The sequence below is a fragment of the Lagopus muta genome, chromosome 4 (assembly GCF_023343835.1).
Source record: "Lagopus muta isolate bLagMut1 chromosome 4, bLagMut1 primary, whole genome shotgun sequence".
NCBI lineage: Eukaryota > Metazoa > Chordata > Aves > Galliformes > Phasianidae > Lagopus > Lagopus muta.
The window spans coordinates 36936015-37143547 of record NC_064436.1 but is presented as its reverse complement, the minus strand read 5'-3'; the positions used below and the strand labels follow the sequence as shown (position 1 = coordinate 37143547).

The 207533-nt window shown below is 37.3% G+C and overlaps 1 protein-coding gene across 21 annotated transcripts; it reads right to left on the bottom strand.

The window, feature by feature from the left end:
• Window positions 1-207: 207 nt before the first annotated feature.
• Window positions 208-163149, bottom strand: CAMK2D (calcium/calmodulin dependent protein kinase II delta). 21 transcript variants are annotated; one of them, XM_048943330.1, is made up of 22 exons: window positions 162919-163147; window positions 162102-162196; window positions 98661-98720; window positions 68790-68844; window positions 59814-59879; window positions 55996-56068; window positions 52030-52132; window positions 45664-45747; window positions 44739-44833; window positions 43105-43227; window positions 41984-42067; window positions 41062-41104; window positions 37242-37279; window positions 35737-35769; window positions 31452-31511; window positions 29803-29844; window positions 27170-27218; window positions 9241-9316; window positions 7980-8074; window positions 6385-6613; window positions 2810-2859; window positions 208-2305 (listed from the first exon to the last, which is right to left on the bottom strand). In XM_048943330.1, the coding sequence occupies exons 1-21, from the start codon at window positions 162984-162986 to the stop codon at window positions 2853-2855; spliced, it is 1578 nt and encodes a 525-aa protein (XP_048799287.1). In that variant the 5' UTR covers window positions 162987-163147; the 3' UTR covers window positions 208-2305; window positions 2810-2852. The 21 variants fall into 21 exon arrangements, with proteins under 21 accessions (XP_048799287.1, XP_048799288.1, XP_048799286.1 ...); XM_048943331.1 differs by having other exon boundaries at window positions 37242-37276; XM_048943329.1 differs by lacking the exon at window positions 55996-56068 and adding an exon at window positions 57012-57084 and having other exon boundaries at window positions 162919-163146.
• Window positions 163150-207533: the final 44384 nt, after the last annotated feature.

Genomic DNA, 207533 nt, shown 5'->3' with positions numbered 1-207533 from the left:
ACAATGTATAACTGGGTCCTCAGAAAAGACAGTTAAAGAGAATTAATGAAAAGACAGATCACAAAAGCAAATATTTGTATTTTCAAACGGCAAATCTGGCTTCTACGAGACCACATCCTTATTTCCGACTTCTTAATTCAAACAGACACTCCACATTTTCCAGCACAAAACCACAATTAATTGTGAAATCAATCCACAAGCACAGTGTCAGCAGAAATCACAAATTTATTAATCCTTAAATATATCAATCATTTACCATTATGGCAAGAAATATGTACACTGTATCCCATGGTAAACTGCAGTGTTTCAAAATGACAGAAATGTATAATTCAGTTGTGGTGGAGAGAACAAATCACAATTTCCTCACATCTTGGTGTGGAAGACAAATTTGATCTACAGTAATACGTCAACACCACATGCTATGTTAGAAGTATGTTAAAAAAACCAAAACACCCTATAACTAATTAGTTAATTTTAAATACAGTTATGCCACTTATAGCCGCTTCACAAAAAAAAGAAAAAAAAAAAGAAAAAAAAAGAAAATAAAAAAGAAAAAAAAAAGAAAAAAAGGTAAAGAAATTAATGAGAAAAAAATGAGGCCATTACTCTTTTTCACAGATCCCATTGGCAGGTTAATATGGCTCAACACATTTATTGTAGATGCTTATTTTAAATATATACGTTTAAAATCATGTAATAATTATCAGAGAAGCTTAAATCCATCTACCATACATCCACTAGCAACAACATCAAAATGTTTAAGAACTGCTTTTGATTAGTAACAACACAGAAAGGTGGAATTATACAAATTAGGAAGCTTTCCCATTTTATAAACTTCAGGCTGCTGAGTTGTGAAGTTTTCACTGCTAAAAAGAGCATTGAGATATCATGCACTATACAGCGCTGCAGAAAACAGTTAGCCCTGTTGGTAATAAAATAATTAACAAATGAAAAAGAAATAACTGATCCCTGCGTTCTTCTATGTAAATGGAAGGGAATAAGCCTAAATCCTTGCAAGGATGCACTCTCACAGCTCTGTAAGGGAAGCAAAAACGGTCCCTGTCACAAAGTTTGTGTTCCGAACTGACATTGAGAGCATTCCCTGCACAATGTACAGACATTTGCAGCCAGGGATAAAGAGCCAAAACAAACTAGTAAAGCTGCAGAGATTGCTGTCCTTGATATTGCATGCTGCCTGATGATTTTCATAAACCAAGAACAGAATGAGGGCGAAGTGGGAAAAAAACCAAATCTGTGGAAAGGTACTACAGCCTTACTAGAAAACTGGTGTAGATATAATACATTTCCAGAGAAGCAACAGCAACATTGGAAAGTAAACAAACTGTTCATACTAAGCTTTTAAGGCCTAATACTTCTAGAGTATATTAACCACTGATGTGGTCTATAGCTTAAACAAAAATGTAAAATGCTTTAAAGACTCCTTACTAACTTTACAGTGCACTCTAAAAGTGATAAAAATCTATTTTTTAGATCTCTTTAGAATCTCTTTTTAAACGAAACCTGCCTCTCAATTGTCACTTAGTTCCTTATGATTTTTAGTTCTGATTAATTATCCAATATAAATTTTCATTTAGCATAGTATGAAAGCAAAGGTAAAAACTTCAATGAAAAAAAGAAGAATGCTGACTAGCCAGAATATTGACAGTTAATCCTGAAGTAATCAAGCCAGCAAATCACAAGATTTTTCCAGTTGACATAGACTAATAAACTAAGAAGCCTTCAGCTGGTACAAAGCCAAGATATTATCACTTCCTCATTTATCAGTGATTTTGTCCATCTACAAGGTATAATAAAAATCTGTTTTATAATAACAGAGCTGCCAGCAGAAATCCTAACCACACCTATCAGAACAAAAGCAAAACCAAGGAGGACTCAAGGGAAAAGGAGTCAAAAAACAGTTCTTAAGAAAAGAGGATAAAGTGTATTTTTTGTTTTTCTTTTTTATAAATAGGATAGTTTTTGAAGTTGGCTGTCAAAACTTGGCATAAATGGAGAAAAGATGACAAATGTATCCTGTATATACTGCTGTACATGAAGTGTATTTTTTTTTGTCTTTTCTGCCTTGCTATTTTCTATTTGCTTGGAACATCACCTTCATTGAAATGTTAACAGTGTACAGATGGAATACACAGCAAAATGGTGCATCACAAATGTGTTACATGAAGAACCTTCACAACTTCATGCACTCAGAAACATTCATGAAGAGAACGGGATGGCCAAGATGGTACTAAACCAGGTGCGTTGGGTACAGACAATACAAGAGCGGCACCGCTGATAATTTTAGCTAGGAGGAAGGAGAAAAAAAAAGATTGCCATTACTGAAGTAGCATCATCACCAGATAACAATACATGCTCAAGTGCTAGCCAGTACTTCTTAAATAAAGCCTTCAACAGATCATTTAACACAGTCCTGTGAGGAAAACTAGACAAAGGAAGTAAAAGCCCCAAATGCTCAAGCAAAGCACTGTTTTATTTTTCAAACCACTTTACACACATTTTCAATCTTTACAACATGCCAGACAGAGTGCTAAAATAAAAATTAATCACCTCCTCAAAGGAAGGAGGGCAAAATTCAAATATAAGTCACTCTTCCAGTTAAACGTACTTCCTTAGCATTACAGTCACTGTGCAAGAGTGAGATTCTCACACAAAAACTGAACTGAGTAACAAGGAAGAGTCAGATGCCATTTACATGCAAGACATGCTAGAGGAATATGCAAAGAAATAAGGAAAGAAAGGGAAAATGTAAGAAAGTAGTTAACTGAGCTCACAGTATCTTCTGCATTACCGTAGCATTTAGGGGCCGAAGTCATGAATGGGATCCCGCTGTGCTAGGCACTGTACAAACACAGAACAAAGTCTTTACTCAAGTTTCTTGCTGTTTCGTATGTAACTTAGGAAAGTATAAGGAAGTGTAAGATGTGATAAAGTGAGTGAATATAGACCTGGGAATCACAGGTATTAAGGTTTGGGAACCATTTGCAGGTCCAATAGTTTTTAAATGCCTAAACAATGTATGTCCACTCATTGCGCACACATAGATACAGTTCTGTAGAAATACACTAGCACATACTCTTAAGATAACTGAATACAGAGAACGAGTTCCTAGAACCAGACACATCACTCAAATACAGAGAAACAATGTGCAAGACAGAAACTAAAATTTGCCTGGTCTGTCACTTACTATTTCAATCAATTATTTGCCCTCAGGAAATATCTCCATATACCTATTGCTACCAGAGAGCTCAATTCTGTCCTTGGATTTGTGCACTTGTTACTGCAGTCCTCAAAATAAATAAGCTAATCTGCTCAAACTGATTTGAAATAACATAGGATACTATGTTCGCAAAAGCAGATCACAGCTATAATTAACTGCCTTTGCAAATTTATTAGATTTGAAACTCTTCATCAGACAGTATGAGTAAGATTTTTTTCTATTATTATTATTACATAAATGCCATTATTAATTACTGGTATTTATGTATTTATATAATTGTTGGTAATAAATAAACTGTCATAGACTGCAAATTTCAAATACAAGAGAAGAAAACATGGATAATCTGGAATGAATTCAATTTGAATTTCTTTGAAAATTTACAAAAAATGGAATTGCTGGTCTGACTGGAAAAGTAAATATAAAGTCAAAGATGATCGTAAAGACAGCCAGGATGGTTTATGGAAAGTGAGTTCTGACACAGTGCTATGTGGGAATATGTTACACAAATTTGAAAAGATGTAGTTTAGCAGAAAAATACAAATGAAAATAACAAAGAAAAATGACAGTACTCGAGCTGGAAGGGGAAATACCTGACTAGAGGAGTCTCAGTCAATGACCTGAGCACAAACACATTTACACAAAGGTGGAAGGCATTATAAATAGAGAAGAAAACAGGAGTATTGTGTGAAAAGTCCAAATGACCTTGAAGAGTGGGTAATTCAGAAATAGTATATAAAGTAATAGGAAGCACAAAGCTGCACACGCTCAGCAAGTTTCCTTATAGTTGCTGGCTGGAAATGACAGTTGAGGATAAATAAATGGAAATAAATGGCTGTCTTGGACAATTTGGCATAGAAATGGGAAGACTCACAAAAAAAAAAAAAAAAAAAAAAAGGTCTCAGCTTCTTCTGCAACTCCTCTTAGTCCCATAATCCTTACTCTTCTTAGACAGTATGAGCAGACATAAAGAACTGACAGTCTGAAATACTGTCACAGCTTCTGTGGGGAGCATCTCAGGCCTGTATATGCAACTGTATTCCCTTGAGATCTGCATTCTGCAGACTCTGAGGCAGCCAGACACACTGTGCATGCTCATTATATTCCAGAGAAATTAGCACTGGTGAGTGTTTGCAGGAACAGTACATGTCACAGGACGCAGCAGCCCATCTTCTGTGATCACATGTGCTGTGTGTTATGTGAACTAGTACTGAGGCTCTTGTTACAGCATTATATCTCAAACAGAAGAAGCTGTAGAATCTATGTAGTACATCTCTGTAAATCATTACTGGAACTGTTTTCACATGTATTGATGGATAAATTCCATAATCTTCTATAAAAATAGTAACAGGATGGTTATTTTGTTGTCTTCTGATTTTTAGTGTCTAAGAATTAAGTGCCATAAATTAGGTCAGGAAAGCTTTTCTTTTTTAAAAAAAGAAAAAGATGTTTTCTTCCTATGCCCCAACCATCTCAAAAACAGAATAACAACAAAAAAAGATGAAATAATTCCCTACTCCAGTTCTATACAGGAGTCTGCTACAGACCCTGTCCAGGATGCTCTGGGACAGTTGATCTTGTCTCACTTATGTTTTCTGGCTCTACACATATCCAGGTCAGATCCCCTGAAAAAAGCACCCTTATGAAAACATAAAAAATAACTGCATTTCAAGAAAATGCAGTTATTCTTTCTATATTATCTGTTTTATCACTGGCAATACAGCTGTGATGTGAAAAATAGAACAACATGGTTCTCTCATTGGTTTCCCTTTAAAAAACAAAACACTACAGTTATTGATAGGTAACAAAATCACTCCTCTTCTAAATATATATATATATATTTCCTAAATATATACATCTCTGTATCTACCTCACTGAAATTTAATACTTTTTCTATTGCATTTAGGTAGTTCCGTGTGGAGCCAGGAGTTGGACTTTATCCTTGTTGGTTCCTTTTTACTCAGGATATTCTATGATTCTATGTTCCCTAATAACTGAGTATTATTTTGTACAGTAATGATTCTGCAAGTAAATTATGGGACATGATGAAGTTTGAAAGATGAAATCTAAGCTTTCATCATTCACACTGCCAAATTCAGCAATTATCCACATTAAGACACTTCATGCAAAAGTAATTATATCTTACACAGAAGGCTTGCACCCGAGCAAGTTAAAGCCTATGCCAGTGTTGCCTAATTGAGAAATGGTCTAATTTAAGTGTTTTCTTAATGAAACTGGCCAACCTGGGCTCCAAGAGACGCAGCAGAGTTAGTAAAGGCTAAAAGCAGAAGAAAAGCAAAGGACTTGAGAAGAACCACTTGAAGGAGCCATGACTCTAATTTTTTAAAAGAACTGTGAATGTGCTGAATATCTGGCTCAAGGAATTCAGGTTTGTGCACACTGAGTCACAGCATGACTGAGGGCATTAGAGTTAGAGGGCATTTGGAAAAAAAAAAGCCACAAAAAACAACAAAGAACTGACGCAGAAAAATGATGACAAAAGAGATGAGGGGTTTACTCATAGAAGTGGAGTAATTATTAGACAGTGACCACTCAGCAGTTAAGCAAACAGGAGCATGGGAAAAAAGGTAAGAACATGATAGGTATTCATAAGACATTACAAAGGAAATACATAAACTGACTCAAAATTGAGTTGCAAAGAATGTTGGTAGGCCTGAGTGGATAGAGGTGGCTGGAAATTACAGAAAATACTACTCAAATTTCAGGGTTTTTTTTCCTTCACATTTTCCAGTCAGCTCTAACAGCTCCATGTATCCTATCACTTTTTTTTTTTTTTTTCCTCTCCACATTTTCCTGGAATTGTATTTCAAGTTTTCCAATCCCATTTTTGTGACTTGTATCAACCCTTATCTATATTAACTCATTTTTCTCTACAACTCTCAACTCATGGACTGAGCTGTATCAGTGGGTATCACAGCCGAAAACAACAAGAACAAAACATTATTTTAAAAAAAATATTTACACAAACACTGCAGGCACAACACTGAATATAGTACACACCACATAAATAACCACAAAAAATTATGCTATCAGGAGGACTGTTTTGTAGTTTTTAAGGCCAAAAAAAGCCATTAGACTACCTGGTCTGACCTACATAGTTTAACCTCATGGTATGAATTGTTTCTTACTTGATAGGTACTGTTGGTGACCCTGAACGGTGAAAGTGAACATTCTGCCATTTCCCGTCACGACGGTGCCAGACCCGTGTTTCCTCTGACTGCATTGTCTTTGGCATCCCACTTCCATCCATGTACTGCGTGAGCCGTATGTATGCAATGCAAGCAGCATCATCACCCACAAGGTGGACATGAGGATTGAGGATAATGGTGTGGATTGGCTTATTACTTTTGGATAAAGCTAGGAAACAAAACACACACAGAGGACAAATTAAATTTTCTCTATGCAAGGCAGAACAACTTATCTCACCCCATCTTACAAAACAAAAATATCAAGGTAATAATCGCTGTTTATTGTTAATCATCCTTAACTCAGATACAATGTACAAATGAGCACAGTCACAGCATAAAGTACACCTTCACCTTTCCTGTCAGATAGCCAGTCAGATGTTTAATAGTACATATTACTTTATTTAAAGGGCCAAACAAGTTTCTGTAACTGATCATATGCAATTATTTGACTGTGACCAGTTCTGGGGCACCTTAAATAGTAACAACATATAGTAATGTATGCTATTATACGTTACTTCCCTCTCTTCCATCCAGCAGCACATTTGTTGGAAGGACTTCAAAATGGTTTCTTAACAATGGTAACAGAAATAACAGCGAGATGCCTTTTAAAATCCTGCTGACTAAACAAACAAACCAAAAGAACCAAAAAACCAAAAAGCAGGGTAATTTTATTTGCATTTGTACTTGATATTTTCAGTTAAAACGAAGGTGCTTTTTTTTTTCTTAAAAAAAAGAAACATGTCAAAGATTTATATGTTGAAAATTAAAAAGCTGAAGTAATGAAATCAAACATGTTAAAGGAAAAATATGGAAAATTCTGTTTTTGAGAAGGAAGATAATTTAGTAACATAATAATTCCATTTACTGATGAAACATTTCTCAGAAGTTACTGGATAAACTGGTTATCTTCATTTATAATACTTTATTTCCTTTTGCGTTAAGTCTACTCTAAATGTAATGCAATTTTCATTACATGACATTCCAAAACTTTATCATAAAGTTTATCCACTCTTTGGGTGATTTTTCTTTCTTAGAGCCGTCACAATTCTACTATACAAGCCAGTACACAAAAAGCTACATGTCTTCCCCAAAACATCACATAGTAGCAGTCATTGTAAATTCACTGGAAGCACTTTTACTTGTAATCACTCCATAGTCACACCATTTAGTGGTGCTCCTTTTAAGCATACTTGCCACATAACATAATGTACTCCTTTTCTGCAAAAGAAAAAACTTTATGAGAACTACTTGTTTACATTTTTTTTTTTTTTTTTTTTTTAAACATCTTATTATTCTCTTTACAAATACTTAAAACTGTTCTTCACCTTCTAAGGTACTCCATGATATGTGAATGAATGTAGCAGAAACAGACAAAAAAAAAAAAAATTCAACTGGAACTCCAAATGAAAAAAAAATTAATGCCACCTTCCTCTACCTAGATCAATTAACTCCCAAACAAAAATGCTGATTAGACTGGAGAAACACGCTCATAATGAACAGATGAATGCACACAGGGATGAAAAAGGAATGTTTACCATTTTCAAAGTAAAACCGATGAAAGTCCATCCCTTCTACTAGATTACCCAAAGCTTCAGGCTCAAAGGATGTAAGGCCTGGATCACAGATTTTTCTGTGGAAAAGAGGAAATTCAGTAGTAATCACATGCAGTTATGTAGCACGCTGCTGGACAAAAAAATGTTTCCTTTATTCCCACTGGAAATACTACTTACATATGACATCACAGTGGAAAAGAACAGAAACCAATGGGGAGCATTAACTAGCTTTACCTAAATCAGTACATTTGACAGCTTATTCCAGGGATACTAGATCTCGAATCAATCATCCTTTGACAAAAATAAAGACTGCCAAAGATGGCCCTACAAGACAATTCTATAGACTAGTTTTCACTTCTGGCTCTGAAAACTGCCTCTACGTAACCCAAGGAATATTTTTCACATCTTACACTATAGTTTATCTGAGATTTTAAATGTTTTTAATTTGATAGAAGTTACGTAAAAGTCAAGAACAAGTTTCCACTTGACATTTGTATAACACAGGTTTTAGTGCAATCGCACCAAATAAAAGTTTTGACTTATCTTTAAACAGGAAGAGCAGTGTCACAGTTGACCTATGAAGCTTATGCTGTAACAGGGCCGAATTTACCCAGATAAGCACAGGACAACAAAATATGCTGAGAAGTATTTTTCTCTACCTCTTTTTAGAGGTGGAAAGAGAAGAGATGTAAGTATGTCTTTGTTTTAAAAAGCAGAGAAAGAAATCTGCCCACTTTCCCTCAGCAAATTATTACACAGAATTGCAAAGTGCTCAGTAGAAGCTGGTGGAACTCATGTTACACATAATTACACATAGAATATCAAGGTCTTTCATGCTTTGAAGTACATATGGGATTCTAGCTACTAACAATCTCTCTTCCGTACTTTTTTTTTTTCCAGTTAAGAGAGCTTTCTACTCTGTTTTCTGTATTCTAAATCAAAACCACAACTTTACTTTCATACAGGAAGATAGGCCACTGTGTATTCTGTCAGGATGATGGTCCTGTCTCAGCAAAGAGGCACATCAGTTTTACACAGCATCTCCTCTGAAATTGGCATCCAGGCTACTGTAAAGCCAAGGCAAACTAGCAATCAAAAACTATGTTTCTTCTGGGTACCTGAGAATGATCTTCAGCAATACACAAATACAAATAAACACAGTCTTACATGCACATTTAGATGTGCATTTTGAAATGTTTGGAACACATCCAGTTGCCCAGCTCTCTCCAAAATGAGTACTTACGTGTAAGCTTCGAAGTCCCCATTGTTGATAGCTTCAATCAACTGCTCAGTAACCTTGATAATCTCCTGCTTACGAGCTGGAAAGAGATACAAATACAGCTATAAAAACAGTGACAGCTGAAAGGCTGTCAGAACATCTAAACAAAGGTATTCTGTCACTCCTTAGATGGTACAAATGCCTTTTCTCTTCCTGGTCTATGACCAATGGACATTATATTACTGCTTTGCACTATTTTCACCTCAGCACTCTTAAAGAAATTAAACACATCAAAATCAATTCCCATTCCTATCATGGATCTAATCCTCTTTCCTGTGCTGATGGATCTGCTGCGTAAAAACCAGAGCAGAATAGAACCTAGATCTCCCACATCCCAACTCTTTCCTTTGAACTAAAGGAAGCTAGTGGTTGTTTCACAAGCGATGCTCTAACGATTCATATGCGAATGGGACCTTCAGCTGCTAGGCGTATAATACTACTTTCAATTTTTTTTCTAACACTTGGTGTTTGCTATCCTTAAATGTACGCATTTGGCCAAAGAGGAATTCTGTCTCTAAGCATACAATTAAGATTCCATGGTGCAAAGCTCATGGATTACATATAATTTACACACACCCACACAGTTCTAATTACAACACACTGTGTCTCAACTCTGACTTCTATGATTATCCTTTGCTTGTAAAATGCTTATCATCTATTTTACATAAACCACAATCAGATCACTTGGGACTGTTGCAGTACAACTACTAATACCAATAAATGATAAATAGTAACAGAATAAGAAAACATTAAAAGCAGCAAGCAAAACATGCATTTTCTAGAAACAATACTCAAAAACAAATGCCTGTATTTCTAAAGCAAAAGTATGTGAAATGTTTTTTCTTTGATCCACTAGTCAAGAACCATAGAACATCTGGAGTTGGAAGGGACTCAACAAGGATCACCATATCCAACTCTTGGCTCCATACAGCACCACCCAAAATCCAAACCCTATATCTGAGACCATTGTCCAAATGCTCCTTGAGCTCCAGCAGCTTGGAGCTGTGCCCACCATTCTGTGCAACCTGTTCCATGCCCACTACCCTCTGGTGAAGAACCTTGTCCTAACATCCAACCCAAACCTCCCCCAACACAGCTCTATGCCATTCCCTGAGGCCCTGTCACTGTCGCCAGAGAGTAGAGATCAGTGCTGCCCTTCTGCTGCCTGTGAGGAGCTGCAGCTGCCATAAGGCCTCCCCTCAGCCTGCTCTGCTCTGAGCCAAACAAACTGAGGTACCTCAGCTTCTTCCTCCAGACCCTTCAACATCTTCAAAGCTCTCCTTTGGAAGTTCTCTAATAGTTTTATGACCTTCTTACACTGTAGCACCCAAACTGCACACAGCACTGGAGATGAGGCCACACCAGCACAGAGCGGAGTGGGACAATCCCTTCCCTCACCCAGTGGCAATGCTGGGCTTGATGCATACTTTTTGCTGCCAAGGCACAATGTTGACTAAATCCAACTTGTTGCAAACCAGAAACCTCAGCTGTTCTTAAAGCATAAAGCATTAAGAGCAAAGTACTATTAAGAAGGTGTCTTGAATGCAACAAACATTCCTAGATGCACAGCTTTTTTTTTCACGTGCTTTTTCATCAGTAAGGCAGTAGAAAAGCCTTAGACTGTGCTGTATGCAGCCCAGGTATTCTGTTAAACAGCAGCAAGAACATGGAGAAATCTCACCACATATATCCTCTTATGAGATTTTCACTTTAATGATATGAGTCTTTTTCTCAGGACTCTTACTCTAGACATAGATCACAGACCAATATTTGTTAACGATGATAGGAATGGCACAAAAACAGTGTGAAGTAAAAGAAAAAAATTCCTGCCCAGTGGTACAATTATCAGTAACACCAGTTACCAGAATGGCAAATTCTTGTGACTTTCAGATGGCAAACCTCATTGACACAATGACTTTTTTTTCTTGAGGAACTGAGGTTTATGTTTTTACTGCACATTTGTAAATTGAAAACTTCAACTTTATATTGATAAAGTTCAACCAGAGAGGCAATGCTCTCAAATACAGATTTTTATGAATGTAATGGGTAAGGATGGAAGGGATGATTTCAAAGATTTAGCATGGGTTCAACTCCTTATTAAACCTCACAATATCTATTTGGAAGATCAAGCTTGAATTAAAATAAAAATGCAGGCAATTTGGCTTTAGTAGCTCTCCTGTAGAAGCAACAGCTGAAGTTTTCTCGCGCTCTCCTACACATGGACTAGACAACTCATACACATCAATGTACTCAGAATGTTAAGACTATAGTACTGACAGAGTTAATATCGTTCAAAAAGAAAACATTGGGAAACATAGGTAGAATGTAAATCTCCAGTACCGTACTGCAAGAACTGGAATCAAAGTGTTTGAAGAATCTGTTTCTTTTATACTCCACCATTCTAAATTCAAATGCACACCTAACGTCTTCAGATAGAAAGCACCAAAAAGAAACCAGAAAGCAAGGAGGCAATGGAAAACAAATAGGTTTTGATTACCAGACAGCATGCTGGGTAAGAATATTTAGCATACAAATTACGTTATTTTTCATGAATACTGTGGAAACAAATAAGAATTTTAATGAAGAGATCTTTTGACTGTAGATCTGCAATGGTTCCATTGTCAAATGGTTAAACAACATGAGAAGAAACTGCGGACATTGCATGGCACAAGCCAAGTGGTAGGATAATTGTGTAAGAAACAATGGTGCTGTGTTCAGAAAAGTTGGCAAAAAGGGCAGAAAGGCAGAATGTACAGACATCATGCAGGGAGGAAATCACAAGTTTTGGATAGTATATCTCAGATGCATATAACTAAAAGACCAGAGTTAAGAAAGTTGTACAAAATGCTTTATTTTAAATAATACCGTTGATTTTGTACTATGTTAAAAGATTTGACATTAAACTGAAAAAAAAAAAAAAGGAAACAAGAAGAAAAGGAACATTGCCAAACAGCTTTTTTTCTGATTTTTTTTCTCTCAAAGTTAAATTTCAGTGGAACATGTTTCTACGAAGCTTTCCAATAGAAGCCACTTACTGATATAGAATATGGTTTCAGTTTCTCTGGGCAGTACTAACATTTAGTAGCACTGACTCTGCTGACTGATACATGAATGAAAAACATCCAACAAAATCTGTGCACTGGCAAATGAGATTAAAGGCAGTATCACTGACTCAAATCAACCATTGTCTGACTCCAGCACTAGCACCAGTTCTTCCAGTACTGGTGGAAAACATTGCAATTCACAATGGGAACTGTCAGGAACAGAATTACATTGCCAAGCCATTTGCATACCAACTCATTTATCAAGCTTTCTATAAAATTCCAACTACCACATGAAATTCTGTACGTGAAAGCAACTAAGCTACTCCTTCCTTTCAGTAACACACAGGCAATTACATATCTATATATGCAGCAAAGAAAATAAAAATGACAACTCCCAAATTAATGCCTCCTATTTTTGATGGTGGCCCATGACATCAGAAGCAGATGTTGGTCATACAGCAGTACAGGCTGAACCTTCCCTCCAATATTCCATTACATTTTTTTGCTGTGCGACAGACGGCAACAGGGGGGTAGTCAGACAGAATGGTGTCTGACATGGAAGTGCATCTGAAGCAAAGCTGTGTCACTGAATCCCTCCATGAGAAAAAAATTGCACCCACTGACTTTCATCAACACAGATTCAGCAGTGGATCTGAGCACAGTGAGGCAGTATGTGGTGCATTTCAGCACTGATGCCAATGATGTGAAAGACATACCATGTTTTGGACAACCATGCAGATTTCTATGAGCAGCATGCAGGCACTTGTTAATTGCTGGCAAGAATGCACTGCTAAAGGTGGTGACTATGCTGAAAATTAGCATTTTGTAGCTGAGAATTTGCTCTATAAATAGTGTTACTGTGCTTTTTGTATCAGCCCTGATGAGGCTGCATCTTTAATTCTGATTCAGTTCTGGGGCCCTCACTACAAGAAGGACATTGAGGCCTGGGAGCACATCCAGAGAAGGGCAAGTAAGCTGGTAAGGGGTCTGGAGCACAGGCCTTACAAGGAGTGGCTGGGGGAGCTGGGAATGTTCAGTCTGGAGAGGAGAAGACTCAGAGTGTCCTTATCACTCTCTATAACTGCCTGAAGGGAAGTCAAGGTGAGGAGGGAGTTGGCCTCTTCTCCATGTAACTAGCAATAGGACTAGAGGGAATGGATTCAAGTTGTGCCAAGGGAGATTCAGGTTGGACATTAGGAAACACTTCTCTAAGAGAGTGGTCAGGCGCTAGGATGGGCTGCCCGAGGGATATCATTTAACAGGAAATATCAGTGACAGGGGGATGGTTGGATCTTAGAGGTCTTTTCCAACCTTGTTTCTATTTGTTGTAGTTTCTGTGGAAATGAATAGGAGGCATTACTTTTGGAGCAACACTGTCTATGAAGCAGAGGCTTTACGTTGAAGGAAAGAAGAGAAAGGATACTGGAAGGACAGAGAGATTTGGAATACTATAGGCAGACAGATGGATGGAGGCTGGAAAACATAAAGGCAGGCATGTCCAATCTGTAGCCCAGTACAGCTCATACTGTGGCCCATCCCCTGCTGCTGCGTCATCATGGCAGCTGCTCTGCCTGGCCAAGTGGCCCTGCCCTTGACATGGGAACATGGGGAAGACACAGTGTGGTGCTGACTCCTCCTCTTGCTAAAGCAGCACAGACTCAGTCACAACAAACCTCATGTGTATTATATGTGTACTTCTGCTTGTTGAGTAAAACGCAGTGAATGCCAATAGTAATATTTTGAACTTGCCTAATGGAATCTCAAAAGAAAACAGAACCCCAAAAAGGAAAAATTATGGACGAAGAAACAGGGTTCAGCGAAAAAGGTACACCTGAATACTTTTTTGTCAAGACAACTAATATGGCACTTCATTTAATTTGCAAGGAAATCGTGTCAGTTTTCAAAGATTACAATTTCAAAAGACATTATGTGCAGAAACCCTCTGCCAAATTTGATGAATTGAGGAATGCTTCATAAAGACAAAACAGCAGAATAGAAGAAAAGTCTGTGACCTCAACATAATATTTAAAAAATCATTAAATGGACTATTATAAAGCTAGTTGCATGGTAACCAATCTGACTGCCAAAAAATCAAAACCTTTTACTGATGGTGAATTTATAAAACAATGTATGGAAAGCATGGCAGATACAACATGTCCTCATAAAAAAGAAGAATTCTTCTGGAATCAATTTGTCTCACAAGACTATAGCCAGGCAAACTGAAAAAGTAGGAAATCTACTGAAAGAAACTTGGAGAGTAAAACTGCTAATTTCTAATTTTTTGCTTTGGTGATAGGTGGAAGTACTGATACTACAGATATGGCTCAACTTGCCATTTTCATTAGAGGTACTGATAACGTACATAATGTCACTGAAGAAACGGTATTGTTGGTGCCATTCAAAGTCACATCTAAATCTCTTGAAGCAGTAAAAAAAATACATTAAAGCGATTTTCTTTAAACTTTGTCAATATATCTGGTCTAGCTACTGATGGCACCCTGGTGATGGTTGGTTAAAAAAAACGAGACTTAATAAAATTAACAGAAGACAATGTGATTGCTGCCAGCAACTCATGACTGATGAAGTATCACTGAATCATACATAAAAAAAAATTATTTGCAAAAGCATTAAAAACGGGCAATGTCTCGCAAACTGTCACAAAAGCCATGAATTTCACGAAATCCAAGGGGCTGAATCATCACCAATTCCAGGAGTTCCTTAAAAGGATGGATGCTGATTAAGGAGACATCATATAGTTTTCTAAAGGAAGGTGGCTTTCAAGGTAAAAAATACTTTATCATTTGTAAAATGAAATCAAGTCCTTTATGGAATGGAAAGGAAAATTTGTGCAAGAATGTGAACATTAAAAGTGGTTCACAGTTGTAGCATTTTTGGTGGACTTGGCTGCTTACTTGAATGATATAAACACCTGTCTTCAAGTTGAAAATCAAGTTATCTGTGCTATGATTCAAACCATAAAAGCATTTGAAATGAAACTTAAATTATGGCAAACTCAAGCTACAGCAAATAATTTCATGCATTTTGACGCTTTGGCTAAACACAGGCTTGCAAACAGAGAAAAGCATGCACTCTTGCTTTCCATTTTGATACAGGAATTTGAGAATAGGTTCCAAGATTTAAAAAAAAAAAAATCATCGATTTTTTTTGTATATTTGCAACTCAATGTAAATAAATCACCAGCAAATTTTCAGACAGAATGTACAGAGTTGCAATGAGACATTCAACTTCAAGAGAAATTTGGTCATGTCTTTTAACTAGAATTTCTTAAGACCTGTCTTAACAGAGGAAAATGTCCCTCCCTTCACAATCACACCTCATTCATGTCATTTTTTGGCACTACGTATATTTGTGAACAGTTATTTTCAAGAATTAAGTGCAAGAAGTGTAACATTTCATTGAAAATCTCTGCTGAAAACCTTGAAAACTCACTAAGAATTGTAACCACTTTCACTGAACTAGACATTGATGCATTAGTTTCATAAAAACAGGGTCAAATATCCCACTAGTTTTATGTTTTTGTTGCTGTTTTTTGTGTTTTAATTAAAAATACATTAAAAATGATAATATACATAAGTATATTATACATTATAATATAGATATACATATATAATATATAAATATATACATTATGCAGCTCAAGACAATTCCTGTTCTCCAAATCTAATAAACTTTGCTTGTTTTGAATTCTGTGAGAACTATGCTGTTTGATGTACAGTGGCAATTTTATGCTACTGTACTTTTTATTTAATATGCAGTAGTAATTCCATAAAGTACTTAAACTTAGGTTAATGCAGCTCAGATATCAACTATGCTCTCTCATTCTGTGATAATTAGACAAAACCAAAATGCACAGCTTCTTTGGCCTAAGTTCTACAACTCCTGCATATTCCGATTGTTAATTAAAAACCACTGATTTCTGCTATTCTACCTACAAAGTAAATGCTACCTGAAATACAACACTGTAATATTTGTGTGCAGTACTTACATACTAGTAATGGATTTGTGCTAATGAAAACAGCTAACAATAAACACCTTGGCAAGGTAATTATAACACTCACTGCACATTTTTAAAAAATCCTGGAGGGATGCTAAAGTCATAAGGCATTGGCAGCTGAAAAAAATACGACCCCTTTTTTGGCATGTAAGTAGACATATGACTAATACAAAGGCAGTTCAAGCAAAATATTAGGAAGAACAGTTATAAAGAAGATCAAATAATAGGAAAAGAACAAAAGAAAACATATTCTAACATTGACTAAAATTATTTCCATAGCTCTGCTGTGCCATGTGTTCAAATGTGTTATCAATTTCTAACACGTTTCACTTTTTTCTACCCCACTCAACTACACAGCTGCAATAATCTTTCATAATTAATTATTACAGTAATAACTTTAATACAGCACACTCCTTATTAAGGACATTGGCCTGATAAAATTGAAGAGCACAGTATAGGGGACCTACCTTAATCTCTTACCAGAACAGTCCCAACAAAGAGCAATCAGAGGAAAGTATGCAGCTACTAATACTATTTTATGCTCTGAAAATAACCACAATCTGCAAAAAGAGGAAGAGACTACCAATTTAATCTGTACTGTATGCTGAACTTCATCTGCATGGATGCACCAGATATTGCTCAGCTTCATATCATGAGCTGTCATCCCAGAAGTAGAGAAGAACACAAATGACACAAAATGTTTTAAAAAATCATTCTTTCCACACTACATTTGAAAACTATTTGCTGATAATTTCCCTTGTAATTTATTGCACACAACAAAAGCCAAGATGCTTATTTCTATGAAGGAAAAAAGTGAATGTTCCGCATGCAATAATGACAAATTGAATCTTAGACCTACGTGACATACATCCAGATCCTCCTAAGACAAGGCATGCATTCAGGAGTTTTATCTTTCAAGAACTTCATTGAAAATTAGCCCAAGTAAGATCAGAGGTCATCCTTTAGCCCATCTCTTGTAGTTCAAAATATTTTAAACAATGATTTTGAATAAGATATTTGAGATGACATCTTGTGAGTAACATCTCTTTCCTTGTGCCTGCTGATTTAAATGATTCATTCTGATTCAACAACTTATCATGTGGATGATTTGCAGGGGTTTCTGAGGTTACTCACTGTCTTCTACTTCTCGAAAACCCTGCAAGTCTATTGCCTGCCTATAAAAAAGTAATTCATTAGGTATGCAAGCAAATTTCTGAAAAATCATCCCAGCAATTCCATCTTATTATGGTGACAAATGAAATGAATGCATCTTCTATTTAAATCTTCATCATTTGGTGATGTTAAACTTGTCAGGTGCAGTAAATAGCTTTCCTTTTATTTATGTGAATTATTTCTAAATATTCTCTCTAATGTTTACACTGTGGCATATGTTGGCAAATGATTTTTTTTTAATGACAAACCATCCACAGTCTCAGAACAAAGCTGTTGTTATGGTCACTGCAGCTACAAGATATTGCACTAGTTTCACAACACATTAAATTAATCATGGAATCTGGCTGCTGACTCAAGAAATAATCATATTTAAAGACTCCATAACTGAGACATCAGTAAGCTTTGCCACTGTCAACATTTTTACTTAAATTGTGCTTCCACTCAGCTGATACTCAGAGAAATCTTTCGCTTTCCACTATTTTTTTTAACATGGAAAGTCAATGATCATCAGTTCTCTATCTCCTTCCTTTTAAATATTTTAATAAATTTTAAAAGCAATGAGTGTTGTGCTAATAACAATAATCCTCAATTATTTTATGAAATGTGGCATTTGCTTATTTTATTTACAGGAAAACTATGTTACTTTTAAAATTATATTCCTAACTACTTCAAGTACTTACTGAGATGCATTATTTTCCAGGATTTACTTTCACCTAGATGACAGACCTTCCTCAACACACCTGATTTATCTAATCTCTTTCTGATGCCTGTGATAGCAGATGGAAATCTACCAAGTTTACCAGCTAAGAAATCAATATTTTTCACACAGTTACATTTATAATTGCTACTTTACAACAAATATAGAGTAAATTCAGTTCTGTAATACACAGAACTAACACTGTAGTCTATTTCAGTTCACACTTTCTTACCGCTGTGCTGTCACAAAACAAGAGTTCTACTGGCCTGTAGTTCCCTGGGCCCTCCTTTCTGTCTTTCATAAAAATGGGGGTGACGTTTCCCTTTCTCCAGTTAACAAGGACTGACAGCCACAACTTTTCATGATTTATGATGGAGAACGATTTATGGCCACTTTTAAAACCATATTAAAATGGACATTTTTATCACTTAGTTGAGGACAACGTGTGAAGTTATAGGGACTTTACAATTTCTTCAGTCATTAAAATTAGTTACTTAACTAACTGAAATAAGATACTTATAGGGATAAAGTTATTTTGAAGGCTCACAATGAAAAAAAATATTAGCAAGTCTGCTAATATTCAAAGTATATTCAGATACCAGATTAAATTCTGGTGTTTTTCCTACTAGTATTTTGGCAAGCTCTAAACGTAAGTCATATAACAAATCTGCTAGCAGGCTAACTACCAAATGTAGTAGCATCACCCAGTAGATTTACCAGAATATTTTCACCTGACACTCTACCTTCTTGATAGCTAAGCAGCTGATTATTGTTTTTTATTATTATTGAATTCCTTAAACTGTATTTTATCTGCACTATTTTATAGGGGCTTTTTTGGAGAAGTTTATTTTGTGGAACAAAGTGACAAAGAAGCACGCTTGTTTCTGAAGTCACTGAATCAACAGAATACCAGATCTCCAACTTTCTTAATATGTCATACTATACACTGTGCCATTTCTACACCACACCTAAATTGTTACCTATATTTAGTAGCAAAATGAGTATGAACATCTGCATTTGAACTTTAACAGTGTCTTTCACACTATTAACTACTCAATGAAGCAGACAATGTGAGGCAGCTAGAATTCAGACCTGAAAATTTTGGGGATGCAATGGGATTTTCTGGGCATGTATACGCTGCAGGTGAAACAAAGCCTTATGGCAAATGTTACTAATAGTTTAAATATTATGCAAATCTGTCCTTCATATTAATTTCTCCCATCCTGAAGGCTCTGTGCAGTTTGCACTATCAGTATTTGTGTTCAACTTTGAATACAGTCACCTCACCTTACAGTACAAGAACAGCTTCTTCTACTCTCTGTGCAAGAAAATGTCTATAGCACAGTCTGTCACACTGATACACCATTAACTTCCTCTTCTGTCATGAGACAGTGAAAATCTTACTTAGATCAGAAAACAAAAATTCTCACTTGTCCAAATAGCGATCTAAAGAATTAAGAGGAGCTCTTTCACTGCACAGCAGTGCTCTGTTTTCAGTATCAAGAAGGTTCCAGGTTGCCAGTACCTAACTACCCTGTTTCTCACTATGAATAAAACGAATATTTTAGCATCACTTGTCAACTCGAGACAGTCACAAGTCTCATCATCTCCAGAAACAATTCCTCTCTTGCTTGCATTAGTAGCACTTCATTAAAATGCCACTCAAGTGCAAAATAAGGCTCAGGTCAATTACACACAGCTTATCTTTTAAAGGACCCATTTAGACCTCACCTTTACTAGTGCATATGTCAATTCCTATTATCCTCATAGTATACAAGATCAGAATCTGCCAAGCAGAGTGCATATTCTTATGAAATCATTCCCCATTTCAACTCGTAAGTTACTTCCCTGCTAAAGAATTTCTGAATGAATTTATAAACAGGAAATTCATCTACCCAAACCTCTTCTATTCTACCAGTGTGTAATCAACTAATATTTTACCATCTCCTCTCCTATTTACACTGTTCAAACTCTAAACATTTACTTAACAGCTGACTGGTCACAAATCATCACAGATCTCTTCTTAAGAAGACCTTGAAACTTTTCCATTGCCTTGGATTCATGCTGTTAATTTAACAACTGTTCCAGAGTTTAAAGTTTGGTTTAACAATGTTGATGCTAGAGAAAGTAACATGATGGCATTCATAAACATAATAGGTAATTAATTAATTTTGAGACCCCATCCAGGATTCATGCCAGAGTTGAAGAGGAACATCTCTAAGGTGAATACTACTGCAGAGATAATCTCTGCAATATATAATTTGCTGAAATAATATCTTTTAAGAATTCACTATAATAACTTTTTTTTCCTCGAATAATAAAACCTGGTCAAAAAATGAATTGGTTAAAAAAAATTACAATTTACTTCCGTAAGACCAAAGAAACAATTATTCCTGGATTGGATACATCACAAAAAATCAAATTTTTTGTGCTACTCTCAGTTGATGGGGGACGGAAGAGAAGGAGAGACAAAAGAGATCATCTGAAAAGATGACTCTCAACTTACACAGTGAAGAGGAAGGAGTGGAGTGGGAGAACTCAGACTCAAGTGAATGACTCTGTGAGTTTTTATTTTTCATGGACTTGCCCGCTGAATTCATGGAAAGAAACACAACATATGAACAAACAAAGATGAAGAGGTAGAGTGTGATCAGAATCCTCATCAGACACTGGCAGCAGGAGAGGCCGCTGGGGCATGGCAAGGATGGTAACCAATGAGATGAAGAAGCAATGGAAGAAGAGAGGTGGTGGGTGGAATATAAATTCTCCATGTCACCCTCCTTTGTGAGAGCTGTATGAGGGTCAAGCAGATGTAAAGGAAAAGAAAGAGAAGGCCAAGAAAAAAAAAAAGGAATAATTTAATTACATGCAACAAGAACTCATAAAACTTTTGAGCACAGAATGTTTATGATGCACTTCTGGGAAGAAGTGAGGGTTTTAAAGAACAGCGGTAAAGGGCATAGCCATAAATGACTCTGTTCAGATGCCAGTACAGATTTAGCCTTCTGTCCAGAACTGGGATATATGGGGTTATGAAAGATCTTAAAAAATAATAATTCTTAGAATTTTAAAGGTTTTTCTCACAAAAGCATGCTCCAAGTAGTTTACATTCATTTCTTTCCCTGGTTAAAAAAACACAAAAATGCAAACGTGCACAAAAGAGGTGTAAAATGAAATAAATTAGCAAAATATCTGAAATTACATACTTCTAAAAGGTTAATGTTTTGAAATTGTGTACCTTTTAGATTTATCAAGAGGCAAAAACTAGCCAGAATTTATCTAATCTGTAAGTGCTCTAGTCCTCAGCAATTCTGTCCACTGGAAATCATCTATTGTACAGGCATTTCCATGAATTCACCAACAGCAGCAAAACAATAGCAAGGGAAATCTACCTTTCCTGACCAAGATAAATTAAACAGCTCAGCCTTGCATAAGTTTGCAAGCACTGTCGGCAAAAGTAATGAGGATATTCTACAGCACTAATGAAAAAATAAAAAAATAAAAAAAATCAATCTTCTGTCAAAAAGATGCAGGCAAAGGATTCCAGTCTCATTAACAGAGGAAGTAGAAATCCCTCAAGAAATCCTCAAAAAAAGCATTGACTATAGCCCATTTTTCATTATGCTGTTTCTGTCCAGTCCTATCCTTATATTAAGGATTACTGTCATGCATACAAGCATGAATGACGAATCTGAACTATAGATTCAATTTCAGTCTCAAATTACAGAATCACAGAATGTCAGGAATTGCAAGGGACCTGGAAAAATCACCCAGTCCAATCCTCCTGCCGGAGCAGCAACACCTGGATCAGGTCACACAGCAACAGGTTCAGGCAGGTCTCGAATGCCTCTAGAAAAGGAGACCTCACAACCTCTCTGGGCAGCCTGTTTCAGTGTTCTTTCACCCTCACCATGAAGAAGATTTTTCTCATACTTATGTGGAACCTCTTTGAATTTATTAAAACTCACCAACAGTTGCCAAATACTATTTCCAATTAAAGAAATGTTCTGTTTCTAAAGATGTAAGTACATACGTAAGAAAAAGGTACAGACATGAAGATGCTCAATACTATTTGAGAGAAAACCTGTGTGAAATTTAGATGAAAAACAAGCCTGAATACAGTTTTCAGGGTAAGGATGCCTTCAAATGTTAAAAAACAGTGATATCCTGATGTGATATCCTGATGTATATATTCCCTGAAAATTGAGAGAGATAAGAATCTGCCCCTGAAGACAAATTTATAACATTTTATATTACTAAACTGCTTTCTTTTTCTTTCTTTCTTTCTTTCTTTTTTTTTTTTTTTTTTTAATCATAACAAAATCAGTTATCTGAGAGAATTCCCTCTGTCACTTCTGTGATCCCTATCACTTCAATCTAGCTGCACCTTTTGTCACTGTTGTCCTAGAAAACCTACATCCAGAAGTCAAGCTTGGTGTAAGACAGTATCTTTCCTCACAGTCCTGGCTAAAGTATATACTTTGAGCTTCTAGCAGGCAAGAATAACTATTCCCTGAATCATTCTAGAAATTAGACTGCTAGCTTTAATTCAAAATAAAACATTCTGAAAAGCAACTTGTCTTTTGAAAGCTAGAAAGAATGGATATGTCAGAGAAATACTATAGTGAAAAACAAGCAAGCTTACAAACAATTAATGTCAAGGAGATTAAACTTTTGTTTTTAAATAACAGAAAAATAAATCCCTATAAAATGAGCACACAATGTTTGATGAACAGGGCAGTGGTATGCCCAAGTATTAGGGCATGGACTCAATGCCAAAACAGCTGCACTGCTGTATGAGATCTCTGCGATCGTTCCAAATGTTACAGGTCACACTGTCATTCTTTGTGAGGAGAAAGCATCTCACCTTCCCACCACAGCAGATGAAGAACAACAGCATCCTACTGTTTTCTCTTTTGCAAGCATACTAACATCTTTCAGCCTTTTGTAATCTCCAGAAAAGATACAATGCAATACTCTTTCCAGAGTACAGTCTCAAATCCTCTTACTAGTTCATCTGCTTATTGCTCTTTCTATCACTACTGCAAATAATGGATCAGGAACCTAAAAAAGTAGAAAACTCCTTTACTTCATCTTACATCACTTATTAAGATTTTGTCCCTCAGACTTGTGATTATATACAAAATCCTTCTTTCCTGTTTTGAAAATGAAGCATATTATAGCCATCCAATCACTCCTAATTGTGATATTATAAAATTAAATCTAACAATTAGGCAAAATATACTCATCGTTGTTGTGTTTTTTTGTTTTTTTTTTTTTAATTGCCTTTGAGACCTAATTCTGCATGCTAATCAAAATTTTGCAGATAAAAGTTTTGCAGTTATATAACCAAGTGGGGGCCCTGTAATTAAGCTGTTCATTTAATGAGGTTAGCTGCTAAACTACAGACAGTGGTTTGAAGGAAGCCATACTAAGTGCTATGACTAAAAGTAAATCACACTGTTTTCCTCTGCATCAGCTGCACATACCTGTAATTGTTCTCCAAGTCAACACTTTGCATTAACTCAGATCTCTATTAGCAGGCTGCTATTTAAAGTGAGTGGGTACTGGCCACTAACATGCCCAAGATTTTGTTGAAGTGGAAGTGAAATGATTCATTAAAACTCTGGAAACCAAGTGCAATATCACCGACTTAACTAGAGCTAAATACAGTTTAATGTAAGTCACAATTTGCAGCTGCATTGCTCGTAGCAGTGGATAAAAATATGTCCACCAAAAGAAAGTCATTGTCAACTATGCAAAAGTTGAGAAATTTTTATCAGTGTGTAACACTGCAGAAATTAACTGTACACCAGCTGAGCTCTTCAGCTTTTCCCAAAGCAGTCCTAAGAGCAGCAGCAGAAGCAACACATTAAGCTGCCATAGGCTTGCTTTGCTTTCCTCTGCAAGCTGCCATGATGTAAATGACCAACAAATTCCACATGCACCATCATATAAAAATCTTCACTTTCAATACTGCACTTCATGCTTCAGATATTTTGTTACATCTCTTCCCCATTGTCAATGCAAATGGTATCTATCGTATTTTGGATACTGAAGTAATGCTCAGGGTCACTTATTCTATTTCTAAAAGGTAGATGAATGACTGACATGAAAAAGATAATTCTTTATACGTCAATAAAATAAGTATAAAAAACACATTGTAAATAACTAATCCATTAAATGGATACAAGGATTTGCAAAGGTCATGACAATTCTGAAGACACTTTCTGTTTTCAAACAATCAACTAGTATTTTCCACTAAAGAGTAATAGAACAGTAAATTAATTGAATGTGAAAGTCAAGAAACATATTTAAAACACAGGCTTTTCATTACTTACATAGTGAAAGCATCCCAATGAAATGTATCTGACCTATGCTGAAATAACAGCTAATAGTAGTTTCTAATTTCTCTGCATGTAGTTTTCCTGTGGCTGAAGCAAAAATAAGTAAAAGCTTCATGCATTGGAGAAGGAATTTGACAAGCGAAAGCCTGAAAATCAAAATTTATACTTGTGATCACTCTTTAGAATTTCACGAGTAAGTGAAACCGTGTAAAATCTACGCAGCCAAATATTACTGCAGAGGAAGTTTCTGAAATAACTACAAATAACTGCTTTTCTTATCCTGCTGTACTCTTGGCTGTTGGTCAGCCAATATAACAAAGGGGTACGCAAACTTTTTTGTTCATATGAGAATACTTTTCACATACATTACGAGTCCATTTTTTTCAAGAACTGTCAGTCTGTTCAATGAAACTTACAGTACATGGAATAAGAGTGTGACTTTGAGCTATGGAAGACTCTCATCATAGTAATATCAAGTATTTCTAAATGGAATTTACACATTTTTGTTTCTACTCTGCACAATTAGGAAATAACTCCCTACATAAAAGGTGTATGATCTTAAAATAGCCTAGAAGAAATCAGCAACCTACAATAAATATTAGATATTTTAAACAACATTTTAATAATCTAAGAAACTTTTCATTTTATTAACCTCTTCATAAATAGTATGTTGCAACTATCCAGATCCTACTGCTTGAATTTCTGTCTTCAAAACAGAACGATTTCTGTTTTCTTATTATTTTTTTTGAAAACCTTCTAAACATCCTGCAGCATACATACTGTCATCTAGAAAGGTTGTCCTTTGCTGCTTCTCTATTGAATATTTCTGGGTTTGTTTGTTGGTCTTGTATTTGTGCAGAAACCCTCAGAAATATAAAACAAGTCTAATGTGTAAGTCTGTACAGAATATAGACTTACTCTTCTGCCACTGTGCATTTCCTCATGCTCATTAGTGGAAGATAACCACGGGAGCAATAAGACCACATGAAATGTCATCTTTTTCTGAGCATATCAGAAAGAGAAGAAACCTAGCTAGTAAATATTTCATTACATTCTGGATACAGAATAAGTTTTGCCCAGGAGATACCATCTTGGTCTTTATTTTGCTCTTCCCTTATAGGGCACAAGGAAGGAATTAGCACTTCTAATGCTGCTATTCCTGACCCTCTGGTACACAAACTTTGCAGTAACAGAATAGTGGACTTGTATCTCCATGAATTCTTTAAATTTCTGTTATTGATTCTTCTCAAATATCTGAAACATAAGAACTCACTCTGCATAATAAAATATATGCTATACGAACCCCGGATATTATTTGATAGCACATGCAAGGCGAGTGGAATTCAAATCTGCTTGCCTTTAGAAACTGAAAATGTATCATTTCCAAAATAACCAAAGAAATTATTTACTTACAACATGAAGAACACACAATGTTGCCATGTAAATGATACTCATTTGAACTGTCACTCAGACAGTGGTGTCTCTCAATGAACAAATTGTCCTATATTGTATTCCTCATTTAATATTTGATTAGCAAACATCACTGAATCCTAAAACAGTATGCTATCAATGTATTAATCTGGCAATACTGGTATTTGCTTATGAACCATGGATAGCACCTGTACTACAAACCAGAAATTGAGTACTAGACATCTATGATACAATTCTAAATACTTTATGACTGGATCTCTTCTAAATTCTAAAATGCTCTCATACTCTTCTGAGACAAATGAAGGCCTTGGGTGGATTCAAGCCTGTATTTTAAGGTGCAACTTGCTAATACATACTGTTAACAAGGATTCCTAAGGGAATCACACAGCTTACAACATTAAGCAATCCCCATACTATATAATGATTAACTAAGATTTCCCTTTTCTATTCCCTATATTTCTTTTTACTACCATCTGTGGCTTGCATTTCACTTTTATTTGTAACATTTTTCTTAGAGGCTGAAAAACAATCATTTCTGTGAACCAGTGAAACACAAACTCAATATCTAGTTTGAAAAAAAAAAAAACTATTAAATAGAGTAATGACAAAATGTAATATTTAGTGGGAAAAAAAACACAAGCAAAACAAAAAAAAACCCCAACAATTTCTGTGAAATTACAGAATTAATTATATGGGAAAGTAGTTGGTTTTCCTTTTTTGAAGAACGAAAGAATATTAAAGTAACTGAATGGCCAGAACAAAAGAGGAATATGAAGAAACACTGGCATCTGAACAGAATAAAAATTAAAATAGTGGCCTCAAAAACAAACAAACAAAAAAAATCTACAAAAATTGAATATCCAAACCAAATGCATGTTAGAAATGCATGCTACATTCTTCATCTGCTACCACCACTACTAGAATCATTATTTTAGCTAATAAGCCTTAATTTCATGTTCTTCATTTCAAAATGTCCAGTCAAATGACATTTGGAGAACTGAAAATCCAGCGACAAGTCTGAAACATATCAGAAGTAATGAAGAATGTAAAGATAGCTTCATTTAAAAAAGAAAAATAGTATCTTCTTTTATGATTCATTAGGAGTTTTGTGTTTAGTAACCTAATGAAGTACATTCACGTAACTCATGTTACTGCTTCTCCAAATATTTCAAGCTTAAAATCATACCTTTCACATCTTCATCTTCAATGGTTGTATTGGAACTCTCTGTGGACTCCTGTTGAGAAGTAAATATAAGCAGAATGTATAAAAGAAGCCAAGACTTATCTGTGAGCCTTTGCAAATTACAGTTAGTTACAGACATCATGCAAAGCCTGGAAGCAGAATGGGATGTAGTTCACAGACAAATGGTCACACACCGATTGAGACAATGTCACCTTAAACTGATGTAAAACATTGTCTCTGACTACAAAAGGGAACATAATAAATACATTTCCTGCTGTCTAGTGCTTTTACTTCACAGGAATGTAAAGGAAGTGTTTTTTTTCTTTAACATCCAGCTGTACAAAATCCTTCTGAAATGTTAGATGAATTACTTCAGCCAAGTTAGAGGAGAGCTTGCCATTTTAACTGATAAATCAGTGATTAAACAACTACGTAAAGTAAGTCATTTTTTGTTCCAGTTTTTAAATATGCAGTCTTCTTCATGCTGCATATCAAAATTGTTTTTCCACTCACAAGACATATGCAATGTACATTACAACAAAGTCTGGGAGTGATTTTAAGAAAACCAGATATTTCTGTCACTTTGATATTGTGATTGAAAAAAATCAAAGGAGATAGAGAAATGGTAAATTTACAATAACAATTGGAGAAACTGAACAATCTGTCAAGCAGCCATTCAGAGAAATGACTCACCTATCAGATAGTTTAATTTAAACCTCCACGCTGTTAAAACGGCAAGAATACTGCATATCTGTCTTTCATGAATTACAAGATACATGAACTAATACAGATGAATTCAACAGGGCGTTGTCAAATCTAATAGGCAAATAGTTTTAGAAAGCATGATAGTTTTTAAAGTTGATTTTTTATCTGTACTCTTTTTTTTTTGAAAAGTACAATTAGCATTTTTTTTTCTTCTTTTAATCCACAGCTCAATAGCAAAAGGGATTAACTGGGCTATTTGATATTGAAAGACGGACACCAGAGATGGAATTGTATATAACTCTTTAAACAATTTTGCAGTTAAGTAATTAAACGAGACTTTGACAGTGCCCTTTATTTGCTAGCTCCTCACAAGGCTGAGAAGAAAGAATGTTCCAATAGTTAATGAATTACTTAGACCTTAAAAAACAAAATGTATGTGCATCCATAAATAAAACTACATGAATCAATTCACACACAAAATCGAACAAGTCACCATGCTTTTCTGGTACTAGCTGGTGTTAGACATTTCACTCTACACAGATGTATCATGCTCTTTCACTTCAAGTATTAGATATTGATGAGTAAACAAAAACCCCACACGAGTACAAGCTGTGAACACCATGCACAAGCTCACACGGCAGATGTAGCCTGTAATATTGAAGCATCCACTCCAGTTGCCGTACTATAATGAACAGACTTTCGCAAAAATTTAGGAGAAACTCTCCAAATTAAGTGGTTTGTTTGTCTGCTGTGACATTTTGGGACATTAAGTATTTTGTTTGCTATGATTATATAATAAAGACAAGTAGATGTAGTCACGCCAATATTTTGTTTCCTTCTGGTCTTTAGTGGACTTCAGCAAAAAAGCTTAGATTAGAATTCAAACACAGGCTGTTTGTTGTCTTTGAGTTAAAACTTGGGGAGCTGAAAAAGCAGTAACATGAAAATAAAAGCTCGAAGTTCTACAGAGGTACACAAAGGAACGGAGTATACAAGCACAATACACACCATCAGCATCGTCATGCTTGAAAATGTCTGCATGCGTTATTTTTTCACTCAGATTCAATCCTTCTCTCATAAAGAAATCACAAGTAGTTAGACTAGATGGACAAAATGACAATTCTTTATACCAGCACTGTAAACAGTGAAATTTTTGTTGAAATTTTTGTTCCTGCAAAGAACATTTTTGCAGGAACATATGTTATGTTCAAATGAATTATATTGCCTGGCCCTTTTCAAGTCCATGCATGGAAAAAAAAAAACAAACAACAAAAAAACCCCACAGAAAATAAACCACATGTTTCAGGAATCAGCTACCAAACACAAATGTCACAATACACACACACACAAAAAGAAAGCAGCAGGAAGAAAAAAATGAATAAAAAGTAAGACCTCTTTGTCACTTGAAATGTTAATTTGTTTGGAAACAGCTCAGCGATGTTACGGAAGAAAACAAAGACCTGCACAAAAGGCACGTCACAACATGATACATAGGCATGCTGAGAAAAAACAGATGGGATAAACTGAAATTATATCTTTATCTAAGGAGACAACTGCACATGAAACTTGTTGGTATAATCTCACCACACTCTGAGAACAACGTTCTTTTTTTTTCCTCTTAACTTAGAAAGGAGAATTTTCAGCTGAAATACACAGCACATAATGCTCCCTGAGCCTCGCTGCAGAGGGTGCAGAGCTCTGCCAATTGCTACTGACTTCCCTATGAGTTTCAGAACTGCAGCACCCAGCAGAACACACGCAACTGATGGACACAGATGAAACAGGCTCAAGAGATACCGGATGTAATAAATGCAGGAATGAGACTTTCTTCAATAATTTCCTGGAAAACCCTTTTTGCCCTATTCTGTTGTAGAACACTGAATGAATTGTGGGATTTGAAAGGCAAGATGGAGTTGATTCTTTCTGAATACCTTATTTCCATCAGGGTTGTGGATAACTGTAGTTTGGGGCTCCTGAGCAAGAACAAAATAAAGAGAAAAAGAGTTCTCATTGGTAAATACATTCTCATTAGTGTGAGGGATGCAAGAAGAGCCAGCTCAGAAATGCTGAACAGTGACAAGAGCTGAAACAACTGTTAACTGTTGCCAGAGAATGAAACTGGATGCCTGTAATATAGACTTCCTCAACAGCAAGCCAGCAAAAAAAGACCATCTCACCTAATGCAGCAGCATGCAGAGACCTTATTCATGACCAATGCAAGCAGGGCTTTGAAGCTCCTGAGACCTGCAGAGGCTTTTTTTTTTTTTCCCCACAAGGTCACACTAAACTTTGCTCCTTTTCTTGTCTAAACCAGGCCAGACAAGAAGGCCAGGAATGACCTCTTTACTTTAAGCACATTTGCTTGTATTAGTATTAACACAGCAGTGATGAAATAAAAATACAGATGGATTGATGAAGATTGCAGGAGCTAAGTAACTCCAAATGCTGCAGTATTTAGGAAAATATACCAATTGCTACCAATTGCTGCCCAGTTGGAGCTGCATAAAGTAAATGAAAGAGATCTTTGCATCACTTTCAAGTTAAATTTCCCCAAATCCTTTTCTCTTAACAAAAATATATATATATATATATATATATATGTCAAATAATGTTTGAAACAGCAGCTGGCCAGCATACTTTCTGCATGGACCACTGTAAGTGGCCATATCTGAGAACCTACAGACATATACTCATGTATGAAACCTCTTAACTGGCCCTTAACATTACTTCGCAATGTATGCTTCAGATTTAGGGGCACAAAAAAATTAAAGATGAAAAATCTGAATCAACATGTGTGACTTTTTCATGTTTCCAAAGTGATGCATGCAGGCATATGGGAAACCTCACTAAATTAGCTACTCATATATCAACACTTATATTTGTGACCCTTGTGACATGTGCATGCCTTAGAAACAGGAGCTTGCAATAGAATCTGTTACAAACAGCACTGATTGGTAATATGTTCCTAGCAGTGCTTGTTAATGAGTAATGTCTCCCGCAGATTTAAATGCAAGAGAAATAAGCTAGAAAGTTTAGGACTACATGCCTCTAGATTCCAGGGAAGACTTGCAAAGTCCTGCTGAGTCTCAGGAAATATGGAATGAAAATCTGAATAAGGTCTAGTTTACGGTTACCTAGCAATAATCTTGTTGCTGTCCTTGACATCAGTACTTATACTATGGCAAAAGCAGAGAATATATACATATATATATATTTTTTTTTTGGCAGAAGGCTAGCATTAAAAAAATTCAAACAACCATCAGGCAAAATGCTAAGAGCAACATAAAAGCGCATTCTACTCACTTTCTGGCAGAGCATGCAAAAAATTCAACTGCAGTTACAAATGCTACGACAATTGCATCCAGCTTCCACATAATGCTTTCTATTAATAAATACGCTGCAACAATGGACTTCCTCACACACAAAAAAAATCACCATAATTCAAACAAAAGGAGTTTTCAAAACCTGTTCTTAGAAAGCAAGCAGGGTAAATGCACGAAAAAGCAAAAAAAGATGGGGGAACAAACAGAAGACAGTAAAAAACTTCAAGATAGCATGAGAAGGAAGATTCCAGGTATACCAGCGCAGGGGTAGGAATATTTTCCTTGGGGCTGGTTACCACGTTCGTTTTGTTGTTTATCTGTAGGTATGCAGAAAATAGAAACAGACAGGCCTTAGAACTCTTAGTAGACACTGTATCTATATCTCTCTGTATAGAACATCCATATACAGATATAGATATCTATATATAGATATAGATATGGAAATAAAGAATCACAGAAAGATGAACTTATGAACTTGAAAGAACACTAACAATAGATCTTACAGCTAGCTGCAACCCCTCAAAAAAAATTAGCTACGACTTTTCAGATGCACTATATGAAGTTCTGTATACTGCATAGAAGATTTTGTCTGTGACACTTAAAAGAACAGAGAGCCTTTAAATAGTATTTAAAAACATTCAAGAAGAGAAAATAATTAATATGGGTTCGAGAAGAGTATTAATTTGTCACTATGACTTCGTATCATGCAACACTATTAAAAAATTGCACTCTACTTTTTATGTCTTAATTACTAATCACTACCATAAATAATATTTGATTCTTCATAGCTTTTCAGACATCCATAGATTATTTCTATTGTCTTTTGGGAACAAACCTGAATAAATGACTGATGCTGGAAAGAGACTAGTGTCCCTTCAACTTTTTTTGGTGTTATTTTCTACAAAATAATTGCCAGCTGTGAACTTCGTCAACTAAAGTTTTCTGCAGTAACTGAACAGCAGCCTCTCAATTTTGGTACCATAAATTGAAACATAAGGTTTCACACTACAGTGTCTGTAGTCTTAAGCCACAAATCACTGCAGATCTGCTTAACTTACATCTAGGTCATCACGCTAATTCTTAAGCTTAGTGCAGCATCACCTTTACAAGACTTTTGACTTTTGCTTATATAAACTTCCAGTGATGTTAGCAGTAATTGTAAAGTTATCTGATTCTTTAAATCCATTTTTTTAAATTCAGCTTTCATAAATATCATGGTATGAAGAGAACAGAAATATTGAAAATCATGTACCAAGCCACTGTTTACATGCACTAGAAAGCAAGACTTAATTATCAGTAAAATTAGTTAGAAATGTGTCACTTTTTCTTTCAAAATTACTAGAAAAAATTTTCATGTATGCTTCCATCATGTTTAATTTTAACAAGAGCAGTCCAAAGCAGCATGCAGAATTGGGTGCATAAACATAAGCCCTGAAAGACTTAGATCCAAAAAATATCTACTGAACCTTTTAATCATAGTGCTCAATAAAAAATGTGCAAAGCAAAGAAATAAAAGTACAAAATTGTTTCCTTAATGAACTGTTGTATAACTTCATCATTTAAAAGAAAAAGCTCTAATAAACTTGTAAGGTATTTTTTCTTCCAAAAGAAGAAAAAAATGGTTTTCTTTCTGAAACCAATTAGCAAATGAAGATGTGTTATGTAATATATATGAAAAGATATAAAGAGGAAGTCCTAGAATAGGACTGAATAAAGAGAGCCATAACATCTGATTTCTCATTTAAACTACCCAGTGACTCTGTAGCCTCACATGAAGTACTCGGCTTCTCAGCAGCACAGTGTAGCACAGCGCTTCTGTCTGTACTAATGCTTTGGTTAATTCAAGTCACTGCAAGTTAGCACTGCTGGCAAAGTTCACTGAAGTCTATTAATGTCCTCAACAGTTTTTTTACTATTATTTTACTTTGGTACAGGTGTGGCAGGTGATTTATTGATAGTCTGAATTACGCCTGCAGCTAAACTGAAGTCTCACATTGACTGTGTCTAGATTATAGAAATGTCATCAGGGTTTGCATTACCTAATGACAGACTGCAAATTTCCTCACCGTAACAAAGATTGACTTTGAAGAATACAAAACAGCCTAGCTAGTTAATGGCAGGGAATGTTGTTCTTAAACTACAAATTATTTAATAATATTTGTGATAGGGCCCATTTCCCCATGCAGGACAAAAATAAATTTCATTGATTTAAAATTGAAGTTCACATTGCTCTACAGTAGAATGACAAGAAACCAATTTTTCTTTTTAAATAACAGTCTTTCTACAGAAACTGTCATTAAGAGAAAATGTAAGTCATTATTGATCTCCAAGTGTTCACTTTATGTTCCAAGTTAGCTTAGTTATTCCAAGTTAAATTTCATTTATCTATTCACTCCTACAAACTTTCAGTCATATTTCAGCTGTAAGTTGCATGGGTGTCTGAACTCAAGACAGGGAGATAAAAATACTTTGGTGCATAATTTCACTCACACGGAGAGATATTAGTGAGTATTTCATACATTATTAACTTATCGAGATATTTATGGGGCTGTGAGATTGGTAAAACCTGAACTCCTTACTCAGGAAAAACTTAAAAAAAAACACCCCACTACTTCAATAAATAAAAATTCTCTACAGGAAAGCTATGGAATAGTGAGTACACATAGAACATTGCTTGACAGCATACTGATCTTCTAAAACAAGAGAAAAAATGACTATTATGTTGTGTAATAACAGTTCTTATCTGGCAACAACATAGTCCTTAGAAGACTACAAACAAAAAGCACTTAACAAAAGGCACAGATGCACATAAAGTAAAAATATGAGAAAAGAAACAATTTCACCAGATTTCATACAGTCCTATTCAGTAGTAGCTTAATAAAAATGAAATAAAATAAGAAATGATATGCCAAACAAATGCTTGCTGTTGAATATATAATGAAAACGGGTTAATCAAATTCCAATTCCAATTTTGCCTGAGTAAGGAGAGCAGGCTTGGGTCCATACTCCCTTGATGAAAGCCCTATAAAAATAAATAATATCCATTACAGCTACTGCTGAAAACTGCAGGAAATATATTCAGAACTTCTTAAAACATAACAAGAATAGATCATTCATTATCAAAAGCAGAAAGAGAAAACAACTAAAAATTAATTATTCTGTATACACAGAACTCTGAAACTTAGAGAGAAAACAGCAACAAGCCTTATACCTTCTCTCTCATAGAATATATACTTGTTCATCTATTAATGGACATTGTGCATTTTGCGCTTATTTTAACAGGAGAGGGAAATGATTCCAAAAGGAATAAACAATTTTCATATGAAAAGTTCAATTATACTGATGTGGTTATCTTTTATTTGTTGTGAAGAAGGAAAACTAGTGCATCACTTGTCAAGTGCCACCCTTTTAGGTCTGATTGCGGTGCAGGCTGGTGCACGTACATAAATATGCCAACAGCTGAGCATGACTGCAGAATAACTACACATCTTTGGTCAAAATGTTACAAAAATATTTTAAGAAACAAGATCTGCAGCTTGGGGCTTAATCTTTCTAATAGTACTTCTGTAATGAAAAGATAAAACCCACTTCACATTTGAGATACTAAAAATATCGTCACCGCATGTTTCCAGTAATTCTCATTTGGGCACTGTAACCACTGATCCTCTGTCAGTGAAACTCTCCACTCACCCGAAGAGCAGACAATTTACCTACATAACTGCATGCCTGCTCAGACCAGAACAGCACTTTTTGCCTTTCAAGGAGAGTTGCACATTCCAGTGAAAGGTGTGGATGAGGAGCATTTGCATCTCTACCTGCGGCAGCAGCACAAGATGCCTGGGATATCACAGCAGATGATCACAGACCTCACAAAAGTCAGAATCAAAACCATAACAAACAGGAATACAACAGGTTGTTGTGCACGATCGCAGAGGCCAAATGAATCCATAGCTATAGAGTAGGCTGAGGAGAAAGAAGAGAGGCTGACTGCCAGCTGGGATGTCTTGTGACAAAACTTTGAGCCACGAAGGAAGTTAGTTGGGAGACTGTAGTATAGAAGGGCTGTGAAATTGTTTTTTTGACTCCTAAGGAATTAGTATGGCATCCTGACGTATAGCTGCTCAATTAAAGAGGTTCACTGTGCAGAACAATGTAGTTTGAGTTATGTAATTAATATTATTAGCTTTAAATAAAAGGAGATTTTAAAAATTAATGGAAGGCTATTACAGGATTGCTATTCTGTTACTATTTTTATTTACTAAGGATAGCTGCATTGGCCAATGTTACATCTACTTTTTGTTTGTTTTCATATGTCCCCAGGCAAAATAAATAAATAAATAAATAAATAAGTATCTTGCTTGGAAGAACTGCAGAACAATTCAGTGTGGATGGCATATAGCAACTGCAGGCTTAAAATTCACAAGGTTGTACTGTAAAGTCTTGCAGCTTCTTGCAGTATGTTGACAAAACTAAATGCAACTGTTTGATTTCTAGGTGTGAATGTTTCACCAGAGGAAAAATCTGTCAGATAAAGATCCTCACCATCATTTGAACACTCGAACTGGACTTCCTTTTCTGAATTGACCAGTCAGAGAGAAAGGAAAAGAAGAAAATGTGACTGGTTGGATTTAAAGTATCAATGCATGGCGTACAGTATATTTCTTTCTTTTTTTTTTTTTAATAGGAAAAGACAGCTTAAGCTGTAGGAAAGAGTAGAAAAGCGCTATGGAGAATACAGTACCTCAATAAAATAAATGACAAAAATAAGACTTCCCCAGATGTAAATTTACTCCCTTTGCTCCACATGACCATGCAGGCAAACAGTAGGTACAAAATGTGCTGAAAACCAAAGTATCAACTTAGGCAAAATTTTGGCAACAATTGTTTGTAGTATTATAATAAAAATTGAGATAGAATAATACCACTGTAGACCTGTAGGAGGAATGATATTTAAAAAAGAAAAGCTGTTCAGCTGAAGTACATAAAATTTATATATTCCACAATGACACGTATTAAGGATTTTCCACAGACATGACAGAAAAGTACTGAATGTGTGCTTCTCCAGATAAGTAAGATATCTACTTGTCAGTGAGAAGCACTGAAATCATGATGCATTCACTTCATTTTCAGTCAGTCAAGCTTATTTTATAGGAAAAGCGTGAGTATTTGAGAGAATAGGATCAAATATACTGTGAATCCATTATTTAAGTATACAATGTTTTGTTCAGGGAAAAAGTTAATAATAATAAATTAAAATTCAGGTCAAAGATACACTCCTGAGAAAATACATCGAGAACAGAAGAATTTCTTTTGCATCATACAGTGAAAGCCTGAGGCACTTATTTTAGTCTTCAAGATTTCTCCAAGAAAAAGAAATAAAATATTTTTCTCTGCTGAGTGGTTTTTTTTTTTCTGTCTGTTTTTCAAAGTATTTTTCCAGAATTTGTGAAGCATCTCTCCTCCTGCAGGATCAGGTGACATGAGAAAGGAGTTCTAAATCGTGTATGAAAGCTGCCAAAATGTTCCCTTCTTAGCAAGATCTGTTCGTCAAGATGAGCTGATTTGTTGAGACAGTAAACCCCTCCAGTTCTGCCAAATATAGCAAGTACATCTGGCAGAAAACACCTCATATGGAGCCAAGAATACCAGTAAACCTTTGCTCTTCCACGGAATCTAATGAAAAGTCAAGGGGAAACATGGAGACAAGAAAGCTACCGGTAAGCTCTTAAACCTTGAAAACAAACGTGCCCACCACCGAACCATCAATTATATTTACAAGCTAGTTATTAGCATTGAGTCACACAATCATCCTTCACTGAAATATCAAAAAAAAGTATTTTCTCCAGCAGCTTTCTATTTCCCACTTATTAAAATCCTTGTTTTTCAAATATTTCTTTTATTTCATTTCTTAATTTTCATCTACTAACTTTAATAATTTCAACATTATATAATGAAAATAAATAACGATATTCAATTCCAAGAACCAGCAGAAGTTACAATTAAGCGATGACTAAGTATACATATTTTAAAGCATGCATTTAACCTACCTTAACTCCGTCTGGCTTTTTCAGTAAACTCTTGGCTGCTGTAAAACGAGACAAGTAATTTCAGTGTCAGATGGTTACTATGGAGGTCAATCAGCTGTTGTAGCAAATCCCCATTTGCCTCCCAGCTGCAGATACATTTTCAGTTTTTATTTCCTCCTTTTGTTGTTCTGAGTGTGGGAAATAAATGCTGAAAATAACTAAACTACTAATACTTCAGATTATCATACATTTCTTCTTCCACTGATTATTAACTGCTGGTTAACTGTACTTACAAAATTGTACCTATAAAATGAGAAACCCAACTGTTAGGAACTTTCCTGGGTGGCATACAGGAAAACAGTTGCGTCTGGTATCAATTTGAGAGTGCCACAAAAATACCCAATATCACATCAACAGAATACCTTAAGAGCATAGAGAGGTACATTACTGGCTATTTCATTTAATGAAAAGTAAACTGGATTTTTTAAAAAAGCACCTCTGGCTTTGATTCACTGGGAATTTTCTACCATAAAGCATCAGTTCCTCATGTGATAGTCTGAGAAGTCACACATATGAAAGAACAACCTGTTAGTGGCAGGAACTGATGACAAACCATGATTTTATTCAAAGGTTTGTCAAGCTTTAAATTCTATCACTTCAAGTGGCAGCAAGAATCTGGCCAAATTATTCCAGAGAGAGCTAATGTTCAAGAAATGACACCACAGTTCAGAACCTGCAAGCATTTACAGCAGAAAAGCATGATTAAAGACCTACCAAATTATACTATTCACAAAAATGCTCTATGACTCTCTGCCAAAGATTTATAAGATAAGCCTGGCATCTTTTGTTTTTTACTGTTGTTTATGAGCCAATTTTCCTATCAGAAGGTACATTAAAGCTTATGGTGAAACTGCTCTTCTCATACAGTTTCACTCAGAAGTAGGAGCCTTTTTGGAAAAGAAAAGCTCCAGTTAGCAATCCAGCATATCAAAAGGAGGCAGAGCTGGCATGAGCTTCCATCATTATTGGTATCCTTCTCTTAAAAACAAAACAAAACAAAACCCAAACTGAACAAACAGAACAAATGATTTGATCTTGCTAGACTGAGGCTATTCAAATGAGCTGAGGATTTTGAAGTTAATGAGTTATCCGGCTTAAAGCTGAAGTTTGTGTACTTGTGGCTCATACCCTGGTTATATCTGCATCAAGTGCACATTTAGCTCTGTGCAGAGAACAGAAAATGAAAAATCACCTAGAACACTGTAAAGAAATAACTGCTGTCCATTACTGTGTTATTTAAATTAAAAAAAAAAAAAAAAAAGCCTGGAAAATGACATCAGGCAAATGCATTGTGTTAGCTACGGATATCAGCTATTAGACTGATGTTCTCTCATAAGGCCCATGATTTCCAATTAAAATTAACAAATACTAGATTTGCCAGCATTATGCAACAGACACAGTGCATGGTTGTATTTACAGAAACATTCATATTTTTTAAAAAAAGTGTCTTATAGGATTTGGAGGGGACAGGGTACACACTTCTGTAATGTGTGCTTATAGGACTTGATACTTGATATATGGCCATATATTTTATACCACAGCAAACATTCCAGGCACTCCAGAAATTCATTTAGGAGAAGCAAAGGGAAGGAGCTATTTCTTGAACTTCAGGTAAAAAAAAAAACAGAAATTCTTTGCTTTCAAAGTCTGTTTTCTACCATTAGAGCTTATAAAAATGTGAGAAAACATATATTAATGATTACAGGCTGCTGCTCATAACAAACTAGGTCCTTGGGCTACAGCAGTGTAATTTATCTTTTCATTACATTCTGAGTTCTTTCAATGCTAAACCAACATTACAGGTTATATTAAAAAACAAACAAACAACAAAAAAAACCCAGTAAAATGTAGGCACTGAAAGCAGTAACTGCAAGTATTGTGTTTATGGCATTGCCAGCATGTCCTTTGAAATGTGCCCAGTAAGCAGTATGGATTATTATGCAGTATTTTGTGTTATAGGACATATTTCATATTCAACTTCCTTTGCAATTGCTGTTTTTGTCTTGGAATGTGTATATACATACATATAAATATTTTAATGCATCTAAGCACAGATACTGCATACAAATCAAGTATTTAAAGAATTTGCAGTAGCAAAGCAATTAGCATATTCTAAATTAAGCCCACAATGAAAAATTTCTTGCAACTAGAAGAATTAGCTATAAATAAAACCTACAGCAGTGCTAGTAAGCCAGAAAGCAGACTAAAGAGAAATGGCACTGTGACAACATGAAGAAATTAAAGTGATTTACAGCAAACGGCAATTTTGAAGAGAAAAAAGATGTTCCTTTCACGTGCTGAGGGTCTTACCTCACAAGAAATATACATTCCACATAAAAGGAAGAAAGAAAAAGGAAAATAAAACACTTTTATAACCACATTGTTATGGACAAAGGACGTTCAAACACATGCTTTGCGATGAATTACAATGAGTAAACAACTTGAAAATAAAAATACATTAAGGGATATTATGGCTCATTACAATATAAAACAGAGAGAATGGGTGAAAAAAAAAAAAATACCAAGGAAAAAAAAAGCCAAAATCCTGTTTGCTTTTCATGCCAAAATCATATTTTAAAATGACTTCAGATTCTTTTCCTTTATGAAAGGTGAAATTGACCCTTACATACATAGACAAAGTTATGAAAAGTGATGAGAAATGACGTATTTACTTGGCACTTAAGAATAATTAATTCCTACAAAATAGGAAGCCTACAACATTAACTTGAAAATAAAATGATACTGGCAATTCATTAAGCCATAGCCTTGTAAAATTTACTTGAAAGTAATCTTCTGTTCTGTGTTACATGTGAATATTAAATACTGCAGGCTAGGAAGGGGTGTGTATTTCACGTGCTATGCAAATTGAACAAACTGCTTCTGCATTCATCATCATTTAATTTATTGTGAATGATTCTGCGCTTATTATTATTCAAAATATTCAAAATATATAAAATTATTCAAAAGCATTATCATGTTTTTGTCTATAAATTAATTTCTGTTCCACAGTTGCATTATAGGGTAGGAAGACTGTAATATTACCGACTTTTGAATTTGGCTTTTTTTTTTTTTTTTTAAACTACGCACTTAAGATCTCAAATGGTAAAATGAAAAATTCAGCAGAGTATCTTAGTTCCAGCCACAGTGCTGTTGAGGACAATTCTAAATCTATTAATAGTAAACATATTTTATCTTTGTCTATTAAAATTTATGTTGCATAAAGATCTAAATCTTCAGGTACCCTCAACTACAGAATTATTTTATATAGAAGAAACATTTATTGCTTTATTAAATGAGGCAATGGAAAAGAAGGGAAAGAAGGACTAACTTTATTACTTTATTAATTTATTACTTCTTAGAAAAGCAGTAAGGAAGGAACGTGTGTATTTCTGCTTTTGTTTTAGAACAAGATGCAATAAAATCTTTGAATGAGATTTGAAATACATACTTACTCATATGGAACTACATGCATTATTTTTGATTTTCCTCCACCAAAATAAAATGGGAAAATTCTGTCTTTCAAAACATAACATTAAAAATACAAAGAGACACATTCTACTTAAAAATTACACCACTGAGGCCTGCTAAAATTTGTTCTATTTAGTTCAAATAGTTTAAATTCTCTCGTTTCTACAAAGAAAAAAACCTGAAGACATATCATCTTTATATATTCTTGCAAAACAAAGGTTTTTATGTGCTAATAAATCCTAATTATATTTTAGTCATTATTACAGACATCAAAACATAAAGACCACATGAACCTGGAGCTCAGTTAACATACCTGAGAAATTTCTGGTAGCCAGCATCGTTGTCAAAATGGCCCCCTGTGTAGACATACATTTTTTCAAATTAGTAACATACTTCTTTGAAGTACTGAATGATAACACAACGGGAAAAGAGAAGTACACGCGTGGTAAATCACACAAACTGCTTAATTACATAAACTATTTAACCCTGAAAGAATGGATTGGCTATGCATTACCTGTCATTAACTGTAATTCAATCTTAATTGCACAGCTACTAGCAATCCTGGAAATCTGCTATTAACTGTAAGTTTGTAATGCACAGGCCACAACTACTTAGAGACACAGTAACCAGAAGCATAATATATAGTTGAATATGAAACAGACTTCACTCATTTGGTTGGATTATTCTTTTTGTAGGTAGAGCAGTTGATCTGTAATGTACTAATCGGAAAACTTCACAATTTGCAAAGTTATCCTGTCCATGCAGGAGAAAACAAATGATAACCTAGAAGAACAATCTTAGGGATCTTCCCTAAGATTTTCCCTAAGATTTTCCCATTTTTAATGTGCATACAGGAAGATGATTGTTGTTATTTCGAATCCAACAAAATCATGCAGTACACATTTTAAAATTTCTTTCTTAAAACACTCTTATGTAGTAGGTTAGAAAAGTGTTTAGATTTGGAAAAAACATGTATCAGTTCCAGCATTACATAGTTTCTAATGTTCAGTATCACAGCTCACATGAAAATATAATGTTCTATTATCTTCTGTTAAAAATCAAAATCCTCATGCTCAATAGCTGCTCATCCATCCAACAGTTCTTATTACAGTAGCATTCAAGAAAAATTCCCCTGAGGATCATTTATTTCATAGATGGACTAACAGCCAAACTATATTTTTCATGCCATCTTTCCAAAACTATATACTCGTCCTTGCAGTTGTTTTCATTCTTACCTTTAGTTTTCTTCTTGCGTTGAATTTCTTCAAACAATCTACAGTCTCCTGTCTGTGCATCATAGAGGCAACAGTAGAACGTTGCTGAAGAAATTAAGGAAAGAATGACTTTAAATGCATCCAAACAGACATATTGCTTTTCATTTACACTACGACATATGTGTACGTTGACCTATATGGTCCAATACTTAAGTTTCCAATTTCTACCCTGTGTAACTCTTTTCTGCAAGCTTCTACGCATAAAAGAAATTTCCAAACCAACAAAAAACAAGGTCTCCTTTTACCTAGCATTTGTCAGGTGTAAAGTCCTCTTGAAATAAGTTTTCCCCGATTTCTTTAGTAAGGACTAAGAAAAACACAGAATCCTAAGAGTTTGGGCTACAGAGTATAAACATAATATACTAAATATGAAAATCTTTGAAAATATGTTTTAGAACAGGAAGACAGATTTTCTTTAACATTAGTGACACTAGGTAAGGCACAGAAGCAGGAAATATTTCAGAGGAAATTCAGCAGCACTTGCATTTTCCATGTAACCCAACTTAATTTGCATTATATAAAGGCCAGACAGTGCAGCCAATGAAAACAAATAGAGCTGAGAAACAGCTCTATACACCTCACTGTGACTTTCAAAGCATCAGCCCAGATCATCTGTAAAGTCAAAACCTAGACTGCACTGAGAACTGGGAAGTAGTCCTGAATCCAGTAACACAAAGGTAGCTTCTGCTAGCAGTAATCTAACTCAACAAGTCCATTAATTTCCTGCTTTTCAATTTCATCATCATAGTTATAAGAAAAAGATGTAAAACACTGTGCAACTGAAAATTACTTTCTTGTACATCTTTTCTTTTCTTTGAGAGCTTAAAATCATGCTCTAATTATAGCAGTGAAATTCTGCACCATGAATCCAAGGAAAAGAAGTTTGCATCTGCAAAATTTCTTCTCACAGGCTGACATACCTGTATAATTACAATTTTACACACTACTACTTTAATAACTGCAACAGAACACCACAAAAAAGAACAAAAATTACCCTTCTAACTCTTTCAGGAGATACTGAAGTATACCATAAAGTGATTTGTCTTTCAAATTATTTTGTCAAATATGTAGAAGTTACTTACACAGATCCATGGATGCTTTAGTGCTTCTGAAGCCGTGATACGTTTTGCAGGGTTGATGGTAAGCATTTTATTGATAAGGTCTTTTGCTTCAGGAGTCACTGTATCCCACTCTGGAGAGGGAAACTTAAAAAAAAAGAAAAGTATGTGTGTATTATCTTGCATGACCACTACACAATTTTATATAAAGACATTAATTAATAACAGGTTTGTGATATTAACAGCTAGTTTTAAATTAAATACACTTTTCCACAATCAAAAAAGATTGAATTAGCCAGATTTATATGCAGTGTTTTTCTACATCACTGTTTTGGTTTTTGCAATTTGGTTCAGATGCAGAACATTTATGGACTTGCAATATTATGATAACAATTGATATTCATAGGATAAAATATCATCAGCAGACATAAAGGAGATTCCAGTCAGCTGTGAGGAATATGATCATAAAGCATCTCAAACAGTCCTAATCTCACTTTGAATTAAGACAAAAATATTGATCACTATTATTCAAACTCTTTGTTTGCTTTCTTTCAATGTTAATATTAATACCAATTGTATAGTAATGGTATAGAAATGAAAGTAAAGAATTTAACGCCTCTTTGCTCAGCAAAATATTTGCACGTGCACTCAAAGTACTTGCTCAAATGCAAATGGAATGAAAAAGTGGGTACATCTTAAACTGTTGCTGTGAACAGAACACCTTGATCACATCATTTTCCAATAATAAAAATGTTTATTCTTGGATTAGAAGAATTTAATATAATCTAAATGCAGTACATCACAGTTTGCATTAAGTACGTATAATACAGCTTCACAGTTTAGTCTCTGTACTTACTAATTTCTTACCCTCTCAGCTGAAACTGTAACTCCCACTGTAATTCTATTTGTTACTGTATTACGTGTTCAACTGGAAGGACACTAGACCACAGCATAACATAGATGGCCATAGCCATCAATTCTATAGAATTGGATTCAAATAAGAACTTCAAATTAGAAGGTACAGTATCTTCAACATTCACAAATGACTTAAAGATAAGAATCATGGTCCTCTGTTTTTCTATCTGCTTAATTTAATATAAACGAATGGATGATGTTGCAAAATTCACAATGCCACAAATGTTTGGGTACTACTTATCAACAGGCACAACGCTCACTTTCAAATACACTTTCAATTAATAAAACTGTTCTTTTTGAGAAGGTCTATAGCTGCCTGTGTTTACAAAAGTGGGCAATATAAAAGTATTCGAGTATGTTTAGACAGTTTAAGAATTATTAAAAACAATTTAGAATAAGTGACTGGCTAAAGTGATAACCACAAGATGTTAAGAAACATCTATTGGAAGTACAGAGGTATCAACAGGTCAGGATAACAAACTTGCACAATTTATACAATTTATACAAGGACCAGAAAATGAAAGCTTGGAGTTGTAGGGAAACTGAATTTATTTTTGCAGAGATGTATCCATCTTTATAAAGCTCATGTTACTAAAGTGACATTTACTACTCTGAATGATTCATGACAGTCAATCAAAAAAAAAAAAAAGATTACAATATAAATAATCTAACTTTTCACTCTAGGAGATTTCTACATAGAGGTACAATTATAAATAATTCAGAAGATAGAGCATGGCACATACATCATAAGCACCAGCCTTTATCTGCTGGTAAAGTCTGTGCTGGTCTTCATCCCAGAAAGGAGGATAACCCACCAGGAGGATATACAGAATGACACCTGCAGAAATCACAGTAGTAATTAAGTAACTGCAAGACAAAAACAAACAAATAAACAAACAAACAAAAACACCCAAAAAACAAAGAAATTCATTTTGTACCTGATAACCATGTGAAACTATGGCTCAAAAGAAGGATCCCAACTACTGAAAAACACTTCCTATCCATGCTGGGGATTAGAGTAAACATAGGGTTCATGGGACAACCTCCTACAGAGTGTGAGCAAGAATGTGCATCTGACACAAAATCGGATTTGTTAAACTGAGAATATTTAGCTAGCTGGAGAAATAGATTTGTACTTTTCAAAGATCATGAAAGTTCTATGAAAATAACATGTCTGGTGTTGTCATGTTATCTGTACTGCTGTCTATAATACTACAACTAATGTCAGGCAAAGAAAATTTGGGCAACTCAATTTATATTTCTATAAATATATGGTTGATAGGAAATAAAGAAGTTCACCTGCTAGTTTTACAGGGATGATTCATTATGACTAAAGAAAAATGCTTTCCTAAATACAACCAAATAAGTGTGGGTAGAAGTACAAGAAAGAAACTCATCATTTGTTCTCACATAGGTAGCAATCCCTTTGCTAGGACCATAAATTACACTGTTTGAAGAACTGGGTGATAAAGTAATTGCTCTCTACTCAACAAAAACATTAGTCTCAGACTTCAAAACTGCAGTTCCAACATTTTGATTTTTTCTAAAAGTTAATATTGAATTTTAACTAATACCTATTTTCTGGTGTGGAATATAAGGTATTCCGGTATCCTTCCCTTAACATACTTTACAGTTGACTGAACACTGTCTTTCAGAATAATTCCTTACCACATGCCCACATATCCACAGGTTTTCCATATGGATCTTTCCGTAAGACTTCTGGAGAAAGGTATCCTGGAGTGCCAGCAAAGCCTGTCACAAGGCAAGGAAAGTACTCTCAAAAACTGTATGTGCTCCGCAAAACGCAAGTCATTTTCATGTTATCCAAGAACAACCAGGATCTTCACAAACTATCCAGCAATAACTACTTCATCTTAAACTTTTCGTTCTATGGCAAACTGCCCAAAAGTAACAATAACATAAATACAAATGCAGACCTGTCGCATTCCCTTTTTGTCACCATCTCTACATGTCTACAGTCAAGAGGACAGTGAAAAGCCAGCTGGTTACCCATCTATTCTAACACTGCAGATTCAACAGTTGTGTCAGGGGTGACAGTGGAAGATTTCCAGAAAGATTTCCAGATAGCTGAAAAAATTTCACTCATGACCTGTCCATTACCATAAGCTATAGAAAGACAATCAGTAGTAAGGTACAAATATATCTGTTCAGGTTCAAAGTAAAAAAGAAGTCAGTGGAGCAGGGAAAACATGGGCAGCACAGAGTGATCCCCTTGGAGATATCAACTGAAAGACAGCAAATGCATTCTACGCTTGCCCAAACCTATGAATACTGTTTCCAATGTTTGTTTTTGTTTGTTTGTTGCTTTTAATCCCTACCATAATCTAGTCTATTTTAAACTAGCGCCAAATTACACAAATTATTTTTGTAAAGATGACTCACTCGGGACTTCTGAGTCCATCTTCTCTCAGCTGTGAAGACAATTTTACACATAAAGTACTACTTCTGGTGACATTTATGGGGAACTGATTAACAAAACACAGGGGCATTTCAGCAACACTACTGAAGCTATAAGGAACATTTTAAAAGCCCTACTCAAACCTACATGAGGGTTAGTTTCTGAGAAAACATATAATACTAAATTTAGAAAAGCTCACATATGGAGCAATTTCTCATTTACAAGAAAAAGAGAGTAGAAATACTGTTCTAATTTCCTTTCATAGAAGGAGAAACTCAAATCAACCAGGGCCTGACAGTGGCGAAGTAAATGCTCAGAAACGCTCATGATTAGAATTCTTGAGAGCACAACTGGCTATTGCTTTGCATAAAGACAGACAACTTAGGCTTCAGTCATCTTACAGCCTTTGCTGTTCATATTCCACACAACTACTTCTAAGGTTGCTTCAATGAAACACTCACTTCCTTGAAGTGATGCAGCCTGTAGAACCCCTTACAGAAGTTCACAAAAAGCATCTCCAAAGTCATATACCCTTTACAATTTGGATGTTCTTTCTTTATTCTTCAGCAGCAGTATGATCTTCAATTAGGAGAAATAAAAAATGTAGGTTTAAATGTAGTCATTTCTCAGAATACTGTAATAGGTAAAAGCTTCATGATCCATAATGCTCTGTAGTGTTTCAGTTAGTATATATGCTCTTATAAGTATTTTTCTCTAAAATTGTATGCTTGGAAATCCTTGGAAGGTGAGATTTTGAAAAACCACCTGTTATTTCTGAAAGACCAAATGTATACCACAAGATTTGTGCTAAACAGAGGATAAGCAATGAAACTTATGAAAGATGGCGATAAGGTGTGAAGTAGACAGCTACAGAAAAAGGAAGCCTTTGCCCTGCAGCTGGCAATCATTTTAGGGTGGGAGGAGGAAATGAACAAACACATTGTGTACTCTACTCAGAATGTACCTAAATAGTTTAATGAAAAACAGGCTTGCATTTTTCAGTATCCTAATATGAGAACCATGAATTATGAAGTACTGTCGTACACAGGAAACACAGTTTAAGCTCCTTTGAGAAGTTAATGAATTCATGTTCTAATTATCTTTAAATAGAGTGGTTTCATAATTTTTCCTGGAAGTAGAGCTTTACATTAATATTTTGGTCCATCTTAAATGTAAAGTTGTATTGATGTTCAACCTTACCACAGCTCCACAAACATTATCATACATCAATTGGAACTAAACGTTACAGTGAAGATATAACAACCAGCTAACTTTGTCTTTTGATGAGGTTACAGAAGAGTCTACGCTATCAGAAATAACAACTCAGAAATAAGTCATAACAAATATGAGTGTACTTTTCAGAGAACTATTGCTAACAGTAGCAATCAACTTAGCCACAAAAAAAAAAGGACTTTCAAACCTGGAAATTGTGACTCTATATAATCTAGTAAAGGCTTATCACTACGTACTACTATTATCACGTGATATTAAATACATATGCAGAGGCCCAAGAAAAATGCTGCACTGTGTCTTGTTCAATGGTGCATACACACGAGATGGCATGTTCCTCAACCCAAATAGCTTACAGTCTCAAAAACCTCTGCAAAGATAACATACATACTTCGTAAGTGGTAAGAATGTCTCGAGTCAACCCTGCACTGGAGGATAAGTATAATCCCATAAATTAAATTAACAAAAAGAGATGTATCTTAAAACAGAGAAACAAATTATTGCATTAGGACCTGCCCTATGCTTTCATCATCCCCTTTCTAGACTTATGGCGTCAGTGGCACTCATACAAGCATTCCAAAATAAAGTGGTAGAATAAATTATGCCAGTTCAAACAGTTAAAGCTGTACATCTTTGCTAACATAACTCCTTTTGACTCAAGAATAAATGTTCAAATGAGTAGCCTGGTGAGAAGATATGAAAAATGAGGCCGCAAGGGGTAAGAGCAAGCCTCTGAGAGCAAATATAGGGCAGCAGCCTTCACATCCTGCACAGCCAGATCTAAAAGAGTAACTGTATACAATCCGAGTTTAATACAGCTACTACTAAAAAAAAAAATCAGTGGAGCTACTCAAATGAACAATGTGTTGCATATTTTAGTCCCAGCTTCAGGGCTAGCTGAAGACGAGATGCAGCTGGGACTAAATCCAGCTACCAGTGAGTCAACTACAGCCCCTAGACAGACTTGAGTGAGACTCGCCTGTTTCAGTGAGCAAGTGGAGCCTGCCAGACACTTTCCCAGCACACTTAGCACCTGCTAGCAGGATGGGGTGTTTCCACTAAACAGATGAGCAGTTTCTACAAACAGTCATGAAACAGGTTTGCTTTATAAATATGTGAACTGTGAAAGCATCCCCATAGTATCCAAGCTTTAAGCAAAATATCATGCCACAGGTTTACATGTACACAAAAACAAAAAAAGAAAAAAAAAAAAAAAAAGAAAAGAAAGAAAGAAAGAAACTCTGATGCTGAGCTATAATTGGAATCAGACCATGCTATGAGTCACTAAGTGGTGCAGAATCCACTGGAAAGCAGAAAGAACACTGGAAGGAAGACAAAGTTCAGGACATCAGAGTGTTTTTGCCTTGTTAAAGCAATCATAAGAAGATTAAGGAAGGCACTCAGAACATTACTGAAAGCTTTTGCATTTCTATAGCAGTACAGAACTCACTTATTTTATCAAATATTACAGTTTTTACACTATTTTCTGTCACTATTCTTCCAGCTTCTCTGTTGACTGTATATGTTATTATGAATCCATTCACCTCACTCTCTACCAAGCTCAGCATAAAGATCTCATGATGCTAAGTCTGAAACAACCACTTCAGATTCTCCAACTGACCAATAAATAAAGTGCAAGATTTTACAGGGAGCTGCAATCTCATGTGCATTATCTGCATCCATATAGACAGAACATCTAGAGAAAATAGTCCTGAAGCTCATTCTGCTCATTTTTTCTTGAAAGGCTTCCTGTTTTCCAGATGTTTTCATCATTTTAACAAATTATTTGTATTTTGTTTTCTCTCTATTCAACTCTTTTTATGCTAGTCTATTCATTAATGTGCAAGACCAATCTCCTCTCTCTTTTGTGGATTACTGAAATCCATTTATATAAAGGCTGGGATTTAAAACAGCAGGCTAGCTTATAAAGCTACCAACATATGTCCAATGGTACTGCCTGCGCATGTGGATGCATCCTAGATTTCAAACTCTCAATCTCTCAACACACCATTTGCACAAAATCCTTCGTGCTTTTATTCTAAGCTTTGATAGCAAGCTTGCAATTGCTTTGTTCAATTTTAAGTTGCACTTTCTAGCTGCTGTAAATGAGAACATGTAGCTGCCACAACTATTTTATTGTGTGTTTTTTTCTTTCTTAGATAGTGACTTTCTTTGAAAGTGACTTTGTGCTTGCACTTCCCATCTGTTGAAATGGTGGTATTTGAGATTGAGGAACTGTATTTGGACATTTCCTGTATTTAAAATGACCAACTGAATTTACCTACACTTTTTCCTTGGGCATCTGTGAACTGTAACAGATGATCTATAATAAGCTTTTATTTTTTTTTTATTATCATTAACAAAAAAAGGAAATACTTTAGTGGGAGTAGAGAGAACTGTGTGATACTGAACTCACTACCCCCATCCTTTTTCCGATCCTGAAGCAGAGCTTTGTACATTCCAAGTATTGACTTTGAAGATCTAGTTTGAACAGAGTTGCCATCTCCAGGAGAAAAGAAACTCTCCAATCCCAGCTTTTCATGAACTAAGCTGAGTGCCTCTTAGAAAGTGCACTCTTTTGCTGGTGATATACACACACAGCTTGTTTACACATTCCAATACATCTTTGTCACCTTTGCCATCAAGGAAGTACTCTCTCAATTCCTCTCAGATCAAGATTATATTTTCAAAAGTATCACAGTAGCAGAGAAACTCCAGTGTAAGCTTCCAAAGATAGTTGTAAGTTATGGACAGATAACCTTTCCTAGACACTCTAAACCATTCTCTCATTTCTTGGATTTAAGGTGTCCATGGTCTCCCATATGAGATGCTTCTATGTTAGCAGTTGAACATTCTTTATAAGCTAGATTATTTTGAACTAAATGGGTCAAATAAAGTCTTGTGAACAGCTTTACTAGCAGGTCTGAAGGGGCAGTCACCTCTAGAACAGCAACATAAGCAGCTGAGGCATAACTTGGACTGTTACAGTGAGATGTGGATTACTGTCTAAAGTAAAATTTTCAGGTATTTCCAATGAACAAACAGCTGTTCAGATAAAGTGTTTTGACTTCTGGATGTAGGAATGGAATGTTCCAATGTTTCTGGAATGGAATTGGAATTAAAAAGACAAATATTTAACTAATAGCTCTTTTCAGAGGGGTCTTCTTACTTCATCAGGGGTTTCTGATAGTCTCTGCATGCTCAGCAGATAGGTGAAGTAATTTATAGTCACAGAGATTAGATAGATGGAGTAATTTAGAAGTACAAAGACAGCATCTCCTATCTATCCACCTATCTAGAATACCTCTGAGCCTTGAGTCAAAGATAAGCTAGACATCCCACTCCTAAACACTGTGACAAGGATATCAATAGGCTCATTATATTGAAAGACTACTAATTTTTGTTGCAGGATGGACAAGACCTGAGTGATAGAGAATTTAGGAGGAGAAGTTAAATAATTAGCAATATATATGTTTAGATAGCAACAATTTATGTTTAGCCAGTATCCATACGTTAAGTGTAGGGAACCTGAAGTACTCAGCAAGATAAGCATTGGGCAATAGAGCATAAAAGATGTAACACTCTCTCTCTCAGGTGCACTCCTGCTTGCAGGATGCTCACCATTCCAATTGTGAGTAAAATCTGCTTTTATCAGAGATACCATCCTGATAAATTATTTGGATATTTCCAACATGGGCAGCTGTACTCAACAGTATTAGCCCACAGCCTTATTCTTCAGTTACATGAGTAACTAAACGGAAATCAGCCACCTCCTTCCCAGCCTCTGTGCTCATATTTCCTTTCCACAGATACAAAAGAGAAAGCGAGGAGGAGTTGTGATAACCTAGTTTCTAATCAAACTTACAGGCAGACAAAAGGCAGGGCATACCAGAAGTTAGTAAATCTAAGTTTCAGAGTCAAGGAACGTCAAAGACATTCTGTGCCTACAGAAGAGACTCCTGCCAATTCATTTTATGCAGCAGTTTGGGAAGATGATTTAGCTTTGCCAGTGAAGAAAAGGTTATGAGGCTGAGCCTCTTCTTGCCTAATCAACCTCTTTTATATGGAAATTTACCCACGGGTCATTCCTGAAGCTTTGTCTTTTTCTCTTCTCTCTCTCTCCTGTTTTGTTGTTGTTTTTAATAAATAAAGACTGCTGCCAAGCTATCTTTAATTCTGTGAGAATCGCAGATAACATTCTTCCTAGAGAAAAAGATCTAAAGTTTACCATGGCGTAGAGTTTGAACTATGAACAAAATATCCTTATAAGCTACATACCAAGTCATTACACAGCTATATGTTTTACACTAGAGTGAGAAGCTAGCAAGTTTGGGAGGCTTAGTGCCAACACTAAATAAATAATTTAAAAAAAACCCCATACTTACCAAACCAAGCCTGTTGTTCCCCTTGGACTTCTATAGCCAAACCAAAGTCTGCCAGTTTTACTGCTGCTCCCTTGGATTTGCTAGCTAAAAGTAAGTTCTCAGGCTTCATTTGGAAAGAGAAAAAAAATTGAGATTAAAAAATAAGTAAACATAATTTAGACAGCTTTTTCCCCTTTTTTTGTTGTTTTTGTTTTGTTAAGGTGGTCTGGAAAAGAAGAAATACTTTAGAGAAGTGAAAAAGAAAGAAAAAACACCATGCATTTTCTCTATAAAAGTTAAAACTGTACTTTCCACTCTTCGGAAGAATCACTAGGTCTGTAAGCTACCATCATGATCCCATATGACAGCAAGACTGAAAAGTGCAAATCTTCTGGAGAAGTACATAAGCTAGAACTGCCACACAGCATTGTGATTACTGTTTGTTTGATAGGACAATTCAGAGAGCCCTAAGAACTCACTGCTTGGAAAAAGCAGCTGAAAAGCCCCAAAGCCCACATACCCTTTGATTCGCAGTCTGTCCTGCACAGTTAGTAGGATTTGGCATTTCTAACCACAGACTGTATGTTTTGCATGATAACAACAGCAGCAGCCATTTTCACATTCGTATTTAGAGGGCAGGTGTATCTGCAGCGCAAATCTTTCTACAATAAAACAGCACACCCACATTTCTGCTTGCCGAGAACCTACTGCAAATAACAATTTAAGTCTGGGAAAGTTCCCACTTAGCTTTTTTAGGGCATGCTGGACACATCTGAAATCAAAGGCTTCACTATACCTACACAGTTAAAAGTAGAGATTTGATAACAGCGGTGTCATTCTAACCTTCATGAAGTATCCTTTGAATGTCAGTTAGCAAGTACATAGAATGTTAATCATCCAAAGATAACTTCATTCTAGGAACCCTAAAATTTTTTTACCTTACAAAATACTGAAGAATTCTACAGAACATTTCAGAAAACTGACTACTATTTTGTTTTCTTGACACTTCTTTTTTCTCTATATCTATTATTATTATTATTATTTTTAATCAGCACTTCTTTAAGCAACGCCACAATGCTTATCATTTAATCACACTAATTTAAACATATAGTCATGCACGTTCTTGCAGGTTCTCTTGTCACAGTGAGAGAAGTTTACAGTAACTATTTCCCAAAGCAATGGATGATCCTTTGTGGTTATGATCTTCAGCAGTCCAAAAGCAGTGAAATGTCTCATTCTCTTGGTTGAAAGAGAACTACTGATCTACCAAGCCCTTATAAGTTGGAACATAAGGTTCCATTTGAAATAGTAGTTTTGTGTTCTTTGTTGTTCATTATTTATTTATTCCACCACACACTTTTATCTGCAAAAGTGCTCTACAAGAAACACCACCATCATGGGTGAATATTTTTCAACAGAAGATGAAGCAGATTTACTCGTATGCCACAGACAACAGCCTTTTGAGGAATGTTGTGTGGGACTATACCCCTCAACAACACACAGCTGTCACTTCTGGATGATGAGAGGCATACCAGAAAATTATCATGCATGAACTTGGAATGACTGCAAGAACTTGGAAAATGTTAACAGCCCGGTCTGGGCCATTCAGGACCCTGGATGCAATAATGTCACCCCATGTTACTAGGACTGGCTGCAGTCAAGTATGCAGAACAGCAGTGCTAACTACTGAAATTACTTACAAATAAATTAACATGATTTATGCCTTATTTTTTCAAAGGATTTTATTCAAAGAGATCAAGTACTATTTCTCTGCGTATTTTTCCTGGAATACAATTAGAGTTGAGTTGTTATGGTACTGTTGCCATTTTTTAGAAACTTTAACTTCCACAGGGAATGCAAGTGGGTAGAAATCACAAAGTTTAATAAAAGCAGCTAATTGCCAAGAACTGAAATTCCTTCATGGAAGTGCATTTTTACCATCTGCTAAAGACAGACTTCCACTAGGAGGTCAGTTTATTCCAGACATAGGATCCACCACTACTCTGACTTACACAAGAGAAAGTAGCAACAAGCAATGTAGCAGTTGTGAGAGGCTGCAAACGCTTCACTCTTTTGCCACCATGTTCTACTTAAGGATGATTAAATGAAATCAATTGCTCAACTGTTTGAATCTCCTTTATCACTGCCCTCATCACACACCCCCACATGCAACATCAAGCAGTTTAAGGATCCATGCCAAGCCATAACCATCTTCTATGTGTGTTGTTGCTCTGCTCACAGGTCTCTGCATCTTCTTTTCTGCACAGGGAGTTCTGCTGGGATTTTACCACAGTCTTTCATTTGACTTTTTTTTTTTTTTCATTTTGCCAGAAAGGAGCAAGTGAAGAAAGAATGCTCACTCTTTCATGAAGTTTTCACTTTCAGAAAAGAAGCTGGGTACTGCAGTTTGGCAGGAACACTTTTTCCTCATAATGTTTCCAGTTCATCCTGTATTTGCCAGAATCAGAAATCCACACATTTTGCCACAGTGAACAGCTGGATTTAATGCATAACTGAAGAAATACATATTTCATGGAAGTGTATGAAGGGCTCTAGAAAGCATTCCTTACTGTAGCCTTGTAAACTGACTTTTAGGCTATAATCTACTTCTTTTATTCCTTTTAATGCTAAAAGCATCAAATGATGTGTGCTGTGAGGACAGGAAACCGTTGGAGCTGCTGGACAAAATTACATTTTCTCATTTAAACTTGTTCCATGTTCCATGTTATCCTGCCAACCAAGAGCTAAAGCCTGGGTAAGGACCTGCCCATGTTGTACAACTGTGACCTGGGGAGATCCACAAGTGCAAAACAGACTGAAGATTTAGTGTCTCTCCAAAATTTATTATTCTCTAAGCTTTCAGAGCATAATGTTTTATGGTCACAGATGACACAGACCTTTCCAAATTCAAACAATAACTGTAACAGTTATTTACTGGGAATTAGAAGGATGGCAATATATAAGACAGCATTCTGAGTCCAAAATTATTATTTATGATAACTACCAGAACTCTCCTATCCTGGGAGGAAACTCCTACTCCATGTAACTCATATGGGAAGAAAAATAAGTGACAGGTAAGCCACGCAAGAAAGAATTAGTGTGTTCCACTGCCTTAGCCCACATGCCATTTTTCTTCTGTAAAAAATCTTCTATTTCAGATGGTATGCTTCCACCTGCTTCCAAATTGAAATCTTCTTTTCCTTGATATCTTGAAGCCCCAGCATCCAAACCGAGATCTCCTCCTTTTCCACAAGGCTGGTTTCCTACTAGCTCTGAGAGACTTGTCACTGACTTTCCCAGTAAAAGAAAACAATCTTCAATGGTTTCTTTCCATGCCAATCTGTTTTAAATGCAGGAAACAACACTCTCCAGCCATTTGAAAATGTACATAGCTAAGAAAGAGGTAACACTCAGTGCAGGAGTTTTCTTTCAAAGGCTACTATTCCAATGCTAAGTAAATATTCATCAGGTAGGACCGTCACGGTGGAAATGCCGTAAAATTTCCAGCTTTCTAGAGACGTTCTATAGCACACACATCCGGAGGAGAGACATTTCTGTGCCAGCAGTCTCACAGCAGCTGGCCTTTTCTCACTAACGTGTGTGAAGTGCAAACTGACAGTGTCCACTTTATGTTGATGAGAGACAGCTCTGGATGCCCCAAAAGCTCTGAAAGACTGTGTATTCACTACATATGTCAAATGCTTGGAAAGTAACTACTGTTTTCCCTGGTACTGAGCAGAGGATGGTGGACTTGGATGTCCAAGTTCCCGGGGCTCAGCTAGGTATTAGCTTGTGACAGGCAAGCCACTGCGGATTTCCTCCAGCGAGCGCTAGAGGCTCAGTGAAACAATGAAAGTAAAAAGGAAAAGGTTTAAATTTCCAGATCTCGCGGCTGTGAGTTAGTTCGCTGTTCTCCGCTGCCTCACGGCGCACGCCGCCGGGCAGAGGCTCCGGCTGGGGAGGGCTAGGCGGGGCAGCAGCACTCACCTTGAGGTCGCGATGGACTACGCCCATCTGATGGCAGTGGAGCACAGCCTCCAGGATCTGCTGAATGCAATGACTGCATGCAAACACCAGGGGCGCGTGTTAGTTAAAGCGTGCACCGGCCGCCCGCACGCCCGCAGCCAGGCGTCGGGGCGGCGACGAGGGGCAAGCAGCGCGGGGCCGTGCGGGCCGGGCAGGGGGCGCCGCTCTCCCCCACCGTTCCGTTCCGCACCGCTCGGCTCCGCGCGTACCGCCCCGCGCCGCCCGCCGCTCAGAGCACGACGGCCTCAGGCTCCGCCGCGGCGGCACTGGGCCGACCTCCGAGACGTGCCTCCCTTGGCTCGCTCTGCTTTCTTTGGACTTTTTAAATTTCAGGTTTCCTGTTCAAAAGCAATGTTTTCGCAAAAGCGCGTGGATTTGGCCAATTTGGTGAGATCACAGCAAAGATTGGAGCTCGTCTGTACATTTTCCTGTTCATTTACTAAGGCCTTACAAATAGCAGCTGCTGAGATAGAAACCGTTGGAGGCCAGGTGTTTTAGGTAAATCATTAACTTCTCTCTGTCCAATTTTGCCAGCAATTAGCATCACTTGCCTGAGGGTTCGTCATACTCTAAAGCAGCAGTGTGCGACCGGCTGTTCTGCCACTGCAACCCCGGGCTCAGCGCAGTGTCGTGTCAATCTGCAAGCTGACATACATCACAGCCAACGTTCACCTCCATGGGCGTGCACAGCGATACACGGACAGCCTCAATAAAGTACCAGACACGTTTGACAGCATAGGACAAATCCAGAGCCGTGGGAAGAGACAGGTTTTTGGCAACCATTCCCCCTTGTGCCATGATGTATATTAGGCCTGTAGACTTGCAAACTGGAAAGAGGCATCATGCATTATTTGTCGGTCTAGCTGTTTGGAGTGAGTAGGATAGGCAAGGGAACATTGCAGCCAACCCACCCCCTGCCCCTGCCCAGCAGAAAGAAACAAAACTCTTTATCCATTTGATGGGCACCAGATACTGACCTTCAGGTCTCTGTGAACTATGCCATTTAGATGACAATGATTAACACTTTCTAGAATCTGCTGTATACAATGACTGCAAAGATACAAGGGCAGAATGGAAGGGAGAACATTTTAAAGGCACATAATCACATTAAATACAAAATAAAACTAAACTTAAAAAATTATAAAGAACGAAAACAGTTTTACATCTCCTGACAAATCTTGATTGTACACTGAACTGGAGCAAAACAATGCTAAAAACTGAGATATTTCTAGCTCTAAAACATTAAAAAAAAAAAAAAAAAAAAGAAGAAGAAGAAAAGAAAGCAAAAAAAACCAAACAAACCAAAACAAACAAACAAACAAGAAAACAACAGCAAAAAACAAAAACAACAACCACAAGAACAAAGTCAAAAGGACCAAACCAAAAAAGACACTTGACATGGAACATAAAACACCTGTTAGAATTACAGAATCATTAGATTGTATTTTCATTCAGCAGTATGGAAACTTTCTCCAGCTTCCAAAAACTGCTACTAGAAAAACAAACTAGAGACAATAAATTATTTGGTGATATCTCTTATATTTGTTGAACATTTTCACAATGAAGTTAACGTTACACAAGTGCTGAAGCAAGAATACATTCAAAAAATGAAATGAAAAACAAAATGAAACAAAAAGTCAAAATTGAGGGAAAGCAAGGCATTTCTCATTGTGAATCTAATGGTTTCTTAAAAACTATTATCAGAATAAATAGCTAAGTCATTCTAAAAGGTGGCATGCATTTTCATTTTAAATTTTTTTTAATTGTCAAGCAATAGTTTAGTAAAGAGTCGCTCATGAAATGGAAATCCACATTAAAAATGGAGACAGGCATTTTGTTTTGGCTATTTAAACAAAAAAGCACCTATTTTTTCATGTCCAGGTTTGCAAGTTTTGGCCAGCGTACAATGCCAAAAAGCACAACTAATATATTCATCTTTTACAGCACTGCAACTTTTTAAGATGTTTTTCAGCACTACAAGAGCTCATGAATTTTGTTTTTTTTAAGACATCCTTGTGGCAGAAATCAGTGACTGTAAGAAATAAACTGTAGTAATGGGCCAGAGATTTGATTTGGTTCATCCAAAATGTTTTGGCCATGGAATTCAGAAGGAATGGTCATAAATCAGTAACTGGAGTCCAAACCTGAAAACCATTTCTCATGCAAATAGCTCACAACTTGCTGAACTAGATTGCTCATATGAGTAAAGACTACTTGCATGAGTAAGGGCTTGCAGGAGCAGACCAATATTAAAATCCTAGGATATGTATCTAAAAAGTCCATTAACTATTTCTAAGGCATACACACACTCACAGACATACAGGCACATATGCACTATATATATAAATATATATATATACACACAAGTATATATATATATATATATATATATAAATATATAAAAATAAAGATACAAAATTAATAGAAATTTCATTCATTTGATCAAGTTTTACTGAATATATAAATGCATATATATATATCTCCAATATATACATAAGCACAGCCCTTCCAATATGCAATAACTCTAGAACAGAAAAAAATCACTGCAGTTTTCACTTTCAAATCACAATTATCTTAAAACACACAATGGCACCATATAATGGTCTTTGGCATCAATATTATAAACTTTGCCTGAATCTCAGCAGGCAAAAATCACCAAAATTTTCTTGAAACATAGCTCTTCTTCTTCCACCCAAGTAAACTACTAATCCTGTTTGCTCTTCTACTCTATGTTCTGCTATATTTTGTTCTACATTTAAATGTTTACAATACTGATGTTTCTTACCATTCCCCCAGAAATTAGTCAGAGTATTGAACAGGGGAAGCTTCCTAATATTCTGCCTAACTTCTTGTTTGTTCATTATTACTATTATTATTATTAGGGACACTTAATGTTTTCCAGTTATCTACTAATTCCAAATATAAAGAAATCTAACTGTGCCTATTTAACTGTGCAAAATGTATATCAGTGGTGGTGTGTGGCTATGAAAGCAGAAAACTATGATGATTCTTCAAATTTAGTCTGAATTAGATTTTCTGTATAAAATTTAGTTGTAGGACATTTCTTCCTTTAAAAAAAAAGCAACTGACCACAAAGTTTGAAATTCATTATTGCATAGAAATATTTAAGATTCATTATTGTATGAGGGCAACTAGATTCTGAGATGGAAAAATAGCCTGATGTTTTATGCCAGCATGCAAATTATGATAATCTGCCATTTATTCAAGTTTTTCAACAAGCACTTGCAGCAAATTACTAGAGATTTCAAATCTGAGCTCAGACAATGAGATACACAGTATAATTGCTTATTGATGAAACACAACAAAAAAAAAGTTTAAATATGAAAAGCAAATTAGGACTTCTGAACCTAGAAAAAAAACGATATTTAATGTAGTATTCTTTTAAGACCAACATATATTCAAATTTTAATCAGCAAATATAAGAGCCATCAGATTGCTGAAATATTATGTCCAGTTTGCAGAAGGGAAAACTGGATAATGCTTTTAATCCAAATCACTAGTTTCCAAAGATTTATCAAACTGAGATTTAATTTGAGCTTTTGCAGGCCAGCAGACATCAAATCTTGTGTGATCATCACCACACAGTCTTGAGCTCAAGACCCCAAACTGCCTCTTCCCAGGTGTAAGAGAACTCTAGGAGAAATCCAAGAGTCTCACAGACTCTGCTAGTCTAACTGATGCCAAACACCATGAGATATTTAAGTACCTATACTTGTACTGGTACATTAAAGACAACATCAGAAAAACACATTACTTACCTGGCATCTGCTTCACTGTAATACTCTCTTGCAACTATATCTTCAAACAATTCACCTCCAGTGACTCTGTTAGAAAAAGTAAGACAGGAAAGGGGATTTCAGAAGAGAAGACATATCTTAAACGTAGCTTGATAGAGAGAAGTCAGAAAGGAATAACTGAAATATTTGTACAGAAATGAAAGAGATTTTGACCTGCAAAGTGAAGGGACTAAATTGGTAGGTTGGACAAATTACATGATTACATCAGCAGCAGTGGAAGAGCAATCATAACTGGAAAATAAAAGCAAAGAGCAGCAATTATTTGGAATATATCAGTTAAGTGTATCAAAAGCAAGCAGTAAAACTATGTGAATATAGGGGAACTGTCCAGAAGACAAGATTGTGGCTTAAGTTCAGAACAGCCCAGGATAAGCTGAGAACTGCAACGTAAATTAGACATAAGAAAGGATACAATAATACTAAAAAGGGAAGTATAGATTGAAACAGAACAGAGGTTTTACACATGTACCAGATCAGTTTGGCTTTTGTACTTTGTTAGAAAAAGAATTTCTGAGCTGGAGGGGAAAGTGTCAAAAGTAGTAGTGTACTATACAGTGTAATAATCAGTTAATTGGCATTTCTTTCCATAAAATATTTTCAGTTGTCTTTTGTCTTTGTCAAGAATGCTTTAGTGAAATTGCCACTTAAAGTAAGTTAGTTAGAGGCATTAGTAGTGCAAAAGAAGTATATGAGATAGAGAATTAGTAACGGAGGGAACTGTGCGTGCTTATGTATTCAGGATTTCACTGTATAACCAATAGCTTAATACTAGGACGTGGCTAAAAAGAAAAAAAACACGTGTTGTTACAAATGAAAGATGACAGCCCAGAATGAGTCACTAGCAGGATGCTGCTTAGAATGCATTTAAAGTAGGGTAACAGCTATCCCTACAAACAACAGTAAAACCTTTCCTCATATATCATACACAGTTCTGCCATGTTCAGAAATGAGAATTAAAACAGCAATGAGTGGAAAATTGCTAATAGGCTATCCATTCACTTACTCATCCTGCCAAAGGAAAGTCAGCTAAGCTTGGCAAAAAAATATTTTAAAAGACTAAAAATGAATAATAAAAACAAAAAGCATAAACCATTCTCTCTATAAAAGCTAGTTATAAGGAGCAGTATTGGTACAACACTAAGTAAGCACATTGTATCTGAATAAATACAAGCTTGAAATCAGGAGAGGTTTAGTAGCAATTGGTGAACTGGCATAATGAAAATGGTTTAGTTAAAGTAGAAGAGACAGCTGCTCTGTTTTTAAGATGAAGATTTATGAGCTTTGAAATAAAATCATACATTTGTCTGCCTGTGTTAACTGGACTCAGAAACAGGAAGACCTTTCCAGTACTATACTCTTACTCCAGGGGTCATCCTCTTCTCTCAGGTAACTAGTGATAGGACAAGAGGTATTGCTTTTAAGTTGCACCAGGGGAGGTTCAGGCTGGATATTAAGAAAAAGTTCTTCTCTGAAAGAGTGGCGAAGTATTGGAACAGGCTGTCCAGACAAGTGGTGGAGTCACCATCCCCAGAGGCATTCAAGAAAAGGGATGTGGTTTAGTGGGCAAAGTGGTGATGGGTTGATGGTTGGGCTAGATGATCTTAGTCTTTTCTAACCTTAATGATTCTATGATTTTTCTTTTATAGAATGCACTGGAATGCTTTCACAGATAAATGCAAATCTTTGTATACTTAAGGTGTTATGCTGAACTGTTGAAAACCAATGCAAACCCTGCAAATGCACAAAGTGGAGTACCCTCGTGCATAGCCTAAACAAAGCACCTCTGAGCAGAATGCATGAGTCAATCTGATTCATGCTTTCCAAAACTTTGATCCTACTGATAGGCCAACATCGGTAGTTCCTACGTGGATGATCAGTGTTTGTATTTCATGCCTATTTATGAATGTAGTGAACTTTCATATAGCAGCACATTGTTACCTCAGAATGAAGGTCCAAAGTCAAAAGCTAGAGTAGGCTATGAGATATTTAAAGATTAAAATGCTTAAAAATCTAAACAACAATGAATGTCTTTATTGAATACAATTAAGTCTAATATAATTAGGAAATTAAAAGTAAGTAAATTTGGAATCTTCAGAAACAAAGCATTCATTTGCAACTTGATATACTAACAGTTCCTCTTAGATCTGCTACTTAGATGATGACAAAAGGCACTCACTCAACCAGTAACACAATCTCTTTCTTTGAGAAAGCCAGTTAAAAACTTGTTTTTGTGTTTCCATTTACATTTGAGTTACATCATCCTTTTTTTGAGTTCACAACTTATTGACTTTGGAAGATAATCACTTCCAGGTAACTATGCTATTTTGTGCAAAAGTCTACAATAAAATCTGGAAGAGATAAAACAGAAGGTTCTCTAATTCAAACTCTCTTTCCTTTGCCTTCTACCTTCCCAAAACGCTTTGGTTGCTCTAACACAAAATGCTTAATTGATGCATATTTTGACAGTCTTCGATATCTCTGTTCTGCATATATGTTTCTCTACCACAGTTCTGGTAAACAATAATAATTCTCACTTTGTGATGTATGCAAAAACAAAGGATTCTTTGATGTTATTCTTCCCTAAAACAGTCATTTTTGATCCAAGCCAAAAAAGAAAAGCAAAAGCTTTTGTCATCAAAGCAAGTTTGAGTTGGATAGAACACCAAACTGATGCTTCTTGAGAGCGCTAAACACTCTTATTTGCTGACACAAAACATTTGCTTGGCATTCATAACCATTATTAAAAGATGAAAAAAATGAAAGCAAGAACAAAGGAGGGGAATTCAACTGACAAGAAAACAAGTAGTCATGCTATCACTGCTGTCATACATTAAGAGTAATTCTCAGAAGATAGCTAAATGGCTATAACAAAGGTAGGTAGTACAGGGGACTAAGAGACACCAGAACGTACGTGTGTCTTCTGAGACTCTGGCTCAGAGAAATTCTTCACAGCAGTGTTAGTAATCTTTTCTAATTGAAAGTGAGCAAGCCATTTGCCCTTCTAGAAGTCAAGAAGTCTAGAAGTGAACTGTACCATACTAAAAACTGTGTCTTCCTTTGCACTGGGCTCATGAGACCCACAAATCCTCCCTTTTGTCATTCGCAGTGTACAGCTGATACTGATGTTCTGAATTGAGTGTAAGGGAAGGCAATGAAGGTGGTTAGAGTTGGAGCATGAACTGTACAATGAGTGACTAAGAGAACTATTAAAATGAGAAACCTCAGAAGAGATCTCATTGCTGTGTACAACTCTGTAATGGACGGGTATGCCGAGACAGCAGGAAAGGCAACAGATACAGTGGAACAAGAGAAGTACTAAATAGATAAAAGGAATTTTTTCTCCTATTTATTTTTTTTGTGATGCACATATTGCTCACAGAGGTTGCCAAATTTCCATGTTTGAAGATGTTCCAACCTCAACAAATCCCTGAGAAACTTGACTCAGTTGGACTTGGTTCAAGAAAGGTGGTTAGACCAGATAACCTCTAGGGATTCTTATCAACCTATGTTTTTCACTGATTGTGTAAATAAGAAATGCAACCAACATTACCAACAGCCTTCTCTTAATACAGCATAACAGTTTAATACCAAAGCAGTTTCAAAGCATTTTACTACTTACTAGACATCTTTTTGCAAAGTAGTTTTTTTTGCCCTGCATTTACAATTACAAAACACGATGACTAGTGAAAGACCTGTGTTAACCAGCATAAACTACACAAATACAAGAGGTCATCCATGATGAGGTTTTTGTAGCCTAGCAAAGGCCACGACCTGAAATGAAAGTGTGATGTGCTTTTTGGAGAATGCATGGCTCAGTGATAGTGCTCTGTTACCAGTAAGAGCATTGAATTGCCTTACATGGAGAGGTGTGCTGAAATGAGAACTCTTGGAGGTGTTGCTTATCAACAGAAATACTTAGGCTGATCTCTAAAATTAAATTACAAAAGGATATCAAAATGGGATTTATTTATAGTTTGACTACTACTTCTGTAAAGTACTTTCTTTTCTAGACTAAAATAATTAAAAACTGATATATTGTGCCATTCAGGAAAAAAATGCCTGATACATAGATCTTAGTCTACAATACATAAATTAGAAGCAAGCTATCGGTAAAGCTAGATTTTCAAGTATTTCCAGACAGACTGTATACAATATAAATGAGGATTGTAAAGAAAAAAGAAGTAAAAAAATGAACATACAAAAAAAAAAAAACACCCAGCTAATTTTGATCCTACACTAGAAAGCTACACGAGCAGCAGCCAACCTATTTTCTCCTCCCAAAATTAAAATACAATGTAAATGATGAGGTGGTAGCTCACATCAAGATAATCATGATACAGGTTTCAGTATCCTCTAGGGTACAACTAAAAGCCACTGGCTCTCAAATTCTTCTTGTTCTTGTGTAATTTTAAAGCATACTAAAAAGGTAACAAATAAAACATATGGATTTGTTTAAACAATAGTAGTGCAAGCACCATGCAGAAACAAGAAGGCTGTCTGCACCAGGAATATCTTTTGGAAGAGCCACTGAGAGGCATGCACTGCATATACAAAGGATGCTATTTCTATTTAATCTCCAAAGATGTGTAAGAGGCAGTTTTTAACTGCTCTATTCCAAAACCTTTTGGACATGTCTTTCTAAAATAACTGAAAAACGTTACCACATTTAGAATATTGAATACCACATTTTCCCTTTTGGAAACATTCACAGCAATGCATAAAAGAATATTTACTTCATATGCCATAATCAGTTGGTAAGGAAAACTTCTAAATATGAAAAAATGAAAAAGTCTTCATGATTGTATAGGCTCTTTCTAATTTCTTAAGCTGCATAATAAAGGTGGGGGGAAACAGTCCTATAAAAATGACAGCATGCATCTTTAGTTTTTTTTTGTTTATCTGTGACACAAAGTTTCAGGCACTTATCTAGGCAGATTGTTCTGCAACTAGCCATTTTTTCTTCCTTCTACACATTGCAGTCCCTCCACTTGGAATTCAACAGCAATGCCAGGATTCTAAATGTGCCAATTGTTATATCTCAGCAAGTGCATTAAAATGAGAGACACTGAGAAAAGAGAATTTCATTGACTTGCACAAAAGAGTCTTCAAGTGCTACAGCTGTTTCCATTGAGATACTGCATCTGACAGAATTGGTTGGATTTGAACTCATGTAACATTATTAATACTGAAAACATTATTGATACTGAAAACAATCTTCTGTATGCTTAGCTACTGAAATGGGTTGATTAAGAGACACAAATCCTAACTACAGTTGTCCTAACCATTAGAGGAAGAGGAGTAAGAAATGTTATAAAGTCCATTACTAATTTTATTATGCACACCTTATTATCAGAAATCACTTTACCTATTTGTAGAAAATTAACTGGTGCAAGTACTTTGCTTGGGAGAAGTATCACAGAAGGCTGCCCTGGTTAACTTTTTTTCTTTTTCAATTTTCTTTAATATGGAAGAATAATGTTAATAGATCAGTAAAATGACTGTTCCTTGGTCATGACACCAAGGAGACACTTTTCTAATTTGCCCAGTAAAGTACAAAATAGCACCCATACTCCAAAATTAAATGACCATTTACATATTTCAATTGTATATTCAGAGTGAGTCAGCAACCAAAAGAATTATATATGGTATATCAATACTTCAGGACAGCTAATTCTCTCATAAGCAGTGCTTCTTACAGGAACATCTCAATGCTGCCAATAAAAGAAGCATTCCTTCTAGCAGAAAGCATTTCATTAAATGTTAATTGTCCAGATTCCACAAGGATTTTAAAAGACTTCCACCTTCCCATTTTGCAATTAGAACTCTTCAGCCAAATGCAAGCCTATAACAAGGTACCTTAATCACTTTTTTTCTCTCCATATGAAAGTAGAATAATCACAAAGGTACACAAGCATAGCAGCAGGCTTCTCCTTCAGACATCTCCATGACATTTATTTACAAGAATCATTAGAAATTCAAAATAGAATGTGACAGTGATCTTTTTTTCTATTTGCAGAAAAAGATCTCTTCCTCTGCACTTTATGTGGGATGCAGGTTAAGGGAGATTTCTCAGGAAACTGTAGCAGCAAATCCCACACAGTCTGAAAGAAATCATTAAGATAAAAACATGATAGCACGTGTGGGTGGAGTGACAGTGTTATACTACGATTGAGCTTCAGCAGGAAAAATAAATAAATAAAAGTATGAACTTGGCCTTCATATTAAGAAGTCAATATAGCAGCTCTTTTATGCTCATTTAAACAAGCCACTCAACTATATATTTATAACTGTAGTAAAAAGAAGTAGTTTCAATAATCAATAGTATTGTTAAGTAACAAAGCAGCAATTTCTTAGTTCGAATGTAAAATGAACTATGAAAACCCATCTTTGGCAATGAGGCAAAGTTCAAGAATGGAAGAGGTAGCTTTTCCAAAGATACTACCAGTAAGTACAGTTACCACCTTTACCATTTAGACGTTTTGCCTTTGCAAAAATAATTCACTTTGATTAAAAAAAATCCAAACGTAAAAAGCTGTACATATATGTTAAAGCCATCCTTGTTGGAAGAGGCTGAAAAAACAAATGTGTGGACTGCTCTAGATGAACAGCAGATGTATGAATCTATCTCTGTTTGTCCTGGACGGAACTGACACTGAAGTAAAGGAAGTTTCAGCCCAGTGCAGAATATTTGATACACAATCTTTTTTTTTGTTTGTTTGTTTTTGGCAATACAGTACTTAGCTGATATCAGATACATAAGTTAATGTAAAGGTACTCTAAGTGCAATTACAGTAGGCCACATTAACATTACACTAATACAGTACAAAACTAAGATGCCACCAGTTTACAAAAGGGAGACTGCTCCCAGAACTAGAAATTCTATGTATATTTCTTGAAAATGTTCAGAATTAAGAATATTTTACCAATCCTACAAATAAATAAATAAATAATCATTTGTAGCCCTTACTTTAAAAGAAAAAAAAAAAAAGTATGTGTCAAAAAACAAGAATGCACATTATGCCCTAGAGCTGCTTCTACACCAACAGTTGGAATGCTTACCTGCAATATGTGCAAATCAGATATAAGTTCCTGTTGTGCTCACTTTAGATCAGAGTACCAAACGCTGAAGGCCTTCACTGCAGACAGACCATGTACTTAATATTTTTGTATTGCTAGTCTAAAAGTTTTGAAGGTCTTGAAGAAGTCCTCTCCTAGTGGGTGACACATTGGCCCATGAGCCAGCAGTGTGCCCGGGTAGCCAAGAAGGCCAATGGTATCCTGAGGTGCATGCATTAAAAGGAGTATGGCCAGCAGGTCAAAGGAGGTGATCCTCCCCCTCTACTCTGCCCTGGTCAGGCCTCACCTGGAGTACTGTATCCAGTTCTGGGCTCCCCAGTACACAAAAGACAGGGATCTCCTGGAAAGAGTCCAGCGGAGGGCCATGAAGATGATAAAGTGCTTGGAGCATCTCTCTTATGAGGAAAGGCTGAGCGACCTGGGTCTGTTCAGCCTTGAGAAAAGAAGAGTAAGATGTGATCTTATTAATAATCTTATCTTATGAATATCTTAAGTGTGGGAGTCAAAGAGACACTGCCAACATCTTTTCAGTGGTCTGTGGGGACAGGACAAGGGGACATGGCCATAGACATGAGCATAGGAAGTTCTGGAGCACTGGAACAGGCTGCCCACGGAGGTTGTGGATTCTCCTTCTCTGGAGACATTCAAGACCTTCCTGGACACCTACTTCTGTAGCCTGCTATAGGGGGCCTGCTTTGCATGGGGGTTGGACTCAATGATCTATGGAGGTCCCTTCCAGCCCCTACAATTCTGTGATTCTGTCAAATATTCCTTTAAAAAAAAATTGTCATAAAATAAAACAAATGTAACATGAACATAAAAGCTACTGACTGAGGAGGATCTGGGTTCTAACTTACCTAACATGAATATAATTTTTTTTTGTTTGTATGCCCTGAAATGAGCTATTTCATATTTCAAACACAACAGTGTATTCTTATTTCAACCAGGAAAAAACATGTTGGGCCTAAGAAAGCTCTTAGTAGGAGAAAGAGGAGGAAGAATTTGTCACACCTGTAAGCTGCCCTGGAAAAATATGCAATTGAAAAGAAAAAAATTTACTTAAATATGTCAGTTTTGCAAGAAAATTCCCAACTATTTGTGTTTGTGTTTGCCCATATGCAGAACCAAAAGCAGTAGCTTTTCACATGAACAGAAAAGAATATTAGTGTGTCTGCTTCTAAGTTTAGAGTCTGCTACATGTAGGTTTATGTTGTCAAACACTCCTTTTACTAAACAGGATTACCTGGAAGAAACAAGCTACTCTCCCCTCCTATACTCCCACAACATCCCAACAGCTCATAGGATTCAAATTTGTGGAGTAAGATGAGAAATAAAAAAGAAAATTCTTTCTGTATGCTGGGTATATTTCATTCTGAACAGAGTCAAAATGAAACTAGTTTTCCATTTCAGTAAAACATAAATCAGTAATAAACTACTGATGTAGTCTTTTTTCTCATTAGGGAAATTAGGCTCACCTTTCAATGCAGCAATGAGTATTTTCTACCACTCCACTTGCTTATGTTTATCACCAGCTTGCTGTGAATTATTTTTTCTGAATTGTGCATTGGTTCAGCTTTGTCAGGTATCATGCAAATTTTAATTACATATCTAAATTTAATATTAAAATACAATTCAACAGCATCTATACTTATTTGAAAGCTTTAACATGGAATTCTTACAGTGACACTTAGAAATCAGCTTTTACACATGCAAATGTTACCATCCTTCTAGCTGTTCATATTTATTTGTTCAATTCATTGTACCAAACCTGCACATTTGTCTTGTGAGTTTGTATTTACATCTAAGAATTTTGAACACCACATCCCCAGCATGGTAAACACATGTAAAAGACATACTTACAAGTCAAAGACTAAGTAATGGAATCCCTCTTCTGATATGCTGTCATGAAGCCGCACTATTGAAGGGGAAAAAAGATAAAAACCAGTCATCTTTTCCATGTCTTTCATGTCTGACTTCGATTTTTGGAGACTGCTGGTATTCTACATCTATGTATATGTTCTCATCTGTTTATTTTGTGGTGCATTTTTTGCTCATTTGTTTTTATTTAAATTCTTTATCCTAAGAATCATCTTTCTCACAAGATGAGTTAAGCAATGATGTTGTAAGACCGTATATGCAGCTACTTTTAAAGGTGCTCTGCTTTTGTCATGCTACCACAGAACGCTGCAGTCATTTCCAATCAATTCCTACATGTATAGATACATAAGACACAAACCACACACAGCGTACTTTACCTTTGCCCTTCATGCTGAATGATGGCTAAACAAATACTAAAAAGCACAGTCAGACTTCATCTAAATCTATTGCAGTGATATTTTTCTACTCTTCTTCCTAAGCAGGACCTCCAATCAGTCTTTCAAATAGCATATGCAGGAGTACCCAGTCACTGGACTTTTATCTTAAAATAGTATTCTTAATCTCATACAGCTGTTTTCCCAACAGCATTACATCCCAGACATTGCTAACAAAACAAAATGAAACAAATACCAATAAAAAAAGCGCCTCAATTAGCTATCTGTTTCAGCACAATCACAAAATTAAAGGGCTATATTAACAAATTCTGTCATCAGACAATAGGTGTTGATTTTGAAAGAGAAAGCATCATCTTTGCTGAAAGTGTTGGACTATTAAAAAATGGAAATCAGAAGTACACATTCAGTTCATAGCTCACAATTCTTTAGCTAATCATTGAAAAGGAACTTAAAATCACTGCCAGTAGTGTCTAGTTTGCTTTTTTTTTTTTTTTTTTTTCTTTTTGGTCTAACATTTATCTTAATCTAAATTTAAATTATATGCCTTAAATTTTAGTCCAGATAAAATAGTCAGTTCAAATATTTGTCTGTGTAAACTAACCAGACTAATTAATTATACCTTAATGCAGTCATCTGCAACTGCTCAGAAATACAGTGCACCCTCCCTTTAAAAATCAGTTTTCTGTTCCCTGGAAACATATTCTTCTTTGTTAGGAACATAACACGCTTGAAGGTGAAAAAAAAATAATAATGAAGCAACCTAGTGTGAATGTTATTTACACTCCCTTAAAAAAACACACAAATACCAAATCCACCTGCTCATCCCTTCCTTAGCCAGTAAGGCCAACTAGGTAACAACTATATGCATGCCATATCTTTGAGAATAGTCTCCAAGAAAAACGTTCCCTATTGAGACTCCTTAAGTAAAATAACGACACACTCATGAAAAAAAGAAAAAAAAAAAAAAGGCAGAAGAATACATAAAATACTGATTCCACACACAGTGTAAATCAGCAGTGTATTTTCTCAGTGAGATGTCTGTGCACCAGTGCATGGGAGACAAAAAAAAAAAAAAAGAAAAGAAAACAAATCAGTGTAGAAAGAGATTTTTATAATAGCAAACTTATTCGTACAGGCTTACTCATATCCATTGAAAACATGGTATTAAATATTGACCTTAGTTTTAAGAAGTTATACATTCATTTATGAAAGCAGACAAACAAAATATATATAAAACCTTCAAACTCTAAAACTAGATGTATGTGAAGATGCTCAGAGAAAAAAAAAAATATGAGGAAAGAATTCACTCGCAATTCATCTGAAATGAACTGAGGTGAAGGGTATGCCAGCTGGAAACCTGGAAATGGGGATATGGATGTGAAACAAAGAGGAAGCTAAAGCCAATGCAATTACAAATTGAATCAATCTGAGAAGAAAGCAAGCTCTGATTGAAAGTCTGGCTGACTTCTGTAAGGAAGATGCATTTTCCTGCTACTAAGTAAGTAAATAAATAACCAGCTGCATCAAACTTTACTGACTCCATCGCTATCTGTCTCTAAACTGACACTTCTAAATGGTTTCTAAAAGGGAATGTGCTATATTCCCACTCATATTTCTATCATGTATGTATCTATTTCCCTCTGATCTTCTTAACGGTCATCCACTTCAACCACGTGAATGGTTTAGAGCTGTGCAGAGATAAATCTACTTGCAAATTGATGCCTGTCAATGAATGCCCAATTTCCACAGTGGCAGCCAACAGTATAGTTGAAAGACTAAAATGAAGAGACTACACAATCTCCTGGCTGCTGGTCCTTGGCCAGAACTACAGACAGCAAGGATAGTCATGAAGAGTAAAGGAATGAGTGCTTGGGGATATGACAGCTCAGTAAGCCAACTGCCTCTTGTTGTATCGTTTTGAAGAGTGATTTCCTGAAAAACTTAAGAGTGGACTTGCCAGAAGCAGAAAGACGTGATGTCCAGGAAACACTCATTACAGTGCTAGTCATAGCTTACACACTCACAGCATTCCAGTAAGATTAAAATTGTGCATGATTGTTGTAAACCGTCGACAATCTGCCCATGTACTTACACTTTTATTTTTCTCTATGAATGCACTACAAGTCAGTTGTCAAACCTTCGTTTTCAATTAAAAAAACTAAGTAGAACTATGAATTAACGTGCGGTTTCTTTTAGTTGCTTTAAAGAAAATTGCAATTTCCAAAGCTAATTGTCCCTCATTATAAAGAAGCTCTGTCAGTACCTCAGTCCAAAGCATCATTGCTTACAGAACCAAATAAAAAAATCAAGATACCCTAAAATCACTTTGTGTTCAAAACTGAGCTAATTAAGAAAGTACAGCAAAATTATTTTTAGATTTCCCTATAAGGTAGCTTCATATGTTATTTGGTTTTCATACAATGTATGACATTTAAAACAAAGTGAAATAAACATGATCTTTTTACTTAATAATACTTGGCCCAGGGAAACATCTTGTGTTTACACAACACTGACAAAACGACTAATTTTTGGCTGACTTGCTCCCCTCAGCTCGTGATGATTCACAAAAGCCAAGTAGGTCTGAATCAGAATCTGGTTCTGTATTCTAGATTTGTCTCAGTTTTTACAACGTAGCGAGCCTCAAGCATGAAAGGCTAAGGTAGTGCATTGCTACTGCAGTAAAACATGCCATATTTATAGACATTAGAGGGACACGCAGATTAGAATATCAGATCACTCAGTGTAAATGTCAACTTGTATGAAATATAATTGATTGAAAAACTGGAGCGTGCCAAAAGTGTAAGTACGACTAATCAAATAACAGTGCAGTAGCAGCAAGAAATAGAAATCTTCCAGTTCTTTGTACCAGTGCATTTCCAAATAACTCTAGGGAATATCACTCATCACATGCTATTTATTTGTGTCATTTTTTTAACCTTTATTTTCAATTGAGTTCTTCAAGTTCAAATTTCAACATCCCCAAATGTCTGCTTTTTAAAGCAAACCAAATGTGGGATGAGAACCAAGTACTTGCCTAGAACAGTAACCTGAAACTTCTAATTCAGAATCGAAACCACAAAAAACATTTGGCTTTTGAGTGGAGTACTTCAAACAGCAGTGTCAAAAATACTACTGATGAATAAGTGCTCAGAAATTAGCGATGGGAGTTGGTACAGTCTCTTGATTATGTCACAGCAATGCAATACCAACCTAAAACAGTGAACTTAGTAAAATCATCTAAAAAAATCCAGCTAGCACACTTTGTATCTATTTAAAATTAATACATAGAAAATTATATCTTTTGATAGCAACTGAAATGGCTAAGAACTTCAACCATAGTTTTTCAGTGAACACTTTTTGTGTCATTATAGCAACCCTCTCCTTGTTGCTTGCTGAAAGCCCTCTATTCAGACACACAGAAGCCTTCATATTTGATTTCCCACACCACGTACAGCTATTCAGAAATACCAAATACTTCTCTCTAGGCAAGATATTTGCTACCAACTGCTTTTTCAAAGAGATCTGAAACATTTAAATCAACCTGAATGTTTCAATTCTCTAAAGACATTACAAAAAGCATTGCTTCCTAAAATTTAAAAAAGAAATGTACTTCTAAGATACTACTTTGGTATCAAAACAGCCTTGAGCTTGCAGCTGCAGAATAGTCAGCAGCCTATATATTCATATACACACAATTTTCATATTTCACTCCTTCCACTGCTACAGCATGGAATTTCAGATAATCAGCTGAAGCAGACTGTATTCTTTAATTATCACTGCATTCTTAAGAGAATTAATTTATAACATGCCTATATGAAAAAGCTTCCTGGGAAAAAAACAAAGGCAACATGGACTTACATTCATGAAAGCACAGTTTAAAAACTGTGACCTTGAAGTCAACAGTACAAGTTTTATCTTGGATAGAAGCATCTGTCATACTTTTGCTACTAGGTAGACCAGTGTGGCATTGTGGGAATGGGTTTCTAGAACTTTCCCTCCTGCTTGAAACAGGAGGTGCACTCTCTTCATCATGCACTTGTGTAAATGGCCTTTTCTTCGTTCAGTGTCATGTCAGACCTGTAGTTCCCCTCTGACTAGAAAAGGATTGGGTTTTGAGATTATGAACTATGCATTTTCTCAGGCTGGCGAGGCTATTTTATTACTCATCAAGCTGTAGCCTGACATGTCCACAGAGATTTCTTCTTCAAAGATCTTTTTTTTTTTCTTTCCTCCCATCTGACTCATAGGAGTGAGACAGGACAAAACCTCTGAATCAGGATCACATGCCTGTGATTGTCTCTGAAAAGCAAAACAAGTTGAGGCTGCCAGAAAAGATCAAAAACTGTCTTTTGGCAAGTGCCTTTGTTGAATTCTTCAGTCAGTTCAAATACAGTTTTTTGTCAGTAAATCTGCTGAATGGAAATTGCAAATAAGAATGGGCAACCAAGAAAAATCCATGGTGCAGATAAGCGAGCCTGACAATCTGGAGTAGAGGGTGCACAACTGCACAGAGGCAAATGCAACGCGGCCCAGATCTTGGCACTGCACTCTGCCTGCAGGCAGCCCCCAAGTCAGCTTTGCACTGGAGAAGACAAGAGATGTGGTGGTGACAATCTGAAAAGTTATTCACAAAGTCTGAGAAGTGATTCACTACAGAAAGCATTTGTATATCTATTTCTAACACATACAGTTCTTTGCACACACGTTAGCAAGCAGGATTCAAGCACGACAAAGCAAGAGGCAACAATTATGAAGATTATTCATCACATCTAAGGACTCAATTATGAAGATTATTCATCACATCTAAGAACTCCCATCTGTAACCCACACTGCAATTCCTCCAGAGTCACTAAAAGCAATCAACAGCAGAAAACGTTTCCATTTATCTTTTTTGAAATGATTACAGCTACATCATCTAATCATTATCAACTAGAGTTGGATAATCCCTGAGTGCTTCATGAGTACTATCATGAACAGCCATATTATATGGCTGAAAGAACACAGGATTTTTTTTTCTCTTCCTCCCACTTCTGACAACTAAGTTTTTGCTCTTCAGCAACTTGAAATACCTGAGAGGAACTGAGGAAGCACACAGCTCTATTGGAGAAATACTATAAACAAATAAAAGATTGGGATTATTTCCCTCTGGCTTCTTCACTTATTTTAATCTGAAACAGTTTTTAAATGCCATTCTGTGATTATCATTTTATTAATTTAACGGAGAGCTTATTTTGGCTTTATTAGTTATGTATTTATCCATTAGTTTGGATAAGGTCCAATCAGATTGAAAATTAAAAATCTGATTTATAGAACTCGTGCTCAACCATAATATTTTGTGTCTGTTACACAGAGTACTCCATAGTATAATAACCAAAAATCAATCTATTCGTCTCATTTAGCTCACATCACTGAGAGAAAATATTTGACAAACCTCCATGAAACAGAAGTTACAGCTCATGAACAGCACAGCACCTGCATGACTGTACAGGGAATTGTCAACCTGCCACTTCTTAAAGACTTCTGCAATGCAAACTCACTTGTTTATTAACAGAGCATGGAAAGAGGCAGTGTAGTTAATAGTAATATAGTTAAAGACAATTACTTTCCCTTTGCTGCTAAACGATGAAGATCCACAGACTCTAAGAAGCATCAAACCCATAACTCTGTTGAACTACTGCACTGTCTGAAAGTTATGGGGTTCATTTGTCAGTAATACAAGTTTCAGATGGGTTTGAGAGGCACAAAAAGATTGTCGTATATACTGACACCCACAGTTTCCTCAAGCTCCTGTCTTCCTGCAAGAAGAGTAAAACAAAGGACAGATATGCTTTCCTGACATGTTTCCAAAAATGCATTAAAAATCTTTATGCAAATCTTATGCAGTCATTATCATCAGAAAAAAAACAACCGCTTTTTAAAATGAACTATTTAATGAAATGAATTTAATGGAATGACTTTATTTAACTTTTTTCTGAGAACTGGTACTGTCTGCTACTGCATATGGGATAAGCTCCTGCGCTTGGAAATAGAGGTAAAACAAAAAAACTATACCTCATTCATGAAAGGTGTACCCAGACATATTTATTGCTAATATCTGAACCACTAAGTTTTCTATTCCAAAACACTTGTCTATTAGTATTTTCTGCTTTCTCATATCTGACAAAATAAGCTTCTCACTCAGCAAAACTGCTTTGCTGAGAAGTGAAAGATCTGTACTTGCTGACTACTGTTAGGGCTCAGATCTTCCTGGAAAGTCACCCTTGTCACCTCTTCTATTCCATCAAATAAACTCAGGGGGACAAGGGAACGAAAATAAAGTGATGGCTAGAACTTAATTAGAAACTCACACAGATGTCAGTGCACAAGTCTGCCAAGTCAGCAGTGCCAAGAACTGAGATCAAGATCTAGATTAATCCAATAGACTTCAGTTTAGATCCACAGTTCCCAAACTAAACGTGATGACCACAGAATTGCAGATGGGAGCAGATCTGCAGATACAAAAGCTTCTGAACTGCTGCTCAGGATTGTTACTGTGTACACTTATCAGACATGTTTTTGCAAAAAACAATAACAATCAAGCAACCTTCACTGCAGCCTCACACTCTTTACCTCAATGCCATAGATTTTTTTTTTTTTTTAAATCACTGTCACTACCTCCTCTCTTTTGATGCATTGTATGAATAATGTCTGGTGAGCAACCAAAACTCCTTAGATCACTGGCATGCAACACATGTCACAACTATAGCCTGCAGACATTAAATTCAATACAAAAAAATATGCCTAAGTGTATACTGCAGTCACTGCTATGGCTACAGCTCCTGTTTGTCCTGCCTACATGATCAGCTTTGATATTCCTGTGAAAATAACTAGTAATAAGTATCAGTCCAACCTAAGCAAGCTGGATAAATACTCAAGTACTCTGCACTAAACCTCTGCGACCACTGACAGACCAATGTCCAATACCCATATCAGGTGGCTAGCAGCTGAAAAATGACTCAGAAGAGTCTGTATGGAATGAAAGAGTTGGCAATGTGTGGAGCACACGTCCTCTGTCATCTACTAACGTACAGAATGATGGACGTCAAAGTCACAGACCACTTGGCTCTAGGCAGCACTCCTCTGCATGCAGCAGTGTCCTTTTTCCCTTGCTCACCTCTCAGAAGCTCGCAGAGTCAGAAATTTGGGCAGTACTGTTACAGCTGAGATTGTTCAGCTTCATCATGAAGAATACTATTCTTCTGAGACCATGAAAGCCGGGGGCCCTCTACAATAAATCCTTTCAGTTATAGTAAAAAGAACTTAGCAAAGATTAAGATAAGATAAGAGCCATTACGTAACAATCTGAAATATTTAAGGGCTTATCCGTTAAGAGTAGTATCATACGAAAGCTCAAGGGTAGATCATTTCTGAAAGACATTAAACAGCAATATGTGTGTATCTAAGAAATAACCCTCCCCCATGCTGTTAAATACACAAGTGGTACACTGTATTACTTACTATTATTAAATGGCTTTTTGCAAGTCAGCAGTGTGTTCTTTAAACAACTACACATTTTGTAACAGTGAATGTAAGTTAACAGCTTCTAAATTCATTCAAAAGATAAACCATTTTTTATTACAGTGCAAGTTCACTGATATTTAGGATCAGGAACTTGAAGGGAAAAAATTCAAACTGTTAATCTGAGTATGTACTGACATAATGATATGTAATGGAAAAATTAGGCAACAGTATTTGGAAAGACTGCATTTTTTCCCATGTACTGTAACGGTAAGTGTTAATCAGTATGAACAAAATTGCATGTATTTTACAAGTACTCATTTGCAACTAAAACCCTCACACCACAGACCTTAGACAATAAACTTCTGTATTCTGACTAAATGCCAGAAATATTTAGACTCACTGCCTTTGTTATAAACCCCTCAAGTCTAATGCATGCTTGCAAGTCAGTTTGTCAAACCTATAACTTTCAATTTTGCTATACAGAAGATAAAAAACCTATTTCCCAAAGCAGATAAAAGGTGAAATTTTGAAGTGCAATAAAATCAAGGTACCAGTGTCAAAGCAGATGGCCTTTGATTGCCAACTCTTTTGTCATGGTGAGAAACTCTTAACTCATTCCTGCAGGATCAAGGCTTACAGGTTAAACATGTCAACACACTGCAATGTACACGTTATGGGAAAAGTGAGAGAAAAGGGAAGAATGTTTTAGCGTAAGAAGAGGCTTACTGAGCCTCTTTTAGCTGCCTAAAAAAAATAAAGCAGCTTGTCAAGTCATAACAACTGATGTATAAGCACAGAAAGACCTTCAAGGTGCAGGTTCTATGCATGGTTTAGCATACCAACAAAAGAAACTTAAATCCAGAATCTGATTCAGCCCCAAAATCACGTGGTAAAAATTAAACATCTCAAATAAAAGTAACCAATAAGAAAACTGCAAAGAGCAGCCTGAAACTTGGAAGTCTCCAAGAAGAGCAGTTGCAATAACCCTGCCACTTCTTTCTTCAACCTACAGATTTCTGTTCCTTTTCAGTGTCTCCTAACATAAGAATGTGTGCCTTTATGTGTGTATGCATAGGTGGACAAACATAAAAGAGTACTGTGGAATCATATTTTTTATCCTTAAAGTTGACAGGAACAGCTAGAATCACACATCTTTAATTATTCATATCAAAATACAAAAACTGCATACAGCTGTTAAAAAAGAAGTGTACTAACATGTACAGAAGTATCTTTATGTTTTTATTTAACATAAAATCACTTCATTTATTAGAAATCCTATACTTCTGGTTGAGCTAATTCCTCTTTGCTGTTAAATCCCCAATTTTGTTAAGTTTAACAAGAATTTTATAACAAAACAAAAGGCCTTACAAATGTCATCAATGTGAGTCATATGAGGATAGCTGCCTGGATTAAAAGCAAGCCTGACATAAATTTTCGCTAAGAGTAAACTGATGCCTCAGCTGTCAGTGTTGATGCTTTAAGCATTAACATTTTTTAACCATTTTAACATTCATTTATACATCAAGAAGAGGAACTGTGACAATCTGCACAAATTTCATGGAATGTTAAATAATAATAGCAAAGGCCATAACATAGAGATGTTGCATTACTTAAAATTAACAAGTTCTGAAAACCACTCATCGTAGCTTAATGGAGGGAATGCAATTTGTTTAATTTTTCTAAAGTAAGGACCTAGTTCTCATGGTAGAGGAGGTCTGCCTAATAGACCAGTTATTCTGAAACTGCCAGAATGGTTGTGAAGCTCATCAGTTGCCAAGATTCCTTATGAAGAGCGATGAAGATCATTTCAGTAATTCAAGAAACTGTGCTGACATAAGAGATCAACTGAAAAACTGAATGAAATCTGCTCAGCGTACCACATGTAACATCCTAATTGGAGAAGCAAAAATAGTCGACTTCTGCTGGAAACAAAATTCTGTATCCTTTTGAGATATACTTTTGCCAAATGTAGCCAGCTTACAACTGGATGCATCACAAGATAATTAAACCTAAGTGTTACCTAATAATTAATTAACTATTAGATAATTAAACCTACGAGTTAAACAATTGTCTGGCTGCTACGTCCTTTCAAATATTAACTGCACTGCCCAACATTGAAAACAGATCGATACCAATGCTACATAATCTTATAAAATTGGATGTTGCAGTTGCAATGTTGTAATCATTGAGCAGACTACAGTTTTTTTTCTCCTTTAAAGCACATTAAACACACACATATAAACAATTTACATAACGATCACTGAGAGAACAATGTTTATTTTTTAAATGCTCCCCTATAATGACAGCTAGGCCCCAAGGCATTTAAAGGCGTCAACTTACGAAAACAAAGTCCCTTGCTTTCACTATTTTAAACAAAAAGAAAAGCAGAAAATTGTAATGCTGTGGCCTGAGTCAGGAAGTAACGCACCAAAGAAACGTCACCTGCTCCACCAGAACCTCTCCTAAGAAAGCAAAAGCACACACCAGGCAGTTTTAGACAATGTTTTCAAAGCAATTAGCACTGTATTTAAGGCACCTTTAGTAACACTTTCAGAAAACCTAGGCTAGGTTATTTCAGTCAGAAGCGACAATTACCGTAACTAAATTTTCTGAAACTTTTCATTTTTAGCTTTTCTCAACCTTAAAAGTTTATCAGAAATACATGAAAAATAAGATTGTATCCAGTTACTGTAATATTTTAAAAAATTAGAAAGCATGCAAACAAAACAGCAATTCTACATTTCTAAAAGAATCTCTTCTTCTTCAACAGTTTCTCCATAATTTGTACCCATTTCAAGATGCATCAAGTGAAACAGAAAAAGGATGACACCTGTATTCAAGCTATCTTAAAAAAGTATTTCATTTGAAGAATAGAACCATGCTAGCTTGTAGAATAAGGAAAGATAAAAGATAGTCCTGATATTTATGTCAGATACTGATTTTTTCTTTTTTCTTTTTACTTTTTTTTTTTTTTTTTAAATAACAGAGCAATAGTTCAGTTCTTGTATGCAACTTGATTTTGGTGACCAATCCTATATGACTATCTTAACAAAAAAATATTTGTAATTAATCTGAACTATTGATTTGACCAGAGCGAACACTGACAATTACGTATTTATATGTGGTCATTATTTTTTGTTCCACAATGCTTTAGAAGGATTTGCCAATTTTAAAACTTAAAACAAGTCATTCTAGAAGTTGGACATAACAAAAGAATGCAGCTATTCTTTATACAAACATCTTTCAGATTGTACTGCACAAACTTGTTAAAAGCCTGGAAACGCTGCAGGGCTGAAGAACATCCTCTACAGTCTGATGAAATATATTTAAATGCATTGTCTTATTGTTGGAAACTGCCTGCAAATGTACATGAACTGAATTAGCGATGCAAGAACAAGCATTACTCACCTCTCCCCCCCTGAAGACTAACTAAAAACTTGACATTCCAGCCCACTTCTTCCCCCAATGTAAACAGAATTTTTTATTTTACTATTAAAGAAAGAGAATAGAAAGAAAATAATTTTCAGCCTACAGAAATGAAAAATATCAACTACCGAATTTGAAATGCAAACATCCATTTTGTTTAGGAAGTATTTTCAGATTTTTGACAAATTAAGCTTTTTGCTATGTAAAGCAAATATATTATGGAGAAAAAAAAAAAAAAAAAGATTTGAAAAAATTTCTCAAGTCAAATTAGAAAAACATCCCAGTCATTTTTGGGGAATTTGACCGATAAACTTTGGTAAAGAAGAAATTAGTAAACAAATTATATTCAAAAGAAACTTAATAAATGACCATGTAACATCATAAAAAGCTGGTCTTTCATTATTTGATTGAATATGCATTTTATTTATGAAATTATTAAATTCCTTCCTAATTGTGGTAAAGTAGTTCATAGAAAGCATTACACTTCATTATATCAAAGCAGTTAATTACTTTAAGAACCTGAACATAATACAAATCAAATATACAAAGACGCACATGTAAATACTTGTAGAATTCTCTTCCACATAGACTACATTTCTTGAGAAATTTTGCATGCAAACTCATTTTTTCATGTTGTACTTTTACACTCCAGTGCTCCTAAGCGTGTGTTCTGGTGGATACCAATATTAACGCAGACCTTCGACAACAGCTAACAACCCTTATCACTCCCTGTTTATTCACACCATTACACAAAGTTGTAGTACTGTAGTCAGCCAAAGAAGACAATAACTCAGGTATTCACATTTTTTAAAACCCCCTGAAGAACATGTGTGCCCACTGCCTTTGTAGGGACAGACTCTCCTCTAATTTCTGTACATACAACCTTGCAAAGACCCTACAGCTAAATAAGCCAACGACTTAGTGTCTTTCAATAGCTTCTAATGCTAAGTGTTCATCATGCATACAAAGGTGCATTTTTATTTCACATTTGTGAACATAAAAACTCCTCTGAAAATCAGCTTTTGTAAGTAAGGAAGATTTATTATCCCTATGGAAAGAAATCCCCAATCCTTGTGGTCAAAGCATCCAGGCAGATTTATTATCCAGTTGTAACTAAAGTACCTCATTGGAAATAAGTCTCTAGTTAACAACAGGAACTTCTCATTGCATGCAATGCTTCCCAAAGAAGATCACACTTTTTGGATTACTCGCATTGTGTATAACTTCATTCTCCTAGTCATATTTCTTAATTAGCATGCATATGCTAATGTGCTCATGTGCTCATGTACGCATGTACTGACAAAAAGCCTTCATAGCCTTGCCCTTGGCTCCTCAGGAGACTGTTTCTGCTGCTGCTGGGGCTTAGTGTCTCTGCTCACTCAGACAAATGCCAGGCCTCCTCCAGCCTCTGCCTAGGCCTGTGGCATGGCCCTGTCCGCATGCAACATGACCTACAAGTCCACTAATCCACTGTGATGGGGAGCTAGAAAATGGGACAAAGGAAAGACAATTCCAGTTATACCTTGTTCTGAATTTTGTTGCTAAAGCACTACTGTATTAGTGGAAAGAGAACATGCATACTGGAATTTCTTCATTGAAGTTCCACTGCCATCCCTCTGCTGGTCCCAGTACTGGCCATGAAGCAGCCCTTTCCAGCAGCAGGGAAAGGTTGCAGCAGATGTTCTGGAATAAACCACTTCCAGGCAAAGGCCACATGCTTGATTGGTATTTACAGGGAAAGAAAGAAAAACCTCATGGGAACTGCAGCCTAACCTCTATATAAAACAGCTCCCTGCCTGATCTTTGAAATGAAAATATGCTGCGGTCTTTCTCCCCCTCAATCAAGACAAACATTTGAGAGGAAGAGGCAACAGACAGTTCACGCACCAATGTGAACAGGGAGGAGTTCTTTCCAACCCTTGGGAACAAATTATTTTTGAGATGTAGCAAGCATGTAGCAGCACAGTACTCTGGTTTAGCTCCAGGCTATTGTTGGGATCCGGGTAACAAAGAAGGTCTAGGCTCTGGCCTTAAATATACATTAATGCATGTTAGAGACCATGCACAAAATAGTTGAATGTAGTTACTTTTTTTGTTATATTAATTTTCCTTTAAACTGGGAAAGAAGCTTCTGGAATGAAAACTTTACTATTCCTTTTATTAGAAAATATAAATGGACTATAAAGAGCCAAAAGACACCTTGATGTTATTTTAAGTCCTGGTTTTTCCAGTACAAGGGAAGAAGCAGTGGGTGGACACTCCAGCCACTCGCTGCGAGCATCGTGCCCCACTGCCAGAGGCCACACATTGCAGCCAAAAGAGCAGTGCAGAGGTCAGGATTGCTAAGGTGCACAGAGCTGCATGCTCCTTTGGCACAACTCAAGAGCCACCACCAAATGCTGCATACAGGCTGAAAGATGAGTTGGCAGAAGAAGAATTAAGGGAGACTTTACTTAACATCAGTTACACTTCAGGGAGAATATAAATTAAATAGCCTCATCGCATTTAATTCCCAACCTTAGTACTAAAATAAAAGAATTTAATTTGTTTGCCGTGATTTTCTCTTTTGCCTTTCAAGCTTTAACTTATTCTCATGCAAGGCTGTCTCGTGGGGTTCTTGTCGTTCCACTCTTTGAGAAGACGACAACAGAATATACAACGAAACTTTATTTTAACTTATTTCTTACTGGAAACTGGAGACAGTACTGCTTATTAAGACCTCTGGATACAAAAGAAAAATGCTCTAGTTTACACTATTACATTGGCACAGAAACAAAGTTTATATGCTTTTAATTCATCTTAAAACATCAGCTAATTTAAACCAAAACAATTTCCTAGTTTACACAACAGTAGATGGCCACAAAAACTAACTACATCAGTTTAAAAATAGATCAGCATTTGCTCAAGTTGGAATAACTTCCATATGCAAATGGACATAAAATTTCACTTCCTACAGAATAAGTACCGTTGTTCTGATACAGAGAACCACGCTGGTGTTTAACCAAACGTAGCTCCTATTACCAGTCTCTAATGAAAGACTAAATATGTTTAATCATTAGCTTTGTGAGCAACAGAAGTCAGCATGATCTTGAAACATTCCACTTATGCAGGGAAGATAATACATTTTATAATTATCCTTTCTATAAGACAGGGAAGCTTAAGAGACATTAATGATGTTATAAAGGTAGTTACACCTTTTAGCAAAGTGGCTATAAACATCAGACACAAACAAATGCATCTGAGCTCAGTTTTTAAGATCAACCCATCTTTATGAAGTACAGTCACCAACAGTGCACACAGATTTATTTGATCACAGTAGGTATCACCTTTGGAAAGCATCTGGAATTTAATAACTGTCTACTTAGTTTGACATCAAGACAAATCATTTATCCTCTACTCCTCTAAGCATTTTTAACTGCAATATTAAACATCAGAATGTGGGATTAAAATGACTTCAATATTTTTCCAAATTAAAACCATAAGTAAAAAAGCTCAGATACCAAACCACTACACCACCTCTAAACTATTTCTAGCATATGTTGCATAATATTATTCTAATGTGCAACAGTTCTTGGAGATCGGAAAATGATGTATTCTGAATGCTTTCAGGCCATGGATCTGCTCCAGCAAAAACTCCAGCATGAGTTGAAGGGCAATAAAGTCATCTTCATGGAAGAGATTCACACTGCTACTAACATACATGCAAATTCATTTGCTTAGGAAGCTCTTGGCCTACAATTAGTGGAGAGCAGGAAAGCATTATTATACATGTCCCTCCATGTTCTTCCCCAGGCCTCTGCACATACTCCTGGGGACACCAGCTAGGCTGGCTTTCAGTATGTTTCAATACAGCCATTCCTACATGATTCGTAAGCAAAGGATCCAAAGCAAACACAAAACAATTCCACCTTTTCAGATTTTATAAACATGTAGTAAAATTTCTTGCAGTTCATGCTTACTCCACTAATCTTTCAGATCTGTGAATCACAATACTGTTTGAAAACTTCTGTACATACTGACTACACTTTTATTTTGCAGAAAATGAATCCTGTGTAAACTTTTCTAGAAAAAAAACTAAACCTTTTCATTAATAAAATATGAATAAAAATATTGTTTTGTAAATGACTTGTACCAGCCAAGATGAATAGCAAAAAAGAAACATTTTTTTTGCCCCATTAACATTTTACATTCTTTAGTTTGGGGATGAAGCTGGTGTTTTCCTGTGTTTATACTGTACCACTGTAAAGTTATCCTCTGTCATTTTATCTGATAGCTGTTTTTATATCTGTGCATGAAAAAAACAAAGCCAAAGCCGAATCATAAGATTCGGTCCCCAAATGTTCTATTTCATGTTGTTAGCTCTGAGGAAAAGACCGAAAACAACAGAACTGTAACAGGCACACAAATCACATCTCTGTCCCTGGTGACAACTTTCATGAACAACAGTCCCAAATATCCTATGATATGAGAGTAGTAAGGTAAACCCAAAGATGGACTCCTTGTGTTTTGTGTCATATAAAACACTGATATCCCTCAGACTTCAGATTCAATTTCTTATGCAAAAACTTTTTGGCAGCAAGAGGAAAGTTGAGAATACACTTCTTCATTCATCAGTTTCCTGAGGAATCTACAACTGTTGTGGAAAAGAACAATTACACAGGTTTTATTAGGATCTGATTAGAACCTGTGCAGCCAAGAAGAAAATATGACTCATGTAGCTTTTTTGAATATTAAAATAAAGTTGCACCACTGAGTTTTCCTTTATTGCCACAAACAGAGCTAAAACACCATATCTTGTACTGCGTTAATGCACAGAATGGCAGATTACAGGAGGTGAAACAACTTACCTCTCCCAAACAAGTGGCAAAGATAGAACATCCCACATGGGCCACAGCACAGAAAACAACAATTCTAGCTACCTCCAACTTGCTCAAGATGTTTCCAAAGATTATTGATGAAGCAAAAGGCTTTCTACTCCTACTTCCCCCTCTTCTCAGCAGGGCATAATTTAGCACACAACAATCACAGATAAATATTTTAATTTGTAGTTGCTATTGTCACAGCATGTTTCCTACGGTATACCTTTCATGCAAATGGTAACCTGGTGTGGAGATGCTCAAACTAAACAAGCTGATGTGTTTTCTTGTATTAGTTTAATTGTATTGGCATGACTATCTTTGCCTGCTCTTCGACAACAGCAGAAACAAAAATCAAGAGTAGGCTAGGCATCTTCACACTGTGCTTCAGTTTGCAATGAGGACAAAAAGAAGTCTGTTCTCTGTGATCTCTAACAACTTGAAAGATCGTATTGTCTGAAAACTCTTAAGTGAAAAAACGAGGTTACCATAACTGGACTTCTATTTCTAGCTATCAGTATAATACTGCAGCCTTCTATACAATGTCAAGTCTAGTGAACAAAAATTTCCAGTAACCTAAATAACCAAATGTTTTTACTATTAATCAAGATAACATATAAGCAGTTAAAATTTTCAGTAACTTAACAGTGTAAGACAGAGCAATACAGTGTATAAAATCAAGACAAAATGCTTTGGTAATAATCCCATTTCATCTCCATCCACTTGGCTGAGCTCAAAAATGCCGGTTTTAAATTTCTGAGTCAGTGTGGCTTCCTCTCTATCAATTAACTACCACAGTAAATCATGCAAACAGAATGGAGGACAACTATAAATTACTATGATTTTCATAACATGCAAGTTTACAAGCAAACAATGATTCCAAATGATTGAAAGGGTTTGTTTTACAAAAGGCGGGGAATGCATATTAACTTAACAGATGACAAACTTGAGGCTTATGATGAAAAACTGCCATTGTCTTTTAATCACCGTCTCACAATAAATGGAAATTAGACAGTTTGTCCTGTCCCACGGGACCATTTATAAGATTGTAATTAGCTCTGTGGAAACCCACACAGACTTGGATGGAAAAGCTGCAACAAAGAGCGGGAAGCCAGTCTATATTCATAAAAACAGACTATTAGTTGCTGTTGAAACACTCTTGAAATATTCTTATCGTTAGGCTGCCTGTTTAGTACAACCAGTAACTCCCAAAATATATAACCAACAGAAGATAGCTGCCAGCTGGTCAGCTGCAATCATGTCTTTATCAACCTACCTTTCCCAGTTAGATTGCACAACAAAATTCAACATAATATCAGCAATAACTGCACTGACAGAAGATCAAGTGGTGAAGGGATACAGTTCAGTAATTCTCAAGGTCACCTGGTAAGTAAATGCATCAATAAATTCATTAAAAAAAACATTGCTTGGACTATACAACTCCTGATACTCATGACTGCTACTCGCTGCTGTGCAGCACAGAAGCAGAAGCTGCGGATTTCATTACAGTACCAGAACACCTTTGATATACTAGCATCACGAACAGAGAGCCATGTTTAGCTCAGTATGACTGTAATGAAAAGGTGGATGTATTTAAAGGAGATAGTCATCCAGAGGACAAACTAAAATTAGAAGCACATTCTCATGGGCAGTCTATGAGAATACTAACACACTGGTGAAGCCACTAAAAAAAGAACTTCCAAGTTTGGAAGGTGACTGGGAGGAGAGAGGTATCATTAAACCCATATCAACAGAAAAAAAATCATGGATCAGCATTTTAGAAGGAGTAAGAAAAGCTCCAGTGCACAAATCTGCAAAAACAAACTGAACCAAGAAATTAGGAGATATTTATCTATTGGCAATAAGGTAACACAGTCTCCCATTTGCAGGGAAAAAGCAGTCACTCTACATGTCAGGTTGCGGTATGTCAAAAACTGAGACACCAGTCCAGCTAACATCTTTTGGTACACCATGGCTTTGACAGCTATTTTCTTTAGCAGCAGAACACAACCGCCTCCCTTCATGATGAAAAGTAAACTTGTGATTTTTTTAAGGCAAACATGAACGAGTGAGGAAAATCCTAAAGGACATCTGAAATGCATGCTACAAGTTAGACCATGACAGGAGATGGTTGTGGAACAGCTGTCGCAGTTTGAACCTGATCAATTCTTTCCCCGCACCCACTGCGCATAAGGGTAAGGCTAGCCAGACTGGCACCAGCACATAGCTGCCATGCAGAGAGACATCAGAGGGTAACACCCCAGCAAAGTTACCAACACTACCAAATAAGCAGTCTGCTGGGAATCCTGATTAGGACAGGCCTACAGCTGTTTAAAAAACAATAAGTATTCATTTTGCTGTGGCAAGTACTTGTACAGGAGAACTCCTCTTAGGGAAACACAGGAGTAGGCAAGAAGCTCTTCAAATTCTTGATGCAGTTTTTGTGCATTGGTCAGCATTTTAACAGAGGTGGTCGCTCTCATCATTAAATCACCACAGTTACCACAACCACAATCTGAGCATGGAAAAACCATGCAGTGACTTCTCTTAGGATTCCTTCAGAACAAGAGACCAGAATAATCTGTTCTGTAACCAGTCCCAAAAGTAGCAGAGACAGAGAAAACACCCTAGGTCTGCACTGGTAAATCGAGGAGAACCAAGGACTCAGGTTTGGCCAGCCTTCTACTGTCACAGCATTGCACAGTTTCACTTTATTCATTTCCTTCTAAGTAAAATTCTACATTTTTAGTAAGCAACCAGTTTTCTGTGTGCAACTATCAATATCCAAGAGATTGTAAAATCTCTTACTAAATGGGCATTCCATGGTAAAGGTAAAGAAGAAAACAATATGACATACAAGAAGAATGAATGAGGAAAAGGAGTTTTTTCCATGTGATACAACACAGAAGTTGTATGTTTATAAAATGCATGACTTAGAACTAATTAAAAACCACATTCCAAAAGAAGCCAGGCTCTGTTTACAGCTTTTGTAAAATTACTCTTTCATTAAGAATGTATTTTACTGTCCACTTAAACATGAAAGCGGATGTTTTTTTCAAAAAGAGAACAAAAATATTCTGTAGAGTTGCAGTTGTATTGGAGAACATCCACTTTTCATTAGCTTGTTCACTGATTGATAATTCTGCCCACTATTAACATCTGATTTATTAGGGGAAAAAAAAAAAAGGCCCTAAAATAATTTTCCCCTGTAGTATCTCATCCATGAAACCATCCTAGGAACACAGTAGTGCAATGCTCAGATCTAGGATCAAAAGCACGCAAACAGGCAACAACCTGAATTACATTGTGTCTGGCGTATTTGAAAAAACTCAGGAAGTTTTTGCATCAGCACACTGCAAGGACTTATTAGCACAGCTTTATTTACTTCTAACTACAATGTCTTCCATGCACTCTCCAGCAGATGGCCACTAAGAGGACCAGGGTCCTGCAGGCAGCACATGAGGAGGGGCCAGGTCAACTGCGTTACATCATCCTGCTGCCAACAGGGAGGCTGTTGAGAAGACAGAAACAGCCTTCTCTAAGATGCAAATGGCAAGGCAAGAGGCAACAGCCACATGTTGGAATATGCAAAAAAAACCCAGCTGGGCATAAAGACACTTCTATTTATTTATTTTTGTTAACAGAAAGATGGTCAAACATTGGGACAGAGCCCAGCACGGCTATGCAGCCTCCTTCACTAGAGATGCTTCAATGTCAGGACGGGGCCAGTGTAACTTGATTTTACTCAGCATGGCTTGTGCAGGAGTTTGAGGCTGCATAAGCTCCACAGGTCCCTCCCAACTCTCACGACTCCATGATTTGTGACACTTGGCAGGGAGTGGGACATGTAAGTAAAGCAAAATGTCTGGAAAGATGCAATAGCCCCTGGGATTGCCTCTCTTAATCATATTCTTATGTATTTATCATCTTTGGAAAAGGAGCAGTATAATTCTTAAGTTGAACCCAAGCCATACTATCACAGCGAGCTCCCAAAGTTCATGTCCTGATTTACAGTCACTTCAGTCAGAACAATCCTTTCTGAAAATCTGGAGACCTTCCTTAAGCCTCTCACTCCTCCTAGCTCATATACCTTAGCCTTATCCTTTTTCCTCTCCTTCCCACCAGCCATGCCACCCTTTCTGCCTTCTCTCTCCTTCTGTTGCCATCTCCAAATGTCCTTTTTGACACATGGCAGGGAGCTAAAGCAGCAGCAGTGTGGAAGGCTGAGGATGGGAGTCAGCTCTGAGGTGCAAACAACAGGCAAACACTTTCACCTCCTTTTCCAGGAGCACATACATCCCAACTCGCCCCAGCTTCCCCACTAGTAATGTTGACATTCCACTCTCTTCAGATTAGGATACAAAATGCTCTGAATTGACTGATTGAGGTTGCTTGGGGAACAAATGCTGTCTGAATGTTAATTCTGTTTTCTTCTGGAAAAGGAAGCAGGCCGAAACAGAATTCAAAGCTGTAATTGCATTTGTATCACTCATGCGAGGGTTGTGCGAAAGCTATCCAAACAATGAGATAAGTCCACACTACTGAATATACTTCCACCTTTTTTCAGTTTGTTTTCCAACTCAAGCAAGACGTCCACAGATTAGTTTTTAATGACATTTTGAATATAAAACATGAGAAACAATGTAGTGTTCACCTAGTAATCCGTGAACAATATTATCTGTAACAAAGCAAAGGGAACAGAACTTATAATATCCCCTTAAAATGCTCTAAAAATATCTGCTAGCTTTACTGAAAGAAAAAAAAAAAAAATAGCTTCAGTAACAGAGGTCTATGTTTTTGGAGGAAAGGGTCCAGAGGAAAATTACATATTTGTGGTTAAGCTGGGAGTCATGATGTCTATGCATATGTATAACATGTGGTTGCAGATTCATAATACACAAGCCCTTCAAACAAAAAAAATGTAGATTTTCAAAGATCAATCCGTAAAAAGAGTAATTCATTTTCATCAGTCTTATTTCTATGGTTCTTGAAGTCAGAGGTGCAACAACCAGACTCTTCCTTCCATTAAGCATATACAGACAGTAAGCAGAAGGAAAATCAAATGGGAAGTGCAGCAGCTCTCCAAGCACAGACCCCCTGCAGTAGGTTCCTCAAGAGAGATGTTAGAACTCCACTTTTTCTTTCTGTGGATTAGTCTATTTTACATTTTAAATTACTAGCTACACAAGCACAGCTGATTTTACGCAAAGAAAACATACTCAGAAAAGGCTGGATACATTATGAAAAGAATTCTCATGCGTTTAAGAAAATGTACAAAACTAACTATAAGCAGGCAAGGAAAGTCCTTCACAGTCTGGTTCTTGCTTGATTTGTACTTTATTATTACCTGTTTTGGTGTAAATTATGTATATAACTTCTAAGGTCAAAAATGACAACATTTGCAGTCAGTCTTGGTGAGGTCTTATTTCCACAGCACAGTATTGAGATAGAATAATCTTGTCCTCCATTTAAAGAAAATAGTGTAGTGTGGCAAAAAGTAACATTATTGCTGGTGCTAAAGCACATTTTTATGTTCCACAGTAACCCAGAAGAGTAAAACCAAAAGACTCTGTGGTGCTCTTAACAAAATAAAAGGATTTTGCTTTAACTGAAATAGAAATAGAAGGTGCAACACCTAATAAATTTGCCTTTACAGTTCATTGGTCTGGCATTCAGACAGATAACATTATCTGATACCTGGCACATTGAAAGTTACTGAAAAAAGTAATAATATTGAAAGAAATACCACACAGGCCTTTCCCCAACAAATTCTTAACAGCAGAGGTGAAAGCCTTCAGTCTCTTCATCTTAAATACTGACTTTACATTCCCAACTACTTCAACTATTTGAAGAAATGAAATGCATATAAAGAACCGCTGAGAAAAAAAGACTGCAAAAAAGTCAGTTGCAATGAAAAACATAATGGTCCCTCATGCATTCCTGCCTACGTCAATGTTATGACAGTGCATTTAATTTCACAAATAGCTGTCACAAAAACAGCTTCTGTATTCTACTGATGCACGTCTGCCTACATACTGTAGACATAGTTGAGTGTGAATACTGTATCTGTGCTTTTATTTTTAATAACATGATTAAATTGCCTGTTACATTAAGTATAAAGTCATGTAACATCTTTGGTTTATTTGTGGTTTTTTTTCTGTTTTAACTCACTCAAGGGCTGTGGTTTATCTTGTAATTCACAAAAATTATAAATTAATAAAATTCAATGCAAGAAATTTTAAGTTATTGAACTGATTTTCTTATCTAAGCAGTAAACAATTAAAGTAAGCTTTACACACACTGTCCTATAGATTTCTGGTTTCTACAAATACTTAACATATAGTTGCTATATTCCCATTTACTGAGTACCAATTTACGTAGCTGAGAATTTGATTTTCACTGTATAAGGAAAGAATTGTGTTATTACTCTTACAGGCTGGTTTCTGTTGCCTTTTTGTTTTCAGGTGAAGAGTAAAAAATGTAATTAAGCTCAGAGAAATACTGTGCTGAAGAACTACACCTACCAATCTGAAGAAGCCTCATTTGTATTCCACATTGGGTTAATACTGTAACTGAACTAACACTAGCTGAGTTATTCTCGACTTTGTCACAGTAAGTCAAAAGAAATTCAGAAAGGATTTACTGACTCCACCTTCGCTGTATACTAGAAGTGTTTCTCTTCACACAAATTTATGTGAAAGCACAGACTTGGTGAAAGTAAAACATAAAGGACAAGGTGTCTCACATAAAGGGTGACAGAAATCTACATCCTTAACTACCTTTTGTCCAAAATGGATCAGACAATATGAAGTTTCTTATTTTTCCATCACATGGGGCATTTAACAAATTCAGTGCTGATTATCTATTTATTTGTGCTGATGAGAACACCTCAAAATGAAGGCTTTACCTCCTTTCCTTCATGTGTTAAGCTGTACATCTGAATAACTAAGATGAACACAAGCATGATTAAATGGATGAGGAGGAATTCCAAGTCTGGTTGCTACCAATTTCCTCAGCAATTTATAGGACGTACCCAAGTCAAAGTATGGAAACCAGAGTAGACTGCAAACAGACACCAATGCATTTATGAAATTAGCTAAGAGATTTGTTTTTGCCTGGCATAGCAGGCATCTAGACTGCCTCTTCTGTTGCAAAGCCATGTTCCATTAGAAAAATACTGCCCCACATTTTCACATGCAGGTCCAGCTATGCGACTTCAAAAACAAAAAAACCTTCTGCCATTCTGTCCTGAAAGTACAGCAACTTATGCTGGTCAGCAGTGCCACAGCTCCACTCTGACTGCAGCTATGCAAACAGATCTGCAAACAGCTGGCTTAGGCCTATTAGAGTTGACATGGCACCGTTTTTGCTTGGCAGTCCTACTTACCTCTAAATATCCTGGCTTACAAAGCCATTTAGGGACAACCTGTCCTGTTGCCAGGAGGTCTTCATTTATCACCCAGAGGGCTGCCACATGTCAGTAAAATCTGCTGTGGCCTTTTGGGAAGGGTTGAAGGTTCATCAGAGCCAGACTTGTTCTGTCAGCTAGTGGATTCTGTTTGCTTAATGTACTTTACACATCATGTACTGAGCAGGGGGAGGAGGCAGCAACAGCAGAAAGGGAAGGAATGGTGCACTCCAATGAAACCAGATGTGTTAGTACTGCCATGTAAAAACCAGGAGGTTCTGGTTATTTACAACTTTTGTTGTGTACAGCTTTTGACAAGTAGGAACATAAAGGTGGCAATAGCTTTTGCATTAGCTAAAGAGAGAAAAAATTTAAGTCTGATTGAGGAAAAAACTCCCCAGTTCAGTATAAACCTGGAAAGGACAAACTCAACCTGGAAACAAAACCAAAAACAACAACCCCAAAACAACTGAATCAGCAATTTTTCCAGAGTGGGTCAGGACTTCTATCATTGGGCTAATGTAATTTTTAATTAACTGTTGCTATCTCATAAACCAGAATTACTGCAGTAGGCTCTAAATCAACATCATAAGAATAATAAGATCATGTAACAGTGTTATATTCGCAAAAATACACAGACTACTAAAAATCAGACTGCTAAAATACAACTTCATCTAAAATTGAAAGATCAAGAAATAAAAATTTACCAAAGGAAGATAAAAGCTGAAAAACAAGTCAGTGACAATGGATTTCATGATGAAGAGTTGAATAACTACATGTTTCCTTTAGAAATTTCTAAACTACTAAATTGGAAGCATTAGTACATTGAATAGCCATAAAGATAATAGTTGCTCAAGATAACAAAAATCCTCTGCATTTGCTCAGTAATAGAGGTATATTTTTAGCATAACTAAAGAAATCATACAAATAGAAAGTACTAGGTTCTCCAAAGAGCAAGATTAACCAACAGTCACGTCTTCAATTTTAAACTAAGTTATGTTATTAAGACATAACAAGGAAATAAATTGCGTATACAGTGATGTTGCTACAATAATCTAATTATGGTAAGAATTGGAGAAATCAACAATACTGAAAATCAGACAGCTGTACAAACTGCCGTAGTCCAGCACAAGTTGATGGAGCATTGTGACTACAGGAGCTTGAGCTGTTTGCCCAAAGTTTGCTACCACAATTTAATAGAGGCAGCAGCTTAAATTACTCAAGAAATGTTAGCAAAGGAGAGGGGTAGCATTCAATGTTACTGCTAGAAAAAGAAAGTAGCACTGTGATGAGCAAGAGGAAGGTACTCAGAGCTGGCATGAAGTTTCCCTTCAAGGCCTGAAGTTCAGCCAATGGATTTGTTTCATTTTAATCCCCAGAAGTCTGGAGTGACAAAAATATACAGAACCTTGATTAACTGTGTTTCAACAGAGTAATGTCACACAAAAGGAGGGCACTCAATCTTTTACTATACTAATAAGCAATCAAAAATAAGGAGAATAAAACGGTCTACGAAGGAAGCGGAATTTTAATTTTGTGGCAGATAAGGATGTTTGCGTATTTCTGAAGTATTTCTGGGTAAATAAATAATTTTCTATAAAGAAAAAATGGGATAAAACTCATCTGCCAAACAGTAAGAAGTTATATGTTAGAACAGCTACTGTTTACAATTTCATGCTTATCCAAAGAACACACGTGGAAGCTGAAATGAATGTATGTTCTTTTAAACACAAAATTCACTGGCTGTCATTATACTACAATTGCTCCAATGCAAAGGGATGAGGGATGAAGAGGCAGAAATCAGAATATAAGCAATATGTATTGCTAAAGAATAACTGTCTGTGAAGATGATGAGGCAGTCTTGTATTTTCTAAATAAACCTCCATGTACATATTATGTAAGACTCAAATGTCAGAGATGGGAAAAAGGAGAACAGAAAAAATACATATTTTTAATCCACTTTCCTCTTAGGCATTTTTTCTACACTCTTCACAAGGCATCTTGACTAGATAGCTAGATAGTGAAGAAGAAACCATGGAGCAAAAAGTAAGTAAAACAAAAATTCTGAAGAACAAAACTAGTTACGTGCAAAGAAGTATCTGGATAGCGACAGAAGTACTGAACCAGACCTCTATAGAACTCCTCTACAGATAATTCCATCATGTGAGAACCACTGTCTTACATTTTCATTTTCTCTTTTTCTTAATACTTCTAATAAAAAATACACTGATCTTCCTTAACAACAAAAGCAACAAAACACGCACACAAAAAAAAAAAAAAAACCACCAAAAAAAACCTAAAAGCATAATCTAACTGTAAAACAAATGTGTTACAGAAGACAGTTGATGCTAACAGTGCTAGTAGTCAGATTTGTGACTTGGGACTTCACTAAAAGGATATCAAGTACACCTGGAAAGGTCTATGCCTTAAAAAAACCAAACTGCTGCACTCAAAAACCATATTTCAAATGACTGTATGCTTTCATAGGCTTTGCTGAACTTAGGCATGTGTGTCCATATCAAACAGTAAAACATCTCCATACCAAAATGAACTATGATGGATTTCTTTTATTTTTAAATATTTGAAAGGGCTGGATAGCTGGATTTTGACTCAGTTACTCTTCCTTCCTCACACTTGTCTAGTGAGGATAATCAGCAGTTTAAAATCTTCATACATGAATTTAGAAGTTGCTGCCTTTCCATAGTTCAAAATCATTCTTCCAGTAGAAAAGTCTAGCAGCTAATTCTGATGAAGAATCTAGCTTCCTCAGTTGTCGTCGTTTATACTTAAATTTATACATAAATTGTTCATCTGTGAACATTTGGTAGATCTACTGAATCCTGAAAAAATCATGTTTCAAATACTTCCAAAAAGGCAGTATTGCATTTGTTTCTTCTCAGTGTTTTTTGTGTTTAGTATTTCACAGCGATTAGTTTCAGAGATTCAAATCAAGAACTGAGATGAAAATATTTTCACGTGCATCTTCTTAATTTCTAAATTTCAGAGTTCTATTTCTTTTACAGAAAGTATGTCAAGTTAGCCTTCTCCTAATTCTTTCTCCATATGCTGTGCTTTTCCAGCTTTTGTTCCAAATCCACATTTAAAAAAAATAAAAACACTCACGACTAGTTTAAAGATTCCTCTGCCAATACCAAAGGAGCTTAAGGTTAGAGCGTATGAATACGGATTAAAATTGAAAGACTTCCTCAAAATTCCAAGATTTCTTAACTGCATGTGACTCACTAAAAACAAAACAAGCAAACAAAAATCAGATCAGATATGAAATGATGATAAAAGTGGTATTCTTGTAAAACTAAAAATAGGTATATTGATTGTTCAGAGGTTTGAGGTTTGGTCCTGAATTACTTATTATCCTGATGAAATAACTTAATACTAAATATTTTTTCTAGTTATGTACCAGTTGGACACCTACCCTGCAACAAAAAAAAAAAAAACAGTGATCTGTAGAATTTTCTGACAATGTTCTGTTTTCTATGGAAAGGCAAAAGGAAAATAGTTCCAGTGGTTTAGATTGTTTTTAAAATTCCATTCCTCTAAAGAGAAAAACAAAACAACAAAAACAAAACAAACAAACACAATGTTTTTACTCACAGGCTGAAATCTGAAAGTGTGATTCATTACAGCAGTGCTGCTTTTCTCTGACTGGTTTTCACCCCATAGTATCTGGTGGCAGTCTCAAGATGTGAAAGATAATTTACCAAATGGATCATAAAACACTCTCAAGAAGAATAATAGCTACATATTGCTTTAGAAACAAAGATAAGCTAAAAGAGATCCCTTTAATCTGAGTCACCTTAAAAGCGTAATTTAATCAAGCTAACTAGGAAAAATAAATAGGAGTATGCCTAAAAGAAAAGAGAAGGGATTAGAGAATTCTAACTTCAGAAAGGTGCCAGCCTGCAGTGAATGTGCAGTGATTAAAAAGACAAATAACAGAAAGTCTGCACCAGGGAAAAATAAAGAAAAGCACTGAGACTATGAACATGGAAAAAAAAAAAAACATATAAAAAGAAATCTCAATTTTATGTTCATGAGCTTGTTAATACTTTTAAACACGTACTCTTTATCATATGTAATAGAAGTATAATTTGTTTACAAGAGTTAATCTTTATGACACCGCAATGTATGGAATACAGCATAGATTCTGTGGCTACAGCTAAGTAAAGATAACCTGTAAACTTCCTTTTTCACTATTAGTATTTTCTTATGTGATACAGTATTACCCTTTTTCAGAAAACATACATGGAAGTAACACAAGAGCAAGAGATTCAGCTTGCTAAGCAGGCAGTATGCACCTAGAAGGACTTCAGGACTCCCGCTTAGTTGGCTGAAGGCATGTCTACAGAAGCAGTGAAGTGCAGCCAGGCTGGGCACACGTGGGTACACTGCCTGCCACAAGGACAGAACAAGAGAAGAGTGTAGGCAACTCACTGAGGTAGAGACTGGACAGTCAGCTCACATACACACCTGAGCCCCTTCAGCCCAGCAGCATACCTGATACAGCTTCAGAGGTTTAATATTACTACTTTTGGAAAGTTTCTTTTATCCATTTACAAAAACAGTTCTCCTATTCAGACCACATTTATAATTTTCCTCCAAGACAGAAACAAGAAGCAAAGTGTCCTTCACTGTGACAATTATGCAAACAAATTAACTGGAAGAGCCTTTTTCAGGCAGATACGGCGGAATAGTTGACTGCAGAAATTGAACAAGGACAGAGTTTAATGCCTGCTGTTAAGCCCCTGGCCTGTTAATTCTGTATCATGAAAATTTTCTCTCAGGCAGGCCTAGAACATGATGGCTTTTCCTACTTCACAGTTCATTCACTCAGTTACATACCTTGGAGCAGGTAATGAAGCATGGAACTTGTGTTGACTTACATAACCCTGTCTGTCACCAAAGCTGTCATATCTTCCCATTTCAAGTCATACATTCACAAATATATAAACACTACATGAATTAGTTGGTCTGACAAAAAGAATCTAGACTATGTCCTAATGTTTTTTCAAGCTACTCAAAGCTAAAGAAAAAAATAGAAAACAATTAAGATATTTGCTTCCATAGAGTTCTGTGCATTTCAGCTCTTGCACTTACTCAGTTTATTATCGTTTTCTATTCATCTTCCCTGAGAGGTTCAAATTCACATATATACTCTAACAAAACTAGAGCAAGGTTGAACTACTGTAGAAAATTATCACTGTCATTCCCTCCACTGTCTTCCATCACTTTATAATGCACAAATTTTAGGGACAAAATAATGTCCATAACACTACTCTTCCTCATTATCCAAATTTGCACATGAAACCTCTAAGCCCTTGAGACAGTATAAGAGCTTTTTCAAAGATTCGATACTCCATTTTGAGCTGTGGTTTATCTGTTTTCCATTTACAATTATTATTAAAAGGAAGAAGCTGTTTCTTTCCCAGGCATACAATTGGATTAGACTAAAAAGGTCACAAAGGTCACTCTTGTTAGTTAAAAATGAAAAGGAGAACAGCTAATCAGAAGGAAGAGCAAGGAGACTGCCAAGAGCTTCGAGAAAACCAAATACATGCACTGGTTTAAAGCGCTCACTGTTTTTAAGACAACCAGCATGCAATTCAGTGTCTGAAAATCTTAACTCCAACTACTGAAAGTTCAAAATACTCATTTTTTTCTACTCAAAATCAAACAGAAAACCCATGGGGGAAAAAAAAAAAAAAACAACACACTTTTTTAATGCTTTTCACGAATGCTAGAGTAGAAAACATACAGTTCTAGAAATAAAGGGAGAGGAGTTTTTTGCATCAACTTATTCTTCTACAGGAGAAAAGAATATACAGAGTAAAATAGGATAAAATAAGCAGCTCAGTAAAAACAACACTAAGTTTATTGACATTGGTCTGTCTCTTTTTGCAACATATGCTGGTACATGAAATTCAGCAGGTCTCAAGAAGTCATGAGCAGTACTGGAAATAACTCCTCCTACACACTGCTCAAAAAAACCCCAAACACCTGGCACAGACAGCTCATTGATGGCAGAGTAATAGCTCAAAGAAGATGAGAACATCATGCATTGCTCTTGGTGATCTGTTGGGATATGATATCTCATAGAAGAACTACATAGGAGCACCAGAGTATAAAGAAACAGTCTTGCCTGAAGATATTTCCATTTCACTTCTCTGAGCTGCTATTTATATGTTATTTTGTGTTTCTCCTCAATTTTCAAAACTCTTATCTACCGTATAAAGCAATTAAATGTTCCTACCGATATTAGGATGCTTCAAGAGACGACAGATTCTAGCTTCTCTTTCCAGTTTCTGGTGATCTGCAACAAAGGAAAGCACAGTATTTCCTTTTAGTGTAAGTTGAACATAATACAGCACATTTACTTTATGAAGAAAAAAAGTCTTTAAAAAATACTTTATTTAGATCCATTAAGAGTTTACACTGTTTGCAATACTGAATCAGGTTACTACATCTAACCTCTTCTTTGATGGACTACTGCAGGCATTGCTCCAGTAGAAAAATCAAACTGCCAATGTCATGGAAATATTCATGGCTTGACCTATAATTATCAGGCTATAAACCATGTTATAGCATTAATCAAAATAAAGACAATCCGCATCTCTAGTACTATCTTAATCTCTGTTAACTCTTTTAATAATAATACCAGGTACACTGTTCAACACATGGCAATCACCCCAACAGCATGCCAGCATTCCTCCAACACTTTCTCACTGCAATGCAATTTGTTATTGGAAATTTCTGTAGAAAGTGGTATGTTCATTAACCTGAAAATATTCTAAACACTTGTGTCCAGGTATATCATCTCTTCATCCCTCCTACCCTTCTGCCATTCAATCCTTTGCAGCCTTTGAGCAGAAGCAATAGGCTGTAGGTTTGAACTTTCCTCATGCCACCAATGCCTAAAAACAGTAAGAGGCAATATACCACTGTATATGTTTAGCTTCGTTTTGATTAGATTGTTGGCCCTGCCTTCCCACTAGATGCTCAACTCTGGTTCAGGCTACATCTTAGCATTTCCACAACAGGTTAACAGAGTAATACAGTACTTGTTTTATACAATAAATGAGAGCTTGGAAGGTGTGTAATTGTTTACACTGGAAATACCTGGAGGTTTTTAGGTATATTACAATATCTATTGTCAGACAGTAAAGATTAAACACGTGCAAATGAATCTATAGTTTGTAACACAACGGAATATACAAAAAGGTTTCTTTGGGCAATATGGATAGAGAATTATGACAGAATGACAGGCTACAGAGGAACTACTGATCAGAACTTGCCTGAAATGATTTAAGTATGGTATGAGAAAATATTTCATTTTAGTATTTGTACCCGTACAAAGAAAACGGCCAATACTATCAAAATACTATCAAAACTACACCAATAATATCAACGTTACATATGAGGACACAATCCTTGTTTTCAAAATGCTATGGGCAGTAAACACATAATGCTTTCTAATTCTGATTCATTTTTGTATCTTATTGACATTGGTTCATTTTGTTACTGTCTTTAATGCCACGATCCAAAACCGACACACACAGCAGAATGGAAAAAAGACTGAAGCCGTATTTTAGGGTCTTACATTTAAGTGTTTGGCGGGACCAATTCAGATATTTATTTCCTTATTTCATCATCAGCAACAGTCTCTCTAGACCCCAGCTAGAGGTAACTCAGGTAATTAAATACAAAATTTGAGTATAATTAAACTAGTCAGCTACTGCCTACTACTTAGTTCTGTAATCACAGATCACAGAATCACAGAATGGCCAGGGTTGGAAGGGACCTCAAGGATCATGAATCTCCAACCCCCTGCCACATGCAGGGCCACCAACCTCCATGTTTAATGCTAAACCAGGCTGCCCAGGGCCCCATCCAACCTGGCCTTGAACACCTCCAAGGATGGGGCATCCACAACCTCTCTGGGCAGCCTGTTCCAGCACCTCACCACTCTCAAAGAACTTCCCCCTGACATCCAACCTAAATCTTCCCCCCCCCAACTTAAAACCATTTCCCCTTGTCCTTCTGTTATTCACCCTTTCAAAGAGTTGATTCCCCTCCTGTTTGTAGGCTCCCTTTAGGTACTGAAAGGCTGTAGTGAGGTCACCCTGTAGCCTTCTTTTCTCCAGGCTGAACAAGCCCAGCTTCCTCAGCCTGTCTTCGTAGAGGAGGTGCTCCAGTCCTCTGATCATCCTAGTGGCCCTCCTCTGGACCCTCTCCAACAGCTCCCTGTCTTTTTTTGTACTGCGGGCTCTACACTTGGATGCAGTATTCCAGATGGGACCTCACAAGAGCAGAGTAGAGGGGACAATCACCTCCCTGTCCCTGCTGGCCACCCCTCTTTTGATGGACCCCAGGATACCATTTGCCTTCCAAGCCGCATTTTCAGCCCCATACTTTCTATGGGAGCTCAGAATACTAAGCATTTATCAAGAGGCAGAAAAGCAGCTTAGATCCAACTTCATGACATTAGCTAAATAGTAAGTATAGTAAGTTGTATAGTATAGTAAGTTGCTCTGAAAGTTGTCTCTGAAAGTATTGCCTATTTACTTCTATGAAAACTATAATAGGTACAAAGAACACAATAACATTATTTGACAGAGCAAATTCTCAGCTACAAAACACTATTTTTTCAACATAGGTCACCACCATAACTATGCATTTTTTCCAGCAATGAACATAAGCCTGCACGCTATGCTCATAAAAATCTGCAGCAATGGAGGTGATCCACTGCCCCTGACACCACCCACCACCTCACTGTGCCCACATCTACTCTTTGGTCTCCAAAAACATTCAGCAAGTGCCAATGAATGTCAGTGGATGCAATGTTTTCCACATGGAAGAATTCAATTTTTGTTTTATATACACTTCCATGTCAGGCTGCCCCTCTGCTGCCATCTGTCACACAACAACAAAATGTAAGGGAATACTGATTGGAAGGTTCAGCCTCTGCTACCATACCATCAACATCCACTTCTGATGTCACGATCCAACATAATGAAATAAGAGCAGACTTTCAGAGCAGCCCTCATAACTCTTCAAAATTAGAGGAGAAATAAGCTGTAAAATGTTCCTGAAGATGAGTCTGTACTGCTATCATTTTAACTAACACCAATTTGATATCTAAGTATGTTATACTGACCAATCTTCCATGAGAGTTAAAACTTCAGATGTCATGTAAGTAATCTGGGTTATGCTATCTCTGCAATCTGAGCTATCTGCACTATATTTGAGAGTGCTCTTAACAACTGAAAGGGGAAATTCTTAACTTTTCTTACTCCCCAGTAAGTTCTAAGTTGAGTAACTAGCATTCAAGGAATAAGAAAGCTTAATCTACAAAAGAACATTAGGCATCAAAACACTACAGCATGAATGAAGAAATTATCTGTTTGGTTTTTTTTTTGTTTGTTTGTTTTTTAAACCAACTCTTATAGATCTACTATGGTATCTGTTCTTTCTCAAATTACAACAGTGTTATTAAGTTATCTTTCAAAGTAATTACAGATAGTCCCTCTGATACCAGTCTGACATTGGAGTCTCCTGGATAAGAGTTAAATAAGGTACAAGAAAAAAACACTATAAAAGCCCCTCCCCTGACGTGTCTGCATTCCACAGTGCAATCCTGAAATCCTCCTCTTAGCTGGTGCTCTACTCCATAAATTGCTTTGGCACTCTCCCCTTTCCAGTCATAATTTCTCCTGTTCAAGCTCAATTACAGAACCATAAAACATCTTCAGTTGGAAGGGACTCATAGGGACCACCATGTCCAATCCCTGGCTCCACGTAGGACCACACAAAATCCAAACCCCATGTCTGAGAATGCTGCTCAAAGGCTCCTTGAACTCTGGCAGCTCAGGCCATGATCACTAACTGCCCTGGTGAGTCTCCTCCATGCCCACTGGTGCAGAACTTTCCCAAACCCCCTGACACAGCTCCATGCTGATCCCTCTGGCCCTGTCACTGTCCTCAGAGAGCAGAGCTCCTGGGAGGAGCTGCAGCTGCCATGATGTCTCCCTTCAGCCTCCTCTGCTCTCAGCCAAGGAAACCCAGGACCTCAGCTTTCCTCATATGTTTTGCCCCCTGGACCCTTCACAATCCTAAAGTTTTCCTTCCTCAATCAACTGAGGGCTGACAGGGAGACTTGCAGACATGTTTAACAAATGAGCAGTTACTGGGCTGTGTGGAAAGCATGCTTACAGCTACTGCTCTACTCCTTCAAATCAAGCATTAGGGGCTACAACTTTTAGATAATTTAATATAAATATAGATGCAGGGCAGGTCCTCCAAGACTGAGAAAGCCAAATTCACAGAAGAGCTACACAGATGGTTCTGCCAGCACAGCTGAGACAGGACAGTATAGTGCAACAGCAAAGGAGTCTGGTGGCCTGTGTTACTGCCAAAAAACTGTCTTATAAAATTGCAACTTTACTTTCCTAAAGAGTGCTCTGTCTTCAGACTATGCACTACAGAAGTGCTGCTCTACACACAGCTTGTTAGGCAGGACGCACAGACTCAGGATGAGATAAGCAGCAGCAGTAGGGCAGTTGGGAGCAGCAGGTACATAACTGTGTGCAGCACTGATCCTGAAGCGGGATGTCAATAGCCCCCCTCTGCAAGAAGTGTCTCACGTAAAATATCAACAGCCCCTGCAGAAAATGCATAAACTGTGGTGGGAGTATTGACCAAAATCTAGCTGAAGATGCAGCAGATATCTCACAGCAGAGAGGTGCTTGGCAGACAATGTCTGAAACATTCAGAACCAGCTCCTTAAAGATAACGTCACACAAATCTCAGTGAAGTGAGACAGACAGGCCTATTTTACATGCATTGGGAAAGCAAACTATCAAATCATATCAAATAATAATATAAGAGATAATACTAAGACTGGTCTCCTGACAGATCTTGACAACTTAATTCCAGGTAATTGTCTTCAACTAGCGAACGCTTCTTTTTTGGTGAATCACTTCAACCAGTTAAGGCATTCTTAATAAAAACATCAGTAACCACATCTAATTATGTCAAGAGACAGGTCAATGACAAACAATTAATTTTAGTCCTGTAAAATTACATCTGTTCAATACTGCAACAAACTTTAATTTAAACTCAACAGTCCAAATAATACTTCAAGAAGGAGGAAGAAGGCTATCAGTACCAACTAATCTTCTTACATTACAAACAAGCAAATATGTATTTGTGATAGTAGCACCACTATGCAAACTACAGCAGAAGAAATACGATGAGAGAAATGCCAAAGCACTCTTCCAAAGGGAACAGAGTGTTAGTTTTCAAACACACTGGCTGGCAACTCAAGCAACAAAGAACCTGAAACAAAAAGTGTAAAAGAATGTAAAAGGACAAAACTATTTGTAACGATACTCAGATTGCTGCAACACATAATTTTCACAGAATATCACAGAACCATAGAGTGATTTGGATTGGAAGGAACTTTTAAGATCATCTAGTTCCAATGCCCCTGTTATAGGCAGAGATACCAGGGATACCTCCTTCTAGACCACTCTGCTCAAAGCCCCATCCAGCCTGGCCTGGAATGCTTCCAGGGAGGGGACATTCCTAAACTCACTGGGAAGCCTGTACCAGTGTCTCATCGCCCTCAAATTTAAAGAATTTCTTCCGAATATCTAGTCTGAACCTACCCTCTTCCGGTTAAAAACTATTTCCCTCGTCCTTTCATCACCTATCCTTATAGAAAGTCCCTCCCCAGCTTTCCTGTAGGCCCCCTTCAGGTATTGAAAGACTGCTGTACTCTCCAAGGAGCCTTCTCTTCCCTGGGCTGAACAGCCCCAGCTCTCTGTCTGTCCTCACAGGGAAGGTGCTCCAGTCCTCTGATCATCTTTGTGGCCCTCCTCTGGACCTGCTCCAACAACTCTATGTCCTTCTTGTGTTGAAAGCTCCAGATCTGGACTCAGTACTCCTGGTGGGGTCTCACAAGAGCAGAGGAGAGGGACAGAATTACCTCCCTCCATCTGCTGGTCACGCTTCTCTTGATGCAACCCAAGATATGGTTGGCCTTCTGGGCTGCAAGTGCACACTACCAGCTCATGTTGAATCTTTCATCAATCGATACTCCCAAATTCTTCTCCTCAGGACTGCTCTTAAGCCTTCTCTACCTAACCTGTATCTGTGCTTGAGATTGCCCCAACCCAGATGCAGGACCTTGCACAAATCTGTATCTGTGCTGGAGATTGCCCCAGTCCAGATGCAGGACCTTGCACATGGCCTTGCTGAACTTCATGAGGTTGGCAAGGGCCCATCCCTCAAGCCTGCCCATGTCCCTCTGGATGGCATCCCTTCCCTCTAGCATCTCAACTGCACCATTCAACTTGGTATTATCTGCAAACTTGCTGAGGGTGTACTTGATCCCAATGTCCATGTCAAATACAAAGACGTTAAATAACACTGGTCCCAATACCAATCCCTGAGGAATGCCACCTTTCACCAGTCTCCACTTGGACATTGAGCTGTCGACGGCTACTCTCTGAGAGCAACCATCCAGCCTTTTCCTTATCCAGCAGGTGCTCAATCCATCAAATCCAATTTGGTGACCAGGATATCATGCAGGACAGTGTCAAATACTTTGCACAAGTTCAGGTAGATGACATCAACTGCTCTTCCTTTATCCACTGCTGCTGCAACTCCATCATAAAAGGCCATCAACCACCAAGTTTGCCAGGCACAACTTGCCCTTGGTGAAGCCATGTTAGCTACCACCAATCACCTCGTCTTTATTTTTCATGTGCCTTCATAGAGCCTTCGGAATGATCAGATCCATAATCTTGCCAGATAAAGAGGTAAGGCTGACTGGTCTGTAATTCCCTGGATCTTTTTTCCCCTTCTTGAAAATGGGGGACCCGTTTCCCCTTTTCCAATCAGTGAGAACTTCAACAGACTGCCATGACCTTTCAAATATGATCAATACCAGCTTGGTAACTTCAATCATCAGTTCCCTCAGAACCTATGGACGGATCTCATTGGGTCCCATAGACCTGTGCACCTTCAGGTTCTCTGGATGGTCTCGAACCTGATGTTCACTTACAGCAGGTTGATCTGCCTTCTCCAAGTTCTTACCATTGCTTTCTGCAACTTGGGCAGTGTGGCTAGAGCCCTTGCTGGTAAAGTCCGAGGCAAAGTCATAAAGCAGTTCAGCCTTCTCATATCCCTAGTGACTAGGACTCCAGTTTCCTTCCACATCCTTCCTCATCTTTTTTTCATCACTGATATACCTGTAGAATTTCTTCTTGTTCCCTGTGATGTCCCTGGTTAGATTTAATTCTGTCTGGGTTTTATGCTTCCTAACCTGATCCCTAGTTGCTCAGGCAACTTCTTTGTAGTCCTCCAGGATAACCCATTCCTGCTTCCACTCCTTATAGACTTTCTTTTTGTGACGAAGTAAGTTCATGATCCTCCATGTTGATCCACGGAGGCCTTCTGACACTCTTGCCTGCCTTCGTTTTTCTCAGGATGCACTGCTTCTGGGCTTGGAAGAGATGGTCCTTGAATATTGACCAGCTTTCTTGGGCTCCTTTTCCCTCCAGGGCTTTCTCCCATGTCACCCTGCCAAGCAGTTCCCTGTAGAGTTCAACATTTGATCTTCTGAAGTCCAGAGAAGCAAGCTTGCTGCACACCTTCTTTGACACCTGCAGAAATTTGAACTCCACCATTTTCTGGTCACTACAGCTAAGGCTGCCCTTGAGATTCACATTACTCACCAGTCCCTCCATAGCACCTTTTCTCATGGATTCCTGTACTATTTGGAAAAGGAAGTTATCATTAACACATTCCAGGAATCTCTTTGATTTCTGCTGCATTGCTGTATTGTCCCTTCAACAGATATTAGGATGGTTGAATTCTCCCACAAGGACCATGTTTTGTGAATGTGAAGTTGCTCCTATCTGTTTACAGAGGGCCTAATTCACCCAGTCTTCCTGATCATGCAGGCTGTAGCAGACTCCCACTACAATTTCTCCTTCCCCTGCCTTCTCTTTAACCCTAACTCATAAGCTGTCAGCAGCATTTTATGTGGTGGCTTTTAAAACAGGACCTTCACTAAAAAATGAGAGTAATTGTATTTGCCAGGAAACAAGAAACATCAAAATAACCCAAACATGGCTGTCATGAGCTCTTTAAAAAAATGCAAAAGTAGCAAAAAAAAAAAAAAAAAAAAAAGGAAATATGACATTAATAGTGAAATATATAAAACTATAAAAGCACATTGTTTACCATTCTGTGAAAGTGAAGGAGACTTACAAAGTCAAATACTAATAAAGTAGTCATTCAGTAGGAGAGACCAAGGCAAACACTGACTTCTAATGCTCTAGCAATTCTCTCTATAATAAAAAGAAAAATCAGCTGCAATGAAAAAAATGTTGGCCTCTACAATTAGAATTATTTTAAAAAAATAGAAACACAGTAAAAGTTCTTGCTCAGAGAAATGCTCACTTTTTGGTTTCTGCATTGCAAATCTAACTTGTTATGTTGACAAGACAAATTATCAATTTCTTAGAAAAATAAATGCTATCCTGTAATACAAATTAACTGCACCAGAGAAATAAACTCTGAAAGCAGAGAAGCATACAGCTTAGGAATACTAAAATATCAATTATTTAGAAAGGAGTTCTTCTGTACATTTCTCCTCCAGGGATGCTATTTTAATCTGGTTTTTTTTTTTTCTATTTAATAAATAGATAAAACATAAAAAGCTACCAGTTTTAATTCCAATTATATCAATGAAAATGTCCTTTTTAATACAATATTCTTTCCAAAAAGTTTTCAACATTTTTTGAAGCCCAACATAAAAGCACAGCATAATTCAGCTTATTTCCTCTACAATAATGTCACACTTATAAATACAGTAGTGAACATTTAAAACATTTACTATGACTCTACTACAATAAATGTCCCAAATTTCCTAAAATACTAGCTTTGAAAAATAACATTTAAAAATATGTGAAAATTGAAATGTGATAATTAAGCCTTAAATAAAACTATCTTGAGCCACAACTACTGCATGTCAAGGTCAACTCTGAAACTGCTAAGAATGGACGAGCTTAGAAAAATTTATTAAGGACAGCATCAATAAATTTTAGAGTCAAAATGCTCAAGCCTTATTTGTAATTAGATACACATATTTGAAAGAACTATGATAACAGATTTAAAGCAAAGTATAAAAAGCAAGTTATTTCTTTAAAATAGTAAGCACTTAAAGTTTAATTTTTTTTTTTTTTTTTTAAATTGGAGGAAAAAGCATGAAAGGAAACTTCATTATTTTTTCCATAATTTGTACTTCCCAATATTTTCAAGTCAACTTTAACAGTAAGAACAATTGAATCAACTCCATGTGTTCACAATTTCTATACTCTTGTACTAGCATAAGCTTGCAACGCTAAAAAAAAAAGCAGTCTTTTGCCCAGAGGTGTAGTTTTTGAGTCATCACTTGCCAACTAAACCATCATAATTCTCTGTGAAACTTCAAAGCCAGTTTCCTAGTTTCAAGGGAACCAGTTTCAAGGGAAAAACTGTCAGCTTAACCTTCTTTCTAATCTTATTAATTAAAAAAAAAAAAAAAAAAAAAAAAAAAAAATCAAATTGTAATTTTAAATTTCTTAAGTTCAAAACACAAAAAGATTTTAAAACTTAGCAAGAGCTCTGTTAGCTCAGAGCTCTTCTATAAACTAGCACTTCCACCAAGGTTATATGGAAAGATTTTTAAATTCAGTTGCTGCAGGTTTGAAATCCAAGCAAACCTACACACCACTATGGCATCTTACTGCTCATCTATTTCAGATGCAACTTAATAGTAGCTAACCAATTGTAATCCTATATAGAGCAGAAAGGGAGATGATCTGAAATACAAAGTAAACCAAGTTTGTTTTAGGAAAAAGCTGGAAATACGACCACTGCCTCAAGGAAAAGAAACACAAGAGACTACTGGTCATTTGGCATAAGTCGTTTGATCTCCAGTCTCACCAGCACTACTTTAAAACATTGTTCTGTACTCTCTCTCAAAGTACATTTACAGAATGAGTCCGCATAGCTAGAAAGTGGGGAGGTGTTTGTCTTCTACAAAGTGCCAAATATGTCAATTCTTCAGGAACAACACAAATACAATAAAAGCAATTATTTCTTCTCTGACTTTTTAAATGTTTACATGCTTACAGTTTCTTTGCTACCAGTTGCTATACCATGGCTTCTGAGCTGACACCGTCACTAAAAATTTTTACTGGTCATTTAACTAAAACAATCTGATTAGTATATTCTTTTTCGTAGGTCATGACTACATAAACTACAGCTGAGAGCATGCTGAATCCACAGAGAACAGGCAGGTACTACCCGGGTAAAGAAGCCTGGAGCGTAACTCACATCATGCATGCTGAACTTTATACAAATGTTCTTCCTGCACCAGTGGACAGATACCAAATTAAACAAGAATAAGAAAACAAACAAACAAAACAAATAAACAGTATAAAATTTATTATGTGAAACAAAACTCTCAAAGCACAAGCCAGAGCAATTAACTGAAAATAAATTGAAGTCTAAATCCACAAGAGCCTGACTCCCACTGATGTCACCAAGATTTTACTATCAATTGCCTTTTCAAAAAATTAAAGCAAACAACCAAATTGTTGAATATGTGTTCATCTAGTGGAAAACTCTGAAGTAAAAGCCACTGAATAATAGACTCCTTGTATTTATTCAATGACATAAATTATTCTTGCCTACTGAATTTCATATTGCTAGCTCTGATATTTCAATTAGTACTATTCTCTGAAAAAAAAAAGTACTCTCCCTTTATAAACTAATACGATTTCTTTGATATAAAATTTCACATTGTATGGCATGCCAACTAAAATCACACAGTGAATGCAGGCGCTAACCACACTTTCAGCTTGCACATCAAAGCAAGGACAGGCTCTGCTTTGTAGATGCACAAAGTGCTCCAAGCCAGTGTAGCTGTCCACATGCAAACTGTTACAGACTGTGCAGCAAAACATAAGGAAAATTCACAAAATGATCATGTTCTAGTAAAAGGATTCCTGACATTACACACTGTGCTATGGCAGGGTTAACATTCACCTCTTATTTACAGATTTAACAGTGTGCTCTAATGACAAATAATATAGCCAATAGATGCTAGATATGAACACTGGGTAAATTGCTACTTCATGTTTTAATAACAGTAACAGTAATTATTAATAAATCAATCCAGATCTTCTCATAAATTACACCTTACTCAGATATGCACTAGAATAACAGAAAGTTACATTCTTGCTATGAATGACTGTGTTACAATATTTACAGATTTTTCACTCCACACTTAACTTGAATATTGACCAGAGCTGGATAGGTGAGGTCTGGTGTCATGTACACGATACTAATAAGCTGCATTTACTTCATTTTGCTGCTTTTATCAAAGCAGTACCAACAACATGAACGGAGACACCTCCCCACTGTACACACTGTGCCATGAGACAGCAGAAAGAGTTCTTTGAGTCCAGGAGTTAAGTTGATACTGAGATCCAGAAGATGACAGTTTCATTTCCACAGAAATAAACACATCCTTAGAGTTGGTAGAGAGGTATCCGAAACTGTCTGAGTAAGTGTGAAGCACGTCAATTTTTTCAGGAGGAATCAAATACAAGTTTAATTCTGTAGGGTAATTCTGTAGGGTACCCAAGAAGAAGAATTTTCAAGTCTGCACGTTTCTTCTACATGTTTCCTGTGTTCCTCTCCTTCTCTACTGAATATATTTACAAGTACTTCTAACTGTGAATGCTGTACATAAATATCTATTTCTGTTGTGCTGTTTTCAACCAAGTTTCAATTACAGTTGATCTGAAGATGAATGTCAAAGGGGAGGTCAAACTGAAACACTAGAAGTTCTCCGTCTCCCAAATATCAGAAGCATAAGGTGTGCCACTTCCCTGAGAGTGGAAGGAGTGTCCTGCCACAATCAGTATAAGAAACTGCCTACCAGACAGCAACTCCTGAAGAATCCTAAGAAAGATTTTGACACTGACTAACATAAAACATTTACACTACAACAACACTGCTGGAAACTCTCTGTTAAAAAAATAAATAAAATAAATAAATCCTTGAAAATGAGTTTCAAGACACTTAAAAACAATTTCTCTCACTTTAATAGTACTGTCAGAATGAAAAAGGAAAAAAGATTGTCACTAACAGACAGACAAGTCTTTGTGCTTAACATATAAAAGAGAAACATGTAAGAATAGATCTCTATATTTACTTCCTTTGCTCTCACTTGTCTTCTTTTGCACTTTTTTTTTCTCCTATACTAAGTGGATATAGTATTATTCCATGTGAGTTTTCTCACAAAGTTCACTCAGTATTTCTTAGGAAATACTCCACAAGCTACTTCTTACCTAGTACAGTACAATGCATTTTTCAGATTTGGATATTTTTCTTTAGACAGCTAAATGAAGAGCAAACAAGGTGTTCTAAGTCCTGAGAGATTCTCTTCAGATTGCATTGCAGCATATCTTAAAGCCTACCACAAAACCTCTTAGTCCCGTTACAGTCTTCCATGGAAATCAGAAGAAAAACACAACAATTCTGGCATTTGGATGCACTAGAACATAACTGTATGTTGTTTCTTGTACTGGTATTGTTTTAATAAAAATAGATTTTATTTTGCTCACTCATCTTCACAGAAAAAATGTCCTATTAAAGAAAACCTTATAATTCATTAAGCTCTCTAGGTCTTTCTGTTTCTCTATGAATTTAAAATACAAGTTTCCTGTTTAAAACTACAATCTTCAACAGAAGTACAAAACATTTACCCAGTCCTATATTCTGCTCAAGAAAAGAGATTGGTAAAATCTTGGAATGTATAAATCAGTGTAGTTCCATTTTCAGAGAAAATAATTTAGGTTACCTTAAGCCATAAAGAATCAGAAGATTCTTTATGTCAGTCAAGATCTCTCAAGGAAAGCACTACCAACACCTACTTAATGCTAAGTGAATGACTGTGTGAAACAACAGTGATAACTTCAGCTTCTTTAATACCAGATAAGGAGAAACTGGAAAAATAAAACAAGAGGGCCTCATGACACGAAGGATTTTGATGTAGACAGAAATACTATCAGAGTTAGCCTCTTGGGTAGCTAACTGAAGGAGCACACCCTTCTTTGAAAATAACTTCTTTTGTCTTATTGGAAAGTAATGAAAGCATGAAGTTTTAAATAAGAGAAACCATGCTGGGAGCAGAAATCAAAACCAAGTACTTTAGTAATCAAGCAAGAGGTCTAACTGGAGAACTGCTCTTTCCTCTCTTTGCCCCTTTCCCTTCAGACACCCTTAATTCGCTATTCCTGAGCACTTTCACTTAACAGGATACACAAGTAGCTTTTCCCTTCTGAACTTTGACAGCTATGGCATTCTCTTAAAAAATGGGTCACTTCAGTCTGGGCTTTGTGCCAGTAAGATGTAAACAACACCCTTCACCTTGATTGTGTTTTTACAGGTAATGCCTATTCAGGTAGGTTGGACTAGACAACCTCCACGTATCCCTTTCAACCCTCAGCCATTCTGTACATTCTGTGGTTCTGTACTTCTTCCCCATTTGGGAGAGAAGAGCAGGTGTGCCAGGTTGTTTGTTTCTCAGAAGACGGAGATGCCTCTCCATGTTTTTCAGGATAACTAACTTAATGTAGCTTCCAGCTATCACCAGAAACAGTCCCACCATAGCTGACATATGTTCCTTCTCTCATCTCTTGTGCCAGCCCAGGTGCTCACCTGCCCTCCTGCCAAGCTAGCTCACATAACTCTGCTGGCAAGAAGCAGCTCAGTTCTGGGACTTTCTTACAGTGGGGAGGAGCTGAGTACAAGCATATGGAGTTTTCAACACAGCTAACTACCATCTAGCTCTTGGGAACAAGTGGGGAGTTTTGCCTCATAACTCTATATCCCAACTCATGTAAACAGCTATCCCCCCTCCTGTTTACACACTTCCTTCAAGTTCTGGAAGGCCACAATAAGGTCTCCCCAGAGCCTTTTGTTCTCCAAGCTAAACAAGCCCAGTTCCCTCAACCTCTCTCCATAAGAGAGGTGCTCCAGCCCTCTGATCATCAATGTACTCTCCATATTGACAGTCATAGGAGAATAGCTATGAAAGACTGGCATACATCCTGAGGCCCAAACATCCATGTGTGTAGACTTCTAGGCCAAAAAATGAGAACAACAACAACAACAAAAAATTACAGAAAAGAAATGCATTAAACACAGCATTGTCAGTGAGTAAAGAGCTGTGAGCCTCCCACTGCATTCAGCATTGGTGTGGCAACACCTTGAGTATTGTATGCAGTATTATTCTTCACAGTATAAAAACGGTGTTAAGCCTTGCAGTGCCAAAGGAGGCTCAGACCAAATATTTCGCAAAATTTCTTTAAAGTGATGGTGGTCAAAAAATGGAACAGTCTTCCAAGTGAGGCAGCTGATGCCCTATGCCCGTCATCTGGACAACGCCCTGTTATACGCTTTAAAATTTGATTAGCCCTAAAAGTGGTCAGGCAGTTAGACCTGAATTATTCTCGTTTAACTACAGTAGAGTCAAAGAAAGCGTGTAATTCAGCACTATAAAAATGGTGTCAAATGCAATGCCTGAAACAGCAGCCATTGACACAAAGATTATTCTTCCCTGGCAGTCATACAAACCAATCAACTCTTTCTAATTCAGTGGGGAACAAGTTAACAGGTTAACAAAGTAATACAACTTCCCCACCCACCACCTTGACTTGGACACCTTCTCCAACAAAACAGAGAACAATAAAATACTCTAGGTGCTGCGGAACGTAAATATTTGTGGTTTAAATGTATACCATGTAATAGGAATGGTGTTGCAACAGTGCCTTGCTTTAAATCCAGGAATGTGGTTTATACACAGTTTAACTGCATCAAATACATTTTTAAAAAATCTCTTCGAGATTTTTATTTAGGCTCTAGAAGCAGTCCAGTTCTATTTCTTAGAACTGATTGTTTATCTAAGATGAATTCAGTAGTGGGGACCAACAATATTGCCAAGTTCCTAACTGAGTTGGTTCTTATTAAAGATAATTTAATAGTACTTTGCACCTTTAACATTTTGCAATAGTCATTTCTAGCCTATTATAAAAAAAACAAAAACAACCCATACTTACAGCAGTACCATCATGTAGACCATTACATTTTGCTACCTTCATAGAGAAAGTAAATGCTAAGGAATACAGCCTTTCCATTCCCAAAAGCACTACTTCTAACTGAACGCCTTTGCATTTGCTGCCTGCTTTTGAGGAAACATGAAACAGCCTTTACTTACCCTCTTCCTAGTATTTTTAACTAAGAAAGTGCAACATTGTTATAACAGATGATTTCAGACACCAAGAGTAGGGAACTGATTCACCCCTCCTAACGTTCCTGACAGAAGCACTACCAGGTGTTCACTGTTATAAAAACATCTTTCCCATGGATACCCAAGTCCATCATGGATAAGAGCATGCAGTAACAATAGCAGAGACAAATCTTTAATTAGGCCATTGGTGAAAAGCATCAGCAAACCAGAAATTAGGGCACAGAAAATGCCTCCAGTTATTTCTGTGGCTATGTTCATACAGCAAACAGGCTTCTAAATATCAAGGAAAAGCTAAACATATTAATCCAAGATGCTTTGTAAAAAAAAAAAACAAAAGCCACACCTGTTGATTTTCACAATTCTACCTCAGGGCATAAGGAAAACAAAAGGCATATTTGTGCTCAGCTGTGAAGGCTGCCAACAATAGCAGTTTTCAGTTGTCTAATGTTCCTGTAGGGCTTTCTTCCACTTCCCACCCACTCTCTTTTTTAATATTTTAGTGTTCCTAGTGTGTGCAAATTTGATAGATAGTCAGATTTCATTTCTACCTATAAAGCATGGACTACATAGACAGATGGCAAGTGTTTCCAGGGCATTTTATCAAAATATTTATCAAAGAGATTGATGCTGAAGTATGACTCATAGAAAAAGTGCAGGGTATTCCTTTGTTTCTTCTGATTTCAGTACCACTGCTAACACTGAAGAGCATAAGATTTTCTTTAAACCAAGACCACAAAGGGGTTGCGAGAACATGTAGCATTAATAAAAAAAGCACTTAGCCAAAAGATGTAACATTATTGGTATATAATTTGTTTTAAAAAGGAGGCCAAAGAGACAAAGAGAAGGATGTTAATAACTCAGTCGATTCTACTTAACTGCTTGAAATCTTTAAACTCTTGTTAAAAGCAAGCACTCACGTGGTGCTGACTTCAGGCCAATAAATCCTAATGTTTTTTTTCCCTTCTAAATTTACAGTAAATTAGGATATAAACAGCCAGCTGGCAACCCACTCACTCCTCTCCTTCCAAGAGAAGAAATGTAGAAATGCAGTAGAGTATCAGAAGAAGTTTGAAAAAACTTCCCATCAAGTCATACTGGCAGAAATGAAAACAACTTGTAACAACAGTCCATAGAGAACATTAAGCTATTTTCCTTTATACGTATTTTGCCTCTTTCTGAGTTAAACACTCAGTATGAGGAAGTAAGCCTTTATATTTTATTTTTATACATAAAGACAATATATATAGAAAGTGCATATTATATATATATATTAAACAGTGCATCCACTGAAATTGAGTGACATGCTGTATGCAAATGTAAACAGAAAGGCACTAAATACAGGTTGATCACCTAGATACCTACAATTGCTTGTCAACCAATATTCACCTGATCTTTCTCAGAATGTTTCATCACCTCTGTACTGTGTCACCTCTTTTATTCTGATCTGTTCAGGTCTGCATCTTCTACCACCTCACATTTTCATGGAAGACCTACATTTGCCTTAAGAGGGAAACATGAATACACCTATCAACCAAAATCTCCTCCTTACTATGCTTCTGAACAGATTATGTATGAGATGACTGGAATTTCAGGTGTCAACCCCACAGGTTAACAAGCACTAAAATACGTGCTTGCCCTCAAGTACTTCGCTGGAGAAGGATGTGTTCTTTCAAGTACACATACCTGAAAGCCTTGCTAAACTCCAGCCCTACAGACCTAACCTTAGAAAGGAATACTGCAACTCATCAACTCTAAGAGCATTTATAAACTCTGAACAGATAGATGACTAAACTTTTGATGGCATCCTCAATCACACACCTTCAGTTTTTATACTATTTCTTATAATAGAACACAGAGCAGTGAATCCCAATTTTTTCACATCTGCATCTTGGAATATTTTGCTATTTTTAATATTAAGTGCTGCTTCTGGTTAATTCTCAAGTTCCTAAGCATACCTGTAACAACATTTCAAAGTGAGATAGCACTGTGGATCTTCATGTACGTAAGCCAGTTTTGTGGCTACAGTTACAGGAAGCATAGCTAACTCTAACTATTCTAGTTTAGTTTAGTACATGAAGGTAACTTAGTTTAGATTTTGCAAATAAATATTTTTCTGTTCCGCAGACCCCAACTCTAAGCAGTGGCTCAAAAGTTTGAATTTAAAGCAAGAAAAATCATAATATTCTCTGAGATTAGCTGCATTATTTTTGTCACTAGATTGCTGAAGGAAAGTAAGTTCTGATGTGCAGTAATTCTTAGTACTTCTTCCAGAAAAAAATACTTGAAAAATTTTTAATCTGAGGGGAAGGAAATTCAGTTTGTTTTTGTTTTTCAATGGTTCCACACTGTTGAGGTGAGAGGAGGGAAAAGGAGACTAAAGAATTGTCAATTTGGCTGTTTTAGGGATAAGAACAATGCATGTTTGCAGTATGTTACTGCTGAGCAATCATCCAACTGACTCAAAATGCTGTGGCTTTCTGGATTTTATACAGAAATGAGATGTGAACATGAATTTGGCATTAAGAAATCCACTGAAAGGGCTGTTCTTACGCATTACTTCATTCTGACAAAGGTAAAAAAAACACTTTCGTTATCATACTCATCTTTACAGTTTTACTAATTTTCAACCTAACATCCTGCTCAAACATATTGCTAATGTTCTACAATATTAAGATAACTTACATTTTAAATATCATACAAATATGTAAAATATTGTAGCATTTTATTGGACTGATTTCATCACTGCTGAGAAAAGTACCTGGAATGATTGATCACAAAGAAAAAACTTGCCTGAAAAAGTGAAGCATCACTATACAAACTTTAAGATATGAGCACTGATCTGACATTAATACCTATTTTGTTAGTCCACAACAGAGGCAGCTGGTGGTTGAACCTTCCCACCAATATTCTGTTACACTTGCTGTGTGATAGATGACATCTGACATGGAAGTGTGTACGAAGCAAAGGTGCATCACTGAATTCCTCCATGCAGAAAAAATGGCACTGCATTGGCACTTATCAGTGCTTGAGGAATGTTTATGAAGATCAAACAGTAGATGTGAGCACAGGGACGTGGTGAATGGTGCAATTCAGCAGTGGTAACAGCAACACGATAAACAAGCCACATTCCAGACAGCCATGCCCAGCTGACACACTACAAAATGATGAGCAGCTCCATCAGCTCATCCGTGCAATTGACAGATTATGACCAGAGAACTGGGTATGGAGCTGAATATTGGCTTCAATTTGTTGGAAACAATGGTAGGAATATTGGAATACTTCTAAGTTTGCACTGTGTAGATCCCATGGAATGCTCACACAGGGACAAAAGGAACAACACATAAGTTTGTCAGGACATGTTGAAGAAATATGAAACTGAAGGTGTCAGTTTCCTGGAATGCATCATTACCGGTGACAAGATGCAGAGTCATCACTACAAGCTGGAGTCAAAACAACAGTCCAGGACTGTTGGCGACATGGACACGTGGCAACGTATCAATTCCCTAGCAAACATGAAGTTCAAGACACAGCCTTCAGCAGTTGATGTGCACTGTCTTCAAGGATAGGAAAAGGAGAAATCCAGAAGGATTTTCCTGGAAGTGGGACAAGCTATCAACTCTGACTGCTATACTGCAATGCTGACTAAGCTGAAGGCTAAAGCTTCCAGTCAGGCCAGAAAAGATGACAACCTTTCTCTAGCAACATGATAATGCCAGGCCCCATTCTGTTTTGAAGACTGCACCACTCCCACAGTGCAGTCCAGATTTGAAGCCTTCTGACTTTCAACCGCTAAGATTCATGAAAGACTGGTTGTGTGGGCAAAACGTTTGTAACAACAGCACCATCACAGCAGTTGCGAAAACTGTGTGTCACCCCTGCTGGTGCAGATTCTCATGGGAACAGCACACAGGTTCTTGCTTATTGCTGCATAGCTAATGGTGGAGGTTGTACTGAAAAACAGTGTTTTGTAGCAGAAAACCTGCTCTATCAAATAGCATTATTATGCTCTTTCTATCTGTTGTAGTTTCTGTGGAAATATGTGGGAGGCATTACTTTTGGAGTGACCTGAAAATAAGGTCTTGTCATTTTCCAGGTACTTGGGAACCAGGATGACTAATCTCATCATCACTTTCAGAGTTATTGGCTCCAAAATTCAGTCAGAAGCTCTGTAAGCATGATGGCATATTGAATTCTAGTGAAGCACTTGCCAACCCAAGAACACACATCGTAACATGAGACAATGCAATTGCTCTGATGCTTTCATACTAAGTATTTTGTAGAGAATAATAGGTTAGTTAGAATTGTTACAACTCCTTTGCAATCAGTAGAGCCAAAAATATCAGACGATGCTCTAAATTAAAGCAGGAAGTTTTGCACTGAATTTAGGGAAAATAATAAAAGAGGCAGAGGTGCTTGAGGAGCCACTGCCACCTTGAGCATTTGCCAAACTCTATGCATCAGAAACCCTGGCCGATCACTCTCTCACTGCCAGTTCTAAGAGGACATTAGCTTGTGCCTTCAGTGTAACATTCCAATGCCTTGATTAACCTATCACAAACAGCGAGGGAAAAAAAAAAGGAAATGAAAGAATGACTGAGGAAAAGGGCTCACAATAATCCTCAACACAGCAAGGGATGAGATGAATGTGGAAAATGTGGAATAGTGCAGAGAAATAAGGCAGTCCAGCTGTGTGGGGAAAGAGCCCACTGAAGCAACAAAACTTACAATTCCTGCGTAATATGCAAAAAACTTAGACTTTAGTTACTGTTCAATGCATGCACAAAATTTTATTTCTGTGTGAAAACTGCATGGGATTAAAGCTCACGTACACATCATCTGACAGAAGTCTAAAAAATTAGGTTTAGGCAGGGCCTGTCTGTAACACTAATGATTGCTTCTAAAGACTTGAGAGCAAGAGGTACTCTCCAGTAGCAGCTACAATAACTGAAACACTTCCTGATCTCTCTTTTCTCTCTCAGATGAGCCTTGGATGTGCATGCTTATGTATCAAAAGGTATACATTCCCAAATACTTTCTTTTGAGCAGCCTCCACCTAGTTACATCCTTCAGCAGCAAAGATAGACAACACAAGTACAGTACTCCATGCGTTTAATTTGATTCTACCTCCCTCCTTGTATAAGCTAGATTCCCCAATCACAGAAAAGGAGATTCCCTTTTGACATAAAACATGAGGCACCGAACAAAGAAAACAGTTCCCTTCCCTTTCAAACCCAGAAGCCTTTCCTCAAAATAGACAGGACTTGAATGTTTTTCAGAACTGTCATTCCCATCTACCGCCTCTCGCTGACAGTTCCCCCAGATTACTCATTACTTATTAGTGCTATGGTCCAGCACAATTTGCCTGAGGTTGGAACAATTTGTTCTCACTATCCATCCACTAACTTTCATTAGACAATCCAGTTCTAGAGACAAAATGCCACACTGATTCTTCCAGATGTTTTCAGAACCAAGGCAAAAATCAGTCTCTACCAACTTGAGCACTCAGTGTCCTGTGCTCTGAACAGACCATCACTAACTCCATTGGACTGCTTCCAAAAGTACCATCTTTAAAACAGAAAAGGAAAAGGCTACAAACATTTGTGCTGACTTGATTCTACCATGAGATATCCTGGAAGAGTTGACATCATTCCAAAATACCTTTCCTAGAAGAAGACTTCAAGCTGATGTAGGTCTGCACAGATGCTGCTGTTCTGGTATATATGGCATGTAAGCACTGTCACTCAAAAGTGATCAGAGGCAAACAGAAGCAGAAAAGCTGTCCAGCCTCAGGAAGGTTAACAAACACCATGGCACATTTCCTACTTTCCTGCTTATTTTCTTGCTCACTGTATTTTTCACCATCCTACATAGAATCCTAATTTTTTTGCAAATAATGGTAAGCACACCATGATCACAAATTTCTGCCATTACAGCTTGTTCTCCTGAGATGACCTGCCACCAAGTGTTAAAGCAACTAAAATATATAAATGTATTTATGTAAAAATAGTCTCCAATATTAATTCAGGTAAGGAGTCTATTCAGCCTTTTTCGGAACATTGATAAAATAATGTTGTCTGATAATAAGTACTGCTTACTACAAACTCAGATAGCACCATCACCAACAGTAATACATAAACTATGGTAGCAAATTATTATTATTGTTATTATTTTAAACTTGACCTACTGATTGATACCATCTAATTTCAATATCAATACTTACTTCATGTAAAATACCAGGACGTGATTGCCTAGGATATCCACTTGCCTTGGACAGACATGAGTAAGTTGCTGATTTTGAAGCTACTGCAAAGAACATCGTTTGAACTCTGACTTAAGTTCTTCACTTCTGCACTGTTTATTTTTAGAAAGCATAACAACAATCTGATCTTTTGCCTTGACGTCATTTCTAAATCAAAATATTGCATTAACGTTTTGGGAGGGAGAAATATTTTTGTTTTTGCAGATAAAGACCAGTGCTCAGTTCAGTGATGACTCAGGGATCCTGAAGTGTTTGGTATTGTAATAGTAAAGGGGAAAAAATTACAGTTAAAGGCAAAAATTCCACTGTGCAGAAGAGGTCAACATTTTCTGTACTCACTGTTACTTCAAAACTAAACATTACACATGACTTATTCCACCAGAGATTAAGGGCTTCCTTTATGCAAATCCCCTTGAAATCACTGACATTCATCTTAATAAAGGCATATGAACTTTAACCCCATTGAAGGAAACAACTGCAGAACTAGCATCAAGTCCAAAAAGAACAGAAATAATGGTTTGGTGACTATTACTATGACTCAGAGGAAATTTATTAAGCACATCAAAGTATCAGATTTTCATAATGAAAAGAAATGCTAAGAATACTGAAAAACATACCTACTGGAACATGTTTTCAAAAAAAGCAGCCAATAAGCAACACAACAGTAGGCTGAACTAAATTATAGGACTGAAAATACTATTGCATTTATAAAAATATCCTGATGACATAACGTCAGTATTTACTGACTGGTAAGCTTTAGGTAAAACAGGTATCTATTTCAACATGGCCCATGAAAAAGCTGAAACAGTAATAACAATGAGCAGCACATTAAAAAATAATTTTACTATTAAATTACCTGCTGCTCTGCCAAATGGGTAGGTCTTTGCTCGTAAGCATAACAAATCTCCTCAGATACCATGTGTACGAATAGGCTTTAACCAAGTGAAGCTTTCTATTACAGTAACTTGTGATAGAGGATTCCGACACCATCCCCAAGCTACATGAAAGCATGGTCCTATTTTGTAAGTCTAAAAGGCTGCTGTTTTTATTTTAAGTGCCAGTCATTTCAGCCAGTACTAACTAGTAAACCCAATATTGAAGGTTAACAGATTGATTCGTCTTAAGCTCAGGAATAAAATTCTAGGTTAACAGAGCTATTGTTCTTTCAGACTGGTGTTTCTGTTGTTGTTGTTGTTTGATTTTTTTGTTTGTTTGTTTGTTGTAAAAGCCAGTTGTGCAAACTCATTATAATTGATTTAACCATGGAAATACAGAAGTCTCTAATACCTGACACAGAAGATACAGGGCCAAATCCTCCAATTTTTTCCTGCCTCCTAATCCTCATTGATTTCAGCAAGGCATTCATGTCTAAATTCAACAACTGCCATGATTTACAGTTGTCACTCTCTACAGACAGCCAAGTCTGAGGGTTTGTGTTTGTTTGCTTTCAAAAGCCAAAGATAGAATAAACAGGATTTCAAAAAAGAAATGCAAGTAAATAAAGATAAATGCAAACATCATCAGGTATTTCAATATTTGCTTTTGACAAATTTCTGGATTCCGTACATTACATCTGAAACATAATCAAAAGAACTATAAGTATATGGAAATTCTGTACCAGATGAAGCCATCTAGAGCAGCAAACAGGAAGGCCCCTGAAACAAGGTATCCTCTTTAATGGTTGATGGGTGCACAGCAGCTGCCTAAAGGTTCTGAAGCATTTCATACTATTAGGGCAACTAACACTCGTGTATTTACTCCCATAACTTTAATTCCCAAACTGCTGACCCTCCATAGCATCTGAGCTTCTTGGGAAACACTATAAAACTGGGTTAATCTCTCTATTGGCAAAAGGAGCAAGTTAAGCAAATCATTCTCTGCCTCAGGAAAATAAAAAGATCACGAATTATAGGCAGAATGAGAAAGAAACAGAACCGTAAGGCAAACTGGTCACAAGAAAAAGCAGACCTTGCTATGTAAGAACGCTTGACATGTTTCAGTTTCTCATTGCATCAGGTTAATGCTGAAGTAGTACCACTGTTTAAAGACATGATCAATCTTTTAAAACTACATGCAGCTTTTCAGATATTGCATCTGTCAGGGATAACAAACCCAGTCAATACGACTATACTATATAGTGTTTTTTTTTTTTAATCTCTTCTATAAGATCATCCTTGTGGAAGATATTCTAATATTCAGCAGAATGTAAACGCTAGCACTGTGCCTAATATTAACAATTCCAAGTGAAACTCATGAATTTATATTTACTCTTCAAAAAGCATCCTGGACTCCACAGAGTCTATTTCTAACAAGAGAAGTGACATTTAATTCAATTTCTGTTCCCTCTAAGTATCAGACTTATGTACTCTCACATCTTTTTCTAGAATCTGCAGCATATCTGAAAACATTAGCTACTGGAAATAGTTTGTTATGAATGTGATATACCACTATTACAACAACAACAACAAATTCAGAGTGGTTTTTACAGTATTGCTTAGCTTACACACTTCCCTACTAATTCCATCTCCTATAGACAAAAACCCTTCTCTTCCAAAACCAAGGTAAGAGAACTGGAGGAGGAAATAAGCCCAGCCTCCAGTTGTGTCATTTAATTAAAACTGCCAGTTCTATCTGGCAAAACACCGAGGAAGTTTTATAAAACAAATTTATTACTCATACACTGCATTTGCCCATAGCTGTTTTAGCTAATTCCAAGTGCTCACATCTAGTACACATACTGAACACCTCTGTGAGATTGAAAGGCTTTGTGACTTAAGTATAGAAAAAGGATCATAGCACTTTCCTTTTGCTTTTAAAATATCCATGAGAACTGACACAGAAAGTGTTGGCAACATACAAAAGCAAATCTCACCAATTTCTCCTCCTCCCAGAATGGCTCATCAATTTTAAAACCAAGTACGCACTTCAGTGACTTCCACCACCTGTCAAACAGCTGAATGTTTCTCAGTTTTGAGGGCTGGAAAACCTGTTGCAGTATATTCACTTCCTGAATTTAAAGACAACCAGCTGTCCAATTGCACATGACAGAACTTAACAGTTCAAACATGACCAAGCTCCCACCTCCTGCCTAATGCTCATGGTGTTCTAGAAACTGCCGCTGAAGCCACTTCATGAATCTGATCCTCTTTTATTTTCAAGAATATCTTCAACATCCACCAGCTTTTTGTTGTATATGTTTTCACTTCTTTTACTTTGGTATTTCAGCTATTAACAAGTTGGGAATTCTCAAATGAAAAGAGGATTTATGGTCCTCTTTAGATCATACTCAGGATTCTGTAACAGTACAGAGTTTTAGTTTTTCCCAGAGTTCCACATGAAAAAGCAAACAACGCCATACAAACAAATAAACAAAAAACCATAACACCAAAACACCAAATACCAAAACACCATAACGCCAAAACAACAACGAACCACCATGGAGTTTAAGAGAAACAGAAAGCAAAAGGCAAAAATATTTTGTTGCTGATAATGACAACTTTTACATAAGAAAAATCTCTCTGGTCTCACTTTTTTCCTCCCCTTAAGGACTACATATCAAACTCATCCCAACTATAACCTTACTGTTAGACAGCACAAATGGGCTAAGCTGGAGAAATGGGCTGACAGAAACCTCCTGCAGTTCCACAAGAGGAAGCACAAAGTCCTGCGCTCTGTGGGAAGAAACAAGCCCAGGTACCAGAACATGCCACCCAGGTGGAAAGCAGTTTGTGAGGAAAGAATACTTGGTGGGCACCAAGTTGGAGGTAAGCCAGCAAAGTGCCCTTGCAGGTAGGGCTAATGGCATCCTTGGGCTGCATTAGCAGGAGTTGCCAGGGGACAGTGCTTTCCCTCTGCTCTGCACCAACAAGTTTGCATCTGGAGTTCCGGGGCCAGTTCTAGGCTTCCCAGTACAAGAGAGATTTGGGCATAGTGGGAATGGCCAGTGAAAGACCAGCAAAGTGATCCAGACACTGGAGCACCTTCTCCTAAGGAGGGTTTGGGAGAGTTCAGACTCTTCAGCCTGGAGAAGACCTAGAGGTAGATTTCACAAATGTGAACAAATATCTAAAGGAAGGGTGTAAAGAGGACAAAGCCAGGATCTTCCAAGTGGTGTCTGCTGCCAGGACAAGAAGCAACAGACAAACCGTAACACAGGATGCCATTACATGCTGCGTGGGCACTGAAGCACTCGTACAGGCTACTCAGAGGCTGTGTAGTCTCCACACGGAGATCTTCAGAAACTGTCCAGGCCTGGGTGGTCCTGCTGGCACAGGGGATGAACCAAAAGGACCCAGAAGTCCCTTCTAACCTCAGCCATTCCATGATGTGAATGCAATTCTGCAAACATTCTGAATAAAGTCTCAAAGTTAGGTATCCTATTAGCCGACTATTTAAGTGTTTTTTATTTTATGAGTAGTGCTCTGGAGTTATCTGCCACAAACCTCTCTGAAATTTCCAAACAACCGTAACCACTCAACATGTACACACATCACATCATTTTCTGCTTGGTTAGGTGACCACACGCTAAAAGGAAACTACCCATTAGCTGAACAGGATGCCCATCAGGACAAGAATTTCACTGCCAAGAATATCAGGATTAGGCTGATAGGAGAAAAATCTGTAATCCTCCAAAGTAGAGTATGGACAGATGTTAGTTACTAGGAATTATGTTACACCTACATGCAGCTATATGTACCTTCAACATGGCTAATCCAGACAGAATTAGACAAAAGGAAAAATGTGCAAATAATCAGAAAATCCTCCTTTTATAATGGAAGGAGGTCTGTTTCCATATTTGCTCCAAATTTTCATTTAAATTAGTGCATTGATGTTGCATTTTGGATACTGTGCTGCACTAGTATTGCATGAATGCACTTTAACCCAGCTGTGCATCTTTAAAGCACTCTGGGGCTAAAGCAGCAATCAGAAGCAGGAGGTGCTGAATAGCTTCCTTGCACCACCCTTTCACCTCTGTGCATAACAAGGAGTGAGACAAACTTCCTTACACTATGCAGCAGAATTGAGTGATAGTGCCATGGAAAATGTTACTCTGAATTGCCCAACTTTCACATTCTTAAAGACTGATTCATAAACTGTATTATAATGCTGAACTGTTTGCAAACTTATTACATATTATATATGAATACAGTCACCTCCAGACTTCACCCACCCTTTTCCCACAGCATTCTAAGTTAAACCTGTGCTGTGAAAGGTAAATACTATGAATCCAACTGTGGCCTGAAGGTATAGCAGAGAGCCAAAATCATGATTATCGTCACAGGAAACAGACTAGCATAATTATCTCCTCCCCAGCACACTTGTGTCTCCACTTTCCCAAATTTAATCCTGAACAAGGATGAACTTGATGGTTTTTTTATTTTTAAACATTAAGAAGATAGAGACACATACCTAGAGAAGAGTTAACAATCACCTCAACAAAAATACAAAATCACATCTTTGCACCCTTCCTTGGCAGAAGGCCAGTCATTTCAGTCATTATTCTGGGAGAGCTCTCACTGATAGAGCTGGTCTACAGCATGTAAATTATGAGTCATGCTACAAAAACTTGGCTCCTGTCATTGTTTCACATCTAATTAAACTTCACTCAAACATCCTACAATCTGGTTTTTACCATAACAATATCAATATCTCTGCCTGCTGCCAAAAGACAGTTCAGCAACACAAACTGATTTCAGAGGTAGCAATGTACATGTAACACTGGAAGAAGCCCTGAATATCATCTATTTTGTTGCCTTCCTCCTCAGGGGAAGACCTAGTTACAGGCAACCAGAAAGCAAGTTGTTTTTTTTTTTTTTTTTTTTTCTACTCCATACCAAATTAACTGAAGCAGCACTAGTACAGAATAAAGGAAACATACACACTAAGTAAACTGTTCCTATATATTACAGGTTAGCCTAACAGATCTGTTGAACGCTGCTTGCATTTACTTTTTCCTCCCTTGGGGTTTATAAAAATTCTTATGTTGCTTTTTATATTTAATTGGATGTTTTTGTCATGCATACACATACAGTTGTCTTCAGCAGGGACTAAATCCTATGCAAAAATACTTAATACTGTCTTGGTCTATGAATAGAAAAATTATCAAGTAAATATCATCAGTAGGAACATATAAAAAGTAAAACCAACATTTTTATGGAGAATTTAAAAAAAGGAACCTAAACTCTGTATCCATAATATAAACAAAGTACAAAATAAATCATTGAAAAAGTAAACAAAAAATTTAAACCCCAAATTAACAGAGGTTTTATGCTGAAGCACTGTTGCCTTTAAAAGAAAAAAATTAAACCAAAAACCAAAAACAAAACTAGTGTCAAATTACTTCTATGTGCTACCAAAGAATTAACTAATGTTCTGCTCTCCATGAACACTTACTGCTTACTGCTAAAAACCAAAACAAACAACAAAAAAACCACCCATAAAGGCATGCAATATATAACCCAACACAGAAAGCAACTGACTGGAACACATGCTGGCAGTCACACCTTCTGTTCCATGTCCTTGATTGCACCTGCAGGCTTTACACAGGTGAGTGGAATCTGAAGGCTCAGCAAGTTGGCTGAAGCCAGACACTCAGTCATGCCTTGATCCTTTGAAACACATGAGGTTGAGAAGACAAGAAATCCATCTGCTACATCTTTTCTACTGAAATGTATGACTTAATAAATCACATTTCAGCACTGAGAGAAAGAAAAAGAACTTTTACTTATACTGACATCCCTTCCGCAGGTTGCAGGTACATGAACAGTGTTAATGACTGTCACAGCTGACGCTGATAGCGCACTGGTGTTCATACTGTCACAAATGAAGGCTGTCAAGAGGATACAAACTGAAGAAGAAAAGGATTTTCCGCTAGACTGTAAAAGCTATTCTTTAGACCTCTGCAAATCCAGAGGCAGAAAACTGACTCTCCTGTTACTAGCAAGTATCTCATTCTGGAACATAATTATTTCTCATTATCTGTAATGTCCAAATAACAGTAGTTAATTTAATTCTAAGAATTAGCCACTGGTACATTTCATTCAAGGTTTTGGACACAGTTCCACTGATTCCCAGGGTTGTTCCCAGTCAAACCAGAAACCAACACACGTGAGCTTGTTAAGATCTGCAAGCCGCAAGAAGCAGCTTGGCTAAACAAGATTGAACTACTGCACGCAAATCTTCTCATGCTAAGACAACATATATAAAATGCGTTTAGATCAAGATAACACCCAATTTAAGTACATGGGGAGAGTAATAGAAAAGTGTTATCTGCTACAAGCATTGCAAAAGCACTAGATTTTTACACTCCTTTTAGAAGTTACAAGCAATCTCAGTTTTTGAAAAATCATCAACTAAGAGGTTGTCTTGATCTAAATGAATGTTTTCTAAAGAGAACAACCTTACTATAGTTACAGGCATACAACTGTCAGCAGTGGGTAAAGTTGCTTTGTAGGAAGAACTGTGTCCAGGCCTGGAGCTCACACTACAAGAAAGATGCAGAGCTCCTGGAACAAGTCCAGAGGAGGAACACTAAGATGATCAGAGGGCTCTTCATAGGGACCTCTCCTATGAAGAAAGGTTGAGGGAACTGGGCTTGTTTAGCTTGGAGAACAGAAGGCTCTGAGGAGAGCTCATTGTGGCCTTCCAATACTTGAAGGAAATACATAAACAGGAGCGGGAATGGCTGTTTACAAGGGTGTATAGTGATAGGACAAAGGGGGAATGGTCTAAACTGAGAGGGGGGGAGATTTAGGTTAGATATTAGGAGAAAGTTTTTCACTCAGAAGGTGATGAAGCACTGGAAAAGATTGTCTAAGGAGGTTGTGGATGCCCCATCTCTGGTGGCATTCAAGGCCAGGCTGCATGCGGCTCTGGGCAGCCTGGTCTAGTGGCTGGTGACCCTGCACATAGCAGGGAGGTTGAAACTCGATCTCTGAGGTCCTTTTCAACCCACGCCATTCTTTGATTCTATGAACTTCTTGGTATCAACCGAGGGAAAATACATGCTCACAGAGGCCAACTTCAGCTAGAAAGACTGATTTTAAATAAACTTCTACCACAAAGAAGTTTTAAGAATTCAACATCACAGAGCAGAAAGCTCGGTTTTTTGTGCCCTGAATTGCTCTCTTTTGGAGCTTTTTGCACTGAGGTATACTCCCCAAGTTTAGTCCTCAGGAAATAAATCTCTCAGTTGCATTATTACACATCATTTTTCTTACAGAACCTGGTTACAGAAGCAAAGCCATACGGGCTGGCAACAAAGATGGGTTGTGTTTTCCATATCAGTTAAGCAAAACTTTCTATCAGGACATTGCAGTGTAATGCTTCTCATTTTCTGGATGTGTGATCTGAGAATGTTTTGTAAGAAACACTGAGTATCGGAGGCTGCAACTGAAGCCATTGGAAAAGCTTCAACATACAAGGTAGGATTCTTGAAAAACAAAGCTTTAAGTATCTCAGGTTGATCACTTAAAATTAAGTGATTTCTGTATCACTGCTTCCTCATCTAGCATGGGAAAATGAGAGAAGGAACTACTGGCCTAAGCAGCACTGCAGTATCGTATTGACACACAAGATGAAAACTACAAAATATGAACCTATTTCCAAAAAAGGAATTTAAAAGTTTATAGCAGAAAAGGCAGGAGGCCACAGATGAACAGCAGAAATTGAATCAAGTGACCACTATTCATTTAGTGCACTAAATTAAGACAATACTGTGATTCAGTAAGTCACATGCTCATGCACTCATTGCACAACTGCACAATAACCTGAATCCAAAAAGGAACTAAAACAAATGTTCGCAAACAGGAGGGGAATGGGATTTGTAACTGACAAACTATGGAAAGTTCAAAGGCTACGTAATTCTGAAGTCCTGTAGAGAGATGGATTGTTCTGTGTGAATCTGCAGATTCAAAGGGTTAATTTAGTTGCGGCTCTGAGGTCGACCAGGCCAGGAAATAAACTGTCTGCAGAGCTGCTGAGGTCTCCTACAGACACCACATTAACGCAGAAAGAGTAACATAAGTAGCAGCCACTCACTCATCCAGCCCACCACACTTCCAATCGCACCATGACAAGTTCAACACAGCTGCAAGAGAAACTATGCCAACATGCAAAATATTCAAGTATTGTCACTAACAGAAATTACTAATCCTGAAGAAAGCTTTATCTTTTCTACAGTGACATAAAAGCAAAAGTAATTTTGTCAGGCTTTCAGAGAGGCCGTTCCATTTCCTAGCTTGATCCATCAATTATTACAGTCCATACAGAATATGAAGATCACACAGTATTGTGAAAAGGTCACCTTGGAGTCTCACAGCAAATCAGATTTAAGTTTGGATAAGTCAAGCTTCAGTCTGGTGAGTTTCAGTGCAAAACTGTAGGGTACTCCTATGTCTACAGCAAAGTATTTTGCTATACAGTCATTCATAACCAAACTGACATGCTTTCTGCATGTGTAAATAATGTTCTAAATGAGGAATAAATCACAAAATAATTTATTTATAATCTTTGTAAAATTAAGTTCCGGAAAACATCTCTCTCAAAATGATAAAGATGTTTCTTATTAGGATCCTAGTTTCTTAGTAGAATGTGTGAAAATATTACTTAATATCAGCAGTGAGCTAAACAGAGAGCAAAATTCAGATGACAGGTTTCAGATGCAAGATCTGAATTCTCATCTTAATGCTCAATGTAAAAGAGGTTTAGAAAAATCAAAGCTCAGTGCTATACCCCATTCCTTAGGCCTTCCTTTCTCAGATATAGGCTTTGGCTTATACATCCACTTTTGTGCATTTAGAAATCTCTGTTTTACATTTGTAAACTATCCCACACGAAGGTTAAAAACAATAAAAAACAAAACCACTGCTTCTGAGAAATATTATACAGTCAGCTGTAGATAGAGAGAAAGCAAATACAGATTTGTCTCAAGAGACACAGCACTTTAAGGTTCATAAGAAAAGCTACAAAGACGACAGCAGTTAAAAGGCTTTTTCAGAGTACAATAATAAAGGAATATACTTTAAGCAAACGTGTTCCTCTAAATACTGATTTAAAATGTTTTCTATATAGTTACTGAAAATACTGGTGATGGGAAGCAAAACAACATATGAAACAAAATCGCAGGTTTACTTTTGAGAAAGCTGCGTAACAAAGTCAGTATGTTCTATTTACACAATATGAGTTCCTCATTCTTCGTCTACTAATAAAGAGAGAAGCTATTTCCTTTATTATTTGGAAAAAAAAACAACACCAACAGCACAGGAATCAATCCTCTCCCTCCAGGACACTGTTATTATCCCTTTTTTAATGTCAGGGCAAAACAAGACACTGATCTCTCCTATCTATAGTCTTCCAGGAGATAAAAGACCTGGACGCAAAAGAAACTATACTTCAACAACCAAATAGCATTACAGAATGTTTAATCAAAGTTTAAATTAAAAAAAAAAAAAAAAAAAAAAAGTTAAGCCAGACACAAACATTGCGCTATGAATTAACTGTTAGTAAAATTCTACTTTGGTGGAATTTGTTATAGAAATCAGTGAAATTTTACTGGTCTCACAAACAGTACATTTAACAGAATAACATTTAACAAAACAACATTGCCATGCCAGAAGCAGCAAGCAGACCAATATTCTTTCCTTATTGCTCATTACAGTTAAGTACTGACCAGAACTTTTTCCTTTTTCAGGTCTCTAGGGAAATTCAGGGTAACACAAAACATAAAACAAATCCTGTAACTGCTCCAGAGTTCTAGTGCTAAATACAAAACACAAAACCAAACAAATCAAAATACATTTTCAATCCAGGAAAAAGGTAACACTTTTGATCCACAGAAACAATTGCTCTCACAATGAGCTATTTGTCTATAATGTCTTTTCTTACCACATCGAAAGTATTAAAATAATTTTCCCTGGCAAAAACCCCTTTTCATCTGCAGTCTCATCTACTTTTTCTTTCTTCACAGAGTAATCAATACAGCCATATAAGAGTTTATAGTCATTCATTATTGTAGGAAACAAAAAAGACAAATCACCATGAAAATACTCTGCTGTTTAACTGTATTTTAAAACATGATGTTGAGACATTCATGTAACAGCTAGTGGAACATGCAGACAAAATGATTGAGCAAGAGTGAAGTGCAAACCTGAATGTCAGGAACAGGCAAAAAAGAAAAAGGCAATAGCACACCAGAGATATGTTAAGGGCACGGGGAGCACGAACAAATCTCTGAAGTACTTAACAGCAACGCTGAAGTGGTCGCCATTAAAGAACTTCTACCTCACCTGTGCATCTTAAGCTAGAGCTGGTAATGTCTAAAAAACAGAACGTTTTCAGGCCTTACAGATTCTGCATCAACTGTGAAACTGACTTTGCATAAGCTTGAGTGCTCTGAACAGTCTGCAATGAAAGATGCTCCACAGCTAAGACTGACAACTTCTTACTAAACCCACTGCACAACTATGGTGCACTTAAAGCAAATTCCACAAATGCACTTAGTTGGACTAGAAGAACAACATAACTCCATTTTGACCATCTGGTGCAGCAAGTTTTCCTGCTTTAGTACAATTTGTTTTTTAGTTTTTCTCGTCAGAAAACCTACCCTTCTGGAGACAGGCTTCAGTGCTAACATGCTATTGTCATTAAATATAACCAGGGCATGCACTTCCTCTCCCCAGACATTACAGAGACTCCTCAAAAATAAATTATGGATAATATAACTCCAACTAGTTCTTTAATATTTAAATCTACTTCAGACAAACAGCTCTGGGAAGCAGTAAGAAGGAACTGCAAAAAATTCTGCACAGCTTATTATCACTCCTTCCTCAGATACATAGCATGAACCTCTTAAATTTGAAAAGACCTCCAGCAGCTTTCAACTCACTCCACCTGCAAACCCAAGGACAACATGTCTACTGATTTTGAAGGGAAAAACTTAGAATTAGGTTTAGAATTAGCAATTTCAAAGCTAAACTATTTCAGTGACAGAAACTACTAAGACTGCCTGTGACACTGAGAGGTCTTTTAAAACAAGTTCCTAACCAACACACAGATTGAACAATTTTTTCAGCAACCTTGACGTAAACTCAATTTGGATAATGTCGTTAAGTTTTCCTTCCTACTGTTTTCATTGTTTGGCAATAAAAATAAGTGTCCCTTCCTAAAAATGGGCTTTTGGTGTATGCTTTATGGATTGCAGCATTCCTAAAATTGGAGTTCCAATGCTGATTGCAGTATTCATAAATCAGTGAATTCTGCAGTAAAATATGCAGTCTTCAAACTGCAGTGCTTTATAAGCTTCAATTCTGAACAAGTGCTCCTGAAAAGAGCTATTTTACAACTTCAGGTGTAAGCAAAAAATGTTTAAAGAAGCTGCCAACCAGTATGTGCAATTTTAGCAAATCATCCTTTAATATTAAGGGAAATGTTTATTTTTATCCACTTAGCATTTCAATAGATTATGAAACTAAGAAACATGGCTGCAAGCAGAGCACTATTCCAATGTGCGATTGCTTAGTCAAAAAGCAAACTGAAAAGGTGTTAATGAGGCTTGCATTTTCAGTAGCTGCAAGCTGTATGCCCACAAGAACATTTTATACACTAGAAGGCTGAAACAAAAGCACTAAAACACTTCAGTAGGATTTGTAAGCACCCACAGCTTGAAGTGCTGCACAAATCAAACAAAAAGCAAATCAAGGGAAATCAGTGGTCACAGACTTTGCTGAGTATTCTGGTACAGAAAACACATATGCTTGAGTGCCCAGGGCAGAGACCCAGTCCATTTACAGCAAGGGAAGTACCAAAATATGACACTTCAGTTTTATTTCAAGAACAACCGAACCTTTGTACATTCTCTTGTTTATCATTTTAGGCGTCAGACATTTGAAAATGGTCTCTGAAACCCAACACTTGCTACTTCAGAAATGAATAACAGATGTAAGAAAAAATACAAACTGCACCAAAAAAAAAATCTTGCCACAGTTCCAGAATATTGGCACAGTACTACATTCCACTACTTTCAGATACTTTTGCTTCCTTCCTCCTCCTCTATCCACCTTTCTGTAACACAGGCTACCCTTAATGTTTCTACTCTGCTTTTCTGAATGAATTTTCAACTATGCAACACCACCTTCATTCACTAAATTATAGGGTTTTTTCCCCCAAAAAAACCATTTTATTCCTCACAGAATAACAGAATCTCCCGGGTTGGAAGAGACCTCAAAGATCATGGATCTCCAACACCCCCCACCACAAGCAGGGCCACCAACCTCCACGTTTAATACTAGATCTTCTTCGACAAGGCTGGTGGAACTGGCAAGGTCACAAAGGGGGCTCAGAAGGCCCAAAAGGCTAAATGAAAATTCTGTACATCAGCTGCCACCTCACTATAGTCAGTGGTGGAAGAATGATCTCAGAACTGTTTGTCTCAAATTACCATTTAAGTTTAATAGTAAAAGAATGGCTAATGATTACAATGTATTTATTCCTCAATGTCTACTATTCAAAACTGAGGAAAAGGTGGAAGTGCTTTTTTGTTAGAGTTTGGTGGGCTTCCCCGTATGTTCTTTACCATTCTCAGTTCCATTCAGAGATAATTCCTCTTCATTCCTCTCAACATTTTCTGCCATTTGAGTACATACAAAGCATTATGAAAGCCTATACTACACATTAAAGTCAACAGAGATTCACAGAACAAGTGGAAGCTTGTGGATTCATATAGGCACCCTGATATTGCCTTCACAATGATACCTGGCTATATATTTAAACGTTCACGTACACAGTGTTTCACATAATTCAAGTTTCATTTGTAAGTGTTAGTAAGCAGAACTTATCTCTTCAACACTTACAATACATCCCCTTTCAGTCACAAACATAGACATTTAGAGCTCCTTTTTCTCAAGGTAGACATCTATAAAAGACATGACACACTTAAAAAATACTTGAAAGCACTGTATCTTTATGTTAAATTTATAACAATCAGGTGCCTATTTATACACCTCTGCATACATCACAATCTCAAAAATACTACAATCACAACTTACTTACAGATCTTCAAACCTGACTACTGCTGTTAAAATGTGGAAACTCAGTGAAAACAAAAATTAACATAATTTTGGATTTTTAGGGTCAGACTTGATACTCAAAATTGAAAGCTCCAATTATCACATTTGAAATCCATGCAGATAATAAAGCATTCAACCCACTGTATGTTAAATGTAACTAATCAGGATACTATTCTACCCGCTAGCACAATATCTCAGATACTACAGTGCATTTTACTTTATTGCTTTGATTCTACTTTAAAGGAGAACTATCTTAGACCAGCAAGAAGAAAATCACTGGCATTCACTTGGCTTCTATATCCATGCAGTGTTTATATCAGAATTAACATTTTTTTTGAAATGCAATCTCACTCCAGAATTTAAAAGTTAATAAAATGAAATTACTGACAATAACAAAAATACTAAAAGGTGAGATAAGCTCCACACAGAAACATTATTTTAAATGTAGCATCTTTCAAATCCTATTAAAGTATCCCTCTTGAAAAATAACTAAGCACAGATGTCCACAACTATGAAATACTACTTTTCATTCCACTGACCACAGTAAGTCACCTGAGTGACTTGAAGCACCTCCAAGACAACCACCATATGGCCAACTGACCCAGTACAGCAAGCCTGATCAAATATTACTACGGAAGTATAACAGATCTCTCTGCCCCGTTCCACTATGTGCTTTGCAGCTGTTTGAGCCAGCCATTCCTCCCTTCCTGAGAATTAACACCCATCGTGTACAGAGCAAACTTCCTGCTTTGAACCACGGTCGATACATAAGTTCTTATCTAGCTTATTCTGACAAGGGAAAAGTGAAGGACATTTTCTGCAAGAGACTGACCTAATCTTACTCTCCTGCTGTCAACTTCACTGCAGATATATTACATTTAAAAGTTTCAGGTGACAGCTGTCTTATTGACACTTGAGAGTTTTGCCCAGATTTACTGAGTTTCAGGTAATACTTATGGTACTTACCAGTATGTAAGTTAAAGAAAATTTTAAGACACACAGAAAAGGTTCAACTGAAACCACAGCAGATAAGTGCTGGGTTCTTTTGAAAGCTAAACCAGTAAAAGACTCCTGATAGGAACTAAGTTATTATGCCAAGGAAAAGGAAAGAGGTCCATTCTCCTCACCTGATCCCTACCTCCCACATCAGGTGTCAGAGACAGACCACGTCTTTCAGATGTACAGAATACCTCAACCATAAACGACCTCTCAAAACATGAATTTATTTTAAATCAGAAGCTTCCCCTCTCAATTTCATCAAATAAACTATTTCCTCACAAAATAATTTCACCAGCAATTTTGTGACCAGTTACACTCTGCACGTCTTCAGTTGAAGATTGAAACAAAATTATTTAACACATAAATTGCTGATCATACTTTTTATGTTGCCATTTCACAATAGTTATACAACCTCTTTTATTAATTTTAAAATTTAACATGTCAAGAGAGGAAAAGGGAAAAAAAAAAAACGAAACAACAAAACCAAAACCTTCTAGGGTCCCCTCAGGGTTGATGCTTCTTGAAACTCAAGTAATTCAACTACTAAATACTGGAAATTTATAGCTTCTTTCAAGAATTCTTTTTACATGAGGCAATTTGACAAATGTGTCATTATTCTGATGACCTACCTAATTACACTGCATATATTTTAAGCAAGGTATAAAAAAAAAAAAAAAATACTAGAACCTACAGGTTTAGTGTTTCAAGAATGAAATGAATGAAAAGCATGAGTTTATACATGTATGCTTTAATTGCCTCTCCAGTCACGCTAGCAGGGAAGTTTTCTCCTTTACCTCTTTACCACTCACTTACAAAGCCACACCTTTATTACCTAGGAAATTCCCACTGCAGAATAATACAGCAACTTAAAACTATGGCATCCATTTACATTTTAAAAAAAGATCTATATCTAGCAATAACAAAACTTTAGCCATTTGTTTATGGTGAAATAAAGCAATCCAACAAAAATAAAAAAAAGTTGCAGGTCTAGTCAACTACAATTTGCAACTTGAATTTATTTTACACATGTAATTATCAAACAGATTACAAGCCAATTTACTTTGCTGGAAGATGAAAACGAGCTGCAAAACAGAGGGCAAAAAAAACCAAACCACTGGGAGTTGAAAAGATTAATAACTGCAACATAAAATTAACTTCTCTGTTAATGAAAGCATGTGCAATATTAGCAGCAGACCTCTCCACAGACAAGGAAAGAATGTTGAAACAAGATACACCAAAGTGAACTAGGCCAAAAAGTGTTCAACAGACTGAAATTTTCTGGACAAAAGCTACAGAGTCATAAAAAGCTCTCAATTTCTTACACAGAAAACAGAAGAACTGATGTAACTCTTCAGTTCTTTGCCTCACACAAATCTCAAATCTCATCTTTGCCTCACCAAATCTAATTCCTGAGGAAAAAAAAAAGCAGTAAGTTTTGCTCCACCTGTAGCAATAACATTCAGTTACAGAGACCGAACAGTGCTCTTTAGTTGATACATGTAGTAACTGCTACCAGGGTAAGCCTTTGGGAAGCTTTCAAATCCATCAGTAATAAAAAGAACATTACTGACCTTTCCATTACCTGAAGATACTTCCAGGCTATTTGTTAATTACTCACTACAACTTCTAACATGAATTAAAGGGATGAATCTTTCACAATAACACAGTAAGTATATTACCAGCAAAAGCAGTATAAATATAAGCAAAAAACTACTGCTCATCTGTTAAGCCTTTTCTGTGTGTTTTAAAATTTTCTTTAACTTACATACTGGTAAGTACCATAAGTATTACCTGAAACTCAGTAAACTAATCACAGAGCATTACTCAGCATTTCAGGAAAGTATTTATCTGGTTAAAACCATTCTGAAAAAGTTAAGTATTGATGTACATTTGTACATTAGTAAATATTACCTAAGGGATCTGCAAGCTTAAGAGCTTCTGCACTGCATAAACTTAGCTACATTAACTAAGCAGAACTTGGTTACTAAAGCCTTAATCAGGAGACACTGATTCCAGAATTCATAGTTGAGAAATTACAAGAATTTTGCTGTCAGCTGAGTCAACCATTTCTTAGTTAAGTGAAAATTGAAGCCAACACTTAAATCTGTCTCTCCCCCCATGTATTTTTCATTTTTTATTACAGTAAAACAAGTACTTGTAAGGGTATATTTAACTACTATTAAATATCAGAGAACTTCAGTTATCTATGAACTATTTGGACTAAGATGCACCAGTTCGTACATTTAAATGATGAAGCTTTACCATTTTAGAATGGACTGGAATGATGCCATAAACAGTCCTTTTATTCTACTGCCTTATCGACTTAACAGAAAGTAAATACGGATACAAGTTTGTGTGCATACTGTCTTAAATAGGCTTTGTCAATATTCAATCTCTAGGCTCATTTACCTTCATCTAAACAGAGTTAAAACACTTACCTCTTCCAAAGCCACAAAATTATTGTTGTCATCTGTTTTATAATATAGTAAACTTCAGAAATTTTTAGGGTTGTTTTTAAGGTTCATAATTTTACTTCACCCTGCCAAACAGTTCCGGAAGAGAAAACAGCAACTGGGCACTAGTGAACTGCCTGCATGCCAGGACATGCCTGAAACCAATTCCAATGCACAACTGGATCCAAGCTGCTGGCTTGTGCTCAGAAACCATCCAGCTGGATCACAGTTACTACTGTGTACAGCAATTCATAGGTAATACAGGGAATCAACTAGGGTATACAAATTTCATCATTTTTATGGCAAGGTTACACAGGTTTTCTGCTTGGTTTTGCAGTTAGTTTCTTTTTCCTTTAAATAAAGGATGTGTCCAGGTTCCGCAGTTAATTTAGAAATCCTCATCTAAAGTTGTCGGTAACCCACTAATCCCAAAATACTGACCAGATTTTACCTTTACAAATGTAATACTTCTAATTAATCAAGCCAAATGATCTTTGGATTGATTATACAATACTCTGAAGTACATCTCTTACTAGACATTACACAGCAACTCATTCTCTTCATCATCCCAATCCTATTAGGAACTTTTCAGAAGTTTTCAAAAGCTGAGGAGTTCGGGCCCCTTTGGCATCGCACCAGCAGCATTTGTTATACCTAAACAGGAGACTACCACAAAGAAACATGAGTTCACCTTTTGGTCCCTGTTGTAAACAAAACAACTTCACAAATGCCTAATTAATGTGTTTACATAAATGCAACACCATCAAACGAAACAGATGTGTATTCACAATTCAATTTAATTATCCACGTAGTTCATCTGGACAGCATTTCATTCATGTCCCCACTTGACATGTTCATGGCTATTTTAAATACAAACAAGCTTAGAGAAAACACATGGCTGTTATTGTTTGCTTTGACGTTGTTAAGCAACTGGCAGCTTATCAGTGTCTACTGCCAATTAATTCTCCATCCCAACTTAGCAGGAAGCAAGACCAGTGGGTCAAATCCTCCAATAGCTTTAAGTTCTGCATGCAAAGCTTTGCTTTCTACAACCAAAGAACACTCTGAAAACTCTCAGTGCACAAACCTGTATTAAGGTTTCTCTTTGCATTTCTACTGTCTTCTTCCCAGCGGTGAAGCAGTTCTTTGGGTATAGGAATTAACCCTATGACATATCCATATGGACAAAGCAACAACCTATCTGAATTCAGTATGTCACACTGTACAAAAGTTGGAGCAGAGTACAATCAAAGAGAACACTTTTTACAATTCTCTTCCATTCTTAAGTATCAGAGCTGGCTGCTACAAATGTAAGGTCTCCCATTTTTATATGCTGGTTCATGACGTCAGAAGCAGATGGTGGTGGTACGGCAGTAGAGGCTGAACCTTCCCACTATTATTCCATTAGATGTTGTTACTGTGTGAGAGATGGCAGCAGAGGGGCAGCCTGACAGAATGGCGTCTGACATAGAAGTGCATTCACCAAACAGAGCACGCTGAGGCAGTGGGTGCTGCATTTCAGCGTAACAGCAGAGGGCTGCCTCCACAGATGCAGGTTGTTACGAGCGTGGCACGCAGTCTCCTGCTCATCACTGGTGCAAATGCATGGCTAATAATGGTGACAATGTTGAAAACAAGCTTTTTGCAGCCGAGAATTTGCTCTATCAAACAGTGTTGCTGTGCTCTTTGTAGTTTCCAAAACTTTCAGAGCATCCTATGCAATTGTTCAGAGTGTAATGATATAACATCTGCCATCTTTCATAAGTGCATCTAAATTCAGCTTTTCACACGTAAATTGTTTCAACAAACAAATGAAACTGCATTGAATCATGCTTACTGTCTTGAAGCCTATATCTTCGATCCTCCTTATTGCCACTTTTTATTTTCCTTCATTATTAAACTTCTTCAAGAATTTTAATTTCCTATTTCCTTCAGCAAAAAGAATTCCCAGCTTCAGTCTGACTGTATGCTTAATGGACTGGATACTGTGCTGATAACACTTCTATTTAAAGATACATTTTTAATTGCCCACTCATATCTCAATTTGACATATCTGCAGTTAGCAGTCATGTCCATATTTCTGGTTATAGATCTAATCAGTTCAAAAGGTCTAATGGAATGCAGAAGAAAGCATTCAACACTGAACAAAACTGTCTATTCACCAAGGGTATTTCATTCCTTTATCTCTAACAATTATAAAAATATAGTGAATTTAACAAATTAAAATTTCATCTAAATTATAAAGTGCATTCTGATAGCAATTAAACATTACACATCCATGCTTTTTTAAAAACTTACCACTGTCTATTTACCTGTGAACCAGGATTTCATCGTGAGAGCAAGAGTGCTCTCAAATAAATGTTCACAAAATAGCTGTTCAATCTTCACTGATGTGGGTGATTCTAATTCGTAATTCAGAGGGCACAAATCCCTCTATCAATTCCTTGGTACAAATCGTCTGTTATCTACACTGATTCTGAGGGAGAAAACTCTACAAGGCATCCAAAGCTGTTCTGATACCCCATTAAATTAGAAGCTGCCTTCCATTCCCAACCTGAAGATCAAAAGTATCTAAGCCACAGAAAGGAAGTAGCGTACCTTACTGTAATCTTCCATAAATTGATAATCAAAAAAGTTTTCACGAGGAAATTTTAAAGGGAAGTTGAAGTTAATAGGTCAAAAAAGCCAAAAGGTCATGCGCGGCAATAATAATCTGGTAGAACTATCAACACTGGATAAGTCTAGAGGGTAGAGAATATAGTAAAGATCCACAGAAGAGAAAACCTGTCAAAGGCAAGTGTTTCAAACCTAGACTGCATGAAGACAACGCAAGTACAAAGAAGACTGGGATGTCACCCAATGGTTCACACTAAGTTTAAAAGACCTTTATCCTCAAACAAAAACAACCACAGGAGGAGCCAAGAAAAAGAATCTTACAGAATGAGTTAACCATTGAAGAGAACAGCATATCTAACACAGCACTCACTCGCTGTTAAAATTCTTTGGCTCTTCATGTAAGTCTGGAGATCAGCACATCAATGAACAGCCAGTGAGGTGAGCATGTTCAGAATATATCAGTAAGTCTATAAAACTTTAGGTAACTTATTGAAAAATCAAATTGTGATCATAGAAAAAAAGAAACTTCCTTGAGCAATAATTATATTTTATTAATGAACTATCATGAATATATTAATAATTTTGCTTGTATTTGACCAAACTCCCACTGAGATGGGATAGGTATTTTTTAAACACTAGTAGATTACATATTATTTTGACATTCAACCTGAAAAGCTGCTAGTAATGAATACACATACTAGTAGTAGGATAATTTAAGAAAAGCTTCAAGAAAAAGCCTGAAAACCAAAAGGTGTAAATTTGACTTATTCAAATCAAGAAAAAAGGCCTACAAAGTTAAATCAATCATCCAACTGTAGTGAATATGTTGGCACACCCCCAACCACTGGATATCAGAATGACACTATTCAATACTTACACCACAAACTTAAAAATATTTACATTCATTTCAACACGAATACTGAAAACATAGTTATTCCTCTCCTCCACTTCCATTTGTTTAGTAGTTGGCTGGTGCTTCATTATCTGTAAGCATAATCTGTTCAAGCAGTAAGAAAGAAAAGGCAATTGCTTACCTTTGAGTAAAGGACAGACTAGGAAGAAATATTACTCAGTTCCTTCAGTATAAGTAAATCTATAATATCCAGAAGAAACATGAATATAAAAAGCAACCTGTGATACTAATACAAAAATACAGCAGATTCTCCTACAAGTTTAGATGTAAATAAGAAATTCTGCCTCAGAAGAGCACTTTCTACAGAATTATATACATTTCCTCCATGATCCATGAGAACTGCAGTGTTTCCCATTTACTCTTCTCCACAAGGAGATCAGTGACATTTCAGTTCAGAATTTGCACCAACGATACTGAAGTTACTTGACAAAATTTCTCAACTGAGAATATCAGCTGAACTGATATTTTTGGTTTTGTTGTCCATCACCCCCTACAACAAAGGAGCTTCTTCCCACATCAGACCTTACTCAGCACGTCTCACTGCACTTTTGACGTTTTCAAAACATTAATAATTTCTTCTAAGTTTTCCACAAAAAGATTTTCTATCACGTAATTCTATTTCATTGAAGTACCCAAACACAAGCTTTTGTCTTATCCATACTGAAACTTGCTAAGAAGGTCCCACACTGAACTATTTATCCCAAACTAGCTAATCATTCTTTGAAATTGTTTTATTGCTCTGTGTAACTCTGTCATTCCAAGATCAGAACGGAGATCAAGGCCAGCTCCGTAACGGTGAAAACCCGCAAAAAGAAATTGGATACTGGAAAGTCTTAGAAACATAGAAAATTTAAAAACTATTTACAAGGTAATATCAACAGAGCTCTTCTTACACTGCTGCTTTTAAAAGGGAGTTGAACAGTAATAATATATTTGCCTCTGGCAAAAAGGCCAAACTTACTTCCTAGCTTTGCCAGAAATGTAAGAAGTACAGTGTTTCTCTATAATATCCTAATATTACTATATTAGCAACTTCTTTTAAGATGAACTGTTTATGCAAGGAAATATAGCCGAACAGTCTTAGAAGATCTGTACATCTATGCAGTAATTCATAAAAGCTTACAGGTACACTTAAGCATGAATATTTAATACAAAAACAGCCTTAAGCTACATGAGAGACAATTCTCAATTAAAAGTGTAAGTGGTAATTCCTGCTTTTTAGATAAGAATTCCCAGGGGCTATTGTTCTTTTACCTGTGGTTTTTACTATTCATCCAGAAAGCCCCACTTGATTTGAATGCAATCAACTTTTCAAAGAGGCTTTATTTTAGTGTCAAGAGACATGGTACATATAAACAAACACAAAGAATCTGCAGCAGAAAAGCATCCCTTTCACTTTACAGTCTGTCTCCAAGAATGAATGGGTTCGTGTGAGCAATTCTGTGCCACCCATGCAGGTTAATTCCAGTGTGTCATAGCAAAGCAACATAAGCAAAGCGAAACAGTTAATATGATATTCTTGTTCCATCCTCCTATCCCAAATTGTTCTTTTCTCCTGATGCACTGCATGACTACATTTATCAACTACCTGTTTCATTTATGATGTAGAAACAGCAGAAAAACCTAGCAGGGACACTACTCACAAATAAATATCCCATGGTACTGTGTATGAGCATCTTGTAAAATGTAAAAAGACATGAAGAATCTGAATTTCTGTAACAGCTAAATAAGCCTACCTAAATAGCCATTTCAGCCATTTCTGGAGGTATATATCATTAATGCTGTACCTATAAATATCTGGACAGAAGAACTGAGATGTGAAGGAAGAAGCCTGTGCAGAGCAACTAAGTAGCTTATCAAACAGAGATAATCCCTTTCGGAAACACACAAAGACATTGAGAAAGGTGAATGTGCATTACAAGATTTGGAGTTTATTTGGAGAACATGTGGCACCACTGTTTCAGTAGATCTGAGAACTCAGGACCATGACAAGCATCCTATTTCAGACATTCATTAAGATGAGCTCAATTTAGTAATCTCCTCTGCACGACACCTTCTTCACTAATGAACTGTGTCACTTGCAAATCTCATTGCGAACAAGAACACGTCATCCCCAGCAGGAGCACAGCTCGCTCCTCAAACAAGCATTCTACAGCAGTTAATCTGCATAATACTCTTCTCTGATTCTCAAAAGGTAAGAAAATAAACAGGAGCAACGTTGTTCAAAGTATACTGTAACAGTTTTCTGATCATGTGATTCATCATTTAAAATATACTGTACCAAACCCAAGCAAAATAAGGATAAAAAGCAAGATAGTCACTAGTACCCTCTACTACTCCTGTAAACTGTATTATTTTCAACAGGAATTTCTCTAAGTTTCTAATATCAGCTGAGACATTCCCATATTTAAGTTTTAAAATGCTGACTATTGCTCTAGGCTATTTTTACTCAAATAGTGGCAGGCACAAAAAGGATTCCATTCACAGAATGTTCTACTATGACATGTGAAAACAAGACCAAGAAGCAACACGGGTTAATGTCATATTACACAGACACCAGAAGTTTGTTTCTTAAAATAGTAATAAAAAAATAACAAAAAAAAAACCAACCCATAATCACATCATTTTAAAATATCTTACAGTAAGAAGCCTACATTTTCCTTCTACTTGTCATTAAAACTCAAGAGATGCTATTCCAAAGCAAGATATTTGGTGCTATGCCTCAGTCCATTAAAATTGTTATGATTTTTATACAATCATTTACATTGCTTATAAGGATCGTCATTTTTGTGCCATATCAGCAGCAAGATAAACACTACCAGCAATATCAATATAAAAGACCCTCAGCTTCACCTGAAGCTGCAGAAGTACTCATAGCTGAAGACATACAGCAGCAATAGGCAGAGTACAAACAAGATGCCAAACACCTAACTTGCTCATTATTCTGCAAACAATACACAACTGTTAAAAGAAGTCTTCTCTATGAGCATTGCCTACAAGGAATTTATCATTATGAGCTTTATTATTAATAAACTGCACAATTTATTTGCCCCCTGGCTTCTGTAGCAAACAAAAAATAGTATCAGTTTCAATCAAGTTGAAATAACTTTGGTAATTGTTTCATGTTTTATATAAATAAATAAAATATCACATATCAAATTGAACAAGCTACAAACTGGCATAATCTGTCAAATCAATCACATACACTAATTAGCTCTGCTACTAATACACATTTGTTTGTACTAGAACTAAGCAATCACTGAGCAAACCAAGATGATCACCGATCTGGGTCTGAAATTGATTGAAAATCATGATTTACTGCAGTATGTAAATAAAACAGACATAAGGTATATTTATTCCAATGGATTATTAACAGGTTTTGAGGTATGTAGCTAATTATCATGATGAACCAGGATGCAAAGATCCCTTAAAGACACAATTTTATCAGTTCACAGTGTGATTTTCAAAAATACTTCACTACAGCCACCATGCTCAAAGTCTGCAGCAAGTTGACAATGTATGTATTTTTCCTGAAGCAAACCTTCTTTACAAGCTACTGCTACAGTGTAAAATAAATAAATAAATAAATAAAGTGCCCCTATAAAACTGAATATTTCTATATTGCTACTATTCTAGGAATGGGAAGGTACTGGCTCTGGTTCTTCACTTCAAAATTAAAACCTCTCATTGAAAAGCTCTCTAAATTATCCATCAAATATGCTGGTAGGAAAAAAATTAAAAATAAAAATCCTAGTGCTGTTAAGAGAAGTAGAAAATATATAGTGGCCTCAGTATAACTAGCTGGAAGTAGATTACACTTGGCTGAAGAAGTATCACTGGGGGCAATTACTTCTAACTTGATCACTACATAAAATAAACCAAGTGTTTCATTTCAAATCTACCAGCGTAATGTCAACAAGAACAGAAAATATCACGCCACTCCTCCATCTACTGGAGTGGCATGATTTACACTAGAAAAAAAAAAAAAAAAAAATCACACATTAGAGATTTACTCAAAAAATAATCCTGGTAAAAAGAAAGCTTTAAATCACAGAATCATAGAACTGCTCAGGTTGGAAAAGACCTTAAAAATCATCAAGTCCAACACAACCACAACCTGACCATACTACCCTAACTAACAACCCACCGCTAAATCATGTCCCTGAGCACCACATCCAAACGGTTTTTAAACACGAGGGATGGTGACTCAACCACTCCAGAAAAGGTGAACCAGCTTCTAAATGCATAAATGAATAGCCTATTGCTGCCCATTTCCAAATATAAAAAAAAAGACCAAAGTGCAAATACTGAACCACAAAAGCACATTACAGTTCCAAGTGTTATTTTAAACGTGTCAAGTTAGTTTTTGTGATAGCCAAATGGTGATCTGACAAGTCTACTTGTGAAACCTTTCTCATGACCCATATTACATGTACACAAATGCAAGACAGGCTCTACTAAAGGAGAATACAAGGGGATTTTAACAGACCGTCTGAAAGCTCTTTCTATCATCCACTTATTAGAATCACTGAAGCTCTACTAATCAGAGCAACTCACCTTATTTTTATTTGGCTCAACATTTCCTGGATGACTGGCAGCAGTATTATACATACATAAAACTTTTGTGACATACTCTGCAATTTTCCTATCAGCTCCTACATTTAAGGGGATAGAACACTGACACCAGCCTAGGTTGGTGAAAGGATACCCTCAAAATCCTCTGCTTGTTTTGACACAGCATACAACTACAAACACACCAACAGAATTACCTACAACATTTCAATGGTTCATTCATCTTTAAAAAGACAGAAGAAACAATTCTGAAATCAGTCTTTGAACTATTGTTGTCTTACTAGGAGCAATTCTCTGGTCCCTGATTCAACTCCTGATATTTAAAGGGGATCACAGGAGAAGCACACAAAACTGAAAAATTTACCATGTTATTTCCTAAAAGAAGCATCAGAAATCAAAAGTTAGAGACAACGCTTGGTATTTCACTGTAATCTCTTTGGCAGAGGGTATAACACAGCCATCTGCCATTTTAATACCATTGCTTCCCCATCTGTCCTTGGCACTGTGCTACTGCATAAATTGAACAGTTTACAAGTTATTCTTTAAAGTTAATCCTACTGAGAAAAATGAATTAGAAAAATGAAATTCAGAGGAGAAATTATGTATCATTAAGGTTACATCAAGCAGCTCACCACAGGAGTACACACAAGCGCAGCAGTAATTGTTGGTCACGACACCACTGATGAACATAGCAAAGAGCTGCCATCACAGTAAACAAGTGGCTCTGACAGACACAGGGGATTGTGCTGAAACTTGGAACACAAAGATCAGATAAAGGTGTGTTCATCACAGATTCATCTCCGATCGCCACCTCACTGCTCTCCCACAGTTTCACAGGCTTTTGCCGCAGATTTTTGTTAGGCTGATAAAAGTTCTTATGAAGCTGTTCCAGGCCAGCTTTGTAACCATTGCTCTGCAGTACAGGAAGACGTAGGGTTTCAAAAAGCTACGGTTTCTAAATTCTTTGATTTTCAACCACACTAAGGTAGATACTTCCCAAAACTTGTGTCACCAAACTATAGAGTTTGCTGTTTGCTACTACTAAAAAAACATTCAAGCTTCCCATTTTACACTTCCTTATTATTGGGCTCTGACTATTTTACTTCATTAGAGAATACAAAACTAGTCATTTCCAGGTAACAACAACAGACTGAGAATGAACAGATGAAAACACGTATCTGATTTTTGGTTCTCCAAAAACTCTCAAAGAACTACAGACTCTTCATCAGTTTTGTTGGTTTGATCCCCCCATCCCCCCCCCCCCCCCTTTCCAAGTTAACTATATAAGTGTCAAAGGTTGATGTTTTAATTACACATACTTAAGAACCTAATGAAATACTGTCAGTAGGCAAGAGAGCTTGTAACATTATTCAGGTCTTTGCACAGTTAAACACTGAGCTAAGTTTTTTCCACCATCTTTAAAAATTACTCTTCCCCTTTCATAACCAACCTTTTCAAATTTCTAAGTCAATTAAAGGAAGAACATTACAAGTATTCAAACCAACTCTGAAAACTCGATGACAGGTTTGACAACATCACTCCCTCCTGCGCAGTCTTTCATTTTTATATCAGGCAAGAAAGCTTAGTCATTAACAAAAGTCTTGTGCATTTGCAATGCTTGGCACTCATCAATCCACCAGAGAACATCAGTTTATTTAATACGATGTAGTAGCAAGCTGTCTTATACAGCTGTTTCACAGGAAGTCTCATGAAAACATTAAAGATCATCACATTCCATAAAGGTATCGTTGTAAATATACAATATACAATAGAATGTTATATGTATTATAAAGCCTTACTCTGCTTTATACTTCAATGTAAGATTCTTCAAGATAAACTTTCAACAGTCTGCAACAGAATACTAGCAACAGAGTTTCTTTTTTCTTTTTTTCTTTTTTCTTTTTTTTTTTTTTAAACCCTCAGTTCAGTTTTCTTTAGCTCATAGAATCATAGAAGTATCCCAGATTGGAAGGGACCCATAAGGATCACTGCATCCAACCCCTGGCTCCACACAGGACCATCCAAACTCCAAACCCTATGTCTGAGAGCACTGTCCAAGTGCTGCAGCAGCCTGGGGCTGTGCCCACTGCCCTGGGCAGCCTGTTTCATGCCCGCTGATGCAGAACCTTCCCCTAAACCACACCTGCCCCTCCCCAACACAGCTCTGTGCCATTCCCTCGGGCCCTGTCACTGTCCCCAGAGAGCAGAGCTCCCTGTGAGGAGCTGCAGCTGCCATGAGGCCTCTCCTCAGCCTCCTCTGCTCCGGGCAGAGCAAACCCCGATACCCCAGCCACTCCTCACACATCTTCCCCTCTAGACCCTTCACCATCTTTGTAGCCCTCCTTTGGAGGCTTTGTAATAGTTAATGGTCTTTTTGCACTGTAGCATGCAACACTGCACACAGTACTTGATACTGGATACAGATAGTATATTATATTGGGCCCAAGGCACACAGATTAGCATAGATATGGTAGAACGATGGGATAGCGTGATGCTATAATAATATTTTCAATTCTTGAAAATATTTCTATGAACAAAAAACCCAAACAAGTTAGATGAATATCTAACACTTACCAGATAAAACAACCAGTTTTTTTTTCTTCCCCTCTAGATTTCCAATTATTTAAAGTAATCATTATGTTTTGTCTTGGTGATCATTTTCCTGCCAGTGTCCCCTTTTAACTAGATCTGTTCTCTAACTGAGACACAGCCCATACTCACACACCATAAAACATAGGAGTCCCCAGTACACAGATTCCAGATGGCCACATGTATTGCTTTAATGTGATTACAGATAGGTTACAAATGAAATTCAGAATTAAAATTAAAGCAATATTGTTAAACGTTACCACTGCTACCAATGTTGCCTTCTCAAGCAAAGGAGTATTCCAAACACAGGTTATCAGACAAGGAACTATTTAATACATTAACAAAATTGGCACAGAAAGCACAACAAGGATACGTGAACACCATGGAATCTGAAACTAACCATATCCCTCTATTATCTCACCAGAAGTTGCTAAGGATACAGGTACCAGACTAAACATGATCAGGTTACAGCAACTGAAGAAAATTATTGCCTATGTGTGGAATTTCCTGACTGGATGCAGTTAAGTCTGCCTCAGTTGCAAAACAGAAACACATTAGCTTAAATATCACCTACTGAGGTTCTTAGATCAAGTCTATATATATAGCTTCCTCAACAGTTCCTTCAGCCTAAGTAAAAGCTTTCTCACACACTCTGTTCTTGGCACAGAAACAATTATTACATTAAGAATATGGAAATTATAAAATTTCCAAAGACCTGAAACATCAAATGCAAATGCTTGCCTCGCTTGCATTCTTTCATGCAAATCCAGAAGCAAATTTATTCTGCAAACATCTACAGTTCATACAGATAACCTTATATTGCATATCCACATATCACAGTGGCATAAAAGCCTTTGAATTTACCCTAGTAGCAGAGGAGCTCCCAGAGGAGCTGACAATCTCTACTTAATAGAACATTTCTGTGGGTTGGATTATACGTTGTAGTTTTTGTTTGCTTTTAAACACCTTCCTTTATTTTGGGGCTGCTTTGAGTAATATGGGTAGGTGTTGTACACATCATTCTCATGTTAAAAGTTCATAGATAAAATACAACCGAAGCTTGCTTTCCCCCCACAGTCACAGCTTAGATTATTCAGTATCTCTTCTATGGAAACATGGAACTAGGTGGATCAACTTCAGATACGCAACCTCTGAGTTTTCTTCACAGAATTTGCATGGTCTGTTCAATATCTAAGATGTATAAAGAATACAGATCTGGTTCAATTCACTCTTTTTCTCTCAAGGTCTGGTAACACTGGTTTTAGCTTGGTGTCACTACTTGGTTACTCAAGGATCCAGTGCTAATTGTAAGTTATCAAAGTCTGGCTTTACAGCCCTTGTTTGTATTTCATTACTGGAATCAAGCCACTCATTTTTTCCCCATTTTTGTACAACTGTCCTTTAGCTTGTCTGATATCCAACAAAGGAACATTATTATCCCAGTAAAGATCTCCTTCCTTTCCTCCTCCTCAAGAACGGTCATCTGACATAGCGAGAATCTCAATGAATTAATGAAAACAATTTACTGAAAACAATGGGAGATTCTTGTTGTAGTTTTAAACCTGTCCAGCATCCTTTTTATTACTGACATTTATTAAACAACAAACTCAAAATTAAAGGAGTCACTCTACTACTACAAAGTGAAACTAATCATAAAGCCTAGAAATTTACAAAAGCAAGTAGCTTAACAGTCCACTTTTATAAATATATCCATCCCATATTAAAAAAAAAAAAAAAAAGTTTCTCAAGTTTTAAAAAAGTAAAAGCAGCATGACCATTTATGTGAAATTTTATTTTTTGTTACTAGTAAAACATTTTTGTTGAAAATTTGTTTCATACTGCTTTTAATGAAAATCAACTATTTTCTGTGTAGGAAAGTAAGTTTGCGACAGATGTGAACCCAGGCACTGATGCCATGAATGCTTACGTGTTAGCAATATTCATTATGCTAGTCATCACACTGATCTCTATTGCTAAACAAACACCATTGCTGCTTTACACAGTTACCTCACTTCCAAGACCAAATTGCAGAAGCTGGATACAATTACAATTAATTTTTCTGTTCCAAAAAAGATACACTCACTAAATTCAAGATTTTAAAACCACCTAGCCTAGATGTATTTTAGCCTTGAGCTGGAAGGGACACCGAGTGTCCAGCTCCTATGGGATGTACGAGGAAGTGAGGCAACAAGGGCTGGCAGTCCCCCTGAAGCCTAACAGAGGGTGCCACAGAGTGCCAGCACACTTACCAGACAGGAGCAGCTTCCCAGTTCTTTCTATTTTGAGAAGCTTTAAGAGGAAGAACTTCTAAGAAAGTAATGGTCTCAAAACAACAACAACAAAAAAATCCACACCTTAGAATCCACACTGAGCTTGTTATGCATTTTTATAAGCTGTATTTTATAAGCCAAACAATTCAATGATTAGCAACATTTTGTAAGTTTCAATTCAGGGTGTGAATCAATATAGGGCGTTAAAAAGAGAAACTAACTGCTGTAAGTATGTTTGCATTTTTTTTTCTCCATGTTCTTCAGCTATTTTGTTGAAGAGGAGAGCATCCGGGGTTGCAGAAACAGAAGTCAACACTCAACAGCAACTCTTTGTAATTTAGCTCATTTCATGGAGCTATTTTCACAGCAGTTTCTACCTGACCTTGCACAGAGGTGAGAGTAACGGCAGGCTGTTTCAGAAACTGAGTAACATTCCTGTGATTGGAAGGACTGGTTTCTGACTTAGCTCTCAAACAGGCACGATCCTGGGAAATTGTAGAATACAAACACAAAACTCCACACATCTAACTATACGTATGCACATCAGTTATTGGGTCTGAACAGCAACATATATTAAATGTTCTACACCATTTTCCCAAGCAGGAATACCAATGCTTCCTGCAGGGGTCATTTGCTTAAGATGTGGAAATAAAGCAAATAAGACATTTGGGGATTAGTAAAAACTACTCACCAGAGTAGCTTTGAAATTGGTAAGAAACTGGTAAAAGAGGTGACAGCGAGCACAGTGATGAAAGGGATAGCCAAAGTGAAAATAATAAGGAAGTTCTTCAAATCATCAGTCTCCGAACCAGTCTTAATGTTCCAGATGCTTTATTACTAAGGTAGATAAACATGACAGCTACATATGTCAACTCCAATTTCCTGTTTCAAACACCCATACAGAAAAGTTAGACCATGAATAGAGTGCATGGAAGAAAGAATGGCCATAATAGTGGCAAGTGTATTATACAGGAGGAAGCTAAAGGAAGATGGCTGTTATGGAAAGAGAATAGAAACAAGATAGACCTTGATAAATACACTGATAAAAGATTAATTCCCTGAAGAACTGCATAGGCACAAAAAAAAATGAACGATATCCATGAATACATTTGAGTTATAGATTAGAATTCTTCTAGCTAAAAGGATGCAGTACTAAATTATTGCTTCAGTAAAGGAGAAAGGACTAAGCCCCTTGCCTCATTAGTTTACATTAAGACAGAGCTTGATTAACAAGACATTTACTCTGCTGAAGGAGTCAACTTCACTCCAGATATCATTTCAACTATATTCCCTCTTTTTTCCACTTAAAGCCAATCCCATGTGGTTTGAAGCTCAGATTTCTTACGCCATAGAAGCCTGGAGATAAAGGTGCTTTGAAAGTTCAAGGTCAAGGTTTTAGCTAGATTGAAACTGCTACACAAAACAAGAAAAACGCAGCATTGAACAAGAAAAAAAATAGAAGAAAAATGGTTCTTAGTTTGACTTTCAAATATTGCTAACTGACCGATTTCTACCATTCAAAACTTTCCTCCAGCCTTCTTCACTAGAAAGATAGTTGGGGATTGAAGTGATTCACTCACTTGTACTTACAGCAGGTAAAAGACACATTTTCTCAACCGTTCCATACTTTAAGGATTGGTGAGATATTTCAACTCCAGGAGATCTTTACGTCTGCAAGAAGGCCATGTGAATGTAATAAAGCTAACACAAAGTAGGCTAGAATGAATATAAAACCTCACGGTTTTGAGACATAACAAGTCTCCATTTATTACAGATTTGAAACATGTTTTGTGGGTCCTTGTCTGTGTCTCTTAATTTCAAGTTTCCCCAAACCATCTATGAGACATCATGAACTTACCACCACTCATACACTAGATGGGTTATCAACACGGACCCTAAAACATCTGCAGTATTAACACACATCTCCTAGGAAGACGGATGGACCACACATAAGCAACTTCTACTCTGGAAAAATGAATCTCATTAGTAAACTTCTTTTGATTTACATGATATTGAAAGTAATTTGTTACTTAATTTCAATAGATAAATCGTAATAACCACAAATAAACAAAAACGTAAAGACATCCGTTCTTGCTCTCATTACAAGTAAAATTACATTAAGTTAATAAGCCTTTTAGCATGAAACATTTTCCTAAACCAAAAAAACTGGCTGAGTACACACAAGCTCTGCCAAGCTCTGCTGGATCTTTTTCCTGCATCTAATACATGTGTTCTTCTCCCCGCTCCCCTCCATTTTCTTCTACACTGAGCAACTAAAAACTGTTCTTAACATGCTAAAATCTACCAAGTATATATTAGGAGTATCAGCAAGAGCACCATGGAAATGTACAGACATTTGACTGAAAATAAACTGCCTTTTCCTGCCCTTCTGGGAGACTGATGCTTAAAGCAGCCTTGGAAATATGTTTCCTTTGCCATCATTAGAAGAAAAGGGCATTAAATCCCCATGTGCACACATCAGTGCAATCCTGATTACTATTTCATAGCTGCCCGTGCTGCACAAAGAAAACAAGTACTAAACAATCCACCACACACCTGACCTTCATTTCATTTAAAAAACAGTATATGCAGTACAAAAAAGCACCAAGAATGTAATCTTTAGATTATCTAGACTCCAGTGTTTCATAAGTAACTAAGTCATTGAAGATTATTTTCTGTACTGCAACATACAGCATCTTGGAGACATTTAGTATTTGTGGCATCTTTCTATAAAAGGTGGGAAACAGCCTTTAGCCCAGGTTTAATAACCAAAGTTCAGAAGCACCTGGAGCTGCCCCTAGAGAAACTGAAGGTCACCTGTCCTACAGGACAAAATACGCCCTGCAATGCAGTACCACAGCAACAAAGCTCTATTCATGTTATGTGATGCTTTCATAGAATATAAAATACATCTTCATGTACAGAAGTATATGAACATAATGAGTTAAATAAACAAGCTTCCACAAGAAACCTCTGAATTTAGTGATTATTTATCCGAATGAGCAATAGCCTGTTTAAAACATTCTTACGAGAGGTCTCCCAAATCAAAACCATACCTAAGCACTGGTTTGAAATCTGCTAGGCAATACAAATAACTTCAAGGTTTCCCTTGACTGATTAAATCACAAACCTATCTCTTCAAGAGGTTAAAATCTAAATGAAAGCTTAGGATTGGCAAATCCCATCAGAACATCAAATATGGATATTATGGAGGAACCCCATCTGTTCATGCAGCAACATGAATATGCAACATGACTGTTGCTGCAATACTTGCATTCACATTGCGGAAAATTTACAAGTAAGCAGAAGCAGCTCCTGACTAATTAAATTAGGAACAAAGTTCTGAAAACATGCAATAGATTTCCTGCTACAAATACAAGCTTTGTATGCTGCAAATTAACATATCCTCTCACGTGTTCAGATGGTGAAACTTTACAGCAGAGGTGTGTCATCCTTTCTGCTTACACAAAGGTTTGTTAATCTTCCTCACTGGGCAAGGTACACTGTTCATTTTAGTGCTAGGACAGGAAAGTGTACGGAAGACCTTCTGCTGTGTGATCCAGCACACTGCCCCCAATGCTGTATGCCATTAACAGTCTCACAGAGGAGAGCTGCTGGCCAAAATGTTGGATGAGTTGTTCTGAAGGACTGCATACCTGCTTACAGACAATTCACAAAACCCTGAACTAACTTTACCATTAAGATTTGATACATTCTTCAATCAATCAATCTTGCATCTGCCAAAATTCATGCGTTTGCTCACTCAATACAGAAAGTATTCAGCTCATTCCATCTGCTTACAAATCAGATACTGAAGTTCTCAATTTTGCACATTAAAAAGCTCTAAGGATCTATAGGTCCACATCTGCTTGAACATAACTGCAGCTACTGTTTCCACTACACAGCCAACCACACGTTAGCAGAATAAAAAGTAGTGCAAAGAGAGCATTTAGGATGGCAGGCAGGCAGGCAGGAAGCAGAAGGGGGCGGGGGGGAAAGGCTGTGCACTTGACAACGCTATTGATTGATTTGGCTGGAAGAGGTCAAAAGAAACCACATAGCCAGTCAAACTTTTTCAAGCATACTGTACATTTAAGGTGAAAGTGAGTGCTAACACAAATTAATTTGGTAACTCCGTTTTCAGATGCCAGACCTCTCTTGGAAAGGAAGAGGATGTCAGCTTCTTGCAGCAGCATATAAACTCTTGGGCAGCTGTAAATGCAAAGAGCTGTAAGAATAAGAGAGATGTCTCCGATCACAAGATGAAATGCTTCATCTTGACCGTCAAATACCTTCAGCAGAACACTTCCATTACAAAATAAAATATATTCCGTTACTTTATTTTCCTTTACTTACAAAAGCTCAAAAATTCACATAGAAGCTACTCAAATCACTGGGTATGCACAGTTACTTTCTATGAAGTACAACAAACCTAAACCAACAGCTGTACAGACTGTAGCAGCTCATTCAGTATATTAGCTACCACTCTCTAAACTCTAAAAGCATAATTAAAAAAAAACAAATATACACTGCAGCACAATTTATACTTCTCAGTTATCACTGAAGAGGCTCTGGATCGGGATAAAAGCTAAATTGGGTATAAGACATATTTACAAGTCTGAGCAAGTTCCCCCTGCCTGGCTGTGCTGTAGTCTTGGCTGTAGCCTGTGCTTCTATCCAGTGAAATTTACAGAAACAACAGATTCAAGAGAAGAAGTAAATTCTCACTTCAGCAGAATATACTATGCAGCTTCCAACCACATGCAACAGGAATTCACATGGCTGCAAAGCTTTAAGTTTCTATCATTCAGATAACAAACTCAGAACATTTTAAGGCTGACAATGTATATTAAATAACAGCACAGCTGTCTACCCTGGAAGAAAATACAAAAATTACGTTCGCAAATATTTACCACTCTCTCTGATATCATGCACAAGACATTTCCCATAACAGCAGAATTAAAGAGAGGAGGAGTTGGCACAAACTCACACCCAAAGACACGCACAGAACTCTACACATAGAGGAACAAATAGACAGATTGGATTCCTGCGTCTCTTCAAAACACAGCAGATGTCTCTTCAAATTCAAGGCATAATTATTTGTAATAAAGAATTAAACAAAAGGAGCTACTATCTTTAGCTTTGTTCTCTATTAACCTTTTGCAATCAACAGGGCCAGTTATGCTTTCCATACAATCTTTTGAAATCCCCATAATATCCTTACAAAGCGTTTGACAAACGTGCAATAAATGTGAGGAAGGAAGTTGGACCCTGACATAGATAAAACCATTGAAACACCCTGGCCTACATTTCTGAAGAGGTCAAATGAAGGACATGAACACGACAAAAGCAGTACCTTGGCAGTACTTGTACTTGTAAAGCAAAATAATTGAAATTCTCCATCTTCCAGAAACCAGCATATTTCTAAATTCCTCACGAGGACACAGATGAGTCCCTCTGATACCTTAGCCGACCTGTGGCTTCAAATTGCAGTAGACATAAAACAGTGCTTTCTGTGTACAGTAACATGCAAACAGGCAGAACAATAATGGTGAAGTGCTTATCAGAGCGCTCATTTCGTCATTTTTGCATGTGAGCTAAAGCTTTAATTTGGAAGTATAGTTTGGATAGAAGTAGCAATACAGTTCCACAGAACACAATTTCTCTCAGACGAAGAGAAAGGAAGAAAAAAAACAAAACACACAAAAACCAACCAACAACAAAACCAAAAACCCCAAACCCACCTACATTTCGGTATCTAAATGGAGAATGCAGAAGCAGAGTTCACATTTTCCCCTCCAAATGCTTCTCCTCTCCCTCCTAACAGAAGGAAGGAGAAGAAATTCTGGAAGGGCAGCCGTTCAGATGCGCAGTTAAGTCTTTGCAGTAAATGAACATAAAAACCAGAAGTACACAAGCGCCAGAATTAACAAATTTGACAGAAAATGGTAGGAAGGAGGCAGCCAAATAAATTCTAAAGAAGCCCTTTGTTGTCAACAATTCAGTGCAAGAGATCTGAAAGCAGAGAGGAGGACCAGCCAAAGCAGCAACAAAAACAATGAAGGAAAATGGGAAGTTCCAAAGAGAGCTAGATGCATTCAACCAATTCCTAATTATAAGCATGCTTAATAATCTTGGGATTTGGAATAGAAAAAAAGATTTTTTTCCTCTGTTGAACTCTGATGACAGACATTTCCAACATCTTTTTAATTCCCACTGTTTACCCCAAGTTACTTTAGAGATCGGATTCGTGTCATGTTTCCATCTCAGTCAATAGGTACACTTTCACAAACTCCAATTTGCACAATAATTTGTAAGCAATGTTTTCAGGAGTTTCACTTCAAAGTGAGAAGCTACCCATCAAGGACATTTCTGTAAAGTACATGAGGAGAACAGCACTGCAGCTTACCACAATTCTTCATTCTGACACCAACCACCCTAATCTGGGAGGTCTTTTCAAGTATGCACTACAATTTTCACCTGAGTACTTACATCCCAGTAAGAACAGCAGCAAGCTACAGTGAAGATAACAGCGATGCATCCATCCTCACGTTCTAGTACAGTTTATTTAAAGCACATCAGTTTATGAGCTATAAAAAAGAATCTCCTTTCCTAAGAGCAACAATAGAAAGATACATAAATCCTTTGCAAAATAATAATAACAATAATATTGACATGATAGGAATTATAGAATACTTGCTACAGGTAATTATCTACTAACTGCCAACAAAAATATTTTGAAATCTAATTTAAACTGTTAAAATAAGTTTCTGCTAGCCAACATGCATCACAATGAATTCAGTCCTCATTCACACCAGTGAATGAAAGCTTTCCAGATTTCCATCAAAAAGAGGAGATAACAAAAGCTCCAAACCTTCAAAATGGAATATCTAACCATTTTTAAATAACATTCATGAATGCTCTCTACTATATAAGCTCTCAGAATGAATTTAATTTGAGAGAGCCAGTAGACTGTTAAATTACTGTAATTCACAACCATAACAAATACTTGCAGATAAATGTGTAAATGTATCCCTGTTGAATCAGAACATGTATGTTAGACTGAAAGAAACATCATGGCTAACCTGAAAGGCAGAAAGAGCACAAGCATAGGGAAAGGACAACCATATTAGCACAGAGGACTTCTTGATACTATGCAAAAACTTGTTTAAACATACTTCCAACACATGGAGGAAAGCAACCACACTGCTCCTTGACATGTAATGAACCTGAGAAATTAGAATTCTTGGTCTCACAAAGCTGAAATGTTCTTTGCCGACAACTAAATGCCCTTAAGGAGAGTACTTGGTGTGTGAGAATAACTTCATGCGCACTTAAGAAATGAAATCAGCAATAAAATACATGCAGATATCATAAAATTGTGCACGGGTATAAGTGTACTCCCAAATTAAGATCTTCAGTTAGATTAGGAATTCTCTGCTAGATTATCAACAATTTCTTCTGCTGTACAGTACAGGAAGGCTTATTACATCCTGCATCTGACAAAGACCAACTCAGTCAAGTATCCTATCTCCATATCAAGAAAAACTACATTGAAAAATACTCCACTATACCCTTCACACATGATATATCTAAATCACTTTAGGAACAGCCTTAGACACAGAAATACTCTTCCTACAGTAAGATTACTCAGTACGACCACTAAAATACTGCTCCAAAAGGGTGGTTTTTGTTTTTCCAGCCTCCTCACCCAAAACATCTTGCTGCAAATAAGCTCAGCAGGCGCAGTGAGCTCCAGCTATCCTCTCTTCTTTGACAAATAGGGAGATGCAGAAACAACCTGGGAAGTTTCTGACCAAGAAGAAAGATAAATGATCAGTGAAGCCTCCAAGGTTGATAGCTCAAAAGCTCACTGAAGCTAACGGAAGGACTGGACCATGAAAGATCATGGGAGCGGTGGACAAAAAAACAGTAGCCTCCAGCTGATTCCTGTGTTCCTTTCAGTAACAGGAATGCCCTAACCAAAGAAGTTCTCACTTCCACTGCAGCACCCAAAGGGCCGGAAGAGGAGCATCCAGGCAGCATTTACAAAAGCACTCTAGAAAATAAAAGCATTCTCTTCTCACAAATGTCGTTAGACTGCCATCCAAGGAACCACTAGAGAGCAAACATCAAAATAAGCATTGGCAAAAATTACATCCAACCAAAAAACACTAGAAAATGATTTTTGCAAACATGATTAGAGAAACTAACACTTCTCTGATTCCTTTCCCACCCCCCTTCAAAAAACGAGGCCTAAACCTGTTAAGAAAATGGCTCAGTTCCTGAAATTTGTTTGGATCAAAGCCAAAAGACTCTCAAAAAAGAAAATAAAAGATAATGACAAAAGACTAATTTGTGAATTATTTTGCATTTGGCACATGCAGGGGAAAAGTCACCTTGTGAAAAGTTCACCTTTATCTACATTTCTTTCTACACAAGAAAAACAACACAAAGCAGCCTAAAACAACACACTTTAGAAATTGAGTAATAAGAAAATTCCAATGACTTCATCAGCCAAAACAATGCAGATCCCAGAATCAGCAAACACACACCCTTCACTTTATTCTAAGTGTTCTGCGCACTTGTTCACTACTGCATTTAGTTTTAGAAGGATGTGCAATAGAACTTTTCTCCTTCCTCTTTTAAATCAGCAGCACGATTAAATCATGTGAGCTTGTCTAGAACAGACTTGGTACAAAACAAGCAATTGACTTTTTAACATCAACATAATACTTCCATTGACTTAGTAAACATGAAGAAAAAACTGCAGTTCAAGTCATTCAAACATACGATGTCCTAATAAAATTCTTCTTGCAATACTGAGAGATTTAAACTGCAAATTGCTACTAACAAAAGTCAGAGAAATGTGTAATCTAAAGTGTCACATAAAGCCAAATGCTTAAAAACATAATTTAAAATGTTTTTACTACATTGTAGACTAAATTAGTGCATAAGATCAGAGCAGGTGTGAATAATTGACCATCAGTTCAAAAGCGCAGAAGTTGCTTCTGTAAAAACACAACAGAACCAAACTTCCTTTTCCCTTCAAATTAAAGCCAAAGCCCATCTCACAGTTGCTCCAAAATTTCCCCACAACTAACCAAGGAATCAGAAGAGAACACACCTTCACTGGCATAAGGAACTCTGCGTTTAGATGGGCTGCTAAGGGGAGGATCCAAACAACCTCCGAGATCATTTGCAGCTGGGGTGACAATTATTGTCATATCAAGGCTGACACAGTTAAATAATTGTTCAATGCAAATCGTGTTAAGTTCTCCTTCGGATTAGCAGCCTTGACTCCTCCCCATCAAACACTGTAATGGCAACTCTTCCATCTTGCAAGCAAGAAGGCTCAAATTTGACATAGTGCTTCAGAGCTACAGACAAGCATGGGATATACATGGCAAGCAGAGAACCTCTAACTGCTCACAGATGAAGCTCACTCAACAATGTTCTTCAGATTTATATTATGACCTGTTTTCAGGTGAGAAGTTGGATACACCACAGTGAGCTGCTACCTCATTATAAAGCAGCTCAGAAAGGAGGAGAATGAAACTTATAATTTAGATACTATTATTTGAGATGTAGTCTGAGTTGCAAGCTGCATATTTATTATCAGCCACGTCAAAGTATCACAGACAGAGGCACTGCAAGGGAACGGCAGAATTGCTTAAGGTAAATCTGAAGATCTGTATAAGAAGCTTGTTCTTCAAAAGCTTCTGAGTAGACGTTATTTATTTTGTCTTCCAAAAGAAAGATAAAATTAAATAACAGCAATGCATGTAAACTAAAAAAAAAAAAAAAAAGTAACATTTCTGGAATCTTTGAAAGCCAAGATGGAAATGGATTCACTGCATCCATGGACACGACATCACATTCATTCAGATATGGAAGAATATTTCATGGTCCAGTTACCAATCTAGAAAACCCAATTCCTCACTTTATGGGTTTACATGTTAAAGCAACAGAAATTTTTCTTTGCGTGAGTTTTGCCGCATTCCACCTTATCAGCCAAATTCTCCCCAGCACGCTTAGCCCCATGAATGGGCTACAATGCGAACCAACTCGGTCCTGCCTGAACAGTCAAGGAAGCACAAAAATGAAAACCTGAAAAATAGCACGTCTCAAATAATGGCTTCTAAGGAAGACTTCATATTTATATTAATTTAGCCTACCTTTCAAGATGCTATCCCATTATAAGTAAAAACTAGAGCAAACAAGTAATCTGACCATTATCTTGCTACACCTTCTCAATCTGAAAGGCTAGATCTATAAAACTACATAGAATGTGGAGGTTTGTTTTAAGCATCAAAATTCAACAGGTCGTGTCACTGCACTGACAAAAGAAACAAGGAAAATTTGATTTAAGCAAATTTGTGACATTATTTTATCTGATGTATTAGTTCTTTCCTAATCCCCCTTCTTTTAAATCTGTCACTCTACAAAGAGGTATTCTAAAGTACAGGAAAAAAAAAAATCTCTCACAGAGATTGGAGAAAGACTAAAATTCAGCAAAAGGTAAAAATTAGCATTCATATTCCATTCAGCAGCTGAAAACATCAACACCATGTTGAAAGATCTCCAGCAGAGAACAGCAAGCTACCAGAATATGCCCTAGTGTTGCAGGAAGTATTTTAGGTGCAAATTTAATGAATTAATCCAGACTGCTGTTTACCTGCAACGATGTGTGCTGAAAGCAAACCAGACCTTAAAGACATGTTTAGAGCTGACACCACTTGCTTATTCACTTCCACATTCTTTACTATATCACAAACATCAGAACACAAGCGATGTTAACAGAGAATAATCCCTAATCCCCGACATCCTTCTACAATCCCTTTGACGTGGATTTAACAAGGAATTGACATATCTCCATTGAGGCTTGCTTCCAACAGCAGTAACTTACAGCACACACGTGATTGCCCAAATGTATCACAAAGACTTACACTGACAGCCAGAACGTAAGGGAGACAAACACATTACAGCATGCGGTGCAGCAGGCGTTACTGCTGGGCTGTAGCAGTGACACTGTATCATTCAGAAAGTCCTGGGTTTACAAACAGATACTTCAAAAAAGGGAAATTTCCTTTCCCCGGGACCTCATGGCAAAGTTCAGTACAGGATAGCCCATTACACTCTCCTCCACGGATTCAAATCAGGCCTTCATTTTCATGTTTAAGTTTAAATGTAATGGAAACTTTGAATTCAGAAAAGTGTAGACACACATTTACGATAAAAGCTGCACTGTCAACATATTTCCCAGCCTTCCCCTAAAAAAATCAGTTTGCAAGGCTGACGTTTAAATTTTTTTCCAGTATAAAAATGGGAAGAGGATGCACTAATTTAAATGTCTTCATAAAGCTTCCCTTTAAGCACAGTATAGCAACAGTCACAGACCTCCACACCTCTGAAACATTTAGCATAAAAATAACCACAGCCTGAAAGGAAACAAAGAAAAGACTACTGAGAAAATTAATAACCTTAATTCTTATTATTTTGTGGTCCGTTTTAACGCTCGCCACAAGAATGCAAGAAATGAGGAGAAGGCATCGTAAACACTCGGTTGGAATATACCCACCCCTGGCCGAGAGCTTTTTGGTGTTGATGATTTTGGCAGCATACTCCTGTCCTGTGGTGATTTTCATACATCGCCTCACGACCGAGAATGCCCCTCTGCAAGCCAAAAGGGGGACAGAGCGTCAGTATCACCCGAACAGCTCCCTGCCATTACCACCGCGCTGCCACTCATCTTAGGGAGCGGCGCGATGCCCAAAGAATTAAGGGGGGAGGGGACAGGGTAATAAGGAAAAAAAATATATAAGAAGAAGGGGGGCTTTTCAGAGACGGTCAACGTCGATTTTATTCATCGCAACAGCAAAACGCTACTCAGAGCCGCTGGTTCGAGCCGTGCGACCGAAGCCCTCGGCCGGCATACACCACGGCCTCGCGGCGGGAAGGAAAGCGGCACGTTACGGCCCCGGGGCGGCACACACAGGGAGCGGCGCGGCAGCGGGTCCCGCTCCCAGTGCCCGCGCCAACATGGCGATCGGAGATACGCGCCCCGCCGCAGGGGGGCGCCCAACGCGCCGCCCGTTGTTGCGGTCGCGAGCTCCGGCGGCCGATAGCGGGGCAGCCCCTCACCGCCCGGAGCCCGCCGGCACCCCCAGGGATCGCCGCCCCCCCGGGCTGTACGCACCCACGGGGTCGGGCGGGCGCACGGACCGACTCTCACCCTTGAAGCAACGCCCGGGGACGAGGCGGGGCTGGAGGCGTCGCCCCTCGCACCTCTGCCCGCGGGGACCGAGCCCTCCTCTCTCCCCCGACTCTCGGTCCTTCCCTCCCCCCACCCCCGACGCCGAAGCGGCTGCCCCGCGCCCGGCGGGCTGCGTACTTACTTCCCGAGCTCCTCGAAGAGCTGGTACTCGTCGGTGAACCTGGTGCAGGTGGCGGTTGAGGCCATCATGGGGACGGGCGGCCGCCGGTGCCTCCGGCGGCCAGGGGAGGCGAGGCGGCAGAGGGGCCGTGCGGTGGGCGAGGCGAGCCGAGGCGAGGCGAGGTTCCGCGCCGGCTTCTCCTCCTCGCCGCCGCCTCTCGTGACGGGGCTGCCGCCTCCTCCCCGCCAGGCGGCTCGTCCCCGCTGCTCGGCTCTCCCCTCCCCTCGTCCCCACCCTCTGGGAAAATAAATAAATAAATAAAAATGTTGCGACGGAGAGGCGGCACCGAAAGGGAAAGCAAAACCGGGGCGGGGGGGCGCGGCACAGCCGCCGGTGACGGGGCGCCTCGGCCCTACGCTCTCCCCTCCCCGCGGGCAGCGGGGCCGCCGCGCCTCGCTCTGCTCCGTCTCCCGGTGCCGTGCCTCCCCCTAGCGATCCGAGCCCGCCGGCCGCGGCCGCCCCGTCGCGGCTCTCTGCCGCCGCCTCGCCGCCCGTCGGGGACGCCGCGAGGCGGGGGTTGCCGCCACCGCGCTCGGGGAACCGCTCTGCGCGGAGACGACCCCTCCTGCTCCGCACCGGGGACAGCGGCGGGAGGCACGCAGCGCCGCTGGCCCCGAGGAAACGGATGCACCTGCGCCCCGTTCCTCGGCGACCGCTGACGTCACCAACCGTCCCGCGGGGGCGGGGGGGCGGCCGTGCTCGTGGGCGCGCGCGGCGGCAGCCGGCGGGAAGCGCGACCGCGAGACCCTCCCCTGACCCCCCCCATCCTTCCCGCCCCTCGCCGTCGCGTGGCGTCACCGCGGCCGCGTGCGGGAGGGGCGGCGGGCGCGGGGCTCCGCAGCCCGGGGAGGGTGTGTGGGGAGCGCTGCGGGCGCGAGGCTGCGTGCTGCGGGCGGAGGAAAAGGCAGCCGTGCGTTCACGAGCGGTCGCCGCGGGGCTTTGACCTTGGGCTCGTTCCTGCGGCGGGGAAGGGCAGCTCCGCGCGGAGCAGCTGGCGGCCGCCACGAGCGCCGAAGGAGGGCTGGACGACCCGCGCCGCGCGGCGTGAGCCGAGAGGGTCCGAACGTGGTTGTGCGAGGAGTCCGCACCGTGCTTCGCTTGGAAGGATGGGAATGCTGTTCCTGTAATGTCACTGAGAGCCGTGCTGAAAATGCTGTTGGGATAAAGCATCTGTGCATGGGAAATTCTGCGCCCGAAGTATAAACGTGTCTGGTTTTGTATTCATTTCATCCCCAAGATTTCCTGTCCAAAATAATCTAAAGCCAAAGCAGCAGCAGCAGGTGAAGAACTGCTAATGGTGGTAACTGCAGCATTCTTCACAGCCCAAAGACACTCCCGAGTTGGAAATCATTACAGCTTGACTAAAAGCCGTCCCAAATGTGGCCATTTCCACACCCGCCACCCAGGCACACGCTGATAGACGCAGCCATGCTCCCGGCCCAGGCCCTGGCATGGCTGGTGCTCTGTGCCAGGCACCTCGTGTGGTTTGCTGTATGTTCCTGTCTGCTATACATAGTGGGGGTGCATTAAGGAATGAGCACTGTGCAGTGCTTTAAACATGTAGTGCACTGGAGATGTCAGCTTGCATTACAGCCAGAGCCGCGCTGTAGCGGGCAGCCTGCAGCACAGGGGTAGGCAAGCAGCTCAGAGCACCCTGTGCTGGCGTGCCAGCAGGGACACACGCCATGCAGGTTTCCATTAGGATCCACAGCTGAGACCTCATAGGAAGAGTTAAAAATCTGGCAGCTCTTCCCTCAGCTAATGCGGGATGTGTGTGTGCACGCAATGTGAATGTGTGAGCCTGTGCACAGCAGCAGTTTTCCTCCTAGCAAGGCAGCTGTATCGTGTAGAAATGGGCTGCACTCATGGCGTAAAGGAGCGATAGAAGAAGGCTGTGAAAATGGGGAGCCAGTAGCAAACATTTACTCCCCAGTTCCTCTTCAGGGGAGAGTTGTGTGCAGGATGCTGGTACAAAAAGACAGGGAGATGTCTCAGTTTATAACAGCAAATGAATGAACTACTGTCAGATCGGTGAAGGGAATATGCACAAAATATCACAAGGAACAGAGGCATATTTCCAACTCAGGCCATTCTGTGATTCTATGATTCTATGATATTTCTTAGACCCTTGAACAAAACTGCAACATGTGAGTTATGCATAATTTTGTATTAATCTCCATAGATAACACAATCAGCAGGACTGAAGCCCCAGGGCTGTCTGACGATGCGCATATTTACAGGGGCATGTCCGGCAGGCTGCTGATCTATGTATTCGTAGGCACTCAAAGTGTATTCCCCTGTCCTGTATCATTTTTTTCTAACAGTATATCCTGACAACAGACATTTGGCCAAAGTATCTGTTGTGACTGTGCCATCAAAAAATGTTCAGAAGAAATTACTGAAGTCCATCCATTTTCTTTTTCTGTTGGAGTTCTGTTTAGTAATGATATTAAAAAGGTGCACGATGTAGACAAAAAAATATATAAATAAATAAAAATCTTTCTCTTCCACTTCCCAATATGAAAAAAAAAAAAAAAGAAAAAAAAAATTGAGAAGGAGCCAAGGTGTCCTAAGAGCAATATCCAGTATGAATTTTATTACAGGAGTTCAGGAAAGAAAATAATTGTTTACAAGAGCAGTATCATAAGGACTTGGAGAATTTCCAGGGGGACAGATACTTGGGAATGATTAATAGCTTGGAAACACTTGAGCTGGGAAGTTTTCTTCTTGTTACAACAATGCTCCCTTAAATGCAGTTCACTCTTGAGCTGAAACAGAACGATGATTTGTAGCTGCTACTTAAGTCCTCCATAAATTCTCCAAACTTTCTGAGAGGAGCAGAGCCTCTGCCACGGCAGCCAAGGACCTGGGCCTGTCAGTGAATTCTAAAAGCTGGCTCCAGGTTCAGGTTTCCCTAAGGCCGCAAAAGTAGTTCATCTGTGGTTGCTTTAGTGGACGCAGAAAGTCAGACCTCCATAATGAACCAAAAAAGGCTTAGAGAAAATCCTAGGACATGTTTCTCTCCTCCAGAAAAAAAGAAATATTAAAAGAGAATTGTAAATAGCTGAAGTCTGTAAGAAATGGAATAGCTGTTCCTCTGACGTCTCTGCAGCTTAACAAAATGTTACAGCCCAGTGGAACAAGCACTTAATTTCAGAATCTGAAACAACATTTATTGTGGCAAAGGAAATGGTATTTTTGTTAAAAGTATGCTATTCATCAAGGGCTTTCCTGTATATGGCTTTTTTATTCAGCCAAAGCGAGGTTTTCATTTTATTTCTGATCTCGCAAATACAGACTTTCTCTCTGCTTGTGTTCTGAAGGAGTTAGAGAGCTTTTGAAAGGTCATTCGTGTACACTCATTATGAGATCTGCTAGGAGTACTGTATATTTAGCTTATGGACAAACTGAATGGCCACTTACAGCAGAGGTCCAGATAGAAAACGGCCTTGATTGATACCTAGGTAACCATGGGTTTAGAGAAATACTGTTTAGTACCAGATGGTCTTGAATGGCAGCCCATGGTCCTTCTCAAGTATTCCCGTGGCAAAGCTTTACTGCCCCAAAGTGAGTGACAGTGAACACTGATGCGGTTACAGGTGCATATGACAATAAAGCCAATGAACTGTAACTTGATCAATAAAGCATACAAATCTTGTTGATACAAAATGTGAACCCAGATTGGCAGAACTCACTGGCGAGCAATGGTCTCCTCAGCAGCATGATAAAAGTCCCTCTGCCTTGTGCTGCTCTAGAGAGGCTTGCATGGACAACACCTGACACCCAGCTCTGGTTGCACCAGGAGAGTGGTGGTGGGCTTGACATAACAAACAAGGAGGGGATGAAGGAAGCTGAGATCTGTGCAATAAGACAACAAATTTCAACATTTCTGCTAACAAGATCAGCAGGGAGAGGGCAATGGGTAAGAGTACAGTGGGAAAGTCAGAGGAGAGATTCTGAACCAGAAACAAAATAGAAAGGAAAAGTGCTGCGTGGGAGAGAGGAAGGGAAAGATGCTAGACAGCAGATAGAAAGGGGAAATCAGTGCAACAGGGCTGTGGCTGATGGAGTTACATTACTTGTGTAGTGAGAAATGAGAAAAAGGACAGTAAATGAGTTTTGTAATAGGAATAGAGAATCACAAACAGAACAAAGGAAGAGGACAGGGAACAGAGACAGAAAATGTTATTTTAAGAAAAAGGAGTAATTAAAGAGAAATTGAAAGAAGGTCAAACAGTTATTGGTGTCAGGAACAAAAATGATCAATGTGAAAGTGGATAGAAATATGAATATATGAAGACAGTGGGAAAAATGGAGAGAGGTTAATTAGAATATCACACAAATATACGGGAACAAAGAGGTATAAGAACAGACAAGAGGATCAACAGTAAGAAATCACACAAGATAAGATATTTGGGTTTGCAGTTCACTGTAATGGTTTGGCACTGCATTAGCTGGCTGTTAAAGTACTGTGACTGCTGAGTCTGAAAGGGGTGCACTTCTGCTTTTTCACCTTTCGATATGAAATGATCCACGCTTTCTCCATGAGTAACTGCAGACAGTGCTGGGAAGATGCACTCTGAGGTGGCAGAAGGGGAAAGTTCCCCATGGGAAGAAATAACAGTTTCTTCCCAAAAAGCTCCACTTGGGGGCTTCAGCTCAAAGCCAAGGCTAAGCTTTCTGTAATGGCTCTTTAATAGGAGCTGGCACAGGAAATTGTTTTGTAATTGATAAACCTCAATGCTTTTACATATTGCTGCAGAAATATTAATTTGGAACAGGAGGCATGCAGCAACAGGGACACTCAGCTGCTCTTCCTGCCGTGAGCGGCCTCAACCCAGCAGACCAAAGTGAGCTGGAGGCAGCAGATGTCAGATCAGCACTAAGTTATCTGTTGTGCCATTTTTTGGACTTCTTTTGTTTCCTCATTCGAACTGTTGCTTTTCTAAATAAAGATTTTGGCGGGTAGTAACTCTGGTAGCATCACCTGGTCAGTATGGCAGAATCACTCAATGTAGCCCACATGCTTTCATTTCCAAGCACTGATTGTCATCCAATCTGTGTCTTTGTGCCTTCTGCAGGAACAGCTCCCTCTCAAGCACCTTCTGGTCAAGACCCCCAGCTGCCATCTCTAGAAACTGGGGCCAGCTGCAGCCACCCCAGGTCTCCACCAAGTTGGAAAGAGCCAAGATGGAGACACTGAGAGGTCTGACTTAGGGCATGTTTTCTTCCCACGGGGAAGCTTTATTGCTCAATCCCTTGCTGTACTTGTTCTACCATGTGTGCATAAGCACTCAGTGAAGTAGATCCTTGAAGGTTCCCCAAAGAAAATTAATTATTTATCCATTATTTACACTCTCGACAAGCACCTTCCTACTCAACTACAGCAATGTGTGTGCTCTCTCTTATTCTCCTGCTGCAGCGCTCCTATGTAGGATTAATTTACTCTTCAGTGAAGCAGAAAGATGTTGGCAGAATAACTGATTTGATAGCTCAGTGATTCTGTCATGCTCTTGTTATGCAGGGGACCAAGTCTTCTTTCTGGCCTAAAAAAGCATTACTCCTGACAGTCTAGGAGACACTACAGGCCATTTGCCTCCCACCTCCAGAAGCACCACAGGACAACTAGGACAAAAAATATATATATTTTTTTGGTGGCAAGAACAAAATTACAGGCCTAGCAAAAATGAAATTTTAAATTTGTTTGCATTGGAAAGGAAAAAAAAGCTCCAATGAGATACAAGTTTCATTTAAGAACTTTGAATGGTTTGTTTTTTATCTTCACTTGAGGGCATTTTTAACTGAGAATAACAAAATAATACTTATGAAGAAGTTTGTTTCTCTTTAATTCACTTCAATTTTGAGCTGAGTGTTTATTTATTAACTGCTAGCAAATAAAATAAAAAAGGATAAGAAGCTGCTGTGGGCTGTGGGTTGAATTACTCAATTGAGTAAGGACTGGAAGTCAGAAAGGAATAGTGAAACACAGAAGAGCAAAACAGAGACAGGAACGCAGAAGGTTGCTGTATAATGCACTTAATGACTGAGACCTTATCAGTGGGGTGCCAAACCAGGAATTCAGATCCAGTGACAGTCAGCAAATACCACTGCCAGAAGCAGTACCATGGTAAATCTTCACACCCAGCTCAAAAACACCAGTGATTTATAGAAAGGGTTCAGACTGTTTCAATGTTTCAGTAAAGCTATTACAAGCTGTAATACTTAGGAACATTACTGCACAGCCGCAATGTGTTTTTGAAAAAGAGGAAGGGACACTTCTCAAAACAGTCATTTAGCAGCTGGTTTATTACTGGTTTTGCTATCAGTTACCTTTCTCTGCAGGCAAATCACCATTTCCCTTTGAGTTGAATAAGGACATATCCCAGTACCTACTAAAGGCAAAAGGGGTTTTCTTTCCCTGTTTTCAGTGGATCTCCTGGTGAGCGCTGCTGAGATAAAGCTTTGATGTGTTAGGCTGTCAATATTTTTAACCAGTCATGTTGATAAGGTTACTGATGAACCTCAAAAGTATTTTGTAGCAGGAAGACAGAAATCATTTCTCTAGACTGACTTCTCTTCTCACAAGCACTTGGAGTGAGTTATTCAAGACCTCGCTAGACTGTAAATTGCCTACACTCATTTGCTACATACAAGATCCAGGAGCTGATATCTCAAATGCTGCCAATAACTACAGATCAGACTATGCACACACATATGTACACTATTATGTTGTGATTAGAGGGTACAGTGAGGAACAGATAAGCACACACACACACACACAAAAAAAAAAATTAAAAAAAATACATAAACAAACAAACAAAAACATTGATCTTAATGTCCATAATTAAATCTGAATGGTTCCAAGATGCTACTAAAGTGGCCTGAATTTTCATCCCAATCAGATGACTAACATAGTTTATGCATAATAACTTTGAGAGTTTCTTTGATCAAAGTTTCCAGCATTAACAAAAAAAATATAGAAAAAAAATTAACAAAAAAAAATAGAAATATCTGTTACAAATTTATCTGAAGCAGCCATGGATCTAGGCCTTATTAAATTATTAAATTTCTCCCCAGTTTTCTTCAAGAAAGAGTGGGAAAGAGATCTCTAAGTGGAAGTGAGTTGTGAGTATGACATTGGGGAGATGCATCCAGTTGACAAAGCACCTCCAAGAAAAGGTAAAGGAAAAGAAACAACAAAATTAATCTAATCAGATCCCAGAAGCCCCAGTTTTAGAAAATCTTGTCTGAATAAGGCTATAGACTTTCTACATAAGGCTATGGGTGATAGTGCTCAGGTCACTCATTAAAGCAATGAAACCACTTCAGGGAAGATAGTTATGACAAATACAAGAAGATCAATCATCCCAGTGACACACCCACTGCTTTAGGTTCATTGCAACTTAACCTAGCAGAGCTGCAGGAGGCCTCAGGACTTCAAAGTGTGAGCAGAAAGCCCAGCAGTTTTGGAGGTGTTGTGCTGGAGGTGGCACATGTGGTGGAAGCTGTGGGAGTGGAGACAAGCCGTAATGATGAGTGGGTGCTGGCTCCAGTGTGCTTCTGTAGCCTCTGTTACTGCTCTTCAGGGGTTTGGTTTGTTGAATTTATTTCTGTGGTTGCTTTCCAAATGTTTCTGGAAATTTCAGCACCAGCCTTGAGGCTCGCTGGCTGGATGTCGGCGGGACTCAAGAAGGAAAAATGTAACTGCCTCCAGAGTTTCCAGAGAGATGTTACTTTTGGTTTGGTTGTGATTGAATCTGAAGAACATGTGCATTTTGTTTCTGGTGCGGTAAGAGGCCTAATTGTCATGTTATCTTGTGATCTAAATTCAAGAGAAATACATGCATCTGGTAAAGCGGACTATGACAACCTCAGTATCACCACCATTATGAATTAACTGCATTCTGTTGACACATTCCATAAAAGCTCATAAGCTTATTCATACAAAACACAGGGATGGCATTCTCTGCTCTGTTGTGTTCCCCATGCATTAAACAGTCTGTGTTAAACAGGTAATGGAAATTGCAGGCGACTTCAAAATACTACAAACTCACAGTGTCATGCATTGGTCTTATGAATCCAGTGTGTCATCACAGTAAGATCTAGAACAGGAAAAGAGTGGAGAGGAACAGTAAGGAGATGATGTGCTTCAGTCATTCTTAAGTCACCAGAGTAAATGCCTGTTGGTATCACTGCCGCTAATCCCCCTTGGCTGGTCTAACCACAGACAGAGGAGATTCAAAGACATACAGTAAAGTTCAAGGCACTTCATTTCATTTGGTGGAAATTGTATGTAGTTGTTTACATAGGGCTGAATCTTAATATTTTTTGGTGATTGTTTTATAAATACCTGCAAGCACTTCCAAAACAAACCAGGGAGGTGACTGGAGTAATTTCATCTACAGTACATTTAGATTCAGAGCACTCTGCTGATAGAGAAAGTTAAAGAAGGAAACCAATTACAGTACACCCTGCTCCCCCACAAAGAGACTCCCAACATCAGTGACTGACTGGCTTTCTGAGAGGAGATGAGATCAAATCTAACTAGCAATGAAGATATTCAGAGCTGAGAAAAGAAACACATTTGAATTTTAGGGTGGAAATAGGTCAATGTTGAGGTTTCAGAAGCAGGGCAACATTCTCAGAGAGATGAGAAATGGAAAATATTTTCATGGCAATAGTTTGGGCAGGCTGAACTGAAGAGGGGAGAAAAGTTGTGGTCAGAAATGGGGAGGATATTGAAACAATCAGTGCATAGGCAAGTGTTGAGACAGTGTTGTCTGGGGAGGGAGACTTTTGAGAAAAACAAGGTTTTAAAAACAAACAGAGGAGGAATGGAGTAACTGGTTTAGTGACCTAGTCAGCAGGGAGTGCTAACAGTAAGAGAAAAGTGAATAAGAGTAATGGTATGTACAAATTCCAAGCAGCTGGCCTTCACACTAGTCTTTGTCAGAATGCTATTTCCTACCTCTGTGCACGTTGCAAGCAGCACACTTCAGAATACTCAGAGCAACAAATACACACTTACTTACTGGCCAAAAAATGTAAAGTAAAAGAGATGCCTTGAATTAAGGATAGTTCACTGGAACAAAACTATTTGAATAAGGGAAGTTTTGGTTTCCTTTTCCAATAGAGTTATTCTGAAAAATGTAAATCAGTAGCACAAGAAACTCCTTTTCTTCTCTTTTGCTTTTGTTATACTCATTTGCAAGAGTGCCAGCAGTTCCCAACATTTCCTTACTCTGTTATCTCCAGCTCCACAGAACAGCTACTGTTGTAGTGATCTTGATAAGGGCGCAGCTAGCAAAGTGACCACGACATATCAGTTGTATGTAATGTGATATTTGTTCTCCCCGCTTATTTGGTACAAAAGACTACTGTAATGATCCTTCCTGTTCTCTGTTTACAAAGCAAATTAAAGATGATCCCATCAGTCCTTTAACTTTACTTCCTTCCTTCTCCCCAGCCATACCTTGGACCTATTGTACCCAGCGATGTCTATTGCTTCTACTGGGTCACTTCAGGGCAACTGTTTTCAGCAGCCCAGCCCTGCAGTATTTCCTTGCTTGCAACACAGAGAGATATTTCACAGTGAGACATCTGACCAAATGAGAGCATTTTCAGGTGTGAGGCAAAACCAACAATTTCAGTGATTATTTTGCTCATCATGATTCAAAATAAGGGTGGATGAGCAACTGGATGGCTTTCACAGAAAGGGAAGGAGGGCAGGCCTTTTGTTACAGTCATCCAAATATAGTCTATGCTGACAGCTACTGAAGCAACCTTTACGTAATGGTGCTTCACCAAGTGGAATAAAAGCAGGAGTGAACTCAGCATCACTCTCGTCAGACAGAAGGGAATGGCACACGTAAGCCTCCTTTGCAATTAGAATTAACAGGTAGCTTTATTGGATGCCTATTTAGAAAGAGTAAATAGTAAATAACTAGCTGCTACAGCTCTCTGAGGGCACATACGTGCAGAGTGCAACCTGAGAAGCTCAGAGCCTGCAGCGTGCTGGGTCTGGGTGGGACTGCCAGCCCCTGTTTGGGAGATTCCTGCAGAGTTGTTACAAACTGCTTTCAAAAGCACTGTATCACAGGAAAGCTCTTTAACTCAGCCTGAGGCTTTATCAGGATTACAGCACTAGCTCTCTTTCAATGTATTAGCACCAAATAGATTGCACAAACCAGCAGGAACTTTTCACACTTGGAGGTCAAGTTTATCTCTTGGAACTGTGGAATATGATGGATGTGCTGCCATCATTTTATTTCAAGCACAACTGATAGCCAATTGAGAGCATAGAAACCTGCTGAATTAATTCATCTCCTTAATGGTATTTAAGCTTTGGCTCAGGTAAATATTTCTTTAGCAATTATTATGAAATATAGAGTGATTCATCCCCCAGCTAATGATTAGACAAATGCAGTATTTTCACTTGGGCTTTATGCATACCTTTACTAGTCATTTTGTCTGTAAATACAGACTTTGCATTGATCACTAGAATTATTCAGCTTTTTTTTTATTTTTAATCTGCTTCCTTTTTCTTCTCAACATGTTACCATACCTCCATAGAAGAGCACCAAAAAGAGCAACAATGTAGCCACAGTCTTTACTGCAGGAACTTCATAGCTTAAGATCAGCTTTTTCCCTTCCCTTGGCACCAGTTTGGAGAGGAGCAGCCCCATTCTCATAGCTCACGTTCAGCTTGAGCTGGGTGAATGGAGATACATGAACATTCCAGACCCTATCTTCCACCTGATACAAGATCTAGGTGCCTGCTTTCCCATCATAATTTGACAAATCATGCAATTGGCAAATTGCTGGCAAATCTTTCTCATTCAGAATTTTGGGGAATCTTTTCATTTGTTTAAAAAAAAAAAAAAAAAAAGACCTGGAAAAATCTAAAAGAAAATTAAAAAAAATTATTTCCTGAATGATATCCTACAGAGAAGTAGTTTCTTCATTTCTCCACTGGAAAACAATCTTTTTTTCAGCTCTTAATTTTCATCTGTAGTTCCTGCTTCCTAGACCATGTACCACAAGGAAGAAAAAAGCACCTAAATAGCTTTACAGTCTGGAGGGCTTCTCTCTCACAGCCTTAAGTCACTGCATTCACAACCTTGCTAAGAGTTTCTTCCTTTTTATAACAATACCAGAAGGCCTAGGAACAGGGTGTTGTGAATTTTTTTTTAAACTTTGTTAGATGGGTTCCGAAAATATCATCAAAATGATCTCACAAACTCATAACCTACTTCTACATGCAAACAAGCAGGCTGGCTACAGATTTATCAGTGAAAATTCCTTGTCCAGAGGTTCTAGTTCTCACTTTTTTTTTCTCTCATGAATTTGGTCATCAGCATTAAATTCCAGAATCAATTAAAATATGAACCAGCAGAAGAAATGAAGTATATAAACCCTGCAGAAAATGGTGATAGAGATTAGTAGACAATAACTATATGCACTTACCAACAACAAAGCTTAGTCTGTTGTACCACAGGAAAAACACTGATCAGCAGGTTATACAGAGAGCTGCTTGTAGCTGGATGTGCTCTCATTGTCATTAGGTGCAGGTGACATCAATCTTGGAGAAAGTTGGTAGTACACAGAGTGGAAAACCCACTACCACCCTATTTCAGAGGGGGGAAAAAAAAAAAAAGTGACATCAAATTTAGGAATTAAATCCCCAATTTTCAAACCATTTAAAGGTAGCTGGCAAATATTTTTGAATATTTTTAACAGACAGAATGAAAAGACTTGGACAGTATTTGAATTATTTTAAAAGTTTTTGAAGTATTTTGAAAATATAAACCATTATAAATCCAAGATTACTGACCATTGAGAAATCATAGCATTATAGATGAATGTTGTCTGCCTGATGAACTCCGTTGTGCTGAAATGGGTGACAGGATCTGTCTGTATTCTGTTTGAACACTTTGGTACTACCGAAACAGAAACATGTCACAGTATTACTACTCTGAGGAGCTGCTCTAAACCTTCTTGCACAAGTGAAATTGGAAAGGAGTATTAACAGCACAGACAAACGACACTACCTCTGAAAAAATGCATTTAAAAAGGAACGTATTTCTCCTGATGCATAGGAGTAGGCAAACTTGCTGATATCTTGTTACAGAAGATTTTGGTATTATTTGTCACCCTGAGATTTCAAAATATTCTGCTTAATAGTCTGAAGAAGTGATTCTCATTGTTGATAATTGACAGAATGCATGTGGAAGACATCTGGACCACCCAAATTCTTGTTCAGTTTCTATAATGTCTTGTTCTTTTGTACAGCCACTGGTTCCTAAGTTATCACAGCTTTTTAGGCATGGAGCCACAATTACATCAGTGCTGGTACATTGTCAGTCTGTAAGACCTTTGACTACTTCCTCTGGGTGCTTTAACAATCCAGCAATTAAAGTTTTCCTTCATATATGTAAACTCCTCCTTACATATTCTGGATATTATCACTCAGGCAATAAAAAATGACACTGAGCTGATAATAAGATGGAGTCAGCATGGCTCAGTTAAGTATCTCTGGATGGCTAAAAAGCAATGAAAAAGAGCATAACCCAAAAGGTGCCACCTGCAACTGCTTCAGATGACAGAGGCAATCCATGTGATGGCATGTAGATATCTAGCTGTACACTGGCTGTATCCTGTCTCCTGAAACACAGGCCACGCTCCTGTACCCACTGCCTGTTTCAGGGGCTAAATCCCTTTACATGCACATCGTGTGCCACTGCAACATCTGTCTTTCCTTCCATATTGCTACTACTGCTCTTATAATTTCCTGAACTTTAAGAGGTGACTCAGTTGGAAGCAACTTAGTGTATTTCTCTGCAAATATATAAGGATGTGTATTCACAGACAGACGTGTGTAATGCTCCTTTGCTTATGAGAGCATATCAGGCTGATTCATTAAGTGGTTCTGGAAAGACAACCTTGAGTTACCTCAGCAATAAAAGATTATAGATAACACTGATCCAATAACAAGTGCGTGTTGAGAGGTAATTTCATGGTCAAAAATTAAACTAAGAGGCATTACAAATGCATAGTGTTGACCACAAATTTTCATCTGTGTAACTATTATATACATATAAATACAAAACTGTAGCAGAATGTTTTGCCTTCTTCTCATGGTCTTTGTATGCCACCATGTTTGATTATCAAAAGGAAAATATCCTCACAGCAAGCAGTCAGTAGTTGGTTTCATCAGCAAGGAAGTTCTAGTGCAGTACATTGCATCAGTGATGCTACAGCCTTCAGAACAACCCAGAATAGGACTGCAATGAGCCACTCCAGATAAAAGCTTTCTCCTAATGGACTGCAATTTTCCAGCCTTCCATAAAGATGTGAATAAAATGCCAAACTCATTTGTTTCTCTCTCACTTTAAAAAAAAAAAAAAAAGAAAAAAAAAAAGTGACTTTAAAAATGTCAGGCTGTATAGGTATATCTGTACTATTATTAAAATAAAGTGCAGATCCATGCCTAATACTAGCACATAATTTTTATCAGTATGTGTCATAGAGATACTTTCTGCTAGTTCTTTCTTCTTAAACTATAATTCTGTACATACCAGATCTCGTTCAAAGGCCATTTTTCAATAGCAAAATTTTCTGAGATTTCACAAGTCCCAGAAACAGGCCCACTTTGAATTCTTTGTCAGTATTTGCTGGGACAAGTATTAAAGAAAGTTACTTTAAAGAATGCCTTTGAACAGCAGGTCAGTTGAGTGATTCACTTCCAGCTCATTTCCACTAGAGTTCAAGCAAGTGAATTTCCTTCTTTTTCTCTTTTTAATCTTTGATTTTTGATAGATCGGTAATTAGTTAGCCTTTGCTTTGTGCTTTGTACTGCTTGCTAACCATGGATTTGTTTGGGGTTTTTATGTGGCTTTTAGAAAACAGAAGGTGTCAAACTCAAACTAGGTTTTATAACAATGCCATTATATAACCATCCAATTAGTAGCACATTCAATGCTATTAATAGCAGCTTCCACATATAAATCATTTAAACCGTTTTGTGTAGTGTGACAAAAACCGGCAAGAAGAGGCTTCATATCAGTTATTTTCTCTGAAAAGAATAAATGAACTTAATGCACATATAGGAGGTGCAGAGTAATTAATGTACTACCAGTTGCCAGATTGCTGTGTGTTAAGATGCTGTTTACCTTTCTGTTCTTCCAGATTTTCAGAACCAGTGCAATCTAGCTTCAGCAGTTTTAGTCCCAACTGTTTCATGTGACAGAAGGGAAGAGCAGCTCACAGAGTAGGGAGATTATCTGTAAACAGAATACAACCTTGAGCACCGATTAGCCATGGAGCAAACAATGGTCTTTCAGCGAGGGTCAGAAGTACATGAGCCTCAGATATCCATTTTATATACATCTCATGCAGAAGGATGCCAGAGATAGAGCTCAGACTGAGATGGTTTGAATTATTCAGAAAAGGTGGAAATCTTTCAAGTATTTTTCCCAGGAATACTAAAATTTTGTGTTGTGTTTCACGTGTACATTAATTATCGTATCATAATGACTTCTCCAATGATTATGATGTTTTACTGTGGTTCAACTGGAATTCTGCCCCACAGTGTAACACTACTTTTCATTGTCCTCTATTTCAGCTATTTCATAACGTCAGCTATTTCTGGGCTGACGTTTGTCACGCTGCATCCACTCTAGCATAGACACGTATATATAGGAACCTAAACTCTCTTTCAAAAATCTTGACTGGATTTGCAATCATCAGAAACAGCTTGCGTTTCTGACCATAGAATCTGATCCAGAATTTTTTGTATGAAGTATATTCTGAAAGGTGAGTTAAGAAATGATTTCTATTTTTTTAAAAAACCTACTTTGATGTGCATCATGTGAGCCAGTTTGATCTTAAACTCCTCTCCTACTGAATCCCAACATGGAAGCACTGAATTCATGAAGAGATTTCTTTCCATGGCCTAACAGCCTTCTACTCTTCATCAAAAACATTTCTTTTTATACCAGATGCCCGATTTGACATGAGGATGGAACAGATTTAGCTGGTTACCTGCTGCTAAAATCCTTTCTTATTTACATTAAATTATGCTGCTATTTCTCTCTAGTTTTTGAAAAAATAGAGTGTCATGGTTGCATAATGCTATCTTGGCCTGATAATCTTTAAAAATGGCTGGCAAAGTAGTTGGCACACAAAAGCAGGCTTCCTGGTTAAACCCAGTGAAGCAGGTTCACCTTCATGTGGATCAGTCAAATGAAAGACTCAGAGAAAAATGACTGTGACCCATTTTGTTCTATTGAAAACGTGTCTCTTATGCTCAGCTAAAGAACCATATATTGCCTGAGTGCTCAAAGCTATTTATATGATAGAAGATTGCTTTTTAAGTCAGGTTTTGTAGGATCAAACTAGCATATGAACATCAGAAAAGCCCTGCTGCATCACATCAATGGCACATCTAGCCCAGTGTTTTGACTCTCAGCAGAAGGAAATGCCATGCAGGTGTTGGAGTACAGAGCCTGGCTGCTTCCTCCAGCCCCAAATCACATTCACACTTGACTTTTATAGCAGTATACATTATATATGGCATGTATAAATAGCAAAGAAGGCATGGGAAGAAAGCAGAGTGGTAAGTCTGTGAAATTTTCCCATTCACCAAGAGCGATATTGTTTCTTAAAAAATGGCTTTTTGCAGGAAACTGTTCAAAGCACTCACAAATAGTCTTCTGAACTCATGATGCGCAGGTAACTTTAGCCAGCTCTACAGCTGTCAGTTTGGTAAAACACACAGACTTAGGTAACTCACAGCAGCCACAATGTACATATATCTGGCATCCCCTCCTAGACAAGCGAGGTTCTTATTTCTAGAAGTGGCCTTGTATGCCAGCCATCGCTAATGGGATTTTTAGTGGAAACTGCAAGCAATGGGCTGTTCCTCAGCTTCAAATGTTATTTTTCTGAGCAGCAGCTCAGATGAATATCTTGCAAATGGAAGATGCATCACGTAAGTTTTTGGTGCCTGGAAGCTGGCTTTGTTTGCTCTCTATATAGCACTGTCAGTATTTCAGAGACAATTAAAAATATATCAAATAATTCAAGCAACTTTTCATCTGACAAACCTGCAAGCAAAGGGTTAATATGCCCTCTGAAATTCTGAGAGATAAAAGCTTTGCATTTACTTTAACAAACCTGCCAAAGAGTTTAGAAAGGCCACATCTCAAGCGTTAAAGTACACCTCTAACATGCACTTATAACTGAACATCTCTGGATGCTGACATATATGAACAACGATAATTTATGAATAAACTTGCCTACCATCTATAAAGGAATAAATTCATCCATGATGCAAGATTGCCTCTCTACTTCAAAATGAAGAAACGGGACTCTGGTTGCATTGCTGCTTCCACCTTCTCAATGTCAGCTGAAAAATAATAATATACTTATTTCATCTCTAACTTGACGAAAAGACAGTCCCTAAATGATTAAAGCAAGACAGTACTATGCATCTCTTTGTCCTTCTTGCAGACATTTTCAAGGTATGCCCTTCCCAAAATGGAAAAAAAAAAAACAAAAAAGATTAAAAATACCAAGTGTGGGTAATGGTGCTGGCTTTACCACTTACGGACATTTTCAGAAGCTCACAGAAACATGTTTCTGATATGAAAAAGACACATACTAATAATAGCAAGGGGAAGGCTTCCGTTGAGACTTAGATGCATCTTTTTTTCATATCGTGCTGTTCTTATCAAGTAGGGTTTACCAACAGTTCCTGTTATTCTTCCCAGTGCAGTACATTTGCTTTGCCTTTCTGACTTTTTTAAGGTGGATGCATACATTTTCTAACTGAACTGCCTGTTCACACAAGAAGGGTCTCATGCAGAAGGGTATTCTTTTATGTAGTTTATAAGCAAATGCCATAGTTGGAGTCATGGGCATTTACAGATACAGGCGTGTCCATTGGAACGTGAGATCAAACCGAAAATAGAGGCTAACATAAACCAGTGAATGGAATCATATGAACTAAGGAGATTCAAGCTGGCAGCACTGTCCAGTTTTTCTAATGGTTAACCCACCCAAAAACTAAGTGCTTTTTTTTTTTTTTTTTTTTTTTTTTTTGATCTAAGAAAACAAGTGCTCTTCTTCTAGGGACATTTTCATCATGTATGAGTTGCAAGGCTTAGGTCAGAGGTAACTGCATGAAATGCAATGGTCTGCTTTACTGAGAGAGATGGGCACAGTGACCTAATGATCTCGTCTGGCTTTAGTCGCTGTGACCAGAGAATTTAAATGCTGCCAGCAGGTAATGGCTTTGTCATAAGAAGCTATTTTTTAGGAGAACCTGGTTCAGTTCTGCCTGTAATTAATCGTCAGCCTTCCTGCCAAACCTTCTGGAGAGGTTATCTGCTCATAGCTCAAAAAGTATCGGGTCATCATTAAAAAACTGAAAGAGCCAATTTAGAAAGACAGCTGCAGGGAATAAAGGGCTCCTGTCTGAAATCCTGGATCAGAGAAAAACTACTATCCAGGTAGCATGCAATTCTATGGTATACAACCTGCAGGGACAATCATGTAAGAAACAGATAAGAAACAGATAACCCCTGCAACAGATCCAAAGCCAAAATATGATTGGGATGCTAAGTTTGTGGCCAACAAATTCAATTTTTTAAAAAACAATAATTCTTGAAGAACAGTATAAAAAAATGGTGTTCCATTTCCTATTGAGCCAGTAAAAGGATTAGTCTTCCTTGGTGATAAAAACTGAAATACTGAGGGTACTGCTGTAAAGAAAACATGTCTGTAAGGCTGCTATGTATTTTTATGAAAGATGATTTCTTGGATGCCCCGTCCTTGGACGTGTTTAAGGCCAGGTTGGACGGGGTCCTGGGCAACCTGATCTGAATGTGTATGTTTGGTGGCCCTGCTAGGCAGGGGGGTTGGAACTACATGATCCTTGGGGTCCCTTCCAACCCGGGTGATTCTGTGATTCTGTGATTTCCAGCTTATGAGTTTTATATTCCTTGCAAAGATTCAGATAAGTTTTCTCAGCAAAGAGTCATCCAAGTATTCTTGACAGAATTTTTAAAATGTACTTTTTGGGGAAAAAGGATGATCTCTAACAAATTCGAACGTGAATTTGTGAAAAAGCATGAATAAATTGATTATGATAATCTATAGTGGACTAAAGCCAAAAGATTTTTTTGCCATCTAAAATGTGCAGATGCACCGGCTTAGTTGTAATGCTACCAAAGTAATGGCTTCTGAGAGAGAAAACGGGAAACAGGCTGGTGAGAGTAAATACCGTGCAGAACAGTGCAGTTTTACCTCCTGCTATCAAAAACAGTCTCCACTGGATCTTTAATGTATGAAGACACTTTCTTAACTGAGTAATAGCTAGCTTGTTTCTTTTTTATCAGATTCATAAAGATGCACAAAATGGATGGACTCTGTGAAACTGTACCATGGATGACAACATCTGAGGGAACTGGAAATCTCAGCAAGAAATCTGAGCTACTTGCTACTCTTTCCAAATTTTATGTTTCCTTTGACAGTAAGTGTACAGGCCTTGTTTTTATTTAAGGCATGCCACACACAGGAATTAAACATACAGAGCTAGACAAATGCTCTCGAGCCATTTAGCCTTTTCTCACAGGTTCACCTCTATGCCTCTGCTAATCAGATTGAAATTCTACTCCGTGCCAACATGACATTAATGGTTAGAAACTTTCGCTTAATATCCAGCCTATGTGCATTCATCTTCAGCTAGGAGCCATTTGCTCTGTTTCACTGTTGTCCTTTAATTTCCATTATGCATGTGCCTAAATGCTGCTTAATAGCATTGCTATGTTGAGAGTGCCTTTGCCTTCTCTTTCAGTCTCTGTCTTTAGTCTCTGATCAGGAAATAGGTTTCCATTTCCCAATCACTCTCAGACTTCTCATGGCAGCTGTTTAGATTTTATATTCTCTTTTTCAAATATGGATAAGCAAATTCTACATACTATTTATAACTACATATCTAATCCTACTTATAATAATTATTTCTTAGGAGAACAATTTGATTTCTGTCAGCCATTTCGTTTAGAAAAAACTACAATTTTTTAAATTATTATTGCTTTTACTTTCAGGGATGAACTAATTACTTCCCTGAGTAACACTGGAAGGAGTACACTACATATACTGATAGGTATTTTACTCATATATTTCCTAACTAACCATTTCTCACAAATAGATCTCAACTGTCAGTACAGCTTGTAACAAAATACCGTGGCCCCAAATCTTATTTTTTTTCCTGACTTTAACACTATATTGCTACATTTCCAGGAGAGGGATGCATGAGTTATGAAGTTTGATTGTGCAATAATAGCTGCTCAGGGATTTACAGCCCTTGTTATCTCTGTGTTACAAAGCTAACTGCCAAACATGCAGGACTCTCAGGAAAAACAATTAGACATGTACAATGAAATCATGGATTAATGCTGTTTTGGATCTTTTTTTGAACTTTAGGCAGGATTGCTCTGGAGATTCATATAACCTCTAGCTGGAAGTCCCTTGATTTTTGGGAACCCTATAAATGTCAAGGTCAAGAGCAATTTCTGCTTATAATTGTCCAAAGAAATAAGTTTCTGGCCCCTTTCATGGTGTCATTGACTTTTAGAAAAATAATTGCTAAGGTTAAAACATCTCTTAGTGATCTGAAAAGCAGTGAAATTTTTCATTCAAAACCATGAAAGCCCCCACACCCCAGGCTGGTATTTCTGGCCTGTCAACTACCTGATTCCTTCTCTCCATTAATTTTCAGAGGCTGGATGGTTTAGGGAAGACTAAGATAAAATCCATGCAGTAATCTAATACAGAGAGGGTAAATGCAACTTTTTATGTGGGTATGGATCAGTAGAAATAATTTTCAAATACTGTTGACTACTGATGAGCTTAAAACAAACACTAATTAAATGCAGCACAAGAATTTTCCAATTTAAAATGAACACCATTGTTCAGAAATAACTCCCAAATTAACTTTTAATTTGCTTACCTTACTAAGTATTAAATGTGACCAATATGCTCACAATAGAAATCAACCGAATGATGGAGAACTAGTCCACAGTAAATCGACTGTCTAATGGGGTTTTGAAGGCAATGAAAAGATGCACAGGGAAAATTGGTTGTCTTGCCTGGGCTTTCGACTCTGCAGAAAATATCTCAGAAATCTGAGCCGGAATGCAGACTTATGATGTACATCCACAGACTGCAGGGCATGTTTTATAATGACTTAAGTTTAATTTTAGATTCCAAAGTAGAAAATAAACCAGCAGGAGTATGAATGATCTCCTATGACCAGGAACATAAGGTAGATGTATTGGCACATTAAATTTCTGGAGCTGACAGGTAAATTTATAATTACCAAATAAGTTCACAGATAATGCAGAGAGATAGAGGAAGAAAATATTTAAAGGAATATAGTAGAAATCCTTCCTCTCCCATAGGAAAAGAGGAAGGTGCACCATCAGCTGTGTAAAAAGTTTTAAGACATCTTGGATATCTTAAACCACATGTTATGGTGGACCAAGGATAGACTAGCAAGAAGACCCGTAAATCAACTAAGAATGGAAAAGCAGAAACAGGAGAGAGATACTAAAAATCCCTTAGCAAGAGTCAAGATGACAAGCAAAGTATCAAGGACTCACTAAACAAAAGTGAAGAGATACTTTAATTCTATTGCAGCAGATAAATATAAACAACTGGAATTTTTTGTTCATTAACATCCATTATAGAATCACAGAATCACAAAGATTGGAAAAGACCTCCAAGATCATCCAGTCCAACCATCCACCTACCAACAATATTTCCCCACTAAATAATGTCCCTTAGTACAAAATCTACACATTTCTTGAACACCTCCAGGGATGGTGATTCTACCACCTTACTGGGCAGCTCATTCCAGAGCCCAACCACTCTTTCAGAGAAGAAATTTTTCCTAATATCCAACCTGAGTTACATCACACTGTTGTAAAGTTTTGTTTTGTTTTGTTTTTTCAACTGAACTTGTTAATCAGTGGCTAGAAGAAGAATCCAGTAGGTAAAAGGGAAGTAAAATCAGTACCCTAGGCAAAAACGTAGTTAGTCACTTTCTGAGGAGCTGATAGAGTGGACACTTACTGTCTTGAAACAAAGATCTACAAACAAAAGCACAAGAAATTCATCACAGTTCTTGCTACAAGAACCTAAGCACTAAGATCAGGAGTAAATACTCATCTACAAAAAGAAGTGCATACTCAGACCTCTAGTACTGAAATAGCCTTAGAACTTCTACAAATCACATTAGAGTCCCCTAGCTCAAAAATCCATTTCTGATACTGAAAAACAGTATATTTCAATTGGTGTTTAATGAGCCAGTTTTACAAGACCAAACCAAAATGAGATTAAGCTGAAATTAAACTGAAAAAGTGAAGATGATAATTGAGAATAAAAGACTTCAGTTAGATGCACCCAAAACCACAAACTTCGGCTGAAAAAGAAAGCTGCTAGTTAAAAAGCAATCTGACTTTGTAAGAAATGAAAGCCACAATAAAGTAATATAAATATTCCCACTTTCATTCCTTGAAAGTCAGGGCGATTATTTAACAAACTATTCTCCTTTTAATTAATGCAAGGGTCTGTCTTGCTATCAGAGAGAAATTTTACAATGCCATGGGGCAGCCCTTAAAGCTGTCCCTTCTGGAATTAACAGAAGGGTCCTCTGGTATACCAGAGATTAAGGTTAGTAAGAAAGTGATGCATATAGTGTTTGGCCCAAGTTCCTTTCTCTTGCTAAAGTCAATTATACAGAAATTAAACTGAACTCCTATGTTCTCCTCATCTCCTCTCACAGCTTTCATCACCATTATTTAAAGAAAATATTTCCTTCCTCCATCACTTGCTAATGTTTATTGGCATAAGCTGAAGTTGTCAGTCCAAGGTGAGAGTTAGCTAGAAGAAGGAAAACCACAGAGCAGGATTGCAGGGTTGCACATTTCTTCTGAACTTGATGCTTTATTTTAGCAGCTCTGCTGGATCCCACTTTCTCAAACCTTGAGGTTTCTTGCCAGCAGACAGGCTCCAATTTCAACATTTTCTTTACAGTAACTCCTAGTTTTGGTAAGCCAAATGGACATATTTTTCAACATAGATAAACCCCCTTCACTCTCATCTGAGAATAAGCCCAATATGTGAGTGTTCAATGCATCTTACTATTCACATGAATACAAACAAGAAAGCCAAGTCTATAAATTACATGAGATTGGCTTCTCCCAGAGGACAAGCAGGAAGTATGCGAATAAAGGTGCATATGTAAGGAAGGCTGAGCTCCTAACAAGACATCTGTGGAAGGCTGGGAGAGAATAAATCTTTTCCTTATTCTCCTGTGGAACTGCATTAATCTGGCCTCAATTAGACTTTTCTTACCTATTGCTTTTCCACCCCGTGAGAGAGCAAATAAAAACTGTTCTCTCAGTTGGGGAAGGAAAGAGGAGAGCCAATGACAAGGTAAAATGTAAAAATAATAATAATAAAAAAAAGTGCCAACAATTAGGAAACTACTGATCTAATCAAGAGGGCATGTTTGCACACATAATAGAGCCGACAAAGACACCCAGATGCATTCATATGAGATATGTGGAAAGCATGGACTTACGTTGAGCTTTATGGACTTCAAAGTCTGTACTCTTTGACAGTGTTGAGGCATGAATTTCTTAGAAATAGAACAAATATGAAAACATCAACAAAAATTATTCAAAGATTTCCTATTCAAATTCCTATGCTGTTTACATTTGTTGAAATCATATTTTACAGTGAGATCTACCTTTTCTATTTCTGCTAAAACAGAATAAATATATACATATATCCATTTACCCATGCATGTAGTCATCGTCTTCTGATACATCCTAGAACAACAAATCCCGATAAGCCTCATCTGATTAACACACCATTCAAACCAAGTTGGATTCAGATAGCATCTTTGTTGTCATCTTCATCATAAGCCCCTGGAAAAACCTGAAGCTGAAGCCATAGAGGGCTAAGCCCCAGGAATAGCTGCATGCATGGACAAGCCAGGACGTAGACAGCCCCTTCAGCCTTGCTCTGTAATGCAGTACTCTGTCTTTTCTCACTGCTCCTGTTCCATACTTTCAACCCCTGATGGCGATCTCAGTCCCAGTCTTTATTTTTTCTCACTTTATTTTGTTGCATAATCTCCTCCCAGGTAAACTGCCTTGGAGCTAAGGAAACAATCATGAATGTCCATTAGTTTTACTTCTACAACACTCCTCCTTGAGTGTATTCAGCCACTTTCACCACCTGATTTCTATTTACAGCTTAAACTCTATGGAGTAGGAGCTCGTTAATGCCCCACATTTTCACAGTGGCTAGCATGTTTGTGATCTAGCTCGTGGCCTTCAAATGATCTTTTTTTTTTCCCCTCCATCCTTTGCTTATATAATTCATATGGTTCATTAACATGAAACCTTCCACAATACAGAACATCTGTTTTTGTTTTTTTTCTTCTTGTTGTTTGTTTGTTCGCTTTTCATTTTGGTTACTCTGTGAAGCTGTCATGTCAGCTTCAGGGTGTTTTTTCTAAACTTGATCCTTAGAAAGTTGATGCAGCTAGGATGAGAAATCTTTTCAGATTTCATCTTTCAGGGATAATCTCATGTTGGTAAGTGGTATTTCCTGATTAGACGCTTATGTTAGGAGAATGTCTCTCTTCACAGTTCTTAGAATCTTTTATATAGCTTTGGAAAAGATAATCCCTGGGTTATTAACGCTTTCTATAGTCCTGTTGAGTTTGGCAGAGTTTTTTTTCCTTATATTTCACAATTTCACCCCCCACTCCCATGTATATTCCCTCGAAACATTTCTTCCATCTGTTTTGCATTTTAATGCTTGGATGAGGCTCTGTGTTTTGGGTGATGTGGCCATTTCTATATAGGGCATTATCTGTTTTGCCTTTAAAAATACACCAGCTTTGCAAATTAATGATTTATAGCCCAAATGCTGCTAACCATCTCATTACTGGTCAAACAATGACTTTTTCTCAAATGTCAGATAACAGATGGTGAACACAATTTTCTTTCCTCTTCTTTAAGAACTACCATTTGAGCTACCAGGGAAGAAATGAGAACAGGGACACACGCTTCAGACTTCAAACATACTTGGTTTTAGTCAGCATTTGCCATTTAAAACCTGACCAGTTCCACTGTTAATAGCATTTTTTTTCCTATTTTGGTTAAAATTTCATACTCCAAAACACTGCACTGTGTAAAACAGAATTAGTTCTTACGTAATGTTTGTACAAATGGATACATACATTTTCACCTGTCTGTCCTGCACAGAATCATAGAATTACAGATTGTTTGGGTTGGAAGGGACCATTAAAATCATCTAGTTACAACCCCCTTCTATAGGTAGGGATACCTCCCTCTAGACCAGGTTGCTGAAAGCCCCATCCAGCCTGGCCTTGAGTGCTTCCAGGGAGGGGGCATCCACAACTTCACCAGGCAATTCACAACCTCAGTGAGCAAATTAATACACTACAGGTAATAGAAGTATCCCAAGCACAACTCTAGAAAACTATGGTTTAAAGCAGATATGAAACAACAGATTTGTGGGTGAAATTTAGCTCAGATTAAGCCCTATCTGACTTGGAAATCAGTGATGCTTCTGAGGTATTGACACTTGAAAAGATGTGTCCTGTTACAGGACAAACCTACTCTATGCAAGGTGATCAAATAAAATGGTTGTTACCCTTCACCCTCTCGGCAACCTTCGTTTTGATATTTGTGTTTTAACCTGGATTCATGAAAAGCGTACACTGTGTACACAGTGTATCCAGCTGGAATCACAGTCTATAGAGTGGCTAGACAGGAGGGTCTGTTGTATTTCTGAGTGTTTCCAGCTTGGCCCAACTGGATGATCAGATTAAAGGTGCATTTCTTCTAATTGAAACTGTAATCTATCATGAAATCTTTAGGAAAACTGCAATCGTCCCAGCATCAAGATCTCTGATGATGTTTTTAAGTCTTTTGTTTGAATACAAGGTGAATGATTACTAAATATTAGATATATTTATAAGTAATCTTGACCTTAACTATTTTACTGGGGAAAAAAGTAATTTATTATGACAATAAACACTAAAAAATATGCCAATGATTATATAGTGGAAGATATTTTAATGTATCAATGTGTAAGAATAAAATGATAGATCACTCCTTCCTAAGAAACATGTACTATTGCTGCTAAGATCGATAAGATTCAAAGAGTAAATGAAATACCCCGGAGAGATGAGAACCAAAACTGAATAGATAATTCTGTATTCATTTACCTTTTCTGATATATTTTCTCCGTTGTTTTGTTCAGACTATAAGGGAAACGTCTGCTTTGTTTTTATAGTTAGTGCGGAGATTTTCACATACCTTCTCATTTTTATAGCAAAAATATGTTGTCACTTTAAATGTACCCACCTTCTCTATGTCTTGAATAAAAGCCTTTAGGAATAATGAAAATGTTCTGTCTCATTTCTGAGCAAACTATGGCAGTGTCTCTCCATCCCTTCTATTCTAAAACTTTCCATTAGTGGAATGTGAATCTCTTCTTTGCTACCTGGATGGAGAAGGACAGGAGAAGATTTAAATTTCTTTAAGCAATTTAAATAACAGCAGCAATATTTCATCTTTCTCAGCTGCCTTGGCCAAGGTTCATTCTAATGCTCCTCCAAATACTTTTATTCTCTCCTGCATATTTAGCTGAAGCTAGCAGATGCTTAGCCTGCATGTCAGCCCTCCAGGGATGGAGCCATAAATGTCTTCCTCAAAACTGCATTGAGTACCATTCCCCTTGCAGCAAAACTTAATGACTTCACATAGGAATCAAAAACAAATGAGGCCCCTTACTAAGAAGAACTCAAGTTATAGTTTACTTTCTTATCCTTGCTTGAACTCAGCCTTCTGCAACCCTTAAAAGGCTTTCACTCTTTAAAATTCATGTATTCTGTGGATGGTGCTTCTAGCATCTTCCTGACAAGGATGAAAGGCAACAGGGCAAAAACAAGCCCTGAACAACCATTTTATTTGATCACCTTGCATAGAGTAAGTTTGTGACCAAAACAGGGCTTTTTGTTTTTGTTTTTGTTTTTTTTCCATCCAAACTGAAGGCAGACAGAATAAATTCATTGGATAGAATAAGTCCAATGTTTGTAGAATGAACTGCCTAAATGAACACCATATTAAATTGCTGAAACTAGAGAGTTAAGTTTATAACAGTTGACATATGACTGTGTAAGAATGGTGATTTTAAGAATTTTATCACTGCTTCTGAGTTGGGGTAGAGCTTACAATGTACCAAAAAGCAGAAGATAAATGATTTATTATTTATTTATAATTTGTCCTGAAAACAGAGTTTGAGCTGATCATATGCTTAAGTGAGAATCTGATTCATGATTTCTGCATGGCTGGGCTTAGCAGCACTCAGTGTCTGTTACCAGCTCAGTATTGCAGTGGATGCTATGAATAGCATTCCAAGTGGAAAAAAACAACAAACATGAATGATATGTCTTGAAGATTGAAAATCTACTAAGGAAAACTGACTTGATGAAAACGTAACAACATTTTCCATTCATTTTTGTAATATAGATAAATAGGAAACTTGGGAAAGAAAGTTTGTTTTGTGAGACTGGATATACTGCTAATAATGAGGAAAAAAAGATTAATGTTATATTATAAATATCAAATACCAGTTCATAATATATTCAGTTTCCTTCCATTGATTAAAAAAGGTATTAAATCAACTTTAAGGCAATTATGTCAACTTCTATCACCAACAGCTTGAGTACTGAAAATGTAAGAACTTTATTTCTAAATTCTTTTATATTTAGAGTTCCTCTGTTATGTAGAGATGCCCATCACCTTGCACATCTGCCAATCAAATTAACAAAACTCAGATTCCTCATGATATGATCTCAGTTTGGATCATTCTGAGAAGGTACACTATATTTATACTTATTTATATATAGGAATTGTGCACATAAATGAACAAAACTATGTTTGTGTATACATCTATATATTAAAAATACGTTCTCGTGAATGTCAGGATGATGAGCTGACCACATGCTTGTTCCATTCATTCACTCATTTTTCATGCTAGCTTGTCTCTGAAATAACAAGGCCTGAAATGAGAAAGGAGTAACTTCTCTAAATCTCAAAGTACTATAATCCTGGATTTGAAAAGTAAAGTGGTCCCATTACAGCAGATAATTGTAATGCTGGAGAATTAGGTCAGAGCTGCAGTTCATCTCAGCACTGCTATCAACAAATGAGGTCAGGTTTTGCTGTCTTTTATTGTGCTGTTGCTTTGAAAGAAAAGACCTTTTCCCTGTATTGACAAGAGTACCACAATTCCCAAGCAACAACACTAGTAAAGATAAGAAGAGAAATTAAATCTCTGGTCTGTCCACTCTTAGATACCTAGGCTCTCCTCAAAGAGTGAGCTCGTGCTTGCACTCAAAGCTCCCTTTGTACATTCCACCAAACACATGCACAAATTAGATCAATCTTACAATGTCCTTTCTAGCATTTCTCATAAAATTGCATACATTCTTGCAATTAATTAGCATACAGCATGCATTCTCAGTGTAAAGAGGGATAAATATGCAGATTCATCCATATTATTTTCTATCATTGCTCATGTAATCACTGATTCCTTATTAAAGAGAAGTTGCCTCTATGGAACTACTAGGAAATGAAAGGAAATGAAAATAAGAACATGAGAATTTTCTGTAACCATGTTTATGGAATGTAGTCAAGAAGGAATTTTTTGCAGCTGGTATATGCAATGTAGCTACAAAAAAATACAGCTTTTCTATAAACTATCTACGATCCCTAAGGAGACCTCAGGAAACAAGTTACTGCAGTGCAGATTTGCATGGCTCCCTGAAGAATACTCCACTTTCACAAATCCTTCCCTAAAGAGATTTAGCTTTTCAACAGTTTACACTCAAGTACAGTTAATTTTGATGGCCCCTGCATACTTCCCTTATGCTTACAAGTCTAGTTTAGATTTGGTATTGATTAGCAAATGAGACGCTATTCTGGCTCCATACTTGGTGAACTACATTTACTCTAGAGCTGTTTTCATCCTCTGTGCAAGTGGTATGCTTGAAGCATGCTGGTCTTTCTGAACAAGCTGAAATGTGAAGACAGAGCCATCAAGCAGACAGTTGAGGATTTTGCTGTCAAGTGTTAGAAGCATTGAAGTAATACACAAACAATTGAGAAGGTTGCAAGGTGACCTGATAGTGGCCTTTCAGTATCTAATGGGAAGCAATAGGAAAGAAGGGGACAGATTCATTAGCATGGTCTGTGGTGATACAACAAGAGTAAATGGTTTCAAGCTTAAAGAGGTTAGATATAGGTTGCATATAAGGAAAAATTATTTTACCGTGAGGGTGGTGAGGCAGTGGAACAGGTTGTCCAGAGATGTTGTTGATGCCCTGTCACTGGAGACTTTCAAGGCGAGGCTGGATGAAGCCCTGGGCAATCTGATCTAGCTGTGGATGTCTCTGTTCATTGCAGGGGAGTTGGACTAGATGGCCTTCAGAGCTCCCTTCCTACTCTAAGGATTCTATGATTCTATAACTTATGCCTAATACTGTTGATTTGAATAGTAAGACTCATTTGCAAGAACACAGGTGAACCACTGCTACAATCTTGTTTGCAAACTTTTACAAATACTTTCTTTTTCTTAAAAGCAAGTATTAGGACAGATATTATATCTATGCAATAGCCGATGGTCTGTAAAAACCTGATCAGCTTGTGCTAGGAGTGAGCTGTTAATTTCTGTTTGATTAAAACTGCTTATTCTGTGATCTTGTTTGAAAATATAAAAGCCCGCAGTCAACATTTTTAAAGTTTCGTATTTTGACAATGCTCTAGATATATACATCATGTATTAAACAGGTACAGAGGAAATCTCTTAAAACAATAAAATATAAATGAGTCATTTGGTGAAAGCAATGCAATTTTTCTGCCAGATGGATACTTATTTTCCTTTTTTTTTTTTTTTTTTTAATGCAGAGATAGAATAATCTAATCAACCTTGCAAAGGGGAATTGCTATGAAAATAATTCATTTAGCTGATGCTTCTCACTTTTCAAAGTGACAGACTGATGACGGGTAATGCAAGAAATATTTAGTATTATCACTTTCCCTTTACTGTAGGCAGATTAGGCAGAGAAAGGCAAGTTATCTGTAGCCATTCCCTATTTGACGGGGGGATCGTTCTACAAAAATGTTACACAGCCTTCTCGATACAAATGAGCCAATACTAAATTGTCCATATAGATTCCAAAATTGTGTCTGAATTTCCTAATCTTGAGAGTGTTGATCAGAGAAGAGTTTTGACATAAAGAAAAAAAAATAACTGAACAAGTAAAAACTAACAATAGTAGGGAAGCAGGCTTGTTTATCTATTTGCCTTAAGCAATTTGGGAGGAACTACCAACAAAATGACAGCTGCCACTAGTAATAATCATTGCATGTGAGGTACTTCCTGGAAAAAGACAGATGGATTAAACCATAAAATTACAGAACAATAGGTACACGTCTCATCTGGTATAGTTTTTTTGTTTTTTTTTTTCATTTCATTGTATTTGACCCTTTTACAACAAATTTAATTTTCTGTATTCAGAAAACCATAATTATTTTTTTCTACAGCTTCAAAGGTTTTTTCCCTTTTCTTTTCCCCAGATATTCTCTTCCCTTCTCTTCCTTTTTTTTTTTTTTTTTTAATGTAAATACTAGAAGGACTGCAGCAGCCATACAGCTGCTGAAATTTGCTGCTTGTTTGTAGAAGCTATAAAGTAAGAGCATAAGAAATGCAAATCATCTTGACAACCTCCAACAGAACAAATGAAATTGACTCTGTCTGGGACAGGGAAAAATTTAACACTGAGCCATAAAACATAGATTACTGCTAGTTCAGGTAGAATAGTATTTTCATAGCCACCACCTGACAGGACGGATGTTCCCTCTTACTGTTTGCTGTGTCTTGCTCAGGATATAAACACCATTCCCACATTTCTTATTGCAGGAATCAAAAGAAAAGAAGCAGTGGTAAAAATGGAACAAGTAAATCTCCAGGACCACTTCATGTTGGAAGCAAAAGCATTACATTTTCTTGTGCTGAATGCAGCACACTCCCTGTGGCTCTGGACAACATTCTGGCCTCTAACACTTCTGCAGATATCTATAATATGTGCTTAAGTCTCAGTCAAAGCAGTATTTAGATATGTGCTGGATTTAAATACGGAAATCAAAGCAATAAACTGACATTTCATTCACCACTTGTACACTCACCTCTGTTCTTCCATATAAAGATCGACAATTTATAACATTCCTGATATTATGTAATCTTTTTCACTTACCCTCATTTTGCATTATTCTCAACTATAAATGTTTTTGAACATTGTCTACAAGCTGCATGCAGAAGTTCCCTTTAGCTTTAGGCTTCAGCAACTCAGCTTCAAATACTATGGAAACCAGGAAGCCTAATAACTCTTGACAGTTTACATAAACTCAATAGCTATTCCACTGAAATCTGATGGGAAATGTTGCAGTCCTAATATTCAGATCACTACATGAATTAAACAAGGGTTTGATTCACTTTCTAGAAATAATTATTTTCAGTTTCACTGAAAATGCACAATAGCCAATTGCCTAAAAAAAACCTGGAAATATAGTCAACTCATTTTTTAAGAACTCTTTAGTTGAGGAGTTATTCCCCTCCTTCCCTCCTTGATCAAATTAAGGGAAATCTTACAAGCTTGTGAATCACTATTTTAGTTTCAATTTAGATCACTGATTTAGCAAACTCTTTCAGTTTAAAATACATGTTCAAGTAATTTCACTCAACCAAATGCAAAATACTTTCCTTCACAGCTGCCCAAAATAATACAGGATTTGAGCTCTCTTAACTCTTACCCTCCTAACTCGAAGGGGAAATTATGATTGCATACTGAGAGTCATTACGATGATTCCAGCCAAGTTAAGAAAAATCCCACTAGTTTTACTAGTCCACACTGACACTTTCCAAGCAATAATGGAGACTCTGGATCTTTCTGTGGATAAGACTTTCGTAATGAAGCTGAGGAGAACTCTGTGCTGTCCTTGCTCAAGCATACAGATAACCATTTCAAACTGCAGCATTTCATACCTAATCCAAAGTCTGCAGAACTCAGTGCAGTTCTATTTACTGCAAATTGTTTGCAGTAGGAAAAATGTTTGTCTAAGCCAGCAGGAAGAACCTGCTTTTATGCAGTGCTAAGGCATTGCCGTAGAAAAGCATAACAGAATCTTCTGAAGATGTAAAGCTTCATTTTGACCCTAGACCACCAATTAAACAGGAGCTTCACCATATGTTAGTAACGCAGGATCTGAGCTTAAAATCTGTGAATGTCTCTGCATCTCTTACCTGTCTACCAATTTCTTGGTATTTTGCCTGAATAGGCCAGCTACGTCAACTACTTTTTATACTAGGAATCACTGACTCCTTTAAAAAACTATCTTCACTCCCAACTTAAACTCTCACACTTTCCAGGAAAGAAAACACTTGATTAGATGCAACATATGAAAACAATATTGGAACACGGTTTCCATATGCAGTGAATGCAAGTATCTGGTAACTTTCACCTATTATAGTTCACTTCCTTGGACATTACACTTAATAGTACCAAACCCTACCTCACTGCCTGGAGCTTTTGTTGTGTTAAGATGCAGCTCTCCCTCTGTAGCTGGGATCTTTTTGCTCCTGCATTTGCCAAACTTTTGCTTTAGATCTGAAGTGGGCAGTCAAAGCCAGCAACCAATGTTATGAATAGGAGATAAAGATGCTCAGATCTGACATTTGTTCACCAGCATTTTCCTAGTAGTTTCACAGCAAGACAAATGGCATGTAACAACAATTTCCTGTACTTACTAGGAAATTGCCAGGCATCTTTTTTTCCTCTTTATAATTTTGTACAATTGCTAATACAAGAATATGTACACAAATCAAGCATGACAGTTACACTGATGTAACCTAAAACAACACTCAAGCAGCTTCTTCAAACAAAAGTAAATAATCAAGGTATATGTGATAAGTGCTGAAGGATATCTTCTGCCTCCAGATAGATCTCCCTTCCCACTGTATCTTGTAGGTTTTAAGAGTTCTCAGTACTTCCACTGTCATGGTTCATTTTCAGCATGAGTGATTCATTTTACACACAAGGAAATCAAAGGAACAAGAAAAAAAGGTAAAATCATAGAAAAAGATGCAAGTGTATGTGTGATGCTGTAACCACTCTGGAAGCAAAAAAGGTTAAGTTTCTTTAATGTTTTATGTATTTAGTAAATTAAATCCCTTTCTAATCAGCACACCTTTTGTGATACTTCACTGATACTTCATAATAAACTCTACTGCAATATCTGAAAAGTATGCAACTGTGAAAAAAAGCATTTCTAAGATGATGGGATGTGTGAGGAATACACTCAGGAACAGACTAATGTTGTAATGCCTTTGTATTAAGTGACAAGACAGCCCATAGCAGACTGTCTGTGCAGCACTTGCCACCTGATATCCTGACGCGTGCTGCAGAAGCACTGGGAGAACAGAAGTCGGAAGCTTCTGTCTCTGTACCTCATGGTGCAGGAACACGATGATATGCAATTAAGCTAAGGGTGTGAAAATCAAAACTGACACAAAAATATCGCTCCATAGTAACTAAACTGTGAAACTCAGTGTTACCAGAAGTCGCCAAATCCAGCAACAAAACTTACAAGGAGGAATGCAATATTTATAGAGTCATCAAGATTATCACATTTTCGTGCTATTAAATGCCATGTAGAGTGATTTAGGCCAGTACGTAACTACTGGGAAATACAACAGTCAGCATGGAAAGTTATAGGTAGGTTCTTGCATCTTGTTCTGAAGCACCTGGCACAGATGCTGTGACAGAAAAAATGGAACTGAGTTCTGAAATTATATAAATAAGAGGATAAAAATATTGCATATTTTTCCCTAATATATACATTTAATTATTATCCTTACTGCATCAGTCCAGCTATGTAAAATGCAACTACACAGAATATTATTTTATTTTGATAGCTTATTGACTAATATGGCTTAATTTAGAGATTTCATACTTCCATTTGCAAAAAAACAAACAACGTAATGAAGACTACTAAGATTACTATTAACAAAAATTGACAGCCATTTGTGTGTGCTCATGTGTGTGCGTGCTATGTACAAGAAACACTTTTCTTTCAACACCAGAATTTTTACCAGATCCTTTTTTATTTTGTCATGTGTCAATTTAATTGCAAACATAGTGTGCACGTGTGACTGTGTGAAAATAATGGTAACAGATGGAAAAAATGTATACTCTCTCTTCCTAATGTTTTCCCCAGTGCCCTATTTAGATTGCTATCTAATATTTCTTTAGTCATGAATATTGTTGTTCTAGCATAGCCATCTTCTGTCGTCTGTTTTCACTTACACCATTCTTGGGTTGCTTTTTGAGCATTTTTTTAATAAACCCAGTTCAACTAGTAACTCATCACATGCAGATCAGCTAAGTGAGAAAAAGAAAAGGTCAAGACAATCAGGAAAATTCTTAAAGAGGATTATTTTAGTGCAATCAAGAACTTCACTTCTACATCATTACCATTTTCTGTTTGAAAGTCATGCTTTGCAATCTCCAATTCCTGAAACACCTTAAGAATACATTTAGTTTTTTTAATCATGGGTTTAATATATTGTAAAAGCTGTCTCAGAAGCTTAATACTAGACATTTCTTCCACTTTGACTTATTACAGTTTGATACATTCCTTTGACAAAGGCTTGTTCAGCCTGGAGAAGTGAAGATTGCGAGGAGACCTCATTGCTGCCTTCCAGTATTTAACAGGAGATTATAAACAGGAGGGGAATCAACTTGTTACAAGGGTAAGCAGTGACAGGACAGGGGGAATGATTTTAAGCTCAAGGTTAGACTGGATATCAGGTGAAACAGGCTGCCCAGAAAGGCTGTGGATGTCCTGTCCACTGGGGTGTTCAAGGCTACTTTGGATGGGGCCCTGGGCAGCCTGGTCTAGTATTAAATGGGGAGGGTGGTGGCCCTGCTTGTGGCAGGGGGGTTGGAAATTCATGGTCCTTGAGGTGCCTTCCAACCCAAGCCTTTCTATGATTCTGTAATTTTGTGACCTAGCTTAGATTCTATGCTATTAATGAACTTCCCTCTGAATCAAAGTGGAGTGGGAACATCACAAAGTGAAGGCAGGCTCCAGAATGCATTTTTTTGCACAGTGCTTTATCCTCAAAAGTTGGAACAGAGGTGCACAAAAATTATATTTCTATACTCAATTTACTCTTAGTGCTGAGGTAAGCTTTTCATTTCTGAATACTGTGCCAATTAGGCTCAAGCTTATTAGCAGTCATTCTTACTTAGAGATTACATTTTACTTACAGTGAATTCAGCAGTCTAGAATTTGTCCATTTACTGCTTTATTTCTGGCTAGTAGAAGAGTATTCCAAGTTATTGAGCCAGACCTTCACATTTACAGAGAAGTTTTACTCAGTATTCAATATGACTGGCAAAATGCGCCCTGAAAATAATTATTCCAATTTTATATTTTGGAAAATAATAAGTTGTGTTTCTGCATTAAAATTACCAAAAACATATGCTTCACTGTTTGCACACACAGACATTCACACTGCTATACAGACTTTCTTAAAACTGTAGCAGGCCTCTTGGATGATTTTCCCTAAATGAACACACAAATGGGTTAAACAGCAAATTTAGGATTAGAAACAAAGATTTTTCAATTCCAGCAGAGAACTGAGAAAGTTCAGTAACATTAAAAAATAAGTAAAACATCTATTGCCAAAAATAACAATTATTCTAAAAACAACAAGCTTAAAAGTTTTAGTTATATAGCAAAATTAAAGCAAAATGGGTGTTAAAACCAAACAGAAAAGCATTTATGTCAATATATTTCTTTGAATATTTTCAGCAATATTACCTTTCCTTTAGGGGCACCCTGAGAAGCTTCAGCAACTGTAGCACAGTGTGTATAAGCCAAGGCTGAGCTTCTGTGTCACTCAAGAGTGACGGTAGTTGAACATAAGGTGAAATCAGCTAAGAAAGCTTTGAATCACATCTATTCCCTCTAGACTGTAATGCTGTTTCAGCACTGAAGGCTTCTGTATTTTAATGGCAAAATCAACACGGTTTGGGCTTTTCCAGGTATTCACATACAGCCTTATATGTTCCCCACGGTCTCTCTTCTCTGAAATGTAGAAACAATAAACAGCAGAGAAATAGTTTGTGAAACTTTTTTCTCATGGATGACTTTTTCTTTCCACTTTATTTCAGCAGTTTGTGATTCTGCCATAACTTTGTTAAACTTTTCAGGTCTCAGGTACTTCCACTTCAGCAAGATTCTGTACAAGGGAAAAGACGGTATTTAGACTGACTTTGAATGTCCTTGCAGCTGTGAAACGTGGATGGCAGTGCTGCTGGAACAAACTCTCTTGTGAGGTTTCCTGTACTTTCTGCTTGCAGTATTGCCAAGAATATTCGTAGGGCAGCTTTTTCACAGTAACTTGGAATTTCACACTCAAGATGAAAGTAATGCAAAGGCAAATGAGAGGCAGAGGTTCTTTTTTTTTTTTCCAAGAAAGAATATGTCAAGTTAGCTGTGTTAAATTCAAGAAATAAGCACCTTTAAGGAAATGAAAAGATTCTCTTTTTTTCCCCTTCCCTTCACCAACTAATAATTTCCTACGTAATATTTCTTTTTGCTTTTCCCTGCCATCCATCAACAGTGGCATAGAAGTTGTTTCTACTTTATCTGCTATTTATTTACTGGCATTCACAACTTCTCTGAAAAAAGGTTCAAAATCATCCAGTCTGTAGATTTCAAAGTGCCTCTGGATCTCCACTTGGAGGTAGAAGTAATTGAAGTGGTACAGTAGCACAGCTCGCTTATGCACATTTGTACACGGACTGTCCCATCTTGGCTTGTGAAAATTAAGTCCTATAGGACTTTATCCTCTATGCGTTTAAGCATTCTGTATCAGGTATTGTATTGTGTTTTAACCACAAAACAGAAAACAGCACAGCAGTTCTGCTCCTCGCTACCTGTAGAAACCTACCAAAATAGCTTCCATTCTCTGTGAGTGAAATTGCTCACTTGAGAAATATTTTCGTCTTCAGCCTCTCCAAGGACATCTGTTTAACTTATAACTTTTTTAAAAAACACCTCTTTGTCAGCAGCTGAAGAACAGGAGATGTGTTAAGAGATAGTTGCGTGACTGCTCCTAAGCTCTTGAATGCACTGTGCCTCATGCCAAAGAGTTACAGCACTTTGGTCCTGCATGCAATATTGTTTGTGGCATAACCACAAGGACAGCTTCCAAGCCCTGTAGATTTAATGAGTCTGAGCACACTTTTCACAATCCAATGTGTAGCAGATAGAATCTGAGACAAAAATTCAAAGCTTCATTTTCTAAGGACCACATGGATAGAGAGGGCCTAATGCTAGTGACAAACACTCAAAGGCCTTAGGAGAAGACTTAGCAAATTTTTGAATGGAAAAGTAAAGGTTCCTGAATTCTAGGATAAGGTTGCTTAACACACTGATTCTTCTTGCTGCATACTTTGCACGCTGTGCTAATATCATTAAGATATTGCTTGCAAATCTCTTGGCTTATCTTTTATTGCCTAGCACTAGAAACACACATAGACAGTGACTGAGAATATATCATGTTTAACAGTCATCTACTGATGGTGTAAAAATTCAGATGAATTCTTCTGCTGTTAGGAGGTCTTCCTTCAAACAAATGCAGAATTGAATGAAGCATCAACAGCTCTTCTGCTTCACAGAAACCAATTGCAACTGTCCAGCAAATGATGTATATTTTTCATAGGCCAAGAGTGTAACGCCACAGTCTTCACATAGAGAACTCTGTAGATATCTTCTGTCTCTTGCTTCTCTTATCCTATTATTCACCATCTCATACCCTAGAAGCGGTGAGGTCCAGCTGAACAATTCTAGTAACATGAATGCCTTTGCCAAGAGCTGACATTTTTCTCCAAGAGGTTAACAGAGCTGGTTCCACATTAAATACCAGCTTTATTCTCATGCTCCTCAGGTGCCTATTCATTATAGGAACTACAGCTAAACTTCTGAGAAAAAGAAAAGAAAGAAGTCACAATCTCAATATTCATGGAGAATAGTAAAATAAATATATTACTTTTCAGGGAAGGACACAGTTTGGGAGGGAATGGGAATGAATCACAGTGAATCATTTTCACTCACTGAATATAGTACAGAAATGGTAGGGGGAGGAGAAGGAAGGAGTGTGAAGACATTTGCCTCTGACGTTTTCTAAAGTAACAGCTAAAACTTCTTAGGACTCCTTTAAAGGCTGTATGAAAAGTTTAGTGTGGATATACTTCCTGTGCAAACACAGTAAAGGGACAGCACACAGGAAAAAAAAAAACAAACACACAGGCTGATTTAACAGTGGCAGGGAGTACTAAGATGACAGGCTTTGGGAAATAACATCCAAGGTCTGAGTGTTGTGCTTAGACAGAAGGATTGTACAAATCAACCTGCTAAATTACAAGGCAGACAGACCAACACAATTCAAAGGTAATAGAGAAGTGCTACAGTCAAGCACTTTCAAAGTGTGCAGGAAGGATTCTCTATCTTCTGTCAAGCAGAATTTAATGGAAGACAATTCTCTCTGTGCAGGCAAAGAGAATATTGGTATCCCCACATAAACCCATATTAGTATATATTCTTATCTTCTGCATGGGATAGCAATGGCTATAGAGCTGCTGTGTTGGCTTAAACATATTGATACAAAATCACATCAACAAATTAAAGGTGGTATAAAACATTGAACGGGACTAAAAAGTACAAGCTAACTGACCATGATGTAAGAGTAGAAAAACTTCTCACCTAAAAAGCAAATGTCTTTATTTAATGCAAGTATACAATGCACGTCTTGCCAGGATCAATTTCTGTACAGTACAAGCTAGCTATGGGAAAGAAGAAAATCTCTTTTTAAGTTTTATTTTAAAACAATATTGATTTTAATTTAAGAATTTTATGAGACCATCTGAATAAAGTATGTTTTGGTGAAAGTAACCTTGGTCATTCTGGAGAGAAAATACCTTCAAGAAGATAAAAAGGGAATCTGGCATATTCTAAATTAGAGTTCCTTCCAAGAGAATGAACTTTCGTTTTTCTTTTTCACAACCAGTGCTATGTGTAGGTCTGCATTGTGATGACATGCACAAAAAGATTATGATGAAGATGGATAAGGACTGAAATTTGAAGGGATAAAAGTGATGAGAAGACCAGCACGTAGCCTAGGATTTCCATTATGAGTTTTCATACATTTCCCCAGTTCTGTAGTTCTTGGATGAAGAAATAAAGGCAGCTCTCTGGAGAGACTGCAGAAATTTCTGTAACATCAGTTAACAGTGTTTACCTAAGTCCATTTTTCACTGACTCATCTCCACACTGAACTGCTACAAGTTGGCCTCTGCTCAGGATGACAGCTTGGCAGGAAGCAGATTCCTCTCTTTGCTCAAGGTCTTAGTGACTCGCTAGGGCCAAGTTCTCTAGCAAAGCTGGAAAACGTGCCATGAAGTAAAACTCAGTTTGTTTTTCTTTTTTTTTCTTGGTCATAAAAAGAAGTAGTTGCCCTGCACAACAGAAGATGCAAGTTAGGACAGTGCTATGATTCAGAACGGGTAGGCAGAAAAGTATGTGCTGGATGCAGTACGCACGTTGGCCAGCCCAGCTAGAACAAACCAAATGGAGAATGGTTTGCTGACAACATGAATGCTCCCTACCCAGAGGAAGGGAAAGGAGCGCTCCTCTTAGTGCTCCTTACAAAATTGAAGCTAAGAGCCCCAGAAAGGATCACACCAGTCTCCTCCTCCACCCACACAGTCATTTAATTTAAAATAACAGGAATTGCACCTTTCTTTTAAAAAATATCTACAAAGCGCATACACATTGAGACAGGTTATTCTTTGTTGGAGAATAGCACCTGAAGTAGGAGCTTTTTGTGTTTGGTCTTAGCCTACATAAATTCAGGGGGAATGCCTGAAAAATTATAATATGGTATGAGGACCAGATGGCGAAGTTAGAAAGACAGATTAGAAAGTGGGTGCACACTTTTAATGATCTGTGTAATTAAACATTGGAACAATTTAGCAAAATTGCAGTGGATTTTCCATATGGTTTAACATGTTTTGTACTTGGACTGCTTCATAACATGGTATCTTGTAATAAGTTTGTAAACAAAGTTTGGTAACAGACTTTTGCCTCAACTTGCAGCAAGTGCAGGAAGAGATTTAAAATTATTAAAAGGAAGGCTAATAAAAATATATTATTATATCCAGGTAATCGTACCATCATACAATACACGGAGATTTCAAGCAATTTCCAAAAGGATTTTTTTCTCTAACTCAGTTAGAAAAAGAAGAAAAATAATATCCATAAGAGTTTTATAATTAAAGCCAAAGATTCATTTCCGTTTGAAACAGATGGTCAGGCAAAGGCATTCTGGATAATTTAGCAAAAGCTTGTGCTTCAACTAACTAACAAATTGCCATTTTAATCTTTCATCTAGTTGCACAGGCTAACCTATTTATTGTGTATGACAGATCAGGAAATATCTGCATTGCTTCAAAACATAAACACAGAACCAATACAGATTGAGAATTACAAACAGAATTACTATTTTTAATGGAAATAATGAAAATAATTTATGATTGCAAATGAAGAGAAAGACAAAAAAGACACACACAGTAACAGAAAATAATGAGAGACCAAGAGTTGAGGGAATTGGGAAAAACCCACCAGGACTGTAATGAATAGCCGATATCTAAAGTATCACTGAGATCTTGCAGTGTAAGTTTATATACAGTTTATATACATTGAAACACAACTCTTTTTTCTTTAAAGTAAACTATGGAGCTATGATATTTGTACACAGTTAGATCACTGGATTGATAAATCTTCATGGCAGCACTAGAAACATGCTTTCACGCCTGAGTTTCTTTCTCAGGAGACAATGAGGGAGAGAGTTGTTGACACACCTTTACCTCTGGGGATAAAAGCAATTGCTGGTGATACTACACCCACCAACAGCGTTTCTTACATCTCCCTCCCTAATTAAATAAATAGCCATTTTGGTTTACTGCTGTTGCACCAACACTTGTAATTCATGAAATACTCATTTAAGCCAGTAAATATCTCACCTAGACCTGTGAATAGCAAAGTGTCAGGCTTGCCCTATTTTTCGTTATTAAAGCTCACAATGTTTTTTTGTCACTGTGGATACCCTTGTACACAACTGTACTTTTGTTTCTACTTTCAGAAAGTACCAAGTGAAAATATAATGTGAATGAATGGACGAAATGATATTGTGATGTAGTTACAGACAGAATAAATTACAGAATTAGAAGACAGTTCTACAAATATATTGGATATTATCCTGGTTTCCCCATAACTCATAACTCATAACTCATACATAAACATAACATAACTCATCTTGTATTCAGTTGAAAGTCTTAGGACACAAGTTATTAAGTAGCCCTGAGTATTCCTCTACTCCCCACTCCTCCCACCTAAAACATGGACACAGTTAGCAGTGTATTTTAGAACATAGTCTTCACCCCCTCAATCCATTAGCATCCATTAGCTCTCTTCATCTCCAAATTCAGTATGCAGCAGCTACACAAAGCAATTAAGAGACAGCCAGTAGTACCTGCATTCTGATTTAACTACTGCTGCTACAAAACTCTGGCAGAGCACATCTGATGAAGTGTTTGAGGAATGCTGACCTTATGGTTTAAACATCAGGCTACAGCTCAGGACATTGGGCTTTTGCCAGCCTTTGCCAATGACTTCCTCTGTCACCTTGGAACAACCTGTGTCTCATTTTCTGTAGGTAAAACAGGGACAGACATAGTGCCCTGCACTGTGAACTGCAAGGGCAGATTTAGTAAGCGTACAGTAAGTGCTCAAAACCAAGAGTACACACAGTGAAGGAGAACAGTAGAAAAAAAAACTAGGTAGCGCATCACATTAAGTGCTTCAGCGAGACAGAGCAAATTTCATCACTCAGCAATGATAAATCACCAGGCATACTCAGAACCAAGAAAATCAGAATGAAGATTTGTCCACGGCTATGGAAAGCAGCTATCTTATGGCACTGAATATTCACTTACATGATCAAAATGTACAGTTTGGAGAATGCAGCTGTTAGAACACTCATCTTGCATGCTGCCCTGAAGCGTGTCTGAGTAAATTTAATACATGTGGTTTAAATAAGCGCAAGTGAAACAGGGACTATTCCCATGAATCATGAAAAGAGAAAAAGTGAGTTTTGAGAAATTTACACCTTAGAGGAGGAACTCTGTATCTTCCCTGAATTATAAGCATGGGTGCTATTAGGTTATTTTGGGGATATAAAGTATAATAAGTGTATTTGATATCCTCTCTATCGATACAGTTTCATCTTCTGTATTGCCCAGAGTGCTTTTGGAAAAAGGCTATGGAACTTGAAATAAGGAATGGAATTGCTCTGAAAAAATCTCAAAGTCCTTTTTTCAGGGAAGTTTCAAAAAAGTTTTTCCAAGTGCAAGAATTAAAAACACAAGGGGTAAGAGATACACTGAACAACAGGTGCACAGATCTGAAGCCCTTTCCCTTCCCGGGCTCCCAAGCTGGGAAGTGCCATCCTGAGACCAAAGCAGCAGGGGATGCTCTAGGCTCAGTACTGCCAGCAGGGCAAGGTTTGAACATTACTGCTGCCATTCACCACAGGAGATTCAGGCTCCCTACACAGTTTGGTGCAAAATTGTTTTGCTGTTTGAACTAAGCAATCAACAAGCTACTGTAACTCTGATGGTGCAAACAAAGCACACACCAAATTGCACTGGCAAAAAGCTTATCGGTTGGCCTTCAATGTAGCAGTTAGAGATCATGATGAAATGGAAAAACTTTCATGGGAATGAGTACTGCGTCCAACCCATACAAAATGACTGCAGACAAGATGTGCAGGTGACACAAAGGCTGGTGGAGTGATATACAGCAAGGGGTCAGGGCAGCCACAAAGTGATGAAAGTTACTTGATAAGTTTAGTAAACTTCATAAATTCAACAGAATGTGTTTTACTAACACTCCTGAACTGATGCACAGAATGAATATAACAAGGGATAAAGGTGTACTAGAATTAATGGTTAGGGTGGTGAAAACCCTTAATTCAAGAGTCACAGAGGGCATGCATTTCATCAGAGGCAGAGGTCTACACCTTACTGCTGAGGAGGTGGTATTTGTTCCTTCATACAGCTTGAATGAAATTAACACTGTAATGTTGTATTCACCTCTGACATTCATATTTCTCTACCAAAAAAACTGAAGAAAGTGTGCAAAAAAGCCTCAGTTTCTGGAGAACTGGAGAAAGTGCCATACAATGCTATAGCAACACTGTAAGGATCCCAACTGTTTGGCTTTTTTTTTTTTAAAGTTAAAGATTGTGTACAGATGTATAATCAAAACAGGAAAACACCAGGTGCCAAAGGACTATTCAGTCTTAGGAACAAATGCATCAAAAGGCAGCACACTGTAGCCAGAAAAAAAAAAAAAAAAAAAATTAGAAAGGAGTTACACATATTTTTTAACTCAGATATTAAATATTACAAGAGATTTAAAATGGGAAGTAATAGATTTTTAAAATTCTTTTCTGCTTTTAATCACAACTGGATGCTTTTTTTGAAGTTTAGCCAAGTAACTTTTATCTTCCAGTTAAACAGAATTTACTAGGTTTAAGTAATTAAATAGGAATTAAAATACAGAAAACAGCAACCCAGTAAGCTTGTGTTGTTAGTAAGACACTGAATTTGAGAAGTCTAATGTATAAGCCTGTGTACCTCTTGGCAGCAATCATGACAAATTTGAGAAAGACATGATTTTAGCTGGACTTCAAGGACTGTCTTCTACTACAAGTCCTGATGCTGGCCTTTGCAGGAGTGGATAAGAAGGAAACAGATGCCAGTGATATCTCAGTCTGCTGAACCTGCAATAGAGAAAATCTTCTGATTTTAGTACAACCCCAAGTTCATGAAACTGTGGAAGAAAGTTGTAGGAAAGAAGGTACAGAAACCAGAAGATGTACTGTTTCATTTAAACTTGTTCTGTGGAGCTTGGCACACTCACATACTAAAAAGCTTAATGACTTTCATGTTAATGACTCGCTAGCTTGACCTGTGAGAGGTTGAGAAGAGTGGTGGGAGTGGAAGCAGCATGACATGTTCCTCCCTTACAGAAACCCAGAGGAGGTTTGATGTAAACCAGGCACATTTTGTTCTTATGCTGCTGTTCAACACAGGAGGGTGCCAAGCACATTTTCACATTGATATCAAAAGCAAAATTAATCATTTGGCCCTTTTTCCTTTCAAAGAGAACTCAAAAAATCTAGTGGCAGTACAAATCTCAAAGAAACTGAGTTTAAAGAGAGCAGCTGCAAGGTTGTGAGTTGCTGAAGGCATCGTGCAGGCTGGGGCTGTACGCTCCTTCCACAGCCCTGCAAACTCTTGTTAGTGGAGATTAACTTTATTTTACCCCATGCCTACAATGGACACCCTTCTCTGCTGCCAGAACAGTATGGAAAAGATTTCAATGTAATTTTCAAATCCTCGGTATCTACAAGCACAGTAATAAGAGATCGATTATTCTTGTATACTAGAAATTGATCTGGATAAGAGATTGCTCAGAGATTACTTCAAGAGCATAAGAAATTTGGTAAAGATAAACAATACTGAACAAAAAGCTTCAACATTTTCCTTGTCAAAATGAATTCTATTCACTCCATGCAAAGTGATAAAATGTAATGAAATTTGCTGATGAAAACTGATGAACTAATCAATACAAAAAGAGGTGTGCTCTCAGAAGAAGATTTAAGAGGGTTGCCCAAAGGAGAAAGATTACTAGTTACACCTTCAGCCTTGAAGTTTTGCCAGTATTCAGAACTTGTAAAGTTTTTTTCTTAAAAAAAACAAAACAAAACAAAACAAAGAACCAGCAGGTGATGACAGGCAAAGTATAAAGACCTTCCATTTATGCTCCCAAATAGTTCCTTTCACGCAACTTGCAAATTTTTCATTCTGTGTACCATACCAGCCACAGCTTAGTACTCTTTCTTTTCTCATAGGGCCATGTTTTCCCTACTTCTCTAGCTACCTTAAGAAACAAAAACATATATTTGTTATCTAAAACAAATAAATTAGACTACAACAATGGATTTCAGCAAATACTGAGTTCTGAGACTAGTTATGGCCTGTTTGAAACTGCATATTAGATACCTTTAATGAAGAACCATTCCTGATTTCAGGATCATTTCACTTTCTCTTGCATGTAGTTTTGTGCTAGATAATCTTAATTAGCAGGAGCAAAGTTTCATTCAAAAGAAGAATAATCATGGTCGTGTCAAGTAATTCTCAA

Excerpts from the sequence above, each read along its gene's own strand:
- CAMK2D (XM_048943330.1), bottom strand. The coding sequence starts at position 162,986 with ATGATGGCCTCAACCGCCACCTGCACCAGGTTCACCGACGAGTACCAG. Across the intron at positions 52,133-55,995 it reads TAGTCCATCGCGACCTCAAG|CCTGAGAACTTACTTTTAGC; the intron begins GTGAGTGCTGCT and ends TTCCAAATGAAG. Across the intron at positions 44,834-45,663 it reads TGTGGATATGTGGGCATGTG|GTGTCATTCTGTATATCCTC; the intron begins GTAAGGAATTAT and ends TGATTTCTGCAG.